Raw genomic sequence first — 280,824 nt, forward strand, 5'->3', positions numbered from 1 at the left:
AACATATTTAAAGATAAATAAATAAATTAATGAATCACTGTGTTTAATCTGCATGTCTTCACAACCACCCTTGGTCGGGATAAGATTGTTCCCATTTTACTGATAAAGAAGTGGATTTTCGGAGCTGTCAGCATCCTTCAGTGATCTGCCCAAGGTCACCCGGTTAAGGGCGACCACTGAGACAGACCCAGCTGTCCTGAGCACAAACCCAGAGCCACCCCAACCACTGCGGTAGAGGATTCAGCCTACACGGTGCACACCCTCGTGACACAGATGGGGAGGCTGAGGCCCTGAGAGGCCCACAGGGAAGCGCTGGCATTGTCTGAGCCTATGTGCTTGGCCTGATGCTAGAGGTTTCCTGCCTGAGTCAATGCTCACGTCAACTCAGGGAGATCTGAGCCTTGATCCCCATTTTCCGTGAGAAACCCAGGGCTCTGAGGTGGGAAGTGACTTGCCTGTGACCACAGAGCTCACACATCGCCGGACTGTCTGTCAAGCCAGTCTGGTTGCAGAGCTCTGTCCGGACTGCCTTGTCCCCTGCCCCAAAGCATGGTATGGTCCACTACCACTATCTGACTGCTTCCTGGAAAGTTCCAGACCCACTGAGGACAGACCACAGCCTGTGGCTCTTGAACCCTGACTCCTATAGGCAGAGACGCTGCTGCATAAACACACGATCTCCTGAGAGCTCTAGGAAAGGGTCTGAAGTCTGGAACCAGAGGGAAAGATTTCGGGGGCTGCTGAGGCCAAGCTGACCTGAGTGGGGTTTGGACAGATGAAGAAAGAGATCTGAGCACCATCAGAACCCTGGGGCCCTGGCAGGGTCCCCGCTCCCTCCCCGCTTGTCCCCTGCGGCTGGGCCCCCCGAGCCCTGCCTTCCTTGACCATTTGAAGAAGCTGGACTCCACTATTGATCTTTGGGAGGTCTCAAAGGAAAGAGCAGATGGTCTAGGAAGAGTTGCGTGGCCCTTGAGATGCCTTCTGGGGGCACCCCCTCCAGGGGCCACCACATGTTCACAGGCAAAATAGCAACTCATTCAATGAGCCACCCGATCGTCCTTGGTGGGCCCTGTGTTGTCCCATCTGGGGGTCTGTAGGGACTCGACTGGCGGATATGGTGTCCCGCTCTGGGCTACACGGAGACATACTGATTAGTCACAGAGGGGACAGGTGCCCCCCAAGTCAGCTGTAGTGAGGATTCTGGGATCTGGCCGATGCTAAGAAAGAGGAAATTGTCCTGTCCCCAACTCTGATAAGGGGAAGGGGAGGGGAGTCACTGGTGCCTGGGGCACATGGTGTAGTGATGGGACCACGGATGCTGGAAGCCGACTGGCAGCCTCTGCTTCTCCATTTGTTCTGTTCACTTTGATCAAGTTCCTCAACCTCTCTGAGCATCGTGTGCGAAATGAGAACGATGATAATAACACATACCCGTTGGAGGGGTGTCAGATAAAGCACTCAGCACAGCTCCTGGCACATTGGAGACACTGGAATTGTTTGTTGTTCATAATGTATATAATAATTAGTAATAATATTATGAAGTACTTTAGTTATTACCAGATTGAACCCACAGGCAAAATGCAGCCTGGAACCCCAAACGTCTACCCCACTCTTTCCTCAGCAGCAGCAGGAGCACCTTAGAAGCTGGCAGTGAGGAGCCCCGGGAGCCCCCCCAAATCCATCAATACCAGATGCAGCTGATGAAACAGGCAAGAAGATGAAACTCTGGGAATTGTCTCCCCACTCTCCTCTCGGCTTAGTAAGTACTCTCGCTGGTAAGGACTTAGTAAGTGCTCTCGCTGTGGCTGTCAGAGCCCCCCGGGGGCGGGGCAGGCGGATGGCAGAGGAATCAGAGATCTAGACACCCAAGTCACCCAGGCTGATCTGATCGGGAGGGAACCGTGTCCTTTCCAAGGCACCCAGCCCCCACGGCAAGGGCAGCAGCTGTCCTAAAATAGAGTCACAAAGACAGCTGTCTCCATCTAAAGCAATCCTTGCAAGCATTTCCAGACCCTCGGTCCCTGAGTCAGCCCGTGCCCTGGCCCATCTCCTGGTCCGTCCCCTGGACCGTCAGCCCCGCAGCCAAAGATGCACCAAGTCCTCTCTTGTCAGCCAGTTTCTGCCTGGAGAGAACTTGAAGCGCTCCCTTCCGAGCCCGAGTTGACCGGCCTGTCATCAGAGGGCAAGGCTAACATGCCAGCCCTAGGGAGACAGACAGACAGACAGTCAAGGACCATGCGGGCAGGGGCAGAAAAGGGAAGGGCGTCCTGGAAGGGGTGCCCAGCAGCTTCTCAAGTTCCCCGAGAAGCATCATCAGCACCATCAGATGTCTCTCCATCAGGAACAAAGAAGACCCTGAGCTGGGAGAGCCCCTCCGCGTGGAGCAGAAGGACGGGAGGGGAGAGCAGATGGGACCTGGGCAGGCGTTCTGGCCTCGGAGTCCGGGCAGCAGAGCCTCCCCGCCCTTCCCTGTCCTCTCCTTCTCCAGGACCTCTCACTCAGCCCGGATGTATCCCAAGGCCCGGCGTCCACCCACCCCCTCCATCCCCCACTCCGGCAGACCCAGAGCTGCGCTCCAGGCTCGACAGGTCTGGCCATCGCAAACTTCGAGGCCGGCCTGGCACTGCCAGCTGTTTCAACATCTGGACCACTACCTAGTCTTGTCCATGTGAGCTGGACAGCAGGTGGAGCAGAGGGGGGAGCGAGACGACAGTGACAGCCTGACAGGGTGACTGCTGCTGCTGCAGATGGCTGTCTCCCCATGTCCAGGGCCCAGCCATCCAGGGCACACACACCCCAGTGCCCCTCCATCCCCACCCCAGGTGATAGGAACAGAGCAGAGGAGGTGAGCGGAAGGCCTGGATGAGCACCAGCATTTCAGAGTGGGCGGGAAACGTGGCCATCTTTAACCCCTTCACGTTAACAGCCAGGCTCAGAGAGGGCAGGAGGCTTAGCCGAGCACACACAGCCAGTCAGTAGCAGAGCCCAGCCTCTCCTTTGGACCTTCCAACCCTCAGTCTACTGAGCTCTTCATGACCTCACACTGCTGGTTGATTAAAAATGGGCTTGGATCCATAAGCACTGATGTGGAAAGCTGTCCAAGATCTATTACACAGTTTAAAGATATTTTGCAAATCATGCTGGAGCGTGCGATCCCATTTTCATGAAATAATACTAGTAACCCACATAATTATATACAGGAAAATAATAAGTCTGGGGGCACTAAAGTCAGGTTTGTTAAGGGACTTTGTCTATTTTTAAATTCCCTGCAGCGTGTGGATATTTGGACAGAGGGCTGCTACTTTCATAAGCTGGGGGGCAACAATAAAGATGAACGTGTGGGGCGGGCAAAGGAGCCCCCCCCACTTGCCCCGTACAGCAAGAGATTTCTGATCTGGACGCCTCCCTGTAGGAGGGGGGCGTCTGGGGGAGGCGAAGAGTTTGCCTCCGCGGGTGTCCAGGGTCTGAGGAGCGAGAGCCGAGAGCCGCTTTCTTTGCCCTCCCCGCCGCACCCCTCTCGGGCCCCTTCGGCTCTGGGCTGGGCGGCGATGGGGGGCTGGGGCGGGCAGGCCAGCCAGCGCCCCGCGGCCGAGCCGCCCATGAATTATGGAAGACGAGGGCGCCCCGGCTTGCTCCCTGGTCCTTAAATGACAGCAAATGAGGTAAAGCCAGAAGGGTGGGGACGGGAAGGGGGCGGGAGGGGGGCAGAAGGAAGCCATCTCCGGGGCCCCCGAGCGTCGGCTGAGGACCGGAGCCAGCCAGTGAGCGGAGCCTGGAAGAGGGAGGAGCACATCTTGATGCAGAGATGCTGCAGTGGCTCCGGGCGGGCGCACACACACACAGGCGCCCTCGCCCGCCACCGCCGCCACCGCCACCCCTGCCGCCACCGCCGCACCGGGACCGCGGCGAGCGGCCGAGGCGAGCAGGGGCGGAGAGAAGGGCGGCCCCGGGGGCCGGAGGCCGGGCTGGCTCCGGCGCACCGCCTCGGGCAGCGTCCACCTGCCCCAGCCAACACCCTTCCTTCACCCCAGGTATGTGCCAACTGCTTTTGTCTCCTCCGGCCCCGAGGAGGGGGTGGGGGTTCCGGGCGCTGCTGCGGCCAGGCTCAAGGGCTCCGGCTCAGTTTCCTTGCAACTTGGGAGGGGGCAGGGGCAGAGCAGGAGCTCCCGCAGGCTGAGGCCAGGCTGACTTCTTACCCAGCCCCTGGGGGGTGGGGGGTGGGCCGGAGGTCCCCTCCACCCTGTCTATGTGGGTGGCATCCTGCAGGGGCCTGGCAGGCGAGCCTGGCCAGGAGGCTCGACCCCAGCAGTGTCCAGGAATTCCAGCCGGCACCAGCACCTGCCCAGAGAGAGGCCAGCGGCTCCGGGGCCTGCCCAGCGCTGGGGTCCAGGGCCAGACCATCCATGAGGCCAAGCCCCAGACTCTGGCCTGCCCGTCCCCCCCCCAGGAGTGCCTGGGTAGAATTGAACCTGACCATCCAGACTTGAGGTGGTCCTGAGTGTGCCTCTGCCGGGTGACCTCTTTGCGAAGTCTTGCTTCAGTTCGAGGGGGAGGCTGTGGAAGAGAGAGAGGGGGGAATGGAACTCAAGTTTGGGCAAAGGCTTGTCCGAGAGTGGGGACTGAGGGAGGAGAAACTGAGGCAAGTCACATCTCCAAGGGTGAGAAGCGGGGCCACCGGGGCTGAAATTCTTTTTCTTCCCTCCCCCGCCCCCCGCCGTCCCCAACTTGTCTTCTCCCCCACATCCCTCCCGTCCTCCTCACGGGTGGGAGGAAAGGATTGGCATTAAGTTTGGCTTTCCTTGGAGGAAGGGGGCCTGGCGAGAAAGGAGGGGGACTCCATTTAGAGGGTCCAGAAAGAGGGAAAGTACCATGGGGCTTACATCACCGACCAGAGAGATGGGGGAGGCAGCCGCAGCCGGTGGCCAGAGCTGAATCCTGTTGCCTTCTCCAGGAGAGATTCCCAGGGATGGGAAGCAAGAAAGAGGGGGTGAGATGACACAGTGCCTGTGGAAGGGGACCGTCCTGGCGCTACATAGGGACAAAGTGAGGACCCTTCAGCCGCACAACACTGGGGGCTGAGCTTGTGCCCAGGGAGAAAAAGCTGTCAGTCAAGGTTGTCTGGACGTTTGGGAATCCAGGCAGACCAGGAGGGGTGGCCTATGAGAAGGGCAGGTTCTCTGGCCCCCGAAGTACCTGCCCTTAACGTTCCCCCCTCCACAACCAGCCTGTGATCATCAGACCCTACTGCCCTTCCTTTCAGCCTGACTCCCCGAGACCCATGAGCCCCCTTCCCAGCCCTGGCAGCTTCCTTGGCCCTCTGTTCAGAGGGGGGCGGAGAAGGAGAGCCCGAATAACCCCGTCCCTCAGGGGGCTCCTAATCTCCTTCTGGGCCGAAACCTCGAACACTCAGGCTCATCTCCCGACCCTCTGGCCAGAGAGATGCTCTGTCCCTGTAGCTTCCCATTCACCCTCAGAGGGACCAGATGAGCCACTGGAGGTCAAACGGTGGGCCACCTGTGGGAGAGGCTGGTGGGACCCTGGATCCTAGGGGGAGAGCAGGGAAATGGTGCCCTGACTCCTGGCCTCGCAAAGAAGGACTTCTGCCCCCAGGCAGCATCCAAGCCCCTCTCCAGGGTGCCTCACCAGTTAACCCCTTTCTAGCCAGGCTGCAAAACTACTCAGGCAGGGCTTCTGCCACCTGGTCAAAGTTATTCCTAATTTCCTATGGGATCTATCGGGAGTCTTCAGCCGGCAAGAGGGAGGCAGGGGACAGATGGGAAGGGAATATCAGAGTCACATGTGGTTCACCTGTCCTTCTGGTGCTCCCCAGCGGGAAGGGAAGCAGAGACACCCAGACGGACAGGTTCCTGGAGATGGTCCCCTGCTCCTTCGACTCTCTTACCACGCCCCCCCACCACCACCACTCCGTTCATCTTCCACTCCCCGCCTGGCCAAGCTCTTCCCTCATACTCCCTTCCCTGGCCGAGTGCACCCCTGCAGCCTCAGCCCTCAGCCTACCTCCCCACCACTGCCCCTGCCAGATTTCTCTCCTTATGCAACTCTCTTCCAGCACCTTCCCTGCCGGCAATTGTTCAAATAGAGACACATGTAGGCTGGGCCTCTTTTCCACGGGACGGTTGTGCAGATTGTCTCTGACTGACCGAATTTAGTCCTCAGGAGCGAGTACGCAGAAGGGGGTCTCCCCATGGCACCCTCTCTGACCCCGAGGCCACGAGGGAAGCAATACATTTGGGGTGCGTGGGAGGATGTGGGCCCCCCCAAGCCCCCTCGCATGTCCTCAAGACAAATGTTTGATCATCATCTCAGAGATGATCTCTAAACTTGAACGTGGGTGATATTGGTGATCTAGGGGAGAGTCCCAGTGCCGAACCAGGGGCCCGAGCAAGAGGTGGGCCATACACAGGGAAAGAAGGACCAGAGCAAAGAAAATGCCAGTGCAGCAGGAAGGCTTGAAGTCAGACTGCTAGAGACACCTCCTAGCCAGGAAGATGAGCCACGAGGGGGCGGGGCAGTCCTCCCCAGGGACTGTTTGGGGTCTGGTCCACAGCCCTGACTGCAGGCAGAGGTGGCATGGACGGCCTTCTAAATTCCTTCCAGCCTCAAGTTATGCTTTTTCAAAAGGTAACAGGGAGTGACTCATAAGAAGACAGACATCCTTCTCAGCCCGTCCCGCAGGCCGGCCACCTCTCATTCTTCTGAGCCCCCCTAACCTAGACCAACCTCCCCCACTCACCTCACAGGGGGTTTTGGGAATCTGGAACATTCATGAGAGTTTCCATGGGCTGTGTGCCCTGATGGTAAGCCCTTTCTTTGGTTTAAAGCCCTCTCTTGGTATGAAGTGAGCTCATGTTTCTGTGTTTACCCAAAGATGATGCAGAGGTGTGACGCTCTCACCCCAAAGTGAGCGCCCTCTACCCCAGGACACATGCAGGCCCAAGCGCACCCCAGCACCCATCTCATCTAACAAGCACCCCCCCCCACTCAACCCCACAAACATCTAGAAGAACCTGCTGGATCTCCTACGCCCTAGCCCATATCCTCTCCAAGTCTGCCGGCCTCCTAGATCAAGAGGCCCCCCATTCTGCGTTTGGCTGGAGGGCGGCCTTCCTGTAGTGCCGCCCCAAGAGACCCAGTTAATCTGGGCCCCAGAGCAGAAACTAATCAGAGGGGAGGAGCAGGTCCAAAGACGCCCCCACCAGGCTTGGCTCTGAACCAGCCTGCAGGAAATTGTCCAGGAACTGGGGGGAGTCTCCCCTCTGCAGAGATCTGGGCACATAGGGAAACTGGTCCACTGATTTCTTCCTGATGTGGTTTTTTAGAACGGAGTTGAAACAATCATCCTTACTCCTGGCCTCTCAAACAGGGATGGTCCTCCCAAACCCTTGCTCAATCTGTCCCACTGCATATTGGCAGGTGAGCTGGGGACGCCTTGCCCCTTATCCTGAGCTCCTCCCAGGAGGATGTAAGTCTCTCCCTTTTCCCTCTCCACACTCTGAGGGATCTCTCCAGGGGAGCGGGCCAGACCACGAGAGTCAGAGCCTCCAGGCTGCAGGGGAAGGGCCAGACTCCCCTGGTGCTGACAGCTCCGACAGATGTGTAAGCCTGGGCCACAGCTCTCCCCAGAGGGGCTAGGGGCTCCGAACCAGCTGCTAGTACAAAGAAACTGTAGAGAAAACTGGGGAGTGAGAAGGGAGGGGGAATATAGAAGGGGCTGGGGAGAGACCCAGCTGTACATCGCCCCTGTCCCTACCCAGTCCCTATCCCCCGCTGGGGACTGAGGAGGTCCCTATTCCCCCCCCAAATCCGTCCTAAGGAACCTCCTCCAGCTCAGGGCACCTTCCTTTCTCACAAGACCTTCCAGCACTGCCCTCCTCCCCCAGCAGCTCTGGCCCTGCCTGGCCTGTGGCCCCACCAGGCCACTGCAGACCCCTGTCTTTCCAGATAGGTGTGGAGTGGTTCAGACCTTCCTGCAGGACCATGACCCTATCCCAGGTGGTACTTCCCTCTCTAGGCAGAGTGCCCCCCCCCCTTCCTGGACCTGCAGGTGGGAGGTGGGGGTGGTCGAGGAGCAGGGCCTGCTGGGAGCGCCCGTGTGCCTGTCCCCACCCGGTGCCCTCCCGAACACGCCACATTTGGGTGTGGTTCTATGTGCTTGTGCCCTGTCTCGAGTAGCCTGCTTGCTGCTACTTGCCTGGGGCCGGCAGCACCTATGGGGCGGAGGGGAGGAAGGCACCTTCCCAGAGAGACCATGGTCGCCTGTGTGTGTCCCACACATTTGTGAGTGCCGCCCGAAAGTCATGACTGTGTAGGAGTGAGTCTGACTGGGGGGCGTCTGTCTGTGCCCCTCAGAGTGCTGGGGCCCATCCTGGAGGTCCCTTGAGGGTTCTCGGTGTAAGATCTGATCTTTTCTGAGCACCCACTATGGCCAGGCCGGCTGCTGACCTCCCCAGAATCCCTTCTCATCCCCATTTTGCAGGTGGGAAACTGAGGCTTGGAGAGAGTAAGTAATGAATGGAAGAGCTAGGGCTATGCTGGTTAGTCGTGTAGTAACATTACACTAGTTATTAAGGGCCAGGCCAGTCGGCACGAGAGCCCACCCTGCTGGCGACTGTGCTGCGGAATGGAGGATGGTGGGCGGCTGAAGGGCCGGGCCCCCGCAGTGCTTCCCGGCTTATAATAAGTCACTCAGTCTCTGCCCTCAACCTAGCTCCAAACTGCCCCTTATCTGACCAGCACCATCTGAACGTCACCAAACCCCTCAGTACTCAAATCTCCATTATCCAGGGGAAGGAGAGACAGAGTCAGGGCCAGGAGCTGGATGTCTAGCATCCAGGCAGAGCGTATCTGTCATTTTCTAGTTAGTTCTGCACAGGGGTCCTCAGCCCAGAAAACTCCGTCCCGTGTTGAAAGTCTGGCTCGCAGCTTTCCATCCCATGGCTGTCCCCCAGGTCCTTGGTTTCCCACACCCAGCAATTCAGCCCACTCCCCCTGGTGCCCCTGAACCCCTAAGCAGCCCATTCTCCCGTGTGCCACCGCCGCCGCAAAGGACCAGCCCCTAATGGTGCCAGCCTGTGCCCGCCTGTGCCAGCCTGCACCAGCATGCACCCCTGCACTGGGACAGCTGGCCTGGGCCAGGCTTGGCTGGCTCCGGGCTCAGAGGGCCGGCTCTGGGCCTGGCATAGCTCCACTGCTGCCTTGCTCACAACAAAAAGGCCTCCTCCCTCCTGGGCATTCTAGAATGTGTCATAGGGCAGATGGCACAGGGATTGACTGGGGCACGCTTAGTGGGTCAGGAAGCTCTGCAAAGGCAGTGTTTTCATTACTGCCTCCCCGGTGCTTAGCACTATGCCTGGCACCCGTAATAAACATTGGAAGGGAAAGGGAAAACTTGATGCTAGTTGCCTCATCTTCAGGGAGGCAGTTGACCCAGGCTCTGTGCATGTGTGTGCGCCTGTGCATGCGTGCGTGTGTGTGTGTGTGTGTGTGTGTGCATGTATTCACACAAGTCCTTGGCACCAGTGGAGGCAATGTACATCTGATTGGCCTGACTGGTCCCTAGTGCTCCCCAAAGACAACTCCTGCAGGTCCTCAATCCCAGCCCCTCCCCAAGGAGGAGGGCTGTCCCTTCTGAGGCAGGTCTTAGTCCCCAGAGGCTATCCAGGGCCCATCCGCCCGAGGTGACTGATGAAAGTCTGCATTAAACTGAACTGGGAATGAGCAGTGGGATTGTGTTACTCGTGGCGGACGCCCATGGCAAGCACTAACAGGTAATTCTGACCGCTGTGACGGGTGACAAGTGCTCCCGGGTGAGTGATCCTCCTGGCGGCTCACAAAGAAACAAGGCAGGAACTGGGTCGTCACACCCTGTGCTGGGTGGGGACACACACATGCACACACACATACACTTTCACACACACACACCAGACATACCCACGAACAGACACAGATGCAGGTACACACAGAGACCAGCCCACACATACATACGGGGACACAGAGATGCAAATAAACATCACATACCTGCGCATGCACACACGTGCACACACGCGTGCTCCCCACCACTGCTGGTGGGCAGCAGCAGACTCCTGCCCCCGGAGTCTCCAGCCCCAGCTCCCTCGGTCATCTGTCCCTGCTTTGCTTGGCACACTCAGGACAGACGAGCGCCTGGAGCCCAGCTCCTCCCTGAGCGCGCACCCCGCCCGCTCCCCGAGCTCCGGGACTGGCGGGCAGACAAAGGGCAGGAGGCAAACGATGATGGAGCACCTTCTTCATGCCAGACTCCAGGACGTGCTGCACCAGCGCCAAGAGGCGTTTTCAAACTTTTTGGAACCGTGGAACCCTTTGTTTAAAGGGAACTTCCAGTAGCTAAAGCAGACACAAGTAGTTCCTGCTCGGGCTGAAATGGGGAACGAATCTGGAGCCCCAACCTCTCTCTCCATTCCCCCATCTGAAACGTGACCGCAAAGCAAGTCCAAACGGCCCCAGACTCCTGCAGGGCGCTCCCTCACCTCAGTTCCCATTCAGAACAGCCCTGGAACGTTAGTGCTACAACGTCCACTTGGTAGGTGAGCAAAACCGAGCTTCCACCAGGAGGAATAAGATGGCCAGGCTCTCAGAGCTGTGAGGGCAGGAGGGCAGATCACTGACTCCCGTCGTCTGTGGATTCCAAAGCCTTGGCTGGCTTGCAGTGCCCCACCGGCTCCCTATCAGAAGGAGAGCTTCCAAGGCTATACTTCTAGATTCTTCCATGAGTAAACACCCTGCTGACCTTAGAGACCTGAGAGTATATGTGTGTGTGTGTGTGTGTGTGTGTGTGTGAAGTGTGTGTATGAGAGAGAGAAAGAGAGGGAGAGAGAGTATGTGTGTGTAAAGGTGTGTGTGTGTATGTGAAGGTGTGTGGGGAAGAGTGGGAGTAAGTGTGAAAGTGTGTAAAAGTGTCTGAGAGAGTATGTGAGACGAAGAGGCAGAGTGTGCATGCATACCTGCGAGTGTCCGAGAGAGTCTGAGTGTGTCATGAGTGTGTGACTATGAGGAGGAGAGAGTGTGTGAGTGTGTGTGCCCTGGGGCGCTGGCCCTCCTGCAGCCCCTGGGGAGCACCGAAGCCCGGCGCCCCCGAATCAGCTATGCGAGAGTGGGAGTATGTGACCGAGTGTGTCGCTGGCTGCTCGAGGATCTGGCCACAGCTGCCCGCCTTCAGTCAAAGGCGACTCACAATCACAGCCACTGTTCGAGGGACACTTTGCTAGGCACTGGCGGGACCGAGATGAAGGAGCTCCCAGGCTTGGAATGGAGGCACCTCCATGAGGGGGCGCCAAGGGTCTAGCCACGAGCCCAGCCGAAGTCTAACTGTGTGCCTGTGGGGGTCTCTGAGGGGCTCCCTGGCAAGGGCAGAGTTTCTGGGCTCAATTCTGGAACTGAAAGTGGCAAGAACAGAAGGGGGGTGCCAGGTCACGGAGAGACAGCACCTGGGCCCCTTCCTGACAAAGGGAAGTGGATATGAGGCTGGGCTTGAGGCAGAGGAGGGAGAGCCACATGTTTGAACATCGCTCCCCCACCCCCCCAACTCCCCCCCAACACTCCCTCCCCGCCACGGACACCCAGCCCCAAGCCTCCCTGATGCCCTGGGGCCAGTTCTCCCCCTCCCTCCTCCAGCTCCTCAGGAGGCAGGGAAAGGTTGCCAGGGGCCAGATGCTGAGGTTTAAAGGGGGTTGGGAGCCCCTTCTTTCTGAAGGAATAGAGCATGAAGGCTGGGAGATCCTGGTCTTGTGTTGGGTCTTCAGACCCCGCGCTGACCCTGGGGGCAGACTAGGGGGTCATCTGCAGCCTCCCCTGCCCCCACTGCCGCCACCCTGCCCCCACTCCCCAGCAGCAGCACCCCCCATGCCCCCCCACTCCCATCCAGGGGACAGCATCCCCAGTCCCTCAGCCATGCTACACTCTCTGGGAGCGTCGCAGAGCTGGAGGGGACCTTACAGCACCTGCTTTACAGAGGAAAAGACACTCAGACCCAGAGATGGTCTTGCCTCAGTCTCCGCCCCCTCCCCCTTCTCAGGCTTCTGGAAAGGTGCAGGGCAGAGAAGCAGAATCTGCATCTGGGTTATCTACTTTCCTCAGCGGCTCTGACAGGGAGCCCTGGGAGCCCCGAACTCAGAACGTCCGCCTGGAGACGTGGAGCCGGCGGAAGGGCTGGCCCCTCGCGCCCCTCTCAGGATGAGGCCCCCTCTGGCCTCTTGGCCGAGGGGAGCTCTGACTAGCTCTGAGTGCCCCCGCCCGGGGAACGGGTGTTTCAGAGCTCCAGGATTTAACCAAGTGTCCGTATAACAGGAAGGCTCCTTTGGGAGCCACATTAACTCCTGGATCCTAGAGGGCCTGTGGAGGCCCATCAGCCCTTCCAGCTGGAGGCACTGCTGGTGTGGCCAAGGCTAGGGACCTGGGGTCCAGGAGAGAGGGTGTGAATAAACCAGTGAAACTCCTCACTGCTAGAAAAACAAGGAAGACCCCAGAGACTTAATGCCGCCCCCAAAGGGGCTTCTCGCCACCCCCAACCCAGGCAGCTGTGGGGGTGGGGCAGGGGAAATTGGGCCCCAAACGCTGGAGGAGGGAGATGTTCCCCACACCCAGGCATGGCCCTGTTCTCATCTGGACCCTGAATCAAGCGAGGAGCAGGTGGGTTCTTGCCTCCCAATTAGCCACTGCTCTCACTTCCTGAGCAAACCCCCCGCTGGCTGTAGGGGAGGTGGGGGGGGCAGGTACCGGGCAGAGCCAGACTCCCGGGGGGCCTCTAGGAGGCACTCAGCCGGGAAGAGCTCCCCCGGAACAGCCAAGCCCCTTCCCCTGGGGGCCTGGGGCGGGTGAATGCGTAGCAATTCCAGCAATCCTGCCTCTCCCCAGGCTGGGGGAAAAGCTCTGCCCACTTACCAAGGAGCGAGGAGGGAGCCAGGAGGGGCGCTCCGAGGCTCAGAGTCCTCCACAACCTCTGCCTCCCCAGGTCCTTCTCAGCCTCCAGCTGGACTCTCCCCAGGCTGGGCTGAGCCTCCTCTCCTCAGCTCCCGATCTCCGCCCAGCACGTCCACCATGGGGACACCCACCAGGAGGAAGTCACACCTGCTGCTTCTGGTCGCTGTGGCCCTCGTCTCCTCTCCAGGTAGGAGGTCTCCTCTGGGCTCCGGGGCCCAGCACGATGATTATACTGCTCTGTCATTGCTATTATTTTAGTGATGACTTCAGAAATCATGGACTCTCCCGTGCTGTGGCACTTAGATTTTTAAGGCCGTTTCCTTGCTAAAATTTTCCCATTTGTGGCTCTTCCCTTCCCTTCGAGGTGAGAGGGAACGGTCTCCACCAGAATAGAGATGGAAGCAGCACGATGCACAGAGGGCGAGGCGTGCCTTGGGCCACACAGCGAGACTGTGGCGCTCTCAGATCTCCGTGGTCTTGTCTTCGAGCTGAGCCCCCTAAGGAGCTGCGCTGTCCTGTAATGGGGTAGCCGCAGCCACATGGAACGATTCAAACCGAGATGAAATTAAATTCTGCAATTAGTCTTTCAGTTGTACAAGCCACGTTTCAAGGGCTAATAACCATGTTGGATAGCGCAGTTGACAGACATTTCCATCGCCACAGAAAGTTCTATTGGTTCGTACCGCTCTAGCATCCTGTCACATGAGGAGACAGGGATCGACTCCACAAAACGCTAGGAGGGCTCCCCAGGGCCCCGCTGCAGCCTGACAGACGGACTGAGTGCAGGACCTGAGAAGACATGAGACAAAGCGGGGGGTGCCTGAGGCAGAAGGCCGGGGTGGGGGGAGCCAGCAAGAGTTCTCAAGGCAGGGCTGCCGTGGGGTAGGAGGTACGGAGAGCACGGGAGGGAGGCCGGCAGGAGAGGGCACCGCGGGCCCAGACCCAGGCTGGCCGGCCCCCGGGGAGCCCGTGGGGAAGGAGGTGCTGGAGACCCAGCCCTTCCGGGAGCTGGAGGGTGGTCCCCCGCTGCTCAGAGGGGCCTGTTGGGACCACCACTTGCCCTCTCTGTCCTGACCCCCGGCCCAGATCCAGAGATGCTTTTTTTCCTCTATAAAGACGTCCGCGGGAGAAAGAGCCCTCACCCTCCTCCCTCCCTCCCTCCTCCCCCACCCCGTTCCAGAGCACATTTTAGGTTCTCTCTCCCTCTCACTGGGGAGGATTCCACTGGCACACTTTCAGATGCTCTCATTACCTCCTAACTGCCTTCCAGGCCTGCACCCAGATCCCTGAGGCTGCAGGGAAGCGGGATTGACCCAGAGGCCCCCACGGAACCTCCCAGCACCCTCACCCCTGGGGCAGGGACAGAGCAGCGGCTGGGCGGAAACCAGCTGCACAGAGCAGCAGACAGCCACCACACACCCCACGCCCCGATGGCTACCGACCCCCCCCAGACAGTAGAGGGGAGGCATGGGGGGGTGGGGCATCAGCACTGCCCCACCCCATTGGGGACCACTAGGGCTGGGACCACAACACCTGAGGCAGGGGTGTGGGCAGCAGCCAGACTTTTAGACCTAGAGATGCACAAAGGCCCAGGGAAGGGGGGGGCCCATCCCCGCATGGAACATCCATCACTGGCTCTCCCCCCTCCCAGAAAAAGCTGTCTCCACTCACTACCCTGCTCTGGAGAAGCAGCCGTGGGTCCCAGGCACCCAGGCCAGGAAAGGCGGCCAGGAGGCCCCTCCACATTCTCGGTGCTCCTGCCCCTTCCTCTGGGCTTCCAGATGCCCATGTTTGGGGGCGAAGAGTTGCCTGGACAGGGAATCCGCATCAGAATATGAAACACAGGCAGCAAGGGAAGGCGTGCGCGCGCGCGTGCGTGCGTGTGTGTGTGTGTGTGTGTGTGTGCAGCCTCAGAGGAAGGTGTGGGATGAAGGAGAGTGTGTTTGTGGATGTTTAAGAGGGTGCCAATGCCAGCGAGTTGTTGCCTGGACCGGGTGCTGCGTTTGGGGGGATGACGGATGCGTGTGGAAAGCCTTCCAGCGAGAGCGATGGCTCCTGGCCCCAGCTGCCCTCCAGAGGGAGCGCCCACGAGGCACCTCTGGGTGAGGTGGGGGAGGACAGGGCCTCGGAAGGCTCTGATGGGAACCCGGGGAAAGAATCACAGCCGCTGTGGCTGAGGACACGGGCCACAGGCACAGCTGGCCGGGCTCCGAATCCCCAATCCGCTCCTCCTCGCTGTGCGATGTGGGGCAAGTTCCTGAACTTTCCTACATCTCAGGTTCCACATGAGGGAAGTAAGGAAATGTCAGTGCCTGTCTCATAAAGCGGTTAGGCGAGGAAATACAGAGTGTGGCATCCGATCCAGAGTAAGCACTCAGTAAAAAGCCCCTGTTTTTATCAGTATGAATGCGTGTGTGTGTGTAAATAAGCACACACAGACGTTTGTAGCTGGGCGTGCATGGGCACAGATGTGTGCATGAATGTGTTTCTGACTATGGGAGTTGCTCAGAGAGGTAAGTGTGTGTGTGTGTGTGTGTGCACGCGTGTGTGCATGTAAGGAAGTGTGTGTGGGCAAGACATGTGGGTGGACCCTGGGCCGAGGGTGCATATGTGGCTGAGTGCAAAGGACAGAGCTTTTTCTGGAAGAAAGCCAGTCTCAAAGCCTCAGTGCACCCCAGGCCCCATCACCACCCCCCGCCATCCCCAGAGTTACTGGAAGCGCTTATAACACATGAGGTGGCTCCCAGTGGCTCCCAGCAGCCCGGCCACCCCCGCCAGCCCTCCTTCCCCGCCCATTGGGGCCGTCCCAGCTGGGGCAGGGGTCCCTACCCTCCACCACCATCATTAACTTGGGATTAAGCGGGGCTCTCCAACCGAGATGATGCTGGCACCCCGGCTGCCGCCTCTGAGGCCTGGGGCGGCGGGGAGGGCGATGGGGGATGCCATTTCAGGGAGTCCTGCCTCCTTCCTCATTCAGAGAGCTGCTTAACAGCTGCCCTCCTCCCCCGAGGTCCAGGGCTGGGCCTCAGCTGTGACATGGGAGTGTGCGTCCCCCACCCCTGGAACGGGCCAGCAGCTGGATACACTAATTGTTTAATGGGGATCCCCCCACCCACCAGGGAGGGCCTGAAACCAGCTGCATTGAGGGGTAGGAGCCAATTAGGGGTGGCCTGGCTCCTGCCCGACACCACAGAGGCAAAGCATGACGAGGCCCCACGAGTGAGCGAGCAGAGCCCCCGTGGGAAGGAAGGTGTGAAACACCGCCCTCTGTGCCTCGGTGTCCCCCGCCCTGCTGGCGTGGAACAATGCTGGCTGGAGAAAGAGGCATCCGCCCTGACAGGGGGCCGGGCACGAGAACTCCAGTTGCACCAGCGACACCCATGTGCTCAGCAAACTCGGGAGACTGGGGTCTAGACCTGCGTGTGCCACAGACTTGCCTTGTGACCACAAGCGAGTCATGCTGTCTCCAGGGCCTTTCTTCAGTTGCCACAGCAGAATGGCATAAAAATGCCCCCCAAAGCTACCTGCATACCCATCCCATAAGCCTTTCCTTCTCCCCGTACCCTCCACCTTGCTCCATGCCTGGGTCCCACAGACATTTCCAGAGCACACAGCGTGGGCCAGACTGAGCCCTCTTCCAGACCCTGGGTGGCCAGTTCGTATTCGCTCCATTTCACAGGTGGAGCTGTTGAGGCTCAGAAGGGCTCCGTCATGGCCAGTAAGAGGCCACGAGCCGGAGCATGTGCCATGGGCCCAGAAGGACCATCAGGCCCCAGGGACACACATCCTCTCCCCGTCTCTTTGGCCCATGACTTCCCAGGCCTCTCACACCTACAGATCAGCTCCCTCTGCCCCGAGGGCCCCCGCACCCAGCTGCGGCCACAGCTCTCAGCACCTTGTCCTGTCCTCCTCTGTCTCCCTCCCTGGACTGCAGGCCCCTCGAGGAAGAGGGACTGTGTCTTATTCATTTTTGCAACACGGTCTAGTCTGGTGTTAGGTACACAGCAGGTGCTCCATACCTGAGTGTGGGAGGGGTGATTTACTCAACTAATTTGGCCAACTGGGGCCTGCCCGGCCTGCTGAAATACAGGTTTCAATTAATTAAAATGAAAGAAAATTTTAACTTGGGTTCCTTGGCTGCACTGGCCACATTTGGAGGGCTTGAAGGCTGGGGCTCGTGGCTACGATATTGGGCAGTGCAGAACATGGCATCTTGCCATCCTCGAAGAATGTCCTGTGGGACAGCACTGCTCTATTGGGCCCTAGGCCCTAAGGCCTCTGGTGGTGTCCCCCATCTACAGCTCGGAGTTCAGCCCGGGGATCCCCGGCCACCTTTGGGCCAGTCTTCGAAGATCAACCTCTCGGCCTGCTATTCCCAGAGGAGTCCACGGAGGAGAAGGTGACGCTGGCATGCCGTGCCCGGGCCAGCCCTCCAGCCACCTATAGGTGAGCCCCCCACGGCGGGCGCTGGAGGCCCCGGGCAGCCGTGCAGCTCTTCCTCACCCCAGCCCTGCCCCCAGGCTGGGTGCGGCCAAGCAGGACTCAGGAGGCTCCCCGTCTGCCCCCCGCTGCAGGTGGAAGATGAACGGTACAGAGATGAAGCTGGAGCCCGGCTCCCGCCACCAGCTGGTGGGGGGCAACCTGGTCATCATGAACCCCACCAAGGCCCAGGACGCCGGCGTCTACCAGTGCCTGGCCTCCAACCCAGTGGGCACCGTCGTCAGCAGAGAGGCTGTCCTCCGCTTCGGCTGTGAGACCCATGGAGGGCTGCACTTCTGGGGAGGGCCATAGGGGGCTGGGAAGGGTTTCCAGAAAGGGCAGGGACTATGTCCCATGGAGGCCAGCTGGGGAGAGGCCCCCAGTCTTGGAGGACGGCGCCCAAGTGCCCGGTCTTTACCTCTAGTTCTGCAGGAATTCTCCAAAGAGGAGCGAGACCCGGTGAAAACCCACGAAGGCTGGGGTGTGATGCTGCCCTGTAACCCGCCCGCCCACTACCCAGGTGAGCCGGGCCCCTCACCCATGGTTAGGCAGGGCACAGCAGGGACCTCCAGCCACCCAGGGCTGGAGTAAAAGATGGTGAGGAACCCTTGGGAACACAGACCCCCTGGTTTCCCTGCCTAAAACGATTTTGTGTTTCCTTCACGGTCTGCCATTTTCTAGCTCTGGGCCCCCTCCCCCTGCCTTCAGACTGGGAGCACCCTGAGAGCAGAGGCAAAGCCACATTTTTTTTCCTAGGGCTCCCCTCAGTGCCAGCTTGGAGACCGGAGCCCTGGGGACTAGGTCTAGAGATCCCCACCGGCACGCCGAGGGTCCTCCCCATGGCTGCCCCCTTAGCCTACCACCCCATGGTTTTCTCAATCTCCCCATGTCCTATCTATAGGCCTGTCCTACCGCTGGCTCCTCAACGAGTTCCCCAACTTCATCCCGACGGACGGGCGTCACTTCGTGTCCCAGACCACGGGGAACCTGTACATTGCCCGGACCAATGCCTCAGACCTGGGCAACTACTCCTGTCTGGCCACCAGTCACATGGACTTCTCCACCAAGAGCGTCTTCAGCAAGTTCGCTCAGCTCAACCTGGCTGCGGAAGGTCAGGGTCGGGGGGCATGGTGGGGAGCAGAGAGCTAGAAGGGTCGGCGGACATTGGGAAAAGAGGGTTCCTCTCAGAGGGTGGGAAGGGGGCTCACAGAGCCCAGGGTCTGGGGCCTGGATCTCTGGGTCCTCCTGCTGCAGGGCCCAAGACCCTTGCCCAGGCCCCCAGGTAGGGGGAACAGGGGTCAAGAAGGAGTCGGCTCTGAGCCATGCTGCAGTTCGAAGCCCACGAGCATCTGGCCCGCATCACTTGCGTCTGGTCAGCAAACTCCCTCTCTCCCCAGATCCCAGGCTCTTCGCACCCAGCATCAAGGCCCGGTTCCCGGCAGAGACCTATGCACTAGTAGGGCAGCAAGTCACCCTGGAATGCTTCGCCTTTGGGAAGTGAGTGGTGGAGGAGGGAGGGGGCAGGCCAGGGCGCACCTTGTCAGAGCCCCTTGGGGGCCCACAGGACCCCAGGGAGAGGGCAGGCAGGGTCTAGCAGAGAGGGGGCAGTGGGTAGGGACCACCCCTCATGAGCACAGTCTGTCTGAGCAAAGCATCATGATGTCAGGGGCCTGACACACACTGGATGCTCCCAGCAAAAGGGCACGGGCTCAGGGGACAGCCTGGGCAGCATCCCAGGCTGAAGGCAGGGAGCACCATGCATGAACCCCAACCTGGCCTGCCTGGTTCAAGTCCTGGTTCCGTCCCTGGCTGGCTGCAAGGCCATGGGTAAACTACTTAACCTCTCTGTGCTTCTGCATCCTCATTTGTACATGGGAACTGTTATAAAAAGTACCTGCATCGTAGGGTTGTTCCAAGGATTAAGTGGGTTAACACACGTGACATGTCTAGAACAGTGCCTGGCATTTAGTGAGCGTTCTACGCATGCTGACAGTTCTCTCTCTCTTTTAAGATTTTATTTATTTATTTGACAGAGAGAGAGAGATCACAAGTAGGCAGGGAGGTAGGCGGAGAGAGAGGGGGAAGCAGGCTCCCTCCTGAGCAGAGAGCCCGATGCAGGGCTTGATCTCAGGACCCTGAGACCATGACCTGAGCCGAAGGCAGAGGCTTTAACCCGCTGAGCCACCCAGGCACCCCTGACAGTTCTTTTTATAAAAACTGCAATAGAAATCCTGCTCTCCCAGAGAAAGGATTCACTGGAACAGGGCTAAGCAAATAGCAGGTGCTCAACAAATGTTTGGAGAACAGTGTGATTTGCACACTGGTTCTGTTTCCTCATGTCTCCTGTGGATACCCAGGATGTCCCTGTTTTGTGAAAAGCTATTGGGCTTCCAGAAAATTCATATTTAAAGCACATGGGGCCGCCTGGTTGCCTCAATCCGTTAGGTGTCTGACTCTTGATCTCAGCCCAGGTCTTGCTCTCAGGGTCCTGGGTTTGAGCCCCATATTGGGCTCCACACTGGACATTGGGTGTGGAACCTATTTAAAAAAAAAAAAAAGTACATGGACGATTAATATATTAACCCTTTCAGACTCACTGATATCTTAGTCCGTTTTAGTACACAAGTTACTAATAAGTAGAGCCCTTTTGAAAAGTAAAGGCAAGGTCTGTTGGGGAGAAGGGGAAGGGGACCCACTGAGCCCCAGGTCACAGGCCACTGCTGAGGAAGGCTGTCCCAGAAGAGGCTCAGTGGCCAGTGCAGGGTGGGGGCAGGGAGGGCAAGCCAGCTTCAGGGTACCGACACAAGGAAGGTTACTGGTATCGAAGTACTGCAGGGGAGAGGAGACGAGAGGAACCCTACTTTCTGCTTCTCCCCTGCCTGAGCTCTGAGCCTACCGGCGAGAGGCCCCGCCCTCCCCTCTTGCCTCTCTCCCTCCGGCCTCCTCCCCATCCCCACCTGCCCAGCACCTCCCAAGTGCGGGAGAATCTGCGGGCACTAGGGAGTCTGCCTAGCGCAGCCCACCCGCTCTGGCTTTGTCTCCTCTGCCAGCCCCGTGCCCCAGATCAAGTGGCGCAAAGTGGACGGCTCCTTGTCCCCCCAGTGGGCCACCGCCGAGCCCACCCTGCAGATACCCAGCGTCAGCTTCGAGGACGAGGGCACCTACGAGTGTGAGGCGGAGAACTCCAAGGGCCGCGACACCGTCCAGGGCCGCATCATCGTGCAGGGTACACAGCCGGGACACCCCTCCCCCTGCCTTCACTCTTGCTCCCCTAGGAAGCAGATCCGAAAGTCAGGGAGGGGCCCCGGGTGGCCCCTGGCTTAAGCCTTCCCGCCCCAGGATTGCACTGGGTGTGGAAACAGAAGAAACAGACACTCAGAGCCTCACTTAGGGGTGCAGAGAGCACATGGAAGGCTTTGGAATGCTTTTAAGTTGCTCAAACAGCTCCGACACAGACGGCAAGGGCCCACTTTCTTCAGCCTGCTTCTCCCGCGACCTTGTTGTGGAATGCCGAGGGCGCCCTCTGCTGTCTGTCACAGGAACTGCAGCCCTCAAATCCGGGTCCATGGTGAGCAGGAGGCTCCATCCAGCTCATCCCAGGCCTTTCTCTCTCTTGCTGCCCCGCAGCTCAGCCCGAGTGGCTGAAGGTGATCTCAGACATGGAGGCTGATATCGGTTCCAATCTGCGTTGGGGCTGTGCGGCGGCTGGCAAGCCCCGGCCCACAGTGCGCTGGCTGCGGAACGGGGAGCCTCTGGCCTCCCAGGTAGGAGACTGGGGACTTCCCACATGTCAGCTGTGCTCCGCTCATCCGGTTCCCTCACCTTCCGGACTTTACTCCCTGACTGCACCACCCTGGGCCGTCTCTCTGGGACTATGAAGGCACCACGGGCCGGGTGGTTCTAGGTGCTTCTTTCCACCCCAGATTCATATGGCCACAGGATGGTCACCCAGATAGAGTCCTGACTGAAGGGCCCAGAGACCTGGATCCAGGCACAACTGAGTCACACAATCACTGTGTGGTCCTGAGTAGGTCACCGTGTCCCTCTGGCTTCAGCGTGCTGATATCCAGGGGCCCAGGGGGACCCGAGTCCTGGGATTCCAGGAGGTCCTGAGATGGGACTGGAGGCAAATGAGTCGCCTCGACAGGGGAGGGGAGGGAGTGGCAGCCTCGAGTCTCTACTGCAGGCCCCCCTCATGCCCTGCCCCTGCTGTCTTTGGTACAGTCCCGTGTGGAGGTGCTGGCTGGCGACCTGCGCTTCTCCAAGCTGAGCCTGGAGGACTCCGGCATGTACCAGTGTGTGGCAGAGAATAAACACGGCACCATCTATGCCAGCGCTGAGCTGGCCGTGCAAGGTACGGGCCCAGGGAGGCGGGGGACGTCGGCAGGGACACTCAGGCAGGGGCTTTAAGCCTTCTGAACGGAAGCGTTTCTAAACACACATATGCAAGGGGCAGCTTGCCTTCATTTCCCAATGACTTTGGAGCAGAGCAGAGGGATTGAAGAAAGGAGATGAGACACTCGACTGCAAGCTTCCAGAAGACGGGTCTCTGGCTTGTACCATGTCTGGCACGATTAGCGTTAAGCGTTGGCTGCCGCAAAAACAAGGGGGCAAAAATCATTGGCAACCAACTCAATTAGATTTGTGTTTAAACCAGCCCTGTCTGCTGTGCAACCTTTGGCAACTTAATCTCTTTGTGTCTCGGTTTCTTGATGTATAAAAGGTGGGCAATAGAACTTCCACCCTTGTGTGGCTGTTTGGAAGAGGAAATGAGATAGAGGTAAAGCAGAGAGGACCTGGCCCTCACCGAACAGGTGCCCAGTAAATGTCAGCTGATGCTAGTGTTCTTAGTTATATGATTTGAGCGCTTGGGGCCTTGGTTTTCTCATCTGCAAAATGGGTATAGTGATACCTACCTTGTCAAGTTGTAGTGAGCTTGACTAAGACTCATTCGTATATTCGTTCCTTCAACCAATATTTATTTTTTTCAACACCTTCTAAGGAGTGAACATGAAAAATAAGGTCTCTGCCTTCCAGTAACCTACAATCCAGTGGAGAATGAGGGACAATCACAAAATCATGTAATTAAATAAGTTTGGACAGCTGAAAGAAAATTATGGTATAAAGAAACCAGCAGAGCGGTAGGAGGATGGTGGGCCAGTTAGATAGGGTGGCTCGACCTCTTGGAGGAAGTCACATTCGGAGTGTGACCTGAGTGTTAACAAGCAGCCAGCCATGCAAAGATCTGAGGGATTTTTAATCGAAATGTATGGCCAGTGCAAAGGTCCTGAAGCTGGAAAATCTTCGGTATCCTCGAAGGAGAGAAAATGGCCCAGATGATTGGAGCATAATAAATGAAGGAGAGAGGGGCACCTGGGTGGCTCAGTCGTTAAGCGTCTGCCTTTGGCTCAGGTCATGGTCCCAGGGTCCTGGGATCGAGCCCTGCATTGGGCTCCCTGCTCGGTGGGAAGCCTGCTTCTCCTTCTCCCTCTACCTGCTACTTTGCCGTCTTGTGCTCCCTCCCTGTGTCAAGTAAATAGATAAAAATTCTTTAAAAAATCAAAGAAATCGATGAAGGAGAGTGACGTGAGACGTGGGTGGAGAGGTAGGGTCGTGTCTGTGAGCCCTTGTGAGGGGCTGGGACTTCTTCCTGAGTGTGTTCGAGTTTCTCCCAAGACACACCAGCCCGCAGAGTGGAGGAGGAGACTGGAGAGAGAAAGTGCAAACACAGGGAGACGGACTAGGGGTTTTTCAGTAGTTCTGCAGGAGATTTGGTGGCTTGGCCCAGCATGGGGGCAGTTGGGGGGCGGTGACCCGCCGGGGCTGGACTCCGCATGTATTTTGGCAGTGGTGCTGCTGCAAGTCACTTGTGGATTGGCCTCGACGGATGCGTAGGGTGTAGCATGGGGCCGGCGGACCTCTTCATCCAGGCAACGGGCTGTGTTAGGATTCCCTGGGTGACTGCAGGACACTCCCCTCTCCTTCCAGCGCTGGCCCCCGACTTCAGGCTGAACCCCGTAAAGCGTCTGATCCCTGCGGCCCGCGGCGGAGAGATCGCTATCCCCTGTCAGCCCCGGGCAGCTCCGAAGGCCGTGGTGCTCTGGAGCAAAGGCACCGAGATTTTGGTCAACAACAGCAGGTACAACCCCTCCTCCACCTGAACCAGTCCCTGGTCCTCCTCACCCACCATGCAGGCGAGTCCCCTTCCCGTGATGACGACGACAGTGTGACCCTAGTTGGCCAGATCTGCTTTGTTCCTGCTGCAGAGTGACCGTAACTCCGGATGGCACCTTGATCATAAGAAACATCAGTCGGTCAGATGAAGGCAAATACACCTGCTTTGCTGAGAACTTCATGGGGAAAGCCAACAGCACGGGCATCCTCTCTGTGCGAGGTGAGGGGCGGACGGCAGGTGGCTCAGCTGCCACAGGGTGCCTGTCCCTCCTGGCCACCATGCTCTTGTCTTCCCACCTTCCTCCACGTTCGGTTTTGAGGCTATCCTGGGACTGGACTTCGTTTGGGACCACCCCTTGCCACCATCCAGAATCTACTCCTGCCTCCCTCTCACACACTCGTGAGGCTCCTGGGAGGTCAAGATCCTGGTGGCCATGCTGCCTCTTCTCTTCCTCGGGGCTTAGAGACCAATGCTCTCACCCTGCCCTGCTGCCCCTGCCTGGGCCTCTTCCCTCTCCATCTACCCCGGGATGTCGTTTCTTTTGGCAGATGCAACCAAGATCACCCTAGCCCCCTCGAGTGCGGACATCAACTTGGGGGATAGCCTGACCCTGCAGTGCCACGCCTCCCATGACCCCACCATGGACCTCACCTTCATCTGGACCCTGGATGACTTCCCCATCGACCTCGATAAGCCCGGGGGGCACTACCGGAGGGCCAGCACGGTAAGGCCTGAAGCCAGACAACACTTAGCTCCTCCCTCCTTCTGGACAGACAGGGGATTCAAGATGTCCTTAACCGTGACTACTCCAGAGCCTTTCCCCATTCCCTGAGGAATGCCATGATGGCAAACTATCCTAGGATTCGGAGGAACCCCCTTCCTTGGATGGGCAGTTCCCTGGATCCCACCTGAAGATGACACATTTAGAAGAGGATTAGGAACAAACCTGGAATGCCAGGCACCCAGCAAGGCTCCCTCCCCATCCTGACCCCAAAGCAAATGACATCATCAGCTTGGACCATGGTTGACTGTCTCCATAACAAACTGTTGTTCAGTCCCGTGGTACTAACAGAGGAGAAGCGGATTCCTTCCACTGAACAAACCAAAACCCCAAGATGCCGAGGGGGTCCATGGACATAATGGAGCAGGAGACTCCAGGCCCCATCTCATGCCTCACTGCACTAGCAGGGGCCCCCTCCTCTGACCTGCCCCCCCAATTTCTGTCCCCCAATGTGCAGAAGGAGACAGTTGGGGATCTGACCATCCTGAACGCCCAGCTGCGTCACGGCGGGAAGTACACGTGCATGGCCCAGACGGTGGTGGACAGTGCGTCCAAGGAGGCCACAGTCCTGGTCCGAGGTGATGGGGTTTCCCACCCCGGCCCTGCCCCCACTCTCTCAGGGGCCGGCTGGGCTCTTCTGACCTGTGCTCCCTAACTCCCCTCCTCTCCCAGAAAGTTGTGGGGGAAGGGCTTCTGAGAGAGAAGGGCTTCTAAGTCCCCAGAGCCGGAGCCAAACTTATCCCATGGTTTTTTGAAGGTTCTAAATAGAATATTCCTCCTCCAAAGCCACAATTTTAAAAGTCCCCTTCCTAAGGCGGGAGAACTCTGCTGAGGCCAGCAGTTTTCAAAGCCTGGTGGTGGCAGGCTTTGGGATCCATACACATCTCTGCACGAAGGCCTCTGTGAGCCCCTCCAGCCTGGGACACATCCCTCCAACATCCCAGACCGCACCTGCCACTCACTGCTGTCCCCATTCCTGGCCCTCCCACCCCATGCGTGTTTAGTGCGCCCTCTGCTGTCCACTTCTGGGTATTGCACCAGCCCGAGCCCACCTGAAGGAGACTGGTTCAAATTTGGAGCAGCTGAGTTCTGACTCCCTGTGCTCTGACCCCCTGATGCAGGTCCACCAGGTCCCCCCGGAGGCGTGGTGGTGAGGAACATTGGCGACACCACCGTCCAGCTCAGCTGGAGCCGAGGCTTCGACAACCACAGCCCCATTGCCAAGTACACCCTGCAAGCCCGCACACCACCTGCAGGGAAGTGGAAGCAGGTTCGCACCAGTAAGTGTGAGGCTCCACCCAGGTCAGTGCTGATAAGGCCTGGCTGAGCCTGGAACTTGAGAAAGGGAAAAGCTTAGGTCCTCCGCCTGCAGGGAGTTCCCTGACCCTTGGGAGAGGCGGTCCCACGGGCGGTAAGAGAGTGGGGAAAGGGCTGGAGAAAGCAGCACTCAGTCTGTGTCCTTGGAACGTTGACAGACCATCTCTGGCATTCCCACTGATGCACACAGCATCAGCAAAGGTCCTGGGATAGGGAGTTCTAGTAGTTTTCCCATCCTTTCTAAAAGAGGTGCTGAGCACTGAGTATGGCAGGCACCACCATGAGGGCCGGATACAAGGTGAGTCAGGCCCAGTCCCTGCCCTTTCCATATCGACTAACTAACCAGTGCCAGCACACTGATTCTGGGTCCTTTGCAGATCCTGCCAACATCGAGGGCAACGCTGAGACTGCCCAGGTGCTGGGCCTCACGCCGTGGATGGACTATGAGTTCCGGGTGTTAGCCAGCAACATCCTGGGCACCGGCGAGCCCAGTGGGCCCTCTAGCAAAATCCGGACCAAGGAAGCAGGTCAGACTACTGGGGTTCCCAAAGAGAAGTCATGTCTGGGCACAGCCCCAAGCCCTCCTGGAAGGGAACGCCAGGGGAGGAGCAATTATGGGAGTTCCCACCCTGCTCACCAGGCTTCAGATGAGAAAAAGGGACACAGTCAGGGCAAGGCCCCTGCTTCACGCAACGCACTCTGCCCTGGGCCACAGCCTGGGCCTGTCGGGGCTAGAAGAACCATCCAGTCCAAACTCCTCATTTTAAAAAAAATGAGTCAGCCTTACAACTGCATATGAATCTAGGATGATCTCAAAATAAAAGGTTTAAGTGTATTTTTTAATGGAAAAATCAAAGTCTGGAGGAGAGTCTGGACTTGAACTCAGGACCATGGGGGTGGGTGATGGGCAGATGTCCTTCCTGGTAGTGCATGAGCTGCTGAAACCAGTTAATGAGGAAGGTGTGTGTGTGTAGAGAAGCAGTCCGTGTCTCTAAATCCTTTAGAGCAGGTGGAATGTACTATCTTCCCACAAGCTTCCCTGAAAGGCAGGTGGTATCACATCTTAAAAGGGGAAGGAAGGAGAGAAAAGCCAGGAGGGGCACCTGCCCACCCAGATTTTCACAGCTGAAGGTCCAAAATGAGAGCCTTGGGGTTCTGCAATGGGCAAATGGAATCAGCCCTCCCAGGCTTCCCGCCTCCCATGTGTAGTAAGGGTCTGCCTTCTTATGTCCTTTAAACACAGCTTCCCATAAGCCCCAGGCTAATTCTCCAATCAGTCAACATTTTTACCTGGTACCTCTCCAGAGTAAGGAATTCCAGGAAAAGCCCCTTCTTTGGTTGAACTTCTTAGAGAGACAAATGAAGGGAGGGGAGTGATCTCCTTCATTCGGGTATCCCAGGTGTTGGTGAGCAAAAGACAGCCAGGATGCAGAATTAAGATGATGGGCTTTCAAATCAGAAGAGTTGAGTTCAAATTTGAACTATTCCATTTATTAGCTGTGTGACCTTAGGCACGTCACTTAACTGCTCTGGGCCTTGGTTTTTTGTTTGTTTTTTTTTTAAGATTTTATTTATTTATTTGACAGAGAAATCACAAGTAGACGGAGAGGCAGGCAGAGAGAGAGAGAGAGAGAGGGAAGCAGGCTCCCTGCTGAGCAGAGAGCCCGATGTGGGACTCAATCCCAGGACCCCGAGATCATGACCTGAGCCGAAGGCAGCGGCTTAACCCACTGAGCCACCCAGGCGCCCCTGGGCCTTGGTTTTTCCACTTGACAAGGGTGATGAGAACGCCCAGCTAACAGGACCACGTGGGCAGTGTGGTTAAGCACCCCTTGCACATCACAAGGCCCTAAGCTCCTGGCATCAGAATCAAGTGATAAGTTTCCCATTGCTGGATTCTCTGTAGAACTCTTTTGACACCCAGCCAAGTTACCCCCTGCCAAGATTCCTGATCTAATTAAGTAGAGTCTTGTTTTAATATCAGCTTTGTTGAATACTAGAGACAATTAGGAAATTAAATCTGCCATGGAGAGAAAAATCATAATAAAACCCCCTGCAACCTGAAAGAAATTTTTTTTTTCATTAACTGCAGTTTCAGATTATTTATTCCCCTCGTTTTAGAGCAAACTGGAGTAGGTCTCTGTTATTTAGTTTAAACTGACAGAAGACGACAAAGATCATTGTGGAGCAGCGACTATAACAGAGCAAGGACTGGTACACGAGCTGGGCACCATCGTCCTTGAATTTATTCTTCTGAGAGCCCTTGGAGAGAAACATTATTATCCTTATCTTACGGAGAGGGCAATCAGGCTCAGAGAGGTTAAGTAACTTGCCCAGGGACACACAGCTAGTTAAGTGGCAGAGGTGGGACCTGATGTCAGGTCTCCCTTGACTCCAGAGCCCACATCCAGAGGTCCTGTTGGAGGACAAAACTAGGGGTGTCCCCTTGCATCTGCTGCACAGGCACAGGCGCGAGGCTGCTGCCCTGTCACTGCGCATTCACCAGCCACATCTGTGTCCCTTGGCCCTGACAGCCCCCTCGGTAGCACCCTCGGGACTCAGCGGAGGGGGTGGAGCCCCTGGAGAGCTCATCGTGAACTGGACGGTAAGCTGCAGGGACAGAGGCAGAACTGTGCCTCCAGCTCTCTGGAGGGACAAATCCTGTCCACCCACCCCCTGTCCCCACTCATCTCCAGATTGCACCGCATGTAGACAGGACCCAGACTGAGCCGCTGTGCAGCCCCGACTCCGGGTGAATGGCACCCCCTTCCCTCCCCTCGCATCTACTGCAGGAGAAAACTTGCCAAGGCCCCCGAACCCTGGGGCTGCCCCTCTTGGCCGAGGCTGGGGTGGGGGGCGGGGAGGCCGCGCAGGGAAACGCACGACGGCCCCTCGCCCACGCCACGCTCTCGCCCCCCAGCCCATGTCGCGGGAGTACCAGAACGGAGACGGCTTCGGCTACCTGCTGTCCTTCCGCAGGCAGGGCGGCAGCGGCTGGCAGACCGCCCGGGTGCCCGGCGCCGACGCCCAGCACTTCGTCTACAGCAACGACAGCGTCCGGCCCTACACGCCCTTCGAGGTCAAGATCCGCAGCTACAACCGCCGCGGGGAGGGGCCCGAGAGCCTCACGGCGCTGGTGTACTCGGCCGAGGAAGGTGGGCCACCTGTCCTGGGGTGTGTGGGGCAGGGCGCAGCCCACACCCCAGCTCAGTTCCACGTCAGGGTGGGGAGTACAGGACGGGACAAGGGGGCATCTGGCCTCATTCCCTGGCTACCCTGTCTCCCCACAGGCCTGGGGGAGGGGGAGGGGAGCTCCATGGGAAGAGGAGTGGCCTGGGGGAGGCTGTGGGAACCCCCAGGTGACCTTCTTCCAGGGCCCTGGGTTCTCAGAAATCCTAAGCAAGGGCAGGCCCCTGTTGGCAGCTTCTCTGCAGGACACGGGGAGGCCCTGGGGAATCCAAACCCCTTCTGTATTGGTCCCCAGAGCCCAGGGTGGCCCCTACCAAGGTCTGGGCCAAGGGGGTCTCCTCCTCAGAGATGAACGTGACCTGGGAACCTGTGCAGCAGGACACAAACGGCATCCTCCTGGGGTACGAGGTGAGCACTGCCCTGGGAAGGGGGGCTAGGGGCACCTCAGAGCTCACTAGTCACTCCTCCTGGGATTACTCATTCACTGAGGTGGGGGACTGCTGTCGTCGTGCAGCCCTGGGGAGGTAGCCTGAGCCAAGCCCCTCCCCAGGTCGAGAGCGAAAGACTGACCTGTGGATAGACTTGAAGTTCAGTGCTTGCCTAGAGCCAGCCCTGGAAGCTGGGAGAGCCGCACAGGTTCCGGAAGGGACATAGCCTGGCCCTTTCACACCAGAGCCCAGTTAGCTAGCATCGTCAGCCTGCAGAGGAGAGCATGGTCCCCTCCTCGTGCCCGTTGGTCGTCCTGTCCCTGGGAATGGTGGGCCCAGCAGTTTCTGGCCTGAGCTCTGAGCCCCCAGTGACTTCATGCTGGAGCACCTTGTGGAGTGGACAGAGAGCAAGAGGGAGCAGTAGGAAGGGCAAGAAGGGAAAGGAAGAAATGTCACCGCCTAGGGGGAAGGATCAGGCGAGCGTAAGGGCAAGTCTGGACGTTCCATTCCAGCAGCCTTAGCTCTGGGTCTGAGCGCAGTGGGACAGGCAAGCTGCACTGAGGAGGTAACACCACCAAAGTGTCCTTCTTGTGGATGAATATGTAACCAGTCCTGCTAATATGATGATGGTTTGCGTCTTTACCCGGCAGCCGTCATCAGCTCGCCGGTGGGGGCGGGGACTGCTTTGCAAGTACAGACACTCGTTTCCTTTGCTTCAGCACAGCCCCCCGGGATCCTGGAGAGAACTCAGTGGGGTTGGGTTTCTCCAGCCCCCCACCCCCGGGAGGAGTCTGTACCCAGCCCCATGCGTCTCCTGTCCCCTCGCCGCCTCATCCCACCCAAGTCTCCACACTGCCCCTGGACCAGGCTCTCTGTGGCTGCCGAAAAGGCAGCAGCCCCCTCCTCCGTCCGCCTTAGCTCGCTTCCCTGGCACTTCTTTCTCCTCTCAAGGAAGAAGAGAGGCTGGGAGCCTTCTGAGTGGGTGTGAGTCCAGTGGTCAGATGGTCCTTCTTACCCAAGGTCACCTCCTCTTGGTCCTCGGGTGCTTTGCCTCCCAGTCTGCGGTAGTAACATCCCCTCACTGATCTTGCTGTTTGTCCAGAGGCTGCTAATGATAGTGGGAAGCACGTGGCCCTGCTGTCTTGGAGCACGTGGCCCAGTGTCCATGTTATGAGACCTGAGACTGAGTCATGAGGACCAGAGGGAGCAGGAGAGGAACAGAATGTCGGTGGTCAGGGCCAGGGTCAGGGTCCCCCCCCTCCGAGGTGGGGGCTTGGCTGCTGATCCTACGGGTTCCCCTTGCCCCCTCCAGATCCGCTACTGGAAGGCCGGGGACAAGGAAGCAGCCGCCGACCGCGTGAGGACCGCGGGGCTGGACACCAGTGCCCGAGTCACTGGCCTGCACCCCAACACCAAGTACCACGTGACCGTGCGGGCCTACAACCGGGCAGGCACTGGGCCCGCCAGCCCTTCTGCCAATGCCACCACCATGAAGCCCCGTGAGTCTCTCCCGAGGGTGGGAGCACCTCTAGGACCACCCACTCCCGGGTGAAAAGACCAATGTTCTAGGCCACAAGCCCGGGCCTGGACAGAAACAAGGCAGCAAGACTAATGAGATTAGGGGCATGTGGGTGGCTCTGTCGGCTAAGCGTCTGCCTTTGGCTCAGGTCATGATCCCAAAGTCCGGGGATCAAGCCTCGCATTGGGGTCCTTGCCTATCAGGGAGCCTGCTTTTCCTCTGCCCCTCCTCCCACTCAGGCTCCCGTTCTTTCTCTAAATAAATAAATCTTTAAAAAAAAAAAAAGAAGAAGAAAACTAATGTAAATAGGGCGAGCATGGGGCGCCTGGGTGGTTCCGTGGGTTCAAGCCTCTGCTTTCGGCTCAGGTCATGATCTCAGGGTCCTGGGATCGAGCCCCGCATCGGGCTCTCTGCTCAGCGGGGAGCCTGCTTCCTCCTCTCTCTCTGCCTGCCTCTCTGCCTGCTTGTGATCTGTCTCTCTGTCAAATAAATAAAATCTAAAAAAAAAAAAAAAAAATAGGGAGAGCTCATGGGCTCTGAAGCATCTCTCTTCTCCAGCCTTTGGAGTTTCCTGAAGTTTGTTTCTTAGGCAGCTGTGATGGAATGTTCTGGGTGTAATGGCTGCAGGCCGACTCATAGAAAAAGACTGGCTAAGGCAAGGGGGTGGCTGGGGAGGAAACACTGGGAACATTTCTCAGTCTTCTCCCTCCTCCCGCAGCTCCACAGCGCCCTCCTGGCAACATCTCGTGGACTTTCTCAAGCTCCAGTCTTAGCATCAAGTGGGATCCTGTGGTTCCTCTCCGAAATGAGTCTGCGGTCACGGGCTATAAGGTAAGGGAAGGGCTCCAGCAGGCACGGAGTGGCCGGGCCCTGGGCCTCTGCGTTTCCCGCGGCCACAGGGAGCTGCAGTGTGGAGCAAGTCCGAGTCCGACGGAAGCAGAATTTGGGGTTGTTGGCGCCAAAAGATACAGAGAGCTTGTAGCAGAGACAGAAGGGGGCTGAAGGAAGGATGGCGGGAAGGCAGGGCTCGAGGGGCCTAGGTGAAGTCCGAGGGTCCTTCCAGCCCTAAGGAGTCTGCAAAGATGGCTCAGCTCCTTGCAACCTGTCCTCCCTCTAATGAGGAGTTTATTTAAGGGTCTGCTCCCGGTCAACAGGTAACGGGAAGGGTGAGGACCAGCACTGAATGGGCACGTCCCGGTGCCCAGAGCTGGGGAAGAGAGAAGAACCAGCCGGTGTGAGTAAGCTCTACCTTGGCTGCCCTCCTCCCCACAGATGCTGTACCAGAACGACTTACACCCGACTCCCACGCTCCATGTCACCAGCAGGAACTGGATAGACATTGCCATTCCGGAAGACATTGGTCATGCCCTGGTGCAGATTCGGACCACAGGGCCTGGAGGAGATGGGATCCCAGCGGAAGTCCACATCGTGAGGAATGGAGGTGCTGGCTCTCCCCCACCTTATTCCCCAGGAGAATCAGGGTCCATGCAGATGCCTGATGAAGGAACCATTCCCACACAAACCAACCCCAACTCAGCCAGACCCCCAGGGCACAGGGGAAGGTGGGCAGGAACCGAGTGTAACCGAGTCCCAGGAACCGAGTGTAACCGAGTCCCAGCACTGTGCCACCCCCTGCCATCCCCCCCGCCCCCACGTCCCTGAGGGCCAGGGAGGAGCGAACGCCCTTCACCGGGTACAGAGCCAGTCTTTAGACCACAGAAGCAAAGGTCTTACAAAATCCTGTGGATCCTGTCCTGGGGGTGGGGCAGGGACAGGCTGGCCCCAAGCCCAGCGGACACAGCCCCACTTTTCCACCTGCTGGTTTCAGGCACAAGCATGATGGTGGAGAACTCTGCAATCAGCCCGACCCCACATCCCGGCACCATCCTTGCCCCGTCGATGGCGATGCTGGTCCTCGTAGGCTACCTGGAGCTCTGATCTTGGCACCCTTCCCTCTCCGCCACAGCCGGACCCCCGCCTCTGACAGACACAGCCAGCTGGCCCTGGCCCTGCCTGATGCCAAGGTGGCCCAACACTGTGCCTGAGAATGGCTGGCTTTCAGTACCTACTTTAAACAGTGCCCTTTTTTGTAGGAGGTAGGATATTTCATATTCTGCCGCAGGATAGAACCTGTGCAAGGATTTTTTTTTCTTTAAATCAAAAGACGCCAGGCAGTAACTTCCATGATGATACTGAACCCTACGCCTGGGCCCTCTGGGGCGCCTGGACAGAAGGAACAGGCCCATGGGAAGAAGGGGATTTGAAACCACGTATCGGCACATTGGGGAAGATGGCGCTCCTGTCCCGCAGATGGACTCCGCCACCTGAGCAGAGTGCTTGGCCCAGTGGGAAGACACCAATGGGCCACAGTAGGACAGAGCATAAACATCAATGTCCCTCAGTATAAGGATAGAGCCAGACCCAGGACCAAGAACTCCCCTACTTTCCCAAGGGGCTGTACAGCTGGACCCTGACATTGTCTTCAATGCCCCTAGGGGCCCCTGCCACGTACCCAGGTGGCTGAAAACCAGTGCCCCAAAGTCCAAGGCCAGGAGCCTGAGTCCCTACAGCTCTGGGGAAGGGTCCTCCAGACTGCCAAGGGTGGGAGCTCAAAGGGGTTGAGAAGCTGGGACACTGGGTAGAAAGGGGCACCAGACTTGGCCTGAGGCACAGCCCAAAGGCAGGTGACGCTGCTGTCTTAGCCAACACTGCCAACCTGATCCTGTCACCCCCAGAGTGACAGAAGCCACCACTGGTGGCCGAGTGCAAAAGGGCTTATCTTGGGGAGGTCCCCCACTCCACCAAGACCCATCCTGCACGGCCCCTCCAGGGTGTGGGCAGGAGCCGGGAGACAGGGCTCACGCGCCCACCCTCTTCCTCCTGCTCAGCCTGCAGGCTTCGGGCCGCCACTCTCCAGCACCGACTCCCGCAAGCCTGGGACAGGAAGGTGGCATCTGTTCTATGCGTTCTGCAGTCGGGAGTCTTCTGAGAAGGGCAAAGGATACCTACGGCCCTGCCTGCTCCCAGGGATGCCCTGGGCCACCTGGCCAGACCTGACCCCCAGCTGCCTCCGACTGCTCTTTTGCATTTCCCCAGGAGAAAAAGGCATTAATAAATCACGCGCTCTGGGTCCATTCCCAATCATAGGACATCAGAGCTGGAGGGGGCTTTCGAGCTAGACCTGCCCCAGCCCCTCACTTTACAGACGAGGAAACGGAAGGGTCAGGGACCTCCCAAGGTCACACAGCCTGTCCTACCTTCCTATTCCGAGCTGTCTGTCCAGAGGAAGGGGGCAGCTCTGAATGGCTACGGCCTGGTTAAGAAGGTCTTAAGAAGGGCAGGGAGCTATGAGGATGTCCAGGTGGGTGATCGTGGGGTGACTGGCATGGCTGGGTCCTTCACCAGGAGGCAACGATCCTTCGCCTTCTAGGCCAAGCTCCTGCCAGGCCCTGGACATGCGGTGCTGGCTTGAGGCCTCCTGCTGCCCTTACCCTTGTTCCAAGTAAAGGGGCCAAAGCAAGGACAGGGATTCCCCAAATCCAGGCAGCAGTGATGGCACAACCAGGAAACCTCCAAAAGCCCACGCTCTAACAGGTAGCCCTTCACATCCGGGAGCAGCGGGACAGGCATCTCATAAGGGACAGACCCGTGGAGGACCCCAGAGCCTGGCTTCTGTAGTTTACAGTTAGAGCTCTATTTTGTTATGGGTTTTTAACTTTTAAGTCCTGCTCTATTTTCCTGGGCAGGTTTCTGTTGATGTTTACCCGCTACGATTTTTTAAAAACGTTAGCTCACACCCCTTGTCCGGGCTACCGCTGCACCCACCATCCCGCCCCTGGCCCCGGGCCTGGAGCCCCTGAGCCGCTGACCAAACCCTCCGCACCTGCTCCTGTCCTTCTGCCCCCTCCCCCCGCGAGGTGCTGGGGGCTCAGCTAAGTGACCGCACTCTGAACGCAGAGACCCCTTCCTGGCCCCCAGTTCCATCAGAAAGGGGATGCCGAGGGTAAAAATCAGCCTTCCTCCGAGGCTTAGCTGAGGCTTTCCTCACTGCCTGGGGCTGTGGCAGGGGAAGCAGGGGGACAGGATGTGTAGCTGCTGGCGGGAAGGCTGAGCCAGCACAGGGCTTCACCGGGAGCGGGACGCTGATGTTCCTGAGCTTGCTTGAGGCAAAAGACACTGGCAAGTGAGAACCTTCGTTCTAATGAGGCCCCTTGGCAAAGGAGAGGAGAGCAGACTGTCTGGAAAACCTAGCAAGGGCTTTTAACTAGAAAACTCAGCCCAGAACTTGCCAGGGGTATGAGAGCTGTGCCGAAACTCGTGTGCCGGCAACCTCAGGTGTCAGGCCGGGGACGGATGCAGGTCCAGCGAGACAGAGGGTGACTGGAGGCCATGCAAGTGTATAAAACAGAACAGTCCTCGGCTGAGGTGGCTTTATACAGAAGAGCCCCTGCCTGCCCGGGGGGCGGGGGGGCCTCTGATTTCCACCTTCTCTGCTCGCTCGGGCTGAGTCTTGCGCCTGCTGTGGTCAGTACTTGATTCTGGATCTCTCCTCTCCCACTGACCAAGCCTGGGAGGAGGCGACAACAGGAAGAGCCACAGACAAGTACTGCACTGCACAGCTTAGTGGCCAGTAAGTGCCTTGAGGACTAGGGACAGAGACAGCCTGCAGACACCTCAGGGCCGTGGGGGACAGTCTCTCTGTTCTGCATACGTTCAGGCTCAGCCTGCAGGGCCCTCTGCCCCCTGGTCTTGGCTACTTGGTCCCCGTTGCTCTAACAGTCTCGATGTAAACCTCACCCTCAAAGGGACAGGATCTCTCTCCTGCTAGGGGCTTGGGGGCGAGCAAGGTCAGGTTATCCATTCCCATTCAGGCCGCCAAATGGCAGAGATGGGCCAGGAAACAGGAAAGGCCACGAGGAGGGGCTCTTTTTGTTTTGATAGAAATAACAGGAGAACCTGAGGTCAGACATCAGGAAGAGCGGCTGTAACAAGAGCCCGGGATGAGGGATGGAGAGGCTGCTCCCTTTCCTAGGGAAACGCTGGGGAATTCTGACGGCTGTCGATCTGGGGTCTGGGCCCGCTGAAGTCTGGAGGGTGAGCGGATGCCCTTGAGCGTCCTTCCAGGACCACGATTCTGAGGTCAGCTCAGGAAGAGTCTTGGCACTCCGTCCTGCTTCGGCCCAGTCCCGGAGGGGTAATGACCCCAGTCACCGTCACGAAGCATGTTCTCAGCAGCCCCAGGGGCCACGGAGGCTCCTCGAGGCAAGAATCCCAGCTGGCTAAGGATGTTTCACTGCCTTATCTCCTCCCCACCTAGAGGACTCTTTTCTCTCCCGGGCTGGAGGGGTGGGCTAGCGCTGCCAGACGAGCATTAGCCTCAAACCTGGTTCCGAGGCCCGGGTGTGGTGCCCTGTTTCCCAAGGTCAGACCTAAGCTGGGTGTTGTCGTGGGATGCAAGAGGTTGCTGGAGAGGCCCCTGGAGGGGTGTGAGGGATTAGGTGGGCAATTGTACGGCACTTCTAGAAGCTCCATGGAAAGAGGTGTCCGGTAACTGTATATAGGGCTGTAGGCTTTGAGAAGGCAGGAGAGTAAAGGGAAACTGGAGCAGGGAGGAAAGATAGGCCAGAGAACTGCCCCGAGCCCCAGGGAGCCTAGCGCCCTCCGATGGGGTACACCCTGGCTCGGCCCCCAGACTCCCAACTTACCCAACCCCATCCAGGGCCTGCAGAATTAGGCTCACGGCTGGGCGAGGGCTAGGGCTCCATCAGACCCTCCTGACCAGACCCCGTCTTTGTTGGATGGGAACCACTTTGGCCAGCCTGTTGTTCGCCTCTCTTGTACATGTTGTGACGGTAGTTATTTATTGGCTCTGGTAGCGGCAGTGCTTAAATAAAGATGATTTCTCAGCGTGCTGGGGCAGCTGGCTCCTGCCGCGTGTGGGTCTTTATCGTCCGGCTAGAGCCCACGGCCTGTCCTGTTCTCTAACCCAGGCTGTGGCCGATGCCCGCCCCCTTCACACAGTCAGCTCCAGGGAAGTCCCAGCCACTGTCCCCTGCTGCGTCGTGCCGGCCTGGGAGGGGGAAGCATGAGGCCGTGGGAGAGTAAAGCGGGCCACGCAGGCCAGAAGCAGGCCTGTACCAGCCCATGCTGCCTTCACCTGCCACCGGGCGTAAACGGTGTTCATGGACGGCACCTCTTCAGGCTTCCCTGGTTGTTAAGACATCTGACAGCAGTGACTCAATGGTACCAAAGGGAAGCCCTCCTCCCGCGGGCACACAGTGACTGACCCCCACCTAGCAAGAAGGTGCCTCTCGTCTCCGCTCTCAGCAGCCAAGAGGATGGGGATTCCTACTCCCATTTGACAGCTGCAGCGACCTCTCCTGCATTCAACAAACACTCGTCGCGGACATACGTGCACAGCGACACACATGCACACAGACAGCCCTGTGAGTGTTTGAGTTCTTCGGTGCAGAGCGGGCAGGGCTCCGTGTCCAGGAAGACGGTGACGAAGGCGAGCAGAGCCCCTGCCCTCAGTGCTCAGCAGCAGCCGCCCAGGCCCACGGGGATCCCCCCCAGGGTGGGGGGCGGCTCGGGTAGCAGGACAATAGGCTAATTCCTTCCCCCTTGGGAGCACTGGCCAGTCTAGAACCCAAATTTTACTCAGCATGTCCTTGACCCTCCCTCCAGAGGCAGACCCAGAATTCAATGAACTGAACGGAGTTCTTGTCTTTACTGACACATCGGAGGGTTTGGTTTTTATTTCCCCCCTTTTCTGTTCAATCCCTTCACATTCGAGAGTCAAAATTTACGAGCCCCCAGCACAGAGGGCTGTGATCCCAGAGCTGCACAGTCTCCCATCCCATGCGTCCCTGCTGGCTTGCCCCACGTATCAGACCAGCTCCGTGGCTCCTCGTGGGTCTGGCTCTTCAGCTGGAAAATGCACTGAGTGCCACAGTGCCTCCCTTCAGCTGGAAAATGCACGGAGTGCCTCCCCAGCCACACTGCACTGAGTTCATTAGATCAAAGATACTGTTTATCATCAAGACTAGCAAGCTCTCTCCCGCGTGCTTGAGCAAAGCGCCCTGTGCTGCACTGAGGTCCTTGGTGACCTCTGCCCCCTCCTGTCCGGTCCCTCACAGCATGCAGCATCCCTCCAGGCACAGCACTGCTCCCATCGGACCCTCCCATTCACGGGAGTCCGCTTGTCTGCTCCACTACGCGGTCGACAACAGAACCGGGTCCAGAATCCGGGTCTGCTGAAACCCAGCCCCTCTGAGTTGGGGGGATGGGGGAAAGAATGTGTGGAAAATCTAAGATCTCTCCAAAATAAGATTAGTCGTTAATTGTAAACTACGCATGGGCCGAGGCCAGTGGTCCTCCACCTCCACTCTCTAGCAGAATTACCTACAGAACTTCTGAAACACAGAGACACTTGGAGCAGATTTATGTGGATCTGGGACACTGAAAGGGCCTAACAGTATGACTCCCTGGCGGCGGCGAGCACACTTGCCTCCCGAATGCTACTCCCCACACTAAAAAGGGAACTCAGAAGCCCTTGGAGAAACTGCAGGTTTGGGTTTGGAGAAAACAAAGTCCCAATGTGGATGTGAGATGTCTTGTTCTAGAAAGCAAGGACATGATCCAGGTCAAGCGGGGCCACAGAGGAAGGACAAGAGCTAGCTTGAAGGGCTCTCACCAGCCCAAACTGGAGACGATTTCAGCATCAAATGTAGGACAACAGGCATGGATTATACATGATTTGCTGAAAAAGATAATCCATGGAGATCACACAAACAACAAGGGCAGCTCTTTTATAGAAAAGACGCAGGCTAATGACCAGAGCAGGGCACATTAGCATCGCCATTCTACAGCCCCCACCCCCCCGGCAGGCAATACACAAGATCATGAATGGATCCTAAGGCATTAGTGATTATTAGGAATGTCACAAAGTACCCCCCCAACAAATGACTAATTACAGAGGAAAAAATATACACCTTTGCAGAGACCTAGCAGTCGGCACCTTAACTAAATCATCACACTTATCAGGAGCAAGCCAGCCCAACGCCAGGTGCCTGAGGCTATGCAGGGAGCACACACCGTCTGTGGGGGGCTGTGGTCAAACTCTGGAAGATCTGTTCCTCAGGAACCTACTCATGTGACCATGACAAACCTGGCTCATGGGTCTCTACCCAAGACAACCAGCTTGATTCTTCAATAAAATCAATGTCAGGAACAACAACAAAATGCAGGTGGTCTCTTGTAAAATAAGACTCAAGAGAAACCACCAAACGTGGTCTGTGAAGCTTCCCTTGATCCTGGATCAACAATGAACAGGCGCTAAGATTTCAGAAGCCATGAAGATGAGGTATCAACCATAACTAAGATTAGGGGCCTGTTAATTTTCTCAGGTGGGATGGAGACACGGTAGTCCCACAGGAGAACGTCTTTGTTAGCAGACGCATATATGATTTCGGAGTAAAGGCTCACAAAGTCTGGGACTAACTCACAAGTGGTTCAGTAAAGTCAGCATCAGTAAAGTCAGATAAACGTAGAAAAACATTCACAATTGGTGAGTTTAAGTAGAGAATCTATGGGTCGTCATCAAATTTTTCTTTCCACTTCTCTATGGGGTTGAAATTATTTTAACTTTTTTTTTTTTTTTTAAGATTTATTTATTTGACAGACAGAGGTCACAAGGAAGCAGAGTGGCAGGCAGAGAGAGAGAGAGGGAAGCAGGCTCCCTGCTGAGCAGAAGGCCGGATACAGGACTCCATCCCAGGACCCTGAGATCATGACCTGAGCCAAAGGCAGAGGCTTTAACTCACTGAGGCACCCAGGAGCCCCTATTTTAACTTTTTTAAAAATTAAGCTCTACGCCCAACATGGGGGACCGAACTCACAATCCTGAGATCAAGAGTCACAAGTTCTGCCAACTGAGCCAGTCACGCACCCTTGAAATTATATTTAACGGTAGACCAAAACACAGCCATCAGCCACAATTCAAAGTGATCCTATTAGCATCCTTGGAATTGGGGTTCAGGCATCTCATTCTTCAAAAGCTCATCCGGGTTGATTCAGACACACAGCTAGAGAAGACAACCGCTAGTCCAAGTCCTCTCGTCCACTGCCACATGTGCAGCTGGAGGAAAGTGAGGGGGAAGAAATGCTCCAATTCTCTCACAATTAGCTCAGCTGGTGGCCAAGAGCCTTTGCCCCGACAACCCCACAAGCCGATTATCTCACACAGTCTGAATGGCCTCTGTGGGTCTCGGGATTGATTTCCTATGGAGGTAGGAAGGTCTTAGTCCTTCCTTTGGTGGCCTTGGCGGCTCTAAGAAACCAACACACTTGAATTCTCTAGGAACACACACTTGTGGGCACTGGAAGAGCGAGGAGAGGAGGGAGCAAGTCCAGGAACCGTCGGGGGAAAGCTACCGCACGGAGAATCCAGTGCTCCACCAGGGATCGGCTTAACGCTGAACACAGATGGTTTGCCCAGGGATTACAGAAGGGGCAACTTGAAACATTTAGTGACCGTTAACATACCCAGGTCAGATGCCTTGGCTCTGCCACATGAGGACATACGTCCTTCTCCAAAGCAATGTGGGCCATGTCTGTTCTGAGAAGTCGGAGGAAAAGGAAAGCTGGACTGATCAGGGGGCCACTCACACAGTTGGAAGAGATTTTTAACTAAAGAACAGAGGTGGTGAGGTCTGCAGGCAGCTACTGTGAATGATTTTTATTGAAGAGGAGAAGAAGGTTTCCACTAGGAAAGCTGTTTACATGTCCTTCTACAAGATTACACAGCTCAGAAGAAGGGTCGGAGGCGGAGAGGCATCAAGTTGTGAGAGGTAGTGAATGCAAGCTTGGAAGCCAGAACTCTCCCCAGGAGCAGCGGCGGGGCCTAGGGTTAGGCTTCTTGGGGGCCCAGTGGCAGGAAGATCAGGAAGAGATCCCTCTGGAACGTTGCCCAGCGCACTCCCATGACGTTGCCCCTCTCCATGTGCCCCACTCTTGGGGCAGTGGAAGCCCTCCCTCCTAGCCAGGCCACAATCAGACCGCCAGATATTCCTTTAAAAAGCTAGCCTGGCTTCCTAAACTGGTCCGGGTTCTTGGACAGCCAGCCTTTCCAGAGGAAGGCTTTGAAGGACTCGAGGCCGTCACTGCCATGCATCAGCCTCAGCCCGCTGCCCAGGGCAATGACCAGCAACACGCCACCTACCACTCCACTGGAGATTCCTATTCCCAAGGCTATGGCCACCTTCTCTTCCCACAGTGGGTGCTGAGGCTTAGAACTGTTGTCCAGATTCACTTCCAGGCCCTGATCGACTAACTTCTGATTCTCGGTAAGGGACTGATGGAAATCCAGGTTCACCAAGTGAGGGGGAAGGACCCGCAGCCCGAAATAGAGCCTCTTGACAAATTTCAAGTTCCTTAACAGCTGCACATCGCACCGGTATGTCCCAGAATCATACTCCTGAATAGACTCAAACTTCAGCAAGTGCGAGTTGGCCCGGAAGGGTCTGAAGATTTCATCGTCAGTTGAGATGATGCCGCGAGCCAGCCTCCAGGTGAACCGGAAAGCCTCCTTCCCCACCTGCAGGATGTCTGAACTCAGGCAGCTGAGCTCGAACGCCTTCCCTCTGCTGGTGGTGAAGTGCAGCATCCCACAGATCCAGTTCATCAAACACTCCACACGCCGAGACACACACTTCCTTCTCGCGCCATCAGGGCCCACCTCGCAGACCGTCTCTTCCTTATAGCCAAGGCCACAGGTGACTGTGCAGGTGGTGGCACTGACAATAACCCGCCCCACGGCTTGCTGAAGTTGCTTTGGGATGGCCAGTGTTTTCGGTGAAGTCACCACCAAAGGCCAACCAAAGGCCAACACCAGGCTCCCAAGGAGGAAACCAGCGGCCGAGGTCCTCATGTCTCCCCACCGTCAGCCGGCACCCGAGCTGTCCCCGGCGAATCCTCTACATCCTCACTCCGTTCCTTTGACGCAGGATCTCCCTCAACATCAAAAGATGGGCTGCACCTGTGGTCAAGGACACGCTGCGACTCGATCGACACGGGTCCAGTCCTTATGAACAGGCGAGGCCACAAGGCAGAGGAAAAAGTCACCACGTTGCTGCTTTACCAGCTCTTGCTCGCCGGTGCCCACCTCTCCAGTCTTCATTCTGTCCACGCCCTTACATGACTTAAACCCACCCTCTTGGGAAGACAAAGATGAAGAGACTTCAGCTTCTGCAGTGAAGGTCCAAATTACCTCGAATGCATCGCGAAGCTACTCCTCCTCACCCCACCCCTCCTCTACGAACATGGGATCCAAATTAAAGAGCTTCAAAACCCCAATTAAATCTGACCCAGAAATCAAATACCAGGTCTAAAAAAATAAATAAAAGAGGATGACCTTACATTAAGTTATTACTGACTTTAAAGGCTCCTAAACCTTCTGTAAAAAAGGATTAAGAACTCTGGACTGGGAGGCAAGCAAACGAGTGATCCTTCCCGAATTTCTATTTCTATTTTCTCCTTTGTAAATTAAGACCGCCTGCGCTACTTCAGGGGGGTCACTTTGGGCAATAAATGATAAACTGTACATGAAAACACTTGGTAAAGTGTGAAACTCTGTTCATGGGTAAGGAATTTTAAATAGAAATGAAAATTCACGGAAACAAGGACCAAGCTGCCCTTTTAGAATCCGAATGTTTATGGGCAAGACGGGCAATCCCGAATACAGCCCTCTCCCATTCTAGACACTCTTCCTTCACAAGGGCACTGAGGTATTTTTGGGGGGAAGGGATACATAACCCTGCCCACCTCGTGGCCTACTCCCTTACCTCCACAGAACACAGGAGCACATCACTCACTTGGGTCAAGGTTGCTATGAAACAGCTATGACCTCAAAGACGGATTATTAGGCTCAGAGCAAACCAAACCAAAACTGAGTGGTAGACACTTAGATGTGACAATGATTAAAACCAAAGACTTTTTTTTTTTTTTTTTTAAAAACCAAAGACTTAAATAGACTTTATGAGTTTGAAAGTAATTTAATCTAGGGGAAAAAAAGTCAAATAAAGAATACTTACACTTTAAGGAAGGGCCTTGGAAGGGAGGCATGCCCTCGCATGTGTTTCCCCCAGCTTCGTGGCCTCTACTGTGTACTTACACACACCAATGGAGTTAAAGAACTGAGAGAGAGCATTCCTAGATGATCTTTGTGATTTAACACCAACTCTTTGCTTGAATCACTTATTTATAGTCTTGTCCAGAGGCAGAACTCTACACTCCCCAAGCACCCCCTATCCCTCCTGGGTCTGCATCTCTGCACAGAAAGATCTAACATCAGCACAGTAAACAGGATTTCCTGTCCTACAACTCAAAGGGGCTACTGAGTCTCAGAAGCAGCGTCCACAAACCAACATCCACACCTGTTCTTAATAAACATTCGATTTTATTTACAAAGCATTAAAGCTTCAGCAAGAAGTAACCCAAGGCTAAGTCTCCTCTTGTACAAAACTATGGAACATTAAAAAACGAAATGGTGGGGTGGGGGTGGGGGGGTCGGAGGGAAGGAATAACAAAAGAGAAGAGAATATGCACATATTGTACAGACGGAGAAAAATCAAACTAGAGAGAAAGTTTCAGGAGCCGAAAAAAAATTCTGAAAGCATAAATAATTATTAGGAATTGCTGCCAGAGATCATCCGACAGGGCTGAAGCCCATTTTCTCAGTAGCCAGTTTAGGAGGCAGATGTAGCAGAAACCTCCCAACGCAGGCACAAGCGGAGGACACCAAGCTACCCTGCCCACGGAAGCTAGGCAGAGACCCTCTGTATCACAGAGTTTGTGCAAGATGGAGCTCACGGTGCACAGACACAGAGAAAAGGAATGGAAACAATGTTTGCAAAACAAAAAACATGTCCAGTGAGCCACCTGCCGATCTCAACCACTGGTCTGATGTGAAGAAATGAAATTCACAGAAAGAGCATGGGAGGAAAAAAGCGGTGGTGGCTAAAAACACAGGCATTTTGAAACCGACTAGCAGGGAGCTCTTACTTCAACTACTGGATATTCTGGTTCTAAAAGATGGAGCAGCAGAAAGAGGCTCTTCCTGATGTAAGTCTACTTTGATTGCTATCCTAAAATCCAAAAAGTAATCCCCTCACGGGGCGGCCCACAGGGGCACTGGCTGCTGGAGGACTCACACAGAGCAGAGCACAGAGACGCTCCTCAGAGGACGCTACGACCACAGCCACGACGACCACTGGGTCAGGCACCTCCGGGCAGCTCCGAGCTCTCTGCAGAGAACCCCCTGCACACCTGGGATCTGGGTTCTCCGAGAATTTCTAACACCTCCTGTACTCGTCCACCCAACCTACTACCTTGTATATAAAGAACAGCAAAAGCAAGAAGCAGAAAGTAAAAAAAAAAAAAAAATTTTAAAAAGCTAAGCGACCTTTCACAGAAAGGAAGAGACTGAAAACATGTCATACGGAGAAGGAGCAGGGACACAAGGGGACACACTGTCCCGACTGAAAGGAAGGGACAGAGATCCACACGCAATGATAAAAAACAATTTTTCCTTGATCTTTGATTTGAACTGTGTTGCTGCTGCTTTGATTCTGGATGGTTTGACTTCCGTCCTCGTGGAGATTTCCCCCGCCCCAATAAAAAAGCAGCTTGTGGAGAGACACCTCAAGTTGTCTCCCTCTCTGGACGCCAGCACAGGTGAAGCCACATGAACTACTGATGATTCCTTGCTGCAGATGGACGAAACCAGCGCTCTTCGGAAACCATGATTACTGAGCATGAACTACTACCGGAGCAAAACACGCCAGGAAAGGAAAACAGAGAAAAACCTCAACCCTCTTACCGCCCAACTTCTTGAGCAAAATGGGGTATGTTAAGAAGAGGGGGTTTTTCCTCATCTTTCTTCCCTTTCCAAACCCCTGAAAGCTTTCAAGCACTTTCCTTTCTGCCCAGCCTCCGGACAGCAGGGAAACGCAGGAGGGCATCTGGTGAGAGAGTGAAGTTTAAAAATGGAAGACAGAATATGCAACAGAAGTTTCTCTAGGATACCGGCAGCAAAACTTCAGACGAGTATTAGTCACTTGAGGACATGCACGGAGGATGGAAGGCAAATAGGATAGGAAATGTCAGGTCAGAATGATCCTGGGCACAAGAGTTAGAGGAGCAAAACTGGTCTCTTTTCTCCAGCAACATAACTAAGCATTGAAGTGTGAATGAGTCCAAACTCCTGGTGCCGTCTTCACAAATCCTCATTCCTGAGAGCCTATGTGGACTTAAGCTTGAAGGGGAGGGCCGCGTCCTCTTCTTCCATAATTCACTTCTTCATTCAAATATAGGAGTCCCTCCTTGCACCTCCTGGGTTGGAGGCAGAGGCCTTTGTTTTAAATTAAAGTCAATCTCAAATGACTGACCACAGTGTCCAGAGGCCACATGATGGCAAAGTGGGGAAGAATGAAGCACTTCAAGCGTCTTCATAACAGTTCTGAGATCGCTCCCCCTGCTAAAGAGAGGAGACACAAAAAGACGTCTTTTAGCATCAACTGGGACCAACAGCGGGCAAGAACAGAAGTACTGACAGATGCTGGGTGATGCCCGACAAGCACACGTGGGCTAAGAACTCCCCCCCCTTTACGTTAAAACCAACTCAACTCTCATTTACTCTTTACTGAAGCAACAAATAATCCATATCCCAAACCCCCATTCTAGCACTTTCCTCGGGACTGCCCCAAGGGGGGGGGGGGAAGAATTCCACATGTTTTCTAAACTGCTAACCATGTTCCAACGTGCCGATAAATGCTTTACGATCCAAGGAGTGCAACACGGAGAGGAAAGGAAATTCTAGGGTGCCACGTCTCTTCATCTTTCCTATATTAGCTTCATCAGTCACTAAATAATAATGTGCAACAGGCCCTTTTCCAAGCACCCCTGTGCCTTCGCTGACATTCTCCTCACCTTAGAATCCCAATATGGTGAAATGTTAACGAAACCTACTGCCAGCATTTCTATGCGCCAACGTCTGATCAATAAATAAAATCCTCAAAAGTAAAATCCAATGAACACTTCCATGATTATTCCATAGAAGCTGTTCAACCTCTGAGGGGACATCCTTAAATGGGCTGCTGTGAAATATTAACTAGGAAGTGTAAGAAGAGAACAAGGTGAAGAAAATCCTCCCAGATGCCATCCGGAATTGGGGGGTGGGGTGGGGTGGGGTGGGGTGGGAACATGCCACTTGGTAATTATAAAATGAGCAAAAAATAACTGTCCAAGTTATAAAAGAAAAATACCCATTTGTAAACTTTGCTTTTAACCCGACTTTTGAAGTAAAAGTTCAAGCACAGATGAAACTGGTAATAAAAATATATTCCCATTTGTCTGAGGACAGATGAGAAATTAGGAGACACAAACTCTTCTAGATGCTACATTGTTAAAAATCAAATTTAAACTTTATACAGTTCAGTTAGAGAAAAAGTTTCTTCAGCACTTCTTTTTCAGATCTCTCAACATAAAACATAACAACTTCTTGAATTGATTATTTAAAAGAATCCTTGCGGCGGGGGCATCTACTGCGCAGGACAGGACACCGTGCCTTGACTGCATTAAGGCTAGTTTGATTGACTATGCCCAGAGGTACCCTGATCAATCTTCTTTTAGCCGTTTAAAAATGAATACACCATTAATGTTTTAAGACTAAATCACAACAGGAAAAGCTGGTTTGATCACAAATCAATAGTATTAATAAAGAGCATTCAAAATGACTAATGAGGCACGTTATACTGATCATCTGAGGTCAGTTAATGTTTCTGTAACATCCTCATTCATGTGGACCAAAAAAAAAGAGGCCTGTTGAGGCATTAGGCAACAAGCCAAAACCACAGCAAGCAGTAATACTATGAGTAGGTAAAATACAGCAACACAAAAGAGCTCCAGGCTGTTTAAAATTTTGCCCCAAGGACCCATAGTATTTTGAGGCAACATAAAGAAAATCTCCAGTTACATAAAATTAAGAAAAACTGGGCTCATGATGAGCAGCTGTTACTGGTACCTCCCGAGGGCCGCCAAAGCCAAGGTGGCCTAAGAAAATGCTGAGTATGAACTCTCAAAAATTACCAAATATTTCCTCAGTCCACCAGTAAGATCACAAAGAATGAGAAAGAATACCTATGAGCTATCTGATTTCAGCAGTTCATAAATTAGTCTTTCAAAGACAGATGTTTAAAAAAAAAAGAGCAGGAAGAGGTGGGGAAAAACCCTCACTCCCTGCCCAGCACTCAACATGATCAGACTGAGGAGGTGGCTCAGGACTGAGGTGGCAGCCGGCACCAGGAGGGCAGTAGCACGGCCACACGCACAGAAACCCGCATGGTGTCCATGTGCCCCCATGTGCCCCTCTGCTCGCTCTGGCCTTTGCCACCCCCAACAGACACAGGTAGACACCCGTGACTTCATGCCTGCCTTTCCAAGAGGCCTTTAGACCTTGTATGTGATGGGCCACAACTCTGTCACACTCGCTGCTGGTGACATTTACCGCCAAGAAGCCCTAATTCTCAGGCAATGCTTGAGCCCCCATAGGGCAGCATATGCCCTGGTGGTTCTGCTCAATGTCAAGTTTCTGTTCTGAGGACTGTCTTCCAGAGAGAATCTAGTAAGGAAACTTAGGGGAATCACAGAGATGGTGCTGACGACGTTGGTCTGGCCTCTCCGAAGGGTCCCAAGCTCAGGGCTGCCCGCACTAGGCAAGCTTCGCTGAGGGGTCCTCATGCATCAGCCGTGTGTCTTTGTGCACGCGGGTCCCCTGAAGGCAGCTAACACGGATGAGCTATTTGACAGGGAAGAATTTTCTGTAACCCAGGTTCCAGAAGGCCAGATTATCTCTGCAGAGGTCTGTGTCTCTCCCAGTCTTCCCACGTAAGCTCCTGCGGCACTGTGTGACAGACGGTGCCCGCTCTGTCAGGGCCCGGGGGGCTTACCCCAGAGTTCCTTCCGTAACCGGTCAACTGCAGATTTTGACGAACCGCTGCCACTGATCTAGGCTGACCAACGGCATAGCCCGTGCCTATAATCCCTTGCAAATGATTTAGCTCTAATGGAAAAGTAGGGCACGGGGGCAGAGGCGGAGGTAGAGGCGAGATCCGCTGAGCCTTGAATGTGCAGACACAACCTTCAGACAGAATTGATTTTTGAAGACGCTTGGACCTCAGGCACTCTGGATCAAGTTTCGTGTCTTTCCCTCTCCCGGAAAACCTACAATGACCACAGACCGCTTTTTATGGGAAATCTCTGAAGTGAATATAGAACTCAACTGCCAAAGAGGTTTTTTTTTGTTGTTGTTGTTAAACCTCAGTGGACTTTGCAGGGAAGCATGGCAGGAGAACCAAGTGAAAATCAACAGCCTGGGCCAGCCAGCCTTTGCCTGCTCTGGACCCTCTAGGCCGACCACAGCACCGGGTGAGGTCCCACTTTTGCCCTGAGAATCCCACACAAAAGATAGGAGATCGTCCCGAAACTCAGGTCTGACGGAGTTATGAGACACCCAGAGTCACCACGAGGGACAAGCAGCCTCCGCAAAGCTCCGGCCCACGCTGCAGCCGGTCCCTGACACTGGAGGCAGCCCTGCGGAGGGAAGAAACCATGATGCCCCTGATCTGAGGTTTTTTAAAAATCCTGCCTCTCAGCACTCTCTGGTTTAATCTGGCCACTGCAGTTCTGGAAATTTCCATTCAGGAAAAGGTCAAGGAACAGGGCCAGAGAAGCAAGGAGAAAAATGGGAGGAAGGAAGTGGTTTATGTGGGGAAGCGTGCCCCGCACAGGGTCTCGAGAAGCTGGTGAGATGTCTGCATCCTCTAGGCAGCTGTTCGTGTGTGTATGTGTGTGTGTGATCAAAAGCGGGTACCATCCCCCTGGCCTGGAACCTAGAAGTCTCCTCTAGTTGCTTTAAAGGGTGAAGCAGTTGAAACAGCGCCTCTCACTAAAGCTGGCCAACTCAAGCACCCGATAAAAATACCGCACAAAGAGTCTAGTTTACAGCACTCTGCTCTTCAAGATACAGCTTCTAGCCTTTACTGAGATCAGTACCTCATTTAACCTTGTCAGCAAAGTGAGCAGGAATACCCTTCTAATGGGCCCTAGATCCTGGCAAGCACTCTTGCTAGGAGCTCAAAACACTGACTTCTAAGATTGAAGTGTCTATATTACATACAACTCAAAATTTCACTGCAAACTAATTCAGCATTAGGAGAATTTTAGGAAATAAAGATGGCTGAGTAAACGTCCCCACATTTGATGCTGACTCTCATTTAGACATTTCTGAAGTACAGCTAGGAAACACCACTGCTCTTACACTCTGTGCTCTAAAATCTGACAGCGATTCATGGTAAACCCCTTGGGGAAGGCCAAAGATACTGACTGCATCAACTATAATTAAAAGTCACTATACCAGAACTCTGTATTAAAGGAAGGAAAATGTGAGTTTCCAAAAACTTTTAAATGGTTTATAGGCCATACCCATATTATTAAAAAGCAAATGATTAATTACTCACGGGTTCTGAAGAAGCTAGGAGACTATGTCTTACAATATTTTAATTAATTCAGTACGTTTGGTCACATCTTATTTATTTACTGATCTTTATTTTAAGTGGGCCTCATGCCCAGCATGGAGCCCAAGGCAGGGCTTGAACTTACGACCCTGGATCAAGACCTGAGCTGAGATCAAGTCGGATGCTTAACTGACTGAGCCACCAGGCGTCCCTGTGGCCACATTTTGAATCACCCTGAAGCATTTCAGCTCTCTTTAAGCCAGAGGAATCTATTTCAATTTAAACTACACTTTTCTGTACTGGCATCTGCTTGTACAAAAAAAGGTTATAAAGGGATCTTCTTCTTCTTTTTTTTTTTTTTTTTGGACATTAATCTATTACTGACCTGCAATCTTTATTGGCAATAGCCATGTAACTCTTCCCAGCTATTTAAAAATATACGGAGAGCCTTAAGTGGACTCAGTGTGGAGGTGCGGACTGGTTATCAGTGGAACACCGTAAATACTGGTGTTGAAACACGCTGGTGCTCTGTGCCATGTGCTGGCCGTGAACACCTGAAGTCTGCATCTAGCACATGTGAGATAGAATTACTCAGAGTGAGTCACTGAGTCGGCTTAGCTTCCCGACAGAAGGGAATTCATGTTCACACGATTAACTGACTGCGGGTGGACCTCAAACAAGGAACTATCGCCCGTTCTAGTCATGTGTCCCATCAGCACACCGGGGGGTCACACCCTGAAGCTGAAAATTTTAAAGCAAGAGGAAAAAACCCAAAGTACAACTGCTGGTAGCTGATCAGTCCTGTCCCGGAGTCTACTGAGCTAGCCACGGGAAACCGAGAGCACTGTTTTCACTAAAGCAGGGCTCGTACACAGAACAACATTTTCCAAAGGCCGGCGATGTCGGAAAAGAAATGGACTCCACTTGATTACTATTTTCCAAACAAGAGACCATCTAGCCTACATTCACAAGTATTTGACGGGAAATTAAAATTGTTCTCTGTCCCCCTCAATCATGTAAAAGTGACAGATCTCTGAAAGTTTCAAAGGCGCAGGTGTTAAGAAGCTACATGGCTATTTTAACTGCTGTCTTTTTGGTAATAATCTCCTATTTGGAAAAACATTTGGATGTTCTTAACATGATGGTACTACTGACAAGTTTTTGTTACTGCTTCTAGGCGACGGAGAAAGAGCCACCACCTCTGGGATTTGACCAGTTTAAAGAAAGACAAAATGGGCGTCTTCCCCACAAAAATATTCATACAGTATCTGTGTGCAGTACAGAGGAATACAGACTCCCAGAAACTTACTGATGACCCAAGATTAAGAGCCACTGAATTAAGCCCAATCTGTTTAGCCTACCCTCGGTGTCAGCCTAACACTCTGCGAAGTCTACCAGCGGGAAAAGGAGGGAAGGAAGGAAAGGCTGCGGCTAAACGGAGTCGGGGCTGGACAAAGCAAGGCCGCGCAGCAAGCCAGACAGCACTCCCAGTGTGTCCTTACCTGCCAACGGCTGGCTGAGCTCCGCCTGCACTTTACCCTTCGCTGATCCTTCCAGAGGTAAACCTCTGTCCCCTTTGTAGAGTTTCGGTTTAAATGGAGAATCTTTCTCTTTACCTTTTGATCCTTTAGGCCGGCCTGCTTGCTTCTTCTTGGATTTGCCATCCCCCTTCACACCCAGTAGTGGATGGACTTCTGTAAAAGGACAGAGAGGCACGGGAAGGGATCCACACGCTGCCCATCCCAGCACCCCACCCAGCGAAGGATGGCGCCCTCCTGTCCCAGACTCCTTGAAACTCGGAGAGACGTGCACACTTAACTAATCACAAAACCATGAAAGAGTGGCTGCTGAATAAGAAATGGTCACTTGGCCAAAGGGCACACGTGGCCTCCATGGCCTGTCCCAGCAGCTTTAACCAAAAAGGCAGCTGAGAGACACAGGAACAAGGGGTCACACTGAGCCAGACCAGGAACACGCACGCTCACTGGCAGGCAAGAACAGAAAGGGAGGTGGGCCTCGGATCCAGGCCAACCAGGGCGACAGTCCTGACTCTTCCACTTCCCAAGACCTTAGGCAAGCCACCTGACCTCTCCCAGCCTAAATTTTCTCCTCTGTAAAGCAGAGACAGTGAAACAGCCTGCGGAGTGGATGTAACACTCAGCAATGACACATACACGCAGCAGCGCCTGAAACCGGCAGGTGCGCCAGCAGCCATCGGGGAAACAAGGAGCTGTGTAATGAACAGGCCGCGGCCAGCGATGAGACAGAGGAGGATGGTCAGTGGCAAACACACACACACACACACACACACACACACACACACACCCCAACCTACCCCAAGAGGTGAGAATAAAAGCTTCTGGAGACAGAATGTAAAGGCAGGGAGGAAGAAAGGAGAGATTATCCAGGTCTGACCAGTACTTTACCACCCAATAATACCACTCTACAGAAAAGAAAAGACGGTGTAATGAAACAAACTCTGAGCCACAGGTCAGAAAATGTCAAGCTGTCATTTAACCAAGTACCAGAAGGCACAATGTCTCCATTTTAAAGGAGAAGTGAAAGCAGATGAAATCATTACAAAGTTGTAAGGAGTTACTTAAAAAAAAAAAAAAAACTCCAGGGAAATTTCCTTCGAGGTTAAAATCACTCCAATGAGAAATTACGACTGTGCTGGAGAGAAGAAGTGATGTCTACCAGGGAACACAGGGAGAAGACGCAGCCCTTACCATCATTAGGTACTCCTTGAAGTTCTATATTGGTTGTTTTGGGTTTCTTCTTCGGTGGCTGGGACCCGTCTGCTGAAGACTGCCTCTTCTTCTCTGAACTAGCCCCTTCATCCATCAGGGAGGTTTGGACCGCATCCGGTGGGGGGCCGTAAGGATTTTCTTCTGGATCTTCTACCTCAGGGGCAATGGGTAAATATAATAGAGCCTTTGAATCTTCCAGCTCTTCATCACTATTGGGAACAGGATCAGGCAAGGGATTGGAAAAAAGAGGAGACAGTTGCTTAAACCATGAACCCTTCCTCTAGGGCAGAATCACCTAGATTAACCATAAGCAACAGGTATGGATCTAGAATTTTAAGAAAGCCAAGATGAGTAAAAGAAAATCATACAACATGAATAACAAAATCAGTAGCAAAAATAAATGGTATTATAAATGAATTATCTCAGTTCTTCAGATTTTCTTTCAGGGGAAAAGGGAAGGGATTTCATGTACACCAAAGGAGTTCTCACTTGGAACTAACTTACGGAGGACAGACAGACGGGCTAGGCGCGAGCCGTACACCAGGGCCCGAAGGGGAGAGGGAGGAGCGCCCTGAGGCCTTGCCTGCAGAGGCGGCTCACCTGCTACAGAAGGCAGCAATCGGGTCCACACTGGTGACATCGACCTCCTCGTCCTCAGCAGCGTCAGCCCCTGCAGGAGAGAAACGGCACAGGTGTGAGAAGGAAGAAAACACCTTCTTCCTTGCAGCTTAATGGTTTCTGTAAACTAAAATTCAAGAGAAACAAAGGAGGAAAGCCAACAGTTGGTTTTACTCCATCATTCAACAAGTGGGTGTCGAACTGCCAACCCTATGCTGGGCACTGGGGATACGGCGATAACCAAGAAAGCCACACACAGTCCGTCAGCAGAAACCTAACCAGGGGGGCACCTGGGTGGCTCAGTGGGTTAAAGCCTCTGCTTTCGGCTCAGGTCATGATCCCAGAGTCCTGGGATCGAGCCCCACATCAGGCTCTCTGCTCAGCGGCGAGCCTGCTTCCCCCCTCTCACTCTGCCTGCCTCTCTGCCTACTTGTGATCTCTGTTAAATTCAAAAAAAAGAAAAGAAAAGAAAAGAAAGAAACCTAACCAGGGAGACAGATAAACAGATAATTTCAATTTGATATAGTAAGTGTGATGTGCTAGGGAGGTGAGAAGGAGGAACAACTTATGTGAGTTTGGAAAAGCTTCACACAACATAATCCAGCAGCATCAACACAATCCAGAACATGCCGCCTCCCTGGTGACCTTCCTAAAACATGGCAGTGGTTGGGGGGTAGAGATGCACATGTATTACACAAGTAAGAACCAGCACTTCCAAGCTGGAAGAACCAACCCCAATCCCAATTCCCGGATTCCTGGCACCATCAAATGGTCCAGCAGGCTATGACCCGTGGCATTAATTACTTAGTGAGTAATTAACTTACAACCAGGAATACTAAGCATTTGAACACAAGAACCCCTATTAGATATAAAGCCCTGTGTTAGACAACCATGGGGATTAAAAAGTCAAACCTCACCCAGGGGTGCCTGGGTGGCTCAGTGGGTTAAAGCCTCTGCCTTCGGCTAAGGTCATGATCCCAGGGTCCTGGGATCGAGCCTGGCATCGGGCTCTCTGCTCAGCGGGGAGCCTGCTTCCTCCTCTCTCTCTGCCTGTTGTCTCTGCCTACTTGTGATCTCTGTCAAATAAATAAAAAGTCAAATCTCTATTCTAAAGGAGCTTCCTACCTAGTTCAGAAATTGAGATAAAAATAATGAGGGACGCCTGGCTGGCTCAGTCAGTAGAGTAGGCGACTCCTGCTCTTGGCGTTGTGAGTTCAAGCCCTGCATTAGGCACAGAGTTTACTTAAAAAGCAAACAAACATTGATCACTATCAAAATCCTAATCAAATATAACATCTGAACGCTTACCTTGGTCTAGGCCCTACCCTGGTGCCTTACACGAATTCTCTTATTCCCCCCAACACTAGAAGGCAGGTTTATTATTACCACTATTTTACAGATGAGGAAACTCAGGTTTAGAGAGTAATAAGCAATTTTCCCCAGGCAGTCAAACTCCAGAACTCGTGCTATTTACCTTCCTCTTCCTGCCGTGGGGGTGACGGTATCTAACACGGACTGAGCACCCGGCTTGTGCAAGTGATCATATGATCACGTGATCATCCTTAATTCACCAGGAAACACAATGAAATGGCAAGAGAGCTGCTGAACCCTGGCAAAAAAGCTCACTGAAGCCCTCCGCTGGTGCAAGCCACAAGGAGACTCTCAGAGCACTGGCAAAACTGTGGAAGCGTGAAGAAAGAGAGACTGCAGTCGAGAAATTTTACCTGTCTGCTCAGGCTCACTCTTATCTTCATCTTCAATATCAAACTCAGATTCCCTTTCCTCATATTCCACATTTTCATCCAACTCCTTGAAGTCTGGGGCAAAGGCACTCCAGTTTTCCTACGCCGCAAACAGAAAACACTACTTAACCGTGTGAGCACGCAGGGATCCGCGAGCTCGACATTACTGACAGGAACGAAAGATCGGAGCACACGCGAGACTCAGAACTCGGGAGAATGAATCTGGCAGGTAAGAAAAATGAGGTATCTCTAGGTTTTACTGTCTTAAGGTATTTAGATCTTAAACTTTCCAAGTTCTTAAACCACAGTTCTTTCATGAGAAGTGCCATTTTTAATCTTCTCAAGATGTAATTATCAGGTAGAACGCTACATTTTCTTAGGAGTATAAGGATTACAAACATAATAAAAGTTGTTCAAAATAAAACCATGATATAAAACAGAAACTAACAAAGTTGAAAGTAAGAAAAGCAAAAGAAAACTCACTCTCAGGTAACAGAGGAATGTAACAGAAAGTATACCAGACTTTCTCCCTGAAGACAGAGGTAGTAAATCAGCTTTGGACCAAAACCTTCCTATCAAAATAAAGCAAAACTGAACCGATTTAATTAGGTTACAAGAATCACATGCAAAAGAAATTAAATAGGTCGTTTTTAGCTTACAACCTATAAGGATCTGTGATAGAAAGGAAGGATATCTAGCTTCAAAGCAACTGAAGCAGAAAAAATACTTACTACTTGGTTTTGTGCCCAGATAGATACCACTCCACTTGAAATGGATGCTATGATGGGTCGAACAGGATGCCACTAAATTGAAGGAAAGAAAGGAAAATTGGCTCTAAGAATGGGTCCGAGATGGTCTGTTACACATCAGTAACAAGAGCAAGCTCCAGTCCTACTCACAGCCACATCCAAGAGGAGCTCTCCTCTTGTCCCGTGGAGGATCTTCACCAGGTTGCCAATGCTTTTCTCCCAGATGTACAAGGCATGCTGCCGGGCCGAGCCAGCCACTATGTACTCTCCATCCCCAGAGAAACAACATTTCTTCCATGGGGTCCTGAAGGACAAAGAAAGCACCCAAGGAGAACCGGAAGCGGAGCTCAGGTCATGTAAATGCCCCATATTCTTCTAGGTGACCATACACACCTATTTACCAAGTCCTGCAACTTCTGCATGGGCTCGGGCTCTCCATCTCTTCCACAAGTTAAGATTTCTCTGCCATCATAAACTCGGATTATCCGATCTGCTGTGTTAATTAAAAAGCAACTAGAGAAAGGATAAAAACATCAACACAGGAAGTCAGAAATCCATTTCTGTAAACGTTTTCTGTTCCTACCTGTTAGAACAGTACCACAGAAAAACGACTCCAGTGAGAGGAGACTCCGTGATAGGCTGGAACACTTATATATTTACTTGCCACCTTCCAAAGCGAAAGAGAATTTGAAGTGAAGTTATGTTGTATGCTTTCTGTGTACCCCTGAACCCTATGTGCACAAAATGATCTTCAGAAATTTTTTTAAAAATCTTGAGTATTTGATTAAAATCCAAGACCTCTAAACCAAAACCAGCTTGCTAGATTCACAAGGTCATACTTACACATACAATGAATGCTTCATTTCTCTGGCCTATCTTATACATAATACAATTTTCCTAATGAGCTGATAAACTGTCATTTTAAAATGTTAACTTCTGAGGGGCCTGGGTGACTCAGTGGGTTAAAGTCTCTGTCTTCAGCTTGGGTCATGGTCCCGGGCTCCTGGGATCAAACCCCGCATTGGGCTCTCTGCTCAGTGGGGAGCCTGCTTCCCCCCCCTCTCTGCCTGTCTGCCTGCCTGTGATCTCTGTCGAATAAATAAATAAAATCTTTTTAAAAAAATAAATAAATAAAATGTTCAACTTTTTACTATAATGACATTGGAAATCTCCCTAAAAAAATGATTTCAATATTTTCCTACGGAAGTCACTAAGCTTTCCTGAATTCAAAAAAATTTTGAACATGAATGTCCAAAGTAGAGGCTGCCCCTATAGGAGACAGGACTGTCACCTCTCTTCCTGATGCTGACAACCTAACTCATTTCTTTTGACATATCTACTTCTAGCTGGGTAATCAAACTTACCCGGAAAACATCTGAAACTAAAAGGGTAAATAGTTTTATGTAAATAGACTGTATGTTCAATTATGGTGAGAATTCTGCAACATCACTTCGGGTTATAAAAACAGCTGATCTTTACCCAGAGTGTACCATGTGGCAGGCATTATAGCTCTAAGCATTTACACCCAGATATCTTTCCTACAAAGGGATGGCCTGCTTGTCTCCAGAAAAAGAGGATGTGACTGCCAACTCAGTGCAATAAATTTTATGAACGTGAAAAACCAGATACTGACAGTTTCTAGTTATTTTTAAAGTAAACTTTCTTAAAGATTTAGGTATCATATACACAAAAACTGTGAATCTCAATGTATTTTTGCATTCTACTCACTTTTAAAACTGTCCCTAAAAAGACAAGGTCTCACCTCCCCTTCCGGGCAAACTCTATGGACTTAATCGCTGTGGTATTGCTTGTTCCAGTTGTTACTCTGAAGGAAGCAACAAGATCCTGAGAATCTGTTTTTAGGACCAAAATCTAAAGTTCAAAGGAAAAAAAAATGTTAAGCATTTTGATAACTTACAGTTATTAGATCTGGCTTCCGTTTCTGAGACTGAGTAAAAATATAAACACCTCGTGTATTCAACCTGATGAACTGATACTGCCTTTTAACTCTTCAAACCATGTCTTAATATGTTCTTAAAATACAACGTTTAGTGTTAAAGACAAATACTGTATGAGTCCACTTACATAAGGTACCTAGGGGAGCCAAATTCATAGATCTAGAAAGTAGAGTGATGGTTGCCAGGGGCTGGGGAAGGAACAAGGAATAGGTTTCTGCTTAGTAAGTACCGGGTTTCAGTTTTATAAGATGAAAAAAATTTTTGGAGATAAGTGGTGGTGATGGGTACACAATAATGTGAATGTAGTTAATACCACAAAACTACACACTTAAGAATGGTTAAGATGGTAAATTTTATGTTGTATTTTACGTTATGTGTATTTTACCACCATTTCAAAAAATGGCCACTTTCTAAGGCAGCCATGAAATTATAATAGCCTATATACCCCAATCACCAAAAACAAAAAACAACAACAAAAAACCCAAAACAAGCCTATACAAACTCTAAGCTTAAAAGGGACCTTAAAGAGGCGCCTGCATGGCTCAGTCATCTGAGCATCAGACTCTTGGTTTCGGCTCAGTCTGGGTCTCAGGGTCAGGAGATCAGGTCCCACACTCAGCAGAGAATCTGCTTCTCTCCCTTACCAAGTCCCTCTGCCCCTCCCCTCTGCTCATGCACATGGGTGTGCACCAAGCTCGAATCTTTAAAAACAAACAAACAAACAAAAACCCAAAATAAAACAGGGACCTTAAAAGCCCAGCTAACTTCTTACTCCACAAAACTATAGGTTAAGCTGGCCTGAATTATACAGTATTTACAGAACTATTAAGACATTTTCATCAAATGTGTTCCATTTTATAATATGGCTTTTAAATTTTATAAATGAGTCACAGCCCTTCGTTCTTAGCAAAAAGGCCCTTCTACCCTTTCTAGCCCAAGAAGTCTCTGATCGCTCTAAATCAACACAACAGGAATTATCTCGAAGGCGTGAGATAAAAGCAGGCCACAGTTGCCAAAAGGAGGAGACATGCTTAGTCCAGGGATAAAAAATATTTCAAAGGAAGCAGAACAAGTCAACATGAAGTAAACCAGTGCACAGGACGAATGATGCTTATTTCACTAGCTTCCAGGCTTACCTTGCCTTTTGCATTTCCCGTATAGATATATTCCCCTCGCCTATCAAAAGATGCAACCACGTTCAAATCGGAGTCATCGTCTACCGGCAGAACAACATGCTTGGAATCTGAAAGGGTCAACATGACAGGAGCAGATTTCATGGGACACACGAGAACCTTGTTCCTGTTTAAAAATATGAACAGTACATTGGCTGTTGCTTTGGTATCAGAAGGCTGATTCTCCTGCCCTCTTCCCTGAGCCCTGTCACTACTTCCATCAACTCTCCCAGCTCAAGCAAATTTAAAAGAGTGAAAAAGCCTGAAATCTAAATGTCTAATAACAGGGAAATGACTGAACATAGCTGTTGGGATCCTAGTTTGACAAAATAAAATGCAGTCATTAAAAATAAATATGAAGTAGCAGCAAACTAGAAGAAGAAATATGAATGCAATAAAAAGGCAAAATGCTAATGAAAACTGTGTAATATACATAATTTATGTACATCTCATCTGCACAGAACGTGCTTTGTGAGCTATATACAGCACTAGATCACAAGCATTATACTTAGAAAGAACTTGACTACTAAAGAACCAAGAGAAATGAAGACAGTTACGTCTGGATAATGGAATGGTGGGTAACTCTTTTTCTTAAATGTAGTTTTAAACGTAGTTTCATTTTTTTAAAAAAGTAGTTTTAATATTCAAACTATTTCCCTCTCAAGAAATTCAAATAACCAGGGGAGGATGGAGGATAAGGGGCGGGCGGGCGTGCATCTGTGTGTGTGTGTGTGTGTGTGTGTCTGTGTGTCTGTGTGTCTGTGTGTATATAAAGCTCCAGGTCAAGGACCAGTTAACTATTCTTCTTCCTACCTCTGCCCACTTCCAAAGCCTGAACACTGCCTGGTTTTTAAATTATATGATACAGTAACAGTCTCCTTAAAAACTATGCAGTGGAGCCAACTTAGACAGAAACATCGTTTTATGCAGATGATGTGAATAGATGTGTGCTCTTGCCTCCTAGAGCCCCCCACTGCAACTGTCATAAGCCTCGAGCTAGTCCACAGAGAATGAGACCCTGCCCCAGGGGGAGCCGTGCAGATGAAACATACTGATCTCGCGGATGGTACTGGACTTTCAGGATGGGTGAGGGGAACCGAAACCTCTGGTCGCAGTCGCCAGAAAGAACGTCCCACTGCGACACTATGTTGTCCGTGGAAGCGCTCACGAGCTTATGGCCGTCTCGACTCCAGCTAGGAGAAAAAGGGGGTAGTTAGCACACATCGTAAGTTCAGGTACACTGTACCAACTCTTAAGGATAAAAATACACGCGTCACATCCTGCCCTAGCTGTAGGAGCCAACAGTAATTCTTTCTTTTTATATTTACTCAAATCCACAAACTTTCCCAACAAAACAATGACTAATGTCTTCATGACATTTTTGTATGGAGTAACAAATGCTTGTTAACAGTTCAAGACAACAGTAACAAGTGGCTCCAGGAAATAAAAGACTCAAACTTTTAAGAGTCTACAGTCTGCTTGCCCTTAAATGCTGAGGTAACAAGTATTTCGGGGGTCGGGGGTGAGGGAGCACCTGAGCTTTCTGAAGCTGTCCCAGAAACGGCACCACCACAGCGTACACAAAACAACAGAAGGAAGTATCTGTTACTTAAAATAACTAAGAAAGGATTTAATTCCTCCTGCTAAGTATAGCTAAACACCCTGAACATTATACATAAAACAAACACAAAAAGACTGGGGGCGCCTGGGTGGCTCAGTCGGTTAAATATCTGCCTTCAGTTCAGGGTGCTGGGATCGAGCTCTCCGTCAGGCTCTCTCCCTCTGTCGCTGCTCCTGCTTGTGCTCTCTCAAATAAACAAAATCTTTATTAAAAAAAAAAAAAAAAAAAAAAGACCCTGAAGGGCAGAGGAAAGACTGACTGGCTAGAGACTACAGGATATGAGGAATGACACATTAGAAAGTTCCTTGGACTCTCTCTCTACCTGCCTCTCTGCCCTCTCTGCCCACTTGTGATCTCTCTCTCTTGGTCAAATAAATAAAATCTTTAAAAAAAAAAAAAAAAAGTTCCTTGGATTTTCTTTTTTGCCTTACATATATCCCAGACTGAGTGATGGAGAAACCAACAGCCCAACCATACCAACAGGCTCACACAAATAAGGCCTCAAGGAGAGCCTGCTTTCATTAACCAAAGGACCAGCAAAGGACGGCACAGAGAGACACAAAACTTCTAGGAGATAATGACTCGACTCCAGCAACCACTGTGCAAAAAACTGCAGCCCCACTTCCATCCCAGTCAACAGAATCTAAACAGAATCTAGACCTCCACTCTTTCCTAGTCATAGCAAGGCACCCTTCTCCACTAACTGCACTGGTCCCAGAGAAACCTCAGCAGGCAGCCAGATTTCCATACCTACCAGCCTAGAACGAGGGGTCCCACAGCAGTGGAGGCCACTGGAGAACAGGAAGAAGGTACTCCTATTCCTCCCAGCCAGCATGGTTCAGACCAGGAGGCCAGGGGGGGAACCTCCACTTCCATCCCCACCTAGCACAGTGAAGCCAAAAAGCTTGGACATCTAACCCACCTAGCAATTAACAAGACATCACCCTTTCTTCTCTGCTGGTACAGTGTCAAAGGAGGCCAGTTAAAACACAAGATTTAAGTACGCCCTACAGTCTTACAACACAATACCCAAAACGCCCAAGCTTCAATTGAAAATGACTATTAATCCAAGAACAACAACAAAAATCTCAATCTGAATGAGATAAGACAATCAACAGATACTAACAGTGACATAATACAGATGTTAGAATTATCTGACAAGGATTTTAATGCAGCCATCATAAATGTGTTTCAGTAAGTAATTACGAACATGCTTGAAATAAATGAAAACAAAACAAAGTATCAGCAAAGAAATAAAAGATGTAGGGAAGACCTGAATTTTAGAAATGAAACACAAACTGAAATAAGTAATCCTATAGATGGGTTCAGGAGCCAATGGAGAAGGAAAGAATCCGTGAACTGGAAAAGAGAGTCAATCTGAGTAAGAGAAAAAACAGACCAAAAAAAAAAAAAAAAGAGCAGAAACTCAGGGACTTGTGGGACTGTAATAAAAGATCTACGATCCACGTCACCAGAGTCCTAGAAGAGAAGAAAGAATGCGGCTTTCAGGTACTGAAGGAATAAGGCCTGAAATTTTCCCAAATCTGGCAAAAGACAGAAAACCTACAGATTCAAGAAGCTGAGCAAACTTCCAACAGGGTGAGTCCAAGATACAGAGACAAACCTCTGAAGCCTAAAGACAAAGAAAGAGGAAGGACATGTTGCCTATGGAAGCAAGTCACATGCAGATTTCCCACCAGAAAGCATGGAAGGAAGGGGTGCCCTCTTCCCGTGCTGAGAGAAAAAGAGCTGCCAACCCAAATTCTATTGTCAGCAAAAATATCCTGCAGGAGCAAAAAGGAAAGTCAAGACCTTTGGCCAGATCTACCCTAAAAGGATGAGTCAAGGAAGTTTTCTAAATGGAAAGGAAATGATAAAAGAAGGAATCTTAGAACATGAGGGAAAAAGACTATGAAAAGACTAAAAATATAGGTAAATAAGGTCAATTTTTTTCGTTTTAGTTTTGACATATGAACCAAAAATTGTAACACTGTCTTATGTGGGTCTCAACATATACAGAGGAAATATTTACAAAGGAGGGTAAACAGAAATAGAAATTTTACCATTTTACCATTTCTACACTTCACCTGAACTGGTAAAATGTCAACACCAGTAGGCTGTAATAAGTTAGGTGTACACAATGTGGTATCTAGTAACCACTGAAAAGTTACACAAGTACCCTCAAAAATATTATACAGTTCCCTCTTATTCATGGGGGATTCTAAGACCCCCCAATGGACGCCTGAGGCCACCAACAGTAACAAACACCACATAGACTGTGTTTTCAGGTAAGTAACATACCTATGAGAAAGTTTCATTTATAAGTTTGGCATAATAAGATAATCAAAGTTGTCTGTGATCTCTCTCCCTCAAATTCTCTTCCTGTGCACCCTCCCGTGTGGTGTGGGATAACGGAGTGCCCATGTGAGGACATGTAGCACAGGGAACGACACAGGCACCGTGATGCAGCCTTCTGACATGCCCTTCTGACATGTCAGAATCATCAGTTGCCTAACTGTGGCTGATCACAGGTAACTGAAACCACGGAAAGGGAAACCACAGATAAGGGGGACTGCTGCAGATAAAATGGAATTCTGAAAAATGTTCAAGAAACCCAAAGGAAGGCAGGGGAAAAGTGAGAAACAGAAGGGACAAAATAAATAAATTTTTATAAAAATGAAAAAGAAAAAGAAACGTAAGGGACAGAGAAACCCAAAACCAGTATTTATTTACCCCAATTTTACAATGAAGAGGAGTTGCAGCCGAGGAACTCGGCTGTCAGTGTATCTCCGTGGTTAAGGATGCAGGCTCAAGAGTTAGGCTTATGCTGAAACCTGGACATTACCACCTTGTAGCTATGCGATCCTGGGCAAGTTATAGACCGTTCTGAGCTTTCATTTCCTCGCCTATAACACGGGAGCAATAATATTACCTACCCAGCAGAAGACTGTTGACAGAGTTAAGATCAGTATATATAAAATTTCTATCCCAATACCTGGCACATAATGACGATTCAAAAAACATTAACAATTATTTGTATCAGAGACAAGATGAACGTTTGCCCAGACCTGGGACTCAAGGGCCAGAGAAAGGCAGGGGTAAAATAAGGAAGTGACTATAAAGGGATCAAGTTCAAGTCTGCATACCAAAGGACTCTGGTGCCTCTCTCCCACCAGCTCTAGAACACCTGCAGTCATGCTTAATTCTCAGAAAGGCAAACAGAAAGAAGATCCTTCTAGAGAATGCGAACCTAAAAAAAAAAAAAAGAGGCCTGAAGATGCCCTTCTTTTTTTTTTTAAGAGTATTTGTCAGAGAGAGAGAGAAAGCGCAAGCGAGCACTGGAGCACACACACAAGCAGGGGGATGGGCAGGCAGAGGAGGAAGCGGACTCCCTGCTGAGATGCAAGCTGGAGCTGGGACTCTATCCCAGGACCCTGGGATCACGACCTGAGCCAAAGGCAGATGTTTAACAGACTGAGCCACCCAGATGTCCCTGAAGATGCCCTTCTGTTAGGATTCACAACAAGAAAGCCAGTGACACACCCATTTCAGTGAATGATAGGAGGGTAAGACAGTGGGCTAAAACTTGCAGGCAGTATAGCAGGATGTCCATGGATAATTTCTGAAATCAACAAACCAAGAAAAAGTAACATAATATCTAGAAATATGAAGATAAATACCAGAAAAAAAACATCAAAAAACGAAAGCACACAGGGAACCAGACCATACTGGGACTGAGGAGAAAAAAGGGACAGCTTTCCTTGCTTCTTGTAAGTCTTACAGTACAACCTGACTACAGGACAGAACGTTAGTTATCACTCCATTTTCTTAAAAGATTTTATTTATTTAGGGGTACCTGGGTGGCTTAGTCATTACGTGTCTACCTTTGGCTCAAGTCGCAATGCTGGGATCCTGGGATGGAGCCCCACATCGGGCTCCCTGCTCAGTTGGAAGCCTGCTTCTCCCTCTCCCACTCCCCCTGCTTGTGTCCCCTCTCTGCTCTATCATAAATAAATTCCTTAAAAAAATTTTTGAGAACAAGGAAGAAAGTGAGAGAGAGAGAGAACATGAGCAAGGGGGAGGGGCATAGAAGAGTGGGAGAGGGAGATGCAGACATCCTGCCAAACAGGGAGCCCAGTGTGGTGCTCCATCCCAGGGTACTGGGACTGTGACCCAAGCTGAAGGCAGACGCGCAACCAACTTAGCCACCCAGGCCCCCCATTTTTTCTTTAAATCCTTTTGTATTATAATACCCTTTTCTCTTTTTCCCACCGTAAGCCTGTATTTCTGTAAAATAGAAAGGACTCTAATTTTGAAAATGAAATTATAAACAAGTGAAAACTAAGAGGGGCTCTCCCACTGAAAAACATAATAATAATATAGCCAACAATTCCAAACTCTATAAGCAGGTACAAAATTAGAAGCCTGGGGAAAAACACAAACACAAAACCCAGAAGCTAGGAGTATGGAGTAAAATGGCATTCAAGGTTCATGAATCACAGCACTTACCGTCTCGCAGTAAAGATACTCACAGGACAAATATTTGCAATAAAATAATAGGAGACACACAGCCATGATCTCAAACTTAAACCACTTCCCCCTAAATTCTACATTAGTATCTTCATCTAAGCCAGAAGTCTGAGGATCATCCTAACTTTGCCACTTGGCTCAGACTCATCTGACTACGACCAGGACTCGAACTTCTGTCCTCTCCTCTATCAGTACCGCTCAGTCATAGTCGTGGGGCTGCTGAGCTCATCATCTCTAGCCGAGATCTCTGTGCTTCCCTTATCTTCATTCTCTGTCTCCTTCAATCTCTTTAACATTTTTTCTTAAATAAAAAGCTCATCATACCACTTTTCTTCCCTATGATGTCTTAATGGATTCATAGTTACCTACAAGATGAAGTTCAAATTCATACTATGGTACACAACATCCTCCATGAGGATCTCCGCTTACTGGCTCTTGCCCCCATCACATCTCCCACGCCACAATCCAGCTATCTTGAAGCACCTGCAGTTCCCCATTTCTCGTGCTTGTTTGAAGCTAATGGACCTTTGCCTGGGCAACGTCCTTTGCTTGGAATACAACTGGCAAACACCTATAACTTACAAGTTTGAGGTTAGATATTATCTTGCCTAGAAGCCTTTCCTGACTACTGTTCTCCTCCAGGACATGGGTCATCTCCTCCTTTGCACCTTCGCCTCCACTGAACCCCAAACACATTTCTTACACAGGAACCATAAAGCTTCAGGACCTGTACCTGCTGCATAATTCATGCTCAGTGTTGTCGAATGAATGAATATGTAAGTGAAAAAGTTTATGCACAAAGACATTTACTAAAAACATGTAGCAGAGAAACTATAAAAAAAAGTTAAATAAATTATAATTTATCCATGAGAAGATATGTAACTGTAAAAAAAAAAGTTTGTAGAGGCTATGAAAGTAGGAAACTGTCTGGTGTTACAGAGGAAAAAAAGCAAAATATAAAACAGAACATAGCACAATTATAAATTCTGCTCTTTTTAAAAAGATCTTATTTTATTATTTATTTGAGAGAGAGAGAGAGAGATCACAAGTAGGCAGAGAGGCAGGCAGAGAGAGAGGGGGAAGCAGACTCCCCGCAGAGCAGAGAGCCCAATACAGGGCTCGACCCCAGGACCCTGAGATCACGACCCGAACCGAAGGCAGAGGCTTTAACCCACTGAGCCACCCAGGTGCCCCTAAATTCTGCTCTTTAAAAGCCATATATAAAAACGGACTAAAATCTTTATGGTAGTAATTACTTGGGTGGTGGGACTACGGGAGATACTAGTACTTCTTTTTCCTTTGCCGTATTTTCCATAGTGTTCTAAATGATAATATATTATTTTATAATAAAAATAAATGCATTATTTTAATAGGTAGGAGTGGCTAATACTCTCATTTTGCATATTACAGACAAGTTTTGGCCAAATCTGGTTCATTAGCAGCCAATCCTAGACTGGGATTCAGGCCTCCTCCCAATCCAGTGCTTTACAATACAGCTGCCATTTCCATTTACACAAAAGAAAATGGGTTACAGCTCCATAAATCTAGACCTGATTATGGGGTGCCTGGATGACTCAGTTGGTTGGACATCTTACCTTTTTTTTTTTTTTAAGGTTTTATTTATTTATTTGAAAGAGAGACCGTGAGAGAGAGCATGAGAGGGGATAAGGTCAGAGGGAGAAGCAGACTCCCCGTGGAACTAGGAGCTTCATGTAGGACTCCATCCCGGGATTCCGGGATCACGATCTGAGCCAAAGGTAGTTGCTTAACCAGCTGAGCCACCCAGGCGCCCAACATCTTACTTCTGATTTCAGCCCAGGTCCTGATCTCGAGGTCGTGAGACTGAGCCGCACATGGACTCCTGTTCAGTGTGGAGTCCGCCTGTCCTTCTCCCTCCCCTTCTACTCTACCCCCAGCGTACTTGCACACACTTGCTCGCTCTTTAAAAAAAATAATAAAATCTTAAAAAAAAAAAAAAAAATCTAGATCTGATAAGATGCCTTTTTTGGTCCAAGCTCATTTAGAAGAAGAGCTGCCCTAAAACAAAACTTTCCGAAGCAAACACAGTAGTCACCAAGAGTAAGAAAGAGATCAATGGGAGTTGATCTGGAGTTGATCACTGGAGTTGATCACTGGAGTTTAGCTCAATCTATTTGATAGATTATCTCAACTATGATTCAGTGAAGGAACAGACATGCATGTGAGCACTAAGACTGCTGGAATTCAAGAACTTGGACAAAGCTGAAGCAGATGACTTCTGCACTTCCCTCCTAATCAAGATTGTCCATTCTAAATGAAAGGCCAATATCACATATGCTACTACAGCTGCAATCTGTAAATATCTCATTTCAGCACTGAAATATTCTCAGATAGAACCCGACGCAGATCCATAAGTACACTCAATTTCTCCCTGACAACAGTGCTCCAAGGATGGAGCACCTGGGTGGCTCAGTGGTTTAGGCCTCTGCCTTCGGCTCAGGTTATGATCTCAGAGTCCCGGATTGAGCCCCGCATCAGGCTCTCTGCTCTGCGGGGAGCCTGCTTCCCCTTCTCTCTGCCTGCCTCTCAGCCTACTTGTGGTCTCTCTCTCTCTCTGTGTCAAATAAATAAATAAATAAAATCTTTAAAAAAAAAAAAAAAGGTGCTCCAAGGACAGCATTTTTTCAAGATCTACAGATGCTATGAGAAATTATACTAATGGCTGAACACTTAAAACTCTAAGCATTAAAATATCTAGTACAATTAGATTGGCAATTTCACAGTCACCACTCATCCCCCTAATTCAACTCAGATTCAACATATTGGTGTTACAATTTCTTACCATAAAGAACAAACGGGATGGATGTGCGCGCTAATTATTTTAGCAATGCCTCTTGTCAAGAAATCCCAGATGACAATTCGGCCATCGTTACAGCCAACCGCAAGCAGTGTGCCCCACCTGTTAAAGGTGCAAGTCAGGGCCATGCTGATACAATCCAAGGTTCCATCGGCTTCCTAAAAATTAAAACAAATACAAGAATATAGACAATGCCATCCAGGTACCCAAATTATTTCTTAAAGACTCTCTATCACCTATATGACAGTTCTCTTTAAATTATGATGTATGCCAAAAGAAACTATGTGTCTTCTTGTACCTATTAGACTAGCCAAAACAAGGAAGTAAGTGATAAACACATGTGATAAATCCCATTCATTACCAGTATGACTTTGAACCCACCGAGCAGGGCAATTAGGCAAAATATAACAAGATTCACTGAAAAGAGTCATCCTACTGACCCTATAATCAGTTCTTGGGATTTAGTCCAAGAAAAACAGTTTAGAGCAACCTGTATGTGCAGTATTAGGAAAGTCAAATACATTATTTTGTGTTCGTAACAAGCCATTTAAAATAACCATAATGACTACACTGAAACACATTTCAAGTATTACAAAATATTCTTACATTTTAAAAAGTAAAGTAGAACATACATATTACTACTATGCAAAAACACTGATTGATTGAAACTAGAAAAGCACTAAGGAAAAAAACCCTACATACAGGTGATAGTACTGACTGTGAAAAATTCTTCAAAGAATTGTTTTTAATTTACTGGGAAATGAACTGTGTAAAATTAAAACATTATGGTGAGATTTCCCACCAATATTGCCTATATATTTCCTCTATTCTCAAAATTAAACACTGAGTTCCTTATCATAGCAAGAGGTATCATCATACTTAAAGCTTCTACTGTCAAAGAAAAGTGGTGGGGAGGATCAAATAACATTTTCCACTCAAACACAAAAGATAGCAAGTTATCATACTCCTAAATTCACAATAAGATTATACTCTTTAAAAAAAAAGACTATACTCTTACCTCCGGATAATTCTGCCCAAAGGACTCTGCAACAAAGCAAAGAAAGAGTTCATGGAGCATTTGCAACAAAGCAGGAATCCTCCAGCTCACAAACTGGCACAAACTGGCGGACACAATGGTTTGCAAAGTGTGGATGGGAACTGCCTCTGGCTCAGGGACTCCAGAGGGTCACACCTATTTTCATTATCATACCAAGATCGCTTCTGCCTCTTTACTCTCCTGTGTCCCACTCCTGAGGCCACAGCACCAGTGATATAACAGAGTGCATGCAAAAGTAGATGCAAGAATTCTACCAACCTCTACTTAGGCAAGCAGTGAGAGCAACTTGTAACTGTAAAGCAATGCTCTTCTCACTAATTTTGTTTTACAAAAGTTATTTTTAATAAAAATGTTATTTATGTAAACAGGTAATGGAGTTATGTTGGCTATTTTGAATTACAAACTTTTAAATATCCAATCTGTTAAACTATCTGAAGTCAGATGAGCTCTCTAGAACCTTCATTCACAGCAGCCAACCAGAAGTGGCCCTTTACCTTCCTAACAATGACATTTATGTTGTCACATAATCTGGTAGTTGATTAAAGATGCAATTCTCTACTCTCTATATTAATTTCTTAAGCAAATGACATTTGGCGGCTAACACCCCTAGCCATGTTTTTCCTGTCTGAAATGCAGTGTTCACACAAGTCGCAAACATCTCGAACAGCAGATGACGGCAGGATGATACCGCCTGCTTCTCCGAAGTGTCCGGGTCAGCATGTACTTTTAACATTACCTAAGTATGTTATTACAGTGGTTTTTAAACTATACTGAGAACTACAGATCCATGAAAGCTGTTTCACACATAAGGCATCCAAATCAGATTTCATCTAAAAAAAGTCGTCTACTCTTTAAAAAAAAGTCTGAAACCCAGTTTTATTAGACTGTCCTTTATAAAAGTGTAATTAAAAACGAAAGAGCAGGAGCTCCTGGCTGGCTCAGTAGAAGAGCATGCAACTCCTGATCTTGGGATCAGGAGTTTGAGCCCCAGGTTGGATTGTAGGGATTACTTAAACCAAAACCAAAGCAAACAAAACAAAACAAAAGGAAGAGGAAGAGAGGAGGGAGAGGAGGGAAAGAGGAGGAAAGAAAAGTAAAACTACAGTAAAAACATGAAAACCACTAAAAAACAAAAAACAAACAGCCCTACAATAAAGAACACTAAACGATGGAACTAAACGCAATGTCCCCAAAAGGTAATTACCTTGATGTATTTAATGTGAACCAGATTTAAGGTGGCTGACTGCATTCACTTATGAAAGAATGAACTGAAATCCTGAAACCAGTAGAGAGGTTTTATTTTTTTAAAGATTTTATTTACTCATTTCAGAAGGAAAGAGCGTGCGAGTTGGGGGTGGGGGGGAGAGAGAAACAGGCCTCCAACCAAGCAGGGAGTCCCAGGTTCACGACCAGGGCAGAAGGCAGATGTCCAACCGACTGAGCCACCCAGGCACCCAGATCGAAAGGTTTTTGAAGAAATTTTTGTAAGTTACTGAAGTAATACATCCAATACAGAAATGTATAATCAACAAATGATCGTTTCCTCCCTGCAACCCACTCACCAAGGCAAAAGCTTCCATATATTTCCATATGCTTATATAAGTAAATCTAGAAGCATATATTTGTATGAGCATTCATGTGTATAGTCCTGTTTTTTAAATAAAACACTACATCTATAATATGACTTGTTTCCTTAGCAATTTAGCTCAGAAATCTTTCCGAATCAGTAAGACAGATCTATACATTCACGTGGTTGAGGGAAAAACAAACAAACAAAAAGCATTTATCCAAAAATTAAAAACAAAACAAACAACAAACCACAACCTGAAAAGACAAAGTACTGGGGAAGAAGCGGAGTACTTTTCTTCTGTAAGGTGTTTAAGGAGCACAAAGAAAAAGTGACAACATGTGAGAAAGACCAGGCTCATCGGGGGCAGTTCTGTTGGAGGACCAGAATCAAGACTGCGGTCAAGCAGGACTACAGGAAGCAAGGCCCTTTCCTCAGAGAATGCTCAAGGTCACCTTTATACTCTTCATCTTGCCACCATCTACCATTTTATGGGACAATTCTATTTCTTAGGTTTTTAAATCCATACTGGGGGAATAAAGGATGCCCAAAGACGTGGCTGCCAAGGAGAAATAAAACCCTTGTCAGAGATTTAACTTCATAATACACTTGATACAAAAAACATGAGTGGCTTCTACAGCAAAACATGCATATCCAAAACTGACTACAGAAGAAAAGTCCTTGACTGGCTCAATGAGTAAAATACACAATGAAAGGCTGTTAAAGACACAGCATCAAAAGGGAGGAGGGGGGCAGACCCATAAGGATTTTGTGAGCAGTTTCTCCTAGTCTCAAGCAGCAGAAAATTACTGTATTATTCAAGCTATTCTGAGCGGGGAAAAAAATACTAGTGTTTTTTTTGTTTTTTTGTTTTTTTTTTTATAAAGCCAACATAACTGACACCAAACCCTCAGAGACAATACAAAAAAGAAAAACAAGAATTTTCTCAACACAAATGGGACACAATATTTCACCTTCACACTCAGCAGACTTGCAAAGTAACCTCTAACAGTATATACAATTATAACCAAATTCGAACCACAAAGCTTCTGGAGCGTTTGCTATTTGACCATGTAAGAAGACATTGCGACAGAGCAAGAGAAACAAGGATGAGGGTCTAGGGTACTCCAAACAGTCTACCAGCAAGATGCACTCTAATGTACATCCTGAGTCAAGAATGTTTGCACAACAGCCACACTATCCTATCTGTAGATACTGAAAACACATTTGCTAGAACTCCATAATCACTTCTAATAAAAGGAATAGAGGGGACGCCTAGTTGGTTAAGTGGCTGCCTTTGGCTCAGGTCATGATCCCAGAGTCCTAGGATCAAGTCCCACATCGGGCTCCTTGCTCAGCAGGGAGCCTGCTTCTCCCTCTGCCTCTGCCTGCCTCTCGGTCTGCCTGTGCTCGCTGGCTCTCTCTCCCTCTATCCCTGACAAATAAATAAATAAAGTCTTAAAAAAAAAACAAGGAATACAGGACTACAATAAATGATAAAATCTACCAAAAACACAATTATCATTCCAAAAGGTGAAATATTAAAACCATTTCAATAACTATCAGCAACTAGGCAGGGATATATCATTACTAGTTAATACCATACAAGAAATGAAATAACTGGTTTAACCACTGAATATAAGGAGATAAAACTATTTCTCTTTTGCTGTCACTGAATACCACGAAAACACAAGAGACTCTAATAAGAAAACTAATTAATAAGAAAATAGGGAAGGGGCTTCTGGCTGGCTCAATAGAAGAGTGAGCAACCCCTGGTCTCAAGGTCATGAGTTCCACCCCAAGTTGGGTGCAGAGTTTACTTATAAATAAACAAACTTTTTTTTTTTAAGACTTTATTTGACAGACGGAGATCACAAGTAGGCAGAGAAGCAGGCAGAGAGAGAGGAGGAAGCAGGTTCCCCGCTGAGCAGAGAGCCCGATTCGGGACTTGATCCCAGGACCCTGAGATCATGACCTGAGCCGAAGGCAGAGGCTTAACCCACTGAGCCACCCAGGTGCCCCAACAAACTTTTTTTAAAAAAACAAGAAAATAGGGTAAGGTGGCTTATACAAGAAAAATATTCAAACATTAATAGATTTTCTTTACATTAGCAATTAGAATCCAAAAATGGAAATACAAAGAAAAATTCCACTCATGATGGCTACAAACATAAAATATTTAAGGATCAGGTCGTAAGGTAATAAGGAAGATACAAGACATGTATGGAGAAAACTATAAAATCTTAAGTAAGGCCATAAAACCTAAATAAATGAAAAGACAATCTACATTCTGGGATGGGAAAACTTAATGGCTTTCCCTAAAAATTAATAAATGTTATATAATTCCAGATGGAATAAAGACAAATGTGAAAAAAAATTCTAAATGTACTGACGCTGCTGAAATATGATAAAGGTGGCATTTCAATTTAGTGGAGGATTTATTTAACATATAGGGAATGACAAGGGACCATATGGAAGAAGGAAAAAGTAATTCCTCTCATATAACATATCAATTTCAGGTAAATCGATGTTTTTAAAGAACAAGAATCTTAGAAGAAAATCTAGGAGACCTCATGTATTATCTAGGGTAGGGAAGACCTTAACCAAATGAAGAACACCAAAAGAAAAGAGAAATAGGTTTGATTAAATAAAAATTTAATATTTTGCATGGCAAAGTTCCTATAAACAATTAAGATTTAGAAACAAACTTTCGGGGTGCCTGGGTGGCTCAGTGGGTTAAAGCCTTTGCCTTGGGGCACCTGGGTGGCTCAGTGTTAAGGTTAAGCCTCTGCCTTCGGCTCAGGTCATAATCTCAGGGTCCTGGGATCAAGCCCCACATCAGGCTCTCTGCTCAGCGGGGAGCCTGCTTTCTCCTCTCTCTCTGCCTGCCTCTCTGCCTACTTGTGATCTCTGTCAAAAATAAATAAACTCTTTAAAAAAACAAACAAACAAACTTTCAAGACAGATGACTGATAGTTGATACCTGTATTGCAAAGCAACTTATACATCAGTAAGAAAAAACAAAAGTTTTTTTGTTTTATACATCAGTAAGAAAAAGACAAAAAGAACATAAATAAAAATGAGATGCCACTTTCATCCATCAAACAGGTAAATTTAGGGGCACCTGAGTGGCTCACTCTGTTAAGCTTCTGCCTTCGGCTCAGGTCATGATCCCAGGGACCCGGGACTGAGCCCCAAATCAGGCTCCCTGCTCAGCAGAGGGTCTGCTTTTCCCTTTCTCTCTCCCTCTGCCTCTCCCCTGGCTTGCACTCGTGCTCTCTCTCTAATAAATAAATAAAATCTTAAAAAACAAACAACAACAACAAAAAACACAGGAAAATTTAGGGAGAGAACATCTGGGGGTGCAGGAGAGGGCACAGAGACATTTTTATATGTCACCTATTAAAAATGGGAATTATGGGGTACCTGGGTGGCTCAGTGGGTTAAGCCTCTCTGCCTCAGCTCAGGTCATGATCCCAGGGTCCTCGGATCAAGCCCCGCATCGGGCTCTCTGCTCAGCAGGAAGCCTGCTTCCCTCTCTCTCTGCCTGCCTCTCTGCCTACTTGTGATCTCTGTCTGTCAAATAAATAAATAAAATCTTAAAAAAAAAAATGGGAACTACTATAGCCTTTTGGAAAACGGATCTGACAATATCCATTAAAAGCAAAACACAGGGGTGCCTGGGTGGCTCAGTCGTTGAGCATCTGGCTTCATTCAGCTCAGGTCATGATCCCAGAGTCCTGGGATTGAGCCCCACATCAGGCTGCCTGCTTGGCTGGAAGCCTGCTTCTCCCTCTCCCATTGCCCCTGCTTCTGTTCCTTCTCTCGCTGTGTCTCTGTCAAATAAACAAAAGCTTAAAAAAATAAAAGGCAAAACATATAGAGTCCTTACCTCAGCAATTCTACAAATGGAAATCTAATCTCCATAGATGTAAACACAACAGTGGGACAGAAGTACTAATATTTCAAGTATTGTTTTTGGTGGCCAAAAAACAAACAAAACCTACCCAAACGAAACAAGGTAAATGTCCATTAATAGTGGAACAGATGAATAAATTACATTGTATTCTAATACAAATTATGCTAATTCCCTTAGAGAAATTTGCATTGGTGTTACTAAGTAGAAAAAAGGCAAACACAAAGCGTGTATTATATAATCTCATTTTTTATTATTATGTATGTGTCCATGCACACACACATATATATAAGCATAGAGAAAAATATGGAAGGAAATACATGGGATTATCAACAAAAAGGAGGCCGCAAGGGGAAAAAAAAGGATCACTTTTTTTTCAAAACGCATGGGAATTTTACCGTTGAAATTATACATCGTGGGGCGCCTGGGTGGCTCCGTGGGTTAAAGCCTTTGCCTTCATCAGGTCATGATCCCATGATCCCATGATCCAGGGTCCTGGGATCAAGTCCCGAATCTGCTCATCGGGGAGCCTGCTTCCTCCTCTCTCTCTGCCTGCTTCTCTGCCTACTTGTGATCTCCATCTCTCAAATAAATAAATAAAATCTTAAAAAAGAAATTATACATCGTGTGTATCTACATGAATGTGTTAAAATCCATCAGATCTAGGGGTGCCTGGGTGGCTCAGTGGGTTAAAGCCTCTGCCTTCAGCTCTGGTCATGATCTCAAGTCCTGGGATCGAGCCCCGCATTGGGCTTTCTGCTCATCGGGGAGCCTGCTTCCTCCTCTCTCTCTGCCTGCCTCTCTGCCTACTTGTGATTTCTATCAAATAAATAAATAAAATCTTAAAAAAAAAATCCATCAGATCTACCATCTCCCAATGTGTACGAACAATATCGTACAGTGTTAACTGAAGAAGGCAAGTTCCAAATAATGTGTATAAAAAGGTTCTATTTCTGTAAAAAAGCTAAAACAAAGCCCTAATAAATTTGTTTAAACATTTGTGTGAGCAAGGAATAAACTATAGAATGAGAAACTCTAGAAAGTCACCATTTGGGGAAGGGGAGAAAGACAGTTTTTCTGGATGCGTGTTTGAACTGTTTCCACTGCTGTGATAAACACGTGCTATATTTGTTCATTTGAAAAGCAAGAGATTAAAGAACCACAGTGCACTTTCCTGACTTACACTCACACTGGCTCATCACTTCTCTGAAGTGCTCAAACCTGCACTTACCACGAGCAGCTACCGCTTACTGAATGCCTACATGTCCAACTCCACACAAAGGTCTTTTATATATTCCCTTTCAGTCCTCTCTATTCGTGATTAAGAGACCACTGCTGGCACCCGCTACACCCCAAGACCTGACCTTTACTGACACCTGCTTGTACTCACCAACCCTCGTCCCATATTTTTGTTCAAGCTCTTCCTTCCCATTCATCTCTTCACTCGGGGGAATGGAAACTGAAACCCTCACGCGACAGGGTCCAGACCACTTTGAGCATAACCCTTGCCTGGTGCCTGTGCAGATGGACTGTGGAGTGACCTCCAGCTACCTTTACCTCATTAGAATACTAAATCTCTACCCAAAGAGGAGCACAAGCCTCATTTCCATAACAATGCCTGTATAGCAGGTTTCCTTAAGGGAGCACTGGTGGCCTTATGCTCACCTCTACACGCAAGGACAAGGCTTCCCAACTAAATATTCATCCAAAAACTAAATAATCATCCAAAAAACCAAATATTCATCCAAAAACCGTAAGTAGAAGGAATCCATTCACACTTGCTCAGAGAATAAATGGTTTTGGAAGTTATTCCCATGATCTCCTTACTTGCTTCAAATAAAGTCTACTTTGTGCACCAACTCCACGTGGTGCATCTGTGACTCACCAAGGAGCGAACTCTGTTGGTTCAGTGGCACTATTACATTCCATTTCACTGTTAAGTCACTTCCCAAGTGCACACAGTCAAAACATGGAACAACCAGAACCTGATCCAGAAACCATACTCTTAACTGTAACTACACTAAACAGCCTCTAGAATCTTGCCTGAATTTGACCTCAAGGTTATTAATGTATCATCTGTAAAACACAACACAATCCCCCCTATTTGAAAGTCAAAATGTGCCCATCTGCTTTCCTTCTGTACATTTTCCTTTCTCTTCCCACATCTCAAAGATCCACACCAATTACTCCCTCACGGCCACCGAATGGAATTTAACCAAGAGAAGTGAGCTCAGTGGCCTACCGAAAATTCCACCTACTAAGGATTTTTCTTAGCAACAACCAGTGTTCACTTTATTTGTTCCCAAAAAGCCACCCCTTTTCCCAGAGAAGACAAAAGGAAAATTGGAAGTTAAGCTTCCCACCGCCCTTTGCCAATAAAGCCCACAGGAAGCACATAAAAGGTCTGCGCTGAGTGCTGAATGAATAATTTTGGTATTACACCATCCAGCCCAACCAGGCAGGAAACTTTAGTCTTCACTCTCCACATAGTGTCACAAACCCTTCCTAGTCGCCTCACTTTTACAGTCTCGGCCTTCCACCACATTCGTCTTCCTGACACTGTTCTTCAAAGCCTGTGCCCCGCTCAGACCTTCCCTTCGGCTAAGGGCGGCTGCTTTGCAGCAGCCTTTTCGGAATCTGAGTTAACAACGCTTCCAGCCCAGCCACACCAGCTCCCTCAGGGCCCTCCTTTCTGTCCTGGGAAGATCCTTTCTCCAAACTGCCCTTCAGCTTCCCAGCCCCTTCCAGCTTTCTCCCTCTAGGTGTCCTGACGTGGAAAAAGGTCTGTTCTCCACACTGCTGAACACCCACCTCCTTAAAGACCTAATCAGCTCTAAAGCTGCACAGACCTCTTCGCCCAAAGGCGCTATTATTTTTGATCAAAGGCGCTATTATTTTTGATTCCAACCCATTCCCCTCTGTTGTAAGGGTTAGGAGCAGAGTAGCAATTTCCATTCTGTTTCCTCAAACAGGCGAGGACACAGGCAAGGGCATTCTTCCAAAGAAATGCAATTCGCAGGTGTCTAGATAACCAATCCCACCCGGCCCTCATCTGATCCCTTCACCAATGCAATTGCTATGTGTCCTTGACTCCAGCCTCGCCTCCCTCACAGAGCTGCCACAGCCAACTTTCCAAGACCCGAATCTCACCCTGTCACTTAGCTGCTTAAAATTTACTTCACCCAACAATATACTAAACTTCTAAGTATAATTTCAAAAAGTGATTTCATTCTGGCCCCTGCCAGTGTTATCCTCGCCATGTCTGGCTAACTTCGCATCAGCACCTAGCATAGAAGCTCACATAACCTGCCCTAAGCACCAGCTGTAGAGCACTGACCATTTCTTGAACATACCATATGCAGTCATGCCTCAGAACATCTGTCCCAACTACTCCCCGCACTGCTAATCAGCTTCTCTAACTTGTCCTTCCGGAAAAACCCTTCTCTATCTGCACTGTCTGGGTTAAATGACGCTTCTTCTATAAAACCATCCCCAAATTCTACTGCCAACCTCTACACTGCAGAATTAATTGCTTTCAGCTGAACTCCCATAATGCATTCACTTATTACGGTTCCATATTAGACACAATTATTTATGTTTCACTCCTTCTAGCTCTACATATTTATTCAGGGCAAAGGCTGTATCTTATTTTGAGGTCTTTCAAACAGAAGGACCCACCCCCACCATAAGTGGATAAATCAATTTAGTGAGCCCCAACAAGTTTTTTAATAGATTCGAACAGAAGACATCAGAGGACACTGAGCATAAAAGGAATTAAGTATAATTTTGAGAAACTTAGTTATATATATATTTGTATATATGATGGGTTGTGTGATAGAAAATAGATTTCCTGGGCACCTTGGGTGACTCAATTGTTTGAGCATCTGACTCTTGATTTCGGTTCAGGTCACATTGCAGGATTGTGTCATCAGGCCCCTGCACCGGGCTCAGCACTGGGCATGAAGCCTGCTTAAGATTCTCTATCTACCCCCACTCCCTTCTCCCTCTCCCAAGAAAAAAGAGTTTTCTTCCTGTGAGTTGTAGTAAAAATAGTTTTGAAAAACTCTTACGTAACTTTCTATCTCCAGTGCATATTGTCAGATACCCAGCAAGAGCTCAGAAGTGACTACAGAAGTAAAATCACTACCTTGAGTGTTACATTAACAGCACGTTATCATTCCTTTCCTTTATCTGGACAGATATTCTTTCCCACACATGCTCCCACAATCACAATCACTTCTGTTCCTTGTGCTTTTTATCTCCAACTTTCTCCTTTAAAACTCAGTAATTTCCATAGAAATGTAGATTTCCAGACCCAGCTTTCTTTTAAATTGTCTAGCCTTCTTGGGGTGCCTGGGTGACTCAATCAGTTAAGCATCCCAACTCTTTCAGTTCAGGTAAGAATTGCAGGATGGAGGGACCGAGCCCAACATCACGCTCCACACTAGGCGTGGAGTCAGTCTGCTTGTCCCTCTCCCTATGCTCCTGCCCCCAACATGCACACATGCACATACTCGCGTGCACTCTCTAATAAATAAAATCTTTAAATATAAATAAACTGTCTAACCTTCCAATGCTAAATATTCCTAAATTTCACCCTCATGAATCTTCTCTATCATTCAAGGAAAATCTTTCCCATGACCATTTCTTTCATGTACTAGCCTACCTATCACTTTTCCCCCATGCTGAAGTTTTTAAAAATAAGGGTCGACCTCTGACCTCCACTCCGTCTCCCACGCCTTCCAAAAATGACTGTACTCTGGCTTCCACTCAAGTTGCTGATGGGTACCAGTGCCTAAGGACTACACAGAGCAGCCCTTTCCCAGCTTTCAGCATTCACCTGCTCTACAAGTGGCTTCTGAGAGCACGACAACGTAGATCTACCTCCACGTGGATAAATATAGGGAAGCACTCAAAAATTTGCCTAGCTCATAATAAGTAATATATAATTCTTAATTTATTATCACTTATTTGTCCTCTTGATCCCAAAATATAGGTAACTGTCCAAGACTCTGCCCTCAGCAGTTTTCTTTCTGCCCCTCCCACCTTCTCCCCTGGTCTTGTCATCCACTCACAAGGTTTCCTCAACAACCCACCTGCAGGAAAGTACACATCTCTTTCATAAATCTAAACCTACCTCCTGAACCCCAGATCCCCACTCAACATGCCCAATGCTGTCTTTCCCCCGTGTCCTTAAATGTTCATCAGTAACACCACCATTGGCTCCCATGATTTTCACTTCATAGTTCCTCACCACTGACGCCCCTACCACACACAACGATTCTCAAATTCTGTCAACTCTTACCTCCTCAGGGTCTCTCTGTTCCATTTCCTAGCTCAGGCCCTCTTTATCACTCATTTACTCTAGCCCTCCAAACTGGTTTCACACCATCCAAGCCTCAATGACATGCTGCTGTCAGATAAATCTTAATAATAAATAAATAAATAAATCATAGCTCTGATCGAGTTACTTACCAGGTCAAAACCCTTCAATGTATCTGCCCTACTTTTCTTAAAAAGCACAGACTTTTCAGCTGGGCATTCAAGAGTCCACAGACAGCATCTGTTGGCCTTCCTTTTATTCACAGCACCCACAACCAGGCCAAGCAGGAACATTCTTTGGGTGTTCTCTCACTGATGTCTTGGCTCAAACATTCCTAATAAGCATTTCTCCTTGTACCTTCATGCTTCAGTGCGTCACTATTTCACCAGTCTTAAATGTCTACTCAAAAGTCCAACTCCTGGGACGCCTGGGCAGCTCAGTTGGTTAAGCAGCTGCCTTCGGCTCAGGTCATGATCCCAGCGTCCTGGGATCGAGTCCCACATCGGGCTCCTTGCTCAGCAGGGAGCCTGCTTCTCCCTCTGCCTCTGCCTGCCATTCTGTCTGCCTGTGCTCGCTCTCTCCCCCCCACCCTCTCTCTGATAAATAAATAAAATCTTTAAAAAAAGAAAAAAAAGTCCAACTCCTCCATAGAATTTTTGTTCCTGGATGCCCTTCTTGCCCAGCCTAGAAGACATTCACTCTCTCTCCTAAATGTTCTTAGCACTCGGTAATGACCCTTAAAGGCCTATGTTCTGCAATATATTATGGCTATTTGGATAATCACCTTAAGCTCCTTAAAGGTAAGGACCACTTCTTTAAAAACCTTTGTAGCCCTTTTAACATTCAATACAACTTCTGAGTTTTGTTTTGTTTTTCTTTTAAAGAAACTTAACTTTACATCAAGTCTTTTAGGAAATCTGGAAATACAGACTATCGTGCTAAACACCTAATGAAAACCTCGAAGACAAGACCTAAGTTTTTAAACAGCTTGGGTCAGGGATAGGGAGGAAATGACTCAGAGAGCGTGACAAAAAGCAACTGCTTCTGTAGTTCTGTGTTGTGCACACCGTCCCTGTTACTTGAGCAGCTTAAACAGAAAGTCAAGATGACGATTCCAGGGCCAACTGTGCCATTTACTCACTTGATGCCTTCCAGTCACTGCCCACTAAGACTTTTTTCATGTGTCCAATGAGGGACTTCAACTAGAAGATCTCCAAATCCCCCTCCTTAAGCACCCCGAACGTCTACAAAACAATCTAACTTTTCCAGGCGCCCAAACCCCTGACAAGTCTTCCAAGCTTCCTCTCAAGCCTCACATCCTCACACTCCTTCTTCTCCAGAAACTCCGGTCCTGCCCGCCCTGGGCTACTTCAGCACCTTTGATCCTTGTCCTCAAATCGAAGTCACAAGCGGTCCGCGCCTACCACTCCAGCACTGATCTGAAAGCAGCCTCGGGAAAGGCAATGCAGCCTGCTTACGCCGAAGCTGGGCTTCCTGCTCCCGCTGCTGCTCGGGAACAGGAGCGCCCCGGGATCCACGGCACAACTATGTCCCTGAGGTTGCAGCCCGCGTCCCTCCCGCCCAGGTTCCCTCCTTTCCAGGACCGAAGGGTTTCCTAAGACGCAACCATAGCCCTCCTCACCCAGCAACTCGAGGTTCATCCCTGAGGACTCCGGCAGCCTGGTCTCAGCTCCAGGAACGACGCCTTTTCCCCCCGCCCGTTTCTGAGACCTGCGTGTAAGTGGGGGGCGCCGCAAATAGCTTAGCGCAAGCTCCGGAGACTTTCTGGCTTAGAAGCCCCCGCGGCTTCCGCTTTCTTCCCCCGCCTTCCTTGTTCGTTTCAAATGGGCTGTCCATATAAACGCCTTACCCAAAAAAAGAACAAACTCTCTCGGAATCATTTGAGAACGCTCTTGACTGAGGGACAAAAATATCATTGTCAATGAATACTTTAAAAAGTGCGAGTCCTTGAGGCCATTTTCTGCCGAAGCATCTAAGTGAGCTATATATTTCAGGCATATCGTTAGACTACTAGTCCTTGCGGTGTTGTGTGTTCGGCGGCCACGTCTCCGCCGGCTGCTTCCGACGCCGCAAGAAAGGTTCCGGGCCAAGTCCGAGGGACGTAGGAGAGCGGGAAGGGTCGGGCCGCGGTGCTCGGGTGTGGAGCGTGGCTCTTAGTCCCCAGGGCGCGTACTCCTCAGTACGTATGCTTCAGTCTCCTGGGAGTGACTTCCTACGTGTAAGGCTGTGCCATGGGGCCCACGGGAATGTACGATAGCATTTGTTAGGCCTCCATCCAAGGCTTTACAGCGTGCCCCCAGCCCTGAGCAGGACGCCGAACACGGAGCGGAGGGAGAGGCGGGCTGAGTTCCCCGGCGCTTCCCTGCGGGAGGAAAGGAACGGCGTAGGCTCTCCCGAACAACAGGACTGGAGCTGGATGGCCCCCCGCCCCGGGTGTAGACGTAATGCCCCTGATCCCAGCTCCCCCGGTCGCTCAGCCCGCCCCTGGGGCCGCGTCTTCCCCTCCGGGCCCCAGGGTTGTTGTAGGTAACACGGAGAGCGGTCCTGGGCGTCCCTGCAGGGTTCGTGGGAAGGTTGGGTGAGGGCAGCAGGCGCCCCTCAGAAGGTTAGCTGCTCTAACTGACGAATCCCTTTACCCAGAGTTATTTCGTCCTGAGGCCCTTCGGGCAGGGGTCAGCCCCGTGTGACCGCATTCCGTAACCGAGGCTCCGATCGCGGGAGGCGGGTGGCGTTCGTCCGCATCTCCGAAACGTGGCGACCACGACATCCCAAATACTGGAGTACCAACGGCGGCAGATACCAGTGCTTCCCGGCACGCCCTGGTCATCATTCGTGATCACCGGCCCCCTCGACCTCCGCCAGCCGCAGGGCTGGGGAAATGTCCCTGTTAGGTTTATTTCGGGATGAGCCTGAGCAGCTTGTCCCATGTATCCACGCGTGTTTTTCTCCTCTGCGAGGTGGGCTGCTCATGAACTTGGCCTGTTGTTCGGATGGGATATTTAAGCGAGGAGTAATGTGATCCGAGGGATGTTTAAGGAGGAAAAGGAGGACGGTGTGAAGTAGGATTGGTTTAAGGAGTAGAAAGCGGGTAGATCACTGCAGTAAGCCCGTGGAGAGCTGAGGAAGACCAGACCCAAGGCGAGGACAGAGGCAAAGAGGTAGGCGATGTTTAAGAGAGGGGTAGGAGGCAGAACTGGGAGAATGGGAAAGATCTCTTGTATATGGAAAGCAAGAACGTCAGGAGACGGGCTCAACTTCTAGGTTTCTACTTTGATGGGGGGACTCCGTTTGACACGGCGGAGAATGCAGGGAAAGGAACAGCTTTGGCAAGGTTGATGGAGAAGCCAGACTGGGTTGTTAGGGTTTTTTTCCCCCTTTTTTAAGAGGTGTGCTCTTTTTTTTTTTTAAGGTTTTATTTATTTATTAGAGAGAGAGAGAGTGCACGCAGAGGGGTGGAGCAGAAGGAGAGGGAGAAGTAGGCTCCCCCCTGAGCAGGGAGCACAATGAGGGGCTGCATCCCAGGACCCTGAGATCATGACTGGAGCCAAAGGCAGAGGCTTAACTGACTGAGCCATCCAGTTTCCCCATGGGACATGTTAGGTTTAAAGAGCCTTTGAGAAATTCAAGTGACCATCCTGACTTGGTGTTCAAAGAAGAGGTTTAGGGGCGCCTGGGTGGCCCAGTGGGTTAAAGCTTCTGCCTTCGGCTCGGGTCATGGTCCCGGGATCCTAGGATCAAGCACCAGCTCGGGCTCTCTCTCTGCTCAGCAGGGAGCCTGCTTCCCTTTCTCTCTCTCTGCCTGCCTCTCTGCCTACTTGTGATCTCTGTCTCTCAAATAAATAAACAAAATCTTTAAAAAAAAAAAAAAAGGTTTAGGCTAAAGATGAACTATACTTCATCAATTCTAATATGCACATGTCCCCACATTTAAAAATCTCTTCTATTTAATTATCTCATAATTATTTAGCAGTGGGCTTTTATCTTAGTGCAACATAAGATAGTGTGTTTTATAAGTTATGGTATCTCTGATTTGATGAAAAACAGTATAATTAGCGGGCTCTGCTTTACAAGTGTTAGTTGGAGCTTATTAATACTGCCAACCACAAAGGAAGGTACCCCGGTTTGTGTGTTGAAGGGGAGAAAAGGAAATTGAACACTCTTCCTTCTTGGCCTGAAGCAACTTGTCACTGTCATTCAGACTCTATATGAGAAAAACTTACTTCTTGGCTGGGTTGAAATTCCATCTCATTAAAGACTTTTACAGATCTCCCTAAATTAAGCCAGCTGGTACTTACCTCTCCTCCAGGTAAAAATCAGGAATTCTCTGAGTGGAATGCCTCCCAAGTCAGCCAGGATATACTCTGGCAGCTGGTTCAAATCACAGGGAATATGGTAAGGGCCAAGAGACTTTTGTCACATTTCAAGGACTTAAGCCAGTCGTTCTTAGCCTTAGCTGCACGTTGCAACATCTGGGGCACCACAGAATAATACAGGTCCCCGAGTCCCACACCCAGATATTCTGCATTAATTGTAGGATCTACCTAGAGCATTCCTAGGCATTGGTAACATTTAAAAGATTCTTAGTGATTCTCATGTTCAGACAAGGTTGAGAACCATTTCTATTACAAGAATGGGGGTGCCACCAAATCATTAGGGAGTGAAGACTTTTCCAAGAAAATGTACTCATGTACTTACGACCGCCGTCTGTGCTGTCAGAGATTAAAGACTTGAAAGGCTTTTAGAGCTAAGAAAGCAAGCATGAAAGAGATAGTAACATAGACACAGCTCTCAGTTCTGGCAAGAAGGATTGGAAGGAAAGAAATAGTTAGATGTATCTATGTATCTATACATTCACTTGAAGATACACTCCACACTTTTGTGGGAAAAGGCATAAGCCTAAGGTTGATCGTTGCAGTATTATTTGTAATTGCAATATTTTGGAAACAATCTGTTTGTACATTTGTGGTACAACACACAATGGCATACTCAACAGCTGTTTAAAAAATGAGGAAGAACTCTGTGAATTTGATATAAAGTGGTTGCCAAGACATCTCTAAGTGAAAAATGAAAAGCACAAATGCAGCCCTAAATGAGAAGGGAATATAAGAAAATATGCTGCCTCTGGCCATTTGTGCAAAAGAAACAGTACAGGAAAGATAAATCAGAAACTAAGGACATTGGTTTCCTGTAAGGGATAGGTGGGAAAAAGAGGAGTAAATGAGAATGGGGTAGCAGGAGTGAGGAGGTGGTGATACTCAGAGTATATATCTGTGTAGCTCTGACTCTTAGAATGCTAGTGTTTCCCATACCCCCAGGATAAATAAATAACTAAAACCAACTGGGATGTGGAGAGAGCCCAAATGGAATAAAAAATATTAAAAAATGAACCTACTGTAAGTCCAAAACATAGCTACACTAAAAAGGTTGGGAAGAACTAAAATGAGCCCTTGGTTGGATCCACAAGCCTAGAGACCCCCCCCCCAAAAAAAAAAAAACCCTGCAGAAAACAGCTCCACTGAGAAGTACAAAATTGAATGGGCAGAAGTTTGAAGAGAAGCATAATTTTCATAGTCTCAGAATATCTCCCGCAAGAGATCTATTAACTATAAAGGGAAAGATAGTCATTTTCAAGTGTGAAATCTAGCAGAAGCCACCTGACCCCTTGATCTGGTGATAAAGGTCAACATCACCAGGAACAAGACAAAGCAAAACCATGAACCTGATACGATGTGTTGAGGACACAATGTTATCTGTCATATTCAGCCTAATCATGAGAAAACGTCAGACAAACTCAAATTATGGGACATTTGACAAAATAACTGATCAGTACTCTTCAAAAAAGTCAAAGTTATGAAAGACAAAGGTGCTTTTACAGACTGCAAGAGACTTAGGAGAAATAACTACATGCTGTGTAGGTCTGGTCAGGAGCCTAGAATAGGAAAAATAAATGAGCAAAACTGGTAAATTCAAGAAAGGTCTTTAATTAGTAGTACTGTACCAATGTTAATCTTTTGGGTTCTGACAATTGCACTATAGTTATATAAGATGTTAACAGGGGACGTTGCAGGAGAGATGTATGAAAACTCTCAAGACTATATTTGTGACTTTTCTGTAAGTCTAAATTCAAGATAAAAAGGTGGGTTCTTTTTTATTTTTTTGGTAAGAATTTTTTTAGAAAAGGACATTAACTCCTTCATCATCAACTCTTACTGAAGATGACTGACCCAACTCAAGTGCAACTTTGTACAGCCTTCGAGATCATTGCCTCATAATAGAAAGGAAGAGACAGAAGACTTAAAAACCCAACTTATTCATACTCAGGCAATTCCACATAAAGTTACTGGATCTGAGGAGGAGATAAAGAAGTCAGGGTGGGGACTGTGGAAAACAACACTCACTCTAAGTTATGAACTCCAAAAACAAGAATCTCTGGTTCCAAGTTTTGACATATGGGGTCTAGAAATTCATTTTGGAGGCTCTTCCTCCAGGGCTAGAGCAAGGAGTAGCCTCTTGGCCGGAGACCCGTGCAGTCATCCAACGCCCTGCATTTAGAAGGGGCCCACCCTTGGTTTAATGTTCTGCTGTTGCAATCTTGAAATCCTTCACAATCTTTGAACAAGGGACCTTTGTGTTTTCATTTTGCGCAGGGCCTCACAAATTTAAGTAGCTAGTTCAGTCTGCCTCCACTTGTCAACCATAATTAGCAGAAAGAGAAGCCTCGTTCACATGGTGCACCCTGTACCTCCAAGGCCACAGTTGATTACTCTTGTAGCTAAGCCCCTGACCCAAGCTGAACCCAATTAGATTCCTTCCCAAGAATTTGGAATGTGGACTAAGAGGCCCCCATAGTCTGGCACATCTGTTGAAGAGAACAGATATGAATGAGAGGCCACTGGTGTCCAACAGGTGGGAACCATGGGAGTTGGCTTCAGATTGAAAAATAAAGCAGAGATTCAGAAGCAAATCAAACATAATACTTTCTGCATCAAGTTCATTACCAAGGATATACCGCATGAACATTTTCTCATTTCAGTTAAGTATCCTTGGACCTTTAGAAAAGATAAGCTTTAGGGGCGCCTGGGTGGCTCAGTGGGTTAAAACCTCTGCCTTGGGCTCACGTCATGATCCCAGGGTCCTGGGATTGAGCCACACGTCCAGCTCTCTGCTCTGCGGGGAACCTGCTTCCTCCTCTCTCTGCCTGCCTCTCTGCCTACCTATGATCTCTGTCTGTCAAATAAATAAATAAAATCTATTAAAAAAAACTATTTATTAAAAAAAAAAAGATAAGCTTTTTTGCTTGTGCTACTCCAAGACATGATCTGTTGATTACAAAAGTCCTAACTCATTCCACTCCCCAACAAGGCAGAATGCTCAAACCCCATTTCTGTTGGGAGGCAATAGGGAAGGGAGTATCATTTCCAAACTGAAAAGACTGAGAAAATCGTTTCTTTTTTTTTTTTTTTAGATGGTATTTATTTATTTGACAGAGACATCACAAGTAGGCAGAGGGGCAGGCAGAGAGAGAGGGGGAAGCAGGCTCCCGCTGAGCAGAGAGCCCGATGCAGGGCTCGATCGTGGGACCCTGGGATCATGACCTGAGCCAAAGGAAGAGGTTTAACCTACGGAGCCACCCAGGCGCCCCGATGAAAACATTTCTAAAATCAAAACAACCATTCAAAATTCTTTAAATAAAGAAAACCCGTAGTTGCTCCTTGTCAAAAACAAAGGAAAACATTGCATAAAGGGAAAAACAACAAAAAGATAGTATATAAAGACAACATACTGGTTTCTTCTCAATTCTCTGGGTCTCCCATCCAATGTAATGATTTCAATTGTCTTTATTGAGTTGGATGCTAATATTTCAAGCCCTTTAAAAAAACATTGGCTAAAACCCCTGATGGGGTTTTCAGTGTAGTTCCCCCCCCCTTACCTATTTTTCCTTCTATACCTCCTATTTTTACCTTTTTTCTTTTATTTATTTGCTAGAGAGAGACATCGAGAGAGGGAACACAAGCAAGGGGAGAGGCAGAGGGAGAAGCAGGCTTCCTGCTGAGCAGGGAGCCCAACACGGGGCTTGATCCCAGGACCAGGAGATCATGACCTGAGCCAAAGGCAGATGCTTAACAACTGAGCCACCCAGGTACCTCTCCTTTTTACTTTTTTGAAAGATTTTATTTATTTATTTATTTTAGAGAGAGAGAGGGAGCATGAGTGGGGCGGAGGCCGGCAGAAGGAAAGGGAGAATCCTAAGCAGACTGCCCACTGAGTGCGGAGCCCCAATCCAGAGCTTGATACAGGGCTTAATCTCACAACACTGAGAGATCTTGATCTGAGCCGAAATCAAAAGATGCTTATCCGACTGAACCACCCTGGCACCCCTTACCTTTTTTCTATTCTAAAGAAAACTTACATAACTTGTTATACAAGCCACACTGCAAGCTCTGGGCACTTCAAGGAAAGAGAACTGTTCTGGTTCGCAATAAAAATGTGCGGAGGGAAGGAAGAAGAGTTTAGTCCCCAACATCTCCCACCCTCGGCAATCTATAAACAGAATCTGGATTCCTCCTCGTCCCAGGCCAGAATCCAAATACTGAGGGTGTTCATCTGCTAGGGGGTGTGGAGACTTCTGATGTAGCGCACCGAGAGCCTGGGAGGTTCTCTTGCAGAGGCTTCTTCGTCCTGAGAACCTCAAAGGGGTTCACGTCCAGAATATAGAAAGAAATACAGGCGCATGTGGGTGGCTCAGTCAGTTATGCATTTGGCTCTTAATTCTGGCTCAGGTCGTGATCGCAGGGCCTTGAGATTGGTCTATATAATTTTCTTAGTATCTTTATCAGGTTTTCTATTGATATCACGTGAGCATCATAAAATGAGTTGAAAAGTTGCCAAGTCTTTTTTTATTCCTAGTTTAAATAGGTTTTCTTTAAAGATTTTATTTATTTATTTGAGAGAGCGTGAGGGGGGGAGGGTCAGAGGGAGAGGCAGACTCCCTGCTGAGCTGGGAGTCCAAATTAGGACTCATTCCTGGGACTCCAGGATCACGACCTGAGCTGAAAGCAGCTGCCTAACCAACTGAACCACCCAGGTGCCCTTAAATATATATATTTTAAGTCAAAAGTGAATGTCTTTAATATTTTTAATAACTTTATTTTTCAGAGCAGTTTTAGGTTGACGGCAATATTGAGCAGAAGATACAGATTTCATTACATATGCCACCTGCCCCCACACATGCCTGAACCCCCCATTATCAACATCCCTTGCCACATCCTCATCCAACGTAAGGTGTTATCAGTTTTCTGGATTTTGGTTATTCCAATAAGGGTGTAATGGTATCTCTTGTGGGTTTTTTTTTTTTTTAAGATTTTATTTATTTATTTGACAGACAGAGATCACAAGCAGGCAGAGAGAGAGGAGGAAGCAGGCTTCCCGCCGAGCAGAGAGCCCGACTCGGGGCTCTGTCCCAGGAAACCTGGATCATGACAGAGCTAAAGGCAGAGGCTTTAACACACTGAGCCACCCAGGCACCCCTTTTTTTTTTTTTTTAAAGATTTTTATTTATTTATTTGACAGAGAGAAATCACAAGTAGGCAGAGAGGCAGGCAGAGAGAGAGAGGAGGAAGCAGGCTCCCTGCTGAGCAGAGAGCCCGATGCGGGGCTCAATCCCAGGACCCTGAGATCATGACCTGAGCTGAAGGCAGTGGCTTAACCACTGAGCCACCCAGGCGCCCACCCCTCTCTTGTTTTAATTTGCATTTTGCTGGTGACAGGCATTGTGAGGCATCTTTTCATATGCTTATCTCCATCCATGTATCTTCTTTGGTGAGGTGTCTGTTTAGATCTTTTGCGCATTTTTCGACCAGGTCGTTGAGCGCTAAGAGTTCCATGTATATTTTGGATAACTGTCCTTTACCAGTTGTGTCTTTTGCAAACATTTCCTCCCAGTCTGTAATTTGTGTTTTCATTCTCTTAACAGTGTCTTTCACAGAACAGAACATTCTGACTTTGATGAAGTGCAGTTTATCAATTCTTCCTTTCATAGTGTTGTATCGAAAAGTCACTTCCTTGTGCAAGGTCATCTGCATTTTTTCTATATTCACTTCTAGAAACTTTGTAGTTTTGCATTTTACATTTACTTTATTTATTTATTTATTTATTTATCTGAAGGAGAGAGTTGGGGAAGGGGCAGGGAGAGGGACAAGCAGACTCTGCACTGAGCGCAGAGTCCGACATGGGGCTCGATCCGCCACTCTGAGATCTTGACCTGAGCCAAAATCAAGAGTCAGCTGCTTAACTGACTGAGCCACCCAGGCGCCCCACATTTAGTTTGGGGATCCATGTTAGGTTAACTTTTGTGAAAGGTGTATGATGTGTATCTAGATTCATTTTCATTTAAGTAAGTTCTATGCCCAACGTGGGGCTTGAACTCATAACCCTGAGATCAAGAGTTGCATGCTCTACTGACTGAGCCAGCCAGGCACCCCTAGATTCAGTTTTGTTTTGTTTTTTAAAGATTTTTATTTATTTATTTATTTATTTTAACAGAGAGAGAAACAGCAAGAGAGGGAACACAACCAGGGGGAGTGGAAGAGGGAGAAGCAGGCTTCCCACGGAGCAGAGAGCCTGATGTGGGGCTCGATCCCAGGACCCTGGGATCATGACTTGAGCCAAAGGCAGACACTTAATGACTGAGCCAGCCAGGCACCCCTAGATTCAGTTTTGTTTTGTTTTTTAAAGATTTTTATTTATTTATTTATTTATTTTAACAGAGAGAGAAACAGCAAGAGAGGGAACACAACCAGGGGGAGTGGAAGAGGGAGAAGCAGGCTTCCCACGGAGCAGAGAGCCTGATGTGGGGCTCGATCCCAGGACCCTGGGATCATGACTTGAGCCAAAAGCAGACACTTAATGAATGAGCCAGCCAGGTGCCCCTAGATTCGGTTTTTTTACAAGTTGATGTCCGGTTACTGTAATACCATTTGTTGAAAAGACCATCTTTTCCCACTGTATTGCCTGTGCTCCTTTGTCAAAGATCAGTTGACTGTGTTTGTGTGGGTCTAGTTATTCTTTCATTGATACGGTACCGCCTTGATTAGTGTGGCTTTGTAACAAGTCACATAGTGTCAATCCTCTGACTTTGTTCTTTCCCTTCAATAGTTTGTTGGCTATTCTGGGTCTTCTGCCTCTCCGTATAAACATTAGAATCAGTTTGTTGCTATCCACAAAATAATTTACTGGGATTTGGATTGGGATTGCACTGAAACTGTAAATCAGATTGGGAAGAGCTGATCATGACATTACTGCATCTTCTGATCCATCGGTATGGAATACCTCTCCATTTACTTAGTTCTCCCTTTATTTCTTAAATCAGAGTTTTGTTGTATTCTTTACATAGATCTTATACATATTTTGTTAGATCGATATCAAAGTATTTCATTTGGGGGGTGCTAATGTAAATTGTGTTGTTTTTTTTTTAAATTTCAAATTCTACTTGTTTCTTCCTACTATATAGGAAAGCAATTGGTTTTTTTTTTTTTACTTTTTTTAATTACTTATTTTAATTAATCTATAATATATTATTTGCCCCAGGGGTACAGGTCTGCGAAGGCAATTGACCTTTGATATTCACCTTGTTTCCTGCAACCTTGCTATAATCACTCATTAGTTCCAGGCAGCTATGGGCAATTCTTTCAGATTCCGTACATTGACAGGTCATCTGCAAACAAAGACAGCTTCATTTCTTCCTTCCCAGTAAGTATGCTTTTTATTTCCTATCTTCTGTTTCTGCATTAGTTAGGACTTCTAGTGCAGTGTTGAAAAGGAGTGGTGACAGAGGACATCCTTGCTTTGTTCCTGATCTTAACAGAAAAGCTTCTAGTTGCTCATTATTAAGAATGATACTGGGAGGAGCTTCTGCCTTTGGCTGAGGTCATGATCCCAGGGTCCGGGACTGGAACTACAAACTGCCTGCTAGTCTTCTTAGTTAGCTTAGCTGAAGGCTTATCAACTTTAGTGATCTTTTCAAAGAACCGGCTTTTGGTTTTGTTGATTTCCTGTTTTCAATGTAATTGCCTTGTGATATAATATGAATTATTATTATTCCTTTTCTTCTGCTTACTTTGGATTTGATCTTGTGGAGTTAATCTTAGAAAATACATTATAAACCCTAAGGAGTGATTGTAGAAGCAGCTTAAATGTCAGCAGCATTCTTGTTTCCGGGCTGTTGAACGCAGTGGCCCGGTAGGAGCCGGATCCCACGATCCGCAGGGTCAGGGAGTAAGTTAGGAGCTATGAAAGAATGTAAGCCTCAGTCTCCCCTTTCTTCACCTGGCAATTGCCAGCACAAACATCCCCCTCCTCCCTGATCCCATGACTGACTCCCTGTGTGCCTGTGCAGGGGACAATGCAAGCCTGCTTCAAGACGCTCGCCCTCCCTTTGTACTCCTTTCCCACGTTGGAGGCATCGTCCTTGCTTTTCTGGTAAGAAATGAGACCCGAGCTATGTGCAGGACTCCGCTGCCGCTGCTCTTCCCTGCAGAGCCGCTCAGAGTGGTGTCTGAGAACTTTATTTCAGGGCGCAATGACAGATCTACTCTTTCTTTTGGAGTTTTCTGTTTTTTTGGGGGGGTTGTTTGTTTGTTTTTTTTTTTTTTAAAGATTTTATTTATTTATTTGACAGACAGAAATCACAAGTAGACAGAGAGGTAGGCAGAGAGAGAGGGGAAGCAGGCTCCCCGCCGAGCAGAGAGCCCGATGCGGGGCTCGATCCCACGACCCTGGGATCATGACCTGAGCTGAAGGCAGAGGCCTTAACCCACTGAGCCACCCAGGCGCCCCTGTTTGTTTTTTAAGATGGAAGCTTAGATTATTGGTTTTAGACCTTTTTCCTTTTCCAATATATGCACTCAGGGGTGTCTGGGAGGTGTCTGACTCTTGATTTTGGCTCAGGTCATGATCTCTGGGTCGTGGGATCAAGCCCCACATCGGGGTCTGCACTGGGCTTAGAGTCTGCTTGAGATTCTCTCTCTCCCTTCTTCCCTTTCTCCCTCTCTCTCTCTCTCAATAAATAAATAAAAAGAATATATGCATTCAATGCTATGAATTTTCCTCTAAGTACTGTTATATTAGTCAGGGTTCTCCAGAGAAATGGAGTGTGTGTGTGTGTGTGTGTGTGTAATATATAAGAGAGATTTATTCTAGTAATTGGATCACATGATTATGAAGGCCAAGAAGTCCCATGATATGCCTTCTGGAAGCTGGAGAACCAGGAAAACTGATGGTATAATTCAGTCTGAGTCCAAAGGCCTGGAACCAGGTGGGACTCGTAGTGTAAGTCCTGGTCCAAAGCTAAAGGTCTGAGAACCAGGAGTTCCTGTTCCAAGGGCAGGAGAAATGGACGTCCCAGGCCAAACTGAGAAAGTGAATTCGTCCTTCCTCTGCCCTCAGTGGATTAGATGATACCCACACTGCGGAGGGCTATTCCGTTCACTCAGTTCGCCATTTCAAATGCTAATCTATTCCAGAAACACCAGTCTCAAGAGCTCAATGGTGGGCCACCTGGGTGGCTCAGTTGGTTAAGCGTCTGCCTTTGGCTCAGGTCATGATCCCAGGGTCCTGGGATCGAGTCCTGCATCAGGCTCTCTGCTTAGTGTGGAGCCTGCTTCTTCCTTTGCCTGCCACTCTCCTTGCTTGTGCTTGCTCTCTGTCAGAAAAATTTTAAAAATCTTTAAATTTTCCACCTCCATGGGCCAGGCCTTACCTTCTAAAATTTAATGTCTTATAGGAGCGCCTGGGTGGCTCAGTGGATTAAAGCCTCTGCCTTTCGGCTCGGGTCATGATCCCAGGGTTCTGGGATCGAGCCCCGAATCGGGCTCTCTGCTCGGCAAGGAGCCTGCTTCCTCCTCTCTCTCTCTCTCTGCCTGCTTCTCTGCCTACTTGTGATCTCTGTCTGTCAAATAAATAAAATCTTAAAAAAAAAAAAGTATTAAAATTTAATCTCTTACCTCCTCCAGCTCAACAGACCCACCAAAGACAAGTGGGAAACTTCCCAAGCTACCCAGAGCCCTCATTCTCTGCTCTGGGTGATGCTGCTGTGGTGGGTCTTTGGGATCCAGCCTGTGGGGCTGTCCAGCCAGAGATCCTCCTCCTCTGGGCCTGGGGATAGAGAAGTTACCCCTCCCCAGCTGGTGACCTCTACCACTTGTAACCCTCAGGCTGCCTCTCTGCTCACCTGCTTTGGCCTGTGTCCCTCACTGTGGTTTCCGGTTCAGCAAGCCCTCCTTCCTATAGCTTCCTGAGCTGTTCTCGTGTGTCAGGGCCACAGACTCCTCTTGAGTGCCTGGAATGGGATGGGGAGGCCATACATGAGATACCAGACTCCATGGCTGCAAGAGAGATGAAGAACCCCATCGGCCAGCGTGCTTTTTTTTAACTCAGAGGGCCAGTGGGAGCTATAATTAAGAAAGGAAAACTAGCCTAGGGATCCGGAGACATGGGTGTTACTGTGGTCCTACCCGCCAGCTAGCTGTGTGACATCCTTTGTGCTTGGGGTCTCATATCCTCTGCTATAAAAGAGGAGCCTAGATGGGATGCTTTTTGGGGTGGGGGTATTATTTATTTATTTATTGAAGACAGAGAGATTGCAAGCGGGCAGGGGACAGAGCAGAGGGAGAGAATTTTTCAAGCCAACTGCAGGCTCAGCAGAGCCTGATGTGGGGCCGCTCCCACAATCCACGAGATCACAACCCGAGCCGAAACCAAGAGCTGGACGCGTAGCCGACCTCGCCATCCAGATGCCCCTAACTGGGATGCTTTAAGCGGTCTTCCCAAGTCCACCTCTGTCTCTGAAAGCCTGCTGATCGGCTACGCAGGGATCCCATGTCTCAGCAGAGAAAACATAACAGTCGGGATACGTATGGCGGTTTCTCATTCTACCTTACTAGGCCTTCACAAGGCCACATGATGAAGTGAGTCCACAGCTGGTGAGGCTACTAGAAACCGGAGGGGGAGAAGGTCTAAGTCTGGGGCCAAAGAATGCAGGCTCCACGATCCGCCTCTGCTTCCAGCGCTGGGGCCAAAGACAAAGGCTGTGCCCTCTCTTGATAAAAGGAGCCAAGACCTTGGATTTCCTCTCTGCAGCCTGGAGCTGGGACAGGTGTGAATCGTGGCCAGCAGGTCTCCACGGGAGATTGCTTGGCTGCTTCTTGCGCTTGTCAGATGCCGCTGGGCTCCCCCTGCTTCCTTCACTTCTCCCAGCTGCTGAGCCAAAGAGGCCGGGAGGGCGCCCTGTTACTTCTTATGCAAGCGTCTCTGTCTCGGAGTCTGTGTCTCAGGAGTCTGAGCCCTGGGAGTGTGACACATGGCCTGCAGGCTCCCTCACCCCCGGGCCCCTGCCAGTCTTTCCAGTCTGCCTTGGCTCCAGTGCCACCTGCCCCACCACCCTTTGGCCTCACCAAACTCTCCGCTCCCCAAACACCAGGTTCCCCCTTGGGCTCTGGGCAACTCTGTGCACGATGTTGCCACGTAGTTAGTTCAACACACATTCATCCTGCTACGGTGTCCGCTGCAGGGAAGGGAGAGCATATTGGAAACGGGGAACCGAGGGACGTTGAGGGAAGGGACTGTGGAAACCATGGAAGCAGGGTGAGAGGGAACCAGCAGATCAGCTAGGACTCCCAGCGCTGGGACACTGTGAGGTCTGATGGGTAAAGGCAGGGGCCGTGCGCGGGAGGGGCGTGTGGCGGGGCTCTTGATCTCTGGGTCCTGAGTTCAAGCCCCATGCTGGGGCTAGAAATTCCTGTAAACCTGAAGCCTGTAGTTGCAGGAGAGCCATGAGACAGGAGCTATGATCTCCAGGGGGAAGGCAGCCACTGCTGAAGGGGAGCTAGGATGAAAACTGCCCAGCTTTTCTCCTGCCACCCTCCAAACTCCCGTGAGCACAGCAGAACTTCACTGGAAGTGCAGAGCAAAACGTGGGGTCCACAGAGGCAGGGGAGCTGAGCAGTGAGGGGAAGGGTGCAGAGGGGCCAAGAGAGCATCCCGTGTGGGCCGGGTGGTGTGCCAGACACCAGGCAAAACAGAAGAGCATTTGTGGTCCTGCCATTTCCAGTCTCAATAGAGGGCCCTGGGCTTGCATCAATGAATCATAAAAAAGTGATGAATATACTCATTCCTTTCAGGAACACTTTATAAAACACTCATAAAAATTAACCACAAGTCAGCCCGCAGAGCAAGTTTCAACAAATTTTTTAAAGACTGTCATCCTACAGACCACGTCCTCTGCCCACAATGTCGTTGTTTATAAATCATTAACAAAAACACAAAAAAACTCTTCCTCGCACTTGGAAATTTAGAAACATACCCACGTAAAACTCAGAGCAGAGAGGAAATAGTAACAGCAAATAGAAAACACCGAAACCGAACCATAACAAACATGTTTCAGAGTAAAACTTACGGGATGCAGCGACAGTTATAATTCAACGGAATTCTACTGAAACGTCAGTGTTTGTGTGAGGAAGGAAGAAAGTTGAAAATTCATGACCAAAGCTTCCAGCTTAAGAAGATGGGACAGGGGTGCCTGAGTGGCTCAGTCGGTTAAGTGTCTGCCTTCGGCTCAGGGCATGATCCCGGAGTCCTGGGATCGAGTCCCTCTTCGTCATGGGGCTCCCCACTCAGCGGGGAATCTGCTTCTGCCCCTCCCTCTGCTTGTGTTTTCTCTCTCTCTTTCAAATAAATAAAAACTTAAAAAAGATGGGGGAAAACAGTGGACTATGTACTCACCCTTAAAAGGAGAACCAAGATGATAAATAAAATGAGAAGGCATTAGTGGGCTGGGAAACAGAGGTGCAGTGAGAGAAACAAGCCAACCGGAAGTTGCTTCTCTGAGAAAGAGGCCACTTCGAAGTCCATTCACGCATTAGAATAACCTCTCTCACAGTGAGAACAAACTGACAGCCAGTTAGTGACAGCCAGTTAGCTGGGATAAAAGTCAGACATCATGAGGGAAGAGAAAAAAGTTCTAGAAGATGAAATACAGGTAACACCATTTTTTTAAAAGATTTTATTTATTTGAGAAAGATCATGAATGGGGCAGGGTGGGGAGGGACAGAGGCAGAGGGAGAAGCAGGCTCCCCACTGAGCAAGGAGCCCAATGCAGGACTCGATCCCAGGACCCCGGGATCATGAACTGAGCCGAAGGTAGACCCTTAACCGACTGAGCCACCCAGGTGCCCCAGTAATGCTGTTTTCAAGCTCAAGAACAAGCAAAGCCAAATTATTTATTGCTTAAAACACATGTATATTTGGAAAAGCTTTTTGTTTTTTGAGCAAGAGAATGACAAGCACAGCGGTCACCTTGGGGCAGGAGAGACCCAGGGCATCTGGGAAATAGCACAGGGGCTTCAACACTGTGGTAATGCTCTGATCCACAGGTTCTTAGGGAAGTTTACATGGTTTTAAAATTATCACGGTTCATAGTTTGCAAGGATGCTATGCATATATTTTTAGCAGGCATTAAATAGAAATTAATAGTTTTTAGAAATTGTAAGCAAATCCTGCTCAGTAAGAGGTCTCAGATTGACCATTGCTTCTGCACGTTCCCAGCTTGGAACCCGGGGCAGCTTTCCTTAATCTCAGAGCCTGTGGTTTCGCACTGAGCCTGGAGTTGACTCATCTTTCTACCTTTTCAACTCCTGGATTCTACGCACAGAAAGGCCGGTGTTTAGCCTATTCTTAGGTGCTTGAACATCTTTAAGTTTGATCTCCTGGGGACCCTGCTGAGACAAGGCAGGCAGGCAGAAGAAAGGAAAGAGAAGCCAAGGAGGTCTTCTCTTTAATGTCCTTCCCAGAGTCCCAGCCATGACCCCTCCATGCTCGGGCTCCAATCCGTACATCTATTTTCGCCACTTCGCCTCCCAGGAGAGCCAGAAGGGAAGGGACAGATGCTGAGCAGTCCAAAAAAGGTGAACTGTAGGGGATGTATGTCATCCGAGGCTGTCCTGAACGTAGATCCCTTTTCTAAAGGTTCTTTGATTACCTTACAGGAATGACCTCTCCTCCACTGAATGCAGTTTTGATGGGCAGACAGATCTTGACTCCTGCCTCCCACCGTGGAATCTGGAGGGGACAGAGCCTTCCAGCTACAGCTGTGACATGGGCCTGGGACCTGTGCTGGGCCAGTGAGAAAACTCCCCCTGGCTGTTGCCTCACGAGGGAGTGAAGGTGGCTCTTCACAGCCACAGTGAAGCCCTTGGCAGCCACCTGCAGATCTACTGTGGCTCCTATCCACTGAGTCTGTGGGCCCATAAGAGCTTTCCAGGACCTGTTTCCTTTCTCTTGAATCAGCCATTCCATTCATTTTCTTAAATTGAAAGAAAAATAGATGTTCACAGTAGATTAACAAAAGAATAACAGAAAGGCAATACACTGAAGTTGGATTTCTCTCCCCAGGAAATCTACTGTTACCAGTTTGAGGTGTCTCCTTACAAACCTCTTTCTAGCCATATACACAGAAAGAGATGGACTAGATTTCTAGAGAATTTGGGATTACGGGAAATGGAAGGGATATATTACCCCAAAAAGGGATCATAGGAAATATATATTTTTTAAATTTTTAAATTTTTTAATAAACATATAATGTATTTTTAGCCCCAGGGGTACAGGTCTGTGAATTGCCAGGTTTACACACTTCACAGTACTCACCATAGCACATGAAATATATTCTATAAAGTATTCCTTCCCTCTGTGACCAGTATAAACATCCCTGTCAATACACAAGAGAACTGTGTCCTTCCTTTTAATGGCTGCATAGTATTCCATTGGTGAGCACAGTTTAATCCTCATCTGTTGCCAGACGTGAACACTGCCTCCAACTTTCTAGTATTACAAATAATGATGCGGTAAATATCCTTATACTTAAAATTTCGTATACCTGTGAAAATATTCCAGTAGGTAAGGACTGCATGGAAATCATTTCCAGATCAAAGGATATATGCATTTAAAATTTTTATAATAGGCACTGCCAAATTGCCCTTCTGCAGCTATACCCGCTTCCCCAGTAATGTGAGGAAGTGCTCATCCCCCAAAGTAATGAATAGTTTAATATTTTTTAGTAATTTGAGAGATGGAAATACCTGTTTCTCACATGCATTTCCCTATTGAGGAAGACACACATCTTTTTCAAAAATGTATTAGCCAATTTGCTTCTTGATTTTGTCCTTGTTTATTTCTTCAGGAATTAGAAGTATGAACATTTTATCAGTTATATATTGTAATTATTCCCTCCAAATAAGCGATTTGTCTTAACTCTTGGTTTTGGTGTCTTGGCTGCCTATACATTCTTTCTAATTTCTTCTTTTTTAAGATTTATTTATTTTAGGGTGCCTGGGTGGCTCAGTGGGTTAAGCCGCTGCCTTCGGCTCAGGTCATGATCTCAGGGTCCTGGGATCAAGTCCCACATCGGGCTCTCTGCTCAGCAGGGAGCCTGTTTCCCTCTCTCTCTCTGCCTGCCTCTCTGACTACTTGTGATCTCTGTCTGTCAAATAAATAAATAAAATTAAAAAAAAAAAGATTTATTTAATTTAGGGAGAGAGAGCAGAGGGAGGGGCAGAGGCAGAGGCAGAGGAAGTCTTATGCAGAGCACAGAGCCCAACATGGGGGCTCGATCTCACAACCCTGAGATCATGACCGGAGCTGAAACCAAGAGTCAGACACTCAACCGACTGCACCAGGTGCCCCCACATTCTTTGTAATTTCTCTAAGTTTTGTCTTTATGGCTTTTGGGTTCCTGACCACACAAGAAAGTTCTCCCTGTCCCCAAACGACCCATGAACATACTGACATGCATTTTCCTGCAGAGGTAGCCTGGTGTAACAGCTCGTTGTGGCAGCAGAAATCCTGGAGCTGCCCTTCGTAGGTTCAGAGCCCAGCTCTGGCTTTATCAGTTGCGTGACCCCGGTTGTCTCCCTCTGCCTTTCCTCATCCCTAACATGGGGTTGTGGTGGGGGGGGATTAAGTGAGTTAATATATGTAAAGCAATTAGAATGCTGCCCGGCGTATCGAAAAACTCCTTCCTTTAGAGTTTTTTGTTTTGTTTTGTTTTACATTTATATCTTCCCCTTTTCTTTTGCATGAACTTTTCCTCAGGTGGGTAGCCATTTTTATAAAATTGTGTTTTTCTCTGGCATGAAATGCTACCATTAGAATGTACTGAGGGGCAGGCCGTCCAAGGAGGGCCCTGCAAGGCTCGGCCAGCGCAGCCCCCCACCATAGCTGCCCCTGAAAGGAGGCTCCTCGGTGAGTATTGTGGGGCCTCCCTTGGGATCCTGCTAAAGGCAGGATTTTTTTTTTTTAATATTTTATTTATTTGACAGAGATCACAAGCAGGCAGAGAGGCAGGCAGAGAGAGAGGGGGAAGCAGGCTCCCCGCTGAGCAGAGAGCCCGATATGGGACTCGATCCCAGGACCCTGAGATCATGACCTGAGCCGAAGGCAGAGGCTTAACCCACTGAGCCACCCAGGCGCCCCAAGGCAGAGGTTTTGAAGTTGAATTTAGTAATGTTCAGACACTTGGTGGCCTCTCCCCTCTGAGCCCCACCCAAACACAGGCCCAGGAAGGCCACCCCGGTTACCCTGAGCAATTGCCTGCTGGGGGGGGAGGTGTTCGTGGGAAAGCACGCCCAGGCTGAAAAGGTGTTGCCACCAGCCGTCGTCCCCCAAAGTCGTCCCCGTAAGAGAGGACATGAAGCGAACTGTCCAGCTGAACTTTACCTGAGGAGAACAGAGAGAAAGTGCATACAAGATGGGCTGCATTTAGCTGCAAAGGGTACCCAGAGCCTGTGGAAAGTTTCTCCCAGGGGAGAGGCTTATGGAGGGGCGGGCTGGGAACCGCTCGGGTTCCACAGCAGCGGTTCCACCCCCGCCCCAACCAGATTCCGGCACAAACACACCAGCGGGCTGAGGTGTGCTGCCCCCTTCTGGCCGGACGGGCGCTTGCAATCAGAGCATGCAAGGGTAGCAAAATAGTGAGGCCGCCCCAGGAGCAAGATCCCTGAACTCCAAACAAACCCTGGTAACCCCAGGATCCCGTAACCGCACACAGTCTGCCGCAGAGCTCTGCGAGCTGCCTGCTGACCTTCCACGGAGACGAGAAGCAACGGGTGGTGGCCCTCTCCTGCGAGGGGCCTGCTGACACCCAGCAGGCAAGGCCGAGTGGGTGGATCCGAACAGCGGATGAGCCCAGACAGAAAATGCAGCTGGGCCAGTATATAGATTCCATCCCCAGATTCTCTCTGCGACACAGGGGGTAGCCCGGCTCGGTTCGTGCAAGAACTCCCAATGCTGCAAACCCCCGCTGAAGACAAGCTGGAGAACAGGGTGGGAATCCCAGAAAGGCTCTCAAAAGACACTGCTATCACCCTACTGCCCCCTCCCATCTCCTACCCCATGCTCTCAGAGTCATAATGCCCGGCACCCAGAGACCCAGAACAGCGTGCGGGGAGTAAGAGGCCCCAGCACCCTCCAAGGCCAGCGGAAAGGCCTCTGACTGCAGAGGTCCCCCGTGGAAATGGAATGAAAGGGGGCGTCCTTCTGACCCAGGGAGGGAAGGGCAACAAAGCCAAAGACAGGTAAATGTCAAATGTTAATGTGACCTTTATTCTACAGCACATGTGGCATCTGTGTATCCCCACAAGGAGACAGGACACTCTATAAAACCAAACCCGACCATCCAAAACGACACTACATGAAGATTTAACCCAGAGTCATGTCTCTTAAAAAACACAATATGGTCTTGTTTGCCATATTACGCCAAGAGACAGCACAGGAAGGGAGAGTGAAGGACTGAGGTTTGTGCCAAGGTAACTTCCTCTTGTTATTGCACTTTTATTCTACACACTTAGTATGTTACACTTTTATTAACACTGTAATAGACATTAGTCCTCTGAAACAAACACAAATATTACATAAGAATAAAAGACAACAAGCTGTCCAGACTGATTTCCTTCCCAACCCTCTGAGTCGGGTGGCCTCCCCCCACGCCAGGTCTTCACATAGTCTCCGCGGGCATCTCAACTGGACTGGATGTTAACAAAGCAGATGAAGTTAAAAATAAAACCCTTTTAAGAACAGTAGTGCTCCTTGCAACCCCCAAAGGAGTTCGCAGTACAAGTTTCTGAAGGTTACCCCCTCCTCACCCACTTTTACACAGCACTAGCCCTAACTGCTCCCCCCATATTTAGAAGGGTAAATCCACTTTTTTTTTCTTTTAAAGAAAAAGTGGGTTATTTGATCCAGCAAATCCAGAAGTCAAGCTTTGAAAACTCAAAGAAAGCAACTACTCTTTTGGCGAAGGACTCGAGGGCCCTTTATCCCACTCCGAAGCTGTACGGACTTCGGGGATTCCCTGATTAGCCAGATGGAACACCAAGCATGCCTTCTCTCCAAAGCAAGGCCACAGGGGACCTCTGCCCTCCAAGTGCTACCGTAATCACCAACCCCTCTTGGCTTTTCAGTGCTAAATAATAAGCCAAAAAAATAAAGTGTCATTCAGTGCAGTTATCACTCTGAAGCCTGCCACCCCAAACCCCTTCTCTCGTTAGGAAACAACTTCCAACCCCCACTTTGGCAGCTCAACAAAGATGCGTCAGAATGCACTGGCTTGCTGACAGGTGCTGGGGGCGGGTTCTACCATTCCCTATTTCCAGCCGTGCCAGTAATATGTCTTTTCCTTCACTGTTTCCTTGAGTTTTAGTGTTAAAAATTAGGAGAAGCTGCTTCCTAGGCTCTGTCCCCTTGAAATTGGAGTCACGAGTGATTCTCTTTGGTCTGGGAAAAACCAGCACAGCCCTCCTTCCTAGAGGAGGAGAAGCCTTGCTCAATCAACGAGCCACTCTCTACAGAGGATCAAGGAACTAGGTCATGCCTGTGGAAACCTCAGCCAAATGAGCATTCCCCAACTCCTGCCAGACTGACCTCGCTCGCCAGGCACAGTGTCGGCCGCGCAGGGGCCCCGGGCTCTGCCACCTCTTGATTGCTCTGCAAGAAGGTCCCTCACTCAGTTCTGAAATGACGTTAAGTGACCGGACTTCAAGCATGCTGAAAAAGGCCAGGTGATCATTTTCGGGCTGGGGTAAATCGTCCTAGTGAAGTCGATGAGAACAGAACACAGTGAGGGTGAGCCGCCCCACGCTTCCCCTGCCCCCAGCCCCCATCTCACCTCACCCCTTGGGAGCACATGCAACCAAGGCTGGGGGCTAAAATCTTGAGGACTTTGGTATTCTTGAGCCTGCTACAGCCCAAGCGCCCCCAGACTCCTTTGAATACCTAGTATCTTCCCAAGTAATATACAGTACAGTACATTTCATGGCATTCCATCACTTTAACAATAATGGGTGCCAAGGGACAAAGAATCCCAAATCCGCTGACGTTATAAAACAAAAGCAAAGTATGCATGTGTTATAGGTCTGTATTCCCGCACTCAGCCCGCTGAGTGTTCAAATAACAACCTCCTAATATCTCTATGTGGACTTTGGCTGGCCTGGAGATCTTCAGGACTATCTTACATTTTTTCTCAAAATACTTTTTTTGTATTGAATTGTTAACACAGTTACTGTCTTACTTAGCATTGGTCCCTCCCGTCCGCCCTCCTCACTCAGGCAAAAAATGCGGGAATCTGCTAGGAGACCAGTGTCTGAGAGCAGACTAAGCTGCAGGGAGGGGACAAACTGAAAAGGGACACTGGGCAGAAGAAGCCCCCCCCCACCTGCCCCAGCACCAGCCCCTGCATGAATGGGGAGTAGGAACTAAGACTCTGGAAGAATGTTAGGAATGCGGCTTCCCCAAGGAAAGCACAGACTCCTGATTTGAGCTGGAGTAAAGGAGGATTCTGGGAAAGGGAACGAGAGAAGACCTTTCCCGAAATGTCATACAAAACACTTAGGCTGCTCTTTCGGCAGGGAGACGCTACGCACCTCTCCTTTTTAAACTTGAAAATCTGGCTTCCTGGAAGCCCCATCATCGTCCCCAGGAGGACAAACGAGTTAATGCAGACAAGAACAGAGTGACTTGAAGAAGTAAAGCTATAAATGGGTGTTAATTCTAACAGGTCTACTGGACATTCCACCAGAACAAGGCTCGAGCTACAGACCCCAAAGACAGTGGGTCGGCACTTCGCTGTTGCAAGTAAAAAGGTTCTTAGCACTATACGGAGTTTCTGACCGAACCCGAGTGCTTGGAGCTTCCTACGCTCAAGAGCATCACACTCAGAGCCCAGCAGAGCCAAAGAGTGAAAACTGAACTTGAAGAGTTATAGTAAAACTTTCTGGTAGATGCCATTTACACTCTTAATGTTTAAGAGATGGCCATTCTCTCAGAAACGACCCGACAGGCTTCTAGCAGCAAATCTGCCATTTCCTTACACACGTACTCAGGGACCTGGTTCACAGCCTTGGGGGCCAGGCACAGGGGAGAGAGCGCGGTGCCCGGAGATCAGCAGATGGATGGAGGTTCCTCACCTCCCTCCGCTGTCTTCTTTCACCCACCTGGTGTTCTAAATCGAATGGACCATCTCGGTGGAGCAAGGCTTTAAGTCAAGGTCTGAGATGCATCAACGTGTAAATTGCTCCCCTTCAGAATTTTCTCTTCTTAGGCACACTTCCCAACACACGCTCCGAAAATCTGGCTTCCTGGAAGCCAGCACAGCTCCCAGCCGCAGGGGAGGGGAACCGTCCCAGACGCGAGCACACGGAGGCAAGGGGCACACACAGCTACAAAAACGTTCTCTTCATCTGGTGCTTCCCCTCTTACGTTATAGTCAAAGTAAAAAGAAGGGACAGGTTTGCAAAAGAAATCTCAGTTAAAAAGCTCATGGAGGAGTTTAAAAACATCAGTGTGTTAGATTCAAACACAAAAATGGGAATTTTTGATTCTCCTGGTATCCTTCCAATGGGCTTGCAGATCACCATGGCCTCCAGATCACCACCCACGTCTCGGGTCTCCCCAGTTACTCCCCACCTGTCAGTTCTGCTCAATCATGCCCAGATACCAAGTTCACTGGAATTTTCCCCATCTTGAGACCAAAAAGAGGGAGAAAAAAAGATCAAAGGGAAGAAGAAAAGATTCTGTCCTGGGATTAGCAGTAACTCAAAATCTAATCACATATGTGTGTGTGTGTGTGTGTGTGTGTGTACACAAATGTGTACCCAACATTTTTTTTTTCCTGTGGCCTCTTGGTGATGTGACCATGACACCCACCCCCAAAGTCAGGGCTATTCAGTCCTATAAATGTAAACACGCCGGCACTGTGAGGAACAGACAGCTCTGTTTCTAGCTCCCTTGTGGAGGCCTCTGGCTGTGGCAACCTGAGATCTGGTTGCAGGGAGCCATAAGTTACAGTTTAGCTCCTATGTTCTCACAATCCCAGTAGGAAGTTCAAATTTCCTAAGAGTCCTGATGACTGGACAGAACCAAACTATTCCTAGCCAGAGCCAAAATTATGAAAATTATAGCTTTGAATACTATTGCCACTGCAGTGCCCTGCCTGTCTTAGCAACATACAGGGAACAGACAGTTGGTACATTTGCCTCCTTTTCAGTTCTGAGGCTGGAACGTTGTATCCTTCGGCGTTTACATGTCCTAGACAGTCTTCTGCCGAGAGCATGGCTTGGGGCATCAGCAAGCTGCACGTGCCCCAGCACTCAGCCAGCTGTTCACGGTCCGGGAGGCCTCTTTGCCTGGGAAGGTCTCAAGCTGCCCAGCAAGCATCATTTACTCTCTGAATAAATGTCACATTCTTCCCATGGCCGAAAGGTGAGGGGAAGGAAAGAAATAGAGAGTAGAGGAGAAAGTTCTTTGCTTTCAAGTAGAATCGTCGAGTCCCCTGCTTGGCCGCTCAGAACTCGACTTGCACAGCCGGTCCATGATACCCTGGAGCATAGGTTGGACGATGCCCAAGAGAGGCCTCTGAGAGGGGTCCCCGTCCCAGCAGGCCTCCATCAGCTGCCAGCACTCCTCGTCAAACACGGGCAGACGCTCTGGTCGGGCCCCTGGGGAAAGGCACATGGAAACAAGGCCACGGTCAGGGAGAAGGCCCGTGCCACAATGAGGCCCAACCAGCTCGCAGACCGATCGCCCAGGCGGGGCTCAGGAGCTCTGGCTTCAGAACCCAGTAGTAACACTGACAACAAACTGGAATGCACTGGCATAGGAAGCTGAAGAACTGGGAACATTCCAGAAAAAAGCCTTCTGGAAACAGTTCAGTACCACACTGCCTAAAAGCCAAGGCCTGACTTCAGTGTCTCTCCTGGATTCCGTGATGGTCTGTGGTCCCACTGCTCTCAGAGGTGGTCGGTGGTGGGCGGGGAGGCTTGGTAGTGGTCAGAACAAGGTAGGGCTTGTGGCGCTTACCTCTCCGCACATTGTTCCAGAGATGGTCTTTGCTGGCACACCTCTCAAATGCTTCAGGGAGCTTGACAGAGCCCGAGCAGATATACCAGAAGAGAATGCCAAAGGCGTAGACATCGACAGAGTTATCGTACTTCCCTACAGTGAGAAGGGGTGACAGCCGTGAGCCCGGGACAGAGAGCGGCTGCATCCCCGCTCATGGGGTCTACACAGGTCCCCATACCTTTTTTTCTAAACCTTTTAACATCCACTGCCTCCCCTAACAACCCTGATAGGCAGGACGCCGATCTTTTTATACCCAAAACCACAGTCCTGGGAAGGTAGATACCAGGAGGGCTGAAGCTAGAGCCTGACAAAAGAGGAGGACAAGCCTTTGATTTTGATGGAACAGCCAAGAAGATTCAACCTAAAAGGTCGGATTAGGGAAGGAAGGCTGGGAACCATGTGGGTGGGTAGAGTGAAACCAGAATCTAACGGTCTTTACAAGTCAGACAGAAAAGTCTGGATTCAATGGACAGCAGGAAGTCCTTTATGTTTTAGGGCAGCAGGTGACAGGAAGAATGTATTTTAGAGTCTTCTGTCCGCAACAATCGGAGAAACAATCCAGGGAAATGAAATATGAAGGAGCCAAAATAAAACGAAAGCATGCGAAAAGAACTTCTTTGGGAAGTAAATCTAGAGAAAGAAAAATGATGGGCATGTGCTTGGCTCTGCTGTGGGTCCAGCTGACCCTGACCCTGACAAGCCCAACTCTGTGAAGTTCAGGGGCAGACCCATGCGTGAGGCTAACAAGAGAGGCCGTGCAGATCGCAGGTTCGAACGCACGCTGATGAGGGGCCTGCCGTGACCTTCACATCTGCCTCGGCAATGCCACAACCATCTCCCGTCCCCCAGGCCTGAGCCCTCAGCCTCGTCCAGTCCTCCTCTGCTGCTGATCCCCAAGTCTTGCCCGCTGCTCCGCTGCTCCCCTGAGCAGCCCTGGCACCGGGCGCGCTTGTTTGGTTTCCGTGCCCCGAGCAGCCTCCTCCTGGACACCAGCCCCACAGCTCTGCCTGCCTTCGCTCTGGCCCCTCGAACCCCCTCCACCTCCTCCTGCTCAGCTAGCCTTCTGCAGTCGCATTTTCACTCACACCTGTGCACAAGCTCAAGATCCTCACTGCCCCACACCGAGCCTTCACTCCTCTGCACATTCAAGCTCCAGCATTTCATCTCCAGCCTCATCTGCTGTCACTCCCCATCCAGATCTCTTCCTGTTACACTTCTTTCTGTTCTGCAATTTTCCTATTTCCCTTTCCCCAGCCTCCAGAATGTTCTCTGCTTCATGATGTAGGGTGAAATTTTAGAGCCAGAAAAACCTAGATTCCAATCCCAGCTCCATCAATTCTAGCTCAGTGTTTTAGGGTGGCTTTCTGAGCTCACCCATCCGGACTCGACGTCACCTGTGACATGGGCACAAAACGCATCACCATCACCACAGAAGCACCGTGAGGGTTAAATGGAACAAAATATATGAAAAAGCATACTTGTGCTGCCCAGCCCAAAGAACATACTTCCCACAAGTTCCCTTCCCACAGACTGATTCTTCCAGACCTGACTCAAGCTCTAGGCAACATCTCACTTCTACCGTAAAACTATCAAACATTTCAACCTTCCTGTGTCGCTTGTCTGAGAACCAACATCACGTCAGGGGGCACCCCTTCTAGGATTCCCCACATGCTGTCCTCTGCTGCTTCCTAACAATCTTACCTCTCCACATACATCTCTGTCACCTGCAAGTTCCTCAACGATCAGGGCCAACTCCTGAGGTACCGGTCACTCTGTCAGTACCTTAGGGTCAACCAACTGGCTGACTATGGCAATTATGGCGCAAAGAGCTGGAGACACAGCCACCAGGAGACCTGGGACCTCCTGTGTGCGTTCTTCCTTCTTCCCACTCTACTTCTTCCCTTCTCTCCCTCCCTGCCTCCGGTCTCCCTCCCCTCCTTCTCCCTTGCCAGCAGCAGACCTGCCAGGAGTACTTGTGGGTACTATTGAGCCCAGGGGGTAGCTGTCAGGGTTACAGTTCAGAGCCCAGATGAAGCCCACTCCCTGGCCCGCAGCTCACCTGTGAAAAGTTCAGGGGCCATATGGATCGGTGTCCCCACAATGCTGCCTGACATCATGGCTTCCGGCTTGCAGAATCCTAAGTCAGTGATCTTTGCACGGTTCTGCTTGTCCAGCTGCCAACGAAGCAGGGTGAGAGTCAGCCTGCACTGGACCCTGCCCACGGCACCAGCTGCGAGCACATGCTCAGAAGCAGGTGTCCACCTCCAAGCAGCACTTAGCCAAGCGCCCTGTCTCCAGATTCATTCCCACTCCTGTCTTCACCCCAGACTGTCAGCAACCTGATGGAAGGGGCTGTCTTTTTCATCTGTGTACCTCGCCCATCTCAGAAGCTCAGTAAGTCTTAGAAGAATGAGTAAGTGAAAGACACCGAAGAAAGTATTTCAGTTCCTGATGATTCCCCTCTGACCTCCAGACCCCAGGGCAGAAAGTCACTAAGGAAGAAGGCCGAAGTCCTCTGGTCAGCTGAGGAGAGTTGCGTGAATTCCCCACAGTTTCCTTTCCTGAAGATCCAAGAGGATAAAGCTGTGTCCCAGTTGACTACTGGTAGGCCTCTCCGGTTTTAGCCCATGATTTTAGGGCAATCTCTCCCATTCCCCGCACTGCTGTCATCGTTCTGTATCATTAAGTGTTGCCGGATATCCTTAACAATATCCAATACGGTTTCAAGAGGAACAGGTCAGAAGACTCTTCCGAACTAAGATACGAGACCTGGTGGGCTCATGACCACCTTCCCCTTGAAGGTGCATTTACCCAGTTCAGCCCTCAGCCAGCACCTCCGGCCAAACCCTAAACCACCACCAGACCTGGAGTCCTCAAACACAGCAACATCACAAAAGGACGATTCCAAATTAAAGGAGGACAGGAAAACAGGACAACAAAGTGCCCCGTCTGATCCCTGGAGTGAGCCTGGAATCAAACAAGCAAAGGCACTGCATCTGAACAACTGGGAAGTATTATTATGAACCGCTTATTAACTAACAGTGCCGTATTGATGTCAATTTCTAGGAGATACAAGCTCAAGTATTGAGGAGTCCTGTGCTATCGGCAACTTACTTCCTACAGTTGAGTAAAAAAGTACGTGTATGTGTGTGAGAGAGAGAGAGTGAAGAACAGAGAGAGACGAACCCAGAGGACAGCATGAGTCCGGATGAATGATGTGCAGGCTCCTTCGGACCGCTCTGTTCTGTACGCTCACATGTGTCCAACAGGATTGGGAGGAAAAACTTTTAAGCAAGAGAAGCTCAGCCTAGGAGGCAGCCTGGCACTCCCCAAGCTTGTGTCCAGGCTGCCATCAACCCGTCCACTGTCAACTCCACAGCGATCCTGGCAGGCGTGTCCCGCAATCCCGCTCACATGGAGGTGGACCCCCCAAAGGCCACTCAAGCCACAGAGACAGGGCACAATCTCGGGGAAACAGCTCTACTTACCAGGACATTTTTGAGCTTGATATCACGGTGCACGAGTCCCTGGCTGTGCAGGAAGCGGACCCCTTCCACCACATCGAGCGCTATCTGCAGACGCGTCTCCAGCGTCAGCCCAGCCTTGGGGGGACAAAAAAGCTCACTCGTCACTAACAAGACAACTCCTCTGTCCAGCTCCATCCCGCATGCTTAAACCCACTGAGAGCTCCTTCTGTGGGCCACTGCAAGGCAGCCTGCACCGGGCACACTGAGGACAAGGACAGAGAAGCAGGCAGGAAGAAGAGAAGAGGAAAGCAGTTAGGGCAAGGAAGCCGAGGGAAAGCAAGGAAGGACAAGGTGTGAGGCCAGATAACACCTCCCGGAGGCGGCACGCAGGCGGCCGGATGACCCTGCAGGGGACTGACTACAAGAGGCGCAGGCCACAACTGGAGGCCTGAGCTCATTTCCAAGGCTTGAACAGATTCTGGGACTGCCCTTGAGGCTCAAAGGAGTTCTAGGTCTCCGGACACCTGACTGGCTCAGTCGGCAGAACATGTGACTCTTGATCTCAGGGTTGTGAGTTCAAGCCCCATGTTGGGTGTACAGATTATTTTTAAAAAGTTAAAAATTTTAAAAAATAAAAATATTAAAAATTTTTAAAAAAAGGATTTCTAAGCCTCTCGGGCAGAATGCCTTCTACTGCACTGTAGGCCTGCTTAGCCCAGGTTTGGCTTCACAGATTTAAGTATCAAAGTCACTTTTACCATGCATCCAATTTAGGGCCTCTTGAACTCCAGAGAACGTTACATCACCCATCCAGAAGCTCAGCCTCTTCCTTCTACCTGCCCAAACTGTACCCATCAAGGTGGATTTATCACACTCAAACACCAAATCTTCACGAAATATTCACCGACTGTAAGTCTCTTAAAAGCTTCTGACTACCTTCTACGCCCAACATGGGGCTTGAACTCATGACCCTGAGACCAAGAGTCACATGCTCCCCTAACTAAGCCAACCAGGTGCCCCGGCAATTACACTTCTTGATATGCCCTTATGGTGCATAGCACAAAATCTCGCACAAAGTAGTCACGAATAAATATTTGTTGACCCAACAACAAACACTAGCTGTATCCATCGAGAGCAAAAAAAGAGGAAGAACAGCAAAGTTATAAGATGCTTTTCCGTGCTTCTGAGTCGTCTAGATTTTACCCCTACCACAAGAGGCAAACAGCGGTGCATTGGCAGTATTCTGGATATAAACTAGGCCAAAAAATCGATTCTGAGAAACTTTTAAGGTTTTTTGGAAACAAGGGCAATAAAACTTGATTATTTCCAAAAAACGTCCTGTGAAAGCTAGAAGGTCTGGATAAACAAGAAAGGAAGACCGGCCAGGGAGGACCCCGCGGATCTGGCTGCTGGCTGCGGTTCAGCCCCGCACCCCGCCTCGACCCCCACCCCCGACCCTGCCTCACCTTCAGCCCAGTGTAGAGGTCTCGGTGCAGCCGCTCCATGATGAGCAGCACAGCGATGCTGGAGCCCCCGCCGTAGCTGTAGTCGATGACCGAGCCATGCAGATCCACCAAGCGCTCGTGCTTCGGCAGAGACCTGGTGGGAACGACAGTGTCTAGGGCTGCCACGCTCTGGCTCTGACCCTGCACAGCGTGCCGTCCCGTGGCCAGGAGTCCCCTTGAGACCACACGTAGTCCAGGGCCAGAGCTCATGGCCCTCAGTGCAGAGGGAGGGTCAAGAGAATGGCCCCCTAACAAGGAATTAGAATTAAGGAATCTGAACACTAACAGGACTTAAGGACTGAGAAGTCAAAGGGAAGGCCAAGTCTGAGAAACTGATACGGTGGGGAGAGGGCAGAGGCCATGAAGGCCTGCAAGAGAGCAAGCACATTTGTGGGCCCGACACGGAGACACTGGCTATGACGTCTGGGGACCCGGGAATAGAGAGACACAGCGTGCTGTAAGTCTCGGCACAAAGTTCGTCCTGGGCTTCTGGCTTATTCCCTAGGTCTTCTCCCACTGAGACAAGTAACAGGAGAACCTACCTCATGTAGTGAAACTCCAAAGCCAGGTCATTCCAGTGCTTCTCGTCCGGAGGGACGACCGACTTGAGGGCACAAGGGAAGTGCCCTCCCCAGTTGTCACACAGGTACACCACACCATACTGGCCCCGGCCTAGCTCCTGTCCCAGTTTAGGTTTACCTATTAAGTAAGGAGACAGAGATAAGGCAGGAGGAAGGAGAGCTTGCTGGGCAACCTCCCTAAGACTGTTAGACGTGCAGGGCACCTGGCTGGCTAGGTCAGTGGAGCATGTGACTCTTGAGCTCAGGGTTGTGGGTTCAAGCCCCACACGGGGTATACAGATTACTTAAAAGTAAAATCTGGAAGACTGCTTATGAAAAAAATATATTAAATATCCTGATTTTAAAAAAAAAGATTCTTAGGGAGTCTGGGTGGCTCAGTCAGTTAAGCATCTGCTTTTGGATCAGATCACGATGTTGGGGTCCTGGGATCTAGCCCTCCATCAGGCTCCCTGCTTAGCTGGGAGTCTGCTTCTCCCTTGACCCCTGTGCCCTGCTCATGCTCACTCACTCTCTCTCTCAAATAAATAAAACCTTTATTTTTTTTTTTTTTTAAGATTTTATTTATTTATTTGACAGAGAGAGATCATGAGGAGGCAGAGGCAGGTGGCGGGGCGGAGGCAGGGGGAAGCAGGCTTCCTGCTGAGCAGAGAGCCCCATGTGGGGCTCGATCCCAGGGCCCTGAGACCAGGACTTGAGCTGAGGGCAGAGGCTTAATCCACTGAGCCACCCAGGCACCCCTAAGTAAAACCTTTAAAAAAAAAATCTTAGACATGGATCTAGGAGTAAGAAGTTGTAATTATGCTGGGGGAGAAATTCTGATGCTACTGGAAACTAGTAGAAAGTAACCTAACAGGGCGCCTGGGTGGCTCAGTGGGTTAAGCCGCTGCCTTCGGATCGGGTCGTGATCTCAGGGTCCTGGGATCGAGTCCCGCGTTGGGAGGGAGCCTGCTTCCCTCTCTCTCTCTCTGCCTGCCTCTCTGTCTACTTGTGATTTCTCTCTGTCAAATAAATAAATTAAATCTTAAAAAAAAAAAAAAAGAGAGTAACCTAACTGGTCCGATTTTTAAAGATTTTGTTTATTTGACAGACAGAGATCACAAGTAGGCAGTGAGGCAGGCAGAGAGAAAGGGGGAAGCAGGCTCCCTGCTGAGCTGAAAGCCCGATGCAGAGCTCGATCCCAGGACCCTGGGATCATGATCTGAGCTGAAAGCAGAGCCCAACCCACTGAGCCACCCAGGTGCTCCTAACTGGTCCTATTTAAATAAACTTAAGTCTTGTTGTCTAAACTGTATGAACAGCAGGACCAAACAGACATCAGGAATTCAAAAATACATCACAGGGTGCTGAGGCAGCCTTGCAAGGAAGCAGCTTTAGACACTGGGATTATCCGAGATAGAACATGAGAATGTCATACAACTAGAACCTTCTTCCCATTTACTTTCCTACAAGGAAAAAAAATAGGGACTCACGATGCAGCAAGACGTCCTGTAAAGAACGACTTTCCAGAGAAAGGCGGGCCAGGCGTGGGGCGTGATCCTTCCGAACCTTCAACCACAGATCTTCTGTTTTTTCCAACCGGCCTGAATGGCCAGCTTCTAGCTGGGAGGGAAGCAGAAAAAAGTCATGTGACTTGTCAAGTCCCCAGCTTGGTTTCCTCACCTGCTGTATGGGGTAATAACAGCTTCTAAAGGGCAACTGTAAGAGTTATACAAAACATCTGTAATGTGACTGGTACACAGTGGGCTCTCAGTAGGTAATACCTGTTCCTCCTGGATGCGTACCCTCATCTCTACAAAGCCCCCCACATACACACGTGCATACACACATACACATGTGCACACACATACACAGGTACACGAGAGCACACAGATCCACTCCAAGGGGACAAGCAGATGTCACATAACTGTGAACCAGCATAAAAGTTACAAAGTCCTCCTTTCTCTGACTCATTCCTAAAATACTAGGCAACTTACATAAAATTCCTATCTGAGGCGCCTAGGTGGTTTGTTAAAGCCTCTGCCTTCAGCTCAGGTCATGATCCCAGGGTCCTGGGATGGAGCCCCACATCAGGCTCTCTGCTCAGCAGGGAGCCTGCCTCCCCCTCTCTCTCTGCCTGCCTCTCTGCCTACTTGTGATCTCTGTCTGTCAAATAAATAAAAATCTTAAAAAAAAAAAATTCCTACCGCTTGATTTTCATTCCTCACTCAGTGAAATGAGGAGAAATGAACCAAGTTCCCTCCATGTTCCCTGGAGTTAGAAAAACCTCCACATGAAAAACGTACTGATGACACTTTTCATGACACAATATTACTGTTTCGCTAGGAAGAAAATACACTGATGATTCTATAAAAATTCCATGGACAGCAGCGGGCAAAATACTCCCCGACAGTAGGTTCTTCTCCCTCTTCCCGCACGCCCACCTGCCGCAAGGACGCTGCAAAAGCCTCGTGAGAACTGTTGAGCCGGGTCCGGAACTGGCTGCAGATGCTCTTGGCCAGCTTGGAGGCACTGAGGCTCTCGATGGCTTCCTGGGCCACCTTCCTCTTCCACTCCAGCGTGATGGCAGGCGGGCTCACCCACGTGAGGCGCTGGATGATCTGCAGGACGAGGTCAGTGAGAAGACTCAAGGGAGCCTGCAGCCGCCAGAAAGAACCCACGCCCCTCCCCTGGGGGATGGCCAGCCTAGAGCAGGCCATGAAGAAAGGAGCCCCATGAAGGCCAAGACTCCTCTCCAGTCCCACTGACACGAGAGTCAGGGCTCAGAGCAAGGGAAAGCATCAAAGAACACCAAGCCGAGTCCACATGCTCACAGGCCCTCACGGTGTCCATGCAGCACCCAGGGTGCTGAGAGCTCCCTTTCTGAATTCGGGATGGAGAAAGAGCACCATCAAATTCCGGAAAAGAAACCACACAAACGGCCCGTGGCAACCAAGCCTGGTTCTGAGAAAACATTTAGGCTGGGAGAAAGGAATATGAGGAAGTGAGTGGAGGAGAGCTTTACGGCTGCACAAAATTTCACTTAAATGCACCACTTTAAGCGTTCAAGGGGCACTGTTCCTAGTTATTTCAGAATAGGCATAAACCAGAACTCTCCTGGGCAGACAAACCCGGAAAAATGGCTGCCCTACCCCAGGAGAACTTTCTAGACATCAGTCGCTATTGGAGGAACTAAGGTTCATCTGAGCCAACGGGGGTGGGAAACGCTCCTCCAGTGGACTCCACCTGTTTGATTTGCTCCCACAGCATCCTTGTGACCGACGACCCGGAGTGAAATGTAACTTCAACGTGATAGGCGGCATTTAAGATCTAAAAGAGAGCCACGAAGGAAATCAGTACGCCTGAGCACAGTGGCTGATTAAAAAAACGTGGTAAATACTATTTACTTAAAGCACAGAGTCCCGTTGCAAGGTTCCCAAATATGTCCTTCCATAAACTTGCAGGCTACACGGGTCGATCACCTATTGTGCGACTCTCTGGGCCCCTTTACTTCCATCTTCACCAACCAGCTCATGCCTCAACCGTGATTTTGCAGTGCGCAAGCACCTCGACGGGCAGGGATCATGCGACGGGAAAACAGGGTAAGATTCAAACTGGATGGGTCAAAGGGTGCCCGGGACGTTCTTGGCTAGCTCGAGGCTGGGCTTGCGGGCGGGCTCTGTCTCCTGTGCCCTCTGTGATGTGGTAGCTACCGGGTCTTAGAGTACCTGTTTGAGATAATTACTGGTGATGTGAACTGAGACATCCTGGGACTTCTCCAGGCTCTGCAGACAGCGTTCCAGGGTCCCGACGAAGCTCTCGCGCAGGTAGTCCACCGAGCTGATCAGCTTGTTGGCCACCGCCTGATTGAGCCGGGAGATGATGAGCTCCTGGATCTGCCGGATGCAGCATTTGATTTCTCGGGTGCCCACCGCCTCTCCATTTTCGGGGACGATGACATCTATGGAGGCAGAGACAGAAGCCAGCTGGCCGTGAGGGAAAGGGGCGGGCGCTCAGAAGAAAGGCCTCTCCTCATCAAAGCCAAGGAGCCACCACGATAGCCACCAAGGCTCTCAAACACATGGCTGGCGGACAAGCTCTGACCCTCAGTGTGACACGGGGCCACGGGACCCATGACTACTGAGGGCATTACTGAGAAGGAACAACCGCATCTAGAACAAGCCTCCTGATTCTGTCGCTTTCTGTCACATTTTATAGGACAGGAGAAGTATTTATTGAGTGCAGATTATTTGAAAGGCACCATAATAAGTATTTTACATACGCAATCGAATTTAATCCTCATGAAAACTTTGTCAGGTGGGTATTACTGGTCATTTTATATGTCAGGAAACAGCCTCGAAGAGAGGAGAGAAGGGAAGGGGACAGTACAGGAAGGACAACAGCTCGCGTCTGAAACCCAAGCTCACAGACTGCCTTGGATCTTTGTACCATTTCACACTGCAGAACTCCCAGAAAAATCCAGTAGTTGGGGATTCGATGCTAATCAATTACTGAATAAAACGCAAAACTGGAATGTTGTCACCAGCCTGCTACTACCTCCCAGAATTAGAAATCTGTTCTGTAAGTCAGAGGACAGAACTAAAGACAAGTTACCCACAAAACCTCCACTCCTAAAAAGGCACTCTCATGTCTACTGTGGGAATTAGAATTGGTGCCGCCTCTTTGGAAGAAATCTTATATATATCAAAAAAATTTTTTTCTAACCTATCAAAATTTTAAACTAACCAACCAACCAACAAAAATATCTACATACCCTTTGACCTACCTATTCTGCTTCTAGGAATTGTTTTTCTAGAAATATACCTTGACAAGCCTCAAAGATATGCATGTAAATAATAATGCAGAGGAATCTGTAATAGCAAAAAACAAAAAAGAATGAGTCTAAATGTTCATCAGTAGAATTATAGTTAAATAAAATCAGCCACATCTATTAGAAGACAAATCCAAATGTACCTTTATGGAAAGATCTCTAAGATATGAATTCAGTGCAAAAGCAAGGGGCAGAAGAACATATGGAGGAGACCTGGGCGGCTGGAGGACAGTATCTTTGTATCTCTGAGTGAAGTACTATGCATGTAGGTATTATCTTTAAAAAAAAAGTATTTTCTGAAGTATGTATGTAATATAGCCTGCATGCATGCATTACCTCTATTTTGCTATTTCTTAAGGTTTTATTTATTTGACAGAGAGACCGAGCACACAAGCAGTAGGAGGGGCAGAGGGAGAGGGACAAGGAGACACCCCGCCAAGCAGGGAGCTTGCCATGGAGCCCAATCCCAGGACCCCGAGGTCACGACCCGAGCTGAAGTCAGACACCTAACTGACTAAACCACCCAGATGCTCCACATTACCTCTTAAAACATAAACCAGGACCAGAAATTGGGCTCCTGAGGCTATGTGGTGGCTCTCTTCTAAATCTACCCATCATTGCCTCAGGGATCCCCAGGAAGAGCTCCAAACGAGGTTAAGAAGCAGACATGTAATTCCTGTCTAACACACAGCTAACTCGGAAAGTGGCTTCCCAAATCGGCCAGGTGGTTAACAGAACCGGACGGCTGGTCTACTTGTGCCCCGCTCCCCCGTGTCTGTTGAACTGACCACTGCATCCCAGACACCACACACGGTATCCCCGGCACATGACCAACAGGCAAACATCTCCCGGTCTGCCCAACTGTTCTGCCCCGCGCACTACAGTACTAGCGCTGATGCCCAGCGTCCTCAGTCAGAAGCTTTCCGAGATCTCCACTGCAAGTCCTGAACCACCTTTGCTCATCTTCAGAAACACCTATGAGAAGGCTTCCTGTGCTTGCGAAAGTGGCCTGTCTCCTCTGTGAGTGTGACACAGCCATACTCCATCATACTCTGTGAGTGTGACACAGCCATACTCCACTCAACTCCCAGGAGGTAGTGCACGCACACAACTCTGTGTGAACTGCTGTAAGAGACAGGATGATAAACAGGATGCCGTTCTCTAGGACTGGAGAAAACAGTCAGTAGGACATAAATAACTGTAATAAAAGAAAATGAAATACACCAGAAATTTCAGGTATGCATGAAATGTGATGAGAGTTCAGACGGATGCGAACACTATTAGCTAAGAAAATTAAAGACTGGGGCACCTGGGTGGCTCAGTGGGTTAAAGCCTCTGCCTTCAGCTGAGGTCATGATCCTGGGGTCCCGGGATCAAGCCCCATATCGGGCCCTCTGCTCAGCAGGGAGCCTGCTTCCCTCACTCTTTGCCTGCCTCTCTGCCTGCTTGTGATCTCTGCTTGTCAAATAAATAAATAAAGTCTTCAAAAAAAGAAAAGAAAAGACTTCATGAAAAATGCTATTTAGAAGAGGCTCTGAAGGGTAGATAGGATTTGGAGATTCACAAACAGAAGACTTTTTGGGTTTAGGGCAGGGTGGGGGCCATGGGAAAGTAAAGGAAGGGCTGCAGGACAGCAAACAGCTGAGAGCAGGTGAAATGTGCCTGGTGGGAAACAGGCCGGGGAGAGTTGGCCAGGGCTGGGCTCTGCAAGATCCCTAACACCAGGCTGAGGAGTCAGAACTTAGTCCGCAGAACAGGGAGCCAACACAGCTGGACTGGAGAAAGGAGAGAAATGTGCTGGAGAGCAACAGGAAACAGTAGTTCAGGTGGACTGCAAAGGAGGGAACAGAAAAGCTAAGGTAGATACGGAACACGGAAGAAGATGCATCAGGGCTTGGCCACTGCCCAGATGCGGGGACAAGGGAGAGCAAAGATCTGGAGACCGTGCTGCGGCCCCAAAGCCGGCTACCAGGAAGATGGCGGTAGCAGGAAGCGGGATGGATTCGGAGGCAGTGAAGCACAGAAATGCAGAGTACGGGCTTAGGACTCAGTCAGATCCAAACTCCGCCTTTACTCTTCTGTAGCTGTGACCTTGTGCAAATGACTTAAGCTGCCTAAGCCTCAGTTCTCTCCTCAAGAAGATGCCAGTACACAGAATCCACAGAGGGACTGGGAAAAAAACAAAAACTGATGCGAGGTTCCACGACAGAAATTTGGATTAACTGGTCTGGAGTGCTCTGGGGTGATCTCAAACATCTCTATTTTCAAAAAGTGCCCAGGAGATTTGGCTGTACCGCCGTGATTGAGCACCTCCAGGGTAACCTGCACACCACAGCACCATAATTCACAGGTGGGAGGGCTAATGTGCCTGCAAGGCGGGTTACGGAGCAGTCAGTACACAAAGTCAGCCGCACCAAAAACCTCAGCCCCAAAAGGCCTGATGAACCATGTTGGGTCAATTTTGTTATTAGCCATTCATGAAGAAGGGATTTCCAGAAAAGCTGAAAACACATTGGGAAACACTCCTGAGCTGGGTTTCAGAACAGCCTGGAAAGAAAATGAGACCGCAACACACATCAAAAAGAACCAGTAAGGAAGCACAGGCCATGCCCAAGGTCAAAGCCAAGGTGAAAGCATGACTTAGAGACTGTTCTTCTGGCAGCTCTTTTCCAGCTCCAACAGGTCAAGAGGATACAGATAGAAACTAGAGATTAAAGAGCGCTATTAGGAAGAACTTACCAGAAGTCGGACTACCACTCCCGGGAGAGCGGCCTCTCTGGCTAAGTGATTTAAGGAGGGCTCCTACTAATGACAGTTGGGTAGATGAGGTTCTCCTGAGTTTCCTTTGGCCCTCAGAATTCATGGGACTCAATTCCCAGCTAGAAAACGGTTAAGGAATCCTGTGGTCCCAGCAGCCCACGCCAAGCTCTCCAGCTAGGACCTACCTTTAAATTCCATGTTGGCAGCATCCTCCAGAAGTTCCTCCTTCATGGCGTTAAGCGTCTCAACAATCATGTCCTTCATTTCCTCCTGCTTCCGGTTGGCAATATTCATCAACGACTCGTACAACTCATTTTCCTTTTTCCGAGTGTATTCTAGACGTTTGGGAGTGATCTGCAGGTCCCGCTGCATGTCAAAGGCCTGGTTGATAAAGATGTCGAGGCAGTGGCAGTGCACCCGGTTCAGGGCCTTGGCCGTGTCCACCAGGCGGGTCTGTAGCACCTGGTGAGAAAATGTGCTCAAGTGCCTCAGTTTCTCACTTTGCTCCACCAACATGCTCTGAGCTTTAGTGTCTTGGCCGGAGGTCCCACAGTTCCAGTGACTGCTGCTCAGATAGCCCAGGTCCACAAGCTGGTGATGGAGGGCTGACCTTTCATTCTCTAGTCTTCTGGTAGGCGAGGCAATGATTTCCGAGCCCAGCTTCGGCACTTTGAAAAAGAATACGGGAAAGGAGAAATACTTCCGGATTTCCTGAAGCTCTTGCTCGTCCCTCTCAGACAGTTCATCCTTGTGGAGTGCATAGGTTATCACAGGCAAGAAATCGTTCACCAAGTCACCCAGAACATCTACTGCGGGCCGGAGGCCTTGGCATGGTGCGACCACGATGTCCACGTCCTGGAAGGGGAAGGGGGGGTCATATCAGCACCTCGGGGTCAGAACCAATCCTCGCCTCCCCGAAGTCCCACGCTCAGACCAAAATCCTTATCTATGATGGGGCAATGGGGCTTCAGTACGCTCCAGTCACTTGCCCACCTCCTTCCTGAGTTCCCAACACTCCCTGGCGTAGCCTAAGAGGCAGGCACTCATCTAGAGAGAGACAACAGCCTATAGAAAGGATGGCAGTCTCTTTAGTCATTTCAGATGTTAGTTCTAGCGTCCTTTGTTGTTTGGAAATCCTTGGTGCCCTCTGATGAAGGAGTAAGACAAATAATAGAAGGAGAAAGAACTGACGTGGACATGATCAGATTGGGATTGAGGCTGCCTGGAACATTCCTCCCACTGTCCTCTTTGTTCATATTCCCAGCCCACCTTTCTAAGGCAGCTAACTCCCAGGCTAACTACAAAGCAGCCTTCTGATCTCCCTGTACTCTTGTCATGTTCTTAGTGAGTCTTCCCTAGTACACAGTCCCACTTAAAACCCACCTGGGTGAGTCAGTCCGTTGACTTTCTGCTTTTGGCTCAGGTCATGATCCCAGGGTCCTAGGATCGATTCCCACATTGGGCTCCATGCTCAGTGGGGAGTCTGCCCCCCCACCTCTCCCCTTTGCTTGTGTGCATGTGCTCTCTCTGACAAACAAATAAATCTTTAAAAACAAATAAAAAATAAATAAAACCTGTTTTCCCAATAGCCTGTCAACCCTCTGAGGGCAGGGAACATGTCTACCTTGTTAACTACTGGTAATTCCAGTGCCTAACACATAGCCCTCAGTATTTTTGAATCAATCAAGCAGCAAACTAAAAGCCAGGTTTGCCAAACATTATTATATTATTGTCCTATTATGAAGCTTGCAGGTATCCCAAAGTCTTAGCCCCATAAGCCTTGGTAATATCTTTATTCTCATGGTCACCTGGTATGACAGAGACCAAGGTTTGCGTATCCAGTACTTGGTCCCTGCATTATTGGGAAGGCAATGGCCTTTACAGACAAGGCTGCCTGGTAAGTGTGTGGGCATTTCAGGAAAGTTCTTTAGAAGGGGTTTGATCCTGCCAGGAAGTACACTTTTTGGCCTCATCCTTTTTGCCTGGAATAAGAAGGTCATCCTACAGTCCTAAGGCAAACCTAAGGGTAGAAGTCAGCACTGAGAATGATGAAGCAAAAAGAAGTAGGGGGCCTGGGTCCGTGATGATGGCAGAGCTACTACGCCAGCCTCGCTTCAGGCCTCTTCCATGTGAGGGGGGAAAAAATTAGCTTCTATCTAGTCTAAGCAAGCCCATTTTTTTGTCAGTTATGTATGATTGAACCCACCAATCACAAATGATACACCAAAGATCCTAAAGTGAGTTTCAAGAATGATCTCTGGTTTATTTTATTTTAACAATTTTACTTATTATTTGACAGAGAGGGTACACAAGCAGGGGGAGTGGGAGAGGGAGAAGCAGGCTTCCCACAGAGCAGGGAGCCCAATGCAGGGCTCGATCCCATGACTCAGATCATGACCTGAGCCCAAGACAATCACCCAGTGACAGAGCCACCCAGGCACCCCATGATCTTTGGTTTAGAAACAAACCACTAGGGGCGCCTGGGTGGCTCGGTGGGGTAAGCCTCTGCCTTGGGCTTGGGTCATGATCTCAGGGTCCTGGGATCAGGCCCCGCATGGGGCTCTCTGCTCAGTGGGGAGCCTGCTTCCCCCACCCCCCCCCCCGCCGCCTGCCTCTCTGCCTACTTGTGATCTCTCTCTCTGTGTCAAATAAATAAATAAAATATAAAAAAAAAAAAAGAAAAAAGAAACAAACCACTACAGGTCATGTTACAGCAAGTAGTTTTTGCTTTGTGTTCTACTTCTTTCCTGAGGATCTTGAGGCACTTAAAGAGCATATGTTTCCTTCCACTGCACATGCTGCTCTTCTATATCTTTGAAATTGGGGTGCCTGGGTGGCTTAGTCCTGAAGCATCTGCCTTCAGCTCAGGTCATGATCCCAGGGTCCTGGGATTGAATTCCGCATCGGGCTCCCTGCTCAGCAAGAAGCCTGCTTCTCCCTCTCCCACGCCCCCTGCTTGTGTTCCCTCTCTCACTCGCTAGGTCTCTGTCAAATAAAAAGAAAAAAGAAAAAGAAGACACCATCTACTCTGTCTGGCATTCCAGACCAAAGGTTGAACTGGAGACTCACACCTGTACCACCACTGCAGGCACACCAAGTGCGATGGCTTCAGGGACTCACAAATTCAAAATCATTCCTCACAGAATTCTAGCACATTCTACAGACTTACAAAAGAATTCAACACAAACCTGTTCAAGTGTGTGTCCCTAGCATTTATCAGATGTTGCAAAGATACTTGATTTGAAATGTAAACAACATGCACTTGTTTGTGTCCGTCCGGACTCCAATTCTGTTTTCATTCCTTACCTTACTGAGTGGCAGGTATTTTTGATGAAAAAAATTTTAAATAAAAACCTGGGTCCTTTTCCTTTTTGATCTCCTTGCCTAGATAAGTAAGAAAGGACTGGGAAATGCCAGCCCATTGTTCCTAGTCCTGTGTTGTGTGTGTGTGTGTGAAAAAGAGACAGAGAGAGAAAGAGAGAGAGAGATCTCCTATCCCCCGAAAAGCTTTACAAGATCTCATCCTCCCCAGTAAAGACTTAGTCAGTCTAATTCTCAGGTAGATCACATAACCGTTATTTGGCAGGCCACTGTGAACTCTCCAAAGCTAAAAGTGCTTTTAGTATCTCACCATTTCCAATTTGAGCAAACACTATAAATCCAGCTACTTTCCATCCAAGCCTAGGCCAAGAAGAAACTGCTGTTTCATCTATGCCTCGAACTGCATGAAATGTTTTCTGGTTGGTAGACTAGTCTGACACTCATCCCACTGTTCAAAACAAACCCCCTTTCACTACCCTGAGTCACACTGCTAGAGTATGAATCACTTCATGAGGCATATTCAAAAAGTGGGTAAGAACTTTTACAGCTTAGAGTAGAACACACAATTGCCTAAATGCCAACATTATAATACACATAATAATTTGATAAAGGCTAGGAGAGAATCCCAAGAAATGAAAAGCTACAATAAGAGAGAGAATGACAAGTGAAAATGTTTTTTATAATTTTTATTTTAGGGCACCTGGGTGGCTCAGTACTGAAGCATCTGCCTTCAGCTCAGGTCATGATCCCAGGGTCCTGGGATCGAGCCCCCCATCAGGCTCCCTGCTCGGCCGGAAGCCTGCTTCTCCCTCTCCCACTCCCCCTGCTTGTGTTCCCTCTCTAGCGTCCTCTCTCTCAAATAAATAAATAAAATATTTTTAAAAATTTTTATTTTAAAGCTGCAAACCTCTCTTCAATATATGTATACATTTTGAAAGATAAAGCCTGATCAAACTTATTATAATATCATGAGAAGCAAGCCTAAATGAGCAAAACCAAAGTAAGAGTTCCTTAGAAAGTTTTCAGGAATAATTTTGTTTGCTTGCTACTTTATGATGGATTTTCTTAAAATTCTAAGATAAATTCATAGGTTTTCCTCCAAGAACCATTCTGTGTGTGCAAGAAAACCAAAAGCTGGGCACCTTGATGGCTCGGTGGGTTAAGCCTCTGCCTTCGGCTCAGGTCATGATCTCAGGGTCCTGGGATCGAGCCCCACATCAGGTTCTCTGCTCAGCAGGGAGCCTGCTTCCCTCTCTCTCTCTGCCTGCCTCTCTGCCTACTTGTGATCTCTGTCAAATAAATAAATAAAATCTTTAAACAAAAAAAAAAAAAAAAAAAGAAAAGAAAAGAAAAGAAAACCAAAAGCTGTGGGGTCTACTTGCAGAACCAATACCCTTCCTAGGGGACTGCAGATTTTATTTGCTCACAGGGGCAATTTCATTTTTTAAAGGATTCAGGGCTTTCTAATGGAAGGTACTACCTGATACACTGACAAACAGAAAGAAGCTGTCCACTCCTAAATATATCTTGTACTAAACAAAAACAGGCAAAAGACAAGTGCGACGCTCTCTCTCCTCCTTCCCCAGTGAGTCAGCGTGTGCAGTTGGTCTCACCTCGCTAGTGACCGCGAGTGCGGACACGGGCAGGAGGAGCTGCTGCCTGACCTCCTGGCGGTGGCCCAAACCAGGCTGGAAGGCGCTGTGTGATTCTGTGACACTTACCGTGAAGGGATGACTCATCCCTGACAGTTATAAACAAAAAGGGAAGCCAGCACTGTCTCCTGGAGACAGGGAGTGAAAAAAGTCATCAGTAATATAGAGAGGAGGAGCCAGGGCCGTTGTGGGCCCTATTCTGGCCCCCGGAGAGGGAAGTTTGCCCTCGCACGGTTTCGTGGAAGGCCACCTGCCTTCCTAGTACCTAGAACGGGGCTTGGCATTCGTGAGCGTCCAACAGATCCATGTGGAATAAACGGATAAATAAGTGATGCCTTCACTACCTGCTCCAAACCATTTCAGTAATCATATATAACATTTCCCATCTTTCAACCCTAATTGCACCCATTTAGCTGTGATTGCTGCTTGCTTCTACTCCCAGAAGAAAGCAGTGAGTAAGCATTTTGTTCCTAACTCAATCAGGGAAGAAGAATCTCAGGGAAGAATGAGAGTGCCCCCCCAAATTCCCACTGGAAGTCACAGGGAATTCCTAAAGGGAGTTCTCCTGTAGAATGCATTCTGCACAAGTCTACAGAATCCACAGAAATTGATGTGTTAACCATCAATTTTTCTTGGCAAGATTAAGAGAATGAACAGAAAGGAGACTGTTACTCTGCAAACACTGACCTCTTAGGTTTAGTCTCTGATGTACAAGGACATTGTCTGAAATGCCAGGAAGAAATGGCCCAGTCCCTGAAGAAGCCTGACCACTTCCTAATGACACTGGCTCTCACGGCTCGTGGCACATCCTGAAACTCTGTTCTGGCCGAGAATGAGCGCATTCACTGATGGTTCAAGCAGAAGACAGTCACGCTCTCAGGCAGGTCACAAAGGTCTTTGCTTTCTCCACAGTTCTGAAGCCTCAGGTTCCCATCACGGAGAAAAGAAGCACATTAACTATGTAAGATAGTTCTGCCCGTGCTCAGCTGCTGACGCAGTCTCAACCTCAATCCCTGTGCCCACAGTCTACCTACCTTTACTGGCCATTCTCCTGCCATTCTCATGGGGCCTTCCAGAGGTTTTCCCTATCTGTTCTTATACAGGTGAAGCATTCTTCATTTTTACCTGGTTTCCAGAAGGATCACTCTTAAATGCTAGTTACATCTTAAGGAAAATACCTCTCTGCTCTTGTTACATTGTACAAAACACTTGGCTGCGTACACACTTCGTGGCCTCCATGCAACCTTCCTTGTAGCTACTCCAACACCCAGTACCCAGGGATACAGGCAAATGCAGGAATCTGGAGCTTCGTTCTCTTGTCATTTACTAGATTCCACAGAGCAGAGAGACAAAGTGGGAGGAGGCAGAAGAGAGAAGGCAGAAGGGAAACTTTTTATAACTTGAACTTGTGTTATTTCGCTTTTTTTTTTTTTAAGATTTTATTTATTTATTTGACAGATCATAAGTTGGCAGAGAGGCAGGCAGAGAGAGGAAGGGAAGCAGGCTCCCTGCTGAGCAGAGAGCCCGATGCGGGGCTCGATCCCAGGACCCTGGGACCATGCCCTGAGCCGAAAGCAGAGGCTTTAACCCACTGAGCCACCCAGGCGCCCCTATTTCGCTTTTTTTTTTTTTAATTTTTTTTTTTTAAGATTTTATTTATTTATTTGACAGAGAGAAATCACAAGTAGACGGAGAGGCAGGCAGAGAGAGAGGAAGGGAAGCAGGCTCCCTGCTGAGCAGAGAGCCCGATGTGGGACTCGATCCCAGGACCCTGAGATCATGACCTGAGCCGAAGGCAGAGGCTTTAACCCACTGAGCCACCCAGGCGCCCTATTTCGCTTTTAATAGCATCTTTCTCTTCTGCTGTTACAAAGGCTCTCGATAATGAATGGGGAAGAACTTTGTCTCTAACTGGAGCAGAATCATGGTGATTCTTGGAACCAGAAGGACTTCGGCTTGACAAAAGGAAGGCGTTCCAACATGGTTGTCAGGCATGGGACGGGTGACTGAGAGAGGGGGAAATTCTCTTCTCAAGGATGCTGATTAGTACATTCAAAGGGAGGAGGAAACTGGCTTACTCTGTGCCAGACACTGTGCTAAGTCCTCATACACCATCTCACTGAAGACACAGATTGCTACCCTATCTTGCACAAGAGGGAACCTGCCCCGTCACCCGGTCTGTGAACTGACAAAGCCAGCATGTCAATCCAGGTTGGCCTGACTACAAAGAGCACACTCAGTCACTGAAGGTCCCACAGGGCGTCAGGAGCCACCTGGGCTGATGTCCGGCAAGTTCTAAAAGACGAATGGAGGATGGACAAGATGACTTCCGGGATCCTGACAATAATAGTATTCCAGGTTAAAAAGTATATCCTAGGAAGGAAAGGCTCTGCCATGAAACCAGTCACAGGGACTGGTTGAGACACCATGAAAGGAGTCAAAAAGAGAACATTTTCAATAGCCCCACGAACCGAGTTTCTGCCTAGTGATAGTACTTCCAACCGGAGTCTCTGAATTCCCTGCCCCCACCACCATCCTCAACACAAGGTGAAACAAACCGAGATCTTTGACACAGTGAAAATGGAAGCCTCGGGGTGTAAAAAAAAGGTAAATGATTGGCGCCTGGGTGGCTCAGACGGTTGAGCATCTGCCTTCAGCTCAGGTCATGATCCTGGGATCCTAGAGATCGGGCCCTGGGTCAGGCTCCCTGCTCGGTTGGAGAGCCTCCCCGTCCCTCTCCTGCCTCTCCCCCACCGGCTCCTGCTCTTTCCCTCTTGCTCTATCTCAAATAAATAAATAAAATCTTAAAAAAAAAAGAGGGAGATAGGATCCTGGAAAAAAGAAAAAAAAGACAAAAGAGGAAGATTAAGGCTATAATCTCTGCCGGATTTTCTCCCCAAGAGATAACCTTGGAAGGCCACAAATGAATCACTGGTGGTGAAATGAGAAAACAGCCTCAGATTCAAGCTGTTCTTTTTACATTTATTTTAGTGAGCACAGAGATTTAAAAAACAAAAAACAACTTGCCTCTCAACCACCCACACCCTCAATAGGTAAATTAACCTGCACCAGGTACTATGGGTTTCTTGGCCAAGAGCAATGCATGCAGGTATGCAGGACGCCTAGGCTGCCCACAGCTGTTAGTGTGTGATAGGGGAGAGGCAGGAGGGATGTTCAGTATGAAGGGGACAGGCTCACTGCCTAGAAGGAATTTATATTTTTGCATTTGTCTGAACTTCCAATACCCCCCCCATTTTTTTTTAAAGATTTTATTTATTTGACACAGAGAGAGAGAGATCACAAGTAGGCAGAGGTAGACAGAGAGAGGGGGAAAGAGGCTCCTTGCTGAGCAGAGAGTCCGATGCAGGGCTCGATCCCAGGACCTTGAGATCATGACCTGAGCCGAAGGCAGAGGCTTTAACCCACTGAGCCACCCAGGTGCCCTCCAATACCCTTTTTTAATGTAACACTTTATTTAGTTCCCCTTTCTCTTTGCCCCATAAAATCAGGGCTTCTTTATATCTCCAGAATGCTATTCTCCATCTTATATATGTTACCCAACTTTGGGTCTTTTTCCTTGGAATGGCCATTTTTGACCCAATTCCATAAATCATCTTCCCTGAAAAGTTATCTCCTTGCCCTGAGGACCTTCATCCAGCCTTCTTTCCGTTTTGTTACCAATCAACTGTTTTCTTTCAATCCAGAGACATTCAAGATAAGATAAGGTATCTAACTAAAGGTGAACACACAGAGCAGATTTAGTTTTATCCGGCACCATCATAAATGCCAAAAACTAGACAAAAATTGAGAGAAGCTAGTTTTCCAGCAACAAAGAATGGTTAGTAAATTTGGGGGTTAAAATTTTACATAAACTATTGTCATGTCAAGTAAAATACTTTCACGATCTTGGGTTGTAACAGTGTTAACTGCTGAGAAACGACAAATAGCAAGGTCTGTACAACAGTGAAAATAGATTATTTCCATTGCTAGCTACTGACGGAAACTGAGGGTTATAAAGAGAAAGCTTTACTACTCCAACTGGTTAGAGTTAAAAATAAAGTTTATTTGCAAGTCATCAGACCGTTCCTGGAAACACTACAGTCTACCTCAGTTCCCCGAAAGTTACCCCATCACACACACACCATCCTGAGCCAATGATGTTGTCTTCGTGTGGCAATCTGGCCCCCAGACGACACAGACATCTGTGCAGAGGATGGAGATAAACAGGCCAGCAGAAGAACTGACAGCTCTGTCGGCCCCAGCATGAGTGAGACACTGCTGCAGAGTCCCCACCTCGGACTGCAAGAGTTTAATCATCCCGGCTCCTTGCTACCAATTTTCTTATAGGTGGTCCAGGAAACCACACACACACACACACACACACACACACACACACACCACACAGACACGCACACACACACTCATATCAGACTGAGGCAACCCCAAAGCGGGCACTGTGTTCCAGCAGACTCGTAAGAAGAGATGGCAGTATGCCGGCCAGCAGGGGTGACGGTGGAGAAGGGAAGCACCTGCGTGTGCGGAGACTGACTGGGGAGCACCGTGAACGCTGCAACGTGTTGCCAGTGGGAAAATGACTGTTTTTAACACTAAAGGAGGCTATGGAAATGAACGGCTTGACGGTGTTCCTCTGCTAATGAATTATGAGCTGAGACTCTCAGGGGACCTGGAGCTCAAAAGCTGGGAGTACCAAGCCCTGTGGGTCCCTGTGGGTCAGTCTGTTCTGGAACACACTGAAACTGGCTAATTTATGAGGCCTTTAAAGCATCATATTAGAAGAATGACCATTGTATAAGAAGGCAGGGGGAAACTCTGCTTTGATAATCTGACAGCTGAAAATGAACATCTCACTTCCCCTAATTCAGTCTTGGTTACCTTGAGCCAAGTTTTCCTTTCCTCACCACCCCCTTTGCAAACCAAATGGAAGGGCTGTTCAGTCAGAGCTAACTCCTTGATCTTAAATACAAGGGGAGTAAACAAAAAGATCTTTCTCACTGGGACACAAATCTTCACAGTAGCTGGGAAGCACACCCCTCCCCCCGAGCTCCACCGGCTGAGGCCCACGGATGCAAGAAGACAGGAGCCTGACTGTGCAGGCCGAGGGGGCCCGGGCGCCACAAAGGCTCCGAAGGCCTCTCTAAGGCACAGCATCAAGGGGTTCCCAACTTAGAACCACTGGGGTCAGCCGCTATTTCTACATCAAAACCATTGAGGAATAAAGCAGATCCGGAGGAACACTGGCTAAGGAAGCCTCACCAACCACATGAAACAGAATTCAAGAGGCCAGAGAATTCCTCAAGACAAGAGAATATTCCTCAAGAAAGAAAACAGGGGCACCTGGGTGGCTCAGTGGGTTAAGCCTCTGCCTTGAGCTCAGGTCATGATCCCGGGGTCCGGGGATTGAGCCCCACATTGGGCTCTCTGCTCAGCCGGGAGCCACTTCCCTTCCTCTCTTTGCCTGCCTCTCTCCTACCTGTGATCTGTCAAATAAATAAATAAAAAATCTTAAAAAAAAAAAAAAAGAAAGAAAGAAAGAAAGAAAACACATACTTCAGCTGTGCAGAGGGAAAAATGATTTGGTACCTTGACTTCCCAACCAAGAAGCCGCCTCAACTGTTCCCTCAGTGGCGTGCTTAGCGCATGTCAGGAGCAGCCGGGCGGAGTGGGGGGGCTCTCCCCACTCAGATGTGTGCCCAGGGGACGGCTCTCACTCTCCTGCCTGGCACTCCCTTGAACTGCCTCAATTCATGGAACTAAAGTAAATGAGCATTAAAAATTAAAGTCAATAAAATGAAGGGACCCAGAGAAATCAATCCAGTCACGTGCCTCTCCTGGCCATGGCTCTGTTCACAGTCCAAGATTGCTTTTAAAAGGCAAGAACAGGAAGAACTGCCCCCTGACCGATAGCCATCAGACCTACTTAATAGTGGTTTTTTGTTTGTTTTGTTTTTAAGGATTTCATTTATTTTTTTTGACAGAGAGAGGCACCGTGAGACAGGGAACACAAGCAGGGGGAGTGGGAGATGGAGAAGCAGCCTTCCGTTGAGCAGAGTCCGATGTGGGGCTCCATCCCAGGACCCCGGGATCACGACCCAAGCCGAAGGCAGATGCTTAATGGCTGAGCCACCCAGGTGCCCCATTTAACCGTGTTTTTTAAGTTGCAGGTCAGAATGCAGCAGCTCACAGTAGCAATTTTGCGGGTTGCTACCATCAGTTTTAAAAAGTGAAATCAAATAGAAAAGAGAAGATAATAGTGTGTTTTACAAAAAGTAAAAGTATTGTTTCATGAAATGTTATTTCTATGTGTATAGCGGTACCTGGGTGGCGCGGTCGCTTGGGCATCTGCCTTCAGCTGAGGTCATGATCCCAGGGTCCTGCGATGGAGTCCCCCATCTGGCTCTCTGCTCAGTGAGGAGCCTGTTTCTCCCTCTGTCCCTCCCCCTGCTCATGTTCTTTCTCTCTCTCTCTCAAATAAACAAATATATTTTTTTAAATATATATGTGTATATATGTATTAGGTCCTGATACAAAGTTTTTTTTTTTAAGATTTTATTTATTTATTTATTTGACAAACAAAGATCACAAGCAGGCAGAGAGGCAGGCAGAGAGAAAGAAGGAAGCAGGCTCCCTGCTGAGCAGAGAGCCCCATGCAGGGCTCGATCCCAGGACCCTGGGATCATGACCTGGGCTGAAGGCAGAGGCTTTAACCCACTGAGCCATCCAGGCGCCCCCAAAATGTTATTTCTGAAGTAATCTCTATACCCAGTGCGGGGCTCAAAGTCACAACCCCAAGATCAAGAGTAGCATGCTCTATCAACTGAGCCAGCAAGGTGACCCCAGTGAATGAAATTCTAGAAAAGTCTGAAAGCCCACGAAGCACTAGAACCTGAATGAACCAGATCAGGCCAGTATATCACAGAGAGAGATTATGTGTGACTCAAGTACTGACAAACTGTGAAGTTCACAGGTCAACCGAGCAGCCTCAGTTAATGAACAAGGATTACTGTCAGAGTTGCAACTCGTGTTGCGCAAGAACGGGCTCGGCATCCTGGACCTAAGGAGTGTGAGCCCTCAGTCTGAAAACACAGGGAAGCCACTGCTGAAACTCCACTCAGAGAAAATGCTGGCTGGTGTACATAGCCCCTCTAGCATTTATCAAGATAAAAGAAATCTGGTCTCTGGAAGGAAATGAGATGACAGCTTCTAGTTCTGAAGTGTCAAAGGCCATAGCCACAACCAAAGGACTCATTCCCTGACTGGGAGGATCAGGCCTTTTAGAACAGGGTAGGTACAGAGGTTATAAGAAGAAACAAAACTTCCTAGTGATGCTAAGCCAGCCCTTACTTCCTGGCACAGCTGATCAAGGTGACGGGACTCTCTGTTCTGAGCAGGTGTGCATTCTTTTCCTCTTACCCACTCCTGCCCCCTGATACAGTCACATTCTTTGCTGATCCCCACTCGGTGACATCACATTACCTGGTCTCAGCTATAGAGCAGGACAGGAGGCCTAGCACAAGAGCTGAATCCTTCCTCAGTGGAGATCTGAATACCAGATAGTTGATATGATCTCTTGGATGTGGGAGTAGATTTCAAGAGGGAAGCCAAGAAGATATACTTTAGGACGACAGGATCTCCGTATCTCCTCACACTGAGCCTGACCTGTCCTTAGGTTCTCTAGTTCCTTAAAAAGTAGGAGACAGGATCTGTCCCCCATAATAATAATGGCTAGGTCTAAGGAAAAACTCACTAAGTCTTTACTCCGCCTCAACTCGAATAAGAGCATTAATAATCAATCCATCATCTTATCATTCCTTTTAGAAAGGGACGGCTGGAGGCAATTCTAGCAAGACTTCAGGCCCTGATCATAATTACTCTGCAAAAGCCCAGTGGGGATGCAAGGAGCACAGGGGACAGGGAGATAAGCAAACTGCTCAGGGTCCTGCCTGCGGTGTAGACTTGCTGCCAGGGCCCTGTCTGTCACCTTCCTGGGTGATATGCTCTATCAGCTAATGCTCAGGGCCCAGAGCATTGCCAAACCGCTCTGTGAGAAAGCTCAAGTACAGAAAAAGCGGGTATGTCCGTGTGCAGCTGTTGAGACCAGTACCTGTAACAGCGCGTGGTGCATCGTGACCTCCAGTTCAGCTAAAACAGGGGCGGTGTCCTCCCCGTCCTCTTGGACCTCCAGGTCCTCCTCAGGGATGGTCTCCCAGTTGCCCTGGTGAGCAACCAGCGTGTGCACCAGCTCGTACTGGCCGGGGAGCGCCAGGCCGACCCGCGTCTGAGTCCCATAGGTGAAGCGGAGACGCCGGAGCCTACAGCTCTCCTCCCTGGCCGGCCTGGTGGTGGGAAGCACGTGCACCCCCAACAGCAGGTTCAGCAGCTGGCACTTGACATTGCAGTCCTGGCCGAGGATCAAGATGCAGGGAAGGCAGTCCACAACCTGCTGGAGGTACTTCTCTTCCTTAGGTGGGAAGGCGATGCAGCTCAGCTGGCCTGCTCGGGGAAGGGGAGGGCGGGGAAGGAGAAAGCAGTACAGAGAGACAGTGAGGACGGGCAGACAGAGACCCAGCCAGGATGGCAGGGTCCTACCAAAGCAATTTCTCGGAAGCTCCTGGCTGGACAAGAGACCAGGAAAACATCTCTGTTGGAAAAGGTTCCTCAAATATCGAACAGGAATCCCTTCCCTGGCTTGTCCCCAGAGCAGGTGTCTATACCTAGAAAGGCAGCAGGGACCTGATCCCTCCCCAGTCCTTTTTCATGCAGTGCAGGGCCGGCCCAAGGAGTACACCAGGACTCAGCCTTGGTCTTGAGATCCTTTAACTGGCAAAGCCAGAGAAGACTAACGAACTAGGATGTGAATCCACGGGGACGCTCTACCTGAACATGTCAAAGTAAAGACCTTCATGACAAAAACCTAATACCTGCACACAGAAGGCCCTTGTAAATGTCTCTACCACGTGCCGTGTTAGCTGTTACTTTCCTCATTTATGACACCTTTCATAACTAAATGTGTGAGCTAATCTTTGTGTGTGAGAAAGAGCTGATCTTTACACACGTGTACATCAAAATAAATTGTCCTTCAAGTCTGCTTAGTTCTAGAATCTTCCCCAGTTCGTCTCTCTGCTGGCTGCTGACAGCATCCCGGCTGCCGCGTCTGTTCGCCTCTAACTTCGGGTGCTCGGGGAAGATCAGTAACTCCTGACCAACGGCCACTGCTTCCGTTTACAGAGGACAAGGCATGCAGTAAGACAAAGGGAAGAGCTCCCTGTCAGGAGACAATCCGGGTACATCTAGGAGGAATGTGATCTGTCTCACATACATCCACTCAGGACAACCACACTCACGTAAATGGCGAGCTTCCACAAACACAGCAGGCGCGTTCAAGAGAGAACAAAAAGCTTCTTAAAGGAGGAGAAACCTCTCTTTGGGTAATTCACTGACCTGCATCTCTCGGATTCAGAATGCAATCATTCCCGACCTGCTCCCGTCTGTGACTCAGGCAACCCCTGAGTTTGCCAGAAAGGCACAGCCACAGCGATTCTTAGGCTGGAAGAAGGCTGATCTCTGAGCCAAATACATCTTTACTGAAAGGCTGTGTGGCACCAACTGAAAAGTACTCCCCTTCAATATCATCACTGTGAGCTGTTAAGCCACTCGTAAGCTGTTTACTTCGTTCACGGGAGGGAGTCTGATTTAAGGGGCTCTTCTGCTTCAGCCTGGATCTATTCTATAACAAGTCCTCAAACCCCCTTCCCTTCCACAAATGGCACCACCAAAAGTTTTCAAGAAGGTTTTGCTTTTGCCCAAATTCCTCTCCATGCTTTTCATTAAAGCCCTTCCTTTCATGTGTGTGAGTCCAACACCGGGCCTGCATGTGCAGGTCGGACACCGAGACAAGGAAATCGAGTCTCCTGGGAAAGAGATGGGCTCCTCTGAAAAACCAAGGAGTCGTAAGAGTGCCTAACTGTGTGCAAGGCATTTACCAAACCCAAGTGTAACACACCAGACCACGGGTCCAATCTTTGATCCACAATCTAAAACCAAGTAGAGAGGGGTGCCTGGCTGGCTCAGTTGGTAGACCAGGCAATTCTTGATCTTGGAGTTGTAAGCTGAGATTACTTCAAAATAAAATCTTTAAAATAAACAAAAGCGAGGGGACAATGCCAATTGTGTGTATGTCGACTGAGCAAGTAGCAACAGGCTAGTCCTTAGTCCTTTCATATCTGGTTCACAACTCAACAACACTTATCACAGTCTAATCTGGTCATCTGTTTATAATGTCAAAAGCAGGAAGGACCATCAGATTTCTCTGTACCCTGGACACCTAACACAGTGACTGACCCTTAGCAAGTACTCAGGTTACGCACTGGTTTGCTCTGTGTAAGAACCATTTACTGTAGAAAATTATCTACAGAAAGCTGTAAGTAGTTCCACTGAGTTCTCAGAGAAGTCTAGGGGCAAAACTATCGTCCCTAAACACCTTCATCTCAATGCAGAGAGTGAACACAAACAACAGAACAGGACCTCCCCCAGCACCTCGCAGAACTGAACTACAACGATGCCAGCCTGAGCTGTGGGAACAGATTCGCCAGCTAGAATCGCTCTCAGCCATACTTTCTATCCTTTCCTCTTTTCCCAGTGCTGCTCGGAAGCTCAGAGGGCCATCCAGGTGTAAGGCCACACTGTGACCTTCATAACTCCTACAGCAAAAGTTGACACATAAGAAAAAACGAAACCTAAGTGAGCATGGAGAGTGGATAACTGAGAACTAACACCAACTCATCACTTTTCAGGACCAGAGTGCGAGATCACAAAACCTCTGAGACTAAGCATCAACTCTAGGAAAGCCAGTAAAACATGCTGCCTCAGCCAAAGCCACAGCAGACACACCCCATTAATCATCTGACCCAAATGATCACCCTCCCCTCCATCTCTGTAGTGACAAAAACAGCCACTGCAAATACACCAGCTAGGTTCAAACCACCATAGACCAGTGCAATGGGACAGGAGTGCACTGCACTCAGGCTCTCCGGGCAACGAGTGGACTGAAGAAAATCCTCAGTACAGGTATCGCCATCTGTTTTTCAATATGTCATATTCAAGCCTTTCACTTCCACCACCGGTCTTTAGCTTTCCACTGATTTCCAACATAGGTCTACCAGATTGGAACAAGGGCACGGATGGGCCAGAAACAAGGTCAGTGCTAGATCGCTTCCGTCCTTGCCTCTCCCGGGAGGGGTGCAGCAAGCAAGAGGAGAAGCAGGGAGGGGGGCAGAGATTGTGACTCCCAGGCTCCACTCGTCACTAGCTCTGTGACTTTGGCAATTCACTTGCGTTTTCTCAGCCTTGGATTTCTCATCTGTGAACTCAGGGAAGGGCATGACATCATCATTAACATCTTTCCAGTTCTAAAATTCCAAGACGCCATCAGGTTTTAACTGGTGCAAGACACACCACTGGGGGGGGGGGGGATGGGTGGTTGGGCTGGTTGTTTTCAATCTTAAATTATCTGTGAATTTAATCTGCAAGCTTTCCCTGGACTATTTTAACAGCAGATCAAAAAGCTGACTGAACTAGCCAGGGGCTTGGAGGACCTACAGAGAGTGCAGCTTCAGCAGCTCTCTAAAGGAAGAGATTCCAAACGGTGGCCCGACAGTAGGAGGGAGGAAGGAAACCTGCTCCCGAGCGGGAGCAGCTGCCTCACTGACAGTTTAAGGACTTCCGAGTTAATCGAGTTTTCTTTCGTAATTAATCTAACAGCATCTGCATCTGGGGCCGCCAGAAGGGACCGGCAGGCCGTCTCAGCGGGAGCCCATTAACCCCGCCAACACCAGCCACAGGCAAATTCAACTCACATTGTCTTAAGAGCAAGCCAAGGCTCTTATTTTTATTTATGTATTTTTTGATGCTTCTTAAATACAGATCATCTTGATTAGGGTTACTTCTAAACAAAGGTTTCCAACTAGAAGAGGGAGGAGGAAAGCATCTCGAGTAGCAACCCATTTTGTTTGTTTTCCATCACAAACTGGGAGCAAAATACATCCCAAAATATGCCTCTTTGGCTTGCTATTTTAAGCTGGTTATTTTTAAATAAACAGCAGATGCAGGTGAAACTCTGAAAACTGAGAACAAGTTCCCCTTTCATAGGAAACATTTACACTTAGAGCAATACAAGGGAAATGTACCAGGAAGAGAAAGATGAGTCTAAATCTCTGTAAAACCCTTGTCGTCTTCGTAGTCTTCTTTTTTTTTTTTTTTAAAGATTTTATTTACTTGACGGAGATCACAAGTAGGCAGAGAGGTAGGGGGCATGCGGGGGTGGGGCATGGGGGGTGGGCAGGCTCCCTGCTGAGCAGAGAACCGGATGCGGGGCTCGATCCCAGAACCATGAGATCATGACCTGAGCTAAATAAAGGCAGAGGCTTAACCCACTGAGCCGCCAGGCGCACTAGAAACCCTTATCTCAATGCAGACCATTGACCCCTGCTCACAGCAGTCCTAACTGACTTCCCACCCCCAACATCTCTGTCTTTAGCTAGAGATGATGTTTAAGGTGGTGGCATGGCTCTTTCTGGAAGGTTTTGCCTGCAAGAAAAACTTGCATGTAAGAGGGATACACATTATTAAACTTGTTTGTTTTTCTCCTGTTAATGTGTCTTTTTATCACAGGGGTGTTGTGGCTAAGAAACTGGAAGGGCAGATGAAAAACTATTTTCCTCCCCACAGTTCTGTTTACTTAGATCTTTCTAAGAACATCCCTTAATTAGCTTCATCTCATTTAATGCTGGCAATTCTACCCAAGGAGAACCATTATTACCCCCACTTACAGATGAGGAACCAGCAGCTTGAAAAACAAAACATAACAGAGCCATGTTTCTCCATTTTTCTAAGCAGATGAGAGACAGAGCACAGCACAGTGCAGGAGCTAGGCCAAGGTCTCAGGGTCCCAGCTCAATGCCTGGGGGTAAACAGAGCCCATGAAGAGGCAAAGAATATGCCGTCCCAAGGGGTATTTTGAGTCAAGGGACTGGACACACAGGCATTCTCACCTCCTCCCCTTTTTCTTCCTGAAAGCAGGAGATAAAAACCCCCGTCTGGATGGTGAACTCCCTATACCAGAAGTAAAGCAACACTCTTATCATCGGAGACCTGGAGTCAAGGCCAAGAAAAATCAGTACAAATAAGGCTTGTTAAACTAACCCTTATCTTCCTAGTCACTTTTCCACCACTAACTGCCTTACCCCAAGCCCCTCTATCTTGTCACATTTTCATAACTTACTTCTCTTTGCCCATCCAAATCAGTACATTAAATGTTCAGCTCTGCTTCTTTGGGTCTTCATCTCCTATAGGGACGTATCCATGTACATTTCCATGTATGTGTAAAATGTAATAAAATGTGTATGCTTCTCTCCTCTGGATCTGTTCACATCAGTTTAATTCTTAGGCCTGGCTGGGGACTCCAGAAGGACAGAGGAGAAATTTTTCCTCCCCAGTACCCACTACCACATTTTCCCGTTTGGAGCCAAACACGATTTATTGATTGCAGGATCCCAATTTATTATTTTTTTTTAAAGATGTATATATTTATTTGAGAGAGAGCTCAAGCAGAGGGAGAGGGAGAGAAAGAATCCTCAGGTGGGCTCCGTGCCCCAGGAATCCAATGTGATGCAGGCTGACAGAGTCTCTATGAAAACTCTGTCAAAAACTCTCAAAATTGGGGCGCCTGGGTGGCACAATTGGTTGTGCCTCTGCCTCCGGTTCAGATCATGATCCCAGGGTCCTGGGATAGAGCCCCACATCAGGTTCTCTGCTCAGCAAGAAGCCTGCTTCCCCCTCAGCCGCACCCCCTCCCGCCTGCCTCTCTTCCTACTTAAGATCTCTGTCTGTCCAATGAATAAATAAAATCTTAACAAACAAACAAACTCTCAAAATCATGAGGAATAAATAAAGCCTGGGAGAAAAAACACAGTAGCACCATTAGCTGGTGCACATTTTTTAAAGAAAACTGTTATTCTAAGATCTCCAGAGTACTTTTCTAAAAGAAAAGGAGGGGGGCATCTGGGTGGCTCAATTGGTTGAACATCCAACTCTTGATTTTGGCTCAGGCCATGATCTCAGTCAGGGTCGTGGAGTTGAGCCCCATGTCGGGCACTGCGCTCAGCACAGGGTCTACTCCAGATTCTCTCCCCTCCACGTGCATGCTCTCTCTAAAATAATAAATAGATAAATCTTTTTTTTTTAAGATTTTATTTATCCATTTTGAGAGAGAGAGAAAAAGAATGAGCAGCAGGAGTATCCGAGGGAGAAGCAGCCTCCCCGCTAAACATGGAGCCCGATGTGCTCAATCTTGGGACTCCAGCATCGTGACCTGAGGGGAAGGCAGATGCTTAACTGACTGAGCCAGGCATCCAATAAATAAATCTTTAAAAAAATAAAAATAAATTTTCAGAGAAACTTTTAATGCTCCTCTTATCAGCTTGTATTATCCTTTGCTTTTGAGGTTAAGACTATTATCAAAAGGAAGAATTGGAGGGAAGAAATGCTAATGACCTTTTGATGTCTCTAGTGACCCATTAGGATACTTTGTTTTTGGAGTAAGGGCAATGGATCTATGTCCATGCACGTTCTTTGTCTGTTTTCCATTCCCATCACTGGAGAGGTGAGTGAAGGCAGGGTCAGCTGCAGTCCACGGCCAAGGTAGGGAGGGCATGATATGGAGTAGGTGAACGGAGGTGAATGGGACTCTGCCATGGCTTCTCATACTATTACAACTCACTTGGTTGGCAGGACTTCAGAATCAACTCAGGTCCCAAAAGTTACCGCTGCAAGCCTTGTTCCTGGTACCCAAGGACTCCCCTCCACTGGGTCCAATTTGTTCACCTCGCTTTTAACAGTGAACCTGTAGTCCTCTCTGAAAGTGAGTGACATGTGCAGGATTTTATGGGAGGATTTAATAATTTGCTCAAGTAATCAGTGACACAAATATGCATTTCTACAAATAAGCTGTGAGACATTGTTATTTCTTATGAACTGTATGTGCCAAGAGTAGAGAAAAGGACAAGCTCAGGAGCTGAGAGAAAGAATTCTGCCATGAAACGCTTGTTTATCATTCCCAAACCAGCTCTGAGCACCAGCTCAACTTAAAGGATTCCAAATTACAGGGAAAACATTAGGAGCCCAGGAGAATTTAAGGAAAACATACACCCAGGTAGTCTGGCTTTTGGAATCCTCAGGACCAAGTCGTACAAGTACACTGTGGTGGAACAGAATGGTTTTTGGAAATTAGACGTTGAAATGTTCTCAAGGAGCCAAAGCGTTTGTTGGAAGCTGAGACGCCAAGCTGGCTGAAAAGTCAGTAGGTTATCCCACGGGGAGGCCACGGTAAGGTTTCCGCGTTTTTCAGAAGTAGATGGTCCAGGTACCTGGAAGAGGGAGACGGCCACCCCCGCCCTGCTCCCCGGAAGCTTACACAACGTGGGGGCCCTGGAATGAAGAGCCCACACTCAGCCGCCTACTGACAAGTTCTGTTTTGGGCAAAACTGCTGCTGAGGCTGGTCACGCTGCAGGGGGAACAGAAAGGCAGCGGGCAGCGTAGGTTATGGGAGGCAGAGGTAGACGCAGTTCCTCCGAGGAAGCCAACCCCAAGGTTCACAGAGGGCTTAAGCGTCTGTCACTTGGGAGGTAGCCTCTTAGACCTGGCAACCCTTAAGAATGATTCCATGATGGGGAGGGGTCAAAAGGACACAACAACCAGCTCACAGCGGGGCTCAGTGATCCAATCAGGGACAGTCAGGCATAAAAATGTTCTTACATAATAGTATGAGATTATAATCCACTGAAGAAATCCATTGAAAAAACTGAATAAAGGGCTAAGGAAAAAAGGAAAAGGAAAACCCTTCCTTACCACGGGAATACCAACTAAGAAATCCGGAGGGATGAAGGACAGGGAAACCCCACTGAGTCGGGTGGGAGCTGTCAATAATGGGTGCTGAGGTCTAGCGGAAGGCTGTGTTTTCAGGAATGGGATTCTCAGGGAAATCTTAGAACACCTTCCACTAAAGACTAATTGATTGCAAAGGCAAAAAATGGTGACTTTAAGGTGGAGAGACCTAGAAGACAGCCATGGGACCAGGGATCAAGCTTAACATCCCCAGGGACGTGCATGGTTGGCTTCGGGTACCCCTGATGTGAGGCACATTCCATCACTTCCGTGCTTAGTCTCGATAAAAGCTCAGGACCGAGTCTAGTGAGGAAAGACCAAACAGATCCAGGTTGAGGGTCATCCTACAGAATATAAAGCCTACCCTTTAAACCTGTCCAAGATCTAAATGCCAAGGAAAGACCAAGGACCTGTTCCACATTCAGGCAGTCTGAGGACACATGGCAGCCAACGCAACACATGTCGCTGGACAGAATCCTGGATCAGAAAGAAAAAGAGCCATTCTTGGGGACAGTTGGCAAAACGTGAGCAAGGTCCGTGCACCGGATGGTGGCACAGCATCACTGCTCGGGCCCTGGCTTGGGGAGGTGCATGCTGGTATGGAGACACAGGTCCTCACTGCGAAGAATGGCACCCTGGGGTGTCACAGAGGAGAGAAGACCACCTACCGACAGTGCGCTTTCGAAGGCTAGAGAGAAACAGCAGATACAATAGAGGAAGACAGACAGATTGGGAGGGCACCAGCGAACATCAGCAAACGCAAAAGCAATAAAACGTTAACTACCGGGGAATCTGCGTGAGGTGCGTACAGAAGTTCTCTGTACAGTTTGGCAACATTTATGTAAATCTGAAATGGTTTCAAAGTAATTTTTTTTAAATGAGCCAGAAGGATACCTAGCAAAGCGTATCCAGTTCACAGGAAAGGAGATGGAGGGAGAGTTGTATTTGACAAAAAACCCCTCAGGGGAAAAAAAAACATCAAATACGATCATACCAGAACTGAAATAGGAACCGTTTCCTCCCTGTCCCTACCTTCGCCCTGCACATCACCTCCTCTCTCCCCCATCTTCCTGTGATGGTGACCTGTGGGCTGTTCAGAGTCTGGGGAGTTCGAGGTACTAATCTAGGTAAGCAGTTCAGGTTCAGATTTAGAACCCAAATCCTCAAGGCTAAGCAGTACAGACAAACGTGCCCCAGGACCAGTGCTGCTGAAAGTTACCTGCAACCATCCAGTGCACTGAACAAGAAGCCACCAGAAGCTGCATGACCCAGCACTGCTTGCAGAAGTCCCTTCTGGTTATGCAGCAGGAGGGAACACATCTCCACCTCTTCTTATCACATAACTACTTGAATGCCTCAGTTACAAAGCACGTTTCCAAGCTGGGGCAGCAGAACTCCACTTCTCTCCGGGGAGGAAGAGGCTGCAGAGCAGGCTAGTCACTCAGAAGAAACTGAAACAGACTCCCCCAGTGAGAGCCTGAAGATTAAGAACAGCTTCCCTCCTACTGGCTCTGTCCCCCTATATTTCCCCTTGTACCTGCCTATCTCCAGAATATTAAAAGTTAAGGCTCGGGGCACCTGGGTGACTCAACAGGTTAAGTGTCTGCGTCTTGATTTTGACTCAGGTCATGATCTCAGTGGTGTGGGATCGAGCCCTCCACAGGGCTTCACACTTGGAGGGGAGTAAGCTTGAGATTCTCCCTCTCCCTCTCCTCCTCTGCCTGGCACATTCTTGCTCTCTAAAATAAATAAATCTTTTAAAAAGGTGGGGGGTGCATCTGTGTGGCTCAATAAGTTGAACCTTCAACTTGGTTTCTGCTCAGGTCATGATCTCAGGGTCCTGGGATGGAGCCCCGTTCGGACTCTGTATTTAACAGGGAGTCTGCTTAGGATTCTCTCTCTCTCTCAAATAAATAAATCTTTAAAAAGTTAAGGCTATAGTATGTTGTACACAATATTCTTAAAAAATACACTCCATATGGGCTCAAACACTGTCCCTCTAATTTAAATAAAGAATGAGCTTTTATTCAAATTAGTCTTGAATCTAGCTGCATTTATGACAGGGCCTTCGTCTTTGCTCTGGAAAGTTTGGCTCGATTAAAAAAAAAAATCCTGGGAAATGTAAGATCCGCCCCCATTACATCGAGTGGAAAGGGTAAGAAACAGCAAGCTATAAAACATGTCCAGCATAAATAGGCACTAAAGGTCTTAATCTGATGAAGCTAAAGTTGGACTTTGGAATTTTTTTTTTTAACATCTGAATAAAGACAAGGGATAAAAGCATTTTTTTTTAAAAAGTGTGAGATTTGTGTGTTTTTTTTTTAAATCAAAGGCTTTCATGAGTACATAACCTAGCATCATTCTTTGCGATAGTTTTGAGGCATTATTCGTTAGACAAGTGAAAAGCAAAACAATCCTCCAGTCCTGCTTCCCATCTTCCTGCCCAGAGAACACCACCCCAGGGAACGGAAGCACCTTACAAAGCCCAACTCCAAAGAGAGCTGTGGTCAAAAGGTTCCCACCGCTGCATGACTCAAGGCTGAGGAGTGTGTCCCAACCATTCCCACTGCCTGCCACACTGAAGATGGCGGAAAAAGGCACTGCACATGATGGGCACTTCCACCGGGGGGCCCACAGGTGACATGAGGAATCCCCATGTCTGACCAACTTCCGTTCGGAGCATTTGGTTTGGACTCTGGAGGAGTGCCCTGTCTAAGGGGGCTTTCTCAGAGAGGCTGGCTGACAGATCCAAGCAAGGGGCACGGAGCCCCACCAGGGCTACCTCTGTTCTCTATTAAGGTGTCAGATTCTAGGATCCTCGTTTGGCAAAGAACTGAATCCATTTTCTTTTCTTTTTTTTTTTTTCTTTCAAGATTTTATTTATTTATTTGACAGAGAGAGAGAGATCACAAGTAGGTAGAGAGGCAGAGAGACTGATGTGGGGCTTGATCCCAGGACCTTGAGATCATGACCTGAGCCGAAGGCAGAGGCTTAACCCACTGAGCCACCCCGGTGCCCCGAACTGAATCCATCTTCAAGCACAGGGTGGCCTCGACTTAGCCTGGCAGCCCTCTGGGGCACTCCAGGCAGACCTTTGAGAGTCAAGAAGGAAAACCACATCTCCCACATGGACTCGCCCTCTATCCCTTGCTATGAGTATCGCCACTGGGCTCCCTGGACCGTGCAGGAAGCAGAACCCTTCGTTCCCTAGAGGTGAACTACTTTCCTCCCAGAAGCAAGGAGCAAACTCACCTGAGGTCTGAACACCGTGAGGGAGAAAACCACACGTACCCGTACACCTCATACTCTTCTCGCTGGCCTCCCTCTGAGCAAGCTCGGAGAAAAGACAGCAAGATGAAAGCCTCTCTAACAGTCATCTTTGTGAATGCATTCTGGTCTTGAGCCACACAAACAAGACAATCACCATTACTCCATCAAAGACAGATTGGGGTTGATTTTCCTGAACTCCTGTTAGAAAGTTAGTACAGCACCTCAACCCCTCTGACAGTGTCATTTGACTTTACCAATTACCATATGTCTTATCCCATCCCTCAAAGACAGCCCTTGGTTAAGTAGGTAACCAATTTGTAGAAAATCCTCTAGAGGGAACATGACAAAACAAGAATCTCTCTTTCTGTAACATTATCTTGGAATAACGTCAGCTGGTGGGTCAGCGCTTCCCCATTGCGCGTCCTGTGCCCACACTGCATTGGGCATTAATAAGGACGTTGAGTGAAGAAATATTCAGGATTTACTTCCCTTGTCACGGTGATGCTCCGGCAGACTGGGATCACATGCAACTCATTCCCTGGGGCATGAAAATCATTTGGGTATCAGCATAGAACGCAGCCGATCTATTCAGTCATCTCTCAAATGCGCCATTGTTCTGTTTTAGGGGTCCAGCTAGTAAAATGTGGGCAGAAACACAAACACCCCTATCTTTAATGGAGAGGAAATGTCCTTCTGAGGTGGGAAAAAGCAACATTCCAATATCTACCAGTCATGGAAATGATGTGACAGGCGTTTATTTGCTCCCTATGTATAAAACAATACTGCAGGCATTACAGGGGACACAAAGAAGAATAAAACACAGTCTTTACCCTTAGGAGTCCACAAGCTAGTTAGCGGGATAAACAAATATATCCACAGCAACCATGCAAACAACAAAACAACATACATACAAAAGCATGTTCTGTATGTCCAGAAACTATAGGAATTGAGCAAAAGGTACAAGGTGAAATGCACATTTCCCTTCGACAACGTATTTCTTGAGGTTTTATTTTCAAAAGACTGTTTTTGAGAAGTACATATACTGCAGGAAGTAAGACGGAGAACAGAAGAATAGAGAAATAAAAGGAGGTGCTGGCAAGGTGGACAGAGCAAAACCAAATTTAAAAACCAGAATGGATTTTTGTTTAAATCCATGTTTTCCTCAAAAACCACTTCCAAGGCTGAAGAACTAAACATACAAAAATCAGTGACAACATTTCAGACTAAACTACACACACAGCAAATCTTAGAGGTAATTATGTCTTTTCTTTTAAAGGTAGGCAGGATTACCTACACCTTTTCACAGTGGGCTGCCCTGTGCCATGGGAAACAGATCATCCAGGAGGACAAGATTAGGAAGGGAAAGGCTGTGAAGGGAAAGATGCAAAGAGCCATCGCTTTGGGGAGACAAGGAAGGTCTTCCTCCCAGGGAACAGGAGGTAGCAAAATCAGCAAAGAGGGGCCGGGTGCCCTAAATGTCAGGGACTAGAAAGGGGAATAAGAAGCTGGAGTAGGCAGGGTCATGTTATACTCAGTCCAATCAGAGAGTCTCCCACTGAAGTCAATTACAGCTCCATAGTTGGGCTATGACTCATTTGTAACAAAATCTCTCCATTGCCAGGGTGCATTTTATATTCTCATGGCCAGGTCAGAAAAGAACAAGGAGGGAATCACAGAAGCAGAACTGGACTGGGGAGTTTAGAGACACGGGGCTGAATCTGCCTCCAGCTCAAAACTGCTCAGTCCCACATTCCATCCTTCTGTCCTTCTGCTCCTCTTTTTCTTCCCCCAACCCACCATGCTCCAACTCCTATTCCAGTGCTCACCGACTACATACACACACATACTCAAACAGCCACTTGCATTTAGCACTAAGTATATGCCTGCGCTAAGTGCTTTAAAGTAGATCATCTCTAAATGTCACAACAACTTTGGGATATAGACATTAGCACTCCCTTTTTATGTATGTATGTATTTAGATATAATTCACCCTCTTAAAGTGTATAATTCAGTCTTTTTTAGCATATTCACAAAGCTGTGCACCTATCACCACAACCTAGTTCTGGAACATTTTCATTCTCCAAAATGAAATCCCACACCATTAGCAGTCACTCCGCATTTTCCTCTCTCCTCATTCGCTGGCAATCACTAACAGACCTTCTATCTTTATGATTTGCCTATTCTGGGCATTTCACACAGATGGAATCATCCGATACACAGCATTTCATACCACTACCATTTCACATAGGAGGAAGCCAAGACTCAACGAGGTTGAGCAACTTGCCCAAGGCACACAGTGAATAAGAGGCTGAACTACAAGAGGAAACCCAGTCTGATTCCAATGCTTGTGTGTGCTTTTCAACCACTATCAAATCGCTTCCATACAGGAAGAAAATTGAGAGAGAAAGCGAAAGTTTCCAACCTGCTTGGGGTCATGAAAGTCAGACTTAAGAACCACAATTACAGCACCATCCCCACTGAGGTTACATCGAAGAGTCAAATCTGATCAGGGCGAACTACTTTCAAGAAAGCACACCTTATCCCAGTCTCCAGCTGTTTCACCCCACAACCTGGCGTCCCACCACGCAGCCCCAGGAAGAAGGCAGCTCCGTGAAACCAGGCTTTAAGCAATCACCTCTCTCCCCAATTTTCTGTCTCTCCCCCGTGTCTCTGCCACTTAATTACCCATACTGATCTCCGTCTAAAGAGTCCAAGAAAAATGTCTATTTCAAATAAGCGTACTACTGCCCTCCCTCTTCTTTCAAAGTCTGGCAACCAGTTAAACTAAGCAGTTTGCTAACCAAAGGCAAAAAGCTATAAAAACCTAAGAATTATAAGTCCCATGAAATGCCTATAATCTAGCCATACCTTAGCTCTCTGCCATTTTTCTGCCTTAGGTATTGCCTAAGTATATGACTGACATCAGACTGTCCCTTTCTAGAGGACCAACTTAGGTCTTCCTCGTCCTTTTCATCCTTCCAACAGAAACAAATAACAGGTGCACTGCAATGATGATAATTCTAATTCTTTTTTTCTTTTTTTTTTTTAAGATTTTATTTATTTATTTGAGAGAGAGAGTGAGAGAGAGAGCATGAGAAGGAAGAGGGTCAGAGGGAGCAGCAGAGTCCCCGCTGAGCAGGGAGCCTGATGCGGGACTCAATCCTGAGACTCTGGGATCATGACCTGGGCTGGAGGCAGTCGCTTAAGCAACTGAGCCACCCAGGTGCCCTCTTTTTTCTTTCTTAAGAGAAAAGTATAGATGGGAAAGACTGATTCCCACCAGCCTAAAGCCACAGTCAATGTCTTTATTTGACTCTTTTTGTCCTCTATACCAGATACTTAAATGTTTACTGAATAACTATGGAATAGTATGACCCACTTATAATACCTACACAGCACAGTAACAGGCACTATGCTAAACATGCACAGTACCATATATTAACTCCCAACAACCCTAAGGGCAAGCATTACTGTTAGAATCCCTGGGGCTAGAAGAGGAAACGGGCACAGCTGTGCCCAAGGTCATCCAGTCACGAAGGAGTGGAAACAGGACTGAAGGAATGCAGCACAGAGGACAGCATTCCAACTCGACACATTTGAGTCATTCCAACGTCTTCCTATGTTTATGATCTGCTACAACAGCTAAGAAATCTGTTGGATCACAAAATAAGAAAAATACTTTACAAAGTGCTACTTTGTAACACTCCATTCTGACTTTTTTCAAAGAACTTCTCAAAACCTTTATCTCATTACTTCTGAAGCCTCTGACAGAGGAAAATAACAGATAAAGGGGCTCTCATCCCCCTGGAGTTTGGTGAAAAGAAGCCAACGATCTGGGCGGCAGAGGAGGAATGGAATTTTTACTTGTAATTCAGTCTGCTTTGCACATGGCAGGCAAAGGTACTTTTTAGCTCCTAAAACATCATGCACATTATATACTCTCTAAACTGCCTCTGAAGAATACAAAACTGTCAAAATTAAGGCGCCTTTAGCTGAGCCTTTAGCTCAGGTCATGATCCCAGGGCTCCTGGGATCGAGCCCTGCATCAGGCTTCCTGTTCAGCAGGAAGCATGTTTCTCCCTCTCCCACTCCTCTTGCTTGTGTTCCATCTCTCACTATCTCTTTCTCTGTCAAATAAATAAATATCTTAAAAAAGAAAGAAAGAAAGAACGAAATGGGCAAAGGAAAAAAAAGACAAAACAGAACTGGTGGTTGCCAGAGAAGAGGTGGGTAGGGGTTGGGTAAAATAGATAAAGGGAATTAAAGAAAGTTTTTTTGAGTGTTCCTGCTCTTAATATTCCAAGTTCCTATTCAGAAACCAACATTCGCAAAAGAAAGTTGAGACAGCCTCTGAATGAACTTGACCTTGCAGAGATAGCCTGTAAAAGGAGAAAACAAGAGCTAGCTGTCTTCTAAGGAGAGTTTCTACTTTCCAACACAGTGACCTGAACAGCTGAAAAAATGGCATTCCCCAAATATACATAATAAGTGCCACCTCACTAATTTTCCCTGATATCAGCTCATTTTCACCTCCAAAGACAAAACCGTCCATACTGAAAGGAATGGAAGCATTTTATGGAACAAAATCAAATTGTTCTCAGTCCAGTCATCAGCACGCTACCCTGGTTTTTATTTCAGATGGACAGACTCCAGAGGGTGAAGAGAATTAGTTAAATACAATACGCAAAGATTAGTTCATGATGCAGTCAACTAGAAAAGCCAATGAGACAAAATACAAAGGGTACATTTGTCTTTCTTAACTTGTCTTTTAAAGAATAAAAATAAGAGCACGTCAAAGTGCCTTGAAAACCTCCATCTCTCTGATTTTTTTTTTCAGTAGTGATTCTAAAATAAATAGTTGTTTTAAAGTAACAGCAATAGAGGACTCTTTTAGGTAAGCTGTAAGAAAAACTTGTGAGCAGGGAAGCTGCTGGAAAGCACTGCTGGGGGGAGAGGTGAAAGTACAAATTCTGAGGATCATCTCCGACAACATCAGCCCGTCTTGCCAGTTCTCTGATAGCCTCTATAGGTCTGTTTTCAGAACAGCAAATCTCTGGGCATACAACGCCAAAACCACCCCTCCAGAAACGCTATCGTGCCATTCCTCCCGTGCTTATTACATCCAGGCCAACTAAATGGAACAGTATTGTTTAAGATCATATCAGAATCTTGCTATCTTACTTTGATCACCATTTCTGGAGTCTCAGACAACTTTAATATATCAAACAGGCAACTTTGGAATTGCAGGACCCAACACAAACTCTGAAGACTTCAACAATTCACTCTGTCCTGAGCCTCTTGTTCAAGTGTGTTATCGGCATCTAAATGTGTGCTTCGGGGCACCTGGGTGGCTCAATCGTTGGGTGTCTGCCTTCCGCTCAGGTCATGATCCCAGGGTCCTCGAATCGAGCCCCGCATCCAGCTCCCTGCCTGGCGGGAAGCATGCTTCTCCTTCTCCCACTGCCCCTGCTTGTGTTCCTGCTCTTGCTGTCTCTCTCTCTCTGTCAAATAAATAAAATCTTTAATATTAAAATAAATGTGTGCTTCCCAAAGTGTGTTTGTAGACCATTTGCAACAGAACCCCCAGTGGCATTCCATGTTTAGATCCTCAGGATCCACCCAGAAGACCTAGGCTATCTGTGGGGTAGAGCATGAGACATTTTTAATACTAATTTGGTTTCAGTGCACATTTAAGTTTGAGAGTCACTAAGTTAAATCCCCCGACTTATTTGCTATGTTGGCCCCAGGGTACTTGCCCACATGGGATGCCAGTCCCTTCTGCCTTCCAATCTATTTCCTAATTAGACGCAATACTTAACAAACCCTCCGGTTCCCCCACCAACAGCAGTTGAAGAGGAAGCGAGAAATCAGCAAAGATCAAAGCCCCTGCAGGATTTTCAGTGCTTCGGGGACTCCAGCACACCCCGGGGAGAATCAGGCAAGAACGCTCAGCACCGCCACCACCAACAAACCCGACCCCTTCCCTCTCGAACTTCTTCACCAGAAGCACGAGCAACCGCTGGCACCCCTCAGACAGCTACTTGCTTCAGCGATCCAGCCCCGTTTAGAGTACAGTCCTACTTCTTCACAGACTTGCCACGCGATTGGTGCAAAAGCACTGCACATAATCACACACGCGCGCACAACACACACAATCCACGCCAGCTCCCTGGCCTCCTCCGGCTCCCGGGACTCCCCGCCTGCTGCTCTTCCTCTGCCTGCCCACTCCTCCATCCCTAGGCGGGTCTCCGACCCCGGCGGCCCACCCCCCACTCGGAACGACCCTCCCCGTTCCCCCGGGGACCCCGGCCCCTGCGCACCGCCCCGCTGGCCCGGCGCCCCGCAGCCCGCTCCCGGAGCTCCGGGCGGCCCCCGCGCGCCCCTCGCCCACCCCCGCCCCGAGCGATGCCCGCCCACGGCCTCGCCGAACCAGACGGCCCAGGCCCGGGGGCCCCGCCACGCCGCCCCGCTCCCACTTTCCGCCCCTTCCCGGCCTGTTCTGCAGGGACAGGGGTGCGGTCCGCCCTCCAGCCGGCCCCTCCAGCCCCGTCTTCGCCGCCGCTGCCCTCCTTACCCGCCTGCAGCCCGGGCTCGGCGACGTCGCCGGCAGGGCCGCGCTCGGCCCCGCCGCCGCCGCCGCCCGTGGGGGAGGAGGGACAACTGTGGCTGTGGGAGCACTTGATGTCGCGGAAGAACTTCTGGGTTTCGCGCAGGTTCTGCCGCAGACGTCCCAGGTAGCGGCGGTAGCGGCCGAAGCCCCGGCACAGCTCGCGGATCATTCCGCCGCCGCCCGGGCCGGGACCCGAGACGGGCTCGCTCCCCCACGGCACCCCGTCGCCCTCCATCTCTCCAGCCTCCTCTGTCCGGCCGGCTCGGTCCCCGGCCTGCTGGCCCCCGCTTCCCTGCTCCCCGCCCCCCTCCCCACCCCAGCGCTTCGGGGGAGGAGGAATCCGCCTCCCGACGCCCCCGCCTGCAGTCGGCCGGGCTTCCAACCTCCGTCACCGCCGCTGAAAACAAACCAACCCGCAGTGCGCCGCCAGCGGAACCTTTGTCTCCACTCTCCGGGAGAGTGAGGGAAGGATCACTGGGACGCGCCGGTCCCTTTGCGAGGTCTCCTGGGACTTGTAGTCTGGGCGGGCCGAGCTCGGAGACCTGGAGATGGTGAATGGGACTGATTCCCCGTGGACCCTCACCGGTTCTTGTTATCACACGCGCTCCTCATTTCAAAACGTGTTCCCGCGCCCTGCATGGAGACGAGAGAGAGGAGGCTGCAGAATTCGGCGTCAGTAGACGTGGGGTGTCTTACTGAAATCAGAGTAAAAGATTTCAGTAGCAAAGAGAAGGAAGGAAACAAGACGGAGGCCAGTAATACCTCCATGGCTGCCCTAAATGGTTCTCACTTTCCGGATACAGTAGATACTGGGGAATTTGCTGAAAATACCCTAGAAATAGGGAAACGTTCCTGTTTGTATTGCGTCCCCTTCTTCTGACTTAACTTCTCCAGGTGTGGAAAAAGGGGGATGTGAAAGGGTTCTTAAAGAGCTTTAAGCTGAAGTTCTTTGGTTTCTGGAAGTCAAGAGACTGGGCTGGGTAAGGGGAAGTTGAGGTTTGCAGCTTTTCAAACCAGTTCTGATTATCTTAACTTGGCTTCTGCTAATATAGGCTTTTATTGACACAAACTGCCACGGAGCCCTGGGCACAGTTAGGAAAAACACAAAACCGAACAACCACCTCTTTCTCGCCTGCTGCTTTCTCCTCTCTTCTTCAGGCACAGTGCCCTCCTTTCTTGCTTGCTGTAGGAAAACCCCATCTTTCATCCAGGCCACACCTGTGCTCCAACAGGGTGGATGGCATAGGTTGAATTTAAGAAGAGACTTGAGTTTGACCCTGAATTCCTCTGATGTCTGGTCTTGGACCTACGAAGCAAGGGGTTAGACTAGTTGATCTTCAAGCCCTTTTGACTCTAAATTTTTATAAGTCTTGTTTCAAAATGTTTGCTTCTGGTCTCCCAGCCTCTCATTCCTTGAGTGCAAGTGCTTTTGGCAAAGCAATATCATGATAATTGGGCTAATTCGATGTAAAACGTGAAGGCATTGCATTTCCAGGGGCTTTTAGGTTCTTATAAAAAGGGGTCACCGTTTCACATGAGTCTCTGCTTGGTAAGTGGGTTTGAAAGACCGCAGGTCAGGAAGGAGCCTCAAATTCTTTCTCATGTCCTCCCTCCCTTTTAAACTTGCTCATACATCCTCCACTGGCCTCTCCTCATTTCTCAAGAACTCCATGCTACTCCTAAAAGGCTCCGTAAAATACGAATGAAAATGCAAAATGGAAAGTTTAGTACAAGATAGTTGATACTGTTTAAAAGAAGTAGCTGCAGGGCTGCCTGGCTGGTGTACTTGGTTGAGCACCCAACTCTGGCTCAGGTCATGATCTCAGGATCCTGGGATCGAGCCCCACATCGGGCTCCGCACTCCACAGAGTCTGCTTGAGATTCTCTCTCTCCTTGTTCCTCTGACCCTCCTGCGTGGACGTCATCAGGGAGAGCATTATGTCAAGTAAAGGCCATGGAGCTCATTCTTTTATTTTTTATATGTATATTTTTTTTACGTAGGGCCTGAACTCGGAACCCTGAAATGGAGACCTGAGTTGAGACAAAGAGTCAGTTAACTGACTGAGCCACCCACATGCCCCTGCTCGTTCTTTAAAAAACTATTCACTAGTACTTTATTTTTAAAATAAGTAATATAAGACTGTAGTATAAAGTGCACAAGCTAAAAGGTTATACAGGGAAAACTAAGTCTTTCTTCTACTTCCTGTCTCCCAGTCACCTAGTTCTCCCAGGAGGTAACCCCGTTGCAGATATAGGAATGTACCTTTAAACTCAATTGAGAGCATACTATTCTGCCCTTACAGACTCTTTCACACTAGAATATAAAGATCTGCCTCCTTCTTTTTAGCTGTATAATATGCTACCATGTGGATTGGTATGGTTTATTTAACAAGTCCTCTGCTGACTGGTGTGCAGTCCTCTGCTGTCTGGGTGGCTCAGTTGGTTAAGCAACTGCTTTCAGCTCAGGTCATGATCCCAGAGTCCTGGCATGGAGCCCTGCATCAGGCTCCCTGCTCCACAGGAAGCCTGCTTCTCCCTCTCCCACTCCCCCTGCTTGTGTATCCTCTCTCTTTGTCAAATAAATAAATAACTTAAAAAAAAAAAAAAAAGCCTCCATCTTTCTCCAGGACTCTGGAATCTATCCCCACATTGAGCTCCCCCTGTTCCTGTGCTCCTCTGCCTGCCCACTCCTCCATCCCTAGGCGGGTCTCCGACCCCGGCGGCCCACCCCCCACTCGGAATGACCCTCCCCGTTCCCCCGGGGACCCCGGCCTGTGCTCCTTTAATACTAATTTGGGAGGCTGCTTCCCCCTGTTCCTGTGCTCCTCTCCCTGCTTGTGCTCTCATTCTCTGTCAAATAAATAAATAAAATGTAAAAAAAAAAAAAAAAGTCCCCTACTGATGGGTCTGTTGGTTTTTTTTTTTTCTTTTAAATATTTCTTATTTATTTATTTGACAGACAGAGATCACAAGTAGGCAGAGAAGCAGGCCGAGAGAGAGAGAGGGAAGCAGGCTTCCTGCAGAGCAGAGAGCCCAATGCGGGGCTTGATCCCAGATCCCTGGGATCATGACCCAAGCCGAAGGCACTGGCTTAAGCCACTGAGCCACCCAGGCTCCCCAGGTCTGTTGGTTTTTTGAAGTCTTTTGCTACTACAAACAATGCTACCATAGGGAAACTTACACATACATAATTTAGAAATTCGAATATGTATAGGTCTCATCTCTATTTCTGCTTTGTTTCCTGCTACTTAAAATATTAAATATGCAAAAGTCAGTTAACTCTTCCTAAATCCCAGTCAGCTACACGTAAAAACACGTATTTTATTCAAATATCTAAGGACAAACGGAAGAGAATAAAGATTTGAGTGGTATCAAGAGAGAACTTAGGTTAGAATAGGAAAACACTTGTCAAAAGTGAGGAGAGTTAGGGCAGTTAATGAGGACAAGCACACAGATCTACTTTTGTTCCCTCTTACAGCACCACAAAAATGACAGTAGTGGGCTTTTTAAGCGTGAACCCACAATAATGAGAAGAGCCAGTAGGAAAAACAAAAACAAAAAAAGGGAGAAGGTAGAAAGCAAACGGGCATGCGTTAACAAAATTAGCAGAAACCTGAACCTTAAATCCAAAGTGGAAAAAGCTGAGGCCCAACCTGATTTGTACCTGCCCAGTCCCTCAAGTCTCTAGACTTGGTGGCAGTGGCTCCCCGCACCCCCTCTCCCCGCACCCCTGCTGCCCACCAGAGAGGTACAGGACAGCAAGGGCTGTCACCTACAGGTGGTACCCTGGGCAGGGATTAAAATAAGAATTTCGAGAGCTGTTCAAGATGGCCAGGTTACCTCTCCCTAATTCAATGGCTGCGTCCTTCCTCTAAAAGAAGACTGAAGAATTTATTCTCCAGAGAGGGTCGAAGAGGTATCTCTGTGTCATCAGTGGGAGATAACTGGATTTATGGATACTGGATGCTCAGATCCCCAGGCCTCTTCCTCCATTCGATTCCTACGTCTCTGGCTACTGGACGTTTACCTTCGAGAGAGGAAATGCGACGTGTCTTCTTCAAGGACTCTGACCAACCCAAGAGGGATAGCCCAAAGATACTGACATCAGAACAGAGACTGGGGCACCTGGGTGGCTCAGTCGGTTGAGCGTCTGCTTTCAGCTCTGGTCGTGATCCTGGGGTCCTGGGATCTGGCCCTGAATCTGGCTCTGCATCTGGCTCCCTGCTCGGTGGGGAGCCTGCTTATCCCTCTCCTCCCAGCTCCTGCTCGCTCTTGCTATCTCTGTCTCTGTTTCTCAAATAAATAATAAGATCTTTTTAAAAAATAATAGTAAAAAATTTCAAGTCCCACATTGGGCTCTCTGCTCAGCAGGGAGTTTGCTTCCCGCTCTCTCTCTGCCTGCCTCTCTGCCTGCGTGTGATCTTGGTCTCTGGTCAAATAAATAAATAAAATATTAAAAAAAAAAAAAAAGAAGAAGAAGAAGTAAAAAAATAAATAAAATAAAGAACAGATTTTTTAAAATTTTTATTTATTTATTTTGGCAGAGAGAAGTCACAAGTAGGCAGAGAGGCAGGCAAAGAGAGAGGAGGAAGCAGGCTCCCTGCTCAGCAGAGAGCCCGATGGGGGGCTCGATCTTAGGACCCTGAGACCATGACCTGAGCTGAAGGCAGAGGCTTTAACCCACTGAGCCACCCAGGCACCCAAGAACAGATTTTTTAATTGAGATATAATTGACATTAAAGTTTCAGGTATACAACATAATGATTCAATATTTGTACATATTCAACATAAGTCTAGATAACGTCCACTACCATACCTAAAGAATTTTTTCTTGTGATGAGAACTTTTGAGACTTACTCTCTTAGCAACTATCAAATATGTGATACAGTATTATTAGCCCCAGTCACCATGCTGCAGGTGACATCCCCGTGACTTATTTGTTTTATGTCTGGACGTTTGCTTCTTTTGACTCCTTTCACCTATTTTGTCCCATCCCCCTACTCTACCTCTTGCAACCACCAATCCAGAGCACAGATTTTTTTTTTTTTTTTTTTTTTGGCTTGTTCACTGCTCTCTCTCTCTCTAGCACCTAGAGCAGTGTCTGTGACTTAGTAGGTGTTCCTTGGACATTTGTCAATGAATGTTCACCGTAGATATTTTTAAATATTCAAGACAGCACAAAGGAGAACATAAAAACTACTCATATTTTTACTATCCAGTAAGAACAAGTTCCTCTTGGAACTATGACAAGTTCCTCTTGGTTAGATTATCTGATTTCTAGAGAGATTTCAAAGTCTTTTTTTGCTTGTTTTATATTTTAATATATTTTTTGAATATTTTATTTATTTGCTAGAGAGACAGTGAATAAATAAGCAGGGGGAGAGGCAGAAGGAGAGAAAGAAGCAAACTCCTTGCTGAGCAGGTAGCCCCATGTGGGGCTCGATCCCAGGACCCTGGAATAATGACCATGATCAGACACTTAACCCATACGAACGACAGGTACCCCTATGTTTCATTTTTCTTATGTAAGCTCCATGCTCAATGCCATGCGTGAAATCATGACCCTGAGATCGAGAGATCAGCCCTACCAACTGAGCCAGCCAGGTGTCCCAAGACTCTGGAGTCTTGATCCTCATGTTCACATACGTGGAAATCCGGTGCTTTTTGTGGAACACCAAAAGGCAATAACATTCATTTCTGCAGTGTGAATTAGGAACAAGTTCAGCAAGAGAATAACTGTTCTCTATTCAGCAACATAAAATCACAATCACAAATCCGAGGATTTAGGGGGTGCCTGACTGGCTTCCTCCGTAGAGCATATGACTCTTGATCTTGGGGTTGTGAGTTTGAGTCTCACATTGGGTGTAGAGATTACTTAAAAAATAAAATCTTTTCTTTAAAAGATTTTATTTATTTCTTTGACACAGAGAGAGAGATCACAAGTAGGCAGAGCAGCAGGCAGAGAGAGGGGAGGAAGGAAGCAGGCTCCCTGCTGAGCAGAGAGCCCTACTTGGGGGGCTCGATCCCAGGACCCTGAGACCATGAGCTGAGCTAAAGGCAGAGGCTTAACCCACTGAGCCACACAAGCACCCCGAAAATAAAATCTTTTTAAGTAGAAATCCAAGAATTTAAAAACCTACAAATTAAAAGAAAAAAAATACAACAGTCGACACTTTGAGTTTTCCATAAGTATTTCTTTACTACTGTTCAATTATTGTCATCTTCTGAAGTGATAGTCAGGCAAATGATAGTCAGCTCCAAAGAAGAGGAAGGAAATGATGGAAGGAAAGACAAGAAAATATAATTTATTGACTTAATTTGATCCCTGAATTAGAAAAAGGTCACCATTATAAAGTTTAGCTGCAGGACATATCTTCCTCTAGCTCAAAACTGATTTCCAAGGGAATATGCTCTGTTCTTGACAATCTGGCTTCTCTTCTTTATTTTGTGTATTGCTGGTGCTAGAGCAGTGCTTCTCAAAGTTTAACGGACGTAGGAATCATGCAGGCATACTGTCAAAATACACCTGATTCAGTAGGTCTGGGTTATACCAATGCTGCTGATCTGGGGACCACACTTAGGGTAGGTAGTAGGGGTGTATAGAGAGCAGGAGTGAGCAAAGCCTCAGGGTTAAGGACATAGGTCTTGGAGTCAGAGACCTGCATTCATTTTTTTAAGATTTTATTATTTTTTTAAAGATTTTATTTATTTATTTGACAGAGAGAGATCACAAGTAGGCAGAGAGGCAGGCAGAGAGAGAGAGAGAGAGAGGAGGAAGCAGGCTCCCTGCAGAGCAGAGAGCCCGATGCGGGACTCGATCCCAGGACCCTGAGATCATGACCTGAGCCGAAGGCAGCGGCTTAACCCACTGAGCCACTCAGGCGCCCTAAGATTTTATTTTTAAGTAATCTCCACATGCAACATAGGGTTTGAACCTCACATTTCTGAGATTAAGAGTTGCATGCTCTACTGACAGAGACAGCCAGGGGCCCCAGAGACGTGCATTCAAATCCTGACTCTACCCTTTCCCATTTGTATGTCTTGGAGACTTTAACTTATTTTCTATAACTCTTAGTTCCTTATCTGAAAAATGGTGAGCACCGAAAGAACAGTGCTGGGGTGCCTGGCTGATTCAGTCGGCAGAACCTGCAACTTTTGCTTTCTAGGGTGGTAAATTCATGCCCCACGCTGGGTGTAGAGATTACTTAAAAATAAGACCTTGGGGAAAAAAAAAAAAGCAATGACAGTGCTCGCTTCGGCAGCACATATACTAAAAAAAAAAAAGCGATGCCAATTGTAAATCTCAAAATATGTTGTGAAAATAAATTTAAAGCATTATCTAACACATAATAAGAGCTCAAAATGTGACAACTGTTTTTTATCAATTATGTTATCATTATTACAAACCTGAATTCTAGTCCTAACACGTTAGTATATAAACTTGGGCAGGAGGTTGGTCCTTTTTTTTAAGATTTTTATTTATTTATTTGACAGACAGAGATCACAAGTAGGCAGAGAGGCAGGCAGAGAGAGAGAGAGGGAAGCAGGCTCCCAGCTGAGCAGAGAGTCCCATATGCGGCTCCATCCCAGGACCCTGGGATCATGGCCTGAGCTGAAGTCAGAGGCTTTAACCCACTGAGCCACCCAGGCGCCCCAAGGTTGGCCCTTCTGAGTCTTGGTTTTCTCACCCATCAAATGGGAAAATAATAGTGCCCACCTCAAAAGGTTATTGTGAAGATTAAAATGGGGAAGAAAGTATAAAAAATACTTAGCACAGAGCCTACCAGATGAAAGGCACTCGATAGAAGATCACTGAAGTTATGATTGCTATAAACCTTGGTTTTGCCCCTGGCTCTGTGATTTTGGTTAAAGAATCCTAAAGTTGTGTTCAACATCTCTGTGTGGGAGGATGGAATGAGCTATAGTAAATGAAAGGGTTTTGGGAATGAATTCCTGTAAAAATTTAAGGAAAAGCATGAGAGTCAGAATCTGACCTGAGTTCCAGCCCAAGATGTGCTAATATGTTACTTTGTGATCTTAAGGACATGACTTCATCCGTATAGTGGGGCTAGTAAGACCGACCTCACAGGGTCGTGAAGATTACATGAAATCATGTGTAAAGCATTTAGTACCTTGCCTGGTATATAAAAGTGCTTGGTAAATGTTTTCTTTCCTATGTATAGTAATTACATTCAGGGTTATTCATTTTTCCAAGGAGGGTAGTATTTCTAAAAATATTTCAGTTTTGTTTGTGAGATTCTCTCCATGAAGATTTATTAGGTTGAAGATTAAAGGTCTATAAAACTGAACTTCTAAATGTATTCTATTTAATTATACATCAAATATCATCCCAATGCTGAATATTTCATCAGTGGTGTCCCTGGCCCTGGCTGTTGGAAGGCAGGGCCTGGGGAGGATAAATAATCAATTAAAAAGAATTTGGTAGAACCCTAAAGAGAGATCATCTTTGTTTTACCGCCAAGTAGAACAAAGTTTCCAGAATTTTTTAGAGGAACAGAAGTAACTGACCCAAAGCTTTCCAGCAGAAACCCCGGACATACTGTTACCACCATTCATTTCTCATTAGTAAGAGAAGATTGCTACTGCTTTTTCACGTCTAAATGGTTTTCATCCTTTCTGCACTATATTGCCTGATACTTCGGTGGAACCCATTTTAGACTAATTTCCTTACTTGCCCAGAATAAAACCCTGCAACAAGTTGTATTCTTTTTTTTTTTAGATTTTATTTATTTATTTATTTATTTATTTATTTATTTAACAGACAGAATCACAAGTAGGCAGAGAGGCAGGCAGAGAGAGAGAAAGGGAAGCAGGCTCCCTGCTGAGCAGAGAGGCCGACGTGGGGCTCGATCCCAGGACCCTGGGATCATGACCTCGGCCGCAAGCAGAGGCTTTAACCCACTGAGCCACCCAGGCACCCCAACAAGTTATATTCTTGTACCTCTCTGCTCATCTTGGATGAAGATGGATTGATGAAAATCTACCAATAATACCCTCTCCTAGGTCAACACTCTCTAGGTAGAGAGGTTTTCTAGAAGATTCTGAAGCCTGTGTTTTTTGGTTTTCGTTTTTTTTTTTTTTTTTTTTTTTTTTTTTGAAGCCTGTGTTCTAAACATATTCTACCTGGCTTAGTCTGTGTCTATATGTGCCAAACATGATGCCTGATACAAAGAGGGTGCTCAGTATATATTAGCCAAAAGAATCTATTGCTTTCATACCTTCCTCCTGCTACTTCTTTGCCCATGAATCCAGCTCTTCAGGGAAGTGGTTTCAGGGAGGCGGGAGGAGCATTCTGAAGCAAAGGTGGATGGAAGGCCGGCATCCTGGTCACGAGACCCTTCCCCACCTCCAAACTGTCAGGAGAGAGACCTCTATCTAAAAAGTGCTTCTATCTGTCTTCTAAATGCTTTGGAAAACAAGCCCTGGAACCTAGCTGAGCCACCTTTCTAGATGCCAGTGTTTGGGGTTCCTATCCTTTTCCTGGAGCTGACTCCAGTTGTGTGATTGGAGGACCCCTCTCCCAGGAGGGCTTAGTGATCCATTTAGGCAAGTTTCCTGATGACACGTGCACACACTTCCTACATAGGAAGCATGCAACTTTTTTAAGGGCGTGGAGAACAAAAGGAGGAAAGTAGTATAACATTTAAAACATCATAAATAATAAGTAGGACCTGGGGCACCTGGGTGGCTCAGTTGGTTAAGCATCTGCATTCGCCTCAGGTCATGATCCCGGCCGGGGTCCTAGGATCAAATTCCTCATGGGCTCCCTGCTCAGCAGAGAACCTGCTTCTCTCTCTCCCTCTGCTGTTCCCCCTGCTCGTGCTCTCTGCATCAAATAAATAAATAAAACCTTTAAAAAGTAAGTAAATCAATCAATCAAATCTTAAAATAATAAAAATAAAATAAAATAAAAAACAAGTACTTTACAAATAAAATTTTCAGTGGTCCCATATCCCAGCATAAAACTTACAATTATTGCCTAGTACTCCCTTCTCATTTTTTTTTAAGACTTTATTATTTATTTGACAGAGAGACACAATGAGAGAGGGAACACAAGAAAGGGGAGAGGCAGAGGGAGAAGCAGGCTTCCCGCTGAGCAGAAGGGCCAATGCAGGGCTAGATCTCAGGACCCTGGGATCATGACCTGAGCAGAAGGCAGAGGCTTAATGACTGACACCCAGGCGCCGCACTCCCTTCCCATCTTTATCCACGCTTTATATCAACTTTAGTTCTCACAAACGATCCTGGAACGATGGAGATTTTATCTTTGTTTTATAAATGTGGAAATCAAGACTCAGGTCAAGTGATTTGTCCATATAGCTAATAACACGTGTTTGTCCAACTCCTTATCTATCTGGCTCAGGACAATTTCTCATTCTAATGCTTTCATTTTATGTTCTGTAAAAGTCTTTTTGTGTTCCTATATACTTATCATACGGATCTCTTCAACAGCAGCTAACATTCCATTGCATTCTCAGACCATTGTTACTCACCCACTTCCTATTCTTGGGCGAGTAGGTCCGTTCAGGTTTTCCACTGCTCTAAACAATGCTGCTTTATATTTTGTTGTTATTGTTGTTGTGTTGTTGCTTTGTTTTCTTCTTTTGAATTATTTTCCAGGAGGGCATTACTGGGTAAAAGGGTATAGACATTTATATATTTTAAACTATTTATGTTACTGAATTATACTAAGTCATTGCATCTTGAAAGAGAATATTATCTTCTTTCCCCAGTACCCTGTGAGAGGCATAAGGCAAGCCTTGGTGCACTCACCAGTGAAAACAGCCCTTTGTCCCTCTAGCTGCTTGGGGATGCCCCAGGGCCATATGAGACTCCCTGAAAACGATTTATGACATAATCGAGAATAAAATTTCACATGGGATAGTGTGATCCCCTCCTTCCCAGGAAAGACTTTCTCAATTAAATTGTCTTTTTCTTTTTGCAGTCACAAGATCAGCAGGTTTTTTCCAGCAACGGACACTTCTCTCTTGATTCAGACTATAGCTCTCCGTTCCCGTGTTGGGAAAAGGGGCATGGCTGTGAGAAAGCCTTCACTTCCACTCTTGGTTTGCCATTCCAAACAAGGTGCAAAAGGGCCGGGGTATAGTACACCAAAGAAAGGGAGACCCGACGGAGCTGAAAAAGGTTTCAGAAACAGTCGAGGAGAAGTAAAAACGAGGAAAAGTCCCACCGGAATAAGAAAACGCTGTTTCAATGAGGGGAAGGTAATTTTGAGAGATATACTAATATTTCTGCTTCTTAATTCCCTCACATGGCAAAGTACCATTGGAACTTATTGAAAGGTTTAGGCCGTAATTATATGGCTCCTAAAAGGCACTTAAATGATAGCCGTTTTTAATATTAATAAGCATGTAGCCATTAGCATAGTCTAAGCAACAGAGCAGTGGGCATTGTGGGAGAAGCCACTGAAAGCATGCAGAACTGGTTGGGCTAGCTCTCCCAAGTCAGGTGTCAAGTTTGAATCCTCTTGGAGCCTCAGTTTCCCATCTGTGAAAAGGAGGTTACGAACTTACCTATGAAGTTTGTTTTATAGCCCAGATGGGAGCTTGTGACAGGAAAATAGTAGGTGCTCAATAAATAGGAGATATTATTTTTAAACACTGTTTTTTAAAAATATTTTATTTATTTATTTGACAGACAGAGATCACAAATAGGCAGAGAGGCAGAGAGAGAAGAGGCGAGGAAGCAGGATCCCTGCTGAGCAGAGAGCCCTACATGGGGTGGGGGGCTCAATCCCAGAACCCTGGGATCATGACCTGAGCCGAAGGCAGAGGCTTTAACCCACTGAGTCACCCAGGTGCCCCAGCTCCCCAGCGTGGAGCCTGATGCAGGGCTTGAACTCACCACTCTGAGATCAAGACCAGAGATACCCAAGCACCCCTGGAGATATTATAATTTCACAAATCTATCGATAACTGTGATAAATGTGATATATGTGACCAACCGAGCTTTCTTCAGCAGCACATACACCAAAACCGGAACAACAAAGAGAAGATCTGCACAGCCCTGTACAAAGATGACATGCAAATTCATGAAGTATATCATATTTTTCTGATTTAAAATAAATCTACATGTTTGTTGAATTAAAAAAATAATAAATGTGATCAACAAAGTCTTCCCCTACATCAGGGGTTCATAAACTTCAGTGTGCATAAGAATCACCTTGGGTCCCTGGGGCGTGTGGACGGCTCAGTGGGTTAAAGCCTCTGCCTTTGGCTCAGGTCATGATCCCGGGGTCCTGGGATCGAGCCCCACATCAGGCTCTCTGCTTGGCAGGGAGGCTGCTTCCCTTCCTCTCTCTCTCTGCCTGCCTCTCTGGCTATTTGTGATTTCTGTCTATCAAATAAATAAATAAAAAATTTTTAAAAACCCACAAAACCTATCTTAAAAAAAAAAAAGAATCACCTTGGGTTCTTGTTTCAAGTGTAAGTTTTCAGGCCCCCCCTCCCTGGAAATTCTGTTTCTGTCCCTTTGGTATAGGATCTGGGGATCTGAATACATAACTAAATTTCATAAAATTGATTTATGTTGCCTGTAATCCACGAACCAGGTTAAGCTTCTGCTTAACTGGGTGACTCACTAGGTTAAGCTTCTGCCTTCAGCTCAGATCCTGATCTCAGGATCCTGGGATCGAGCCCCCCAGGCAGGCTCCCTGCTCAGAAGAGAGTCTGCTTCTCCCTCTTTCTCTGACCCCCACAATGGCCCCCCGCTTGTGTGCGCTCTCTCTCTCTCTCTCAAATAAATACATAAAATATATTTTTAAAAAGATGACTGAGGCGCCTGGGTGGCTCAGTGGGTTAAAGCCTCTGCCTTCGGCTCAGGTCATGATCCCAGGGTCCTGAGATCGAGCCCCACATCAGGCTCTCTGCTCAGCAGGGAGCCTGCTTCCTCCTCTCTCTGCCTACTTGTGATCTCTGTCTGTCGAATAAATAAGTAAATAAATCTTTAAAAAAAAAGATGACTTCTATAGTTCTTACCTACTTAAACACTTCTGAATCATTCTAAAACAACGTATTATCCTTTATCCATGATACCGATGAACGTGTGTAAACACTTCTTTCTCAGGGTCATGTCGGTCCCTTAGGAGACCTGTCTCCCCTCTGCACTGGGGGACTTAATGACTCCCCACCTTGGAATGTTGACACACATTACTATTTCAGTCTTTTGTTGTTTTACATTTTGTTTGTGCCTTTTATTTCCCCACCTGGACTTGAATCCAAAGGCAGGGGTCCTGGTCTTTTCTGGTTCTCTATCTTCCATAGGCATCTTGTAAAGCCTTTGTACATGCTATGTGTTTCATAAATATGTCTGAAAGAATGCACATATATTTAACTGTAGACTAGTCCTCATTGGTAAATTCTTTACCACAGGAGTGGCTTAGAATTATAGCTGTGAAGGGTGAGCTTTTAGGTTTTTTCACCTTTAGAGCTAGACAGAACTCAGGTTGCCGATCTCAGGTCCATGAAAGAAAGTGCTAGAATCCCTCTGAGCCTGTTTTCTCATTTGTACAGTGGGAATAACATTTATCTTGCAGAACTGTTGTGGGGATTAAGTAAGAGAGTGTTCACAAGGTTCCTAGCAAAATGCACAGCACCCAAGTTCTCTTTCAATGGTATGACTGTTTATTCTTATTATGATATCTGAAAGTACCACATAGACGAACAGATGTAATTGCCATAGATATCTCTCTTCAGATGTAAAATAATAAACCACTGATTCTCTCTGAGCAAAGCTGCTATTTTCTTTCTTTTTTTCCCCTCTTTTTTCATTGGATTTTATTTTTTTAAGGTCTAGCCTTTTCAGCTTTAAGTCACAGATTGTCCAGAGGTTTTCTATGGATTCCCTATAGAGATGGGAAAGGACACAAAGCAGTCATTTACTAATCTCAGACTTTTTTTTTTTTAAAGATTTTATTTATTTATTTGACAGAGAGAGACAACAAGAGAAGGGAATACAAGCAGGAGGAGTGGGAGAGGGAGAAGCAGGCTTCCCACCATGCAGGGAGCCCGATGCAGGGCTCCATCCCAGGACCCTGGGATCATGACCTTAGCTGAAGGCAGACACTTAACGACGGAACCATCAAGGAACCCCAAGTCCCAGGCTTTCACACAGAGCCGTACAATCAGGGCTTATGTTTACACTTCACAAACCTCCTCTGTCCATAGCCACGATTGCTGTGACCTTTCTCCCATACTAAGGAGCAACAAGCACTGAGAATGAAGACTATGCATCCACCTGAAATGAAATGCAGGAACTTCCAGCTTTTTCTACTACAGACAGGAGATGTACCCGTCCCAGGAATGAGCTGGACCCTGGGATCCCCCACGCAGGTCTCAGGGATGTTGTGAGGGGAAGGGATACAGGAATGGCAATCTGTTCAGTGTTACTCTTTTAAAACATGACCAGTTGGGGTGCCTGGGTGGCTCAGTGGGTTAAAGCCTCTGCCTTTGGCTCAGGTCATGATCCCAGGTTCTGGGATGGAGCCCCATATGGGGCGCTCTGCTCAGCAGGGAGCCTGCTTCCCCCTCTCTCTCTGCCTACTTCTCTGCCTATTTGTGATCTCTCTCTCTCTCTCTGTCAAATAAATAAATAAATAATCTTTTTTAAAATGACCAGTTAGGTATCAGAGTTTCCATGCTGTGGAGGAAATAACATGTACAATTTTGAATAAAATCGTAATTACAGTTCTGTTTCTGAAGGCAAAAAATGGAAACACCTAAGTATCTAAGAAGGGTTAGTAAAACAATCCATGATACGATCACTTGATAGAATGGGTAAGAAAGCACTTAAAATATTTACTTAGACATATTTCCATGTGGAATTACATGGAAGATGTAATAATATATGGATAATGATTCTGAGTACATTTTAAGTAAAAACAAAAAACAAAAACCAAAAAACAATAAAATTTAGTATGGACTCAGAGCTTTCTCCAACTCACAAGTGATGCAGACAGAGCCTTCCCGGTCTTGTCTGCCTCTGAGAACAGCCAATAAGAAGCCTGTATTTAGGTGGTGGGATGGTGATGTCATCGACAATCTGGCCAATCTCCCTGATGATCATTTGCATAATTACTTCTATTCCAACGAAACCCAATTTTTTTTTTAAAGAGGAACATTGAGTGGAAGTGGAAATCTCTAAGAAAAAGGGAGGAAAATTATATTAACAAAGGAATATTTATAATGATGTTGGAATCACAGTTCAGCGATGGAAATTATTATATCTGGTCTCAGTAGAGTACTTTTTACCTTCTAAGCAAAACACTCTTCTTAGTATGTTAAATCTTAAAATAGCTGACCACTATTAGCCATTTGATGTTTAAAATTTTTTTAAAAGGATTCCTTCAGAGTAGGAAACAGAATTTTCTTGGATAATCTGCAAACCTCTTTTTTTTTTTTTTTTTAAGATTTTTATTTATTTATTTGACAGAGAGAAATCACAAGTAGATGGAGAGGCAGACAGAGAGAGAGAGAGGGAAGCAGGCTCTCCGCTGAGCAGAGAGCCCGATGCGGGACTCGATCCCAGGACTCTGAGATCATGACCTGAGCCGAAGGCAGCGGCTTAACCCACTGAGCCACCCAGGCGCCCTGCAAACCTCTTTCTAATGGTATAAAGAGAAGCCTTTTGAAAATAGAAAAAAACAAAACAAAACAAAAAAACCCTGCTCTATATTTACCTGTTGATCTTGGCACTTCATCCTCTATAATTAAAGCCTCTTCCATTTATCAAGCTAATTGAACTGGCTGTGGACAAGGGAACAGGATTCCATAACCCTGATCTTTATCCTTCTTGTTTATACACTTACTGGCTTGGCAAATTTGATCGTACCAGCAGTGCCCCCTTTTATTAGCCTAACTGGGATTTCCTTCCACAAAAAGCATTAAGCTTCATGGAATAATTTGGCTTTTTTCCTGTGGCAGACTGGGGGGTTTAGATAAGTTTGTTAATTATTTTTGTTTCATTCAGGTTTACTGAGTACATCTATGTGTCAAATGTTTTCATGTTCATTGTCTAGTTTTGTCCTTAGCACAACCATGTGAGGATAAATGCTTTTAGCTCCTGTTTAGAGATAAGAAAGCCAAGGGCAAGAGAAGTTAAGTGGTTCCCCAAGAACACACAGGGCGTAACAGAACTGAAAGTCTTACAAGGATGGTCTGACCCCAACACCTGAGACCTTCCCACAACACCGTGTTATTTATTTGTAATTAACTAGTGGTGTCAAAGCAGAATAGAAAATGCTACTCTTGGGGCGCCTGGGTGGGTCAGTGAGTTAAAGCCTCAGCCTTCAGCTCAGGTCATGATCCCAGCATCCTGGGATCGAGCCCTGCTCCGCCTCCCCGCTGCTTGCCACGCTGCCTACTTGTGATCTCTGTCTGTCAAATAAATAAATAAAATCTTAAAAAAAAAAAAAGCTACTCTTACATACCGAATGCAATCTCTTGCATTGAGAATCTGCAAATTTTTATCTTATCTTTAGCATCAAAACATACTAAACACATACTAAAACATACTAAATAAAAAACACATGTCTGTGTTTTTCCAAAGAAGCCTAGAAAAATAGAATGATCAATCTTTTAAAGAGACTATCAATCAAAGTCCTTTCAAGTTCTATTTATCTTAGGTACTCAAGAATTTACTATGGCTAATGGAAATTGGAAATTTGTCATCACCTTCAAACTGGCAGCTGCAAGTCACACGGATCTCTCTGCAGACCTCACCCAAACTTCTTGGGCAGTAGTATATTCATTCTATAATACGACCTCAGAGAAAGTTATAATGGGCCAGAAGCAAAGTTAGAACCCTTGAAATGGGATGTATAACACTTCTGAAACTGGATGACGTCTCTGATAATAGCTATGGCCCTCAGTCTGTATCAGGCAACGCCTAAAGGCTTTACATTTACCACCCAAAACCCTCTAAGGTAGGTACTGTCGTGATCCTCCCTTCCAGATTAGGAAACTGGGGCATAAAGAGGCTGGATAAGCAGGCTCCCTGCCGAGCAAGGACCCCCGATGTGGGACTTGATCCCAGGACGCTGGGATCATGACCTGAGCCAAAGGCAGCCACTTAACCAACTGAGCCACCCAGGCGTCCCCAGAGTCTAGAGCTCTTAACCACTATGCAACACTGCTTCTCCAAAAAGGAATACACAGCACCAGCAGATTTCACGAACCGCACCGCAGACTTCTTTGTTGACCTGCACGACACCTTGCTATATATGCCTACGAATAGGAAATTTGTCCATCATGCTATGTGTGTTTGATAACATAATAGTTTGATAACATAATAGTTCAAGGTAAGACCAACTTCGACCTCGTATAGAAATGGGGCATTATTCAAATGATAATGGTCTCTGCTTTCTTAAAACCTCACAGTAACTCCCTCTACTTTTTTCCTAGCCTCCAGTCAGGTCATGAACGCGTGCTCACCATTTGTCCAAGGCTACCACTTATCTCCCAGCCTAAGACTTGCTCAGGATCTGGAGGGGTCCCTCGCAGCTCTAGAGCAAGTGAGGAGTCAGGTAGGGGGCAGCAGACAACCCTGCCTGCCATTGAACACATGGGAATCTGCTCCCGCTGGTTCTGCTTAGTCCTGCCATGGGCTGCACTGGCATTCTGTCCTTCCCTCATCATTGAAAACGCTAACATCAGAGTGCCCGGGAAACTTTGTGTTTCTGCGTTGTGCCTGATACCCTGTAGTGGGTATAGGGGGTGGTTCGGAGTTCCCAGCCCATCCTAAATTTCTATCTTCTAAAAACGGAGCTGCCTAAGTTTAGAAAGTAGCTGCCTGACGAAGTAAATTCTTAACAACTCAGACTCTTCTAGGATACACATGAAAATGAGTGGCTGGAATGGGAAAAAGGAGAGTCAGGAAACTCCTAGGACTGAGGCAAGACTAGCATCGCATGACAGGTATAAACGTGATTGGTAAACTGTAAAATGCATAGTAGGGATCATCGCTGTACTTGCAGACCGAGGGGTCCCTCCACGGCAGTCTAGCGTCTCCGTTGTTAGCTTGCATCAGAATTTCCTAGAGGGCTTATTAAAACAGACTTCTGGGGGTTCCAGGGTGGGTTAAGTGTTCGACTCTTTTTTTTTTTTTTAAGATTTTATTTATTTGACAGACAGAGATCATAAGTAGGCAGAGAAGCAGGCAGGCGGTGGGTGGGTGGGAAGCACGTTCCCTTCCGAACAGAGAGCCCGATTTGGGGCTCCAACCCAGGAGCCATGATCTGAGATCATGGCTGAGATCATGATCTGAGCCAAAGGCAGAGGCTTAACCCACTGAGCCACCCAGATGTTTGACTCTTGATTTCAGCTCAGGTCCTCATCTTAGGAAACTGGGATGAGCCCTGTGTAGGGAATCTGTGCTCAGCGGGGGGTCTGCTTAGGATTTTCTCCCTCTCTCCCTCCATCCCTCCTCCCCACTGTCTCTCTCTCTCTCTCAAATAAATAAATCTTTACAAACAAACAAACAAACAAACAAAAAACCACCGAGGTTTCTGTACTCTATTTCTGATTCTGTAGTTCTTGCTGGTGTTTAAGATAAGATTTGGGGGATGCTGATGCTGCTGGTTCTGGGACCATCCTTTGAGAACCAGTGGTCTCTGCTGCTGCATGGACAAAAAGCATTGTATCCATAGTAAGCACACAGTAGACACTCAGATGGAGTTATTACTCTGCTCCATATCTTGGTAGCCCCAATATTTACTCTCTTCTGCCTCTAGGTTACTAGCACAGTTTGGCTGAGATTCAGGGGAAAAGGAGGTTGCATTTTTTTTTCTTCCTTTCCATATGTATCAACCTCCTGCTATTAACACCCCTTCTGATTTAAAAGCCTTTTCATAGTTTGCATTATTATGTTAACTAATTCAGTACTTTCTAATTTCTGAGCATAAAGCTAAAACTCCTATGAGATAGCTACTTAAAGTGGAAGGAGGGCTGAAGGGACCGAAGAGCAGCCCCTCCCTCCGCATTTGCAGCTCTGAATGTGGGCAAGGGTGTGTGCTGCGGACCATACATCCTAGAGGGGATCAGTATCTCCCTCGCTGAAGGGCTCTACACACGTAATGTGCAAAGTTAGAGCAAAACGCACTGATGATAAACATTCCTATCTCGCCCCCTCCCTGCCAAATAGAACGAGTGGGCGGGGGAACTCCCAAGAGAGCCTTTTCTGGGAGGGTCCCTCCGGCTCCTGCCAAGACCGCGTCTGGGGTGGCGCGCCGCCCCGCCTCTGCTCCGCAGCCCGCTCTCTGCAATGCCAAAACGCAGCAGCAGAGCCCTCCAGATCCCTCCAGGGGGACCGCGCGGTGCAACCAACCCTAAAAACGTGGCCGCGCGACGCCCCCTCAGCCCTCCGGGCTTCCCATTGGCCCGTTGCCGTTGTCACTCGCTCCTTGCCTCGCCTTCCCCCTCGCGGGCGGAGGCAGCGGGCGGGGTAGGTTGCGCGCTCACCGCTGGCTGGGGCCGCGGTCGCGGCTTTGCAGCAAGAAGCGCGGCGGGCGGGGAGCGGGGCGCGCGGCCGGGGAGGGGGCCGGGCGCGCTGCGGGCTGCGCGGCCGGCCCATGCGGGGCGGGGGCCGGCGGCGGGGCCGGGGGGGCGCAGCAGCCCGCGCCGAGGGCGGCCGCCGAAGACCTGCCCGGCCGGCTGCGCGGTGCCCTGCCTCGCCCAGCAGCCCGGCCCGCCGGGAGGGATGCGCCGTGCCGCCCAGCTCCCCTCCGCCCTGTCCGCGCCCTGGAGCAGAAAGTTTGGGGGGCCGGGGGCTGTCTTCCTCCTCCCGCTCCAATGACTGCCCAAGGACTCCTGCCGCCCAGCCTCGACTGTGACCTGCCTCCGTTCCCCAGGTCGGAATGAACTATTCCAGGCTGTGACCAAGGCTCCGTGTCCTCGCCCCTCCCTCACCCTCCTTTTAAAAAGATTTATTTTTTAATTCAAGATATTGTGACCCGCCGACTCCCTCTCCTCGTTGCTAATTGAGACCCCCGGGCCTCGTCTTCTGAGTGTAAGAGGGGGTGCGGTCTCCCCCAAGACGGCGCGCTGGAAGGAGAGAGTCCCCTTGCCGACCCACGGCCACCATGAAGAGGTGCAAATCGGACGAGCCGCAGCAACAGCCGGGCGAGGAGGATGGAGCTGGGCTGGAAGATGCCGCGGGCCCCCTGCCGGGCGCGGACCTCCGGCCTGGGGAGGCCGCGGGTGCTAACTCCGCAGGCGGGCCAACTTCAGACGCGGGCGCGGCCGCGACGCCCAACCCGGGGCCCCGAAGCAAGCCTCCTGATTTAAAGGTGAGCGCAGACCATCCCCCGGCAAGCCCAGCCGGCGACTTAGCTTTCCCCGCCCCACGCAGAAGTGCTTGCCCAGGATGAAAGTGATGGGGAAGCCAGGCAAAGGTCAGAGAGGATGCTCGGCCAGAACCCTGGGCTGGACGTCAGGTACCATTGGTGCCTCCGTCTTTCAGCTCCGTTTCAGGCCTCTGTGTTTGTTCCTCATTATTCAGCAGACGTTCTAGTGACTCACCCACCCGAGATGGTTTGAATAATGTGTGTGAAGTGCTGTTCGCAGACAAAGGGCTGGAGAAATCCAAGATGCTAACTGAAAAGTTGACATCACTTTCCCTCCTGTAAGATGGCAGGGGAAGAAAATTGCAACGTGGGAGGCGGAGCAGAGGACCATCCCTTTCCTTTGCTGCATTAGTTTCCTCCTTTTGGGACCTTCCTGGATGAAGCTCAGTTTGTCCATCTGTGAAAGGGGAGTGTGGATTTCTTGCCGTTAGGTGGAGCCAGAGGTTAAGCTAGTGCTTGGAGATCCCTGCCTGCCGGCTGAACCAACCCCCAGGGTGGAGAACTGACAGGTGGCCAAGCGGTACTTGGGCTGGTTTGGGGCACACATGCTGAGCCGGCAGTTAGAACCAGAATCCGGAAGAGCCAATCACATGCAGCCTGGGAGCCCTTTATTTTCCTGGCCCGCGGTTGCCGAGACAATGATCGCGCTATGTTGAATATGTCTCTCTATTAATTAAAACGGCAGCAGGGATAAATAATGCACCTTTGCGGGAGCTGCTACAGGGATTGCAGGCTCAGGATTTGCGAGCCGGCTCACCACGGGGCTGAGCGAGATGTCAGCCCAAGGAAGGAACTTAGATGCCTTGGAGATTGATGCCTCCGGGGAGATATTCTCCAGAGGGGGTACAAGGTCTGGGCTAGGGGAGCCAGAGGACTCCATTATGTTAAATAAAGCCTGTATCCTATGGCAGCAGCCACTAAAGAGCTTACCAGAATAAGCCAATGACATTCCTCGTTTGGCCTGAGCAGCTCAGAGTCAGGAAGTCGGAGCGCAGGTGAGTGGGCTCTTACCTGTGTGTTACCTGTCTGTGTGCCTCGGGGAGGGCTAGGAAGGGAGACAGCTAGCTCCTTGTGTGTACTTCCAAAAAACTGGTAGTTGTGGGAGTGTGACCTCTGGGGCTGCGGCTGTCCTTTTCAGAGGTTGGGGGCAAGCCTTATGTCCAAGAGCCTGCAGAGGCTTGTGCTGTGAGTCAGGCCCAAGGAGCCCCTGGTGCCTGTCCCAGCTGTCACCTGTAAGCCCACCCCGTGTGGTTCCTATTTTCAGTGAGATGATGAACAGAAATGGGTCCCCTTAATGTGGATGTGGAAAGGAGGGGAGCCTTCTTCTGCAGCCTTTGGCCTCCAGCCTCATTCTGGGCCCATCCAAGATGAGTCCGGCGAGTAAACCTCGATTCTATGGCCAGATGGGACCCTTCCCTGAGTTGATGAGAAGCTGCTTGGAAACTCCCCCAGTCTCCAGCTCAGGCCGGCAGTGCAAACTGCCAGCTCCATTCACTTCCCTTGGTTGCCTACACGAGCGAAGGTGGGCTGGTGGTGGTGTGGGGGCTGCGGTGTCTTTGTCTCTGGATAATGCTGCCTTAAGAAGCTCGTTCATCTCCACCCTCCTATATCATCTATCTCTTTTCTAATCTCTCTCTTTTTTTTTTTTTTTTGGCGACACCTTCACTGTGGCTAGGGCAGACACAGCAGCAACTCCACACCTGATATTAACTGCTAAACTTCCCTGAAGCAGAATTGAGATTCGATGTGAGAACAGGAGCCTCACTCCCCTACCCGAAACATCTCACTGAGGTAGATCACAGCCATGTGGACCCAGGCACAAGGAGCAGAAAACAGAGCTGCTGCAGGCTCAGTGGGAGCGTGGGGTGACAAGCCGGGCCTTTTCCTGTTTATCTCTGTCTGCTTTATCAAAACATGTTTACAAGGTAGGGACTTTGGAACCAGATAGGAACTTGTGGGCCATCGGAATTTGATTTGCTGTGTGACCTCAGGCAAATCACTCAACTTTCCTGAGCCCTTTTCTGGAAAAAAGGAATAAGGATATTGAAGTGTGTCCAAACTTGGTTTCCAGTGCTGGAAAAGTTGTTTCGGTGGCACAGTTTTCCGATGAGGGAAAAATTCCGTGACTGGCTCTAGCATGGGGTAGAAGCAGGATTGTTTTGGATTTGCTGGTGGTACCGGAAAGGGGCAACTTTCATTTTTTTTTTGTAACCTCCCTTTGCCCCGTACCTGGGTTTGGCCTAGGAAGATCAGCAGCTCTGCTTTGGTTTTCATTTTAAACTTGGGAGGTAGGAACTTTGGGTCCTTTGGTCCCAGTTCTGTTTTCTTATGACAACTCCAGGCATTGCGATCGATTAAGTGCACTGGAGGAAATTATCTTGAGGAAGGGGCCAAAAAATCAGAGGCTTTGTCTGAACTACCTCCAATGGCAATTGGGGCAGGGAGGAATCTTTGCCAAAGAGATCTGAATGCCCAAGCTATTAGGAGCCACAGGTTCCAGGGGCCCCTTTGGCCTCTGTCCGCAGCCCTTCGGTGTTGTAGAGTGTATTACTCTGCAGTGGAAATTTCTGCTACAGGGGTCAGGGGTCATGGTTATGGGATGGGAGGGCCAGTGAAAGAAGGAAAAATAGTTTACACGACAATCTTAAAGGAGCGATTATATAATTGTTACTGGAAAATCACCTGAAAAGGGACACTGCCTCACAGGAGGCTCTTGGGGATACTCGGGGACCTTCTTCGCTGCTCCACACACTTGAGGTGACACCCCTGCAACATGAAGCGACAATCCAGAGTCCCAGTGCCCAGCCCCTGTGGCCTGGGAGTCCCCGTTTAACTGCTCGGGTTCATGTATTTGTTCTCATCATGGGCTGCTGCAAATTCCCTGCTAGTTGGGAGGACAGGCCAGGATAGCTGGTAACGGAGAGAGCTGGAGGACCCAAAGGACCCCGGAATTCTCCAGCGGGATAACCCAGCTCCGGCAGGAATGGGAGTGGGGAGGAGCTGAGGGAAAACTGCAGAAAGGGACGCGTGGAGCGCACATTCCTGTTAACAATACAGCATGTGATGGCTCTTGCTGAGGCCTGGGATGAGTGGCTGAGTGTAAGAGTCAGCTGGTTCTGTCCCTAAGGTCTAGAATCCTCAAGGCAAGGAGGAAATCACCAGCCTCGGCACCTCTCCCACCCCTTCTGCTGCCAGAGGAATCAAGCCCTTCCCAAAAGGAAGACTCTGGGTGTGCTGGCCAGAGTCCTTCCCCTGATGTTCTTTTCCCCTCACCAAAGCCCCTTTGAATAATTTCCCCAGGGATTTCTGGGCACTATTCATCTTTTTCCCAGAGGGAAAAAAAGGGGGGTGCCCTGAGGTCTGTTACTACAGTCCTGGTTCGAAGTGCTTTTGACTCAAGACTCATGTGGGTTCCAGCTCATGTTTTCTCATTACCACGATGACCGACCTTCCTGCCTGTTCGCAGTGAAGATGAGAAAAAGCAAGAAGCCGACTAGCTGGGGGGCACGTCCCAGCCAGAGGCCGTGGGGTTCTCCTCGCTGGCTCACCACCTTTCCTGGTGAGCACAGGCGCATGAGCCCCTCGCGAATGGCCCGTGTTCCTTCAGCACTCCTGTAGACTCTCCATGGGAAGGGGTCAGGAGTCCGCAGATGCTGAGCAACCTCCCTGGGAAAGGCGCTGTTCTAACTGTGAAGTAGGGCATGTCCTGGAAAGTGTCTGAGAACATACATGTGCAGTTTACAGCAAAACAGACGCCCCATCTACCTACCACCCACGTCGAGAAAGAACATTGATATTCCCAAAAGCTCTGCTCGTTTTTCTATTGTTGTATTTGTTTAATTTCTTTTCTTTTTCTTTCTTTCTTTCTTTTTTTTTTTTTAAGTAAGCTTTGCACCCAACGTGGGGCTTGAATTCACGACCCCAAGTTCAAGAATTGCATGTTTTCCTGACTGAGCCAGCCAGGTGCCCCTTCTTTGGTTTTGTGTTTTGGGTTTTTTTGTGGCAATGTCTCTTGATCCAGCTGACGGCTTTCCGTGTCTCCACTTCTTCAGTGGAGGAGAAGACAAGCTTCTTCACGGGAACGTGGGTGGAATGAAGGTGTGTGTGCTCTGGGGGGGTCTAGTGGAAGGCTCTGGGGTTAGAGGGGACTCTATGTGGCCTCCTAGTTCTGCTTTAAAGGCGATATGTTCAGGCTGGACGAGAGGCTGGATGGTTTCCTCAGGGAAGTAGGATTGCTGTAGACCTCGGATCAGGGGAAGGGGAAATTCGTTCTTTGGCAACAGGCAGTAAGTAGTTGGGCTTTCAGGTAAGCTCCCAGTCTACAGGATGAACTACTTGCCAGAAAATCATCCATTAGAGGACACGTACACTTAGGGGTGCTTTGAGCATCATTGGATGGAGTCAGAAACACATGGGGTTGATCGGAAGAGATGGGATGAGAGCAAGATATTTTTTAAAAAGATTTTATTTGTGGGGCGCCTGGGTGGCTCAGTGGGTTAAGGCCTCTGCCTTCGGCTCAGGTCATGATCTCAGGGTCCTGGGATCTCAGAGCCCCCTATTGGGCTCTCTGCTCGGCGGGGAGACTGCTTCCTTCTTTCTCTCTGCCTACCTGCTTCTCTGCCTACTTGTGGTCTCTCTCTCTGTCAAATAAATAAATAACATCTTTAAAAAAAGAAAAAAGATTTTATTTGTTTGAGAGAGAGAGAAAGCGCCCGGGCGTGTGTGTGGGTGGAGGAGCAGAGGGAGGGGGACAGGCAGACTCTGTGCTGAGCAGGGGGCCTGACCCGGCGCTTGATCCCAAGACCCTGAGATCATGACCTGAGCTGAAATTAAGAGTCGGAGACTTAACTGACTGAGCCACGCAGGTGTCCCTAGAACAAGATATTAAAGAGAGAGTAGGATGTTAATGACCAAATAAGAGAGAGGCTTCCTAAATGGACGCAGTGGGACAGCACGTGCCAGGGTCTTTGTGGGTCCAGGGTCCTTTGTTGTCCCAGCCCTGTAAATAGGGATGGTGGAGGGGTGGCAGGAATGCTGAGGCCGCCTGGTGTTTACCTGGTGTTTACCGCACCTGCAGCGAATGCCCCAAGGGCAGTAATATTCGGAGCACCCTGTGTGTGGGCTCGGGGAGAATCCGTGACCGATGGCAAAGCATGTGGCAAAGGCAGCTCCCTGTTCCCCTTCTACATCTCGGGTTTTAGAATTCGCAGCTGCCCTCGTGGTTCTTGTGGGAACTGTCTTGCAGGGCCAGTATTTACAGATTGTGCTGCTTTTTGTGTATCTAACTGTTCTTAGCAGCCAATCCCATGAACAGCCCTGTCTCCCTCTCCCTCAAAAAGGAATTGAAACATCAGATAAGACCTGAATTTTGGGTGTAAGTTAAAAAAAAAAAATGTGAGTTTCAGGAGCTGGGGAAGAAAATCTCTCGGTGGTTCTGGAGGTTAGCTCACAATTCCTCTTTGTCTTCCTCTGTCCTCTGAGAAATGGCCTCTCCCTTTGAAATCCTCACAGACCAGGAGGGTGCGTTCTTAGAAGGAGGCCAGGACTGGACAGGGCCCACCTTGATCAACCCAGCACTGAAGCCTCTCTCTGTGTTAAGAAGTTAAAGAACAGGGGCACCTGGGTGGCTCAGTGCGTTAAAGCCTCTGCCTTCAGCTCAGGTCATGATCTCAGGGTCCTGGGGTTGAGCCCCGTATCGGGCTCTCTGCTCAGTGGGGAGCCTGCTTCCTCCTCTCTCTCTGCCTACCTCTCTGCCTACTTGTGATCTCTCTCTCTGTGTCAAATAAATAAATAAAATCTTAAAAAAAAAAGTTAAAGAACAAAGCGGTTGAGGGATGGCAGGAGTGTTTTGTGGTTGTGGGAGAAGAGCAAGATTTGACTTTTCCTCTCATTCTTTCTCTCTCAAATAAATAAATAAAATCTAAAAAAAAAAAAAAAAAGATAAGGCTTTGAATAGTAGCAGGAGGGATCTGGGTTAGGCACGAGAGAAAGCTGCCTGTCTGAGCATTTTATAATTTTGCAAAAGGTTGTTGTCGAAGGATTAAGTCCTTTGTAAGAGGGTTTTGTAGGCTTGGATGGTTTCTGGTCAGAAAATATATTATGATGCAGCAACCGCCAGGTAATATTAGGGACACGAAGATACAGATGGCAGAGCTCGTGTCCTCCATTCGCTCCTATGGAGGAGTCTGGCCATAAGCAGGTGGAAAGTCGGCTAACAGGTTTGAGGGAGCGCCGGGAGCCAGGTCAGGGGCACGTGATTAATTGCAAGGGGAGCGGATGATGAGCTCTCTGGAGCTCCGAGCAAGGCTGTGAGACCCATCAGGGATGGCTTCACGGAGGGGGCAGGCAGGGAGGCAGGGGAAGGACCACAAGAGGCACTCAGGTAACTCTTTAAATCTTCCATGCTGGTATATGTTGAGTCAGTTCTGCCTAGAAACCCAGGGATGTGGCCACCTTCCCAGACTTGCCCTGGCACTAGGCAGAATTCTTGAAGCCATCAAGGAAGGAAGACTTAAAATAAAATGGAGAATGGGGAAGTCCTGTGCCCCTGGATGGAAGTCTGTTTCTTTAAGTGTCAGCTGTGATGCTGGGAAAGAAATCAATGATTCGAAAATTCTTCCATCACTGTGTTTCTAATGGAAACCCCAGACAGGCCTGAACATTGGCAGCTCCTCGCTCTTCTCCGGCGTGGTCCTCGTGGGTGCCGGACCTGGGGTCAGGGTTCCTCTCCCGCCCCAGCCCCAGGCTCCCCACCCAGAGCAGCTTCAGGGCAATTGGAGACTTCCGCAATCCACTTTGTATCTCGAGAGTAGGACTCTGTGGGTTTTGACAGCGATTAGCTCTTTAATGCTGGCCCTGTTTCCATAGAGACCCTATAAATAGAGGAACGTTGGCGACCTAGGCTTGCTAAGGCTCACGGTGACCCAGTCACCCCACTGAACCCTCACAGCCGACGCTGTGGTGGGGCAGAGGGAGTTCCGAACCCAGGTGGGAGGAAGGGATGTGCCGTGAGCTGTCAGGTTGGGGTAATTAGCTGTAGGTTAGTGTGGCTTGTGAAGAGCCTCGCAGCTTTTCTGGGAGTTAAGAACACAGGGACCTGTAGGAATCAGAAGCCGCTTTGGGCTATTTTTAACCACATGGTACCAAAGACGCTGTACCCCGAGGCATTTTACTTTTGGCCTCAAGCAGCTGGGTTGGCAAATTTTGGAGCACACTTCCCCTTTGGTGGACCCACACCCAGGGAGGAGAACGGATGAAGCCTGGCTGTTTAGAGACCACAGCCTTCTCGGGAAGGATCTTGCAAAAATCTGCCAGTTCACCCTTTCTTCCTGGGAGAGGCATGGCATCCCAAGGGCAGGGGGTCCTCGCTGCCCTGAAAAATAGTCCCAGGGGAGGGGATAGCAATTGCCCCGGCCTTCTCGTCTCCTGGCTTTGGCACCTGCCCTGGGAAGCCGTCCTTTCTGGCTAACTCCTGGCTTCCGGGCAGCTCTGAGACAGTTGCGCCTAGTTCTGATACATCGGGAGAGCTCTGTTTATGTCTCACCCCTAACTCTGAAACATCTCAGCTCTCTTCTAATACATGGCTTCGTTTGGCCACCAAAATGGTTTCTGGCAGCTGGGGAAAAGCAAAAGTCAGCGTGGAAAAGCAAGTGACATTTAGTAGCTGGGACCTGTTAGTCAGAGCAGGTGGTGCTTTCTGCTGCGTTGGTGGCCAAGTTCCCTGAAGCTAGTCACCATGGTTTTCCTCATTTCCAAAACTTGCGGCTGGTTATGTATATGTGCTGAGTTGTTGGGTTTGTTTTTTGGGTTTTTTTGTTTTTTTTTTTTTAACACTTACCATGTTATGTCAAAACTCCTCAACTGCCTCTTCTCTGACACCTACCTGCAGATCACCCCCCTTACCAGCTCCCGTGTTGCCCAGCTTTCTGGCCTAGCACTTTTTAAGGGAAGACCCCTTCATTTGGAGCAACATCCCTGTCCTATTATTCTTGGACTCCTGTTTTGTTCTTTCCCCTCATGCCTACTGTAGACTTTTTAGCAGGCTCCTCGGTGCCGCTGGGGCAAAAGTCCTGCGGTCATCTGACTGCTATCTCTGGCTTTCCTTTACCTGCAGAACAGATGGGGAAGGTGTGAACTGAAGGCTCATGGTTGTAAAAGCCCTTACCTGCGTCCTACAATGTGACATGGGCAGGTCGACCATCACAGTTGGGCAACCCATCCACCCTGCTCCAGGCATTTTGGGTTTGTTTTCAACCTGCCTGGGAGACTGTTCTGGGATGCCTGTAAATACCGCCATCTGCTTTAGTCTTGGAATCAGTGTGTGAGCCAGCGAAGGTAAATTAGACCGGAGGTCGGAGGCTTGTCTGTGTAATTTGGAATGAGCAACTGCACGTGCTGAACCTCAGTTTTTTTTTATCTGCAAAACGGAGACGCTGACACTAGTTCCATTCTCCCTCCGGAGGTGAGGCTAGCCTCAGGTTAGAATGATGGTGTAGATTAGCGCTTTGCAAAATGCTGTGTGATTTTAAAATAAACTGACCAAGGATGTTAGGGTTTGAGGCAACAGGGCAGACAGTGGTGGCTGCTGGCCACAGCGCCTCTGCTCGTGTCCCGGGGCCTGGAGTGGGAGGAGACGGCTCTGAGCTCTGGGACCTCTGGCGAAGTCTTTTGAGGGGAACCGAGCAGATCTAGAAGATGGGCCGTGGAGTTGGAGAAGCTGGGTCAGAAGTGGTCGGGAGAGGATAAAGAGACTTGGAACGGAATGCTAGGACAATGTGGACTATGCAACGGGACTGTTTGGCAGGAGCGGCTGGGCCAGTGCCAGAGCCAGCTGGCCCCCTCCGTGAGGCCTGGAGGGCGGTCTGGTATCCGCTTGGGCCTGGGGACAAAGGAGGGTCCTGGCTGTCCCTGCTCCGGAGGCCACAGGATCTGGCCATTTCCAAGTCGATGGCAGAGTGTGCTCCCCAGTCCGTCGGCCCTGCACATGTCGGCTCTGCCCAAAGCAGGTGCCTCCTGGCCCTGCCTCAGGCCGCTCATGCAGGGATGGTTCTTCCCACGGGGGAGCCTGGTCACCAAGGCTGCCCCAGCGTTCAGTTCTTGAGGAGGAATGGCGGTAGCCTTCATTCCCTCGTCGAAAAGTGGAAATGTTGCCGCTGTTGTGTTTATTAGTGTCTGGGAAAAATCAAGTAAGATAATGGAGCAGGAGAACAAAAAGGAAATCATTGAAAACTGTAAACCGTGAGTCCATGGTGTGTGGCGCAGAGGTAACCTATCTGGTCTGTGGAATGGGTAATGGCAGGGCCCTGCCTATTTTGGGGATGGTTGGGAGACTCCGAAGAAGCCAAAAATGGAAATCCTAAACTCTACGAACAATCCAGAGGTATAAAGAAATGGTAGGAGCTGGGTCAACTCGTTCAGATCTAAACGTGGGTCCCCCCCCCCCCGGTTTCTGCATGGTCTAAGGTTTTCTGCTCTATTTGTTTCTAGAAAAAAAGAAAATTCAGTCCATGTAACTCTTTGAGCTGTTTTTTGTGTTTTTTTTTTTTAAAGATTTTATTTATTTATTTGAAAGAGAGCACAAATGGGGGGGAGGTGTGATGGGGGAGAGGGAGAAGCAGGCTCCCCACTGAGCAGGGAGCCCAGGACTCGATCCTAGGACCTTGGGATCATGACCCGAGCTGAAGGCAGACACTTCACCGACTGAGCCACCCAGGCGCCTCATCTCTTTGAACTGAACTGTTTTTTAAAAATGAGTTTGTCTCATGAGGTTATGGGTTGTTCCTCACAGACGAAGACCTGCTATGGCTCCCTGAGCCCCAAATGACCAGGTTCTGAGTTTCCCTCTTAGGAGCTACAGAGTGTGGGTTCTCCTCTGGTCTTGCACATCCCAATCCCCTCTTTGTCTCTGCTGCTCTCTGCCTGGGGCTTGGCTTGGCCAAATCAGCCAGCCCCCCCGACGGACGCTGTCTGGAATTAGACCACACGCTGTCTTGCCCCGGCCTGAGCTGTGCAGCCTGGGGGAGCAGTAGAGCGGAGAGGGAAGGCCGGGGCCAGAGCCGTCTGGGATCCGCAGCCTAAGTGGTTTGTGCCAGTCTGAGGGAAGAGACACTCATTTGGAAACCACATTCTAAAGAAGTGGTCACATTCTGACTGCGTTACAAGACATGCCCATAGAAGTGAAGTTTATTATAAAAGGTATTATAAAGGATACAGATGACTAGCCAGATGGAGAGGTACCAGGGATGGAGTATGGAAGGGTCCTGAGGGCAGGAGCTTCTGTCCTGGTGGGACTAGGGTGCACCACGCTCCCCCCAAGTGGATGTGTTCACCAACCTGGAAGCTCCAGTAAAGGCTATTTTATTGCCAACTATATCAGAAATGAGACTCTGTCCGTGGATCATGTGGTTCTTGATCTCTGGGTTGTGAGTTCAAGCCCCACACTGGGTGTAGAGATTACTTAAGTTAATACAGGTTTTTAAAAAGAAGAATTAGGGGTGCCTGGGTGGCTCAGTGGGTTAAAGCCTCTGCCTTCAGCTCAGGTCATGATCCTGGGGTCCTGGGATCGAGCCCCACATGGGGGTCTCTGCTCAGTGGGGAGCCTGCTTCCCCCTCCCCCGCCTGCCTCTCTGTTTACTTGTGATCTCTGTCAAATAAATAAATAAAATCTTAAAAAAAATTAAAAAGAGGAATTAGATTGGCTACAAATAACAGAAAATCATGCTAGAGTTCCAGAGACAAAGATAGGTTTATTGCTTTCATGCAGCCAGAATCGCAGGGTAGGCATTCACAACTGCTCTGGTGTTACCATGGGGTCGTCACGTCCCCAAGCCAGTTGTTCATGGCTCTCCTGTGTACGTGCAGCCCTGCATCATCATGCTGGTCATCTCGTATTTGCAAAATGGCTGCTGCAGGTCCAGACATTACGTCTACATTCCAGGTGGGAAGAAGTAGGAAGGGTAAGGATCTTTATCAGGAAGGCGAGTGTTGCTAGAAACTCTCACCTGGTTTTCTATTGGCTAAAGCTGTCATGTGGCTACTCCTAGCTGCAAGGGCATGTGATGGAGGAAGAATTTTCAGCAAAGTGCGCGAAGGCCAGGCAGTTTGGTTGGTAAGAAAGGGGACAGATATGTGGTAGGCACTTAGCAGAGTCCACTGCAACAGTATGGTCCTGATTTTCCCAGAGAATGTTGGGACGAGGCCTCTCTAGAAACGGTGTCCTGGTGGTCTGATGGAGACAGGGCGGCTTGAAGGAGAACCTAACTTAGAGGGAGGGAGGTACCAGAGGATGGGGGTAGGGGATCAATCCAGAGAGATACAACCCCGGAAGCCAGGTGCTACTGGTGTGTGCCACCAAGCCGCGGACTAGCCACAGGATATCATGCCTAGTCACCCTGAACCATAGATTGGTTGGGAATGTCCTGTGGGGGGTTGTGGGGGGTGCGTTTGGCACTAAAAGAGGACCGGGTCATGGTTTACCACCTTCCTGCAAGGTGCCCTTTTAGACCCTTTGCAAGGATCTTCCAAATTCAGACAAATGTTGTAGGTCCACTGGTCTCCCAAGAACAGACCCCACCCCCCACCCTAGCTCTGTCCTCACCCACTGGGCATTCCAGAGCTTTCCACTCACCAGTTCTTCATCTCTCCCCCTTAAGAAAATCCAGCAGCTCTCGGAGGGCTCCATGTTTGGCCACGGCCTGAAACACCTGTTCCACAGCCGGCGCCGGTCCCGGGAGAGGGAGCACCAGACGTCTCAGGATTCCCAGCAGCAGCAGCAGGGCACATCGGACCATGAGTCCCCGGACGAGAAGGAGCGCTCCCCGGAGATGCACCGCGTCTCCTACGCCATGTCCCTGCACGACCTGCCCGCGCGGCCCACCGCCTTCAACCGCGTGCTGCAGCAGATCCGCTCCCGGCCCTCGATCAAGCGGGGCGCCAGCCTGCACAGCAGCGGCGGGGGCGGCGGCGGGGGCGGCAGCAGGCGCACCAAGAGCAGCTCCTTGGAGCCCCAGCGTGGCAGCCCCCACCTGCTGCGCAAGGCCCCCCAGGACAGCAGCCTGGCCGCCATCCTGCACCAGCACCAGGGCCGCCCCCGCTCCTCCTCCACCACCGACACGGCCCTGCTGCTGGCTGACGGAGGCAACGTGTACCTCCTGGCCGAGGAGGCCGAGGGCGGCGGTGACAAGGTGAGGTGGGTCTGGAGGAGGGTGCTGAGCTGGGGGGCCCCGCCTGGCGGGTACCCAAACTTAGCGGCCCATAGACCTCTCTGTTCTGATGCAGGAGTCAGAGGTAGGACTGAGCCCAAAGCCAGAGATAATCCCCAAATGGCCCATTTCTGTGTTTCCACATTTTTCAAAAATTATGATTTGCTGCCGCTGATATTAATTCTGGCTTATTTACCTTAAACATGCTATGCGGAAGCGGTAGGTACGGTTGGTTAAGAGCACAGACCAGCACCAGCCCTGGCTCGGCCACTTGCTAGCTGCGCCAGTCACTTAACCTCTGTGTACCTCAGTTTCCCCAGTCGAATATGAGGCTGATAACAGTAGAGTTGCTGTAGGATTGCATGGATTCATATTTATATAAATACTTGGCATGAAGCCTGGCACAGTATCATTTTTATTATTATTACCAACCAAAGAAGATAGGAATCCATGAAGGGTTGTTTGGTAAGGAGAACATCTAGTTTGACACTTCCCGAATTTCTGTCTTTGTTCCTTCAGTCACATGACAAGTACTTATTGAACACTTGTTAAGTGCCATAACGGTGAATGAGAGGAAGGTGCTATGTTCACGTAACTTTCTGAGCAAGGGGAGGGAGATGGGTAGATGGACAGAATCAGGTGATAAGGTTGTGGTAGAGGCTATTGAAGCTTTGGGGGTTCAGAGGGAGGGGAGAGCCATTGGCAAAGACCTTCTGGAGGAAGCCATTGAGTTGAATCTTGAAGGAGTATAATTTAGCCAGAGAAGAACGAGGGGGAGGGGAAGGGGAAGGGGGGGTACAGCAGGCACAGAAACCGGCTAGTGGTGCAGGGGGCTTAGGCTCCACTGTGGTCGGAGCGTCCAGCTCTGTCAGGGGCTGACAGGTAGGCAGAGCCCGGATCCTAAGGGCAGTGTGAAACCATCCATGGGTGTTAGGCAGGAAGCCAGGGAGAGGCGGTCTCTCTGGACCTCAGTGTTGGACTGGGAAATTGGATTGGGAAGAGAACAGGCGTGAAGTCAAGGAAACTGTTTTTGGAGCTACTCGAGGAGTCTAGGCTGAAGTTAGGATGGAAAGGGGACAAATTCAGGAGGCATTTGGAAGTTGGAATCCATAGAGTGAGAAAGTAGAGAGGAAGACCAAGGAAAGGAAAGAGAAGAGGCGGAGTCCAGGGTTCCTGGCTTACCAGCTTGAGGGAGGGGACGTCCTCCAGCTGAGGACACATGGGAGTAGGAATAGGTTTTGAAGGCAAGTCATGAGTTCACTTTTGGGCATGTGAGTTACAGGTGCCCTTTGGAGCCATCCAACTAAAGAACACCAGCCAGGAGTCAGGTTCATGGGGGAGAGGTCTGGGCTTGGGCTGGCACTCTGGGAGTCAGCCCTGAGCTTGAACTCACGGCATGTGTTGAATGAGCGGGAGGCCAAGGACGGATCCGACATACAAAGGACAGAGTAGCCAGACGTGTAGGTGTCGTCCTGGGGGAGACATGACGCGGAAGCCAAAGGAGGAAGGAGTTTACAGGAGGAGGGAAGTACTCAACAGGGCGAAATGCAGCAGGAGGGACAGGTCACATCAGGGTTCAGAAATGTACACAGGCAGTCGTAAGCAGTGGGGGTCATGGGTAACCAGCAAGAAACCTGTTTCGGTGGATCGAGGAGATGGTGGCAGTGGGGGCGGTGGCAGTGGGGGCAGCACGTGTCGCTCCTCTGGGAGAAAGGATGGTAGACACAGGGAAAGGATGGTAGACACAAAACCCACTTTGGGTTTTGTTGGTTTTTTAAAGATGGGTGGGGAGAGTTGTGGATCACCAAGGGCCTTGCCAGCAGGGTAAAAGGACTTCTGACTTTTTTCCCCAAGTGAAATGGGAAGTCATGAAAAGGTTTTTGCACAGATAACGTGACACCTTTTAAGAAGATTGCTGTAGGGGTGCCTTGGGTGGCTCAGTCGGTTAGGCAGCTCCCTTCGGCTCAGGTCATGATACTGGGCTCAAACCCTGCGTGGGCTCCCTGCTCAGTGGGGAACCTGCCTCTTTTCCCTCTGCTGCTCCCCCTGCTTAGTGAAGCTAGTGAAATCCCCCACCCCCACCCCAGGCATGAGCTGGCAGCGACTTGCAGCTGGGTGGGTGTGGTAGAGGTGGGGAGAAGGGGCTGGATCCTGGATTTGCTTCTGAGCTCGAGCTCCATCCGTCTCTGATGGACGCAGAGCTTGACAGAAAGGAGGCAGGCAAAGACGGCACACAGGTTTTTGGCCTGGCAGCTGGAAGGAAGAAATTGCCGTTAATTGAGTTGGGAAGACAGGCAAATGGAACGTGTATCTGGCAGGGGCCGTGGGGGCAGAAATCGGAGCGAGGTTTTGGACGGGATGTGTTTGAGATGGCCTCTGACATCCATGTGGAAATGCCAAAGAGGCTGTTTAGTGTGTGAGTGTGGAGTCTTGGGGAGAGACCCAGGCTGGAGGCATGCATCCGAGAATCGTCCGTGTATAGACAGGATTTAAAATGACGGCACTGGACCATTTGCAGGCATCGTTCCAGCTGTGGAGCGTGTGTTCCAAGAGTGAGCTCTGCATGTCGGCTGAAAGGCCTTGTGGAGTGGAGACCCGGAGGGTCCGGGTGGAGCGAACGGGGTTAGGAGCTTGCATTGAGCAGCCCGGCCCGCCTCTCCATGCTGTGCCAGTGAAAGCACTTCACAGAGCAGATTAGAGCAATCCCGGCAAGCAAGGGTCCCTGGGACCACAGCTGCCTCCTGAGGAGGGAGAATGTGAACCTGGTTATTCTCCTGCTGCCTGAGCAGACGGAGCGGGTGGGCAGTGGCCCCGTTAGAAGCTGGTGGTGAAGGCTTGTTGATATTTGCGGACTGGGGGTGCAGGGGGCTTGGAGGCAGGTGCGTCCGCTGGGGAGCTTCTCCCCAGGCTTTTGCCTGTGGCTGCTGCTTGGGCTCTACACTGCCCCTGAGACGGCTGGGCTTCTCTTCTTGCCGCCGGCGGAAGACTGGGGCTGGACACTGTTGGGCGAGCTGCGGGGAAGGACGGTTCCCTGGGTTCAGCGTGGTCACGGGGAGAGGATGGCTCCTGGGATTGTCTTCTCTCCGTATTTAGTTAGAACTTTTCAGCTTTCCCAAGCTCTGCCGTGTTATTGCCTGGTGGATGACATCCCTGTGAAGCTGTCAGGGCGGGCACTGTCTCCGTTTTCCAGCTGAAGAGTTGGGCCTAGAGGAATCAGGACACTGCTCGCCTCAGGACACGCGGCCACTTCCCGGCAGAGAGGAGACCGGATCCCACATTCTAGAACGTTTGCCAGGTTGGACAGACGTGAAGTCATTACAAGCGCTAAGGGCCGTTTTATGCGGTATCCACAGGGTGCAGATTCGCCTCGGCTCAAGCGGACGACATTATGGCTTGTTTGCCATTCCCCCTTCTGTGACCCAGCTTTCCTGCCCTGTAACTGTCCCACCAGGGATACGTGAGTCGCTGGGGGGTTCCTGAGGAGGAAAGGGGTCCTCTAGCCATCAGGAAAGCCTCCATTAGCTGACTCCCCCAGACCCAGAGGCCATTGGTAGGGGTGAGATGTGGTGCTGGTTCCGCCCCAGTCTCTGGGCATGAATAGAAGGTATTCTTCTCTCTAGTAAACACAGCTCCCCACATGCTCTCTGCAAGCTCGCTGGTGATTACTAGCATCTATTTTTAATTCATAAGCCTCCCCCACTACCCACACCCCTTGCCATTGTTTGGAACTCACCAGCTGGCTTTCGGACCAGCGCGGCCCTGGCGGGGGTTGAGTTACTGGAACAGCCCAGGGGCAGCTCTGGCTCCTCAGCTGTCATGGGGAGGCTCGCCTAGCCCCCACCCAAAGAGAGCAGGGGGCCTCCGAGGACAGCAGGGGTGCAGCAGGGAGACAAGACAGGGGCTCAGAGTCTTGGGTAACCACTCAGCCTTGGTGACCTCATCGGGCTGTCGTGCCCTCCAGATCCAGTGAGTTGTTTTTGACATCAGGCCTTAAATGATTTCCCCTTAAAAGCAAAAACAAATGCCCATCCCTGCCCCAGACCCTGCTTCCTACCCTTTTTGGAGCCACGGCCAGGGTAGCTTCTCTCTCTGCCCCATGGCTAGAAAGCAGAAAAAAATGGTCAGCCTTTGTTGGAGCACTGGCAGGTGCAGAGAGAATGCGGTGACATCTGGGTTCTTTGTCTGTGTATAGCGCCACCTTAACCCCTGGGATTCCTGGGTCCCCAGGCCTCGGCAGGAACCACTGGGTGCAGGTGCCATGGAGTTGGGCCGTCTGGATCCCTGGCAGATGAGTTCGTTCTCTCTCCCTACCTCCCCACCCCCACCCCCACCCCGTCTCTTTTTGCTGAGCAGCAGTTCCTAGAAAATGTGTACTCTCAGAGAAACCTAGTAACTCTTCCTGTCCTGCCTTGCTTTCCTGCTCCCAGCCTTTCAGGGAGTGGATTAGCCCCTGCAGGGGTCAGAGGCTTCTATTCCCTTTTCCTCGTTTCTTCCACACAGGTTTGGTCACTGCTTCCCTCTTGGCCTTAATCAAAACGTTCCCCCAGCTGTCGCCATGCGTCCCATACCCCTTTTCTGGGCTTCTGTAAGGTGCGTGGGGCCGGAGGGTCTCGGGAGAGGGAGAGTGTGGGAACCTGGGTTTATGGCCAGCGCTGCCAGGTGTGCCCCTGGCCTTGCTCTGGCTGCCTGTCTGTCCCCTTCTGGATGGTGTGGTTGGTGTACTCTGAGGACAAGGAGCGGTATGCGGCGGGAGCCTGGAGCCCACACAGGGAGTCTGGATAGCCTTAAGAGACCAGTGTGGAGCCTTTGGATGACAGGCCTGCAGGGGCAGGGTGGGGGAGGCCAGGTCCACAGCAAGGTGCAGAGAGCGGATCATGTCATGACTGGATACTTCCTGTGGCCTCCGGGAGGTCTTATCTCCAGGCTCCAGGCTGGGCAACCAGTGGTGTTCAGCTCATCACCCGCACCAGAGCAGACTCTGGACATCCCGTTCCTCAGTAGACTGCACCAGACTTACTCGACAACAAGCTTTCTTCTCCGCCCTGGGAGCACCCCTGTTTACGCCAAGGGATGGCACGTGAGGGGCCACCCTTAGCCCTAGGCACTTGCCAAGAAGACTGATGGTGGCAGGTGCCGAGGGGCCCTCGTTTGTTTATGTCTGAGAGCCTGCCGGGGCAGAGCAGGTGGGGCTGCTCTGCTGAGAGCGGGTTTTCAAACTGTGGCCCCACAGCAGCTGGGGGAGGCCGGACCATTCGTCTGTGGGGCCTCCTCGTATGTCTGAGCTCGTAGGCCGGATAACATGGGAGGCCGAAGGGGCCCCGCTCTAGGGTCAGATGGGTCCCTTGGCCCGTCCGCACAGACACATCCACCTTCAGAGCCATGTGGCAGTCCGCCCGCCTGCTCAGGCGTTCCTGCACACGCTCGGGTCTGTGCCAGCCGGAGCTCACTCCCAACTGCTGGAGAGGACTGCCACCTACTCTGCTCCCCGCTGCCACCCGTCCCGTCCCCTCTTCCCTTCTCTTCTTCTCTGCATGGAAAGGCTCCTCAGGTGGAGGGAGAGCAGCAGCAGCCAGCCCAGCGGCCTCCCAGGGACTCCGGAGGCCGTGCCCAGGCTGCCAGCTGCTCGCCAGGCTAAGGCGGGCCAGCGCTGTGATGTGCCGTGAACCTTTGTTCCCTGTCTCAGTGATTCAAAGACCCTGTTTGCCAGGGTCCTTCGGGCCCCACACAGCAGTCTGTCTTGTGGTACCTGAAAAACAAGGGGTTCTTCTCTTAGTTCGAGTTCCTCATGTTCGGGTGAAGCCCTTTGCCTGGTAGGGGTCCTGTCCAAGCAGGAGAGGGGCTGGAAGGTGACGACCCTCCCCCTTACCTAAAGCTCTGACTGAGAGATCACGAGCCACAGCCTTCTCTTTTTGAATAGGATCGTGGGCTGAGTTTGTTGTCCTAGGAGGCACCTGGCTGCTAGAATTCGCCTTTATTCATCTATTCCCCACCAACATCCATGACTTCCCTTCAAGTTGGAAGGTTCCACTCTTCTCCAGATTAGCCCTGGCTTCTGGAAGTACGGAATTCCGGGGAGGGGGGTGAAATTAGATCATGTCCAAGTTACCTAATAAGACCCAGGGTCTTGCCTCTTCAACACTCCTATGTCTTAGCCCAGCCTCTTCCCTCGGGACCCTTAGTCCCCCTCAGGTGCCCCCCCAGTGGAAGGCGGGCCTAAGGTTTGGGTGCAAGCCCCACACCGAGCCGGTAACAGCAGCAGCAGCAGCAGGAGCTCTCTCTCCTCCGGTTCCAGACGCGAGGAGCTGGCGCTGGCAATGCAAGCCTGGGTCATGGGAACTGGCGCAGGTCTCCACGGTCCCTGTGTGCATTCCTCCCTGGATCAACCACATCCCTGAGATGCGAAACATGACCCTGGTCCCCTCTAGCGCCAGATGAGGCAATGGAAATACAGTAGCATTAACCTGATCCCCTCTCTTGCCTCTTCTTTCTTCTCACGGGCAGTCTGGACTTTCTCTGTTTATACCCTGCAGGGCAGAGGGCTCTGAAACAGAAGCAGGGGTGAATACACACCCCCTCCTGCATTCCTGCTGGGCTCCAGGGACCAAGGGCTCCCCTGCCCTGCAGTGTGGGGGCTGCAGGCAGTGAGTGATGTTTCTGGAAACAGTAGCTTTTTCTGACCTTCCTCTCTCTTTCTCTCTCTCTGCCAGGTGCTGGGATGTCTGACTGTTTTCGCCTCCTCCCCGCCCCCCCAGTCCCCACTTCCCTCATCTTCCAGAGGCCGACTCTTGTGCTTCTGCTTCTTTTGTCCTCTTGGACCTTCACCGCAGTCTGGTTTTGGGGAATTCTCACAGCATCCTTTCCACCTCTCCAGAGAGCCCACTCCTGGGACCCCGGAGCCGGGCCAGGATCCAGGGCTGGTGAATAATTGAGCAGCATGCTCGGCAGAAGCTCAGGCAGATCCAAAGCGATACCGTGACCTCCTTCGGGTGGCTGGAAAGACAAGCGCTCTGTAATCTTAACTTCATTATATAAGGTTTCTTCACTGCCAGAGCAGGCAGCTTCAGACCCACATGCGATCTGGGCCCCATGTCTGAGTCCTGGCTTCTCCGGGGGGGGGAGGACCCTAGGACTCGCCGCCTGAGTCCCTCTGAGCCCAGCTGGCTTCGGCACGTGGTGGAGCAGCATGTCACGACTTCCAGAACACTGTCGCTTCCCGTTCTCATTTAATCAGGGCAGCTTGTGGGACGTGAGGAGCCCTGGAGTCGGCAGGACGCCCCAGGAGTTCTGCATTTCAGTCCTATGCTTTCAGAAAGGAATCATTCCGAATTCTTCTTGGCAGATGGAGTGGGGGTGTGAGGGCGAATGATCTGCTTTCCTAAAAACTGTCCAAAAAGAAGATGCTGCATCTTCTCTGGGTCACTTTCTCCCAGACCTGTCCCCAGTGTCCCCACTGCCCAGGAGAGGGAGTGGCTATGAAACGGTCATCTTTTTCTCTCCACCTGACACCAATTTTGATTTTCCTAAAAGTGACCAAGGGACGTGGCCTCCTGCCTGCTTTTCTTGCTCATGGGGCCCAGCCTCTCCCCCCAACCCCCGCTCCTTAGAAACATGCCCACCTGGGTTGCGATAGTTCGATAGTTTGTCCTGAAGACGGTGAAACTTCCTGCCTTCCCGGGGGTGCGGGGTGGGTGGAAATGCAGGGCTCTTTGTCATTGCTTGAGTTTCTAGGAAAATGTACCTTCTGGTAGGGTCGACAAGCAAGTATTAGGGGATGGCCTCGGAATGCTGACCCCTTCCCCAAGCCCCATTTCTAAGAGGTGAGCGGTAGAGAAGCAGCAGCCTCCCACGGAGGGGAGGGACCCTAACTGAGATTTTCACAGCGCACCTGGAACCTGATTATTTTGAAGGTCTCACCTTCTATTCTGAGCCACTCAATGTAGCTGTCTTTAGCTCCTAAAGCTGATGACTTCTCAGGTTTCCCATCCTTCGGAATACAGGGTTTGTGCTTTTTTTTTTTTTCCCCCTCCAAGAGAAAGAAGAGTAAGTAGGAAGATAAAAGGGGAAGGGCTGAGGAATCATAATAACGGCCAAGGAAGAGAGCAGAAAAATGTGATGCAGAGTGTTAGAGAAAGAAGGGGCCTGGCTTGAGAATTCTGAGGGGAGTCTGAGCGGAGGAGAGCTCAGCAGTGGAGAACCCGGGGCCCTGCTGGGCCAGCACAGGAGCCGGGCTCCCATCCAGTGCCCAGGGTCCAGTGTCCCCTCCTGGGATGCCACCGGCCCCTCTGTCACCCCAGACTCAGGCTAACTGGGAAGGTGGAGAGCATGCCACCGGAGACACCTGCCCCGGGTGTCTCATGTGCGGGAGCCACAGGGATTGCCCTGTCTTGGCCGACCTAGGGCCTGCGTCTCAGCCAGCCAGAGGGCTCCCTACCAGCAAGTGCACGTGGTGACATTCACCCAGGAGCACCTTCTCTTTGCAGAAGGAGGTTGCTCTTGGGTTCGTGTCTTTTCCAAGCCCAGTGCTTGAGTGCCCACTGCGACCCTCCCACACCTGCCTACCCCTCTCCACTTGGCTTCAGGTGGCAACTGCTTTTCTGGCTCTTCCCATCCCAGGCCCCGTTTCCCAGGTACCTCGCGGAGTGACAGTGCGGTGTGTGAGCGTGTGCAAGGACATACACATGGGGCGAGGGAGCCTCAGCCTTCGTCATCTTGTGCAGTAAAACCTACAGTGTGCCAGGCGTGTCCTCTTTGAGCTTCGCTGCAGCCTGGGGAGTTGATCAGACGTACCATTTTGCAGCCAGGAAAACTGAGGCTTGGGGATGGAGAGCCTCCGGGGCGGGGCTCATTCACCCACTCCTCCCGCCTCCAGATGCCCCCTCCCCGGTCTCATTCCTGAAGGCCTCCGGGCTCCTGCTTTGGGGGTCCTGCTGCCTTCTCCTGGGCTGGTGGAGGAGCAGGTGTAGGCCCCATGGAGGCCGCATCGCTAGTGAGCCACGGGCAGAGGTTTTAGGGCAGCCCTCGGGCTCCAGGCCCTCTGCTGTGCCTCTGGAAGGATCAGGCAGCCCTCACGGAGCCCAGCCTTGGCAAGTCTTCCTGGGATGCATTTCCCTTCAGTCTTCCAGTCTCCCCTACTCTGTACACATCCCTCCCATTGGCCTCGGGGACACGGAGCCTCAGGGCCTATGTGGACTTGACCGAGGTCCCAGACTGAGTGTGGAACTCACACCCAAATCCAGGGCTCACATCCCCTCTCCTTCCACCTCACCACGACGCCTCGGGCTCCCTGCTCCCTGCCCCCGGGGCCGGAAGTTCTGTGTCCTTGGCAGGTCTGGGAACATTTCCTACATCTAAAGACAAGAACAGACTCTAGAGGAAAAGGGATCTCTCTTCCTCTGGCTTGCCAGGCAGCCCTCCCCCTGAATTCTGTTTGTTCCTTTTCTCTTAGCAGACTGTTGGTTCACCCCTGCGCTCCACCCGCCATTGCCCTGCTGTTCAGTTATGGTGCGGACAGGTGGGCTGTCCTCCAGAGCCAAGGAGCTGAACCCTCCCAGGAGGGAGATGGCGGAGGCCTGTGGACCGTGACTCTCCTTGCGTCGTCTTGGTGGTACATTGTGTTGCAGGAACGTCTTTCTGGTGCTTCCAAGCCTTCACGATCCTGGGCAGTCCCAAGAGTGAGAGCTCATGAGAGAGTCCCAGAGTTTAGCTTTCCCAGCCCCTTCCCCGGCTCTGGACTCCTGCAGGCGCAGCCTTTTTCTGCTCTGCTTGTAGGGAAAGGTTACAGATCTTAGCTTGGTGGAGCCTAGAAAGGAGGGAGGCAGGGGAGAGGTGAGTGGTGGTTGGTTTTTGTTTTTTTTTAAATTGTTCCATTTATTCAACAAATATTTTTTGAAGCACTTCTAGGCATTATGCTGAATTTGACTTGACACATAATATACAAAAATAAGACCTTTAAAATTATGGCTTTTTAAATTGGTTGTGGATGTTTTCCAACCAAAATTTCTTAAGTAGTTAGTTAGAAAACACTTTTGCAGGGGAATCTGGCTGGCTTGGTCAGTGGAGCGTGCGACTCTTGATCTCAGGGCTGTGAGTCTGAGCCCCACTTTGGGTGTAGAGATGATTTAAAAACAAGATCTTACAAGAAACCACACACTTTTGCAGTGAGAAATACTGGGGAAAAAAATCAGTAAGAGCTGGTCTGGATTTAGAAAAAGTAAAGTCTTTTGATGACAGTTTTGAAGTAGCCAAAAGGTTCTTGTCTAGAACGCATTAAGAGTATGTGCAAAAACAGCTTTTGAAAATTTTGGTCCCCAAACACTTTGCTGTAGATATTATTTTATAGGATTGTCGTGAGGGTTGGAAGGAGAGGGATGTCTTTGTACGAGAAGACTAGGCTGTGTGTGGCCGCGTCCGACAGAGCCACAGAAGATGGGCTGTGTCTGTTGCGGCTTGATGAGCTAAGTCATTCGGTCATTCTGCCTATGGAGGGAGGGTCAGGGCTATGCTGGGCACAGCGAGGGGCTCGGATATATTGAAGATGTGATTCGTGCCTTCCTAGGGGAAGTAAGACCTAAGCCTATTTAGACATAACCATTACGCAAGGGGAACGATGCATAATGCCAGAGCATAAAGTAAAGATCGAATGCGGTGGGAGGGGGATCATTTGCAGATGTCAGAAGCTGCTGGAGGTGTTTCCCGACTGCACCCAGCTGAGCTGGCCTCCAGAAATTGGGACCTTGTGATGGGCTTTTGCTAGTTTCCTGTCGTCACAAACTCCCAAGTCATCCGCCACCATTAATGTTTGTAGGTTTCACGAGCCCAGGGTGTGGGGATTTCTGGTCTTGGTGTTTTTGGCTGCGTGCCCTGGCATTGGGCCCCAGAGATAGGCCCTGGGCTCTCCTTATCTCTTTGCACCTTCTTGGGACCACCCTACCACGTGTGGACCCTCAGTATTAAAGCCCTGAGTCCCTGGGCTGGCTCAAGGACGTGCAAGATCTGTGCCCTTGGTGATTCTGCTTCGGAAGCCTCCCTGAGACACCCAGCCCGGCCCTGAACGCTGCAGGCCACCCAGTCCGCCAGCTCACGGTGTGCTTGCCTCAACCGTGGCCCTCTGGCCCCCTCTGCTGGCCACTCCCAGGATTTCCTGCTGGGAACGTCAAGATGAAGTCCAAGGAGGGAGGAACTGCTGTGAGTTTGCCCTCTGTGTTTGATGTTAGGTGTTTTTACCTGAGCCATGCTGGGGGTGTTGGGGTGGGGTGGGGAGGAGAGCAGGGAAAGGGGAGCAGAAGCCAGTGGAGAAGTAGTTGCGGTGGTGTCTGAGCAGAGTGGATTTGTGGAAGAAAATCAGAGAGCAGAGGAGTCCCGCGGGTGAGGTTGCCTGGGTCCTCTCTCCAGCAGGGAGCTCTTGGGTAGGGAGGGTGCCTCGGGAGTGATGGTGCCGTAAGCCAGGGGGCAGGGCAGCAGGGGTAGGGGGCTCCAGGTTGAGCTGGCTGTGTTAGGATCTGTCAGGGAATCCCCTCCAGGCTCCAGCCTTTCTGGCTTTCGAGACCTTTCAAGTTTGGAAGCCTGGCTAGGAGCCCTAGTTCCTCTAGGAGGTGAAGAAAGGGAGTTTGTGGGACCGTGACTCTGAGAGAAGGGCTTCTGATGGCGGGAGGCATGCACAATGGGAGGGGGCGAGCGGAGTGTCCATCTAGGTGGGTGGTGATGCCGGTACACGTGTCCTTGCGTGCTGCATCCCCGCCTCCCCCACCAGGGGTGGAGTTGTTGCCTGTCAAACCTGGGGCTCCTCGTGCTCCCTGAACTCACTGTAGCAGCAGCTGGACTTGAGGATGGGCAGAGCAGGGTGGGGGGGGCACCTCATCACATCTGGGTCTACCTGCTCAGTGATCCTGCCTGTCTCCTCCCAGATGGGAAGGAGCAGCCTGTGAGCCCCAGGGGAGGGGAAATCTCCCAGAGCAATCCGCCCCTAATCCCCGTCAGGCTAGAGATGGCCGCTGCAGAGGCTGGGAGCTTGGGCACACCCGCTCGCAGACCCCGGCTTCCCTTAGCAAGCCCCGTGCTGCCCAGGGACTGTGACTCTGGGGGACTGGCCCAGTCCGGGGAAAGCTGGAGCCTCAGAGGTCCTGGCACCCCCTCACCTGCACGGCTTCGGGACGCGGGACCTACACAGGTGAGGCCCCTAGAGGGTGTGAGGAGGCAAGTTCACGGGGCAGGGTTGGGAGAAAGCCAGCAGCTCGTGCTCACTCTCTGGTCTCTCAAGGTGTGGCTCCCTCCCCATTACAGAGAGCTCTTTGTGGATGGGATGGGGAGGAGAGGGTGAACACCAGGCTTCCAGGCTTCCACACGCCTAGCCTGAGGAGTGTCGGGAGGGCCCCTGGGGTTGGGTCAGGGGGTCTTTTGCAGGAGCATGGCTGGACCCTGGCACAGATGCCTCTAGAAACTGGTGGCCATGCATCACTCGTCTTAGAACCAGAGGAGCTAATGGGAGGTTAAGTGGGAGGCGTGTGCCTGGTTGTGATCGCTTCTGTCTACAGAGAAACACTGCCAGGGAGAGAGTGTTGGGAGGGTCCCAGAGCCCTGACTCCAGGCGGACAGTGGGGAGTCCGGAAGGAGCTAAGTGCTGGGTGCCCAGAGCTTTTGGAGAACTTGCAGGGTGGAGACGGGAGGAGGCCCCAGGGCGGGAGGGTAGCTTCGGGCAGTCCCAGGAAGCTGTGGATGTGAGGAGGTGGCGGAGTCAGGCTCCTTGTCAGTGGGTCCGGGGATGAGGTGGCTGAGGAGGGGGGGCATGGATTTGACCAGAGCCGGTAGGTGGGCTTGTCATAAGGGACGGGAAGCCGAGGGCTAGGGGAGAGAGATAAGAGGGTGGCCCTGAGGGCCCCATGGGAGGCAGCGCCTGCTGGCTGGAGGCATCAGCTAAGGGTGGCCTTCACCCCAGCACCCACTGCCTTGAGTTTGCACGTGTGGTCCGAAGGGATGTGCTCCGTGCCCTCAAATCTCTCACTGCAGCGCGCAGTTCCTTATAAAGCCGCCAAGGCCATGCCATGCCAGGAGGGAAGGGGCACCATGGGGAGGGCACCAGGGCCATCAGGCTTCTGTCCCTCGAATCCCCCTGGTGGTAGCTGGGGCCTCGCTGCAGGTACTCACTGTACCCCGGCGGACAGACCCGGGGTACATAAGGCCCCACGTGTGCCCCATGAAGTGCTCTCAGCATTTGCCTCCCCGCCCTCCGGAGAAAAGCCGCTTAGGATCCCAGGCACCGGTGGAACCGCTGGGCAGGCTGGTACTGTCCCCTTCCCCCTCCCCCTGCGCCTTTCCCACGTGGGGGTGCCTGGGTCAGCTGGGATGGTGTGTCCAGCGCTGCGGCTGGGCCACTGCCCTCCCATCCCCACAGGGCAGAGAAAGAGCCAGCGGCCCCACGGGCTGGGCCTGCTGATTTGGGAGGGTGGGGGCAGCCCCTGGTCCTACTTCTAGGACCAGGGTTTAGGATCATGTTTCCAGCTCCGGCTGTAATGTCAGGTTGGTGTGGGAGAAGTCAGGTCGCTTTCCTCTGTGCTTCCCAGTCAGGTCAAACTGCCTCTTCAGGCAGAAGGGTGTTAGCTGGCCATGACTGTCCTGGCCCTGGCTTGCCTCCCTTCCCCTCTCAGGTAGATGGACTCGACTGGTAGAGTGAATCTGAGTGTTCTCCCTTCCGAAAGAGGTGCTCAGATTGGAGGCCCCGGGGCGAGAAGTCAGCAGAGGGCAGCATCTCCGCTGAGTCACGTGGGCCCAACAGTGGCCATCACACTGGCCTTCAGGGCTCTTAGCCTCTGGAAGCCCAGACCTGCTCAGGACAGCAACCTGCCTGGACCTCAGCCTGCTGGGCCAGACCCGCAGACCCTCTTGTTCCCCCTCCAGGAGGGAGCCCAAAGACCACCTGTCCCAGGATGGCAGGGGCTGCCCGTTCTCCTAAAGGGACATCGACACTCTAGGGCTCTTCTCCCCTCCCTTCTCCTCTTTTTTCCTTGTCTAAGAGTGACCTTAGTGTTGGCTTTCTGGTCCCCGAGCAGAGAGCTATGACAGGAAGTCCTCATTTTCTGGGTCAGCCTGCCCTGGGGACCCTAAGAGTGGTAATTTGTAAATCCGGGAAGGGACTCTTGTCCCCTGGGGCGGGGAGTCAGGCTGAGAGCCCTCTGCGGTCTCTTGGGGACCTGTGAGCACAGGGGTGGAGCGCTCTGACCTTGCAAGTGGTGCTTGTCGGCATGGTTCCCCTTGAAGATCACTTCTTGTATTTTGTCTGTTGCTAGAGAACTAGAACCACTATCCCCATCTGACAATAGCTGGTCCCTTTCCCTCCCAGCGCAGAGCTTTCTGAAAGCCGGATGCTTTCTGGCCTTGGAGCATGTACCGTGTGCTCTTGGCTGCAGGGATCCGGGCGGCCAGGCTGGTTGGTTGCTGTGCAGGAGGGCGGGCTCTTACCCCAGGTCTGGACCCAGCTTCACAGAGGGCTTGGGCTCAGGCCTGGGAGGAGGTGGGAGCCCCGGGAGGCCCAAAGGAGCCTGAGCCCATCTGGCAGTGTGCCTAATCCGGCTTCATTCAGAGTTGCCGGAAGGGGGCAGGGAGGAGAGAGTCCAGGGTTCCAGGAAGCCACGTGGAGGGGGTGCTTCCAGGGGCAGGAAGCAGGGAGAGGAAGAGAGAAAGTTGCACCCTGGATGCTTTAGGCAGCATCCCATCTCCGGCTTTTCCAGAACATTCACCAGGACTTCTTGGACCTCAGTCACGGTTCAGAGCAAGGGCTATGACCTCAGCTCTGACCAGTAGGTACAGGGAGTGGGGGGCATGACGTGGCCTCCTGGGGATGGGACAGCACTGTGGGAGGAAGCATGGCCCTCCCTCCACTATTCTTCTGTTGTGAGAACTGGCCTGGCCCGTGCATAGGGCTTCATCTTGGAGTCAGGTGCCTCAGGGTGGTGGGGGGAGACGGTGGTGCTGGGGCCACAGTTCCAGGAACGGTGCTGGCCGCGGGACGTGGACAAAACGCTAGGTGGCCTGTGACAATTTTGAGAGAGGCGCGGTGATACCTGGGTAGCGCATTCACTGCCGTCCTCTGGCTGGGGGCCCCAGGGAGTTTCACCCTCCAGTGACCAAGGCTTGAGCGATCTGGACTCGGCCCCAGAATAGGGGGTTGGGAGTGCATTAGAAAGAGCTTCTGCCCTGTTGAAAATGAGACCACAGGACAAAGGACCCAGGTAGCCTCCAGCAGGCCCACCCTAATAGGACGTTACTTGGAGCTGAGGTTGTAGGACCCCTAGCCTTCCATATCCAGATTTGGTAATCACCACTACTGTCTAGTTTCAGAAGATGGTCAGCACCTCCCGTAGGAAACCCAGACCCGGGAAGTAGCCACGGCCTGCTCCTCCCCTGCCGGCAGCACTTGACCACCGCCAGTCTGGCTTCTGTCTCTGTGGGTTGAGCCATTCTGGCATTTCACATGCATGGAATCCTTCAGGGTGTGACCGTTTGTGTCTGGCTTCTTCTGCTTTAGTGTGATCTTCTCGAAGTTCACCCGTGTTGTAATATGTATCCGTGCTACTTTGTTTCTTATATGGCCAAATCAGATTCCACTGTACGGACATACTCATCAGGTGGGCCCATTCGCAGGCTAATGGACATCTGAGTTGTGTCCACACTTTGGCTCTTGTGAGAAGTGCTGCTGGGAGCATCTGTGTATAAGTGCTTGTTTGAACACCCATTTTTATTTTTAAAAATATTTTAATTGGGCACCTGGGTGGCTGGCTCAGTTGGTTAAGCGACTGCCTTCAGCTCGGGTCATGATCCCAGAGTCCTGGGATGGAGCCCCACATCAGGTTCCCTGCTCCATGGGGAGCCTGCTCTTCTCCCTCTACCTGCGACTCCCCTGCTTGAACACACCCACGCTCTCTCTCTCTCTCTCAAATAAATAAATAAAACCTTTAAAATATTTTTATGTTTATGTTTTTTTAAGATTTATTTTAGAGAGAGAGAGTGAGTGTGCAGGGGGTAGGACACAAGCAGAGGGAGAGAGAGTCTCAAGCAGACTCCGCTGTGATGTTCGCCGTGATGCTCGGCCTGATGCGGAGCTCGATCTCACGACCCTGAGATCACAACCTGAGCTGAAACCAAGAATCGGACTTTTTTTTTTTTTTAAGATTTTATTTATTTATTTATTTGTCAGAGAGAACGAGAGAGGGAGCACAAGCAGGGGCAGCGGCAGAGGGAGAAGTAGGCTTCCTACCGAGCAGGGAGCCCTATTTGGGGCTCGATTCCAGGACCTCGGGATTATGACCTGAGCCGAATGCAGACACTTAACAACTGAGCCACCCAGGCACCCCTGAACACCCATTTTTTAAATTTCCTTGGATGTAGACCCAGGAGTGAAATTGGGGGGTCATATGGCGGACCCGTGTTGAACTTACTGAGGGAACCCCCAAACTGCTTCCCACGGTGGCTGCACATCTTTACGTTCCCGCCAGCGGGGGGGTGAGGGCTCTGGTTTTCCTCCATCCTCGCCAGCACTTGTTATTTCCCTTTGAAATGTACAGCCACACGAGCGAGTGTGAAGGACCAATTTAGTTTGGGTTTTGAGCACCTGCTGGATGCCCCGAGATGATCCTGTGACCCCTACTGTCACTCAGTGTCTGTTGTCACCCTCCTGACAACCCCTTGGGGGGGGGGCATCACTTCCCTTTCCCAGATGAGAAAATGGAGTCCCAGAAGAGTTCGTGACATTTCCAAGAGCACACAGCCCTTGGGGGACAGAACCAGGACTCTAAAGCTAAATCCGCGTCCCCTTGCCCTGTTTCACCCATCCCCCCTCCCGCACCCCCCCCACCTGTTTGTTCTGTGTATTTAGGAGTCTGGTTTTGGTTTTGTTTATTTATTTTGTCTTTTAGATTCCACGTGTGAGTGAAATCATACGGCATTTGTCTTTCTCTGACTGATTTATTCGCTCAGCATTACACTCTCGAGCTCCACCCGTGCCCTTGGAAATGGCAAGGTTTCGCTCTTCCTTCTGGCCCAGTGGGATTCCGTGGTACACGCGGACCCGCTCTTCTTCATCCATCCGTCCGTGGGCCCTTGGCTGCTTCTCTTCCTGGCCGTTGTCCATAATGCTGCAGTCTCAATGGCCTTTCTTTATGCTTTTTGTTCTGTGTGTGTGCTTATTTTTTTTTTTAAGATTTTATTTATTTATTTGACAAACAGAGATCACAAGCAGGCAGAGAGGCAGGCAGAGAGAGAGAGAGGGAAGCAGGCTCCCTACCAAGCAGACAGCCCGATGCAGGACTCGATTCCAGGACCCTGAGATCATAACCTGAGCCGGAGGTAGAGGCTTTAACCCACTGAGCCACCCAGGCACCCCTGTGTGTGCTTTTTTTTCCCCCGATCTCTTTCTCCTCCTCTGCTTTTTCTATCCTTCATCGTTTCGTCATCTTATGCCAGCTTTTTCCTTCCTTTGTTAAAGTATTCTCCCTCTTCTACCTCTGCCTGCTGTCCGCCACCTCCTTGGCTTTCTGTCCCTTAATCACTCTATCCCAGTTCAGTCCTGAAGGGGTCCTGCTGGCATTGGGGGGGGGTCTTGGTGGAGGAAGGAGAACTCCCCACCTTCCTCCAACTCCAACACGCGTCATCCTCCATGGGGAGAAGGGCAGAGGGGGGCTGTTCTGTGACTAGAGGCACCCAGCGGGATCCAAGTGTGGTCGATGCCAGTGGAGGGGCGGGAAGGAGCTGGTGTCCTGCTATGGGACCACCAGGCTCAAGTCTGGGTCCCAGGGCAGGGGGGAGAGGCAGTCAAGGGGGCCAGGACCCCAGCCCCAGGCCACTGCAGCCCGCCATCAGGCCCCAGCTCATTCAGCCAGGAATGTCTGTTCTCCTCTCATTCATGGGCATTTCATAGCTGGCTTCCACTCTGCTTTTCCATTTGTAAGCTAGACAGACTCTAAGTCACGGGAGGAGATGCACTAAGCTGCCGGAGTAAAGCCAAAGTAGGGGGAGAGTTGCTATTTTATACACCCTCGGAGTCCTGAAGCACTTCTTTCTTTTCACGGCATCCCTATCTCATTAGCTCCTCCCACACCCCTCCCGGCCCTGCAACAGATGCTCCGCTCCTTGTAGAGACAGCAAACCGCCCAGTGCTGAGCATTAAGCCAGGCTTCAGCCAGACCCCAAACTTTTTGGATGTTTTTTTTTTTCCTCCCACCAAGAAGGGTAAAGAGAATTGAGCATCTTTGGAAGCACGGTGGCCTTAGCAAAGGGCCTGATTATTTCATCTTAAAAGTCGCGTGTTCATTTGAGCGTCTGACTCTTGATTTCGGCTTGGGTCATGATCACAGGGTCATGGGTTCCAGCTCTGTGCTGGGCTCTGCTGAGCATGGAGCCTGCTTCAGTCTCTCTCTGCCCCTTCCCTTGCCTCCTCCACATGGGTCCTGCTCTCTTAAAAAAAAGTCCTATGTTCCTAGAGAATTGAATTTTTTGTATTGCAGTATCTATACTGTCATATCAATATTGAGTCCATTGATTGGTATAATCTCTTAATTAAACTTCATCCCCCACCCCGCCCCACCCCACCCCAAATTGTGCTGCCTAGATCTGGACAGCATTTATGAGTGCCTTCTGTATGCCCCACACTGGGCTAAGTGCTTGCTAGACATCGTCTGGTGTAATCCTCACAAAGACCTAAGCCTAGGCAGGATTATCCCATTTCTCAGGTGAGACTACGGAGGGTCAGGACAATGGAGAGGCAGACTGTTTGTCTTCACTGCAGGAATAGTACAGGAGGAAGGGGTTTAACTGCGGGATGGGGCTTTAAGTCGGACTGGTGTAGCCGTTAGACCTTGGGACAGATCATTTAAAGGAGACTGTGGAGTTGGCCCCTCTGGTGTACAAGGTCAGAAAATCCGGGGCGCCGGAGTTCTGGAGGTCTGAGCACCTGGAGGGAGGGCCAGGAGACACCAAGAGACCCAAAGCAAATGTAAGGGGAGGAACTGGAAAAGGGATCGACATTGTCCCCAGCATCCCCAGGGGCGCTGTGACCTGAAAAGGCCTCAGAGGAAGCCGGCAGAGGCGCCACCCTCCCCTGATTTTGGCAGGGCTTTTGTTTTCAATAGTGTTTTCCAATAACTTTGCACCTCGGCAAAAGCCGAGTGCAGTGACTTCTGCCTGTAATTGGCACAGGCTGCTTCCGGTTCCGGTGTGTGTGACCGGGCCACTCTCTTTGTGTTTAACCCCTTCCCCCACACATACCTCATCCCGCCCCACACACACGAAGAGCGAACGGTCCGACCCGGCCGTCCTGGGGGTTGCTGTGTGTAAAAATACATGGGGTTGAGCCATTTCCTGCCGCTTCCGTTCTTGCATGGCGATAAGACACTGGGGACCCAGCTGCGGACAGAGAGATCCTCCAGCAGCCGAGGGGGAGCCGGCCCTGCGAGAGCAGGACTCCAGACCCGCCCGTGTTCGTCTGACCCCGGGTTTCCCATCTTTCCTATCTCCTGCGCCCTCTCTTTCCTTTCTCCCCACCGCCCCCATCCCTTCTCAGCCTCTCTCCTCCTCTCTGCCGTCCTGATGCACTTGGGAAGCCTGTCTGCTGGTGTGGAAAGGGGCTGTCCTCTCCTTCCTGTACATTCACCCACCCCCGAGCTGGGCCCTGCTGCCCCCAGGCCCCCTGGAGCCATCCCTGCTGCCCTTGGCCCTCGGGGTTGCTTCTGGGACTTGAATCTCCAGGCCCCGGCCCGCAGGGTGGGTGGGGCCGTGCTCTCCTCCCGCAGCTGGGAGACTGGGCCGGGCCGGGTTCTCCCAGCAGCATGAAGCGGAGGAGGTTGCTGACGGCTCGAGAGACCTGGAAGGTGATGGAGGGGCTGGGAGGGGAGTCTGCAGAGGCGGGAGACCTACCGAACTTCATCAGGGAAGCTGGGGTGGGGAGGGCTGGGAGGCTTCCTGCGTGGGGCCAAGGTATAGGCTTCCGTCAGCACTCCGGGAGAGGCCTGCTGCAGGCTGGAGCCTTTTGGGGAGGTTGAGTCCAGAGGAAGAACTTGTCTCATGGCTGACCAGTCAATCGCATGACTCTCCACTGAAGCCTCGGATTGGCTTGGTCCATGGGAAGGGACAACAAGCGTCCTGGCTCCGAGGTTCCGTCATGTCGTATCTGGGTGTCCCTGGGCAACTTGCTTGAACTCTGCGCCAGAGGAGGGGTAGATCCGCCTGGACTGCCTTTTAGGGATGTTGTGAGAATCATGTAGATTACAGATGTTTCCAAATACGAGCCTGGCTGGCTCAGTTGGTAGAGTGCGCAGCTCTTGATCTCAGAGCTGTGGGTTCAAGCCTCACGTCGCGTGTAGAGATTACTTAAGAAATAAAGTCTTTTTTTTTTTTTTTTTTTTTTTTTAATGGTAGTTGGGAAAGGAATACTGTGTTGTTATTTTGGACTCCTGCCCTGAGCCTTCCTATTCATCTTGCATCTGCCCCCCAGGCAGAGAGACCAAGTCCACAGGTGTCCACGGACACGTGAGAGATTCCTGCCGCGTCCTCTGCCGTGGTTTCACGATTCACCCATGCTTGCCCTGCTTGCTTCTTCTCCAGGTCGACAAGGGAGACCTCGTGGCTCTGAGCCTCCCTGGCGGCCCAGGCCACGGTGACACCGATGGCCCCATCAGCCTGGATGTGGCAGACGGGGCCCCGGACCCCCAGAGGACCAAGGCCGCCATCGACCACCTGCACCAGAAGATCCTGAAGATCACTGAGCAGATCAAGATCGAGCAAGAGGCGCGGGACGACAACGTGGCCGAGTACCTGAAGCTGGCCAACAATGCGGACAAGCAGCAGGCCTCGCGCATCAAGCAGGTGTTCGAGAAGAAGAACCAGAAGTCGGCCCAGACCATCGCGCAGCTGCACAAGAAGCTGGAGCACTACCGGCGGCGCCTGAAGGAGATCGAGCAGAACGGGCCCTCGCGGCAGCCCAAGGACGTGCTTCGGGACATGCAGCAGGGGCTGAAGGACGTGGGCGCCAACGTGCGCGCCGGCATCAGCGGCTTCGGGGGCGGCGTGGTGGAGGGCGTCAAGGGCAGCCTCTCGGGCCTCTCGCAGGCCACCCACACCGCCGTGGTGTCCAAGCCCCGGGAGTTCGCCAGCCTGATCCGCAACAAGTTCGGCAGCGCCGACAACATCGCCCACTTGAAGGACCCTCTGGACGACGGGGCCCCCGAGGAGGCGGCCCGGGCGCTGAGCGGCAGCGCCACACTCGTGTCCAGCCCCAAGTACGGCAGTGATGACGAGTGCTCCAGCGCCAGCGCCAGCTCGGCCGGGGCGGGCAGCAACTCGGGGGCCGGGCCGGCCGGGGCGCTGGGGAGCCCCAAGTTGAGCGCGCTGTACGGGGCCCCCGGAAACCTGGACGCACTGCTGGAGGAGCTGCGGGAGATCAAGGAGGGACAGTCTCACCTGGAGGACTCGATGGAGGGCCTGAAGGCTCAGCTGCAGCGAGACTACACCTACATGACCCAGTGTCTGCAGGAGGAGCGCTATAGGTAGGTGCCCCCGGGGCCCGGCCTGAGGGGATGGGTGTGGGCTCATGGGCTCCAGGGGTGCGGGCGGATCGGAGGTGCACTCAAAAGGGTCCCAGGCTGCTGGAAGGAGCCAGAAGAGGCCCTGGGAAGGCTTCCACAGACTGGCCAGAGCAGCTGGAAGATACGGTTATGGGACTTGTGTATGGGGAGATGGTGCTGCCTGTGTCAGGGGCCCTGAATGCCCCTCCTCGGTGGTTACGGGGTCTGTGTCCAGGAGGGGAAACCGAGGCAGGGACCAGCTATGTGGCCTCTCCTCTGGAAAGTCTCAGAGCACTGACTCTGGAGCCAAGTTACCTGGGTTCAAACCCCAGCTCTTTTCTTTTCTTTTTTTTTACGATTTTATTCACATAAGAGAGGGAGAAAGAGTACAAGCAGAGGAGATGGCAGGCAGAGGGAAAGGGAGAAGCAGGCTCCCCGCTGAGTAGTGAGCCTGACGCAGGACTCAATCCCAGGACCTGGGGATCATGACCTGAGCAGAAGGCAGACGCTTAACCGACTCAGCCACCCGGGCGCCTCTGCCTGTCCTCCACAGCTCTACTCTGCCATTGACCTTAAGCAAAGTACTTAATGCTCTCCATACCTGGTCTTCGGTCTGTGCAGCGGGAATAACATGAATCCCTACTCCAAGTGTTCATGAAGGTTAAATGTCCACACCTGTAAAGCCGAACTATGTAAACATCCGGCACAGTCAGCTTAAACCTTTGGCGGACGCCGGAGTCTCTGGTCCTTGGTTCCCCTCTGCCCGCTCCACCCCTGTGCTCGCGGGGCACTTGGCACTCGCTCCCTGGGATTCTTGGCCATCTTTTCCTCAATTAGCACTTTCGCTTTTCTCCTTTATGTGTATGCAGAGGGTTTGGGCAATTGTGGGGGAACCCTGCCTGAAAACTAGTCCATGTAAGGGTCACCTTTGGACGTCGTGTGCCTGCAGAGCAGGGATCGTGTGTCTGTCCCACTGAGTCCCTAGTCCCCAGGAGAGCGTCTTAGGCCCGGGCTCAGTGGCTCACCTTGAAGTCAGTTAGTCCTTGACTCCTCCATTCATGAGCTGTGTTACTGAGGCAGGTTCCTTCACCTCTCTGTGTCTCAGTCTTCTCTGTAAAATGGGGTGACACTGGTACTTGTCTCATGGGGTTGAGGGTGACAAGGAGCCTATGACATAAGGTGGGTGAAGTCTTGGCCCAGTGTCTATAGTAACTTCCATTGTCCTTGCTGTTAAAAGGAACAGGGCTGAGCATGCTGGGTGGGTGGTGGTGGAGGAATGAAATTGATCCTGGGGAGAGGAGGGGAGTGAGGGGACCAGGGCTGCTGTCACACACCTTGTCCCTCGGCTAGGTATGAGCGTCTGGAGGAGCAGCTCAATGATCTGACCGAGCTCCACCAGAATGAGATGACCAACCTGAAACAGGAGCTGGCCAGCATGGAGGAGAAGGTGGCCTACCAGTCCTACGAGAGGGCTCGGGACATCCAGGTGCGACCCAAGACTGACCCCGGGGCGGGGGGGCCCCACCAAGCGGGGGACGATGGGTGCCTGGGCATGTGGCACATGGGGTGCGGCGGAGATGAGAGGGCTGCAGTCGGTCACCTTCTCGGAGGGGCAGGCCGGGTGCAGCCCGGGGGGCCTGCCCGCCCTGAGCCCCTGCGTGCACACCCCTGCAGGAGGCCGTGGAGTCCTGCCTGACCCGGGTCACCAAGCTGGAGCTGCAGCAGCAGCAGCAGCAGGTGGTGCAGCTGGAGGGCGTGGAGAACGCCAACGCGCGGGCTCTGCTGGGCAAGTTCATCAACGTGATCCTGGCGCTCATGGCCGTGCTCCTGGTGTTCGTGTCCACCATCGCCAACTTCATCACGCCCCTCATGAAGACACGCCTGCGCATCACCAGCACCGCCCTCCTGGTCCTCGTCCTCTTCCTCCTCTGGAAGCACTGGGACTCCGTCACCTACCTCCTGGAGCACGTGCTGCTGCCCAGCTGAGCGGCCAGCCCACCCCCGCCCCGTGCTCTCTCCCTGGCCCCGAGACGGCTCTGCTTCTCCAGGAGCGACCCTGGGTTGCCTGAGCCCCTTGAACTTCACGTGTCTGGTTCGGCCTCTCGCCCAAACTGTCCATTCCAGCAGCTCCTGCCCCCTTCTCTGTTCTCGCTTCTGTCTGATGCCTTCTCCCTGTTGGTCTGGAGGGAGCTTCGAGCACAGCCCCGACGGAGGCAGTGGGGACATCTGTGGCCAAATGGAGCAGAGGGGTCACCAGAATGGGCTGCTGGGATGATGTAGTCCCACGAGGACTTCTCCCAGCTGACTCAGGATGCGGCAGGTCAGGAAGGCCGAGAAGAGTGTGAGCAGGAGAGGGCCAGGCCCCAACCTGGAGGTTCGACAGACAGTTCCCTCCTGCGGAGATGGTCAGGGGAAAGGTCAGAGGGCAAGGGGGTGGGGGGGCTCTGCTGGTCTCAGAATGCCCAGGAGAAAGGGTAGGGCCCCCCAGCCTCTGAGCACCTGCTGGGCCAGAAAGTAGGCACAGTCTACCCCTCCTTCCAGAGCTGGTTTGAGGCTCACTTCTGCGCCGGGCCTTTCCCAGGATATGAAGGATGCAGGCTCTGGAGGTCAGGAGGGCTGTGGCTTTGGACTTGTGCTTTCCCTGTGATTCTTTCTGCCTGTCACTGGATCTGCTCTTTTCAGGGAAATAGGCCCCAGAGGCCCCGAGCCTCAGCCTAAGTAAGCCCTTAGGCCTCTGGGAGCACGTTGGGTTCTATTTATTCATTTATTTATTTGTTCCTTCGTTACCTTACCCACACTGAGCTCCGGGGAGAGGGCCTGCCCTGTCCTCCCCCGGAAGACAGGCCTTGTTCTCGGCTGTCCAGCACTTCCATACCATTTCGCCTCTGGATGATCCTGGCTGGGGGAAGGGGGGCCGAGCCACCCAGCCCCACTCTCCCAAAGTAGCCCCTCGGCCAGGACGGGAGGAGAGTGGCCTTTTATACATCTATTTATTTTGTATGTGTGTATTCGTGTGCAGGAGGTTGTTTGTTGCTTTATTTTTTTAAGGCTCTGGAGTGTTGTGTATGGTTTCTCTTCACCTCCCAGCCTTCCCACGGCACTTCCAAGAAGAGAGGGCATTTCTCGCAAAGCGAAGGAGAAATCCCCTGGAGCGGTGGACAGTAGTGCCCGTCAGCTGTGGTGGACCTTCCTGAAAAATAAATATCCTCTAAATTTTCAAAGCATCCTGTCTAGTGTTGGTTGATGGGGCCATCTCCGTGGAAACCACCGCGTGTCTCCCCACACCCAGTCATTCTGGGTAACAGACCAGGCCTCCCCTGTTGGCCTGAGGCCGCCTTCTTCCAGGATCCATCACCAAAACAACCAGGAACCACCACCAAACAAACCATCATGCTTTGGGGGGCCAAGGCGGTGGCCTCAGAGATAAGGGAGTGAGGTGATGCCAGCCCATCCGGCGGCCCAGAACCCTTTCCAGGGGAAGGGGGTTGGGAGAAAGATGCTTGAAGAAGACCAGCAGCCTCAGGCCCCAGCAGCCGTAGGCTGGCCCTGCGCATGGCCACGAGAGGGCAGCAGAGTCCTTACTCACGCTTTTCTCGGGGTTCAGTCCCAAAGAGGGGCATCTGTTGGAGTTACCACGACCTTATCCTACTGTCCAGCCAGAGCACAGATCACCCGCTCACCAGGAGCCACAGGGAGACCGGGCCCCCAGTCTCCGCCCTGCAGCTGCAGCTCCTGACCCTGGTAGTTCACGGTGCTCACAAGGCACGGATTCCCAGAAAAAACCTTGTAGGACCTTGGGGGGGGGGTTTGGGGGGGTGGGGGGGGCGAGGAGGAAGCTGGGTGCAGGAGGGGTATTGGGAAGGCACCCACCCCAGAGTCCTGGCCATAATTAGCACACCTGTGGCCAATTTCCCATCCCCTCTCAGGCCTCAGTTCCCACATCTGTACCAGGGAATGGTTGTGCTAAGTGCTGATTTCAAAGGGCTCTGATGTTCTGGGGTTCTGTGGGACTGAGAAGTCACAAGTTGCAGCTCTATCTGTGGCCTTGGGCTTGAGGGGGCCCTAGGAGTCCTAGCTCTCTACCTGGGTGCTGGAGGCTCCACAAGGGCAGAATTGGTTCATCCTTACCGTCTGTAACCATGTAGAGTCTCAGCAGGTGACCTCATGGAGTGATCCAACACTTCGGCGCTCCTGGGCCCTGCACCCCCCTTCTCTTCCAATCACACACACACACACACACACACCTCCCTTGGGGGCCGGATTCCTGGGCCCCAGGTGGGGGGTGGCTGCTCCAGGCTGCAGACATTGTCCACATTCCTCCCCAAGGTCAGGTGCCTTCCCCACACTGGCTCGGAAATGTCCCTGCCAGCCCCAGTCGGCCCGGAGAGGGAGGAGGGACTTAGGGAGGACGAGGGTCCTACTCGGCTGACAACTGAAGCTGCAAGGTGACAAGTCCAAGAAAAGGGGACAGATCAGCCCCAGTCACAGAGTCCTTCACAGAAAGGAGGGAACCACCCAGGCCCCATTTTGACAGGGAGGCATCTAGAAAAGCCGTGCTGTGCCCTGACGGGGGAGCTGGGTTCTGTGCCTCCGAGGGTCACCGACACTTTCTTGTTTGTGTCTGAGCCTCTCCTTCCCTCTATAAAAAGGGGGTGCCTTGTCTCCACTCCGCATCTGCCTCCTTTTCCCACCACACAGTTTCCCGGGGCAGCCTGTTCTGCAGGGGACCATCCTTCAGACTGCAGGACCAACAGAGCCAGGCCCCTTCCCGGAGGATCTGTCCTGTGAGGCCTAGCCCCACACATGGGGGTCCAGGCAGCTTGGTCAGACCACGTGCAGCCCCCGATGGGGACAGTCGCAGACACATTTTTGCCTGGTTGGTGCGCTCGCCCTCCAGCAGTGCTGGGCTGATGAGCGGCCGGCCTGGAGCAGCACTGGGGACTGTGCCCGCACAGAGCTGGCCTTCCTGGTGGCTGGGGAGGGAAGATCCAGGGGCAGCAGCGGCCCTCGCAGGCACCAAGCCCACTTGACAGCACAGCAGAGGCTGGTGACTCAACCTTGCTGCTCCAGGTTCCTCCAGTTTTCTTGGGGTGATTCTAGGGTGCGGAGGGAGGGGGCAGAAGGAGAGACCGGGGGCCACAGGGTGGGGAAGAGAGAGCTGGGGCTGGGGTGCATGGAAGTTTCCTGATGGCAGGAACTTCCCCCATTGGAGTGGAGGCCATGAAGGCCATGAAGTGAGGTTCAGATCCCAATATTCTAGCCTGGGTTTTGGAGCCCGTCAGCCTGGGCTCCAGTCCCAGCATGGCCACCCGCTCACCCTAGACAAAGCTCCGGCTGCTCTCAGGGGCATCTCCTCAGACATGGATAGGAGGACAGGCTCGCCGGTCTAGGGTACAAGAGGGAAAACCTGCGTGAGGCTTCAGCACAGCACCTAGAATGGGGCCAGAGACTAGCTCAAGGCAGTTGTAATGACTCTTTATTTCTGACCCCAGGGGCTGTTCAAGTGTGAAAGAATTGCCCGGAAGTGTAAGACAGACCTTGCAGAAAATGTCAAGGCTGAGGGTGATGTGGGGCTTTGGCCTCTGATCCCTCACAACTCCCCTCTTCCAGGAGCTGAGAACCTTCTTACAGCAGAGGCCTCCCACCTTAGTCTGATGGACGAAGCTGGCCCAGTCCCCAGGGGTCAGGCCCCAGCTTGAGGGAGGGGACCCGATGAGGCCTGCTCTGCCCAGGCCAGCTGTCACCACCACCCCGGTCCCGCCAGCCCGGTGTGGGCTCCGGAATCAGCATCCAGAGCCCCAGGTTTGAGTGGAGACTCAGCCACTCCCTGTCTGTGAGGTCATGGGCCTCAGTTTCCTCATCGGAAATGTGATGATATTTGTGTTACCCAAGTGGCAGCACTTTCCTGAGGCTCAGAGGAGACATTCCATGTAGGTGCCTGCTCCAGGCCACCCCCAGCTCTGTCCTAGGGGAGCTACTTGTAAGGCTGCTGCTGGGCCATCTGGGGCCTCCAGAGAGGGCTCTGACCTCCTTGTGGGCAGCGCCGGGCAGGGCTTGAAAAAGTGGCTGGTAAGTGACCCCTCTGCCTGCCGGGTTGTGGCCAACCTCCTAGTGCAAATGAAAGGAGGAAGCTCGGCCCCCACCCAGTGTGCTGGCACGGCCTTTGGGGAGGGAGGGGAGGCCAGGACTTGCCCCAGCGCATCCAGACCTGCAGGCAGGACCTGAGTCAGCCAGAAGGGCCGTCTAGGTTGGTGAGGGCAACACTGACTCCCACACTCAGCTCCACCCAGGAGCTGCTCCTCCCGGGAGCCGCTCTCCCTCCCTGGCAGCCCATCCCTGGCCTTCGACTCCCGTCTCCCAAGGCCAACTGTCCAAATGACATATCCTGGCCCCTGCGGGGCTGCCCCGGCCCCCTCCACTATGCCCCAGCCTCCAGGCAGCCACCCACCAAGTTGGCTGTGCTTCCAAATGCACCCAGAAGACATGACCCACACTCCTAGTGCCTGGGCTCTGCTGCTCGTGCATCTTCCCGCTAAAGGCTGTCTGTATCCTTGACTGTTCCTGCAGCAATTCCAGCTCATGGGCGATGACCCTGAAGTAGATGCTCCAGAAAGATCTGGGTGTCTCTGGCTGGTCTGGGGGCTCTGGTCTCTGGTCTCCTGCAGGAAGGCTGAGTTGGCTCGTTCCCACCCTCTTGGGTGCCCTGAGTAAGAAAACACTCACTTTACTGGAGTTGGGTCCTCTTGCCCGTGTTCTAGTTGAGGTCAGCCCCGAGCACCCGGATTTGGGGTGGAGGGGAGGAGAGGGTTTCCCACGAAACTGGGCACTGAATGAACTCCTGCAAAAGACAAATCACCAACACAGACCAGTTATGTGTCTCTGACCGGACCTCCTTCCTCATCTTCTCAGCCAGGCGGGCCTGGTTGGGCCTCAGTTAGGAAGACCTGAGAGATGCTATATGGTTGCTTAGAAGAAAGGGACTGAAAGGAGGTCCCCTTCCTTCCTCTCCTTCCTCTTCTTCCTCTGCTCATCCCGGAACTCTCATCAGAGTTTGGAGGCTGAGGGTCCAGGTGTGTGGCCTCCTTACCACCCTGCCTGAGGTTCAGTGAAATTTCAGAAACACGATTTAGAGCAGTAAGTAAAGAAAGACACGGTCCCTGGCCTCGAGGAGCTCATACCCTAGTGGACACACGCGCGTATGCACACATACGTACACACACACACACACACACACCTCTCTGAAACACGGCAGAGAGATAAATGCTGGAGCCGGGACTGGGGTGGGAGGTCCCGGGAGAGAGGGCGTCAGGAAAGTTTTGGAGGTTTCTCAGGGTGGGAAAGAGGCGAGAAAGCTGAGTGTCCCACAGCCGATGTTTTGGGGCAGGTGCCAGGTCTGCAGGCCGGGTACCAGGCATCATTTTGTGGCAGGAAGGGGTATGTGGCTTAGGCCTCAGCACTGCCCAGACAACTCCCCAGAAGCTGGGAGGCTGGGAAAGGGCTTTCTGAGTCTGCTGCACCGGGAAGGAGCAGGAATGAGGACAGCTGTCAGAGAGGAAAGGAAACGCCCACCCAGAACTTCTGGGGCTTGGGGGCTAACACTCAGCCATGCTGTGTGATGCCAAGCAGGTCATGGAAACTCTCTGGGGCGTCAGGGTCTCCAAGGCTACAAAGAAGAAGAACTTAGGAAGGAGAGGTTGATGTTGCTAATGAGTCTCTGGGAAGATCCCAAAAGGGGTCCCTGCACAAACCTAACTCAAGGACAAGCCCCCTGTAGAGTGGAGGAGAGTCTTGGCTTGGCTAAGGTCACGAACCTAACTCAAGGACGAGCCCCCTGTGGAGTGGAGGGGAGTCTTGGTTTGGCTGACGTCTGTGAGCAGCACCTGTGCTGACAGGGGAGTCAGAGGGAACAGGGAGAGGCCCAGGACCCAGTTCTTTTTTTTTTCCTTTTTCTTTTTTTAAAAGTTGGCTCCACAACCAGTGTGGGGCTTGAACTCACGACCATGAGATCAAGAGAGGCACGCTCTACCCATTCAGCCAGCCAGGCGCCCTTGAGGCCCATGTTCTAACCACCACAGGGGTCCTCACTGCTGGATGCTCAGGCTGGGGGGTGAGGTGCGGGGGGGAGCCCAGGGTGCGGTGCGGGGGGAGTCTCAGGGGCGTGAGAGGAGCCGGGTGGGCTCCTTGGGGACATCCTGGCCTCCCTCTCTCCCTCCCCCACAGGTGGGGCTACGGATGAAAGAGATATCAGGGTTGTCCTCTCTGCTTGGCAGCTCTAAGATTGAAAAGGAGGTAGTGGCTTCCACACACAGCCATGGTCTCCTCAGGTATGATTTGACAGTGGGGGAAAGCCCCAGCCTGGCCCAAAGTCATGGCCGACTCGATCCCTTTTTCTGTCTGGGAACTTTTCAGCTAAAAATGTTGTGTGCGCTGATTCATTGGATCTTCACCTCAACCCTGGAGGGTGGCAAACCCTACAGATGAGGAAACTGAGTCTCAGCGAGATGAGGGAACTTCCTAATGGGCACAGCTGGGGATGGCAGGACCGGGGACGGAGCTGGGCTTGCGGACGGCACCATCGCTCTGAACTAAAGTCTGATGCCCGTGGATGGGCGACCTGTTGTGGCAGGTGACCTGAGAAGGGGTAAAACCAACAGGCAGTTACCTCTTAGTATGAATGAGTTTATCCCATTAAACACTTTCTTTACTCTGCCAGAGAAAGATAAGATAAGATTGGGTGGTGTTGGGGGGGTGGGGAAGCTGAGGAAAAAAAAAAAAACACAAAAAACTTTCAAAGAGTTGGGAATGGAAGACAAAACTTATACAAACTCCATTGACTTCCTGTTTTTCAGAGCTGGTGCCTTGAAGCCCCAGAGTGTAATGCTAGGTTCCAGAAGAGAAAGGCCCGGGGTGGGGGTTGGGGTGGGGGAGATGGTCCCAAGGAGACATTCATGTCTGTGTTCACCAAACCCGTAAGAGTATTTGCTTTGTGTAACAGAAGGAGGATGCTGGGGTGAGCTGCCCCCGGACTTTTCTTCTTTGAGCATCTTGAAATCTACCCCTAAAGAAAGATGAAAACAGACGACAGTACAGCTTGGTAACTGCTAATATGGGGTCATGGTGTAAGGAAGAGCGGATAGCTGCCAGAGGGGAGCTGGGCTGGCCAAGTTTTCTTCACTTGATGACACATCCTTTGTCAGATGTTTTTCACCCAACCCAGAGCCTCATAAACCTTCCAGCTGGCAAGTCCGCTTCGTGGCCTTACTTAAGTCCCTCTTGCCAACAGCGCCCGGTAGGGCTGGCCGTGCCTGTGATCACCCTGTGACCTCAGCAGCTAGCTGCAGGGCCGTGCATGGGGCCTTGATGGAACCTCTGGCCGATGCTCCCATTATACAGATGAGGGAATGGAGGCCCGGAAATGGGAATTGACTGCCCAAGGTCATCACAGTCAGGGGTTGTTGAGCCTAGGCTCCCGCCTGCAGGAGATGTCCCCACCATGACACACACACGGGGGAGGAGTGGGGCTTGAGGGGGAGGCACCCCCATGCTCCGTGCATGGTCCTAGATGGAAGGTCAGGTGGTGTGGGGGAAGCGGAGGGGGCGCTGGCCCCATCCTGAACGCAGGACGCTCTGAAGCCAGGGAAGAGGGACAGGGGAGGGGAGAAAGCTCTTGTCAGCAGGGCTCAGATGGTGGCCAGGCAGGAAGCTGACTTCTAAGACTCAGCATCATCCTTCAGTCTTATTGGACCCTCACAAGCTATGGTTATTTAAAACAAAATTTAAATGAGAGGCACCTGGGTGTTCTGCCTTCGACTCAGGTCATGATCCCCAGGTGATGGGATCAAGCCTTGCATCAGGCTCCCTGTTCGGTGGGGAGCCTGCGTCTCCCTCTGCCCTTCACCTTGCTTGGGTTCCCTCTCTCACAGTGTCTTTCTATCAAATAAATAAATAAAATCTTAAAAAAAAAAAAAAACTTAAAATTAAATGAGTCAATAGTAAGCAAAATTAGAAATTCATTTCCTTGGCTATACCAGCCACATTTTGAGTGCTCAGTAGCCATGTGTGACCAGCTCCTGCTGTGTTGGACAGCACAGGCCGAGAACATCATGGCAGATGTTTGTACTGGGAAAGTGCAATTCCAGACATGTTACAGATGTAATCTCATTTAAAAATATTCTTCTGGGGCGCCTAGGTGGCTCAGTGGGTTAAAACCTCTGCCTTCGCCTCAGGCCCTGATCCTAGGTTCCTGGGATCGAGCCCCACATTGGGCTCTCTGCTCGGCAGGGAGCCTGCTTCCCCCTCTCTCTCTGCCTGCCTCTCTGACCACTCGTGATCTCTCTCTCTCTCTGTCAAATAAATAAATAAATAAAATATTTAAAAAAAAAGAAAATAATAAAAGTATTCTTCTGAGTTTCATTAATACATTTTTGTTGTAGAAAATTTAACAAGGAGGGGTCCCTGCGTGGCATCTGACTTCAGCTCGGGTCATGATCTCGGTGTCCTGGGATCAAGTCCGGCTTTGGGCTCCCTGCTCAGTGGGGAGTCTGCTTGTCTCTCTCCCCCTTCCTCTGGCCCTCCTCCCACTTGTGCACATGCTCTCTCTTTCTCTCAAATAAATAAATAAATAAAATCTTAAAAAAAGAAAAAGAAAAAAAAAAGAAAATTTAACAAAGAAACTCAAACCACAAGTGATCCCCGCATTTGACCTACGGCCTCCCAGTCTTATTCTTCCTTTAAATGAAAATTCAAATCACGCACATTGAAAAATTGCAAACAGTATAGGGGCACAGAGAGTAAAATTATCCCTCAAGAAACCCTACTCCAGGGGCGCCTGGGTGACTCAGTGGATTAAAGCCTCTGCCTTCGGCTCAGGTCATGATCCCAGGATCCTGGGATCGAGCCCCGCATCGGGTGCTCTGCTTCCTCCTCTCTCTCTGCCTGCCTCTCTGCCTACTTGTGATCTCTGTCAAATAAATAAATAAAATCTTTAAAAAAAAAAAAAAAAAGAAGGTAAATCCATGATTTGCATTTACATCTTTAAAAAAAAAAAAAAGAACCCTACTCCAGAGGAAAGCGCCATCAGGCCATCAGCAGCCTGGCACACCGTCCTCTCCGCCCCACCATCTCGTGGACTCGGAGGGGCCGCCTTCACCACACCACCCGTTCGCTGTCTCTTGCTGTCAACAGCTTCAAGACTCCCAGTCCTTCCCCTTCCATGAACCCAAAGCTGCAGGCACAGCTGAGGAATCTCAAGGCTGGGGGGGGGCGGTGGTCCCTGCCCTCAGAGCAGCCCCCTCAGCTGCCTCTGCTTTAGACCCTCTCGGCACCTTCTGCCGGAGAAGCCCCTTCTTCCCCTTCCCCCCTCCTCGGCTCCCTGCTCCTCGGGTTCTGTCCTTCTAGCTCCGGGGCCGGCGCCATTTCTCCCAGCCATGGAGCCAGCAGAATATAGCAGAGGGGTCAAGGGCATGGCCCTGGGATCAGTTAAGGGTCTGCAGCCTGCCAGGATCCCAGGACCCTGCCCGGCGTGGCTAGGCTCCCTCTGTCTGTTGTTCTCACCTGTGGCGGGGACATGACCCATAACCGTCCCTCCTTCCGTGTTGCTCTGAGAGCTGAGTGAGAGGATAGATGTAAAACACTGCGTCGGGAGATGGATAGTGTCATCGTCTTACAACAGATAGGACGGAGGCTCAGGGAGGTCTAGGCCCCTCTCAAGCTCCTGGTGGCAGGAGGGGGCAGAAACCTGGTTCTTGTCCCCTGTCTGTCTGGCTCCAAAGCCCCTGCCGCTGTCTCTGCAGGGCATTCCCGGTCTCAACCTGCCCCTAAGCTCCAGAGCATATGCATCCGGGTCCACAGACAAGCCGCGAGGCAAGGGAGGCAACAGCAGGACTACAAGGTGGGCCTAAACCTCTGACTTTTCCCGAGCTGGTGGCCTCGGAGGGCCACAGTCCCCTGGGAGGACCTGTATGATGGTCCTCCTTCCGGCAACTTCCCACAGCTCTATGTCTCCTCCTCTGCAGACCTCAGTTTCCCCTACAGATAACAACCTTGTCTGTCACCTGCTCTTATGTGACCTCCGACTCTAGGAGACATCAGGGACCCAGACTTGGGCTTGATGGGGGTAGGAGGCCAGCTGTGCCCCTCATAGTTTTACTTTGCATTTTCCTGATGATAAAGAGTTTAAGTGCGTTTTCACGTGGTTGTACACTATTGGGATACCTTATGAAGTGCCTATGTATGTCTTGCGCTGATTTTTCTTCTGAGTCGTAGGCACTGGAGAGGGGCAGGGGTGGCCACTGTGGACACCAACCCCACATTACCTTCGCTCTCCCCAAGCTCCCCTGGGCCCCAAGGTAGGGTGGGGTGCTCGACAGGCTTGCTGGGTGAGAGCAGGTTTGGAAGGAGTTTAGGAAGGGTGTGGCTGGCAGGCTCAGGCTCAGGTGTGATCACTAGAGAGGGGGGCACACCTTCCAGCCAGGGCAGGGTGGCCTCTCCCACAGGCCCGCCGCATGACCCCCACAAGCCCTCAGCAAGGGGTGAGCAGAGCTGGACACCTTCCTCCATCCACGTCCACCCGATGCCAGCTCACCAGCCCTGCCTTCCCAGGTGGTGGGTGAGGAGGGCCAGGGATCCAAGCTCCGATGGCCCCCAGAGCTGGAAGGATGGGAGTGGGGAACTTGTCCTCACAGGCCCAGCTGGCCAGGGGCTCTGTTCCCCCAGCCACCCTCCCCCAGAGGGAGCAGGAGTAGACAATGGCCACCGGTGACTCACCCATGAGCCATCTTCCCAACCCCACACCTCGGGGCCCATCCCGTGAGAGCCCAAGCTGTCCTCCTTGGGGGCTGGAGACGAGCCTTCCTTGGTTGCCAGCGTCCTCTCTCCTTGCCCAGACTGCTGCCCGCTCTGCATAGCACCCTGCTTCAGGGTCCCTGGAGGGAGGGCTTTGATCCCAGCAGCCCCAGGTGGTCGGAAGAGACTCCTCTGGGAAAGCCAGCAGAGGCCGAAGGGGCCTGCTCTCTCTGGTCTGGCTACCCTGCCCCACCCCCCTCCCCAGGGCCTTACCCACTGTCTCTCAAGTCCCTGCATGGTCCTTGTTCTTTCTCCATCTTCTCCCGGGACAGAGCTTAGAATCCGCCTGCAATTTATTTCCTTCCAGGAGGCCAAACAGTTGAAGCAGTGAGAAGTCCCAGTTAATCCACCTCATGCAGGCCAGAGCTCACTGTTAGAAAGTATTTCCTTTTGCTGAATTATGATCATCCTCTCTGTAGAATCCACTAGACAGCACTTCAGGAATGTGATGTCCATTCCCAATCCCCATTTATTCTCAGATTCTTCGCTTGGAACCCAGTGCCCTCAGTTCTCAGTTCTTCCTCCTCAGATTGGTTTTAAAACCTTTCGACAGTTTGGCCCTTGTCTCCTGGAAACATTTCCATTGATCTGAGTTCTTCTTGGAACATGGTGTCTAGAAGGAGGAGTGGCACTGCGGCCAGAGCCCCGTCACACGGAGCGGGAGTGGAACATCACCTCCCAGCTGGCACAAGGAGACTGTCAGGAGCCCTGTCGTCTGGCTGGCTGCGCTGAACTTGGGAACCCTCCTCGGCGTTTTTGGAACCACGCAGCTGCTTAGCCATGTTCAGGTTGGATGGCTATGCGTCGGTCACCCTGGCCCATGTGACTGCTGTCTCCACAGGCTTGCAGGACTCTCTGTCTGCCTGGTTGTGAGGGGCTCTCCTGGCAGATGGGGCCCATGGCGGGAGCCCAAGCCTCGGGCTGTGGCTCTTCATAGGTTTTTAATTAATTAATTTATTTAAAATACTTTATTTATTTATTTGACAGAGAACTACACAGCAAGAGAGGGGGAACACAAGCAGGGGGAGTGGGAGGGGGAGAAGCAGGCTTTGCACCGAGCAGGGGGCTGGATATGAAACTCGATCCCAGGACCCTGGAATCATGACCTGAGCTGAAGGCAGCCGTTTAAGACTACCTTCTTTCTACTGAGCCACCCGGGCGCTCCTCTTCATGGGTTTTTACTCTTGGACTCCCTTGAGGGCCTGGTGGGAAACTCTGTATTCTCTTCCCAGAAAAATGGACCTCCTCAAAAATTCTGCAAATTGGTACCAGCACATCCTACGTGCCATCACTGGACTCCAGATCAGGAATCTCCATCCAGAAGCTGATGTCTGAAAACTGAACCCTGAGACAGTCTCCCTGTCCACACTGTGGGGCCCCGGGCACATTTCAAGAGCTGTGTTTGACAGCTCACCAAGGATGCTCCGTGCATCACCTCCGACAAATCCCGGAGTAAGGCCTTATGACTGAACACACAGGAGGTCAAGGCCCATAGAGGTCCAGCGACTTGCTCAAGGTCACGGAACCCGTCTGGACAGAGTCCTGCTAGACTCTTCTACTAACATGGGGCCTCCCGCCTCCCAGTGGGGGGCACACAGAGGAGAAACAGCTGCCGCTGGCTGTGGGGAGACCGGTCCTGCACACGCCCAGTGAGCAGGTGAGCTGTAGGTTTTAGAGGTCTCCTTCCTGGCAAAGGCAGAGAAGGGCCAGGCAGCCAGGCTGTGACTTGTAGGAGGGGAGGGACAGGGCAGAAACCAGGCCTGGAGCCTGAACCCCAGGAACCCAAGGGACAGAGAAAGAGACCCTGGACCCCTTCCCTCCCTCCCTCCAGGCGCGTGCAGACCCTTCCCTTGGCAGGAGCGCCCCCCACCCCCACCCTCCCCGCCACACTGGTGAGAATGAAATGTGGTCAGGGAGGAGGCAAGGTTCAGGATAGAGTACAGCCGAGTGGATGAGGTTTACACACAGACACCACACTTGACTAGTTGAGGTCAGGATTGAATTGCCAAGACATTCTTGCTTCCCCCAACCCCCTTACTTGACCCAGAAAACTCAGCCAGCAGGGCCCAGCTCACTCCCTTCAGGACGCTTTCCCCTTGTGCCCCTTGGCAGAGGGTCTTGCTCCCTCCACCCAGCCCCGTGTTCAGAACCTGCTCAGGCACTGCCCAGTCACTCTCTGACCCCTCTAGGGGTTGTGCCCCCAGCAGGCTGGAGTTCCGGACCCCGTATCTCCCCTTGGCCCCCCCCTGGCAGGAAGGGCTCAGTTCATGTCGGTTGCAGAAGCTCTAGATTCCAGGAAGGAGAAACTGTTCTGTGACTTTAAGCTGGGTTCCAGACGTCCAAGGTCAAAGTAGACCAGTCCCCCCTTGCTTCCCTCCCTCACTGGAAAACCAATAATGGTGTTTACAAACCCTCTGAAAAAGCATCTAACTGCTTTTCCAGGGTTGTGATAGGTGAAGGAGAAGGCTCCAGAGAGAAAAACTGTCCTTTGGCTGTTCTTCCCCAAACCAGGTTCTTTTCTCTGTGCAGCAGGTGACAAAGTGGAGCCTAGGAGGGGTCTGGAGCTTGCCCTGTTTCTCTGCAGGTTTGCGGCCTGGGCCAGCACTGGGGCGCTGCCGAGGGAGGGCCTCAGCTTCGCTTGGCCCTTCCATTATGAACTCTTGTCACGGTGAGTTCATGGGATCATATGGGTTTTATGTTTCTGTCTCCTCCACCGGACTCGCAGGCTTTCCAGAAGGCAGGAACTGCATTTCCATCCATCCGGGATCCTCGGGGCTGGGGACAATGTCGAGGACGCAGTTGAGAAAATTTAAAAGCATGGTCGCCTCCCTGCCAGTCCTCTTTATGAGGCACAACTGTCTCTTCACGGAAAGGGCTTCTTAGAGCTCCCTGAGGCTGGTGGGAAGAGGGACACATCACTGGTCCCTCTTCCCTTCATTCTCTTAGCTGGAGGGGAGGGCGCTTCTCTGGGTTGCTCCTGAAGCCAGTTCTTGGTCTCTGCTTATTTCTAAACCCAAACTTCTTGGGTCTTCTGGCTGCCTGGCCCAAAACCCTAACCCTCAAGCTGTACCTCCGCACAGCCCCACCCAGAGTCCCCCTGAGCCTCCCCACAACCCTTGACTCAACCTCAGCTACGACTATTTTTAGCAGAGCTCACCAGCAGAGGAGAGGAGAATGACCTCATGGCCTCATGTTTTTGACATCCTTCCCTGCCCCCGCCCACTGTCATCTCCCCACTGCCACTTCCCTCTTGAAATAATAGCAACCTAAGAGGTGTTTCGCTTTCTACAGCTTTGACTTTTCATCCACGAGCACCTAGGTTTCTGGGAGGGTGGGTGAGTCGTGGGGCCCAGCTCATGGAAGATCCTTTGTCCCCCACCCCCACTCCCCACCCCCCCCACCCCCACCCAGGCTGGGACCCTTCGTCCCATACACCCACACACGGAGAAGCCAGCAGCACATTCGCTTTCTGAAAAGCTGTCCAGGATAGGGAATCATCCACCCCTTCCTGGATCAGAATCCTGATGTCTGATTCAAATTCTTCTCAGTCTAACCTAAATCTTTCCTGCCATCAGGGTTGCCAGATTTTGTAAATAAAAACACAGAACGCGCATTTAAATTTGAATTTCGGGAGTGCCTGGGTGGCTCAGTTGGTTGAGCTTGGAGTACTGTTGATCTCAGCTCAGGTCTTGATCTCAGGGCCGTGAGTTCAAGCCGCGTGCTGGGCTCCATGCTACGTGTGGAGCCTACATAAAAAAATAAATAAAAAGAAATAAATTTGAAATTCAGATAGACAACAAATAATTTTTTAGTTCAGCATATTCCAGGCAATATTAAAGGGCACCTGCATGGCTCAGCTGGTTAAGCATCTGACTTTAGCTCAGATATGTGATTCCGGGGTCCTGGGATCGAGCCCGCATCAGGCTCCCTGCTCTGCGGGAAGCCTGCTTCTTCCTCTCCCACTCCCCTTGCTTGTGTTCCCTCTCTCCTGTGTCTCTCTCTGTCAAATAATAAATAAAATCTAAAAAAAAAAATAAATAAATACTTGTTCGTTTATTTTCAAATATCAGTTAAAAAGTAGTAGTAATAACTCATTACATGTTTACACGAACAAAACATTTCTACAAAAATAAACTTTATCCAAACAAACAAGCAAAAATAGTGAGAGGAGAAGCATTGTTGTACATTGTTGTAAATGTTTTAAATGTCTGGCTTCATGAAAGAAAGCTAGATTCTTTTCTTGAAAATTAAAAAAAGTTAAATTGTGGTAGAAAACGCATAACAAGAAATTCACCATCTTAATCATTTTGTAAAAGATTTTATTTATTTATTTGACACAGAGAGAGATCACAAGTAGGCAGAGTGGCAGGGGGAAAGGAAGCAGGCTTCTCACTGAGCAAGGAGCCCAAAGAGGGGCTTGATCCCAGGACCCCAAGACATGACCTGAGCCAAAGGCAGAGACTTAACCCACTGAGCCACCCAGGTACCCCACATCTTAATCATTTTTAAGTGTACACAGCGTTAAGTACAATCACATTCTCGAACAGAATTGGATTCTTACATCTCTTTCAGCATTCCATCTGTTGTAACAACACACATCAGGAAGGCCCTGGAAAATTCCACAGTACACTTATTAGAGAATCAGGAGGAAAAGGTCAATGATATAGTCATATTGTTAATAAAACCGTTTTAACCTCATGTATCCTTGTATCTTCTGGAAGGATTTGGGGAGTACCGCTAGGGGTCCCCCAGACCACTATTTGGGAACTGGGGTTCTAAGCAACACCAGAGACTTCAGTGAGGATCAGTACCAGTTCTTTTGCCTAAAATTAATCCGAGGTGGGGATGTGCTGACACTGAACACATCATTTAACGTGATTCTGTGCTGGTTCTTCTTTCTGAGCTAAGTTGTGGGGGTGGAAGGAAGCTGAGGCTGGACCTCACTCACTGCCCCAACAGGGGTAGAAAAGTGGGTCTAATGAGATGCTGATCCAAGGGGCCTGGGATGCACGTGGACTAAGTTGACTCAGCTGACAGTGATGCTCACCTAAGGCCATGGGACACACGTGGACCAAGCTGACGCCGCTGAGAGAGAGTTGCAACCCTGCCTCATCTTGAGGCTCTGAGAGGCATCTAAAGAAGGTAAACCAGGGGTGGCTCAGGTCACCATCTTGGGGTTGTGAGATTGAGCCCCGTGTCAGGCTCCCTGCTTGGCGGTGAGTCTGCTCCGGATTCTCTCCCCGCCTCTCCCTGGGCCTCTCCCCCTGCCCCCTAGCTCTCTCTAAAATAAATAAATAGCTCTTTAAAGTAAATAAATAAATAAATAAATAATAAAGAAGGTAAACCCCTCCAGGCAGGGAGAAAAGAATGGAGGAGCCTGATGGTAGCTCTGGTTCCTTGGGAACGGGGCTGGTGAGCCTGCTGCTTGCTGCCTCACCCTACCCCCAACCAGGGCTGGCAGGGAGGGAGGGATGGAGGTAGCCAGCTCTCTCTCTCCGTCCCTCCCTGGTGTATGTCTACTCCTCGTGAGCCCCCTGTTTCCCATGAGGGCTAGGTGGGGTAGGAGTGAGTCTGACATAGGCTGTGACTTTCCTGCATTGTGACTGGGTGGCCTCAAGGGAGAGCCTGCCCTGGGACCCTGGGCGCCTGGAGCACCCCCTCACCCCGTCCCCCTCTCCCCGGTCAGCAGGGCTTATCCCTTTACTGACAAATCTAGTGACCAAAGAGTGAGGACCCCAAACAGCCAGCGGTCTATCCCTCGTCCACGCAAGCGGCCCGGTCACAGCCAAGTCCAGAGGGACCTGAGCGCCTTACACATTTTCCGTGCCAGACACACACCCTTGGCACGCCCACTGGTGCTGCTCACGATGATCCTCCCGTAGGTGTTCGTTTATAGCTGCAACTTTATTATATAGGAATTCCTGGAGGGAGGGGACGGTCCCTGGACTGCGTCTGTATTTTCCCCTGGCACCTAGAACAATAGTAAGTTCTCAATGCGTGTTGATGGGTTTACGAGGGGATGGGTTTTCACTGACTTAACTATCCGATTTCCCTTTATAAGGGGCTGGGGCCCGCGAAGCAGGTGGAGACCCTTCATTAAACATTTATTGAGCACCTACTCTCACTCCTTCGCTTTTCTTGGATGAGGTATTGGTTACGGGGTGTGTGGATGGGCAGTCTCGTTGAACCCCTCCAGCAATATGGCTGGTGAGGCCTGAACTAGGAAAGTGACTCTCTGAACTGCCATGTGCTCTGGCTCTAGAAAGGACGCTCTAAGCCAGTGAGATGGTCTCCGTGGCACCACTGATGTGTGTGGGCTTCTCTCCAGAGTCGCGCCGGAGACGGCGAGCCCGGCAGTCATTGAAGACCATTGCCCTAGCACTCCTGACCCACCTGCCACGCTCTCTGAGTTAGCTTCCTGCAGAACTGTGGCTTCCCCCTCTGTGAAACGACCCACAGACGGTGAACGTACTCACCAGCAAACCCAAGTATCTGGTTGGTTTGCCAGCAGTTGCATTTTTCATGGTAAGTCAGGGAATTGGCATTCTGATGTATCTGGAGCTTTGTGAGTCTGGCCTGTTGTAAGCAAGGTTTCTGCAGCAGAGCCGGCGAAGACCCCCAATGGTGAAAAGAACTCAAAAGAAATATGGCCACCAGGTGAGGATCCACTGTGGGGGGGGGTGACCACAGCTCTCCTTAGACACCACCTGGCCCTTCCTGTGGCTTTTTCATTCCCAGGGAACTGGGCACTGGCAGGGTGGGAGGCAGAGCCTGGAGTGTCCCTTAACAGAGGCAACATTCATGCCAGCAGCAGGCCAGCTTCGAGGATGAAGCTGTTCGGGACACAGCAGTGATCGTGGGGGAGTGAGGCCAGTCCTGCCTCCCTCGCTGGGTCCTCAACTCCGAAGGCAGAGCTGACCATTTCCACCCGGAAATGGGGCTTTGGCCTCATGGGCTGGGAAAATCCTGGCCGGCAGTGTCTGTTTATCAGGGAAGCTGAGTCAGACCGGAACGCAGTTCCCTGAGAAGCTCTGCTGTTTCTAGAATTCCATTGGTCAAAGGCAGCCTCCCCATCGCATGCCTTCCTTGTCTCTGGGGAATTCCTCTGGGGGAGGACGATGACAGAGTGGGGAGGATAACGGAGGGGAGAGACTGTCCCTTTCCCGAAGACAGAAAGCTAAAATCAGAGCTTTTGCCCATTTATGGACTTGAAGCCCCTTCCCCCACCACAGGATGACTCATTTCCCCCAGCCTGACCTAAATGCCCCAGGAGAGGGGAAATGGTGACATCAAGAAGGTGAGATTAGCTCCGGGGAGAGGATTGGAGCCTGGAGAGACCAGGGAAGCCATGACTGAAAAGGATGGGGCCTTCCAGTGAGGGGAGAATTTTAGAGCCAGAAAGAGGCAGAATGACAGAAAGGCCTGAGCTCCAGAGAGAAGCTGCAGGCCCAGCCGTGTGTGATTCCTGTCAAGGCAGCAGCTAGAAGGCTGCCCATGGAGGGCCAGGGAATCTGCATTTTAACGCCCCTGGCAAGGGGCCCCAGTGACACCAAGAGCTGAGCGCTTATTCCAGGTGAGGACAGAAGCTACCACTTACCTGAAGTAAATTCTCAGCCTTTGGTGTGATTGGAGCCCCATGCCAGGCGTGTTGAAATGCAGATTCCCTGGCCCTCCGTGGGCAGGGCTCAAGCCCCAACCCTCCCGAACCTCCCCCGGCCCAATCTCCCCCTATCTGAAGCAGGAAGTTCAGAAACACAGGAAGGCACAAGGCGACTTCCATCCCTTTGCCAATGTCAGAGGCAGAGCCCTGGCCCAAGGACAACATTCCTGGCATTTTTATGAAATCCATGAAAGCCTTTGGAGACGGGCAGGGCCAAAGTGTCAGCCCTGGAGGGTCTTGAGAAGTGTCTAGTACAACCTTCTTGTCGTACAGATAGGGAAAACGGGTCTCAGGAAGGTTCGACTGTCTGGAGGACCATTTCTCTCCAACCTTCTCCCCCATCCATAAGAGAAAGCCCTTGGTCCTCTTCAGGAGGAGAAAGCTGATCCCAACCAGGCAAAACTGCCCCCTCCTCAGTTTTCAGGCTCTCCAGCAACTGATGGGCTAAGGAGACACCTGCCCTCCGATTCTGTAAAATCCTAGGGTCTTCCCGAAGAGGGATGCCACAGATTGCCTAGTCAGCACCCAGAGCAGAAAGTTCTTCAAGCAACAACTGGGAAACCTCTATCGCTCATCCAATTCACAACTCTTTCCCAAATTCCAGACTCTTCATACCTCTTATCTGCATTGAGGTCTAAGTGCTCCCTGGCTTCCCCCACAGCCCTCCACGTGTAACCTTTGTCTCAGCGGATGGAAGTCCTCCTTTCAGTCCTTCAGCTTAAAAATCTCGTGGTGTCGACCCTCACCCCCCCACCCCCAGCTGTTCTCAACACGCAGCTAGAGGAACTTTAAAGAAAAATGTCCAATCGAGCCCCTCCCTGCCTTTGTTCAGAACTCTCACTGGCTCCCCATTCCACTCAGAATAAAAGCCATGGCCTGAATAATGGCTCACGAGGCCCAATGTGATCTCTGTCTGCCCTCACTCCCCCTGACCTCTTACCTATCCCTGCCACTCTCTCGCTGGCAGTTCTGGAATTTGCCTGACCTGTTCCCACCTCAAGGTCTTTGAACTGGCTGTTCTCTACCCTGGAAACACTGTTTCTCCAAATATTCACAGTGTTAGCTCCCTCCCCTCCTTCAGGTCTTTGGACAAATGCCACCTCTGCCGTGAGGCTTTCTCTCATCATTTAGAATTTAGGTTTAGAATTTGATTCCCTCTTCCCTTCATCCCTGTACTCCAACCCTATTCTTCTAATACTTAGGACTTACGAACATACTGTATAATTTACTTATTTATTGTACCTTTGCTTTGTCTGTCTACCTCCATTAGAATGGCAGCCCCAGGAGAGCAGAGATTTGTCAGTTTTGTGCACAGACCTGTCCCCCAGAGCCCGGAGCAGTGGACGCTGTGGAAACTCTGCGGGCAAATACTTCCTGAAGGAATGAAGCAGCACATTCTGTGGCCGATTGCCTTATCTAGCTGAATCCCGCGCCTCAGAAGTGGCTACCCATTGATTTCCACCCTGCTTTGAGGGCCACGAGCCTACAAGTGTATTGACATTTTCAGAAGATCCCCCCCCCCCCATCTATGAGGTGGTTTCGCATAAAGCCCAAAAATGCCCTCTTCAGCCTAAACATGTCCAGGCTCTTCAGCTAATCTTTTGTCCTGAGTCCACCCTGGTTGCCATTTTCCCTTCACGTGAGCCCCCCCTACCCCCTCCAGGAGGACTCAGGGCAGCCCCCACTGGATGAGCCAAAGGAGAAACCAAGGGGTAGTCTTGACAGTGGGGACAGGCTACCGTGCCCTGGGGGTTTCCCTCCGTCCACCCAGAGGAGTCTCGGTACTCCCCAGGCGGGGGATTTCTACTCAGGGACAGTCTGATGGACTTGCCCCAGGGAAGGGCCAAGAATGGGACAGGATTCTGACTGAAATGTTTCTTGTCTTGCTTTCTTTCAGAAGGCCCTTCCTGTCTCCCGGTCGCCCCCCCTCCCCTGTCGCTTCCCCCCCCACCCCACCCCCCACCCCGCCTTGTCTGGGTTATTCACATTCCGGAAGCGCTGATGTGGCACTAAATATTCCTAGGGCTCCAGCCTTCTGCCCCGGGGGCCCAGCATCATCTCTCTGAGCCTGCTTTCTGGAATGTTTTTGGTATGAAGCTCCCTGGCAGGTGAGAGGAGAAGGGCCCTGCTACGGGGAATCAGCCTCTCTGGAGCTGGGGTACCAGACCTAGTCTTCCCACCTAGATTCTTCCCCAGTGGGCTTCCCCATGCCCGCCCCCTCTCCTGCCCCCTGCTCCCACCCCTGACTTCGAAGACACTAAGCAAACAGACCCCAAGGAGGACAAAGACCTCAGGACCAAACACCTCTGTTCCTTTTCCTTACCAGAAATTCCACGCACCCCACCCCCTTCCCAGATAGGCTGATAGGACAGGGCTGCAGGGGCTGTGGCCTTTCCCTCCCCCACATTGCCGGGTTCCCTCCACTGTGGCCTGCCCCTTCTGGCCCATCCTGTCCCCCCCCAACTTCAGCTTCTCCCCCCTACCTCCCACCCACCCTCTTTTTCTCAGTTCCCTTTTGGAGCTTGTGGAGAGCAGGGGAAGGCATTTCGGGCTGAGGGAATTGCCAGATTCCTTGTGCCTGGAAAAAAGCCTGGTGCATGATAGATGCTCAGTAAGTATTTATAGGTATTTGTAGCTCCGTTTCCCGCCAACCCGTGCTAGCTTTGACATCTGGATTTGGGTTCTGGTTTCTCCACTTGCTAGCCGGGCAAGTTACTCAATGTTTTTGAGTCTCACGTTCTTCTTCTGTAACATGAGAATGATAAAACATTGCACTGAATTAATGACACTCCCAAGAGCTTAAATACCACATATGAAGTGCTTGATGTGGAAGTCCTGCAGAAGGGCCACCTGGGGGGCTCAGTCTGTTAAGTGTCTGCCTTCGGCTCAGGTCATGATCTCAGGGTCCTGGGATTGGGCTCCCTGTTCCTCGGGGAGTCGGCTTCTCCCTCTATCCCTCCCCCTGGCTTGTGCTCTCTCTTCATCTCTTGCTCAAATAAATAAAATCTTAAAAATACAAAATAAAATTAAAACTACCTAAGAAATGGTTGCCCCATTATTATCTCTTAAGATGAAATGCTTTTCGGTTATCCAAACTCCCTTTCAACATTACCTGAATTGACCACAATTTCTCTTTTGAATTTTATGTATTTTTTTTTCAAAGATTTTATTTATTTATTTGACAGAGAGAGAGATTACAAGTAGGCAGAGAGGCAGGCAGAGAGAGAGGAGGAAGCAGGCTCCCGGCTAAGCAGAGAGCCTGATGCAGAGCTTGAGCCCATGACCTCGGGATCATGACCTGAGCTGAAGGCAGAGGCTTTAACCCACTGACCCACCCAGGAGCCCGAATTTTATGTATTTTTATGCATGCCAACTTGCCGGCCAGGCTGCAGCCCCCTGGAAGACAAGACTTTGTTTTTTTAGTAATTTTTAAAGATTATTTATTTGACACAGAGAGAGAGCACAAGTAGGCAGAGTGGCAGGCAGGAGAGGGAGAAACACACTCTCCGCTGAGCTGGGAACCGAACGCAGGACTTGATCCCAGGACCCTGGGATCATGACCTGAGCCAAAGGCAGTCGTTTAACTGACTGAGCCACCCCGGCACCCCTTTTTAAATAATTTTATAATTTTTACTTATTTGACAGGCAGTGAGAGAAGGAACATACATGAGCAGGGGGAGTGAGAGAGAGAGAGAGGAGAAGCAGGCTTCCCGCTGAGCTGGGAGCCTAATGGCTCCATCCCAGGACCCTGAGATCATGATCTGAGCCAAAGGCCAGACGCTTAACTGACTGAGCCACCCAGCCACCCCCAGAGGCTAAGATCTTAAGTGAGGTACTGGGGACACAGCCATTGGCTTAGTCTTCATGGAGCTTGGCGCACAAACAGGGCTTGACTCCAGAGCTGAAGGAGTGAGTGAGCCCAGCCAACTTCACAGCAGAGCTCGATGCTTCTTGAGGGTAAAGACTCCCTGTTTTTCGGGACCTACAAGATACGGGATGGCAGCACCCCGGGGGTGGCCTGTGCGACTTCTAGTTTGCTCTCGCATCTTGACCCCATTGGTGGCCTGGCTTTCTCCCTTCTTCCCCACACCCCGCAACCATGCCTGCCCCCCAGCTGCAGGGAGGCAGCGAAGGCCCAGATGGGGCTCCCCGGCAGGCACAGCAGGCTGGCAGGAGGACAGGTGTGCCATGGGGTTGACTCGGACCGGGGACGTTCCAGGGGCCAGTGAACGCCAGCCCGCTGCGGGGAGGGCAAGGGGGAGGGAGCCCGCCTGAAGCCGGAGGCAGCCGGCTGCAGGCCTGCCCTTTGTCCTTATCCTCCCTTTCATCCTGGCCCTCGGAGCCTGGGAGTTTCTCAATGGAGCTGGCGTTTGGGGAATGCTCCGCAGGGGGCTGAGAGGGCCGGCCCACGATGGGGGGGCATTCCAAGCATTCTTTACTTCCTGGAGGAGGCGGGCGGCGAGGGGCGGGAGGGGTAGCAGCTGCCCCGCGCTGGAGGAAAGGGGATTTCTTTGGTGGGAGAGAATAAAGGTGGAGCAGGTGTCCTCAAGCTGCGGGGAACAGAGATGCTGGGGTGGGGTGGGAGAGGGAGGGAGAGTGGGGGCGGGCTGCAGAATCCGCACCCCGCTCGTCCTTTAGGGCTGCGGCTGGAAGGGCAAACCGGGCGCGTCTGTCCAGGGCTCCCCAACCTGTGCGCTTAACGGGCCGGGCCAGAACGGCGGAGGGCCGTCTCACAGGAGCCTCTGGGAGCTAAGAGCTGGGCATTTGTGGTGGTTGTGTTCTGTGTGTGTGTGTGTGTGTGTGTGTTTTAAATGAAGCAGGTGCTCCAGTTCCCACCTGTGGCAGCCCAAGGAGAGCATGGGTTAGTTAAGAGGAGGCCCAAGGTCTTGCACACCACCTGCCCAAACAGAACAGAGGCTATTTTCCAATCATCGTTCTGGTTTTTAATGGAATGGTTCCTTCTGGCCACAGAGGAAGCAGCAGCATCAGGTAGACAGAGTCAGGGCGTGGAGTGAGGGAGCAGGGGACGCCCCCCCCACCCGCCCCACACCGTGCAGTGGGACCCGTGGCTTGATACCCAATCCCCTTCCATGATCAGTAGGGAATCATGGTGAAAGGTCTCCCTGTTCACAAAACGTAGACGTCACAGTGGATTTTCCCAGAACATAATATTCACATTATTGAAAACAGCCAGATGCTGTTTTTTCAAAGACAGAGAGCTGAACACATAAAAATAAATAAAGGCATTCCAGGGTCCGGAAAGCCCTGAGCCATTCTCAGTAACAGGAGCAGCTTGGAGGCCAGAGAAGTTAGAGTCCTCGAGGTCCAAGGTGGGGTCCCGGGGAGTCCGGGCCCCGTGAGATGAAGTCCAATAGCAGCAGCCTGAGCCTTTTCAAGTCTTTCAGATTCCTAGCAGCGACTCCGGGAGGCTTGGGCCGGGTTTGGAGGATGGGAAAGGGGAGAGAACCTTTGAGGAGACGGAGGTTGTGGCCTCTTACTGCAGAGCTAAATAAGGAGGGGCACCCCCCCTAGGAGACCATTCCCAGGAAACCCCGGGCACATGGGGGCTGCCACCTTCCAGTTTCAGGGGCAGGTGAGGATGGGACCAGCACGGGAAGAGTTTCCCTCCCCCGCCCTTGGCCAGCAGTCACCATGCACAAAACTTAGTGCAGGGGGAGGAGACCGGCTGAGAGGGCTCTTTCCTGCCATCCGTGTCTCTGCCGTGTGACAGGAAGGGGGCCACCTGGACTGACCTCAGGCCTTCCCCTCTTCTCTCTCTACCAGCTTCCCCTCTACTGTCTTCTCCTTTCCACAGGACTGAGGACCTGGACCCCCGATGTGCCCACTTCCCATCCAGCCCTCTCTAGGGCTCGACTGCAAACCACCTCAGCCTTCCTGGCCAGGAGGCTAGTCTTGGGAGGCCGGGGATGCTGCAGTCCCCCCTCAGGGTGCACCCAGCTGCATTTTAGAACCTGCCCAGGGCGGGGCAGTGCCCACCCCCCACCCCCCCCTCAGCTGAGCTTTGAGCAGACCCCCAGGGCCTGGCGGTAGGCCTCTGTCACCTCCTGGCAGTCAGTCAGGGAAAAGCAGCTATCCCCCAGGGGGTCCTGCCACCAGCGCCTCAGGCCCCTGCTGCCAGGGCCCTCTGTGGGGGGCTCCTCAAGCCCCAAGAGGTTGTCCACAGACACGCAGCCCCGCAGCAGGGGCTCAGGGAGCCGTTCAGGCAAGTCCAGCTGGTCGAATGACTCAGAGGACAGGATGCTGTCCTCACTCATAGCCCCGGAGGGGCGGCTGGCCCGGGCCAGAGGACGAGGGGCGGATGCCAGTTCATCCAAGGAGCCAAAGGTGCTGGGGGTTGGGAGTTCCAGGGTGGCACAGGAGAACTTGCCGTTGTGTTTGAGGATGCCTTTGCGATGGAGGGGCAGCCCTGAGGTTTGGGGGCGCTTCTGCTCCTTGGAGTCCCCACTCACGAACACGTCCCCCGCATCCAGGAGCTCCCCAGACTCACTGGGCTCAGGGGAAGAGTAGTAGCCAGATTCCCGCTGCCGAGACTTCTTGAGGATGCCCTTCCTGGGGAGCAGGGGGGGAGCCTGGCCGGGGTCTGCAGCGCCTGGGCTGGGCTCGGGCTCTTCCCTCGCCCCTTCCAGTGAGGGCAGTGGCTTCTTCTTGAGAATGCCCTTGGGCAGCTTGAGGTTGCCCCTGGCAGGGCGAAGGGCGGGGTCCTCCGCCGGGTCCCCCTGGAGAGACTGGGCCATGTCATTCTCTCTGCGGGACTTCTTCAGGGAATGCTGGCGCTCCAGGCCGGGGGCGATGCTCCCGCTTCCAGGTGCGTGCTGCTTGAAGAAGCTGCAGACCTTGGCCCCGTTCTCCAGGAGCGGGCGGGAGGACCGCCGGAGCCAGTCAGCCATGGAGGCCCGGCCGGAGTCGCTGGGGCTGTGCCCTCCCTCGCGCACAGCCTCCTGCTCCCCAATACAGGTGGCATAGCCCCAGTTGACCCACCAGTGACTGGCCACATCCTCCAGGGTGGCCCGGCGGGTGGGGTTCACCATTAATAGCCACCGGATCAGGCCACAGGCATCTGGAAGGCAGAAGACGGGGGCCTCAGACTGGCAGCCACGAGAATGGGCCCCCTGCAACCCCGCTCAGCGGTTCACCCCGATCTGCGCTGAGACTGCACACCCCATTCAGATGTGTCCAGTCCTACCTGGGCTCCACACACCCCACAGCCCATCCGGCTCCCCATAGCCTCCAGCCCCTCAGGACCAGGGCTCCTTCTTCAGCCTTGCTCTATGCACCAGAGAGCAGGGGTGCCCCTTCTCTCTCCGAGTCACAGACCCTGCCTGGAGGCAGAGAGCAGACAGCAGGTAGGGGGGAGGTCTCTTCCCTTCCTTGCCCCTGGCTGGTGCTTGCCTCAGGAATGAGGGAAGGACCCTAGGGGCCTGGAGGATTATACCCCGGCCTCTCACTCACCGGAAGGTTTAGGCGGCTCCCGGTAGGACCCATTGCTGATCTGTCTCACCAGTGTCTTATGGTCCTGCCCATCAAAGGGCATGGTGCCGTGCACCAGGATGTACAGAAGGACACCCAAGGACCAGCTGTCCACCTAGGGAGGGAGAGAGAGAGAGAAAGAGGGTTATCAAGGATGCCTGGATGTCACAGGCTGCAGGGCGTCCAGCAAGCCCAGAGAAGAAAGGGGTACCCTCTGGAGAGCCCAGGGTGCCGGGGCATCCAAGGACCACCTCCCTCTAGGACCCAGGAGTAAGGATGTTGTAGAGGGACTAAAGTTCAAGAAGAAAGGTGTTGTCCATTGCCTGCCCATAGGAGGGGCGGCCACAAATGAGAGCACGGTGAGGTCATCCCTTCCAGGCAGGATGGGGTGGTGGAGAGAAAGCGCACCTCTCCAGGGAACCCGGATGCCAGGAAAGAGAATAGCTACTAGGAAGGTGAGGAGGCACAAAACCAGATGGGGATGTGTGTGGGGGGGGGGTCAGTAGGCTTCAGTTCTTGGCCCAGTTTCTGCTGCTCCCGCTAGGACCTGGCTCTTCCCCACTTTTGTGTGTGAAAGGTGGGGGTGGAGGTCTGTGCTCTGAAGAGGAGAAGAACTGGAGAACCAGCCCACCTCTCTCAGAAGACCTAGAGGCACCGGTCGGCGGCGGAGGCAGGCTGCGGGCGGAGAGCAGACACTCACCTCGGGGCCCGTGTAGGGCTTCCCGTTGACGATCTCAGGCGAGGCGTACAGGGGGCTCCCGCAGAACGTCTGCAGGAACTTGCCATGTTGGTAGAGGTTGGACAGCCCAAAGTCCGCGATCTGCGAGAGCAGGTCAAGCACAGGCAGGGGTCATGCCAAGGCCTGGAATGTTCTGCAGCTCTCAGCCCGCCCCTCTCCAGGTCCCAGGGGAACCCAGGCCCTCGAAGGAGGTTGGATCAGTGAGGAATGCCTAGGCGTGTGGAGGCTCCAGGGTCCTCCCTATTCCCCGGGCTCCTTTGTTCATGCTGGACCCCCGACTCCAGGGATGCCCTCTTCTGCCTAGAAACATCCTCCTGAACTGGCAAGCCCACCCCTCCTAAGGCCTCCTTTTCCCGCAAAGCCCCACGGTTTCCAGTGGTCATCAGTCTGCCTCCTCACATTACTGTGTTGGCACCTTCCCTGGGCTCACCTCCTTCTGCCCCCACCCTTCCTGCAGCTCTCAGCACAGGCGGGACCCACGGATGGGACTCAACCAACACTAGTGACTGAAGGAGGGGTCGACCAGATGTAGGGAGAGTATCACCTTCTCATGCCAACACCATGGCCCTCAGAAGCCAGCCAGAACCATTAAGGCTTTACCAGGCCAGGGTTGGCAAGCCCGTCCCAGCAAAGGGCTCATCTCTGCCCCTAGCTGGGCAGGAAGGCAGTGGAAGGGACCTGGGGTCACCTGGTATAGCTAAGATGCAATGGTGATGTCAGAACAAAGATCAGCGTTGTGGTTAGAGCCCAGAGGAAAGAATCTTCTTTCAGGATTCCCTGAGCTGTCTGATACTGAGGGCTTGAGAGGCCCCAAGCCCATCTGCTCACTCCCCAGAGAGACCCTTTTCCCCAACTATCCTCAGACAGAAGCAGAGGCCAATGGCCTGCTGCTCCCTACCTCTTCACCCCCAGCAGAGCGCCATATGTGCCCAGGGTGGGGAGGGGCTGTTTATGAAACCCTGGCTCCTGGTTTATGGCTTTATTGGCCTCTTATCAAGCAGTTACCATTTGAAGCCCATAAAGAGGCAGATGATTGGTTGAGATGGGAAAGTTCATGCCTGTCTGGTTCTGTGAGTTTCCTGGCTCTGGCTCCCCTCCCCCTGCTTAGCATCAAAGAAAGCCCCACCTGCTCCGGGAACTGGCTGGGTAAGGGGAATAAACTCAGTGTCAGGGGACTTCAGGGCACGGGTTCAAGGGCCATTGAAGGGGAAGGACTGTGTGTTGGGTTCAGGAAGAGTCTGAGGAGTGTCCTACTGCAGAGTCAAGAGCCCGGCCAGGCACCTGCAGGGGCCAGCCCCGGTTATGTTCCCCTTCCAGCCCTGAGCTCTGAGCTGATGCCACCAGCACCTCTCAGACCTCAGCTTAACTATGTAGGCGTGGGAATTTGGCAGCTGCAGGAGGCAGAATGCCGGTGCTGGGGTGCTTGGTCTATGGAGGAAAGTGCCAAAGGGCTACCAAATGGTAGCATATTGTGTGTGTGTGTGTGTGTGTGTGTGTGTTTGCATGCACAGACAGCTGGGGAGAACTCAGGCCGTGGCCCTCTCTCCCTGCTAGGCCCCAGCTTGCATGCAAAAAGTTGACCCTAGATCTAGGTTCCTATCAGTCGGTTACGTCAAGAGCACTGGCCCGGGAATCAGCAGACCTTGGTTCTAGCCCAGATGCAACCACTCCCTTGCCATGGGACCTTGGGTAAGTCACCCCTTATCTTGAAGCCTTAGGTTTTCATCTACAAAACAAGGTACTGGAAAGGATGATGGCTGAGTTCCCTACTGGTACCACCATCTAAACCTGAGCTTCTAGAATCTCTGTGCGCTTAGAGATAGACACTTGGGTGAGGAAACAGGGCAGAAAGGCTGGGGTGGGGCAGGGAGCTGCGGGAAACAAAGAAGAGAGCCTCACCTTAATATTTCCATTGGCATCTAAGAGGATGTTCTCCAGCTTGAGATCCCGGTGGACAACCCCATTCTGAAAGATGGAGGGAGGAAAGGGAGTCAGAGGGAGGTCTCCAAGAGGGACAGGAGGACATGAAGGCCTAGTCTGGAAAGTGAGGCCCAGCATGGGTAGCATGGGTAGGTTGGGAATGCCCATCTCGTGGGAACACAGGACCATGGATCACAGAGACTTCCACCCCTAGGAGCCACAGCCAGAGACGCCAACCTCCCCAGGGCCCAAGTCCAGATGAGTTTTTGCCTCTGTTTGTCTCCCTGTGGGATCCTGGACAGTCCCAGAGCCCCAGGGACCCCCTTGGAAGAGAGCTGGCAGGTGGAGCTCACCAGGTGGCAGTAGTGCACGGCGGAGACGATCTGTCGGAAGAAATGGCGGGCGTCCTGCTCGCTGAGCCGAGGCCTCTCGCTGATGTAGTCATATAGGTCGCCCCGGCTGGCATACTCCATGACGATCACAATCTTGCTGCTGTTCTCAAACACTGCGGCGGAGCAAGGTGGGAACATCAGGCCATTCCAGAGCGCAGTGCTCCCAGTGGGGGTCATATACTCCTCCCCCTGCCCCAAGGCCGATAGGATCTTTCTGCAGGGCTATCTGCTCGCGGGGTGGGGCAGGGGCAAGTAAGGGCAGGAACAGGACTGCTGAAGCTCCCATCATTTTCCCGGAGCCACGAGGTGAGGCCAAGGGAACTGGCTTATCCTTCCTCTCTTTGGAAGTTCGGGCTTTTGAGGATTCTTTCCATCTCTCTATCTATTTGAGAGAGGGAGAGAGAGAGAGAGAGAGAGAGAGGCGAGGAGCAGAGGAGCGAGAGGGACAAGCAGACTCCGTGCTGAGCTTGGAGATGGACACGGGACTCGATCCCATGCCCCTGAGATCATGACCTGAACCCAAATCAGGGAGTGCAATGCTTAACCAACTAAGTCAACCAGGCGCCCCAGGCTTTTGAGGATCCTTAAGACCAGCCTGCAAGGGGCACCTGGGTGGCTCAGTGGGTTAAGCCGCTGCCTTCGGCTCCGGTCATGATCTCAGGGTCCTGGGATCGAGCCCCGCATCAGGCTCTCTGCTCAGCAGGGAGCCTGCTTCCCTCTCTCTCTCTCTCTGCCTGCCTCTCCATCTACTTGTGATTTCTCTCTGTCAAATAAAAAAATAAAATCTTTAAAAAAAAAAAAAAAAAGACCAGCCTGCAAATTCCCAGGAAGGCAGGGACATCAATGGATGAGAATGACAAGTCATGTCCTCTGGTTCAGAATCTTCTACTTTGTGCCTGGGGATGGTGGGCAAACCTTGTCCAGATAAACCAGTAGGAATTCAGGTTTGGGGTTTGAATCCTGGCCTCCTCACTCACTAGCTGGGTAACCCTGGCAAGTTATTTAACCAGTGTGCCTCCCATTTGCTCATCTGAAGAGATATAATGATAAGCTCACAGGGCTGGGGAAGACATCGAAAGAAGTCAGTGAGAACTCCGGGGCTCCTGAGCCAGGCTTGGGGTCCGACATAGCAGCAGGCACTCGACAAATAGTGCCTAGTGCTGATTTATAATCAGTACCCTCGTGCGTGAACTTGGAAAACAACACCCATCATAACGTTTGCCTCCAGGATCCGAGGAGAGATAAAGGTACATGAATGTGGTTTGTAAACTATATGGTACCAAGGAAGGCTGATCTAGAGATCTGGTACCCTCAGCCCCTTTGACTTCCTGGCAATGAGCCCATCCCAGCTCACATGCCTCTCAGGCTTGTCCTGGCTCCAGCTGCCTAGAAACGTAGGGAAGGATTGGTTCGTCAAACTGGCTGGGTGTGTGTCCGAGCACGTGTGTCCATGACGTTGCCATAGGAGTCTCTCCTGCTGATCCAGCCCCAGAGCTGCTGCTGTCTAGCCTGGGAGAAGGAGCTGAGAGAGGCGGCTTCTTCCCAAGGAATCCCAGGTGCCAGGTGCCTGGACACAGGGCCAGGAGGACTGAGCCCTTCCCCTCTCCCACATGGGCAAGCGGTCCCAACTCACAGTGACCCTGTCTCCTGGGGGTTACCCAAGTGAGAACCTACTCCTCTGGTCCTCCAGATGTCTGTAGGGATGCATGCCACCTTTGTGCCATGAAGAGCCAGCCAGGGTACATTCTGGAGAGCTGCTTGTTTCCTAAAACCGGAGCCTCCCCCTAGTCCATATCTCCCGAACACTGGGGCAGGCTGGGGATGGTTGGGGAGGAGGCACTGCCTGTCTCACAGTAACTGGGACATCCCTGCCTACAATCATGGAATCTGAGGGGCGGGAGAATCCACATCCTAAGCTTTAAGACTCAGGTCCCACATGTAGCTTGGAGGGATGGGTGTGGGGGAGAAGTTACTCTCTCTGCCCAATCACCAAGCTCAACCTGGCTTAACCGACACTCTGTCATCTACCCACTCTTCCCTGGGGGAAATACAAAGAGCTACAATTAGCCTTCTCAGCCACTTGCCGGGCTCCTTGTGGAGCTCTGGCCATGGGGCCATGTCAGTGGCTTGCCCTTAGTCTTCCTATGGACAGAACCCAAGAAAGACTTCTCCCTTACTTCCCACCAGGAATATTCAGACAGAGGGCAAAGCCACAGGCCTCTTCCCCTCCCTCCTGGGGCTACCAATACCCCTGGTTCCCATCTCACTGATATTATGTAAAGGCTGGAAGCAGACGAGTGTGGGTAGGAGTAGGCTCCCCCTCTTTCCCTCGGCACCCTCTCTTCCTCACTTTGTTGTCTGGGTCACAGGGAACAGAGCCAGTGGGGTGGGAAGGCGACACTGATGTCAGAGCAAGAGGAACCTAAGAAAGATGAGGAAAGGTGGGAGCCAGCCCCATGGCAGGAATGATTCAGAGTCCGGGGCAGACTGTAGGAGGCCTGGCTGTCGGGACCTGAGACAGGTACAGGTCTGTGTGCGCCCCAGCCTCCCCCAGGATGCTGGGGCTCTCCCTGGGTTGGGGAGGTAGTGTTCCATTATGGAAACCCCAACAATGACAACAAGAAAGCCTACAGTCCGTTGAGTTCCTCCCATGAGCTGAATCCTCAGTGACATTTAATTTCATCTTTGCAGCTCCCCTGTGACGTAGGTGGGACAGGCCCGTTTGACAAATGAGGAACAGAGGCCTGCCCAGAGCCTAATTAAATTAGTTGCCCAAAGTCCTAGAGCTGGGTTTCAAATCCACCTTTTGTGCAACTCTGAAGCCTGTGTCTTTTTCACTTCTTTGTGTTCTCTGTCCTGACTGCTCCTACACACACGTACGCATCCACACACTCTGCCTCGATGCCCTGCCCCTATACCTTCATGGATGGCGATGATGTGGGGGTGGTTGAGTGACGACATGATCTCAATCTCTCGCCGAATGTGCATGAGGTCTTGCTCGTCTTTGATTTTGTCTTTCCGGATGGACTTGATGGCCACCTGGGAACAGAGAGTGTGGAGCCTGAGGAGAAAGCTCTGGCAGGTAAAGGCATCCCCAAGGATACTCCGGGAGCTCTGCCCCGGGCCGTCTGCCGGTGCTACGTGCACCCAAAGCAGCCACTCCGTCCCACGCCCAGATAGGTGACAGAGAGACTGGAGAGCACCGGGTTAGGCTAAGTCTACACAGCAGGAAGGAGTATGGGACGGTGACCTTATTCAGAGTCCGCAGACGAACAAGGAAGGTACAACCTGCATCTGTAAGGCCAGTGCTTTATGACTTAGAAAGCAAACCTACCATATGACACCGTGAAGACAAGGGTCGGCCTGGTTTTGCTCAGGACCGGATTCCTGATGCCACGCAGGGGCCCTGAGCAAGCATCTGTCACCTTGTTACTAAGGCATTGGCCCTCCCAACCACCCGGGGAGGCAGGCCCAGAAAGTTTCATGGTCCTCACTGACAGGTGGGGAAACGGGTCCGTGGAGAGGTTAAGTGACCTGCTCAAGGTCGTGCAGTGAGGAACCAGCAAAAACAGGAATGAACTTTGAAAATATTATGCTAAGTGAAAGCAGCTGGACACACAAGTACAGATGGACGATTCTCCTTTTTTTTTTCCTAAAGATTTTATTTATTTATTTGAGAGAGAGAGAGCACAAGAGAGAGGGAAAGGGAGCACAACCAGGGAGAGAGGCAGAGGGAGAAGCAGACTCCCCGTGGAGCAGGAAGCCCCGGGGATCATGACCTGAGCCGAAGGCAGAAGCTTAACCCACTGAGCCACCCAGGGGCCTCTGTCTGGTTCTCCATCTAGGAGGTAACCAGAATAGACAAATGCATGGGCAGAAAGAACAGGGATTCCCAGGGTGGGGGGTGGTGGAGGTGGAGGGGGTGGAGCTATTGTTTCACGGGTACAGAGCTCCTGTGTGGGATGATGAAAAGATCTTACAAATGGGGGGGTGTGGATGTTTGCATGACATCGTGAATGTACCTAATAGGTCACTGAATTGAACCTTTAAAATGGGGAAAATGGTAAACTATACATTATGTATATTTTTAACCACAAAAAAATTATGAAAAAAAACCATACCAGTCCCTTCAGTCTAGGTAAGGAATGTTCTTCTCCTAGCAACAAACAAACAACCAGACAGTGAGAGTCCCCTGGGCTTTGCTGTCTCTTCTGCAAAGGTGAAAATACCATATAAGGATGGTGGGGGGAAGGGCTGGTAAGTGCGGTGGGTTCAGGAAGGGTGGGGTGAGGCGACAGGAAATGAAAGCAGTGCCAAGATGCCAGGCCAGTAAGCAGAACTCTTAGAGCTGGAGGAACCTCTGCTTTCCCTGCCCCATCCCACTGAGCAGCCAGGGGGACAGAAAGAGAGTGACAAGGGCCCTTCCCCAGCCTGGGGGAGAGGCAGGAGACCTGGGGTTCCTCCTCCTGCGGGCTCTGTCGCAGTCCCCGGGAGCAAGTCCCACCCCCTCTCAGAGCCTCGGTTGTCTTTTCTGCACAACCACAGGCTGAACCAAGCCCTGTGAAGGGCTTTCTGGCTCTGAGGCGGGGGACCAGCCCTACACATGCGGGGTTCAGGGGTGCCCTGAGGAGATGGGCGGGGGCCGGCTGGGGTGCCACAGGGCCGGGCAGATCCTGTCCAAGGACACGAACTGTAAATTCAAGACTTCCTCTTCAGGGGAGACGGACCTGTTACGACCAAATGTGAAGGGCCAGACTGAGGGAAACCGGCTCCTCATTCCACATCCCAGGAGGGTTGGCCTCCCCTCAAGGTTCAAAAGGAGACCACAGCTCGAGGGGAGGGGCCTCTAATCCACCCTTTCACAGGGCTCTGGAGGCAGACAATGGCTTCCGGCTCGCGGGGACAGGGCAGTGCTCCCCATCGGACAAGAATGCGGAACAGCCTTAATCCCATAAGGGGAGCTGCGCACAATGGCCGGCCCGGTCACCGCGGCAACGGGCCAGGGATGGCGTGCCCTCCGCCCCGCTCCTCCCCTGGAGCTGCATCCTTGAAAGAGGGGAGGCCCAGCTCCTGTGCCCTCCCGGAGCAGGGCAGGGAGGACAATGGCAGCAGGAGGGACCTGTCACCATGGAGCCTTCTTCCCAAGATGCTGGAGAGGCCCATGCTGCAGCTGCAGGGGCCGGGGTGGGACGGGGGTGGGGGCGGCCCCTCAGGGGCTTTCTTCACAGTCTGCCCCCGCTTCTGCTCCAAACCACCCCAATGAGCTAAGCAGAAAACTCTCCAGCTTAGAATTGGACAGGGAGGCAGGGATGGGGAGGAAGGGGCTTCAATTCTCCTTCACCGAAGGGGAGATGTTACAGACCCGTTCTTTTCTGGAATTCTTTGTTTTAAAAATCAGACAATAGATAAAGTCCGATGAGCTCTTCCAATAAAGAGCCATAAACCTTGTGTTAATAGGTAGTATTAAAAAAAAAAAGACCATATATAAGTCACATATCTAGATAATGAAACAACAAACCTATACAGCAAGGAGATGAATCATCACAGGCTTAGGGGAGGGGGTCTCATAAAGACAAGGCCTAACAGAAAGGAGGTTCCAAAAAGAGGGTCTAAGCCATGCTAGGAGTCCCCAGGCCAGTAGAGAGTACAAATGTTGAACCCTGAGATCCATTTCTTTGAACTCTGGAGGCCTAGGATTCCTCAACGGGATTGGTAATCCTCAGTGAACCTCAGTGAACCTCAGTGAACCTCAGTGAACCGGTCTACCTTCCTGCAAACTTCCATTCTGGCCTCAGGGAAGTAGATCAAGGACCTTCCCCCAGCCCAATATTCTCCCCACCTCCGGTTACCCACATGAGGTCCTAGGAGACCACAGCTGGTGGGCACTTCCTATGAAGGTGACAAGTTCTGTCATCAGGCCTCTGCTAGCCTCCAAGCGGGGTGACATACAAGAAGAATGATGTGTCACTGTTCCCCAACCTATTCCTGCCCCACAGGATGGGCCCCTCACCATCTACTGGCTGGTCTCTTCAAGTAAAGGAGACAGAGAAACAGCTGGCGCCTAGAAGGCGCTCGGCATACAGAAAGCACTCAACAGCTGCTTACCGGTGAGCACAAATCACAAATCCGTAGTTACTGGCTAAGTCATTGGACTGATCCCCTGACCGATAGGATGGCTACCCAGATAAGATTTTTTGTCCTGGGGCGCCTGGGCAGCTCAGTGGGTTGAGCCTCTGCCTTCGGCCCAGGTTATGGTCTCAGGGTCCTGGGATAGAGCCCCGCATCAGGCTCTCTGCTCAGCAGGGAGCCTGCTCCCCGCCCTTTGTGTCAAATAAATAAATAAAATCTTTAAAAACAAAAGAAAAAAGATTTTCTGTCCTTCTTCCCAGGTGTGGGTGGAAAACCAGCTTCAGTGAGAGGACTGATTTGAGGGACCTTTGTTCTCCTATGCTAGTTGAGCAAACATTGTCTAAAATTAAAATACCCTAAGTAGCGCCAAGGAGGAGGGGAACAGTAAGCTGAACGGACCTCCCAGAGGTAGGAAGGCCGCAGCCTAGAGAATCCTAGTTCATCCTGGTATAATTATTAATAGAGCCCCTATAGGGGCACCTGGGTGGCTCAGTTCCTGGATTTTGGCTCAGGTCATGATGGCTGGGTTGTGAGACTGAGCCCCGGCTTGGGCTCTGTGCTCATCAGGGAGTCTGCCTGAGATTCTCTCTCCCTGCCTCCCTCCCTCCCCTCAAGTTTTGTGCTTTCTCACTCTCTATCCCTAAATAAATAAAATCTTGAAAAAAAAAAAAAAAAAGCTTACCCTAATTAAAAGAAAAAAAAAAAAAGAACCCGTTTATTCTCCAAAGTAAAAGGACCCAAGTTCAGGTGGTGGGTTTTATGACCCCCCTACTCAGTGGGGCAGGACACCCTGGCACGACAATTACATGATAATAGAAGTGTGAATGCCAGGTCAGTAGAGTGGGGGTCAAGAGCGCAGGTACCTGATTCTTATTTGTCCCCATGGAACCATGCAATGCGAGACAAGCCACTTAAATGATCTGATTAACTGGTGTGGCTGGTTTTGATGTCCTCATCCGAAAAATGAAAGGGCATTTATTCTTCAAACATCCGCTGAACACCTACTACGTGCCTGGTGCTATGCTAGGTGTTGGAGATTTAGACAAAAAATGGATCGTCCCTGCACCAAGGCCCTCAGTCCCGTGGAAGGACCGGCAATTAAACCTACTGTGATGAACAGGACAGTTGACGTCCCTGACTGCCCAGGGGCTCCAGGAGATCTCGAAGGATGAGTAGGGTTTGCCAAGCCAGAGTGGGTAGGCTGGGGAGAGGCATAAAGGGCATTATAGGCAGACAGAAAGGTTTGTGCAAAGGCCAGAAAGAAAAGAACCATTCACAAATGTGTACATCAAGACCTCTAATCTCCCTTCCAAACTCCAGCATTTTCTGCTGAGCTTCTTCAGAAGTGGGTCACGGGCTACTCTGCCAGAAGGATGCTGGCCAAAGATTGGTTGGAATGAGCTTGTTCGGAGGCCCTGTGCTATGTCCGTTGTTAACCTGCCTGGGCAAAAGTCTATAGATGCTGGCCCATTTTGCAAAGATAGCAGGACTAATCCCCCATCCCCTTTTGCAGATGGAAGAAGCACTCATGTCCAGAAAGGTCCACTGACTTCCAAGGTTCCATGACACACCAAGGTAGAACCAAGATGGAAGGGTGTTGTCTGCAGAAGCTGCCGTATCAGGAGACCAAAGTTCCTTGCAGGTGCCTTGCCCTGCCTTGGGCTCCCTGCCTCCCACCTTAGAGAAGGGAAGGCCTCAGCCCCTGCCTTGGGGCAGCACCTCCAGGCACCCATTACACTTAGAGGTCCACAAACACACCAGGGAGATGGGTGTTGGGGGCACGATTGGTTAGATGCTGCCTCTCCTGCAGGAACTCAGATGAGGAATAATCTGGACTCAGGAGACCACGGCAGAAAGGTCTTAGAAAAAGAAGATCTAGAGGGGCTGGTTTCAGGTCCCAGGAGACAGGGTGCAAGCTGGGCATCTCCGGTCATGGTTATCACCAGGAGTCGGAGCCAAGATCCTTGACTCCTCTCCGGCCTTTCACGGAGCAGCGGCCATCTGGGAGGCGGGGCAAGGAGCTGGAGGATGACCCACTTAGATAACGGAGGAGAGGTTAGGCTGGCCTGGGCTAGCCTGGGCAGAGTGGGGAGGGGTCTGGGGGTGGCTCACCAGCCCACCAAGCCCGCCAGAGACCCAGGCAGAGAGCAGGAATGGGCTCTGGGAATGAGGGGGACCTGAGCTGCCTCCCCTAAGCACCAGGCTGTGCCTTCCCCCTCCTTGCCACCCTCCTGCCCACTCTGCCGGCTTGCCGGGCAAGGCGCTTCCCTGCCCAGCCCTCCTGTGTGGTTTGGCCACAGCCCAAGGACAAGAGTCGCCTGCAGCCGGAGCCTCCCTCCCCGCTGCTGAGCAGGCAGGTGTAGTCGGGCCTGGGAGGGCAGCGTCACACAGAAGAGGCCTTTGGCTCCTGGCCAGATGGAGCCGTTCCCTGGAGCAGGGGCTGAAGGAGAGACCAGGACTTTGAACAAAGCAAAGACCAAAGTGGTTTGGCTTAGGGAAGCGCAGCACAACCCATTCTCTTGCTTGAGGCAGCACAGACCCAGGATGGGGTATCCCAGGAGAGGGTTGGGCCTAGAGTCAGACAAGCCAGCCCTGCTGGGATAATAACACCATGTGTGTCAGTTCCTGTGCTGAGCACTTGACCGATATCATCTTCTGTCATCCTCTGAGAGCCCCACAAGGTGGGAATTATCATAAGGCCCTCTCTATGGTCCGATCCTTCACTGACAGAGGAGGAAACAGAGATACACAAGAGGTCACAGAGCTAGTAAGCAAGAGAGTCCGGACGGGAACCCTTATGGTCTGACTCTGAGCTCCACAGCCTTCCCGACGAGGTCAAAACCAGGAATGTCGCGTAGTTCACTCATCCGGGATCCCTCATCAGAGTCAGCATGTGTGGGGGAGGGAGTTCATTCCCAGTGACTCTTCCCACCCTCAGCACTGCCTGGAGCTCTGGGAAAGGCAGCTTGTGCTCTGGGTTGGAATGACAAAGCACACGGAGGCAAGCCCGGGCTAAGCTCAAGGCCAACTCCCCGTCCGAGACTCAGAATTGATCACCCATGGCCTGGGGTGTTCAAGTCAGGAGCCTGTGTTGCAGGGATGCCACTAACCAGCCACAAGACAAGTCCCATCCTCTCTCTGGGCCTCAGTTTCCCCATCTGTCAATGAAGGGATCAGATCATCTGGGTCATTTTCAAACGTTCTGACATCCCACGTAGCAGCCCAGCATATATAAGACAGAGAAGCATCCTCGTCCCAGATCACTGTCCACTCGGACTCCCCTAATGTTGCTCATGGCACCCCTGGAGAGAAGCCAGTGTAGACCATCCCAAGGGCTTTGGTGGATTCTAGCATTCCAGGGACCCCAGCAGGTGTTTTTCTTATGCTGAGAGGAGCGGTCAGGGGAGCTGGGGAGAGTCACAGTAGGAAATGTCATTTGGATCCTAGGAATCCAGAGCAAATGTTTGTTTTTCCTTTGATGCCCTCCTGGAGTAGCCATTCGTCCTGCCCACTCTCCCTTCCCTCGGAACAGTCCCATCAGGGCCCTGCTAATCTCATCCAGGCAGGCAGGCAAAGGGAAATATGCTAGAAAGGTAGAGTCGGAATGGGAGTCACCCAGCAGGCCCTTCTCTGCCTCTAGCCCCCACCAACAACCTCCGCTCATTTGGAGGGATGTCAGCGGCCTTCTCATGTCCCTCTCCCTCACAGGAGATCCTGAGGCACCAGGTCAGCCTCTCTTAAGGGAGGACAGTGAAGAGGCAGGAGTGGGTGTGGGGTGAGGAAGAGGAGTCCTCTTCAGAAAGAAGAAACCATTAGCCCCGCAGGCAGCTACTCTCCAAGCAGGACGGAGACCCTGAGCAGGTTTCCAGCCAAAGCACAGGGTGGTCTGTGGATCCGGGTGGTTCAGAGCAGCCCACAGTGAGAGGCAGGAGGCTGGGGAGTACCTTCTGAATTCTCTCTGTTCTGATGTAATAAGAGCTGGAATCCCTGCCTACAGTCACTGAGGTTTGAAAACTGAAAGCTGGTTTATCTCATTCCAGAATCAAAGAGATCTCTCTCTCTCTCTCTCTCTCTCACACACACACACACACACCCAGGTCAAGATTCTGATGGGATCTCAACTTCAATTTCAGTTTCCCAGTTTCTGGGTCACCCCAGCCCCCCAACTCAGTCTGTCCTCCAACAAGAAGCACATACTCTATTTTGTAGCTAAGCCCCTGACAAAGCCTGAGTGCAGGGGTCTCAAGCCTAGAGCTTCACTGGGCCCTCACACTTTAGAGAAAGAGAAAGAAAGGAAAGCCAGGAAGTACAGGATTGCCCAATAGCTGTAACCTGGCAGCAGGCGACTGGGGACAGTGCCAGGCCCTAGCAGAAAAAACATACTCGGCCCTATTGATGAGGCCAGAATCCACTCCTTCTCTCTAGCATCCACTCTCCTTCACCAATGAAATGACTTATTGAATTTCAAACCAGTTACTGAGAAAGCAAACAATCTGGAGAGGCGACTGCTCCCGCAGCTCATAGGGTAAACCATGGACACACACACACACACACACACACACACACACATGTCTCATAACCAGCACCGGACAGAATTTTGCAAAGGAGTCCCTAGACCACCTGCCCCCCAAAGCTTGTTAAAATGCCAATCATGAAGGGGAGGGGCGGGGGGGGTGGTGGTGGTGGTGGTGGTGGTGGTGGTGTGTGTGTGTGTGTGTGTGTGTGTGTCTGGGTGTCTCAGTCGGTTAGGCATCTGCCTTTGGCTCAGGTCATAATCCCAGGGTCCTGGGATGGAGCTCCACATGGCTCAGCAAGGAGCCTGCTTCTCCCCCTCCCTCTGCTGCTCCCCCTGCTTGTGATCTCTTATGCTCTCTCTGTCAAGGAAATAAATAAAATCTTAAAAAAAAAAAAAAAATGCAGGTTACCTGGCTCCATCCTAGACCTTTGGAATAAAATCCTCTGGATGTGGAGCCAGACAGTAAGTATTTCAAAAGAAGCACCCCAGGTGATTCTTAATGCATGTGAAACATGTTTGTTTACTAACTCTTGGCAAACTTGCTACCCTTTCAGGATTTGCCTTTCCAGATACAAATATCAGTTCTCACTGCAGCTTCTGTGTATTGGGATCAATTCAAATTCACATTTGTACCTCATTCAATCCTCATCACAGCTTGAAAGGGTGGTTGTGGGGTTTTGTTTTGTTTTGTTTTTGTGGTTTTTTTTTTTCCAGTTTTACAGAAGGGGAAACTGAGTATAGAGATAAAATAAATTGCTCAAGCTCTCACAAATCACGATTACTATCATTGCTACTACTACCCACGTCCCCCACCTCCACATTGACTGGACATCTTTCTGAAAAGGTCCCAAACCCAAAGGTATCTTGGGACACGGTAGACTTTGCACTAGAGCCTGGTTTCACATTTCCCAGAATAAAAACACTCATCCTAATGAAACTTGGAGTCGGTTTTAGAGATGGAAAGGACCTAAGTGTCAAGGCCATCTCCACCCCAGCCCACCCCAGCCCACCCCAGCGCAGCTCCCCACAGTAGGCTGGGCTGCCAGAGTATAAGAGCTAAGTCAAGAAACTGGAACTCACACATTCATCCCAGCTCACACTCATCTACTAAACTCACACTAAGATCAGGCACCTTCTACTTCCTCTTCCATTCCAGTCTTTTGGATGGCATGCTTCAAGCAACATTCAACTTAAGTCTCATCTTCTGAGGGAGTCTTCTCGTCCCAAGACAGGACACTATGCATCTTCTCTGCACCCTGCACCCGCCATCCGCCTCACTAACCGGACAGTCCTCGTATGCTGGCTAGTGCTGGGGTTCTCAGGGCCAACGCATCCCCCCGCGGCCCCCACCACGCGCGCGTGCGCCGCCTGTTGGCCACTCCACCGAGGAGCGCGCGAGCCCCCGGCCCAGCCTGCCTGCAGCCCTCACCGTCCGCGGCCAAGCCCCGCGCCCAGCAGCGCCGCGCGAGAGAGTCGCACTTACCAAGCGCCCCGAGCTCTCCCGCGCCTTCTTCACCTTCCCGTAGGTGCCCTTGCCCAGGGTCTCGAGGAACTCGTAGCGGTGGCGCAAGTTGTGCTTGTGGTGGTGCCGCTTCACCGCCTGCTTCTTCATCTGGGGCTTGGGCGACTTGATGAGCCCGTCGGTCAGGGGCCGGGCCAGCTCCGCGGTCAGGGCGGGGGCGGCCGAAGGAGCGGGGCCGGAGCGCCGGGGAAAAGCCAACGGCTCCATGGCGGCCGGGAGGCGAAGGCGAACGGGGGCGCAGGGGGGAGCCGGCGGCGCGGGGAAAGCTAGAGTCCGGGGTACACGACCCGCACCCGGGCAGAGAAGCCGCAGCCGCACAACTGCGCGCGGCAAGTCGCGGCGTTCCAAGTTGTTATAAACGCTCGGAGCCCTACCCCCCCCCGGGCCACGCCCCCGCGCGCCCATTGGCCTGCTCGCCGGCTGTATGTGACCAGGGCCGCGCGCATTGGCTCACCCGGGCCTCCGGCCCCGACTCCTCCCCTCGCCGAGTCCGCTGAAGGTGTCAAACGAGCACCCCCCCCCCACGGGGGGCCCCAGAGGGTCTGGCTTCGCGGAATAGGAGACACCAGCGGAGGCTGCTTGGCTGGTGGGTACTACTGGGGTCTAGAACTTTTGAGCGGCCCTGGAACTGCTGTTCTTGCCTCTGAGTGGCACTCGGTCCTGGTTAGAGACACCTGTTGTCTGTCCTTCTACTGTACTGTGATCTGTTAGCGAGGGGCAACTGACAGTACTAGAAGTATTATTTCTCCATCCTAATTTGCATCTCTCATGCCAAAATCTACGAAGTCACTTGACCACTTCTTTCAGACCATAAAGAGGAAGGGAGGAATGGAGTGGGATGGAGGCAGACTCCAATGTAGCGGGACAGCTAGTGGAGAGATGTTCTTGGGTTCTGAGTTCACTTGTCTTCAGTTAGATCAACCCTAACTGGATCCCAGAAATGTGGTTCTGGAAAGTTCTTACCTCTTCATCAAAGAAGGCTTCTAGGATTGAGAGGTTCCCTCAAGATGACTGGTATTTATGAAGTGTTGGAAGGAGGTGGAGTAAGGCAAAGGGAAATATTCATTCATTAAAAAATGCATTACATGGGGCACCTGGGTGGCTCAGTGGGTTAAAGCCTCTGCCTTCGGCTCAGGTCATGATCTCAGGGTCCTGGGATCGAGCCCTGCATCGGGCTCTCTACTCAAGCATGGAGCCTGCTTCCTCTTCTCTCTCTCTGCCTGCCTCTCTGCCTACTTGTAATCTCTGTCTGTCAAATAAATAAATAAAAATCTTAAAAAAAAAAAAAAAGCAGCGGCACCTGGGTGGCTCAGTGGGTTACAGCCTCTGCCTTCCACTCAGGTCATGGTCCCAGGGTCCTGGGATTGAGCCCTGCATTGGGCTCTCTGCTCCTCGGGGAGCCTGCTTCCTCCTCTCTCTCTCTCTCTCTCTCTCTCTGCCTACTTATGAAGTCTGTCAAATAAATAAGTAAATAAAATCTTTTTAAAAAAATGCATTACACTCCTATCATTTAACTTGTGTTCCCTGAATCTGTATATAACTGCCCACTCATAGTTTTCCTCTTGTGATTCATGAGATTTGGCTTGGTATTTAAGGCCTGGAACACTAGAATCCCCATTCTGAGTGTCTAGAATCCCCATTCTGAGTGTCAATTAGAATGAAATGAGAATATCCACAGGCTCTCCTCCTTCCTCTAAATGTGAAGTGTAATAGGGAGAAAGAGACATTTTCCCTTGAGTCTTCATGCTAACCCAATGTTTTGAAGTGGGTCTTATTTTGCCAAAAGCTATACAGCCATACAGAGAAATTGGCTGAGCTGGGATTCGGAACCCCACAGGAGGATTGTGTCTCCAGCTGCATATTCAGGACAAGCTGAAGAGCAAGAAGGACTACATCCCCAGTGACTGGATTTTATATTTAGTGTCTGCCCGGTTTCCTCCTTCCACGGATCCTTTGATCCTTTCTAGCGTGAGTTAGGGATGGAGAATGCTTCCTTTGTAGCGGGAGAGAATCCACTTAGGGAGGAAACCAACTTCCCTTCCCCAACTCTGAGGGGCCACAAGAGGTAGCCAATTTGTTATTCCTCCTCCACCAGCCTCCCTCCTTGCTCTGAGTCATCTGCCCAAATAGAATGAGGCCCAGGTACCAGTCCCCCGAGATCCCCTTCCATCCTGGGATAGAAGCTAGCTGGGCCCATCCAGGTGGATTAGGGTCCTTAAGAAGAAGCAGGTGTAGTATTAGAGCAAGCACAGGGCCCTGAGTTCTAGTCCCGCTGACACCAAGCAGTTCTGTGGCCTTTTACCAATCACTTACTCATTCTATAAATACTGGTGCCTGCTAGATGCTGGATATTGGTCCCTGCCCTCAGAGAAGTCTGTCTAATGAGAAATAAACAAGCCAATCCTCAACAGAGGAAGATGTGCTCAGGATGGGAGAACAGAATGCCCTTGGGGTGTATAACAGGGAGGGAGCCTTGGGCCCGGACAGGATGAAGTCGTCAGGCGAAGGTTCCAGCAGACGGGGCCTACTAAACAGAGACCTGAAGGGTGGGAGACAATTAGCCAGATGCATCAACACCTCCTCAGAAATAAGATGAAAGAATGATCCAGATGAGCCTAAGACTCCCTTTCAGGCTTCATCTAGACTCCTACCAATTCTTCCAGATACCCCCAATACTACTAGCACACTGCTAGGCACAAAAAAAGGTGCTTGGTAGATGTTTACGAACCAAAGGAACATATGTATGATAGAATTTGAAGACTAAATGACCGGAATGTGAATCCTTCTTTAGGGGGCAAGTCATGCATGATCAAAGAACCCAGAGAAAAGAAATCTGCCCTGTTCCAGCCAGGGGCGCCCTGGTGGTCCCTGAGGGACTAAAGGTGGTAGTGATGAGTGGACCAGGTTGCTGTCTGTCCGCAGAGACAGAGGAGGAGGCAGATGCAGACTGAGAAAGAGCCAAAACAGCCTGTGACTAGGAAATGTGGTTCACGGCTGAAACTCAACTCTCAGACTCCTTACAGGGAGACCTGGTCTGTCGCAACAGAGCGATAATTCCCTGACAGGGCATCTGATTATAGCTGGGGCCTCGGCAGCAGCAGATTTCAGGACATTCCTGGGTCATGTGCTTGGATGTGGCTGGAAAGCTGGGCTGAGCTGGGCCATAGTAATCCTGCCTGCCCCAGCGTCCCCTCCTGGGAAGGGGAAGCCTGGCCCCCTCACCCCCTTGTCCTATCACTGATTGCTATGTGAAGGGCTCTGGGGATAACCATTCTTTGGGCCACATCAGGCAAGCAGTGAGAAACAAGCGTCTGTCCCAGTCCCTACACACCTCATTACCTGTGTGCATGCATGTCTGTGTGGGTTGGAGACTAGTAAAAACAGAAATTCATATGGCTTAGAGTAAGGACTTCTGTGGGGTGTGAAGTAAAGGGTGCAGGCGGGAGGGCAGGTGAGGAACACCAAAGCCATATTTTGGGGGTGAGGAGGGTGTAAAGCATTTTTTCTGAAAAAGAAATACACTTAAGATGAGCCTTGAGGGGTGACCCAGAATTCGCTCTCTACTGTCAGGAAGTATACAGTGTAGTAAGGGAAATGAGATGAACACACAGTTTATCCTATAACCCAAGGCAGAAAGTAGGAAGGACCTCAAGAGAAGTACAGGATGCCATGGGAGGCTGGAAGGATGGGTCCTGCTGTGGCTCAAGGATTTGATGGAGGACCTTAAAGGGAGAAGTGTGGGGAAAGGCCCTCAGGGATGAAGTGGAGGTGGGTGGGTGGAGGTGACACTGAGTATGTGTGGAGGGGCTGGGGCGGAGGCAGCAGAGTAGGGAAGGGCCAGCCAAGCACTCTGCATCAGATGAACTTTAGGGGGTTCCCAAGTCCTAGAATATCTCCTCTTTGGGGATTTACTTCCGTATTAATACCTGAACCCATCTTTTCTTTGGCAAAAAGGATGCTGCAGGCCGGAGGGCCCTTCCAGCCTGAGACCCTAACCATGATATTCCCTTTCCCTGGAGCGCTGAGACAGGTTACAGCTCCCCCAGATGGTGGACAGTATGGCCTTAAAGGTGCTGCCCTTCCCCTGCCTGGAGCTGGTGGAATGGTCTGGATAAGATCCTGTGAGTTATAGGGCGCCTGGGTGGCTCAGTGGGTTAAGCCTCTGCCTTCAGCTCAGGTCATGATCCCAGGGTCCTGGGATCTGGGCTCTCTGCTCAGTGTGGGGGGGCCTGCTTCCGCCTCTCTCTCTCTGCCTGCCTCTCTGCCTACTTGTGATATCTGTCTGTCAAATAAATAAATAAAATCTTAAAAAAAAAAAATCCTGTGAGTTAGAAGTGGCTCTCCAAGATTAGGAGGTGGGAGTCCAAAGAGATGATTGTAAATTCTCAAGTGGCAGGCAAGTTAGGATGCCTGACTCAATGCTGCTCTCTACTGGCCAACTTAAGCCTAGCAAGCTTTATGGGACACCCAAAGCTGTGACCCCAAGCTCCCGTCTTCTTAGGTAATTATTCCTTCAATGAGCCAATCACTCCATTCATCCATTTGTCGCTTCGTTCATTCATTCACTCAACAATGACAATAATAGGTAGAATAATACCTAACATTTATTGGGCCAGCCCTGGTTCTAACTGTCTTAGATACGGTGTCCTGCCCAAGGCCACCCAGGCCTGACTGGGAGTAACAGCTGAGAGGCTAACCCTGCGGGTCCAACATGGCAGCTCGAGCTCCTAAGGATGGTATTGCTTTGTGGTGCCCAAATGGGCTCTGGAAATACAAGTTGGAACTAATGAGCTGCTTACAATCTAAATTTTGGAAGCCTTACCAGGAATTTGGGGGAATCGTGCGCAGCAAACACTGAAAGCGGTCCCCCAGGCTGTCAATTACAATGGGAAATTGAATCTTATTCACAGATGAGGCTTGGGAGGGACTTGACCCCATATCTTCTCCCCGAGGCAGCTTGCCTGCCTGTCTCCTGCCTGGAGCCACGGGAAGAGCTCAGGGAGGTGAAGAGTCAGGGGTCCTGGGTTCCAGCTCTTTTAACCACCAACGCCCCCATTTGGGTTATGGCCAAGGGATTTCTCTCTCTGGAATGTTTCCTCATCTCTAAAAAGAGATTTGGGTAAACCAACTCTGTGTTTCCTTTCAGCTCTGCTGGGACGCCTCGGCTATATCTAAGGAAGGACAAATTAGAAATCTCCATCCCTCCCCTTCTTTTGCCCACCTCGCTGGTGATTCCATCTCTACAATCGGGGCTCCATTCCCTTTCCCAGCCCCAGACTGGAATGATGTTTTGGCTCCGGGATCTGCAACCCAGGCTCCAGGTTCTGCTCTCCCCCGCGCCTAACTATGACTCTTTTCCATCTCTTGGCAACTGTGTGGGCGAGAATTGTTGTTGTTGTCTTTTACACAGCTAACACGCTGCGTGCTAGCCGCTGTGTACATGAATTCCATCCTTGCCACAGTTCTAGGAAGCAGGTGTTGGCGTATGGTTCCCCCCATTGCACAGAGGAGGAAACTGAGACACAGAGAAATTCAAGAAAAGCTGGCAAGTAGTGGAGCCAGCCTGGAGCCCAGACCATCTGGCTTCAGAAACAGCTCTCTTAGCCCTCCTACTTCAGCTCAGAGAGAATACTTCATTTGCCCAGAGTCTCAAATAGACTGTGGCTCTCTATGTCATAGTTTCCTCAACCTGAAATGTGCCTCCTGACGGCCTCGTGGGCTCTCTGTGGGCCGAAACCATGTGAAGGGGCCAGATTGATGATTTCCTATGTCTGCTTGGGGTTTCAGTGAGCTCGGGTGCTCTCAAGTCTCCTCCCCCGAGTTCTGGTAGAGATCCCTGTGCGTGTGCAGGCTGTGACAACAAGGGGCTTATCAGCCTCCCTGAGCTACAGCAGATCTGATCTGGGTCGCAGGACTGGTAAGATAAGCACTGAAACTGCCCAAGGCCAGAGCTGTGTACTCGGGGAAGGTAGAGAGGAGCCTGCCTGGGGGGTGAGAAGAGGAAGAGCCTGGGGATTACTCTCCATGCTGCTCTGTGGCCTGAACAAGGATATTCTGGGAGTTAGGGGGTAAAGGGGGTGGCTGTTTGTGTAGACTCACGGCAGGGGTTCTAGGCAGGGTTTTGGAAAGGGCCTTCCTATCCTGTTGTTGATGGCAAAACGAAAAGATCTTTCTCTTTTGCTGCCTCTCATTCCTATGTCCATTTCTCAGTCTCGGAGCCTGTATAACACCCATAACCGTGGGGTCTGCGGGCAGGAGTGGGGGCACCTATGCTTAGGACTGGGGTAAAAGAATTCATGGGATTAATGCACTGGGCACCCAGTCACTAGGTATTTTCCACTAATTCTGCTGTGCTGTTGCCTCAGTCATCGGAGAGCATGATGGACTGAGATGGGACAGAAGATATAAAAATAAGAGATGCCTCGGTGGCTCAGTAGTGAAGCACCAGCCTTCGGCTCAGGTCATGATCTCAGGGTCCTGGGATCTAGCCCCGCATCTGGCCCTTTGCTTAGTGGGGAGTCTGCTTCTCCCTCTCCCACTGCTTGCTGCTCCCCCTGCTTGTGCTCTCTCTGTCAAATAAAAAAATAATAAATAAACAAATAAATAAAAGTAAGTCCTCATCCTTCCAGGGTCAGCGCTTCACACCCAGGATTTTATCGATCCTTCCCTGACCCTGTGAAGTCAGGGTCTTAGTTAGGTTGGATCCTGGGGTACAGAGGCTGCCGGTGTCCATGAGGCAAAGGGAACATGAGCCCCAGAAAGGCAGCCAGAGGATGGGGTATCCACACCTGGCTCTACCCCCGGTTAGCCACATGACCTGGAGCAGGCGACTCAGTTTCCCTTCACTCAGTTCGTAATTGGTGAAGAGACCCTGCACGTGGAATGTCTTTGTAAACTGTGAAAGGCTCCCGGCTGCCGGGTTTTATGGTGGTGGCCCATGCTCGGGACTCCATCCTCCACCTAAATGCTCTCCCTTGAAGGGGCCATGTGTGCACTTCCTCCCGGCCCTGCCTCCACAGCCGCAACCCCCTGCACTTGGGAGTGGGCCCCTGAGTCCGGAGAGGGCCAGGCAGGGCAGGGCACAGGAGGTGTGCCCGGGAGGAAGGAGGGGGAGGGAAGATCTGCCCGGTGCCACCTCCCTGCCCCGGGTCTGGCTCCCACTGGCAACCTGAGCCCTTGGCCTCCCAAGCTGCTCCAGGAATGCAAACCCCAAACAAAGCACATTCTTGAGCCTGTCACCAGCTCCTGACCCTTGGTAGGGGAAGGCCAGAGCCAGCATTTCTCTTGGCCCTGAATGACACGAGCACAGTCTGGTGCTGGGGGCTGTTAGCACAAGCCGGGATTAATAGGCTGGCTGTCCCCCAGAGCTTATGAAAAGCCCAGTCCTGAGCCAGTCCTCCGGTCCAAGCCTGCTGCAAAGGGAGAGGGGACCCGATCCCTAAGCGAGGGGACTTGGAATACCGCTGATTTCCTGAATCTGATTCTTTGTGCCAGTCACGGGCTGGAGACGGGCTCCGAGGAAGCTGGGGCTCTCCACGCTGGTGCTGTCTCTCGGCTCTTTGGTTTCTGGCTTCATTCAGTTCAGCTGTTACACATTTATTTCACCAGTTATTTGTTACGCATCTGGACACAGCAAGCCCGGCTCTCTGTGATGCTCTGAGCGCCGGAGGGTGAATGGCATCGTATGGTCCTGAGAACCTACAAAGTTTTGTGGGGGGGGGTGGGGCACGTGTGGGGGCAGTGGCTGTGTTCACCAGGTGCACGAGGGGCAGGGACCCTGGGCAGAGGCAAGGAGGGGAGGAGCAGAGGCGGGGAGCTAGGAGCTGTGCCAAGGGACTCAGAGGCCCAGACTGAGGCTGGGAATTGCCTGAAGAGTAGAGGGTGCTCCCGGGGATGCTAAGCTTGGCAAGAACAGCTGGATTCGGAGACAGAGAAAGATTTCCGAAGCATAGGGGCTCTAACAGCAGTGCGAAGGGTGGGCTGGAGGAGAGTGCTGGGGGCACCGCAGTGGGGAGGCTGTCACTTGCTGCTCATGCCGGAGGATGAGGGGGTGAACCCGAGTGGTGGCCAAGGGAAACGGGGAGGGGCCAACCTGAGGGGATGTGAGTGAGAAGACCAAAGGTGGCATGGTTCTTTGTCACCACGGTTGAGCCGGCTTTCTACAGGTGTTGGATGCAGAGGTCTGAGGTGAACAGAGACCCATCCTGAAGGGTCCCCAAAGATGGGGACACTGAATCCAGATAGGGGAGCCTGGGAAAATGATTTATCCCTTACTATTCCCTTATGATTGTTTGCTTTTAAGGATGTGAGTTGCTAAACAGATTAGGACCAAGCCTCACTTTCTGTTGAGTGGGAGGGAGGGTGCCCCCAATGTCCCCTTCTCATCCTCCAGATAAGGAGGGCAGGGCAGGCCCCCTTCGGGGGACAGTGAGTGGGAGCTTAGGAGTCCATCGCCTCAAGGGCACAGCCACACCCTCCCTTGCAAGGCTGACCAGAGGAGGAGCCTGGAAGGCCCAGCTCCAGCCCAGATAGGCCAGACCACTAGTCACAAGCCTGAAGGTCCTCACTCCAGCAATGCAGAGGGTGGAGGGAAGCTGGGGGGGGAACAGACTTCTCTCTGAACCGCCTAGAAAACTCACCAACTCTAGCGGTCCCCTCAGGTGGCCAGTCTTCAGATACTTCCGGGCCTCCAGTCCCTTATCCCACTGACCCTCTGAGTCATCTGCCAAATACTTCTTCTTCGGAGGGTGTTTTGCATGAAGAAAAGAAATTGTCTTGGGAGAGTCCAATTTGGCTAATGAGGAACTGGTCCTGGGAATTTTTCCCAGTTCTTCTCCTCAAGGAACCATCACCTAAACTCACTCAAGACACACTTCGCAGGCACTGGCTGGGTTCCGGGCATGAACCAGCTGCTGAGTACGTGAGGGCAAGCTAGAAAGCTTGGGCTCCCCCATTTCCGGATAAGGAAGTCACTATTCCCCCATCTGTAAAACAGACCGATCCCAGGCTTGCCCAAGCTCACAGGGATACCAGGATGTGAGGGGCCTCCAGCTGTCACGGCACCCATCTTTCTGGGCTTGACATTTCGAACTCCTTACATAGTACACCCCAGCTGATGTCCTTGTTGCCTCCGTGCGCTATGTCATTCGAGGCAATGGCATGTTTCGTTCAGAACAGTTGAAATCTCAGACATGGCTCAGTCACCTACTAGCTGGGGACTTTGGACAAGTTACGTAATCTCTTGGAGCCTTTAGCTTTCTCATCTGCGAAATGGGACACTCCTTACCTCATCGAGTTGATCTAAGGATTGAAGTGAGGGCTTCACCACCTTGTCAGATTGGGAGATGAAGAGGAGAAAGAAGAGGGGAGGGACCTTTCTAGAGAGGGATGGTGACAGGAAAGCCTATGCAGGGGTGGGGGTGGGGGGTGGAGGGGGTGGAGCGGGGCCTGGAGCCGGGCCATCTCTCCCCAGATCTCGAGCCGCTTTCATGGTCCCTCGAGGTACAGACCTCCAAGAGGTAAGTCCTCAGCAGATGCCAGCTCCGGCTCTTAGTGGCCCTCATGGGCTGTGGTGGCCAGTCCCCCATTCTCATAATAGGGAGACCCTTTTTCAGGCTCATCGTGCCCCTGAAATTCTGACCATTTAAAAACACCTCGGTCCCATCCTTAGATCCAGTATTGTTCTGTGTACTTGGAAAGGCCCCTCCTCCACACACACACACACACACACACACACACACACACACACACACACACACGTGGCTTTGGCTTCTCTTGGAAAGGGCTTGTAAATGCCTTTCTCAGGGAGGGTGAAAGGGGACAGTGGAAGGTGGGGGGTGGGGGTGGGCAGACCAGGGCTGGACTTGGCATTGGCTTCCCAAACCCCTTGATCCCTCACGGGGGCTGAAGCTCTTCTGGCACCTTCTTCTAACAGTTACTTCAGCAACAAACAGACCCGAAATAGGGGTGCCCAGAAGCAATAGGAAAGTCTCCCCCACAGTCTGCTCACCAGGGGGCACTGGTGGCCATCGGCTGCCTCTGGCCTGCGTGGGAAGGCCAGGCTGGGCCAGCAGGGGGCAGCACCCTTCTGATGCTGCATGAAAGGAGAAAAGCCCCTGATTCTATTGGTCCTGATCCCCAGAGCCGATCCTCCAGGAGGCTCCCCCTGAGCCCGGAGCCCTGAGCCCTGAGCCCTGACAGGTTTTCCTCCTCTGTTCCTGCCTCTCGGGAATGAATTACACCATCGCACAGTAAGTGCCGTCTGACTCCCCGGTAACCCCTCCCGAGGCAGGTTTTCTTTGTATCCCTGGTGCTGGTACAGCTTTTAAAAATAACTGGCTCAGTTGGTTGAGTGTCTGCCTTCGGCTCAGGACAGGATCCCGGGGTCCCGGGATCGAGCCCTGCATGGGGCTCCTTGCTCAGGGGTAGGGGGAGCCTGCTTCTCTCACTCTTCCCCTCCCCACTGCTTGTTGCTGCTCTCAAACAAATAAATAAAATCTTTTAAAAAAGAAGCAGCAGCAGCAGCAGCGGCTGCCTGGAGGGCTCAGTCAGTTTAGCCTTCGGCTCAGGTCATGATTCCAGGGTCCTAGGATCAAGTCCTGCATCGGCTCCTTCCTTGCTCAGCGTGGTGTCTGCTTCTCCCTCTGCCTCTGCCTCTCCCCCAGCTTGTGCTCTCCCCTTTCTCTCTCTCTCTCTCTCTGATAAATAAATAAATAAATAAATAAATAATAAAATCTTTAAAAGGGGGTGGAGGGACACCTGGGTGGCTCAGTCAGTTAAGAGTCTGCCTTCAGCTCGGGTCATGATTCCAGGGTTCTGGGATCAAGCCCCACGTTGGGCTCCCTGATCAGCAGGGACCCTGCTTCTCCCTCTCCAACCATGTGCTCACTCACTCTCTCTCAAATAAATAGATAAATCTTAAAAAAAAAAAAAAAAAAAAAAGAAAAAAGAAGAAGAAGAAAGAAGAAGAAGAAAGAGGTGCTCTAAAAGCTTCAAGTTGTTAAGTCCACGAGCAATCCCCTTCCCACTTGGGTAAGATGGCAGTGAACTTCAGCTGAGTGAACTGAGGCCACCGTGAAGACATCAGCTGCCGAGCGCAGCCCTTCCTGCCTCCTAACTGGAGTCTTGCCTACAGCTGTACTGGGAGCGAGGTGACACAGCCGGTCGAGGTTTGGGGATAGAACCTGCTCCGGGGGAACAGCCAAGGACAGCTGGCCACCTGGGGCCCTATTTAGACTGACACCGTCACAGGGACAGATTTCGGGGGTCCCCTCTACCCATCAAGATACCCATCCACCCAACCCCGGCACCAGCTGCCCGAGAGGATAGGAATATAGATTTTAATCATTGTGCTGCTGCTGTTAACCCGGGTGTAGTCAATCCAGACTTTGTGGATTTTGATGCCACAGTGTACACGAGAAGGTTTTGTACAGAAACGCTCCAGGAACGCTGGGGACAAAAGAGCCAGGGAGGGGTGGCGGAAGGAGAAAGTGAGTGAGGAGGGAGGCGCGGGAAGCAGAGCCTGGGCTGGGTGTCTGCTCCTTCCTCATCATCGCGTTCCCATCAAGGACCGGAGAGGCCTGGGATCTTGCTGGCTGAGGCTGCTGACCTGGACTGGTCCATTTGAACCTGACTTCCCTTCCAGCTCAGCGGCCTCTGCTCCAGAGCCGAGTCGCTGAGCAGATGAGGGCAAGGGCAGGCCCGCTGCTGACCGCCAAACGGGGCAGGGATGCGAATCATGGGAGAGAAGACGGGCTCCGGACTCCTTGCAACCCCTCACCATTTTCATCCCTAGAGACCCTCAAAGTAGCACAGAGCTGGGGAGAAGACAGTGATAGCCGTGGTCTTCTACCCCACCCACCTCCTGCTCTGGCCACTGGGGGAGGCGGAACTCAGAGGAAGGGGAGGTAGCCGGTACTCCTGGGCCTTCCTCCGCCTGAGCAGGAGGGGAGGAGCCTCCTCAGAGCTGGGCTGGGCTCCAGCTGCAGGTTGGCGGAGTCAGCGTGTCTTCTTACGGTTTCCTGGGATCGATACAGTTTGCAGGTGGGGGGAGGTCCCCCAGAGCCCCTAGGGCCTGACCCCCCCAGTTGCGGACAGGAGCTGGCATCCTGGGAAGTCACCCAAACTGCTCTGATGAGACCATGTCTGTCGTCAAGAGTGGAGTGGTCTGGTCTGGGGCCAAGGCGCCAGGCCCGGGGGCAGCTAGGAGTCGGAGACGCACAGGGCTTCCACGGCGTCGCTCAGACCCTGGCTGACGCCCCCCACGGCCAGGAGGCAGTTCTTGATGACAATGCTGGAGCAGGCGCAGCGGGGCGTGGGCATGGTGGGGAGCACCTCCCACTTGTTCTTCCCCGGGTGGAATGCCTCTGCCGTCTCCAGGACCGTGGGTTGGTTCCCTGGAAGTGCCAAGGGAAGCGGACCTCACAAAGGAGACCAGCCACCAATCCCTGCCCCTCAGTGCCTCCACCTCCGTGGCCCCCTCTGGAACCCACAAGCAGAAGCCACGGACCTCAGTCCCTGGACTGCAGAACGGCTCCCTCCGGACCCTGGGCCTTGGCTCTTGGCCGACAGCCTCTTAGCCCTGCCTGCTTTCTCTCCCTCTTTTCATCTCCACCCACTGCTTTGACCCCAAGTCTCTAGACGCTGCTGCTGCCTTTCTTTTGCCTTGTACTAAACAGCTGTCCCCGAGGTCTGGCTTCGCATTGAGCTCCTTCCATGCTCGGGCGAAGTGGGAGTCTGCCTACACTGCGTAACCTCTGGGCAACTAGAGGTTCTCTGCCCTGTTGAGGCTGGGATCCTGCCTTCAAAATACCTCTAGTCTCTGTGAGGAGTAGCCCAGCAAATCCTGAACCCGTTACAAAAATCTGTCTAATCAGGTTGCTCTCCTTGTCCACGATGGAGCTGGATATCCAGGGAGTAGAGCAAGCCAGAGAAAGAGGACCAGGCTAATCCCTGCCATGCATTTGTCCCCAGGTGTTCCTGGATAGGGCCCCAGGGAGCTGTGCTCAGCAAGCCTGCTTTCCAAGGTCGGCAGCCTGTTCCGCATGCTGTCTTGGCCTCAGTCCCCCTGTGTGAGAGGCTGGAAAGAGCACATGGGGACCCGTTTGTGGATACGTGGGAGGGCATGTTTTGAATTATTTGGGTTAAAGTGGTAGGCAGGCAGTGTACAAGAAGCAGCCAGAACCTTCTCCTGCTCACGCAGAGCGCCAAGTGTCCACCAAGCACCCGACCCGCAGTAACAGCCTGAAAGCGCCATCCTTACCGAGTCCTCCGGCCACTATGACCCGTCCGCTCAGAGAGCCGGCCACAAAGTCTGCCCGCCGCTTCTTGAGGAAGAATGAGCGTTCCATCTTCAGCCAGCCCCCTACGGGCCATGGATCGTGGCGCATAAATTGAGAGAGAATTAGATGCTGACCTCCCCCACCAAATATACACCTTGTCCCCAGAGCTCACGCCCGAGGCCCAAGTCTATTCCAACCACCCTTTGTGCTCCGGGCAGAAACTACACCTCCTGCTGTTTGAAATGATGGGCTCCGAGGCCTCCCCCCTTTCCCACCCAGGCTTGCTCCAGTCCAAGGAACCCAAATCCCCTGCAACGAATCACCTCGTTCTTTCTCTGTTCTCGTGGGCTCCGAGCTGGAGAGAAGGCTAACTAGAGGCAGCGAGCAGGAAGGTCGGGATCCTTCTGGGTCTACATTGGTAAAAAGCAGGAGAAGCCCTCCCTCCCCTGGCCCTGCCTGGATGTCATAAGAAGAAAATAGACGGGAAAGTCTTGGAGACAAATAACCAGCCAGCCAGGAGGAACCCTGTCCAGATGGAGGAAAGCGATCTCAACAGTAGCCCGGAATGGTGAGGGCTGTCCAGATCTCTGAAAGGCTCCCCCTGCTAGGGCAGGGGCCCTGGGCGGGTGCATGGGATGGGGGCAAGGTGCAGGGGAGTCAGCCAGAGGGGTCGTGGGCAGCGAGTAGCCAGTGCCCTGCTCACCTTGTTCCATGTCGAACACATCCATGGTCCGGAGGAACTTGGGCTGCCGGTAGAGCCGACCTTGCCTCAGGCCCCCTAGGCTGTAGAGGCGGTCATCCAGGGTCACAAAGCTGGAGAAGGCCCGCTTGCTGGGAATGTTGGGGAACTTGGTCCAGGAGCGAGTCTCAATGTCAAAGACCTCAAAGGCATTGACTGCATACTTCGACTGTCGTCCCCCTGGGGGCCAGAACGGGGTTGGAGGGGTGTAAGAGGGGGGGCCACAGTAAGTACCTGAGGGCAAGGGCTGGGTTTCCCCTTTTGACTGTTACCGAGCTGTACAGGGAGTGCACTGTGTGTCAGTGCTTCCTGTGGGAACGGACCCCAGGAGAGAAGAGATAGATGCGGGACAGATAGCATGTCCTTACCTAGCACGTAGATCTTGGAGCCTCGGAGGAAGGAGGTGGCAGCATATCTCGGGGTGGGCATGGGTGCTAGTGACACCCACATGTCCTTGAGCATGTCATAGTGTTGGAGGTGGTTGTGTGGACGGAGGTCCAGGCCCATCCCACCAGCCGCATACACTCGGTAGTCTAAGGAGAAAGGCCACACACATACCTCTGGCTCAGCTTATCTGCACGATGAGACAGCTTGAAGACCAGCACTAAGCTCAGGCCAGGTTCCCAACCACTGCAACCTCCCTGAGTGGGGCTGATGAAACCACAAGTCCCTGCCGGGTTGAGCCTGGGTCTTCCTGAAACCGCATCACGCTTGCGTGTCTCAGTCGTCCTTGGTGTCTGGCCCTTGGCTGAATCTTGCACGGGGTAGACTGTGATGGAGTCGGGGTCTGGACAACCCTTTGCAGGTCTTGTCCTCTCCATGTTCCTCCCTCCTAGGCAGCCAGAGGGAATGCCAAAGAGGAGAGGTATTCGTCTGATGCCTTCCAATAGTGGACTGTTGCTTAGGCATTCCCAGACTGGAATGCTCCAGACCCAGCAGGAGCCTTTGGAAATGAGGTCAGCCCTGCTTGTCGCTGGCCTTGTGGGACACTGGCCTGCTGCTGATTTTCTCTGTCTGCCCCCTGCTCCCCCAGGAGTGCCTTCCTCCTTCGCACACTGGGGGGCGTGTGGGCTCCGGAAGGCATCCTGCACTAGATGAGACAGGGTTAGGGCTGAATGAGGGGGAGGCTTTGGAGGACAGAAGACTAGCCCCTTTAAGGAACCCTGCCAGGGCGGTAAGCTGGGTACTCTCAGAGCAGAAGCGAGTTTGCTCCCATTTTCTGTTGCTCATGGCGGCAAGTAGGCAGGTAGGCAAGCACCGCAGTAGGAAAGATAAGCTGTTTCCTGGGGCTTCCCTCCAGGGCCTCCTAAAGACCAGAGACACAGGGTCCCCTGCTCCCTGACCCCACAAGCCACTCGCCTTCCCGGGGACCCACCCGTGCCTGGGATTCTGTCTCCCAGTAGGCAGTCTTCCCAGCTTCTGGCCCTAAGAGGCTTTTATTCTTCAAGGGAATTACAGGGATGAGTACTATTTCCTTCTATTGAGCACTACCTCCAGTTTTATTGAAAAAGGAAAAAAAATCCCAACTGTAGCCTCAGGTCAGGAGATTGGGCCTGCTAATATTGGGAGGGTTTCCCTTACATGAGCTCTGCCTCGCCCATCCCTATGTCCCCCCGAAAACACACCTCCAGCAGAGAACCCTTGGTCCGTGCCCCACCACCACTCCTGGGCCAGCTCCTACTCAGTCCTTCACGGGCACTTGGGTGTCCCCCCACGGCAGAGCTGGGCTGAGAGCACCAGACCAGTGCCTCCCAAGGCATTGCCTTTGCCCTACTTGCTATTTATTACCGAAATAATTGTCGTCTGTTTCTTCCACTAGATTGTTAGAGAATTTGTTCGTCCATGGCCCCAGACTTTGCTTCAGTGCTGGCCACACAGGCATAGGAAAGCTTATCAGACCCACTGCTGAACCCAGACAGTGCCACAGTGAAGAGCAGAGACTCCATCATCACTCATTAGCCCTGTGACCTTGGGCGAGGTATTTAACCTCTTCGGGCCCCACATGGCTTCCCTCCAGAATGAGGGTAATCATAGCGCTTACCTCATCACCCAGCCTGTGAAGATCACATTAAAACACATAAAGCACCTACGGTAATGACTCAATAAATGTGAGTTCTTAATCTCCCAGCAGCACTTCTCGAGGCCGATGCAGGGGGGTTGGGGCGGCAAGGAAAACCCTTTCTCTCTCTTTCCCCCCACAACAGGCCTCCAGGTCTCCTGTCTTTCCTACCCAGGGTTCCTGGAGGCCTCACAGGCCACTGCCCTGAGGGATTCTGGGTTAGAGTTTCTCACTAGTCACCTCCACTGGTCAAGACCTGGACTTCTGAAAGTAGGGACCAGGACTTCGGTCTCTCTCCTTCATCCCTGGGACCTAGAACTATGCAAGGGACAGAGCAGGTATTCAAGAAGTACTGATTCCTGATCTACAGTAGACCCAATGGGTCAATGGGATGGTTTTGCCTGAGGAGGAGGGAGGATTGCATCTGACCAAGGCTATCTGAGCTGCACTGGGGGCCTTCTAATTCCTGTTGGACCATTTCTTATAAAGCCCTTTGCACTGGGGCACCTGAGTGGCTCAGTCGGTTAAGCATCTGCCTTTGGCTCAGGGTCCTGGGATTGAGTCCTGGGATCCAGCCCTGCCTCAGGCTCCCTGCTCAGAGGGGAGCCTGCTTCTCCCTCTGCGGCTCTTCCCACTCGTGCCCTCTCTCTCCCTGTCAAATAAATAAACCTTTAAAAAAAACAACAGCAGCAACAGCAGCAAAAAAAAAAAAAAAAAAAAAAAAAAAAAAAAAAAAAACCCAAAAAAACAAAAAACAAAAAACAAAAAAAACACAAAAAACCCTGCATGTTTCAGCAAAAGAGAATCTGGAGCCCCCTCTGTGCTCTGGGCTGTGCTAAACCCAACGAGAAAGAAACAAGGGATTTTGAGAAAGTGAAACGAAGATCACGTAACCTCCTGATCAGCACATGCTCGCTCCGAGACCTGTGAACCTGGGCAGGATGCTGCAGGAGCATGACCCTCAAGAACTTTCTAGTTCCCATTCATTAGCCTCTCTGAGATTAGGAGGCAGAGGGGGAGATAGAAGGTAGTGGGGAAGGCCCTGGAGTCAGGCCTCAAAGCCCCCGTGGTGGGGACTGGGGATGGTTCAAGGAGGCAGAGAAGGTTCCCAGGACCTCAGATATGTGTCTGAGGTGTTGGCCCCTAAAAGGCAGTGGGCAGGGGATAAGGTGTGGGTGGGAGGCTCTGTCGTTCTGCAGAATGAAGGTGTCTGCAGGGACACAGCACTAACCCTTTAGCTCTCCCCTCTGGCCAGGCGCACCCAGCTCTCCAGGAGGAGCCTGGTGGAATTACTAGACACTTCACCTGCTGAGCCTGTTTTCCCATCTGTAAAATAAGGCCAGTGGGGTCTTCAGTTTCAGGTCTCTTCTAGGGATCAGACAGGATCAGGACTGTGAGAGCGGGCCCCCGACTCAGTGTCGGTTTCTATCCCTCTCCCGGTGGTCCCCCACTCCCTCCTCTCTGCCCTCCCGCCGCCCTGGCCCCACTCGCCTTTGGCCGTGACAGAAATGCCCATGGCGGCCTCTCGCAGCACGCTCCGCTTCTTCCACTTGCCCTCATCGATGTTGTACATCTCCACGACCTTCAGGGGCAGCTGACTGGTGCCCACACCCCCGATCACCATGATCCGCTTCCCCAGGGCGATGGCGGCCACCCCGGCCCGGGCTGTGGGCAGGGGGGGCAGGGCGGTCCACTGGTCGGCCTCGGGGGAGTAGACCTCAAAGCAGTCCATGGGGATGCCGTTGTCGTCACATCCCCCGATGGCATAGACCTGCCCCCCGCTCTCCAGCAGGGAGCAGTAAACCCGGCGGCTGGGCAGCGGCGCCAGGCGCTTCCACTGGAAGTCCTTGACGTTAGGCACCTCCATCGCAGCCCCGGGGGCCCCGCCCGCCGCGCCCCTGTGCCCGCGAAGAGCCAGGGCGCCGCGGGAGGTGCGAGCCCGGGGGGCCGCCCGTTACTCCGCGCCCCCTCTCGCCGCCTCCATCTGGCTCCCGTCCGCCGGCTCCCGCCCGACCCCGGGCAAGGGCCCCGACGCCGGCCAGCGCTTCACAGTCCCTCCAGACTGCGCGGTCCGGCGGCGTCCGCGCCTGGCCCTGCGGGAGGGATGGGGCGAATCAAGGGCGGTCGGGGCCCCGCGCCCTCGCCTCCTCGCGTCGCCGGCCCGGCGGACTCCCTGCTCCCAGGTCCTTGCCAACTTTAAAGGGAGGACGCGGCGGCCGAGGGCGCCACCCCGCGGTGGCATCGCGCCCCGCAGCGCCCTGTCCCCCGCCCCTCCGGACGGGCTGCTCGGACGCTAGCTGGGCGCGCGCTGGGCTGGGGGCTTTCGGGGGCTCGCGGCGCCCCGCTGCCTGCCAGCAGAGCGAGGAGTTAACACCTCCGGGCGCCGCCGCCTCCCTGCCCCCGCCCTCCCGCCCACGCCCCCGCGCCACTTACACAGTCAGGCCGGAGGAACGCGGTGGCGAGGCGCAGACCGCGCATCAGCAGGGAGCGGGGAAACGGGGATCGAGGAGGCCCTCCGCCCCGGGGCGGCGGGTAGCCGGGGAGAGGGCGCGGTGTCCTTCCCCAGCGTCACACATGCAGGCGAGGAGAAGGGACGAGCAGCGCCAAGGAGAAGCGGAGCCGCCCGCGGGGAGGAGGCCGGCCCGGCTGCTCCGCGCACCTCCCCACCCGCAGCCGCCACACCTGTGCAGGAGGCCGCGTGCGCCCCGCGGCGGAGCAGGCCGTGACCTCTTTATATAAGCGCTGGCAGCACCCGCCCGCGGGGGAGGGAAAGGGCCCCGCGGGAGCCGCTCACCTTGTCCACGGGGTCAGAGGGGCGGGGCACTGGAGCCAGGAACCCAGATTTCAGGGACCAGACTCCCTCCAGCTTGATGGTGGTGGTGGTGGTGGTGGTGGTGGTGGTGGTGTGTGTGTGTGTGTGTGTGTGTGTGTGTGTGTGTGTGTGTGGGCGGGGGGGGGCGGTTTGTGTTTGTTTTGGATGAGGAGGCGGAGAGACCAATTACCCAGTTTATCTACAGCACCCAGACCCGGTTCGTGACAGGCTGGCTCAGTAGTCAGCTTTGCGTTGGGGGAGGCAGGATCAAGTGCTTTAACCTCATAGAAACAAGGTCCGTGGGTGTGACACGTGCAGACCCGACACAGGTGCACCCAGTCAGAGCGGGGCCACTGACCCGGGCACCTCTGTGTGACTTACACATCGCCCCAGCCTCTCCCGTCCGGAAACAGTAACTGACAAAGCACACACATGTGGACACGTAACCAGAGACACCGAAGTAGATGGAGGAAGGCGGGGTGGGGGGGGGGACGCAGCGCTCCCCCATTGCCATGCCTTCTGCACACTCCTTGAGGAGGGGAGGCCTGGTTATGCAATGTTGCCACTCAGCACCGATCCACGGGGCTTGCCAAATAATTTTCTCAAGCCACATTCTCATAGCCTTTTCAGGATAGCAATCCCTTGTAACAAAGGTGCCCAAGACACCTGTGGGCCCCCTGGTCTGACTGCAAAGCCTGTGGGGTTCTCTTTCTTTCTGGTTCCCTTGAATACAGTCTTGAAACACTCAGGCTTGGGAGTCTGACAGAGGTGGGTTTGAATTCTGGCTCTGAAATGATTTAACTACTCCGAGACCCAATTTCCTTCTATTATTTTAATTTATCTTTTTATTTGGAGAGAAATTGTAGATTTACATGCAGTAGTAGGAAATAACACCCTTTACCTAGTTTCCCTCAATGGTAACATCTTGCAAAACTTCTAGTACAATAATATTACAAGCCGGCTATGGCAATTAATGAGGGAAGGTACTTCCTTCACATCACTAGGATTCTTTCTATTCCCCCTTTATACCCACACCTACTTCCCTCCCACTCTGCTCTCCAGGCCCTGGCAACTATTAATCTGTTCTCCAATTCCGTAATTTTGTCATTTCAAGAATGTTACATAAATAGGATGATACAGTAGGCAACATTTTGGGATTGACTACCCACCCCTCTCCTGGCATAATTCCGTGGAAATATGCCAGGTTGTTGTATGTTTGCCAATAGTTTATTCCTTTTTATTTCTGATAGAAGTATCCATAGTATTCCATGCTATGGATGGATCCTTGCAGATTTTCGTGAAGATTAAATGACATATTGTTTGTAAAAGGCTCTGTTCTGTTTTCCGGCACGTAGCAAGGGCCTGGTAAATCGCTATTAACACCATTGTTACCTACTATCTGTCAACAACAGCAGAAGAAGGCAGACAGAGAACAAACACAGACATTTTGCCCCTTGCTCAGGAATGACTTCCTGTGAGAAACAGACGTCACGACTCACAGTAGGCCTATCTTAATATCTTGAGTTCTTGGCTTAGAAATTCCCCTGTTTCTTTTAGTTTGAATTCTCTGTACTTACACAGTAAGCACCTCTAGAACCTTCAGAGGAAGGTTGTGTTCTGTTTTCTCTATCCAGTAAGAACTCATAAATTCCAAAAGAATGTGGTCTGAATTAATGAAGTTTTACAGGAAACACCAAATATTTCTCTTCTGTCCTAGGGATCACAATCTCCCCGGGGAGACGAGGGAATAGACTTTCAACTCCCGACTTGAGCTGTCTTCACAAAACCAGCATAGGCTGATCAGGAAGACTGAAAGCCCTAGCCCTTCCTCAAAGGGGCTTGTGGGGTAGGTCTTCAGTCTCTTGTACCCACCGAGCTTTAAAAAAAAAAAGAGAGAGAGAAAAGAAAAACATTTATTTACTTTAGAGAGGGGTAGGGAGAGAATGTGAGCAGGGGGAGGGAAAGAGAAGCTCTAGCAGGCTCCCCTCTGAGCATGGAGCCTGACCTGGGGCTCCAGATCACAACTTTAAGATCATGACCTAAGCCAAGATAATGACCTGAGCCGAAATCAAGGGTCGATGCTTAATCCACTATGCACTCAGGCCTCCCTTGCTTACTGAACTTTTTTTTTTTTTTTAATATTTTATTTATTCATTGGAGAGATGGAGAGAAAACACAACTAGGCAGAGGGAGAAGGAGAAGCAGGCTCCCCACTAAGCAGGGAGCCTGCTGCAGGGCTTGATCCCAGGACTCTGGGATCATGACCCGAGCCAAAGGCAGCCGCTTAACCAACTGAGCCATTCAGGTGCCCGCTTACTGAGCCTTTTACCAAAGCAGTGAGGCGAGGCTCCTTGTGCCCCCACCCACGCCAGCGGGGCAGCAGAGTCCCACACTACTTTGCGCTTGCAAAACTCATCCAGCTAACCCAAACCCTCACATACCCATTTTCTCACGATCTTTGAAACAACCCTGGGAAAGGTGACCCGGGTGGGTCTTAGTCCGCACTTTCACAGATGGGGAGTCTGAGACTTTGTGACATAAAGTAAAGGACTCGTGGCCTCTTGAGGGCCTGGACCAGTGCGGATCTGGTTTGTGAATTCTAAATCCAACATCACCCCACCCCCCGGCCCCAGGAACTTGAACAGTTAAATCACAAAGGAAAGCTTGTGTATTCTTAAGGACACCGAGCTTTTCCACTTACACCTGGCTTCCGGCTTTTTGTCCAGTTACAGTGAAGGAAGGAGCCCAGGCCCCCAAAGGGTTCCAGCGACTTCTGTCCCCCCATTGCCAGACTGTGTGCTGGGCAGCATCACTGGGAAAGGACTGGACTCCAGCCCCATCCAAGACTAACGCTCATGTTTTGCAAGCACCACCCTCTGAGAGGGCCACGAGATCTAGGGACTCAGACCCTTGGAAAAGTACTAAGAATGGGATGCCTTTCAGACCATGGCCTAATTGCTTGTTCTGGAAATACTGGCTTCTCTCCATCTCCCCTACTCCTTCCCCCATGGCTCTTCCTCCCAGCCAGGTGACATCCTTTAATCCTTACATTGAGTGCACATTGAGGAAACCTGTAACCTAGCAACCGCCACTTAAGATTCCCTGAGTCACGGGCGTGTTTCCATGTCTGGGCAGAGCGCACCAAACTGGGGCCTGAAGGCGTGCCAAACAGAAGCAGGGAGTCTGGTGACCCCTTTGATGCCTCCACAGTCCGCTCTGGAGCGAGGCCACTTTCCCTCTCAGCATCTTCTTCCTCCGGTCAAACCTAAACCCTTCTCGCTCTGACACCTTGCATGCATCAGGTCCGGCTTTCTCTTCTCTCTTAAGAAGTGTTTGACTTTCTGCCTTGGTTACAAGGTGGCACAGGACAGTGGGGAAGCGGGGGAAGGAAAGTTGATGAGAGCCTCTGACAATAAATTCTCTCTTTGATTCTGCCAAGTCTTTCTTACCGTGATATTTCTGCACCAGCCTTGTCAAGGAGGTGCTCACCTCTAGAAAAAGTCACTCCCCCTGCTCATGTTCTCTTTCTCTCTGACAAATAAATAAATAAAATCTTTAAAAAAAAAAGAAAGAGAAGAAAAGAAAACCCACTTTCTGGAGGTATGGGAGGAACCAGATGCCAGGCAGAGGTCCTGGGCACGTAGGAGGTACATCATTTCTCTCTGTGTGATGGCAAATCCCCGCACCCTGACTTTCTGGGCATCCAGGCCAGTGCGCCCAAACAGCAGGTGCCCGTTTCAGAGTAGACCCCTTAGCAGGGCTCAGCCACGTCTGCGCTGGCGTCTTGGGCAGGGCTTCTTCCCTCCTAACACACTGAAATCTCATGGGACTGATCTGGAGAACGGCCGGGGCCCTTTCTGTAGAGAATCACCTCATCTTCCTTGGCAGGCGCGTGGCCATATTTGGGGGGTGGGAGTGTGGAGAGCTCCTCCAGGCAGGGCTGAGGCTGCAAGCGGATCCAGGGGGAGGTACATTCCTCCCCGACATGGAAAAACCTCATGGGGCCTCCTCCCGTCCAGTCAGTGTCAACAACAGCCCAGAAGAAGGATTCAGGGCTCCAGAGGACTCGGTGGGAGATGGTGTGACACTGGTGCCAGAGGGCAGAAGCACGCCCCTTTGGGGTTGGGAGTCTGGAGGCCTGCGGGATGGCACCCTCCTCACCCCACAGTCTTGACTAGATAGAAGAACTAGCCACATGCCTTCAGCCACCCGCCCTGCCCGCTCCTCCTCCAGAACAGAGCACAGGCCTGGGGACTGGAGGAACTTAGCGGCGTCCATTAAGGGGGCGTCTGCTGGAGAGCGAGTTTCAGGCATGGGATGTTGGGGTGCAGGCAGAGGTCATTTTGGTTTTCAGATTCAGGAGCTGCACTATTTACAAGAGTCGGGAAGCTGCCCCTTTGTCTGCTGTTTAGTGCATAGAGATGTGAGCGCCAGCAGCAAGCGAGACTTTCTCTGAGAGACCGTGGCCCCTTCCCTGCGCTGACAGAGGAGACTGTATGAGGAAATGGGGCTTAGAACAAAGCCTGAGCATCTGGGTTGGAAACAAGGAGGAGCTCCTGCCCAAGAGCGCCAGAAAATGAAAACACCAGCCTGAGGGGAGCTGCGAGGCCGTGGTGTCACCAGCCCCGGGGAGATACTGGAAATAGGAAAGACACAGGCCCGAGAGTCAGGAGACCTCTGTTCCAGCCACGTGTTGTCGGAACAGGGCTGTGCACCCCTGGACCAGTTGTGTCCATTCTGGTGTCTGTGAAATGAGAAGGGAGAGAGAGGAAGAACACACCGGCTGAAGGTCTCTGCGCATGGACGCGCTCTTTACTCCTAGGGGTATCCAGGGTGGGAAGCCCGGGAGAAAGAAACATGTCACCGAGGTGACAAAGCAGCGTGTTCCAGAATGGACATCCTCACCTTCTTCCGGGTGGCACAAACGCAAGGGTCTGGCTCCATCGACTCTCAGAGGCCCTGCCCGCTGCCCAAAGTCCAGTGATCAGAAAGGACTCATGGAGGGCCTGGTCCTGTTGCTGCCACCACCCCCATTTCCAACAGCTACAGCAAGTGCGACCGGGCTGGCTCCTCGTGAGCCTTGGGCACCCACCTGGAAGCCTAATCACGCCTCCTCATAGGTCCTGACATCTCTGGGGAGCCAGGGTGCCTGGACAGGGGGCAGAGGACTCAGGGGCTCATGTCAAATCGTCCTGATTCTGGCCCTTCCTCTAAATGCAAAATTGTGCCTGTTTGTCCCAGATCACCAGGTAGGAGCCGGGCTAGGTCCTTGGGGCCATGGTGGGGAGGGGGGTGGGGGTGTGTGGGGCGGTGGGGGGCTCATACGCTAACCTGTCTCCTGCAGAGGATAGCAGAGCCTTCTCGGCGGCCTGGGCAGCTCTGCGGAAGAGCAGAGGCGGCGGGCTGGGGAAGGCAGCAGCAGACCACCACTCGAACACGAACACGGCTCTTTAAATGCCCATTAGTAAGCTAATATCGCCATTTCCAGAGCCAGCAGCGCCCTCCATTCTTCTTAATTAAAAAGAGCTCCACGTCCTGGCAGAGCTGGGAGAGGGCTCGGAGTGATTTACACACCAGCCCCGCTGCTCCAGCCAGGAAATCAGCGAGGAAAATTGATTGGCAGACGGGCCAGCCTGCCTGTCACGGATGGCGCATGTGTGTGTGCTGGGGGAGGGGGGAGCAAGGGGAGGGGGGCCGGCTCCCCTGCTGACAGGCTCTGAGTGAGCGGGGCGGGGACTCACCCCAGGCCCATAGAGCTCTGCAGGCCCTTCTGCCAACAGAAGGCTAAACAAAGGCTCTCCTGCTCACCTCCCGCTGAGGTCCCTCATCCTGACAAGACTCTCTCTTCTGGAGGACAGGAGCTCAGGCTGTGAGGCTGTTGTCTCATCTCCCAGGAGAGACAGGGGCCACTCCCTAGAGGTTCCCCTCATTTCCAGTTGGATACCGCTCACCTGATAAGGAACATTCCTGGGCTTCTCTTTGGCCACTGCCACTTAAGCTGGCAGGAGGGTTTCTCCTGGTCTTGGCTCTCCTTCCTTGTTCCCCTGCTGACGCCCCATTTTTTTTCTGAGCCTGATGTCCTGTGGGGTCCAAGGCTCTGGGCCCTTCTGGGGTTGGGAAGAGGCTGATGGGGCTCCATGGGGTGGACCATTTTGTGATGATGCCAGAGAGCCAGGAATGAGAGTGCAGTCACCCTCGGAGGGCTCAGCCCCTCTTCGGCCTCTGCCTTCTAGCCAGGCCCTGGGGCATCCTTCTGTGCTGCCCAAAAGAGGGGCCGGTGCCCCGGTCCACCATGGTCCGGGCCTCCACCGAGGTACAGAGCGTCTCTCACTCCAGCACCGTCTCACCTCACCCCTTCCCTACCCTCATGTGCTTGCACACATGCCCTCCTCCCCAGAGGCTCTGGAGAAGGGTCTGGGCAGAAGCTGGTTCCAGAGGAGGGGTGGAGACCAGAGAATAGGCATCATCCAGTGCCCAGCTTTAACTCCGCCTCCCCCGGGGAGGCCAGCAATCTGCCGCAGCCCTGAGGTTGCCATCTGGCGCCGTGACCTGTGTTCCCTCTGTGCTAGAGACGGAGACCAGGCAGGAAGGCAGGACGGGCTCACTGCACGGGCGCTCTGGGTGTGTGTTTAAGAACAGATGTCCGAGAGCCCAGGAAAGAAGAGAAACAGGCCCAGCCTGGCTGAATCAGAGGGTCTGCCTGTCCTCAGCAGCGGGCGCTCCCAGGTGGGCTGAGGAGCCCAGGGAGCCTGCAGTGAGCTCTGAGGAGACAGCAGCAGGGTCTGTGCCCTTGAGCGCCCTTCTGGAACCCTGGTCTCAGGCCCCTAACCTGGGTCTCCTTCCAGCTAACACTCCCTCTCCTCCCGGTGCTGGACGAGGGCTTGTCACCGTGGGACTATGTCTCCTTGCTCAGCATCCAGGGGCCATTAGTTCTTCCCTAGACATCACTAGGAAGAAGCATAAGGACACCTGTACTCACTCCCTGATCTAGTGGTTGGCTCCCCAGCAGAGGCCACCACCGGGGATCCTGGGTGTCCTTTTGTCTTTGGTGGTCCCAGCCCAGAAAGGGCGATTTGCTTCCTTCGATGACTTCCCTCCCCTGTGCTCCTAGCCTCGGGAATTGCGCTCCAAGAGGTTCCTCTTGCGCTCCAAGAGACTCCGCCCAAGTACCCCCCCCCCTCCGTGTGAAGGTCCCATCTTAGGGGAGGGGTGAGCAAGCGAGCAAGCGATTACTTGCAGGCCAAACCCAGCCTACCACCTACAGCTCTTGATCTCAGAAGGGTTTTTACATTTTTAAATGTTTGGGGGAAAAAAAAATCCAAAGAAAAATATTTTGTGATGGGTGAAAAAATTGTATGAAATTCACATTTCAGTGTCTTTAAATAAAGTTATATTGGAACACAGCCACGCTCATTCACTTACGTGTTGCCTGTGGCTGCTTTCCCGCTACGACAGCGGAGGGGAGTCATTGCTACAGAGAGAGCATATGGCCCACAAAGCGCCAAATATTTACTATCTGCCCCTTTACAGAAAATGTTTCTGTTCCCCCACCTCCCACCTAGGTTATTTTAAGGGAAAGAAGGATACCACCTTTTTTCTTTTCTTACCTACCTTGACAGGTTAAATTAGTACATCAATTTCTTGAGACGATGGAAGGAACCTAACATTTGTTAGGCACCAACTGTATACCAGTTTTTTTCCTGCTTATCCTATATCTTTACAGCAATCTTGAGAGGCACAAAGCATTGATAGTGGCTTACTTTGTGGGAGCAGGGAGGCTCTGAGAGATTAGGAAATTGCCCGAGCTGTCATAGCTACTCAGAGGAGAATCCTGGATTCAAAACCCAGTCTGGCTGACGCCAAAGCCCATATCCTCTCCAGGCCACCATGATGCTGAGATGACCTCCAGCAGCCTAGTGAGAGCCCACCCAAATGGCTGCTGGTTTGGAGATCCTCCCCGCTCCCTACCCTTTCCCCGAACAGATAGGGGAAATTGAGGATCAGATTTTAGATACCCAGGCCCTCTTCTGGCTCCCCAAGCACAGGCAGCAACAACAGTAACAACTCCACATGTGCTCCCCTCCCTCCTCCCTCCGGCTTCCTCCTCTCCTACTATCTATTTTCATCACTTATTAGTTTTTCTTCAGGAAGGTTCAATTTGCATTTAAATAGAAAACCTCTGGAATGGCTCTGCTAATTACAAATTCATTTCCTTTTAAAATATTAAGGCACTTTAGTTCATCTCAGGGGTGATGAAAGGCAGAGGGAATGCTTGGTATTGATGAGTAATGAATATTGAGCTGTTTACCGCAAAGCCCTTACAACTCCCCACCAGTAGAGGGCAGAGAGGAGGTGTTCTGAAGACCCATGGGGGTGGTGTGTCTCCCGAGCTTAAAATCAACTAAAAATAAATGTCTAACAGCAGTAAGAAGCCGGACTGTGGCCAGGGGGATGGAAGCTGCTGGTGGAGCACAGGACACCCTCAGACTGCCAGTTCCGTGAGCTGCTTGTAAGCATTTCAGGGCAGGACCCATGACTGTCTTATTCACCTCTTTGCCATCTCCAAGCTTGCAGTAGGTACTCCAAGAACATGAAATGAATCAATGAATGAGTCAACCAATCCATCAGTTATGAAAGCGATCATTCAACTACTATTATGAGTCAGGCATTGTACTAGATGATTTTTCTTAAGCCTCCTTGTTAGGGATTTCGTCTTTTGCGTTTCCCCCAGGGCTGTGCAGAAGATACATTTAATTTTCCTTTATCTTGAACAATAGTTCTTTGCGTTTTACATACTGATTTACGACGGCATACTCCTATGTCGTGGTTAATAATGATAGTAAAATCGTCAGGTAAATCAAGTTGCCATCATTCTATTTCATAGGTGAGTAACAAACCCGGAGCAAGAGAAGAGGTCAGCCTCAGAGCCCCTAGTTCAACTGGGAGCTCAGCCAGGACCTGCACCCTGGTCTCAGGCTCCCAGCCTGGGTCTCTCTCAGGTGTCACACTCCCCCTCCTCCCAGGGCTAGCTAGGCTACTCCAGTATTCACAGTGTCACACCCCATATTTGGCCCTTGTCCTCAAATTGCTGGGGAGCCTGAAGTGCAGTCCAGCCTCTGGCCAGGCTCAGTGCCTGGGCTCCAGCCAAGCTCTTTCTGAGCTGGTGGCCAAGAGGCCTCTCTTTTCCCTTTTCCACACCTCAGCGGGATATACTCCTTCCTGCATGCCGAAACCCTATTCATTCTTCAGTGCTCAGTTTCAATCCCACCTTCTCCAGGAGCCTGGCACTATCCCTGCAGGTAGGCTCTCCGGTGTTTCCATAGAACTTTCTAGAAGTGCCACTGTGTTACCACTTAACAACTGCCTTGCATGATAATAACCATCACCATTGGTATTCAAAGGGCGACATCAAGTTCTTTACACATTTTCTATAATTTAAGTAATAGTAATAGTTAACAAGCCTATGGTGATCATGACCCATGATGAACTGACCTAAGTTTTATGACGGCGTGTGTGTGTGTGTGTCATTTAGCCTGTAAGGCACTATTATTATCCACATTTTACAGATGAGGATACTGAGACTTGAGGGCTTATGGGACTTGGCCAAGGTCACATAGCCGGAATAGGGTACTGAGCTCAGCTTATCTGATCCCAAGGTCCGCATACCCGTCTGTGTAGGTGTTCGCTCTTTTTCACCAGATGGTGAGCATTTAAAAGCAGGAGCCCCGTTGTAGATCATGGTCGCAGCTCCTTTGGAGCCAAGCACGACAACTTGTATGTGGTTGATAATTGAATACGTTGAACCTAATCCAGACCAGAAGCCAGAAGTCTTGGATACTGGCTGTACGTCAGTCTGTGGTGCCCCAGACGCTGATCTCTGAATGTGATCATCTGGGTTAAAACCAGCTGGGAAGGAACCCTTAACTTCAAAGCCAGAGAGGCCCAGCTGAGCAAGAAAGGCACTTAGAGACCCTCACCTGTCCCCATCTCCCCCCAGCGTGTGTGGGTGGAGCAGCCCTCCTCCCATTAGCACCACCGCCTGCCCACCCCCCCCCATCCCCCGTGCCGGCAGCAGCCACTGGGAATGCCAAGACCACAGTCCGTGTATACAGATTGAAATAGAACTTACCTGACCAGGGAATAAAGGATATCAGGTGATCATCTGCCAAAGGGAAAGCAGGGGAGGGGGGTGGCAGAGGGCCAGGCAGGGGTTGGCTCAGAGGCTCCTTCCAGGAGCAGGCTGAAGCCCCAGAGTCCTGAGGGCTTCCTCTGCAATTGTCAAGTCCACAGCTGCTGTTTCTGGCGGATGAACCGAGGTATAGCCAGGGCTGTCTGCAGAGGGCCCCACCCCGAATACTCGGGAGCTCGGGGGTCCCTGAGCTCCAGAAGGCCTGACCCCCCCCCCCCCCACCGCCTCACCAAGAGGACCCGAGCCCACCAGCCAGAGCCCTGGCGCCTCTGCCTGCCTCCCCGGCTGCCGCGCCTCCGCTGCGAGGGCCCGCTCTGGAAGGGGAGAGGGTGAGGGGCAGACTCGCTCACACACACAGACAATAACTGCCATGGAAACTAACCAACAGAAAGAAGATTTAGGGAGCCGGACTCCTCTGCCAGATGGAAGAGAATGGAAGGCAGAGGGAAAGGGAAGGGCATTTATGCGAGGGGCAAAAGCCCACCTCAGCCCTTAATCCTGTTGATCGCAGGTTTCCTCCCTCTGATGTGGGGGTGCGCTGGGCAAAAGGCAGAGGGGTGGGGTGACCTTTTCGTGCTACAGACCCAAAGAGCCACCCCATTCCTTTGCCTTTCCGTTCTCAGATGGGGCGGCAGTGTTCAGAGAGGGCGAGCACCTCTCAGAAACGCTCAGTGCTGCTGGCCAAGCTAGACGAGTTCTACCAGGTCAGGCAGAACCTTTCAGGACAGTTTGGATCACTTTGCTTGGAGAGGTGGCCCACGGAAGTTTCTTAGATGAAAAGCCTAGTGTTTCAAGGGATTACAAAACACGGCAGCGTTTAAGCCTGGCAGCCTCCGTCCATGATGTTAGAGCAGCCTCTGGTGTGGAGGGAAAGCAGGTGAGGGCTCACGGAGATGCGGTCTGGGTGCTTCTCCTTTCTAGGACTTTGAGTTCTGTTTGGGGGCATTGTCTTTCCAGAGGGGGGGAAAAAAACAGTACTTTTTTTTTTTTTTAAGGAAAATAAAATCTTAACGAGGGGAACATTTTTGTACTCTCCGGGAAGGTACTGTTGGGGTAAGAATGTGAACTGAGGGGCACCTGGGCGGCTCAGTGGGTTAAGCGTCTGCCTTCGGCTCAGGTGATGATCTCAGGGTCCTGGGATTGAGTCTCGAGTAGAGCCCCACATCAGGCTCCACACTCAGCAGGGAGTCTGCTTCTCCCTCTGTCCCTCCTCCCCCACTTGTGATCGCTCTCAAATAAATACATATATACATAAAAGCTTTAAAAAATGTAGACAGAACACGAGACATCCACTCCCAACTGTTTAGCTGTGAGACCCTGGGCAAGTTCCTTGTGTATACAACGAGACCAGAGGGGTTGTGGAGAAGATTCAATGCGGGGAGTGTGTCACGGACTTGGAACAGCGCCTGGCCGTGTGTGTCTGCCACTGTTGTCGCTATTGTCATCAGGCTTTGGGTCCCATTTCCGCAGCTCTAGCACTGAGAGGGTAACACGAATCTGTCTCATGGGTGTTCATTGTGCGCTCAGATTCAGTGGGGTGGCTGCAGGGGTCTATACATTTGGCAAAAACCATCCAACAATGGATTTTGTTGTATGTAAGTGACACCCCGATGTTCACGTGTGTTTATGTGACCGGGTACATCAGCGTGAGCCTTTCAACGTAGGGACCAGTCACTCTGTCCTGACGCCCTGGCCCTCTCCCCATAAAGAGAATACAGAAAGTGAGCGCAAGAAGTTCGAGACTGGGGGAAGAGGGGGGTTAGCTGCCGAGGGAGGAGGGGCTTGTACCTCAGCCCTATAGATGTTGTCCGTAATGGGCCACCTATGGAGACGAGATATTCTGGAGGTTTCCTGAGGCTTCAACATCAGTCTCTTATCTGCAGAGGCAACACCTGGGTGATTGAGCTGCCTTTAGTAACGCGGCTCCTCATTCCATCACCAGGTATAAGGGGGCGAATGGCACTCCAGTTTTTTTTTTTTTTTAAGATTTTATTTATTTATTTGACAGACAGAGATCACAAGTAGGCAGAGAGGCAGGCAGAGAGAGAGAGAGAGAGAGAGAGAGAGGGAAACAGGCTCCCTGCTGAGCAGAGAGCCCCTTGCGGGGATCATGACCTGAGCTGAAGGCAGACGCTTTAACCCACTGAGCCATCCAGGCGCCCCTCTGGTTTGCTTTTCAACATCTGTTCCGGGAGCCATTTCTTCACCATGGCCTCGCTGCCAGAGCTATCTGTCCCTTTGTCTCCCAGACTCCCCTCAGAGCTGTACTTTGGCCCCTGAACAGGGTGACATGGTGACCATGGGCTGCAAGCTGTCACACATTGGCCTGGGGAGACAGCTGTCCATTAGGACAGCCGAAAAGGAACTATGCGCCACATTAAAAATGCCTGAGAGATTGCTACAGCCCAATTAAAGAGAAGGTGTGAGTGTGTGCAAAGCGACTGGAGGGGGTGGAAAGTAGAATATAATTAAGAATCAAGTGAAACTGATCCCTGGGGACAGATTACAGACCACAAGCAAACAGCTTGCCTAAATGAGAGCTGCCTGGTGATGCCGGAGATTGGCCCCACGCCGCCTAACGGATCCAAGCCAAAGGGAAGCTTGCTGATCCCTGTTTGCCCTGTGGGGTGATGTCTCTAAATAAATAAATTCCATAATCCGTAATCTGAGAATAATTTGAACCTCAGTTGGTCCGTTCTAAGCAAATATTTGGAGGGGCTGGCTCTCCTTTCTTCTCTGTTTTGTTCGGGGTTCCAAGACTGAGAGACGGATGTGAAGACGGTGATGGATGAAGATGTTTCAAACGTGAAATCCGTTCGGGAAAATTCCCCTCATCTCTCCAGGGCCGCTCACGTCCAGAGGCAGGGAAGAGAAGGGGAGGAGGTGAGGTTATGACAGCAAAGGTAGTCATTAAGATGACGGTCACCCTAAATGACAGTTCTGAACGTGAAATCCTGGGGACAAGGAGGTCTGACGTGCAGCCCGGAACATTTCCAGTGATGAATACGACGCTTTTGGCAGTGGTCTGATATTAGGTGATGAAGTAAAGAAAGCGTGTTCCAGTTGAAATTAGCAGGCCGGGGTCCAGGTTAAAAAGCAAACAAAGGAAAGCAGCCTAGAGTCAGTTGGGGTCCTGGGATACAGATAAATCACAAAGCTGGCTTTATCTGCAGGTGTCAGGATTGATCAGCCCAGGGTCTATTTCCATCTATTTCCAAGGCTTTTCTCAGCCACCACCATTATCACTCCCTGCCAAAAAAAAAAAAAAAGGCCCCAGCAGAAATATGAAAAAGGTGCTGGATCTGAAATCCTGCCTAATTTAAGCTCTGCTCACAAAGAAGGCCAGAGAGCACAGGGAGGAGTGGAAATCAAGTAAGTAAATGTCAGCCCTGCAGTTGGGGAGAAGCCATTAGCCAGGCAGAGCATCCAATTAGAAAGCATTGAATTAGAGCAGTAAGAGAGGGGGCCTGACATCAGAGGGCATGGCGGGGAGGGCCAGTCAAAGTGGGCAGGAGGGAGCACGAGGCAAGGCAGTCGGGAGAGGATTACCGTAAGATGTACAAACGGCCAGAGCAGATGCCTTCCAAATGACAGAGCCTCCCGTCCAGACAGCCTTCATAAAACGCCCACATGATGCCTTTGTCCTCCCCCAAATCCTGTCTCAGGGAACTCAGCCATCCTATGGGCTATTTTGGAAAAGATTTCTCCCTTCTGCCTGAACCCAGAGACAAAAATGGGTAGCTTTCAGTCACTCCAGGGTTCACACGATAGACAAAGGAGGGGAGCAAATCCCTTGGCAAATAGTTCCCCGGGGGATTTCATTTTTCCACTTTTCAGTCCAAACCTGCTCAAGCAGATGCGGAAATATGTCTGTCTGCCTGCGCACACAAGAGAACTCCGTTCTTGGGGAGATGTTCTCATTCAATGTTACGATTATTTTATTTTGTAACAGGTCTGGTGATGTGGAGTCTTTTGTCCCCCCTTTTTATAAACTCATGTTCCCTTGTCCAGAGAAGGAAAAGATGAACATTTTCCGCCTTTCTCCTAAATTGGAAGATTTCAGATTAAGTCTCTTAAAAAGCCATATATGCCAGGGAGGCCCATGTGTCATTGGTTGCAGGATTTAAAGGGGGGGGGGTGGTTTGAGGATCCACTCTGCAAATGAAAAGAGAAAATAGCTTTGATTTAAGGACAATCAAGTCTCTCTCTCTCTCTCTCTTTTCTCACTTAACACATATCTCCTGGGCACTTCCTGAGCACAAAGCATGAGACGGCACAGCAGGTATGGTCTGTGTGCTTGGGAAGCTTTCAGGCTCCAGAGGGGATAAAACACAGGACATCCACCCCCAGAGTGGAAGGAGGCATGTGCTGAGTGACATACGACCAGCCTGCTGTTTGGAGGTGGAGAGGAAGAAGAAATCATAATTACCTGAGAATACCAGAGAACATCGTGTTGTTTTTTTTTTTTTAAGGTTTTATTTATTTGTGGGGCACCTGGATGGTTTCAGATATTGAAGCATCGGACTCCGGCTCAGGTCATGATCTCTGGGTCCTGGGATCGAGCCCCATGTTGGGCTCCCAGTTTGACAGGGAGTCTGCTTCTCTCTCTCCCTCTCCTCCTTCTTCTCCTGCTTGTGCTCACTCTGTCTCTCTCTCTTAAATGAATACATAAAATCTTAAAAAAAAAACAATATTTTATTTATTTGAGAGAGAGCGAGAGTGTGAGTGCAGAAAGGGGCAGAGAAA

At 51.1% G+C, this 280,824-nt stretch overlaps 7 protein-coding genes, 2 long non-coding RNA genes and 1 other non-coding gene across 23 annotated transcripts; 5 read left to right on the plus strand and 5 right to left on the minus strand.

The window, feature by feature from the left end:
- Positions 1–3,713: 3,713 nt before the first annotated feature.
- On the plus strand, positions 3,714–36,774 carry CNTN2 (contactin 2). Of its 2 annotated transcripts, XM_004756420.3 has the most exons (23): positions 3,722–4,031; positions 13,007–13,162; positions 17,277–17,421; positions 17,550–17,725; positions 17,879–17,974; positions 18,356–18,565; positions 18,852–18,951; positions 20,505–20,680; positions 21,082–21,218; positions 21,679–21,808; positions 23,443–23,593; positions 23,721–23,848; positions 24,178–24,353; positions 24,868–24,988; positions 25,532–25,690; positions 26,105–26,254; positions 28,262–28,332; positions 28,648–28,882; positions 29,212–29,324; positions 30,657–30,843; positions 31,582–31,694; positions 32,136–32,304; positions 32,692–36,774. In XM_004756420.3, the coding sequence occupies exons 1-23, from the start codon at positions 3,806–3,808 to the stop codon at positions 32,799–32,801; spliced, it is 3,435 nt and encodes a 1,144-aa protein (XP_004756477.2). In that variant the 5' UTR covers positions 3,722–3,805; the 3' UTR covers positions 32,802–36,774. The 2 variants fall into 2 exon arrangements, 1 of the variants encoding a protein (XP_004756477.2); XR_199718.3 differs by lacking the exon at positions 32,692–36,774 and having other exon boundaries at positions 3,714–4,031; positions 28,707–28,882; positions 32,136–32,256.
- A 2,985-nt stretch (positions 36,775–39,759) lies between these two features.
- On the minus strand, positions 39,760–43,183 carry TMEM81 (transmembrane protein 81). Its single transcript, XM_004756421.3, has one exon. It carries the CDS (start codon positions 41,791–41,793, stop codon positions 40,945–40,947), a length of 849 nt encoding a protein of 282 aa, XP_004756478.1. The 5' UTR covers positions 41,794–43,183; the 3' UTR covers positions 39,760–40,944.
- A 117-nt stretch (positions 43,184–43,300) lies between these two features.
- On the minus strand, positions 43,301–81,085 carry RBBP5 (RB binding protein 5, histone lysine methyltransferase complex subunit). Of its 3 annotated transcripts, none has more exons than XM_004756423.3 (14): positions 80,917–81,085; positions 68,430–68,455; positions 67,397–67,569; positions 59,477–59,617; positions 58,389–58,551; positions 57,057–57,166; positions 55,688–55,807; positions 55,445–55,598; positions 55,277–55,348; positions 54,528–54,645; positions 52,786–52,855; positions 52,165–52,394; positions 51,052–51,129; positions 43,301–45,399 (listed from the first exon to the last, which is right to left on the minus strand). In XM_004756423.3, exons 1-14 carry the CDS (start codon positions 80,933–80,935, stop codon positions 45,371–45,373), a joined length of 1,503 nt encoding a protein of 500 aa, XP_004756480.1. In that variant the 5' UTR covers positions 80,936–81,085; the 3' UTR covers positions 43,301–45,370. The 3 variants fall into 3 exon arrangements, with proteins under 3 accessions (XP_004756480.1, XP_004756479.1, XP_044937028.1); XM_004756422.3 differs by having other exon boundaries at positions 50,938–51,129; XM_045081093.1 differs by lacking the exons at positions 67,397–67,569; positions 68,430–68,455; positions 80,917–81,085 and adding an exon at positions 63,192–63,263 and having other exon boundaries at positions 50,938–51,129.
- A 6,289-nt stretch (positions 81,086–87,374) lies between these two features.
- Positions 87,375–89,895, plus strand: LOC123392349. Its single transcript, XR_006607084.1, has 3 exons — positions 87,375–87,435; positions 89,269–89,366; positions 89,838–89,895. It is a non-coding gene; the product is annotated as an uncharacterized LOC123392349 (long non-coding RNA).
- Positions 89,896–100,922: 11,027 nt separating this feature from the next.
- Positions 100,923–150,115, minus strand: DSTYK (dual serine/threonine and tyrosine protein kinase). Of its 2 annotated transcripts, XR_006607054.1 has the most exons (14): positions 149,630–150,115; positions 131,950–132,338; positions 119,040–119,709; positions 114,992–115,224; positions 114,510–114,593; positions 113,708–113,884; positions 112,757–112,886; positions 111,249–111,405; positions 110,668–110,800; positions 109,223–109,336; positions 107,794–107,908; positions 105,693–105,827; positions 103,829–105,331; positions 100,923–102,427 (listed from the first exon to the last, which is right to left on the minus strand). XR_006607054.1 is itself a non-coding variant. In XM_045081095.1 (13 exons), the coding sequence occupies exons 1-13, from the start codon at positions 149,898–149,900 to the stop codon at positions 105,144–105,146; spliced, it is 2,796 nt and encodes a 931-aa protein (XP_044937030.1). In that variant the 5' UTR covers positions 149,901–150,115; the 3' UTR covers positions 100,923–105,143. The 2 variants fall into 2 exon arrangements, 1 of the variants encoding a protein (XP_044937030.1); XM_045081095.1 differs by having other exon boundaries at positions 100,923–105,331.
- LOC106006174 lies at positions 134,670–137,254 on the plus strand. Its single transcript, XR_001180088.2, has 3 exons — positions 134,670–134,912; positions 134,999–135,041; positions 136,923–137,254. It is a non-coding gene; the product is annotated as an uncharacterized LOC106006174 (long non-coding RNA).
- An 11,537-nt stretch (positions 150,116–161,652) lies between the features above and the next one.
- Positions 161,653–161,758, plus strand: LOC123392360. The gene has a single exon (XR_006607092.1). It is a non-coding gene; the product is annotated as a U6 spliceosomal RNA (small nuclear RNA).
- A 7,449-nt stretch (positions 161,759–169,207) lies between these two features.
- TMCC2 (transmembrane and coiled-coil domain family 2) lies at positions 169,208–207,014 on the plus strand. Of its 6 annotated transcripts, XM_013058222.2 has the most exons (6): positions 169,208–169,550; positions 169,643–169,988; positions 181,697–182,227; positions 202,832–203,772; positions 205,141–205,276; positions 205,465–207,014. In XM_013058222.2, the coding sequence occupies exons 2-6, from the start codon at positions 169,782–169,784 to the stop codon at positions 205,774–205,776; spliced, it is 2,127 nt and encodes a 708-aa protein (XP_012913676.1). In that variant the 5' UTR covers positions 169,208–169,550; positions 169,643–169,781; the 3' UTR covers positions 205,777–207,014. The 6 variants fall into 6 exon arrangements, with proteins under 6 accessions (XP_012913676.1, XP_004756482.1, XP_004756483.1 ...); XM_004756425.3 differs by having other exon boundaries at positions 169,208–169,988; XM_004756426.3 differs by lacking the exons at positions 169,208–169,550; positions 169,643–169,988 and adding an exon at positions 170,039–171,040.
- A 22,199-nt stretch (positions 207,015–229,213) lies between these two features.
- On the minus strand, positions 229,214–247,354 carry NUAK2 (NUAK family kinase 2). Of its 4 annotated transcripts, XM_004756428.3 has the most exons (8): positions 246,961–247,354; positions 237,751–237,871; positions 234,794–234,945; positions 234,420–234,485; positions 232,482–232,601; positions 231,764–231,896; positions 230,682–231,371; positions 229,214–229,760 (listed from the first exon to the last, which is right to left on the minus strand). In XM_004756428.3, exons 1-8 carry the CDS (start codon positions 247,204–247,206, stop codon positions 229,603–229,605), a joined length of 1,686 nt encoding a protein of 561 aa, XP_004756485.1. In that variant the 5' UTR covers positions 247,207–247,354; the 3' UTR covers positions 229,214–229,602. The 4 variants fall into 4 exon arrangements, with proteins under 4 accessions (XP_004756485.1, XP_004756484.1, XP_012913681.1 ...); XM_004756427.3 differs by having other exon boundaries at positions 229,617–231,371; XM_013058227.2 differs by lacking the exon at positions 246,961–247,354 and adding an exon at positions 246,610–246,901 and having other exon boundaries at positions 229,617–231,371.
- Positions 247,355–258,324: 10,970 nt separating this feature from the next.
- Positions 258,325–265,951, minus strand: KLHDC8A (kelch domain containing 8A). 2 transcript variants are annotated; one of them, XM_004756429.3, is made up of 6 exons: positions 265,511–265,951; positions 264,569–265,170; positions 261,387–261,551; positions 260,983–261,198; positions 260,261–260,362; positions 258,325–259,394 (listed from the first exon to the last, which is right to left on the minus strand). In XM_004756429.3, the coding sequence occupies exons 2-6, from the start codon at positions 264,942–264,944 to the stop codon at positions 259,201–259,203; spliced, it is 1,053 nt and encodes a 350-aa protein (XP_004756486.1). In that variant the 5' UTR covers positions 264,945–265,170; positions 265,511–265,951; the 3' UTR covers positions 258,325–259,200. The 2 variants fall into 2 exon arrangements, with proteins under 2 accessions (XP_004756486.1, XP_044937031.1); XM_045081096.1 differs by lacking the exon at positions 265,511–265,951 and having other exon boundaries at positions 264,569–265,378.
- Positions 265,952–280,824: the final 14,873 nt, after the last annotated feature.

Source organism: Mustela putorius, unplaced genomic scaffold (assembly GCF_011764305.1).
Source record: "Mustela putorius furo isolate JIRA1106 unplaced genomic scaffold, ASM1176430v1.1 tig00000508_pilon_pilon_pilon, whole genome shotgun sequence".
Taxonomy (NCBI): Eukaryota; Metazoa; Chordata; class Mammalia; order Carnivora; family Mustelidae; genus Mustela; species Mustela putorius.

Bases quoted from the DNA above. Each gene is read 5' to 3' on its own strand.
- DSTYK (XM_045081095.1), bottom strand. From the start codon at position 149,900: ATGGAGGGCGACGGGGTGCCGTGGGGGAGCGAGCCCGTCTCGGGTCCC. The intron at 119,710-131,949 runs GTACTGGTCTCA...TTCCCCTTCCAG, and splicing joins TGCACCACGCGCTGTTACAG to GACGTGGACATCGTGGTCGC. The intron at 113,885-114,509 runs GTGGAGTCCACT...CTCGTCCTGCAG, and splicing joins TGTGGGAGCAAATCAAACAG to ATCATCCAGCGCCTCACGTG.
- TMEM81 (XM_004756421.3), bottom strand. From the start codon at position 41,793: ATGAGGACCTCGGCCGCTGGTTTCCTCCTTGGGAGCCTGGTGTTGGCC.
- CNTN2 (XM_004756420.3), top strand. From the start codon at position 3,806: ATGCTGCAGTGGCTCCGGGCGGGCGCACACACACACAGGCGCCCTCGC. The intron at 24,354-24,867 runs GTAAGGCCTGAA...CCCAATGTGCAG, and splicing joins ACTACCGGAGGGCCAGCACG to AAGGAGACAGTTGGGGATCT. The intron at 26,255-28,261 runs GTCAGACTACTG...TGGCCCTGACAG, and splicing joins AATCCGGACCAAGGAAGCAG to CCCCCTCGGTAGCACCCTCG.
- KLHDC8A (XM_004756429.3), bottom strand. From the start codon at position 264,944: ATGGAGGTGCCTAACGTCAAGGACTTCCAGTGGAAGCGCCTGGCGCCG. The intron at 260,363-260,982 runs GTGAGCAGGGCA...CATGGCCCGTAG, and splicing joins TGTGTTCGACATGGAACAAG to GGGGCTGGCTGAAGATGGAA. The intron at 259,395-260,260 runs GTAAGGATGGCG...TGGCACTTCCAG, and splicing joins CATAGTGGCCGGAGGACTCG to GGAACCAACCCACGGTCCTG.
- RBBP5 (XM_004756422.3), bottom strand. The intron at 52,856-54,527 runs GTAAAATTTCTC...TCTCTCCTGCAG, and splicing joins GAGTGAGCCTGAGCAGACAG to GGGCTGACGCTGCTGAGGAC. The intron at 51,130-52,164 runs GTAAGGGCTGCG...GTCCTTTTACAG, and splicing joins TCAAGGAGTACCTAATGATG to AAGTCCATCCACTACTGGGT.
- TMCC2 (XM_004756425.3), top strand. From the start codon at position 169,782: ATGAAGAGGTGCAAATCGGACGAGCCGCAGCAACAGCCGGGCGAGGAG. The intron at 169,989-181,696 runs GTGAGCGCAGAC...CTCCCCCTTAAG, and splicing joins GCAAGCCTCCTGATTTAAAG to AAAATCCAGCAGCTCTCGGA. The intron at 182,228-202,831 runs GTGAGGTGGGTC...CTTCTTCTCCAG, and splicing joins CCGAGGGCGGCGGTGACAAG to GTCGACAAGGGAGACCTCGT.
- NUAK2 (XM_004756427.3), bottom strand. From the start codon at position 247,206: ATGGAGCCGTTGGCTTTTCCCCGGCGCTCCGGCCCCGCTCCTTCGGCC. The intron at 237,872-246,960 runs GTAAGTGCGACT...CTCTGTTCCCAG, and splicing joins GGGAGAGCTCGGGGCGCTTG to GTGGCCATCAAGTCCATCCG. The intron at 231,372-231,763 runs GTGAGTGAGAGG...TCTGCCTTCCAG, and splicing joins GGAGCCGCCTAAACCTTCCG to ATGCCTGTGGCCTGATCCGG.